This window comes from Solea senegalensis, linkage group LG2 (assembly GCF_019176455.1).
Source record: "Solea senegalensis isolate Sse05_10M linkage group LG2, IFAPA_SoseM_1, whole genome shotgun sequence".
Classification (NCBI taxonomy): domain Eukaryota; kingdom Metazoa; phylum Chordata; class Actinopteri; order Pleuronectiformes; family Soleidae; genus Solea; species Solea senegalensis.
This window is the reverse complement of record NC_058022.1, coordinates 22267818-22556175: the sequence shown is the minus strand read 5'-3', so window position 1 is coordinate 22556175 and position 288358 is coordinate 22267818. Positions and strand designations below refer to the sequence as shown.

At 40.1% G+C, this 288358-nt stretch overlaps 7 protein-coding genes and 1 long non-coding RNA gene across 16 annotated transcripts; 5 read left to right on the top strand and 3 right to left on the bottom strand.

Moving 5' to 3' along the window:
- Window positions 1–13276: 13276 nt before the first annotated feature.
- On the bottom strand, window positions 13277–30888 carry LOC122762711 (centrosomal protein of 70 kDa-like). Its single transcript, XM_044017913.1, has 8 exons — window positions 30600–30888; window positions 30411–30510; window positions 28357–28480; window positions 18864–19044; window positions 17374–17471; window positions 15967–16054; window positions 15701–15853; window positions 13277–13506 (listed from the first exon to the last, which is right to left on the bottom strand). The coding sequence occupies exons 1-8, from the start codon at window positions 30657–30659 to the stop codon at window positions 13339–13341; spliced, it is 972 nt and encodes a 323-aa protein (XP_043873848.1). The 5' UTR covers window positions 30660–30888; the 3' UTR covers window positions 13277–13338.
- A 62-nt stretch (window positions 30889–30950) lies between these two features.
- Window positions 30951–39084, top strand: LOC122762725. The gene is made up of 3 exons (XR_006358761.1): window positions 30951–31012; window positions 32130–32244; window positions 38561–39084. It is a non-coding gene; the product is annotated as an uncharacterized LOC122762725 (long non-coding RNA).
- LOC122762699 (radixin-like) lies at window positions 34780–58365 on the bottom strand. 2 transcript variants are annotated; one of them, XM_044017894.1, is made up of 15 exons: window positions 58180–58365; window positions 52763–52856; window positions 47778–47861; window positions 47339–47434; window positions 46874–46996; window positions 46411–46562; window positions 42822–42905; window positions 42459–42605; window positions 41912–42008; window positions 41560–41723; window positions 39173–39303; window positions 38474–38634; window positions 37635–37727; window positions 36521–36757; window positions 34780–35306 (listed from the first exon to the last, which is right to left on the bottom strand). In XM_044017894.1, exons 2-15 carry the CDS (start codon window positions 52772–52774, stop codon window positions 35142–35144), a joined length of 1746 nt encoding a protein of 581 aa, XP_043873829.1. In that variant the 5' UTR covers window positions 52775–52856; window positions 58180–58365; the 3' UTR covers window positions 34780–35141. The 2 variants fall into 2 exon arrangements, with proteins under 2 accessions (XP_043873829.1, XP_043873836.1); XM_044017901.1 differs by lacking the exons at window positions 46411–46562; window positions 46874–46996; window positions 47339–47434; window positions 52763–52856; window positions 58180–58365 and having other exon boundaries at window positions 47778–47836.
- A 21443-nt stretch (window positions 58366–79808) lies between these two features.
- mcf2la (mcf.2 cell line derived transforming sequence-like a) lies at window positions 79809–139881 on the top strand. 4 transcript variants are annotated; one of them, XM_044019239.1, is made up of 32 exons: window positions 79809–79928; window positions 107592–107675; window positions 111255–111369; window positions 113173–113263; window positions 122612–122725; window positions 122997–123113; window positions 123221–123370; window positions 124576–124700; window positions 125531–125645; window positions 125727–125846; window positions 126075–126266; window positions 126373–126564; window positions 126652–126805; window positions 126898–126950; window positions 127047–127126; window positions 127211–127277; window positions 127404–127519; window positions 128516–128585; window positions 128697–128789; window positions 128878–128970; window positions 129041–129166; window positions 130202–130423; window positions 130514–130606; window positions 130741–130819; window positions 131238–131304; window positions 131399–131505; window positions 131710–131802; window positions 133050–133124; window positions 135219–135328; window positions 136049–136161; window positions 136309–136412; window positions 136505–139881. In XM_044019239.1, exons 1-32 carry the CDS (start codon window positions 79817–79819, stop codon window positions 136582–136584), a joined length of 3522 nt encoding a protein of 1173 aa, XP_043875174.1. In that variant the 5' UTR covers window positions 79809–79816; the 3' UTR covers window positions 136585–139881. The 4 variants fall into 4 exon arrangements, with proteins under 4 accessions (XP_043875174.1, XP_043875176.1, XP_043875175.1 ...); XM_044019240.1 differs by lacking the exon at window positions 79809–79928 and adding an exon at window positions 85322–85519; XM_044019241.1 differs by lacking the exons at window positions 131710–131802; window positions 133050–133124.
- Window positions 139882–140336: 455 nt separating this feature from the next.
- Window positions 140337–158131, top strand: cab39l (calcium binding protein 39-like). Its single transcript, XM_044019245.1, has 9 exons — window positions 140337–140715; window positions 148469–148595; window positions 149169–149333; window positions 151023–151141; window positions 151228–151396; window positions 153082–153141; window positions 154507–154572; window positions 155905–156048; window positions 156969–158131. The coding sequence occupies exons 2-9, from the start codon at window positions 148494–148496 to the stop codon at window positions 157146–157148; spliced, it is 1005 nt and encodes a 334-aa protein (XP_043875180.1). The 5' UTR covers window positions 140337–140715; window positions 148469–148493; the 3' UTR covers window positions 157149–158131.
- A 1261-nt stretch (window positions 158132–159392) lies between these two features.
- cdadc1 (cytidine and dCMP deaminase domain containing 1) lies at window positions 159393–173858 on the bottom strand. Its single transcript, XM_044019244.1, has 12 exons — window positions 173729–173858; window positions 172189–172318; window positions 171152–171252; window positions 170759–170936; window positions 169460–169763; window positions 167457–167663; window positions 165970–166094; window positions 165600–165649; window positions 163071–163240; window positions 162793–162982; window positions 160732–160777; window positions 159393–160635 (listed from the first exon to the last, which is right to left on the bottom strand). The coding sequence occupies exons 1-12, from the start codon at window positions 173846–173848 to the stop codon at window positions 160535–160537; spliced, it is 1722 nt and encodes a 573-aa protein (XP_043875179.1). The 5' UTR covers window positions 173849–173858; the 3' UTR covers window positions 159393–160534.
- A 2091-nt stretch (window positions 173859–175949) lies between these two features.
- LOC122765049 lies at window positions 175950–203813 on the top strand. Of its 3 annotated transcripts, none has more exons than XM_044019108.1 (2): window positions 175950–177205; window positions 200570–203813. In XM_044019108.1, the coding sequence occupies exons 1-2, from the start codon at window positions 176545–176547 to the stop codon at window positions 200857–200859; spliced, it is 951 nt and encodes a 316-aa protein (XP_043875043.1). In that variant the 5' UTR covers window positions 175950–176544; the 3' UTR covers window positions 200860–203813. The 3 variants fall into 3 exon arrangements, with proteins under 3 accessions (XP_043875043.1, XP_043875046.1, XP_043875044.1); XM_044019111.1 differs by lacking the exon at window positions 200570–203813 and adding an exon at window positions 178533–179044; XM_044019109.1 differs by lacking the exon at window positions 200570–203813 and adding an exon at window positions 178530–179044.
- Window positions 203814–226729: 22916 nt separating this feature from the next.
- On the top strand, window positions 226730–260439 carry LOC122765050 (fibroblast growth factor 14-like). Of its 3 annotated transcripts, XR_006359927.1 has the most exons (6): window positions 226731–227473; window positions 239841–239951; window positions 241758–241861; window positions 259507–259705; window positions 259795–260027; window positions 260363–260439. XR_006359927.1 is itself a non-coding variant. In XM_044019112.1 (5 exons), the coding sequence occupies exons 1-5, from the start codon at window positions 227281–227283 to the stop codon at window positions 259941–259943; spliced, it is 756 nt and encodes a 251-aa protein (XP_043875047.1). In that variant the 5' UTR covers window positions 226731–227280; the 3' UTR covers window positions 259944–260439. The 3 variants fall into 3 exon arrangements, 2 of the variants coding, with proteins under 2 accessions (XP_043875048.1, XP_043875047.1); XM_044019112.1 differs by having other exon boundaries at window positions 259795–260439; XM_044019113.1 differs by lacking the exons at window positions 259507–259705; window positions 259795–260027; window positions 260363–260439 and adding an exon at window positions 246241–247432 and having other exon boundaries at window positions 226730–227473.
- Window positions 260440–288358: the final 27919 nt, after the last annotated feature.

Genomic DNA, 288358 nt, shown 5'->3' with positions numbered 1-288358 from the left:
AAGATCCCATCATCGATCGTCACGAGTTTGGTTAAGATCTGACCTTCCATCGCAAAGTTATAAGAGTTTGTTGTTGTAGCGAAATACCAGACGTCATATTGTCTGCCGTCAACAGGGGGCACTGTTTTTGAAAGTGAATATTTTCATACAGGCATCTTCAGGGATTGACTATCATCAATCCTAGCAAGTTTGGTTCAGATTGGAATAGCATTCGCAAAGTGGTAGCAGTTTGTTTTTTGTCGCAAATATCTGACTTTGCAGTGTTGTCATTGCAACACTGTTGAACAATTTGTTATCATATTAGGCACCATCATCTACCATGTGTTTTGAATGTTTTCCCAAATTTTGAGTTTGATACAAGGAAATTTGTTAAAGGTATAAGGGAAATTGTGAACTTGTACTTTCTGTTACCACCAGGTGGCGCTGTTTCCAAAATTTACAGTTTTTGCTTAGGCATCTTTAGCAAAAGCCCATCATCTATCATCACAAGTTTGGTTAAGATCTGACTTTCAATCGCAAAGTTATAAGAGTTTGTTGTGTGTTGCGAAATACCAGACTTCATAGCGTTTGCCACCACCAGGAGGCGATGTTTTCAAATTTTACAGTTTTTGCATAGACATCTTTAGCAAGGGCCCATCATCGATTGTCACTTGTTTGGTTAATATCTGACCTTCCATGGCAAAGTTATGAGAGATTGTTGTGTGTTGCGAGGAATCGTGATTTTCGCAAACTTTGCCGCCCTTCTTCTTGTTCGCCGTGATACTTGATGAAAAGATTTTGATACCTTTGGATCCTCAACTTGTCCACAGTGACCTCAGCAAGTTTGAAGGTGATCCCATGAAAGCTCTATGACAAGTGCGTTCACATACCATTGGTGTGAAATGGCCAAAATCTGCAAAAAATGTACTTTCAATCCAAGATGGCGGCTTTCCTGTTAGTTTTAGAGCTTCGGCTACGCTGACTTTTTTGACCGTCTGGACCTAAGGAACGCGTGAGTACCAAGTTCCGTGCATGTACATTCAACGTGCTCCTCAGGAGGACAAGTTTTACGGGTTGTAAGAGTTTCACCTTTTGTTGTGAAAAATATGAATGAACACCAACTTTGGCGCCCCCTATCTCGTACACCGAGCGATATTTTAAAAAGCTTTCAGGAACTTATGCGCGGCAACTTGTTCACAGTGACCTCACCAACTTTCAAGGTGATAGCATAAAAACTCTAGGATTAGTTCATTCAAATATCAGGTGTCATAGTGTCTGCTGTCACCAGGGGGAGCTGTTTTTGAAAGAGAATATTTTCATATAGGCGTCTTCAGGGCCAGATTATCATCAATCAGAGCAAGTTTGGTTCAGATCGGACTCGGATTCGTAAAGTTGTAGCAGTTTGTTTTTGTCACAAATATCTGACTTTGCAGTGTTGCTGTGGCAACACCGTTGAACGATTTGTTATCATATAAAGCACGCATAATCGACCATGTGTTTTGAATGTTTTCCCAATTTTTGAGTTTGATACGATTAACTCTGTAAAAGTTATTACCGAAATGTTTATTTTTTGGATTTTCTGTTACCACAAGGAGGCGCTGTGCTAAAAATGTACAGTTTTTCCACAGACTTATTCAGCAAAGGTCCATCATCAACCCTAGGTAATTTGGTTGGGATGTGACCTTCTATCGCAAAGTTATAAGAGTTTTGTTGCCTGTGGCGAAACATTAAAATTTTCACCAACTTTGCCGGCCCCTTACTCTTACGCCATAATACCTATTGAAAAGATTTTGATACCTTTGGATCCTCAACTTGTCCAAAGTGACCTCACCAAGTTTGAAGGTGATCCCATGAAAGTTGTAGGACAAATCTGTTCAAATATCATTGGTGCAAAATGGCCAAAATCAGCAAAGCATTTACTTTCAATCCAAGATGGCGGCTTTCCTGTTCGTTTTAGAGCATAGGCTACGCTGACTTTTTTGACCGGCGTGACCTAAGGAACGCGTGTACCAAGTTTTGTGCATGTACATTAAACGTGCTCCTCAGGACCACAGGTTTTAGGGGGTGGAGCAGTTTTTTGGCCCGTCCACTTTCACCAGGGGGCGCTGATTTTGACTTGAAATATTTTCACATAGGTTTGTTCAGGGCCAGACTATCAACAATCCTAGCAAGTTTGGTTCAGATTGGACCAGGATTGGCAAAGTTGTAACAGTTTTTTTTTTGTAGTATTTTCTACCACCACCAGGAGGCGCTGTTTTCAAAATGTATTGTTTTCGGCAATATAGTCGCCTTCAGCAACTACCCATTATCAATCATAGGAAGGTTGGTTGGGATTGGATCTTCCATCGCAAAGTTATAAGAGTTTTGCTTTTTGTTGTGAAAAATAGGAATTTACACCCACTTTGGCGCCCCCTATCTCGTACACCATGAGACATTTAAAAAAACTTTTGATAACTTAAGCTCCTCAACTGGTTCACAGTGACCTCACCGAGTTTAAAGGTGATCGCACAAGAACTCTAGGATTAATTCCTTCAAATACCAGAGGTCATATTGTCTCCGTCACCAGGGGGTGCTGTTTTGGAAAGTGAATATTTTCATATAGACGTCTTCAGGGCTGGACTATCATCAATCCTAGCAAGTTTGGTTCAGATTGGACTAGGATTCGCAAAGTTGTAGCAGTTTGTTTTTTTTTCGCAAAAATCCGACTTTGCATCATTACCATGGCAACATCATGTAACTCTACGCCATCATATTGAGCATGCATCATCTACCTTGTGTTTTGGGTGATTTTTACCAATTTTGAGTTTGATCCGATAATCTCTGTAAAAGTTATTCCCGAAATTGTAAAAGTAACTTTTTTTTTTAATTTTCTGCCACCACCAGGAGGCGATGTTTACAAACTTGACAGTTTTTGCATAGGCCTCTTCAGCAAGGGCCCATCATCAATCGCCACAAGTTTGGTTAAGATCGGACCTTCTATCGCAAAGTTATAAGAGTTTTGTTGCGTGTGGCGAAAATCTTAAATTTTCACCAACTTTGACGGCGTCCTTCCTGTAGGATTCACAGGGAAGTTGTCATCGACTTTTTTGACCGTCCCCACCTCATGAACATGTGTGCCAAGTTTCGTTCATGTACGTTAAACCAGAGAGCAGATGACCTAATAGAAGTTTTTTGCGTCAGTTTTTAGCCCCGCCCTCTTCCATTTTTTGACGCACATTCCTTGAAACATTGATATACGTAATTTTACACCAGGTCTGATGGGGTTGCAAAATTTGGTGAGTTTTGGGGCATGGGAAAGGCCTCAAAAACGCGATTCATTTGGAGGAATAATAATAACAAGCGGTAATCAACGGGTTCGAGCTTGACGGCTCGCGGGTCTCCCTGCGCCCACCTCGCCGTGCGAGATGTCTAGCTCATCTTCCGTTCATTCACCGCTTGCGGCAGTAGTAATTTTCAGCTTAGACTATTTTCAGCGTCCATGTGCTAAGTTAGATGGCACTTCCTGTTTAAAATGGCCGACTTCCTGTTTGGTGAAAGGTGTGTCCGTAAACGTGTTCAGGGACGTTCCTTTGACTCACATATCAAGTTTTGTGAAGATTGGAAAATGTTAGACTTGACTTCCTGTTTCGGGAGTTCTACTTCCTGTAGGGAGGTTATCCTTTACAGCACATATGTCAGAATCAAGGCCCGTGAATGAGTTATGTCTGCCCGCGGGATGATTTTTAATTACTATTAAAACCGGCTTGCACTATTATGTGCCCTCAGCACCATAATACTACAAATCCCAAGATGCACTGCGAGTGCGATCCCGTGTCATCATTCATGAACAGCATCACAGTCACAGTGGAGGACTAAACATTGCTGTCATTTTTCATCTCCCTCTCCCCCAAATAGACAAATAGAAAAGTAGACGGTGAAAAAAGGGTTTTCAAGACAGGTGGGAGGCAGAATAATGTTCACCGAAGTAAAAGGAAAGCCTGTGTGTCTTGTGTGTGGAGACAGTGTGTCGTTATGAAAGAATATAACTTGAGAAGGCACTATGAAACTTGCAACTGTTTTGCACTTTTCAAGTTTGCATTAACTTCTAATTTTATTATAAAAGACAAACATTGGTGAGGATCAGAGCAGCACACTGATTTGTTTTGTAACATGCTGTTTCATTTTTGCATTTATCTTGCCATTGAGCTTTGAAGGAAAATAACATTTTGCTGTTTACCTGTTAAAAAGAAGAAGGAAAAATGTTTTCAATTTGTTACTGAAAGAGCCTTAAGAAAATATTGCAACTGATTTTATTTATATTTTGCTTAATTTAATTTAATTTAATTTAAATTAATTTAATGATTGAGAGCAATATAGGCTTTTGTATTGGTATTGGTTCAATATGTGCAGTAATTGCAAGTTTTAATAAATATTTAACCCTCCACCTGTACCATTTTTTTTATTTTGGCCCCCGTGTATTTGACTTTGGCATTACTGCTTTACAGACATGTTCCGGACGGGTCTGAGGTCTCATGTATCAAGTTTCAAGTGGATACAACAATCCCAATTAGAGCAGCATGAGAAACTGTAAATGTTAGATTTGATAGATTTGTAGGCAAATGCCTCCATCATGTGGCGAACAATGGTTACTGCATGAACAAAACACTCAGTTGAGGGAATCCTTTGCATTTTTGCCAGGCAAAACCGTTGAACTATTTGTTATCATATTCAGCAAGCATCATCTACCATGTGTTTTACATGTTTTCATTCATTTGGAGTATGATACAATGACATTTGTTAAAGTTATAAGGGAAATTGTGAAATTGTATTTTCTGTTACCACCAGAAGGCGCTGTTTTCAAAATGTACAGTTTTTGCATAAGCATCTTCAGCAAGATCCCATCATCGATCGTCACGAGTTTGGTTAAGATCTGACCTTCCATCGCAAAGTTATAAGAGTTTGTTGTTGTAGCGAAATACCAGACGTCATATTGTCTGCCGTCAACAGGGGGCACTGTTTTTGAAAGTGAATATTTTCACATAGGCATCTTCAGGGATTGAATATCATCAATCCTAGCAAGTTTGGTTCAGATTGGAATAGTATTCGCAAAGTGGTAGCAGTTTGTTTTTTGTCGCAAATATCTGACTTTGCAGTGTTGTCATGGCAACACTGTTGATTAATTTGTTATCATATTAGGCACGCATCATCTACCATGTGTTTTGAATGTTTTCCCAAATTTTGAGTTTGATACAAGGAAATTTGTTAAAGTTATAAGGGAAATTGTGAACTTGTACTTTCTGTTACCACCAGGTGGCGCTGTTTCCAAAATTTACAGTTTTTGCATAGGCATCTTCAGCAAAAGCCCATCATCGATCATCACAAGTTTGGTTAAGATCTGACCTTCAATCGCAAAGTTATAAGAGTTTGTTGTGTGTTGCGAAATACCAGACTTCCTAGTGTTTGCCACCACCAGGAGGCGATGTTTTCAAAATTTACAGTTTTTGCATAGACATCTTTAGCAAGGGCCCATCATCGATTGTCACTTGTTTGGTTAATATCTGACCTTCCATGGCAAAGTTATAAGAGATTGTTGTGTGTTGCGAGGAATCGTGATTTTCGCCAACTTTCCTGACCTTCTTCTTGTTCGCCGTGATACTTAATGAAAAGATTTTGATACCTTTGGATTCTCAACTTGTTCACAGTAACCTCACAAAGTTTCAAGGTGATCCCATGAAAGCTCTATGACAAGTGCGTTCACATACCATTGGTGCGAAATGGCCAAAATCTGCAAAAATGTACTTTCAATCCAAGATGGCGGCTTTCCCGTTCGTTTTAGAGCATAGGCTGCTTTGAATTTTTTGACCGTCCTGACCTAAGGAACGCGTGAGTACCAAGTTTAGTGCATGTACATTAAACGTGCTCCTCAGGAGGACAAGTTTTACGGGTTGTAAGAGTTTCGCCTTTTGTTGAGAAAAATATGAATGAACACCAACTTTGGTGCCCCCTATCTCGAAAACCATGCGACATTTTGAAAAACTTTTAATAACTTTAGATCCTCAACTTGTCCACAGTGACCTCACCTAGTTTGAAGGTGATCCCATAAAAGCTCTATGACAAGTGTGTTCACATACCATTGGTGCGAAATGGCCAAAATCTGCCAAAAATGTACTTTCAATCCAAGATGGCGGCTTTCCTGTTCGTTTTAGAGCTTCGGCTACGCTGACTTTTTTGACCGTCTGGACCTAAGGAACGCGTGAGTACCAAGTTTCGTGCATGTACATTCAACGTGCTCCTCAGGAGGACAAGTTTTACGGGTTGTAAGAGTTTCACCTTTTGTTGTGAAAAATATGAATGAACACCAACTTTGGCGCCCCCTATCTCGTACACCGAGCGATATTTTAAAAAGCTTTCAGGAACTTATGCTCGGCAACTTGTTCACAGTGACCTCACCAACTTTCAAGATGATCGCATAAAAACTCTAGGATTAGTTCATTCAAATATCAGGTGTCATAGTGTCTGCTGTCACCAGGGTGCGCTGTTTTTGAAAGTGAATATTTTCATATAGGCGTCTTCAGGGCCAGACTATCATCAATCCAAGCAAGTTTGGTTCAGATCGGACTCGGATTCGTAAAGTTGTAGCAGTTTGTTTTTTGTCACAAATATCTGACTTTGCAGTGTTGCTGTGGCAACACCGTTGAACGATTTGTTATCATATTAAGCACGCATCATCGAACATGTGTTTTAAATGTTTTCCCAATTTTTGAGTTTGATACGATTAACTCTGTAAAAGTTATAACCGAAATTGTTTTTTTTTGTATATTTTGTTACCACAAGGAGGCACTGTGCTCAAAATTTACGTTTTTTTCACAGACTTCTTCAGCAATGGTCCATCATCAACCCTAGGTAATTTGGTTGGGATGTGACCTTCTATCGCAAAGTTATAAGAGTTTTGTTGCCTGTGGCGAAACATTAAAATTTTCACCAACTTTGCCGGCCCCTTACTCTTACGCCATAATACCTATTGAAAAGATTTTGATACCTTTGGATCCTCAACTTGTCCAAAGTGACCTCACCAAGTTTGAAGGTGATCCCATGAAAGATCTAGGACAAATCTGTTCAAATATCATTGGTGTGAAATGGCCAAAATCAGCAAAGCATTTACTTTCAATCCAAGATGGTGGCTTTCCTGTTAGTTTTAGAGCATAGGCTACGCTGACTTTTTTGACCGGCCCGACCTAAGGAACATGTGTACCAAGTTTCGTGCATGTACATTAAACGTGCTCCTCAGAACCACAAGTTTTAGGGGGTGGAGCAGGTTTTTGGCCCGTCCACTTTCACCAGGGGGCGCTGATTTTGACTTGAAATATTTTCACATAGGTTTGTTCAGGGCCAGACTATCAACAATCCTAGCAAGTTTGGCTCAGATTGGACCAGGATTGGCAAAGTTGTGACAGTTTTTTTTTTTTTGTATTTTCTACCACCACCAGGAGGCGCTGTTTTCAAAATTTATTGTTTTCGGCAATATAGTCGCCTTCAGCAACTACCCATTATCAATCATAGGAAGTTTGGTTGGGATTGGATCTTCCATCGCAAAGTTATAAGAGTTTTGCTTTTTGTTGTGAAAAATAGGAATTTACACCCACTTTGGCGCCCCCTATCTCGTACACCATGAGACATTTTAAAAAACTTTTGATAACTTAAGCTCCTCAACTGGTTCACAGTGACCTCACCGAGTTTAAAGGTGATCGCACAAGAACTCTAGGATTAATTCCTTCAAATACCAGAGGTCATATTGTCTCCGTCACCAGGGGGTGCTGTTTTTGAAAGTGAATATTTTCATATAGACGTCTTCAGGGCTGGACTATCATCAATCCTAGCAAGTTTGGTTCAGATTGGACTAGGATTCGCAAAGTTGTAGCAGTTTGTTTTTTTGTCGCAAAAATCCGACTTTGCATCATTACCATGGCAACATCATGTAACTCTACGCCATCATATTGAGCATGCATCATCTACCTTGTGTTTTGGGTGATTTTTACCAATTTTGAGTTTGATACGATAATCTCTGTAAAAGTTATTCCCGAAATTGTAAAAGTAACTTTTTTTTTTAATTTTCTGCCACCACCAGGAGGCGATGTTTACAAACTTGACAGTTTTTGCATAGGCCTCTTCAGCAAGGGCCCATCATCAATCGCCACAAGTTTGGTTAAGATCGGACCTTCTATCGCAAAGTTATAAGAGTTTTGTTGCGTGTGGCGAAAATCTTAAATTTTCACCAACTTTGACGCCCCCTTTCTCGTACGCCATGATACTTATTAAAAAGTTTTCAGGAACTTTAGATCCTCAACTTGTCCACAGTGACCTCACCAAGTTTGAACGTGATTCCATGTAAGCTCTGGGACAAGTTCGTTCAAATACCGATGGTGCGAAATGGCCAAAATCGCCTCTGTTTTGGCGTGCAATCCAAGATGGCGTCCTTCCTGTAGGATTCACAGGGAAGTTGTCATCGACTTTTTTGACCGTCCCCACCTCATGAACATGTGTGCCAAGTTTCGTTCATGTACGTTAAACCAGAGAGCAGATGACCTAATAGAAGTTTTTTGCGTCAGTTTTTAGCCCCGCCCTCTTCCATTTTTTGACGCACATTCCTTGAAACATTGATATACGTAATTTTACACCAGGTCTGATGGGGTTGCAAAATTTGGTGAGTTTTGGGGCATGGGAAAGGCCTCAAAAACGCGATTCATTTGGAGGAATAATAATAATAAGAATAAGAATAATCTTAGCGATTATAATAGGGTTCTTGCGCAACCAAGTTGCTCGAACCCTAATAATCTTCGCAGTTTCAATAGGGTTCTTGCAACCAAGTTGCTCGAACCCTAATAATAAGAATAATCTTCACAGTTTCAATAGGGTTCTTGCAACCTTGTTGCTCGAACCCTAATAACTCTTACGATTACAATAGGGTTCTTGCAACCTTGTTGCTCGAACCCTAATAAGAATAATCCTAGCGATTACAATAGGGTTCTTGCAACCAAGTTGCTCGAACCCTAATAATCCTTCCAGTTTCAATAGGGTTCTTGCAACCTTGTTGCTCGAACCCTAATAATAATCCTTCCAGTTTCAAGAGGGTTCTTGCAACCTTGTTGCTCGAACCCTAATTAGCCAGGGGTGGAATCGAACTTGCGACCATGATGTCTTTGGTACACAAGGTAGGGTCTTAACCACTGAGCCACTCCACCCCTGGGTGATGGTTAGGTCTGTGGTGGGAGAACCCTTTCCTGGGAGAAAAAGAAACTCAGTCTTGTCGAGATTGAGTTTCAGGTGATGGTCAGACATCCACTGAGAGATGTCGGTCAGACAAGCTGAATTTGTGGTTGATAGAGTGGTGAGATCAGGAGGTGGGGTTGAGAAAGAAGAGCGAATGTCATCTACTTTTTTTAGATTACAGCGTAATCAGAGGCGTCAGTAGTGATAGCTATGGGCCGTGGGTGAAGGGTGTGTTAACACCTCCAGCCATCCCAACAATTCTTGGATAATCCTATCCAAATAATATGTAGGCTTTAATAAATAAAATTGTTTCAAACAGGTGTGTGATTGACCTGGATATGAAGTGTCCACAGCGCAAAATATTATACCGTTAGTTTCTAAAGAGACAAGACTGAGCCCACTCTCCACCTCGCTTCGTTAAAAAAGAAAAAGCGGCCCGCCACCACTCCAACACTAATTCTGTAGCACAGAATCCATAAGGCGTTGAAATGTTTGAGCAGCCTTCTTAAGGCTGAACGGCATACACAGAAACTCAAATAGTCCAAATGGCGTGATCTCTGCCATTTTAGGAATGTCTCGTAGATGAAAAGTTATGGGAATCAACAACAGTGGCAATAATTTGATTGATGAAAATATAAATAAAATAAAATAATAAAAAATATATTTTTTATAACTTTTTTATTACATATTTGGAAAAATTAAGAGCACCGACTCTCTCGACCCCCTTTTGTCACAGTATTCATGTAAAAAAGACAAAGAAACCACACAAGCTATCAACGTGTGTGTGTTTGTGTAACAGCAGGTAAATATAAAATAGGGGAGTGGCACGGTGGTGACCAAGCTAAGCCACCTTAGCTTGGTCACCTAAGCCTCTTCTGGAACCAAAGTGGCGGAGGCATGTGCAGTAGCAGTGGCACGCCTCCACCTAAGATGGCGCCAAAAACACATTAACATGAAGTCGCAGATCTTGGGCCAAACACACAACAGCATGTCTGTAGACGCACATGTTCGACTCTCATTCATGAATGAAAGAGAGACAGTGAGTGAGTGAGTGAGAGTGATTGAATAGCGGGTAGACACAGAGTGTGTCACAGTGTTCTATAAATGAAACAAAAGGGATTGTGTGCGTGAGGGTTGATGGCAGTTTAAACACAGAGACTTCTACCCAGTTTGCCCCGCCCCCTCCTCTGCCGGCCCTGATTACACACACCTGCTGACAATTAAGCCATGTGAACCATAAAAACTCTCTGCTTCCTTGTTTCAGTGCCAGTGTGTTTTCGGTGTTTTTGGTCAAAATACCATAAGGATGAAGCATAATAGTAGTTCAATAACCCTGCTAAACCCGCCCCTTTCAGAACGCTCGGTTTTCGTGCATGGTCCCTTTTATATGCAAATGAGACACAGGCAAACACACATCCACTTCTTCCAGGGGGTTTCTGATTTGTCCTCTTCACAGCGCTTTACAGCTTTATTCGTCTCCCCCTCCCTCCACTAGTTCTCTGACAATATCAACATGGCAGCGTGCGCAGAAAACAGCGAGAGTGCCGTGACAGGAAGAGACGTCCTACATAAGGATCGAGCCGAACAGTGCCGACCTGTAAATCAGTTAAAAACACTTAGGGACAGCACCTCTGATCGCCACCGCTGATCGCAAGCGGCGAGCTGCATAAACTGCCGCTGTATATTACTGTATCAGACCTGTGATTGTGCTCCGGAGATCGCCACCGCTGACCAGCTCCGGTGCTCCGGCGAGCTGGCAATCAGCGGTGCTGTCCCTATGCCCCTAACTGATTTTCACAGAGAGTGCAGCACCGCTGATCGCCACCGCTGACCAGCTCCGGTGCTCCGGGCAGTTTAGGCAGCTCACCGCTCGCCGCTGGCGATCAGCGGTGACACAGAGAGTGCAGCACCGCTGATCGCCACCGCTGATCGTCAGCGGCGAGCTGCATAAACAGCTGCTTTATGTGATTGTATCAGACTGAGTCTGTGCTCCGGTCATGGAGGACGTACTGAACAAATATTTTTAATTAGGACGTGTCAGAATGGTCAGTTATGAGCTCTGTGTGATCTTTTCTTAACAATTTGTGTGTTTGTACGTCGGTGAAATACGTCCCCTCACTAAATACGGCGACGCTGGCCGCAGTCTGATGTGAAGTGGTGCGAACACACGAACACACGTTTGCTGACTTTATCCGGCACATTAGCTTCATATATAAAATCCTCTGTAAGACACTGTACTCCACTGTGCAGCCACCAACAGCACACTTGTCCCTCCGCGTTGACATAATACCGCTCTTCCTCCCTCGCCTGCATTCTCGCAGGGACAAGGTGGAGCTAAGGTGGAGCTCTAGCGTTTTATCGCCTATACTTACACTAAGGGGAAACATGAAAACATGACTGAGTATTCTTTTTCCACACTTTGGCGACTGGTAGGGCCTCCAGAGTCCCAAATATAAGTATTGAAATGGTTAAAAAGTTGATTTTGCATAATATGTCCCCTTTAAGATTTATAGCCCCTTTTGTTTTCCTCCTTGGGAGAGATTTTCTGTTTGTTCATTTTTACAGCCTTTTAGGAACTCCAATCACTAGGATTGTGACTTACCTTTTATTAGTCAGATTGATTAGATCCAATCATTTAGATTGTGCTTTATTTTTGACCTTGTTCTTTGTTAGTTAAAGATCGCCAATCAGTAGGATTGTGCTTTAGAGTTAGTCTTCGTTTTGAAGTGTTTAGAGCTTTGTTTTCCTCCGTTTGGAGAGTTTTCTGTTTAAGTTTTACATGATAACCACAGTCTGAGTTTGTTTCCTCTTCAGAGTGATTTTTTTGTTCCGCGTTTATAGTTCCGCAACGTTTCTTTTGAAGAGCGTTGCGCTCTCCATTTGTTATAGATTTTCATAGCCACGCTTTGTTTTCCCACTACCTTGTGTTTTGTTATGAGTGCCAATAAAGACAATTAAAAGGCCTCTGCGTCTGAGTCCTCTCTGATCCGTCTTGTCAAATCAGGCTTGTGCTCACCCAGGAGATCTAGCATACGGTCCATGAGGGTTTGCTGTCACCCAGTCCTTGGAGGGAGAAAAGCCGGCACACTCTCTGCATCAGAAAGTTCTCACGTTTTTAACAGGTGTGCCTTGTTTGTATCATATTTCTACGTCATATTTCTAGGGGATTCTTAAGGAGGCTCACCACTGTGTGAGGGTGACAGCATTCACAAACATAGCTGAGTCTCTGGATACGTCCAGTAGACGTACGTCAGGATCACCAGTGTAGAAATTGTAGTGAATGACAGTGGACAATTTCCATTATCGACTACGCAGCTGCGTCAGTCATTTATTTTTTATCAATGAAAACAGCTGAGTGCCCAAAATAAATATGGCGTTAACCATGACCACGTGACCCACGTCCCTGGCAATTTAAAGGGAAGGTCACTAGGCAACCATCTTTACAACACCTTTGAACACAACCCTCATTATAGTGTATTAACCTACACATACAGGTAATCGTGAATTATGCTTATACACTCACTACAAGGTTACAGTGGAGTTAAACCTGGAAAAAAAATAACACATTCGATGTTGTCTATGTGCAGTGCCTTTAGATAATGTATGTTATGATTTGGCACTATACAAACAAAATTGAATTTAATTGAATATCACACCATTCCATTTAAATGTTTATATGCACAGCTTAGTTTAGGTTGCAGCTGTATCTCTCTATAAGCTAGTGCTATTGAATCAGTTTCCTGTTGACCTTTTACAGCGTAGACAAACAGTGATATGGACGTGAGATGAATCGTGCTGTGGTTCTGTATGTTTCATACCGGCTGTACATGTTAATCGTGAGTGGGTCTTTTCCACAGCTTTCGCTCTAGCCGATGCCATTATGTTGTTTGTTCTTTTCCGGAATAGTACTGCAGTTTATTAATAATCTCCTTCTTCTACTGGGTCAAAGAATGGTCCATGCACAGAACCAAACGTCAGACACCAATCTGTTTAAGCATATACATGCAAGAGTAATTGGACTTTGAATCTAATTCTGTATGTTAGTCCAACTAAGAATAGTTCAATTTCACTCGTACTAAGATTTACATGACACTCAGAAAACCGAACTAAAGTCTAGTGCATTTTTTTTACCTTATCTTTAAGAGAGGTGCTTTTCAGCAGGGTATCCACCAGCAATATCATGTTCTCCACCGTCACAGCTTCTGCAGAATCATGGCCACCATCGGGGAGCAGCTGGGGTAGCAGTCTGGTGATCAGTTTAGTTAAACCTTGGTGCAGCTCCTAAACACATGAATACACATATCACATTGAACTGGTAGTCCAATCTGTGAAACAAGCTGCTCACTCACTCACACCTCACTTCAGCCACAATGGACAGAAAAGGTGAATCTGGCTTTTATAAAGAGTCTGGGTAACAAAAAACTAAGAAAGCCAATGCAATTGCAAATTTTGATTGCAGTAGTAGGCAGTCGATACAATGCTTTTTATCTCCTGTATAATTTCAGTTCTAAACTGTGAAGATTTGCACCTGGATCAACAAGTAACATTACTAGATATATACCCATATACACTGATTTACACCTGAAAACCTGAGAAGTATTTCACATCAGCTTGTCATTGGTACATTTTTATTTATTATATATGTGCTCAGCCATGGAAACACCAGGAACAAGCCTTCCAAGGGTCATTTTGAGTGAAAGTGGGATTTATAAGCTTTCCAACAATGTCTAACATGTAAATCTGAAAATATTTGAAAAACATGTTGATGCCATTTAAAAGTAGGCACTCAAACTGGTTTAGGAAAATTTTAGCCTCAAAGATTTACACCTTTTGGGAGCCAAGTGAGATTATCATTACATTATGTAGCCCCAACCCCCAGGTCCAGCTGTCAGTGTCATATGATATCTTTTAGCCCACAGGACAGAAACTATTGTAGTAGTTTGATGGTTATCAATCGCAGGTCTAGGGACCCTGAGGGTTCTATGAAGAGGTCCCAGGACGTTCCCAGAGAAAAATAAAATGAAATATGAATATACATTTCATAAAATTGAAAAACAAGAAAGGTAATATACTTAAGAGTTAGAAGGATAGATACATATTTCTAATATCAAATCAAATCAAATACATTTAAGTCTCTCTGTGGTGTAGAGTAGATCAGTCTGTTGCTGAATGAGCTCCTGGCTGATGATATGCTAAGCCACAGATAGTTGCTAAATCAAAGTCAATACTTCATATACAAAGCTGTTTCATTCACACATTATTCAAGCATATCAGGTTGGTTTGTTTTTCAAGCTCTCGTTACAGCTTATAATACGAATATGAATTCATATAATCTGATCGAACAGATCAGGACGCTGATCAAACAGAATTTTCGTAGATTTGTTCTTTGTGCTCCCTCACTTGTTCTTCGTGCCATGGTTTTTTGTTTTTGGGCGGGCCTTAGGAAGCTATCTAAGTATATGTAAGTATCTAATGTTTGCTCATTGTGTGAACTGTTGGGGTTCCTGCTCTCCTCGATGTTGTCTATGTACAGTGCCTTGAGATAATGTATGTTATGATTTGGCGCTATACAAATAAAATTGAATTGAATTAATGTTCAGATGTTGATGGGGAAAACTTGGGGAACGAGTTCCAGAAGGACAACAACTCCAAACCTGTGATGACTTCCAGTCTATTGAGCTGTCACTCCAAAACTCAGTAGCCAATCAGCAGGTAGGCCTGCCCGAAAACAAAAAACCACGGCGCAAAGAACAAGAGAACAAGTGAGGGAGCACGAAGTGCAAGTGTATTTTCAAAGTGTTGTTTGAAAATATTGACACAAATCTATTTCCATATGTATGTGACTTTGAATGAACACTAACATAACGTAGTTTCAAGCGTTAGTGAAAACTCACCCCATAAGAAGATAGGAGGTTAATAAGAGGTTTTGGGTGCTTTCTTTTCACCCAGGGCGTCATGTCGCCTAAAAGTGTCCAATTATTCTCATATCCTCTTTCAGTCGCTAAAGAATCCATCCGTTTGTTGTGTATAAGCTCTGGAGAAAGTTTACAGAACACGTAGCCGCCTCTTCTTCCGTAGCATTGCAAAAGTGAGATCGACGTCAGCATGACCAGAAGCCACTGTCTTTGTACATACAATAAGTACAGCCAAAGATTTGTACAGTAACAGCCACAATTTGGTTCTTCTGCAATGTGTTTTTCCTTGTCTATCTTCAGCGGCTGCATATTAAGTAGCCATGTGTTTCCTCTGTGGCACAGCTGATTAGCCGAAAAAACAACAAAAGCAATGGAATGTGTTATCACCACACCCTAACTAGGAATCAATTCACAGCGATCAAACAACCCTAATTCCCCCAATACTGTGATTTAAAACATTTAGTGGCTTCTTTGAAATTTCAACTTGCATTTTCTGTAAAAAACGAACTTCTTTGTTTGACTTGTTGCTGGTTTTCTCGTGGCTGGTCACATATATTTACCTTCATGAGGTGGAGCTGCTGGGCCCAGAATTCAAGTGTTGGGAGCAGATTATGAAACTCAGCCAGCTCCAAATCAACAGAGGCGGGTTTCTGTCTGTGAAGTTGTAATGGGGCGCTGAGATTGGTCACAACAGCGCTGATCTCAGTCAACAGCTGGAATACAGACAACAAGTACTGAATCCTCATTAACTTTATACACACATAAACAAAGACTAAGTGTCCATACAGAAAAATCATATCAATAATGAGGAAAATAATATGTTTACTTGGCAATAGTGGGCACATAAACTGGATTCTCTGGCTTTCCAAGTGGACTCTCTAATACCAGTGGTGTTCTTGTCTTCTTTAACCAATCTGCAAAGTTGGGTGATACTGTTGGTGCTGTACTAGTGGAGTCTCTTATGAAGAGTGAGGAGAAGAAACAGACACAGAAAATGTATCTCACAAAAGACATTCAAACAAATCCAGCTGTTAACTTGGAAGCAAAGCAATTTAATTGTAATATTTCCTTTTCTATTCTTTTAATCACCTTTTAATCATATTACCTCTAGAAAACATCCCAGTAATGTTGGTTCCTCTTTGTGCAGGGGCCAGCAGGGGGCATGCATATGAAGTCTATTTTCTATCAATATTTCAAGAGCGTGGTATTTCAGCTTGAGAGCAGAATTTATTAATTCCATGTTCAGATTTTGTGACGCGTTCCCTCAAACCCTCTGCTCATGTTCAAATTTGCTTGAACTCAAATATGTTGCTGCTCGCACAGAATTTGTACACTCCAGCTGCAGCACTCCTCTTCCTACTCAGACTGCTTCTGTGTGTGTGCTTCAAGTCTGCAAGAATGAAATGACCAATGACCAATGATAATGTAACTTTGGGGGAAAGCATCACAAAATCTGAAAGGGTAGGATAGGAAAGAAAATAACTCCATACATCACAGGCAGACACTACTTTTCTTACAAAACCACACCACTGGCTATTCCACTACACCTACTGATACAGGTTCTTTACTATGTGGACATTTTACTACTCGAGCACCAGCAACAACTTCTTAAGCTCCTAAGACACCTTTTAAAAAGAGTCAAAATGAATAGATAATAAAAGCAATAAAACATGTGACAGATGAAGGGAGTGCATCTGTGCCTATTTATGTGCTAAGAGGAACTCAAGAAAGAAAGCTATGATTCCAAAATATTACTATCTCTAGTAAGCTATTTTTATTCAGGGAGGGCTCTGCAGCCAAACCCAGCTGACATAGGGCGAAAGGCGGGATCACACCCTGGACAGATCGCCAGTCCATCACAAGGCCAACACACAGACACAAACAACCACTCTCACGTCTCACCTACGGTCAATTTAGAGTATCTAATTAACCTCTGTATAAACGGAATGACGGATTTGGCAGGTCACTGGGTTCCTGCTAAGCACTGAACGATTTGGTGAACAATTTTCTTGAACAAATCATTTTAATTAACGGATTCTAGGGATTCAGTACAGTCAAAAGAACTGCCATTCCCATCAATAATTTGTGTACATTTGCTATGTATACAAACACATATCCTGCATTACAGGGTGAACAAAAGCTGTTTCAAATTTTATCATCATGTTCCTACTGCTGGTCTGCAGCAGAGTTGTGTTTGCTGATGTACAGGAAAGTCTCACACTTTTGAACTAACCGATGCTCTTCTTTCAAGATGAGATGAAGTTTCCTCTGAAGCTGTGGCATTTTCTCTCTCTGCCTTGACAGCTCCTGCTCCAAATCCTCAGACCGTTTCTAGAAATAAAAAAAGTGCTACTATAATGACAATTCAACATATATATGTATGTATATATATACATACATATATATGATGGAGACAACCACAAGAACAAGAACATATTAGATTACACATTGTTTATACAAGGCTAAATTCAATTTGTGTAGTCCCCAATTAAACAATCAACTAAAGGTACTTTCTGTATTGAGTTACATAGTGAGACCTTGGTGTCAGTCAAGAAGGAAAGGAAAGGTACACAGGTACAGGTTGGTGTGACTCCAGATGCTAGGACAGCTGTTCAGCCAGTTGTTTCATTTAGAGAACACGCTGTGCTCTCTCTCTGAATGAATGAGATCTCCCTCACAGGCGCCATCTTGCATGCACGCCTACAGCCTTGCTGCTGCATGTTTTGGCCTGAGATCTGGGGCCTTGCGTTAATTTTGGTTCCACACACAAACACACAGACAAACAGACACACACACACACACATATACTGGTGTTTGTTGTGTATAGCTTGTGTCAATTTAAGCTGGAGTTAGTGAAATTACTTATTATTACTTCAAATTACTAAATTTTCATTATGCTTTTGGTGTTCATTGACTTAGATCACTCAATTAACTTTGTGATATTTACATTCAGTGATTTACATTGCTTAGTGGATTTTTTTTTCAAACATATTTAATAAATAAATAATTATAACTATTTTTATAAAAAAAAAATTTTAAATCAAATTGCCAGATTGTCATCGCTTTACCCACATTCCCACACCTGTCAGACCTTGGCAAAGTGTTTGGATGGTTGGCTGACACAAATTCTCAAAATGCCATTTTTGCAAGCCCTAGATTTGCTATTTGGGCTATATTGTCACACAAAAAATAAAAAACAAACTAAATAAATAAATAAAACTGCATCTTTAAAATTAACTGCACCTATCTGTCCAATGAAAAGTATTACAGCTCTGTGTGTACGGTGAATAAAAATAGCCGGTTCACGGGCAAAAATATAAATTGGCACCTATGACCACAGCCTACCACCTGCAGTCTAACCAAACTGAGAGGGTGAATCGGACAATCAAGACCGTAATCATGTTTTGTCAACACTCCATCCGACTGGGGACGGTTGAGGACTCGCCCTCACTTGGATGTGTCGGCTGGGTTCACTGCCAAGTTGGCCTACTTGTACAAGGGTCCCTACAGAGTGGATCAAGTGATGTCAGACTTGAACGTCAAGTTGTGTGCTGTCTCTGCACATCAACGACTGGAGACATTTACCTAAATATCATTTAAAACCTCTTTGTTGTACAAAATTCTAGCAGGTTTTTTCTGAGAATGTTTTTTTCAAATTTACAAGCTTTCAAGGATATCAAGGACCCATTTGAACCCTGAGTAATGTGAAGACACCTCACATACTTGTGCTTCTTGTTTTTCCTGCAGAAGTTGCTGTGTGTGGCTGTGATGCTGGATAGTTATGCTGAGGTAGCGGTCCTCCATGTCCTGGACTCTGACCTTTACCTCATCCATCAACCCCTCCAGGTCTGTGACCCGCTGAGACTGGTAAACCGCTCGTCTCATGTGCTCCTGAACCTCCTCTCTGACAACACACAGAAAACTCTTCAAATTTACATTTATTTTATAACATACATTCATCACATTGTGTCCTGAACACGGTGGGCTTAGCCTGGATATGTAAAGTCCAGTTGTTATAGCAGCAAGTTAACAGCAATTAGGAAAATATCCTTAACTATCCCTTGTGAAATTGTCAGTTGGACAGTTGGAGAGAGGAAAGTTTGATTGTTTGTGATTGTTATTTGTGGCTGCTTGCAGCTTCTCTTTCCTCTACCTCACTCCTTCCCCTCTGTTCTACCTCTCCACTCATCTTTGCTTCATTTCAGTGAATGTATCCCTGCACTATGAATGGTCATCGTGGGGAGAGAAGTTTAAAAGGAGGAGGTGGTGTTGTCAGCTGTTATGAATATGAGTTTGCAGTTATAAATATGAATCCACAGTTATGAATATGAATCTGCAGCAGTCACATAACTCTCAAAAATACGTCACAGGGGCCCCAGGCATTGTGTATTGAGCAGAAGATTCATCGATTTCACACACTGCGCATGCGTTCACAGCTGAATGAATCTTCTCTTTTTGAATCTTCTCACAGTTCGTATTCATGTTGAATAAATCACAACCGAGTATGTGCGCATCTTTTTGACAGTTGTCTTACCCCATAGATTTGCAGATCGGTTAAAGATCAAACACGATGATTGTTGTTCAGAGTTGAGCGCGCGAGAGAATTACTGTTGTACTGTAAATACGTTTGTGTACATGCTCTACAAAGACATGATCGGCTCAGTCATTACCTGCTTTGCCTGCTGTAGAGTAGCCGTGTGCAACACTAGCGCTGCCAGATTTACAGCTGTGCACAAGAGCATGCCCCGGTAGTTACTGGAGTAAGATCTTTACATGTTACCAGAATACTTCATGTGCATGTATTGTAAACATAATCAGTATGCTCGCTCACGTCGGGATTGGACACCAGGGGAGTGATTCTGAATGACAGCCTTGACAGTGCCATTTGATTGGCCAGGGACGCTGAGGGAGGATCTTTTTGTAAATTGTGGCTGTGTGTAGTTTGACACATACTGCACTGTGCGTGCCATTGACAAGAGACATGGAGGCTTGCTCAAGCTGTAACACAAGGGGATACCTATTAAAGGAGACATATTATACCCTATTTCCCCAAGTTAAAATAGTTCCCTGGTGTCCTAATGAACATGTCAGTGACATGCTTTGGTCAAAATACCATAAGGATGAAGCACCATAGCAGTTCAATAACCCTGCTAAACCCACCCCTTTCAGAACACTCTGTTTTGTGCATGGTCCCTTTATATGCAAATGAGACACAGGCAAACACACACCCACTTCTTCCAGGGGGTTTCTGATTTGTCCTCTTTACAGCGCTCACTCGCTCAGCTCCTGTTCCCTCAGCTCCATTCCTCTCCCCCTCCCTCCACTAGTTCTCCGACAATATCAACATGGCGGCGTGCGCGGAAAACAGTGAGAGTGGTGTCACAGGAAGAGACGTCCGACACAAGGATCAAGCTGAACACTGCTGAACTGTAAATCAGTTATCAGGACGTACTGAACAAATATTTTTAATTAGGACGTGTCAGAATGGTCAGTTATGAGCTCTATGTGACCTTTTCTTAACAATGTGTGTGTTTGTACGTTAGTGAAATATGTTCGCTGACTAAATACGGCGACCGCTGGCCGCAGTCTCATGTGAAGTGGTGTGAACACACGAACACGCGTTTGCTGACTTTACCCGGCACATTAGCTTCATATATAAAATCCTCTGAGGCTGTAAAACACTGTGCAGCCACTATATAATATAACTATTATGACTTATAAAGTTTATAAAGTAGCAGATTTTGATAGTAAAGCCACTAAAGACAAAATATAAAGTGTATTGTGAAAAATGTATCCATATTGGAAGTATTATGTTTGGTATGAAACCATAAACAATGTGACTTTTTATTTACATGTAATGCCCCTACTGGCTGAATCTATGTTGCTCTTTATGTTGTGAAAACTGGTGGTACAAAACAGGAGGCTGTAAACATTTCAAATGTTTATCTTCTCCATAAAGATAAAGCCCACAACCACTTTATTCAGACAATTTTGATTTTACAAAAGCAGCCAAACACTTCTCATTTTCTCATTTTCTCATTTAATTTATAATAACTAGATTTTTGCCTTCTTTTTTTCTCTCTTTATTTTCTCTTCGTTTTCTCTTCGCTCTTTATTTCCACCGGCTCTACTCGCCTAGCCTCGCCACACCACGCCACGGTTTAAGTAGCGTTTCCACAAGCATAGTACTATTTTTAGTACCTGCTCAGGCGAGGTTCCAAAAGCGTGCTGAGAAGGTACTATGCGATGACTGGTCAGACTGCCGGCCACTGACTGGCCAGAGTGCCGTCACAGGAAGAGACGCCCCACACAGATCAACAGCGTTGAACTGTAGATCACTTAAAACTACTAAACAATCCTAAAAATGTGTTCTGTTTCTGTGTAGACATGCGAAAAAAGACAACACTGAAAAGGACGACATTTCAGTCACATGTGGCAGCCCGTGCGTTGCTAGCACCCTGCGCTCCTCCAGCAGGCTGGCGATCTCAGCTGAGTTTTTTCTCTGGAGGAGCTACAGCAGAAGACCACGGCCGACACATCGCCTCAGTCGAGACCAGCGCTGACACATTGGGGCAGAGGATACACATGCTGGAGAAGACGTGTGTGGCGCTGGCTGATAGTAACACCAAGCTAGCAGCTAAGGCGGCTGATTTGGAGGGCCGGAGCCAGAGGAACAACATAAGAATCATCTACACTACAGTCTCCTCCCGAGCTGGACAGAGCGCATCATTCAGCCTTCATTCGCTTTCACCGCTACCAAACAAGGGAGCGGTCACGACTGGTATACCACCTGTTCTCACCTACAGTAGATGCCCAACACTCAGTTAGTCAGTCACCCGATCTTTACAGGGAGAGATTAAAACTTCAAACTGAACTCGACCTTCTGTCAACTAGAGAGGTAGAACAATTACTACTACATTCCCGGGGGCGTGTTTCGAGGCCGGCTCTACGCAGGGGCAAGATAATAAATTAAATAAATGTCTTGCCCCCTCAAATCGAATTTTGGAATTTCAGAAAGCACATTTTAATATACTCACAAAATTAATATACATTACAAGTAGACTGCAGTAGCGGAAAAATCCGCCGAAAAAGGGACACAAATGATACATCCCTCTCATCTCTCTGTCCCTCCACTGTGCTTGTATTCACAGGCTGCGCAGCACAGACACACACACGCACACACCCCTCAGCCCTCAGTAAACAGCCAATCACTGTTGCAGTATGCAAATGAGCCAAGACATAACCTGACAGTTTGTGTCAGGTTTCAGCACGGCCACGGAGTGGGTTAGACTTTGAAGGAGCAGCGCTATGTCCACTGCATGTGACAAACTGAAGACTAGTGACCTGTGTCTGACGTACCCCTACGTAAAGCCCCGCCCCAGGCTGTTCTGTACTGTTTTTTTTTTATAATCACAGCGGAGAGAAATTAGTTTTTTGAGCCGTTTAGTTGCCAAAAAAAAAATAGTTCTGCTGTATATCTGTTGTGTTTTATAAATTAGTTTGAGAAGATGTTTAATTATTATTCATAAGACTACCTTTCAGTTTTGTAAATATTGACTATAGTGTGTGAAGTCCTATTTTAGATTTGAGAATTAGGCCATCCAGTTAAGAAAAATGTTATGTTGTTGGTTGATAAAATCTGGATGAAGGATGTTTTATTTTATTTTATTTTATGTTATTCATTTATTTTATTTTTATTTTTCAGTCCTGAGGGATTGCCACCTTATTGTGGTCAGGGGGTTTGCGTGCCTCAGTGACCATAAGAGCTATACTAGCAGGAGCTTAGTCTTCAGGTGGGACACCCAAGTTGGACAGGTCTGAAGGTTGGGGTTGGACACATAGACCCCTTTCAGTGAAGAAAGCATCGTTACTATAAGCACAGAAAAAAAAGTGCTGGAGCATGATGTGTACACATGATGCCCAATCTTGAACTCCTTCGGGACATTCTCTGGATATAAGTTAAACATTCAAAAAAGTGAATGCCACTCCATTAATCAGGCAGCCTTAACAATGTCAGCGTCGTCTATTCCATTTCAGTTCTCTAAATCGGGGTTTGAATACTTAGGTGTTTTAGTTACACGGTCCATTCGTACTTTAAAGGAATGCAATTTTACAGCCCTGACAGAGAAAATTAAGACAGATCTGCAAAAGTGGGGTCATTTGCCTCTCTCTTTGGCAGGGAGGGTACAAAGAATTAAGATGAACATATTACCAAGGTATTTATGTTTTCCAGTAATTAAAACTGTTGACACCATCATCTCTACATTCATATGGGCAGGCAAGACCTGTAGAACCCTACTACAGCGGAGTAAATCTTTGGTGGACTGGGCTTGCCGAATTTCCGATGTTATTATTGGGCTGCAAACACGCACAGGCTGCTTCTGTGGTTCACTTCCCCACAGTGCAACTGGTGCTAACACGAGACTGCCTCTTGTTTCTGCTGCGTGCCACATTTGGGCTAAATCAGTCAGATTTTTTCAGGTATTTTCAGTTATGGGATTTTGCGAGATCACACTCTCCAACATTTCCTCAAATCCTGCCTTCCTGTGGCCTAGACCATATACTAACTGCTGACACTCTATCTAAGGGACATGTCTCTTATTTATATGCACTTATTCTGCCAACTAGTGAAACCATGGTTGAGAAAATTAAAGCAAACTGGGAAAGCGAACTACAGATGAACCTCTCTGACCACTTCTGGGGGAAGGCTTTAGAAGCTGTGAACTCATCCTCCTCTTGCGCCCGGCTTAGTCTTATTCAGGTTAAAGTGCTGCACAGGGCTCATTATTGCAAAGCCAAACTTGCCAAAATTTACCCAGACACAGTAGAGGATAAATGTAATAGATCTTCACTCTCCCCGTGTGATTTAGCACATATGTTTTGGCTGTGCCCCAAACTGGCTGGGTTTTGGGAAACAGTCATTAAAGGGGACATAATATGCAAAATCAACTTTTTAATAATTTCAATACTTATATTTGGGACTCTGGAGGCCCTACCAGTCGCCAAAGTGTGGAAAAAGAATACTCAGTCATGTTTTCGTGGTCCCCCTTATAGGCGATAAAACACGTGATGTTGAATTCCCTGCAATTGTGACGACAGCTTGCACATTTCACCGCAAATGTTACCACCCCACCAGTAAGTTTACTTTGAGAGCTCCACCTTCAATTCAATTCAATTCAATTCAATTTTATTTGTATAGCGCCAAATCATAACATATATTATCTCAAGGCACTGTACATAGACAACATCAAGGAGAGCAGAGAACCCCAACAGTTCACACAATGAGCAAGCACTAGGCATCAGTGGAGAGAAAAAACTCCCTCTTAACAGGAAGAAATCTCTGACAGAAACAGGCACCTTAGCTCCACCTTGTCCCTATAAAATGCGAGAGTGCAGGTGACGGAGGAAGAGCGGTATTATGTCAACGCGGAAGGACAAGTGTACTGTTGGTGGCTGCACAGTGGAGTACAGTGTTTTACAAACTTCCAGCCTACCTGTGTGCCGTCTGCCTTCATCCTATGCACATGTATGGTGATGGATGTCACAAAAGGTGGCGTATTAGCAGCCCTGGCCTCTAAAGTAACTATATATACATTTGTCCATTCATCTTCTTTTAAATGTATTATTTATTTATTTATATTTATTTATTTTTTGAGACTATTCTACCTGCTATGCTGTACGCTTACTTTATGTTTATTTTTTATGTTTTTCTTTTTTTCTTTCTTTCTGTATTGTATTTTTATTTGTTTTGCTGTCTATACCAACAATTAGTCTGTCTTTTGTTGTAGGGGTTCGGGGGAGGGTTGGCAGAGGGTCCACAAGGTCCCAAGCCAGGATAGAAAAATAGAAAAAATTGAGAATGCCTTATGTTTCTTAACCTTGTGTTACACACTGTCCTGTTGCATTTTCTCGAATAAAATATGGCAAAAAAATAAATAAAAAAATGTGTCTTTTAATAAAGTTTATAGTTAGTGTTGGTTCAAGTGAACTCTGTATCGTCGATATTGAAGCTACCATAGGCCTAGACTGCTGGAGGAACAGCCATTATGCAGGGGGCACTCTCTCACTTCCTCTCAGTTTATCTGTCTGTCTCTCTCTACCTCATCTCAGCACTCCTTTTATCATGATACTAACTTTGTTTTCACTCCCTCCCCCTAGTTTGTTCTCTTCCTCTCACTCTTTGTTCTTATTTCGCAGGTATACTTGATTCCAGAGCTTTAATACCACAGCTATACTATATAATAACTATATTAACATAGCTACTCCTTACTGCTAACTTTAATATTATCCTTTTCCATCCTTCATCAATGGCTTACCCTGTTCTGAGGGTCACATGAGGAGCTGTAACCAACCCCAGATGGTGTTGGGGCAAGTCACACCCTGAACAAGATGATGAAGATAACTGTGATGATAATAATTGTCATTAATGTTATTGTTGGGGATCAGCTCATTCAAGATGAAGTCACATGCATCTTGGATGGAGAACACATGGCCCCTTGCTCATAGACAAAGAGTGTCATAAAACTCAGTCAATAAAGATCCCTTATCTTCCACACATCAGTGGGAAACCCACCTCAGTGGTCACTTTGTGACATGTGACCCCATGTAACAGGCAATACAAAAGCCAGGTTTCCCCTCCTTTTTTCTCTTCTCTTCTCCATCTCACTGGAGGACACAGGCTCCTCTGCTCTCCCCTGCCCTTCTGGGTGCAGGAAGGACACAGACGTCAGCTCTTTGACTGAAGACCCTTCAGCACAGAGCTTAACAAGCTTCCAGCAGCAAGAGAATCCACTCTGCTGATCTTCGAGCAGGTCCACTCACAGCAGCCTGCTATTCTCCCAACAGAGGCAGCGACACCAGAGCCTGCCTAAGGATCAACCAAGGATCCAGAGCCAGGTTAGCTCCAACTAGCTAACTTTTGTAAGGAGGAACCTGAGCCACACACACCAGAAACAAAGTCAACCATCTACCATTCCTGGACCAACAGACCAACAGCACCTCAAAAGGACACTTTTGCATCTTTTAAGGACTTGGTAACGTAACTGGGCCTAGCATAGCATCCCACTACTTGGCTAAGCATAGATGAAATGTTGTATTGAGTTACTTGCTCACATAAAGTGTCATTGCAATGTCTAGATTTAGGTGAATATGATGTTAGTGATGTCCATGCTTCTTAGCTTTCAGTTCTAGATGTGCATGCTTCTAACCTCTCATGTAACCTGGCATCTCAGTTTACAAATGTAGTTAACCAAGAAACACAGCAGCCATGCGGTCAAGAAGCCATCTTTGATTCCGCCATCTTTTTGTAGTTTCTTTGTCAACCGCCATCTTGACTTGTAGTCTACCTCTATCTGACTTGACCATTTGACCTGCACACACACAGACTCTCTCTCTTTTTCACACACACACACACACACTGTATATAGTTACATTTAATAGATATTGTTGTTTCATTCTTTGATGTCTTCTTAATAAATGTTTTCTAAAATATACATTCTGGTCTGATTAATATTGCACAAGTGTGTATATTTGCCAACCTCTTCCCTGTAGAACCCCAATCCTTCAATTCACCTAACTATTGATGTAGTATTGTGATTTATCAAGTTTATCAAGTTAATTATTAATCATAATCCAAATTGGTAGTCAGCTTAATTTATGAGACTGTTTTGGAGGTTATGAATTAATTGTTCATTCAGAAGTGATTGTTCTCTGTTTGAGAGGAGTGGTGCCCCAATTCGAGTTTGACTCAACTTTTTATAAGAAATTAATTATTCCATAATTAATTAATTATTAATATTCTAAATTCATAACCAATCACGCTCCTAATCCCAACATTATTAATTTACCTTCTACCTTCTTCTCATTCCTCCCTTTGTAAATGTTATCTTTTATTTGTAATCTGGTGAATCAAGTGTTTTTGTGGAGTTTTTCCTCACTCAATGTGAGGATCTAAGGACAGATGGTACCACTTGCTGTACAGACTGTAAAGCCTTCCGAAGCAAATTGTGTTTGTGATGTTGGGCTAGGCCAGTGGTTAACTATTATTTTCTGTCATGCCCCCCCAGAGGACAGAAATGTTTTCACGCCCCCAAATTGAAATACTATTGAGAAACTGGTCGTTTTTATTTATTTATATGAGTTGTTCTGCGGTCACACGGTGTTGTAGTGGTTAGCACTCTCGCCTTGCAGCGAGAAGACCCGGGTTCGAGCCCCGGTTGGAACAAGGGCCTTTCTGCATGGAGTTTGCATGTTCTCCCCGTGTGTGTGTGGGTTCTCTCCGGGTTCTCCGGCTTCCTCCCACAGTCCAAAAACATGCAATGTGGGGATTAGGTAAATTGGACACTCTAAATTGACCATAGGAGTGAGTGTGAGAGTGAATGGTTGTTTGTCTCTAGCTGTGTGTGGCCCTGCGATGGACTGGCGACCTGTCCAGGGTGTACCCCATATTTTGCCCTATGTCAGATGAAATTTGCACCAGTGCCCCCTGCGACCCCCATGTGGAGGATAAAGCGTAGAATCTGGATGGATGGATATTGGGCTATATAAATAAAATGTTATTTAATTGAACAAGTCCAACACTGGTGTGTAATGATCAGGCTCATGTTTCCAGTTCAATGAGTACACTGAGCCATAAGATGGATGTCTCGAACAAACAAAGATTGAATGACAAGACGACAGATGGTCATCACAACACTGCTTGTACATTATTGAACAGATATGCAGATACAAAGCCCCCACATACTTGATGTATCTCCCTTGTATTAGAGCTGAACAATTCATCGACATTTTATCAAAATAGCAATACAGCCTACTGCAATTTTTAAATTGCAAGGAGGCACAATATTTCTTAAACCCAAAATATATGTCAAATTACAATTTTAGGTTAAATATTGTCCTCACACATCATATTCTACAGACTACAGAAAACATCTTTTTTTCCCTCACAGATCTGCACAAATATCACACAATAATCATTTTAAATATGTTATTCAAATGAAAATTGTGTGTGTGTGTGTGCGTGCGTGTGCGTGTGTGTATTATGAGTACGGGCTGCAACGATTATTCGATTATTAAGCGATTACTAAATTAATCGTCATTTGATTTTATAATCAATTGTTTGAAAAACATGCTTGAAATATTTTCAGGTTTCTTTGCTCCATATAACAACAAAATCCACATTTAAAAGACATAACTTTATTATTAATTATTGCCTCACTTGAGTTGGTTGTTGGACTTGACAAGCTCCTGGATGAGAGCCTTCCTTCTCTCAGAGTCCATGAGCATTGTCCTTAGAGTGGCCCTGATCTCACCAGCTGACTTCTTGTCCAGCAGAACCAAATCTATAGACACATGAGGATGTTTTTGACAAAAGCAAAAAAGCAAGGGACCTGTCAACGCAATGCCAGGTGTACAATTGTTTAATTTCTTTCAAAGTAGAATTTCACTCTGATAGTTAAGGGTTTTCTGAAGTGTGGTTGTTTGTGGTATTAACACATGTCATTGCATTGAGAAGCAGCCTGAGACTCACACTCACTGAATACATAGCAGGAAACCAAGATAAACTGTTTTTATTCATATAACAAAATATATACCACTTAAAGTTGACAGTATCTTATGAATATGTTCTCTGTTTTTTCTTCCCACAGACAGTCTTTTCTGACTAGAAACTGAAGTTGGCCCAAGTCCATAGAGAAAATCAAGGATTTTACGTCACAGCACACAGAAGTAGTTGATCAAATGTGTCATTTTGTAACCTCTGTGTTTGAAATCCTTATTGATAAAGTCACAAACATAAACCAAAGGCAGCAGTCGACCAACAGCTTGTGTCAACAGACTGCAAGCTAGTGTAAAAATGCTAATTGTCTGGACAATGGTGTGGGAGACTAAGCACTTTGCACACTTCAATTTTCAGAGAGAAAGGTGGTCTAACAGCAAGAGAAAGCAACAAACATATTCTTGAGATTTTGTGGACTTTAGCAGGCATTGTGGGGGACCATCTTACACAGTACTGACTGTGTGTTGTTTGGGAGAACAGTGAAGAAAGCCTGGAGTTTGTGATGAGTTCAGTTGAAGGAAATTCATTTGAATATATTTGGCTAAGGTGAAGAGAGGCAACATCAAGACAGGCATGTGCATATGGCAAGCCATTTTAACATTTAATCGAACCACACTCCTATCTGTAATTACATTTTAGATATCCATAATATCATTTCTCCTAGTCAAAATGTCATTTTAGTTTTAACATTTAATAGCTAGACTGGATGAACCGAGAATGCTAATTACAGAGTGTCCACAGAGGTGAGCTGATCACCTCCAACAACGTCGCTGCCAAACTATAAATAAATCATATCTTAAGACACAAACAACATTTTTGAATTCTAAATGACTCATTTCTTGCCTTGAATGATTTTAAAACTGTGTTCCGGGACCCAGAAAAATAATTATTTCAGGTTTATATTTGTTTTCTCTGCTGCTTTGTTCCAGCAAATTTCATTCTGGGATTCATGGCTTTCCCATATGCTCAAGTCACCACCATGCTTCGCCTGCCTGGACATTAGCTGTAATTAGCATTCTCAGTTCATTTGTTTGGAGACAGTAAATGTTCGATTCTCTCAAGATTTCTACCACAGTTGTCAATAGAACGATGTTCTCTCTCTCTCCACAAATCTCCACAAAGTGAGGTCATTTGTCCTAGGAAGAATGTCATTGTGGATATCTGAAATGTTCTTTTTGATGAGGAATAACTGAATTTTTGATATCTGTAATACATATCCAGTCTAGCTATTAAATGTTAAAACGGCTTGCCATATGTGCACCTGTGTCTGATGCTACCTCCCATGCAGTCCTGATGACACGTATAACAATCTGTCTAATGATGTCTAACATACGTCATTAGAATCAGGAAGACACATTCTGTTCCTGGAATTATCTGCTTTCGGCTTCATGCTCATCTACATCTATCTATATCTCATGTATATTTGCTGTCTTACTGACAAGGAATGAACACAATAGCTTTCTCTTGGCAACCTTAAAATATCCTTGAAATTAGTCTGTACAATATGTTCTCTCCTAACTGGACTTAAAACTAGCAATAGCTCTGTTATAATAAATAATATTTAAAAACGCCAAAGGCTGACAAAGGGTTATGAATCTCACTCACTCATGTGTCAGTACCTCATACTACCACAACTTCAAAAAACCTAAACTATCAATTAAAAATGTTGATAAATAAAATGCAAATGTTGCATCTTAGCAACCAGTGGTCTTTACCTGATAGTTGTTTATTCTCTACAGGATCAGCAAAGTGCACAGGCTTAAAACCATGATGCTGGAGGAGTTTATTCACGTCATCCCATTCCACCTGCTCCTGCTGCACACACACACACACACACACACACATAATCGAGGAAATGTCTCAATAAGCCCCACACAACAGATCAATATGAACTCTCACACTACCTCAAACTGCCTGCAGGTCCACAGATACACGTAGGTCTTATTTATCGATCCCACATCCATTATTTTAAGTTGTCCCTTCTCTCCTGGCAGTTACTACGTCTGATCACTGCGGTCAAGTCAGCCGTGGTTCGCGTTTGCTTGGTCAAATCAGCCGCACGTTTTTTCTAGTGCGCGAATCTATTAACATTTACGGTAATCGTAATGAAACCGCACTGACGAGCTGCTGGTAGTGACTGTGAGTAGTCCAAGGTTCACACACTACTGAACTTAGTACTTCCTTGACTACTTGCATGCATAATATTAATTACTTTCACTGTGTACTTCTTAAGTAACCCTGTGTCAAAATCCTGACCAGATCACAAAATTAAGGATATATTACCCAACTTTGATGTGGAATAAAAAACGTGTTTTCCGTAAGTAGTCGATGATTCACATACTGCTGAAGTAGTAGTTTATCCACCTATCACAGCTATCACACTGTATCTGTAAAATGAAACAAGTGATTACAAAATGTAATTGATCTTTTTATCACAGTAGATGTACAGCAGAGGATTATTTCCCGTTATGGTGCGAGGCAATCATTCTTTATGGTAATTTTGTCTTTAGATTTCTATATGGTGTATTACAGGGGTCGGGAACCTTTTTGACTCAGAGAGCCATGAAAGCAAAATATTTGCAAATTTATTTCAGTGAGAGCCATATAATATATTTTAAGACTGAATTTAACTAAATGTGAGTATAATAAGCCTCTGAATTTATTCTTTTAAATAATGTTGTTATAATACTCACCATTAATGCGACTTCTGGTTCTTGTGGACCCTTTTATTGGCAGAACAGCAAGACTTTCTTCGCGCAGTGTGTCACCAGCAGCATATCTTGCAATCACACTGAACTGCGACAAATGACTTACGTCTGTTGACTCATCCAAAGCCAGGGAATAGAACGGTGCTGCATTTATGTCATTCACTTGCGTTTCCTCCACTTCCAAAATCGATGGATGGATTAAAACAAGTGATAATATTTTATGTTTTATCTGAAAAGCCGAAATCTGCGAGCCAGATGCAATCATCAAAAGAGCCACACCTGGCTCGCGAGCCATAGGTTCCCTACCCCTGGTGTATTAGGTCCACTTTATTACATGTAGCAAATAGTATTTAGCATACTGCCTCAAAGACTGGTGACGTATATGCCCCGTTTCACATTCATCCATCAATTCAAATTCACTTAAGGAGTTCTGCAGGAGAACCACATGTTTCATCTTTCTGTGAGGATCCTTCATTTTAGAACTATCAATATTTGCAATTTTGCAATGTTGCCCTTTATAATTTAATTTAATTATTGCAACACATTATATAAGGTCTAATTAAAAAACGGTTCTTAGTATTATTAAGTTAATGGGTGAAAATGTCCCTTTTATGACTGTCATTGGAAGTCTAAGTCAATATAATGTTGGTGGTACTTGGTGGTACTATTAATTGATAAATTATGCAGTGCATGTGACCTGCTTATCCTTGCTTCCCATGTTTGAAGAGTGAGCCACAGGATGTTGGTGTGACACAGAGGAGGACAACAACTGAAAACACACACAAGCATCTTTTTCAGTGACTCCTTCTCCATTATGAGAGGTGCTTCAGTGCAGAAAAAAGTAAGTAAAACCTATTTCAGCTGAGAATAGCAGAATGTCAGATAGCAGACTGGTTTATATGTTGACACTGTAGTGTAAACTAAAGCCACATATCCTGACTGTTTTGATTGTAAATACACGTGCCAGTGTCTCTTCCCAAGAACTAGAGGAGCAATGTAGTGCCATGAATTCTGTCTTTTAAATAATAATGTAATTTAGATAATAATGTAGATTTTTCATTGAAACTGTCAGTGTTATTAATTAAAGTACATGATAATTGAGGTTGTTACATTGACAAGTGATTAAAATATTTTGTCCCCCCCATTTGAATACATGAGAGGGACAGAATATTAAGAACCTTCAATATAATTCACTCCAGTACAACATCACCACCCACTGTGAGCTCAATATTAAACATTAAAGCCCACATAGACCGGAAGCTCCAATTAACGCTGCGTTTGTGTGTGTATCTGCGTCATTACCTCGTTTATGAAACCGTAAAGTTTCAGAACAAACAGTTCAGTCACTGCTGAGAAAATAGTGTTGTATTGTTTTCCTGGGCTCTGCGAAGCGGATCGGCACTTCCTTAATTTGATGTCGTCATCAGAAATCCTCACCACTCCTCTCACCACCGTAGCGCCTCCTGGTGCGGGCACTAGTCCGGGCACATCCAGTTGCGTACATTCAACCGCAGAAGAAGAAGAACTACTCTCGTTGTAGCTGCTGAGATGCAGAGCATCCACCGTGCCAGAGGGGGAGCTGTGTATCTGAGAGCTGGCCTATCTATTACGTCACTTCCAGATACCTGGCCAATCACAGCACTCGTGAAAGCTCTCGTTGGCTGGCCAATCACAACACAGTCCACGTTCTGGGGGTGTGGTTTTGGTCTGAAACAGCGCGGCTGACGAGAGCGTCAGTGAGGAGATATTTTGATCGTCTCGTTTGCAGCGATTAGGAGGTTTTTAACCATGAAAACAAGTTAATATATGTAAGTAGACCTACATAAACTAGTCAAAATTTACCCCAAAAATAAAGTCTGTCAACTATTGATTTCACATTGACAAACTGTAGTCGTAAACTGTAGTCGTAAAGGCTACTAGATAATACAATAATTATTATACGGTGATTATACAACACTGGTATTATTTGTGTGGATGGTAACTTATTATTTTTTTAAATACTACAAACTGTAACTTGAAAGTATGCAAACAAGCTCAGAATTTAAAATCTTTATTTGGAGGATAAATGGGGGAGATGGAGAATAGTTTGTTACAGCTTTATTTACAGCTTAATTTGTGTAAGCTTTGGGAGAATGAAGCTATCCAGCAGAGTGACGCAAGCCGCGTTGATCGCGACACAAAAAATATTAGCTGGAAGTGCAGGATCATGTCACACAACACTGACAGACACTGCATCAGAATCTTGTTTCATATGAGAAGAAAATTTTTAAAATCATTTTAAACGTATTGTTGATGAAAAAAATCCAGGAGGACTTAATTCAGTAATTTCATGCACTCAGTAACATTTCCCAGCTAAAGGTCAGTTATCTGAACATAAATAATATTGTTTGATGGAAATGTGTAATATTTAAGGTAAAGAAATTGGCCAATTCTCCATTTTATTTTGGAGACATTTGCACAAACTACACTAGCGAGCATGAATTCATGTTAAGAAAAACTAATAATTCTTCTCTTAATGAACACACAAATATCTCCACAAATTCATTATCATTCTGTCAAATTAAAGTGACATTTAATCCTTCCTTTTATAAACTTCTTGAAAAAACCACATGTCCCAGTCCTCTCCTTCCTGATTTTTTCAATGTTATTAAATTCACATCTCTCACTGATAAGGATTTTTTTTCTCCAGACCAAAATAAGAAGTGAAGTAAAAGTGAAGCTAAGAGCAGTAACAGTAGCAGAGGTAGATATCTGTCGCAGGTTGAGGACTAATGTTTTCATAAGCTCCCCAGCCACCTGTACACATTCTTCTACTGTGTCTCTCTCACTCACTCACACACACACACACACACACACACACACATACAGACACACAAACTGCCAGGTGGACAGACAAGACAAGACAAGACAAGCAGCCAAGTCATATCACCTGTCCTCTTCCTTTTAATACCCTGGGTTCTGCTGTGAGCTGGTCGGCTATGGTGATTGGAAATGAAACACTGATGCTAATGCAAACATAAAACTCACATAACCCGCAACCTTAGCTTATCTTTGTAACACATTTAAGGTCGGGTGTGACAGCACAGCGGCAAATGCTGTTCTTCAACCTCGAGAAAGTAAAAAACACTTCCCTTTAATACCTTTGCTACATTCGTTTGATCAAAACCTGCCATATGATAGGTCAGATGGCTCATTTCCCCGTTTGCATTTCTTAAAAAAAAAGTATTTTTTATCAAAATTAGAAAACATTGTTCTTGATATTAACTGTCCAGGATGTACCCCGCCTACCGCCCTATGTCAGCTGAGATTGGCACAGCTCCCCCCCACATGACCCTCATGTGGAGGATAAAGTGGTAGAAGATGGATGAATGTTCTTAAAACTGAATAATAATTATTATAATAATTTTGGTTTGTGGACAAAAGACACTGTCGAACATCAATATTTCGAAGTTTGGGAAAGACCAATCAACATTTTGTGGACCAAATGAGTACTCGATTAATCATGGAAAGAATCAACAGATTAATTGAAAATAATCGTTAGTTGCAGCCCTAACCGACAGTTTAGTCTTCTCCCTGTGTTTACTGATGACAGATGAAATCTGCAGTTTGAAGCAGCTCTATATACTCATACTTCAGAGTGGAGAACAAGAACAAGATCATTTCTTTCGGGATAACAAGAATGGCAGCTTCTGTCCATGAAAACCAAGTAGCTGCTGAGGGGCAGAGAGGACCATATTCTCACATGGACTCAAATTCATCAATGCGTTGCTTTGTGTTGCCCTGACGGATCTGGCGCAACGTTTTGTATTTGTCTCGGCCTGCTTTCACATTTTCGGCATGGAGCACATCATTTTGTGACTTCTTGGTTTCATCTCTGGCCTGGGCCAACTCTGAACTTAATGTCTGAAAAAGAAGAATTAAGGGGGAAAAAAGGCAACATAACAGTAGGGTCAGAGAATCGGGAGTTAGAAACAAGAACATCTATATCACTGCATAAGTAAAGACATTGTCTTAGATTGTGATAAGGTATCTGTGTTGACCTTTCCTGGTTTTAAAGGCTATTGCATTCATATTCATGCATTGCATCATATTTATTGAATACATTTGTGAAAATCAAACGTGCCAACCTTGACATTTTTTTTTGGAGTAGCAACTTACTGGGAATTTATTGTCAATGTTACTGTTCTATATGTATATGGTGCAGTGCGGGAACACACCCCAAAAAATGACTCAATTTTCGATCTTTCACATGCTTCCTAATCACTTGCCCACTCACTTACATGTCAGATATTCAACATATAAATAGACAATGAAGAACACAAGAACTCTTTTAAGGCAATTCTTATTTAACATTTGTTTTAAACCCATACAGTTTATATTACTCTGATTCACTTCAAATGTAGGTCTTAATATGTTTGACATAAGCTAACTGAAAATCATCAAGGTTATGTTATGTCCCTACAACAGGATTTAACATGACAGAAATAACTGAAAAATGTCTCTTAAACAGACACAAATTCTCTTCTTTTTATGTTTGCTGCCCTCTCTCTCCCTGTCAGTATTCTCATCAGGCGTCATGTTTATTGACTGCAGCACACTCACATGCATGGATGGAAATGAGCGCAATGACTGGTCGAAGGCTAAAGTTAGACCCACAGACTGTAGCCTGTGTGTTGCTGTGTGATATCAACAGTCGATACTGCGCTGATATCAACGGTCTATAGTATAGTATTTAGTATATTTTTGGAAATCATGCACTACGATATTGAGCAGATGCACGTGATGCAAAACACTTTCAGAGCCGTCAGCCTAACTCTAACCCTTCAGGCTACCTGTGTGCCAAAACATTTGCATCAGGTTAACTTATTCCTGAAACAGGTGTCAGCCTGCATACAGTATAAGGTTTTCAGGATATTTCAGCAATAGCCTATAGTCAGAGTGAGGAGACAGGCCAGTATATGAGATGTTTTTGATACTATTTAGTATTGATTTTGTGTAAATGTTGTGTCTTGCACAGTTTAACTCTACAGTACATCCTTTATTATACATATTAAACAAGGTATTGTTATAAACAAATAAAAGCATTTGTTATCAGTCTATATTTTACTAGCTCTCACCTGCAGCTGTTGTTTGACCCTCTCGTTCTTCTGGGCTTCAGTGATGCGTGCCTCTTCACTGCGGAGGTCGAGCTGGCTGACACCCTCGTTGCACAGCTCAGCACTGGCCTCGGCATGAATCTCATCCTGCTCATCATGCTCACTCTCTACGTGGCCACCTGGAGGCGGTGCCACCACTGTGACTACAGCTTTTAACTCCTCCTTGGTCTTCACCAAACCCTCCTGGGCTAAAAGAGCCTGTAGGCAGGAACATGCAGAGAGAGACAGTGACAGTACTTAGTACTTAGAAACTCATTAAGACCTGTATTGACTTAGATCATAGAAAGACAGCTCTAAATTCAGATCTGATAAATCATTCCATTTACATGGAGAAGTCAGAGTGATGTCACCTGTAAGTGTTTGTATGGTGGCAGCCATCTTTGAATCTCATGTTGTGGTAGAATGTACGGTATGTATAAAATAGAACATGGCTCAAATCCATCCTAAGATGTAATGCTAACTCACTAAATATACTGTACATTTGTTTAATGTCTAGACTCTAGTGTTTGTTCTAGCGAAGAGAAATAGCATCCATGTGAACAGGAGACACATTATTTTAATGTCAGGTATGAAGAGTCATTCTTTAGCCTGTCTGCATCTGCGTGGATACCTCGAATCTGAATGGGGACAATCAGTGTTGAAATACACAGCACAATCCTGCACAACAATCACATTGCAGGAGTGAACCAAAGTCCACTTATAGTGATTCAATTACATTTTGGATATACAAAATACTTCAGAGATTTGGGAAAGGTTCTGCATTTGTGAGGGAAGTACGACCCTCAGTGTTTTCATGTTCCCACTTAAAACATAAATACCATTGAGTCAGTCTACAAAGTGTATTAAATAGTCATGTATTTAGTTTACTCAGATATTTCATTCCTCTTTGAAAACAACAAATTTTAGTTTTTTGTATTATTGTTTTCTTATTACTAAAAAGACGCCAAACATTGTGTGAGCTAAGATTTGAACAAGATTTTGTAGTGTTTCAGAAGATTTCAAAGTGTTGAAACATACTTATAACACTATGAGGTCAGTGTTTGCCAATATAGAAAGAGGGAGTGGAGTAGTGCACCTTTTGCTGCCATTCTGTGGTCTCATCTTCCTTCTTCCTCTTGGCATCTTCCAGCAGAGTGATCTTGGCAGTGAATTCAGCCAGTTCAGCAGCCTGAGATCGAATGAAATTTCCACCATTACACTCACATCAATCACAAAAAATAGGATGTACTTTATATTACTCCACACAAGTCCACTTAAGTAATCGTTTACACCTTACCATTTTAAAGCATAGAAACCGGAATTTAGGGAGTGTACACAAAAAAATCAAGTCTAGGTGATCCTGCTAAAGTGTTTTTTCACCACATGGAAACAGTGTTTTGGGAGCACTGAAATGCTATTATTTGAAAACGGGTTCCAGAGGGTGAACATTTTAAAATGCCACCCTTGTGTTTTTGTGTATATACCCAAAACGCTACTTTGGGGGAACAATGTCATAATCCCACCTCTCTGTTGCACTTGGATTCACTGTCTTTGTCGTCTTCATGTTCTTGCATTTAAGTTTGTTTGGTCTGTTCCCTTTATGATAACTTGTTTCTTTCCTTAGTCGCCCTGGCTTTCTTCATTTTGTCTCTGTTTCTGTGATTGTATACATTGTTTTCTAGATAAAAATATATCTTTATCTAGAAAAGGTTTGTACACAGCTTACACGCTGTATATGCATGCTCAACGTCTTCTTCTCTGGTTTTGGTATATTTCTGTAGCAGCACCTGGCATATATAATAAAGCACTTAAAGGTGTTTTGGGAGGTTTGTATGGATAAAGGTGTTTCCTGAAACTATGCCCCTTTCAAAACAACAAAGAAAAAATCCATGTGGATAGGGCCTTAGTCACACCATCAGCCAAGGAAACACACACCAGTTGCTCCTGGTTCTTCTGCTGCTCTGCAGCCTGTTTTGCCAGCTCTGCCTTCGCCTCCTCAGCCATTTTCCTCTCTCTTTCCAGCCTCTCGGCCTCCTCCCTCGATCTCCGTCTCTCCTGCTCCAGCTCCAGTGATCTGCGAGTCTGTTCCTCCAGCTCTGTGGAAAGTCAGACACACAGACACATTAGACATCATTCCTACACATTTCAAGTGATTTAGCTGGCCTAGCATGACCTGGATTTAACAGACAGGAGGAAAGAGGAGGCAGAGGAGATGTAGGAGCCATACATGTAAGTTTTGCATTTTTTATTAATTGCTTATTGAATTAGCATATGGGTTATAGGTGTGTCACTACCAGGTGTATTTGGCAATAAATGACTGCTCTCAACAGTTCACTGGTTGCTGCTTGTCGGTCCTGATATAGTGTGTGCAATATCTTTTGTTGAGCGCATCAATGCGTATTTCTATTTTTATTTCCATCTGTTATTTCCCTCTTTGTTAGCAAGGGCATGAGCCTTCTAATGTGTAGCGTGTATAATAAAAAAGTGGTAGAGCCACTAAGAATCACATGTGTTTGAGAGTGTCATCAGTAAGCCATTTAGCCAACAGCAGCTTGGTTTTGAAATGATTTAATATTGATTGGCTGCTATCGAGGATGAATGAGCAGAAAGATATACTACAAGAAAAAATAATACCTTTCTGAGCTCTCATTGTCTGCTCTTCAATCTGTCTTAATCTCTCCATGAGCTCCTCTTTCTCATGCTCTATCCTTTCCTTTTCTTTCTCTGCATGCTCTCGTTTTTTCTTCTCATTCTCCAGCTGGGCCCTGAAAAACATTTGCAATTCGTATTCAGCTTTTAGAAATGAGAATAGAAATGAGAACAGAATATTTCTTTTCTCCGATTGTCAATGGTCAAAAAAACTAAGGAAATGTGCTCAATCTGCATTCCCTCCCACGTCAAAAGTCTGAGGTTTTTATCAGCTTCAGCTCCGATCAGCCTTGGTGGCAACACATGACATGGATGTTCATACCAATTTCTTCTTCATTTTTTGCAGCATTGCTGCTTATTTTATTACACACATTCATTTTCCGGCCATTACCGTGTAAATAGCTATACAGCTATCTGTAATAAACTTTGCTTTTTACAACTTAGGACAGTGCTAAATGTTTATTTCAAATAATCATATGCTAAAAGTATTTGTCCTTGTAACCGGAGGGTCGCTGGTTCAAATCCCCACCCGGCAAAAAAGGGCTGGGGTACCCCTGAGCAAGGTACCCAACCCCCAATGCTCCCCGGGGGCTACTCAGTGTGGCAGCCCACTGCTCCTAATTCTAGGATGGGTCAAATGTTTCTTACGAGACATTCAGCTCCACACACAATCCAATCCAAATTAATTTAGAAACAGTTGACCAAAGTGCTATACAGTTAGACATAAAACAACATAAGAACTTAAGAACTTGAGAACTGTTCGAGACAGTAGGAATTTTCCGACCTCCGACTAGAAAAAGTAGTCGGAACTGGAACTCCACTCAAAGTCGGAGTCCTTACTTTTGAACTCGGCACAAATCCATCTACCCTGACTACACAGAGAATCAGTTATCTGATGCCACACAACAATGGGAATGGCATGCATCTGGGAATTTCAACTGGGAAATTCCAACCTCTGATTTTATCTTTGAACGCAGCATAATGTCCAAGTAAACAAACAGTGCATGTGGAACATCTATTAAAAGAACTGGATAGAGCACCGCCTCCTCTGCCTTGAAGACAATTTTGTCATGGTGGCCACTCGTGGTACTGCAACAAAAAATACTCATGCAGCCCAAAAAGCAATTTTCCCATTGAACACAATAGTAAAAGATAAATCATAAACAATAAAACTGTTTACAGGACACCGCTAGACATGGACATAGGCATGTAGAAATCTTTATTTAAAGTTAAACTTAAAACTTTCCTTTTTGATAAAGCTTATAGTTAGAGCTGGTTCAGGGAAACCTGGACCATCTCTTAGTTATGCTGCTATAGACCTAGACTGCTGGGGGATTTTCCAAGATCCAGTTTTCGAGGCTATCCAGATGACGGTGTGGACTGGAGCTGTGACCGCGTGATGCACTGAGACCTGCGGTCACTTCACCACTGATTCCCGGGGAGGTTCATAAAGTTACTGATAAATGTGATGAACACATGAATTAGAGTGAAAGAATCGGTTATAAAACTACGTTTAACACATTGTTGTGTTTCTCATAACATGATCACAAGTCTGCAGTTTTTCTGGCCTGCCATTATTTTAATATTTTATGATTATTATATATTTACCATAAATAGTAATTATAATAATTGGTTAGCTGTAAAATGTGTAAACCACCTGCACAAACAGTTAGAAATTTGAAATTCAACATTTAAACCAAAATAGAAAGCATAGCAAAGAACATCATATTCATGGATAATATTCAATATAATTTTTTTAATCATCATAAAAGTACTTATTATTTCTCATCATTATTATTATTTTCTTGGACAAATATTATATAAAATCCCTGAGTAACTTTCTATTTTACAAGATTTTTGATGATTGGCATACAGTATATCAGTGAATGGAAGAAAACAACATAATTCCTGTCACCACGTGTATAAACTAATAGTCACTGTCAATTAAATGATCAAAGATCCATAGGAATGAATGGAGCCAAAGGGCCGGTGCTCTATCCAGTTCTTATAATACATCTATGTTTTTCTAACCTTAGTAGTTGTTGCAACAGCATGTGAAAAAAACTACAAAGTTTGCTAGGCCATAAATAACGTTAATCTTGCGATAAAAAAAGTGACACTGTTAAAATGGGTTTGCGTTACCGCCGTTAATAACGTGTTTAACTGACAGCACTTATTGTTTTAGTGTTTGTAGTGTTTTGTAAACTCAAAAAATTTATTAAAATATGCATTTTATAAAAAAATAAATATAACATGAACCTGCCATTAATTGTTTAGAAAGGAAGCAGTCTGCTAATTAAAATCAAGTCTCGTCATATTTTGATCTTGCAAGATCTCTAGGCACAAGTTCTCATCACACCCCTGTGAATTACCTCTCCATTTGTTTGTGGTGCTTCTCCTCCCGGGCTTGAGCTTTCATCTGTTGCACCTCAATGGTGTCGGGCTTTCTCCTCCTCATGTACAACTCGTGGTTACCCATACACAAGGCCAAGATATGCTTGTTAATAAGCAGTCGTGGGGCATAAAACACAAAGTCCTGTAAAGGTAAATAAAAAAATGCATTCATCACAGTGAAGCATGATATACACATATACATATATATATATATATATACATACACATATATATGTATATATATATATATATACATATACATATATGTATATGTATACAATTTTTCTTTAAAGCAAAAAGACGTGTATTCTCACTGAATGTGACACTCACAGGTGCTTTTTTGTCAATAGGTTTGATGGCAAACTTCTTGTCATTGAAAGAGATGTTTCGAATCTCACTCCAGGGGAAGCCAATCTTCGGTGTCAATCTAAAAGAAGGGAAAAAAAATTGCACTCACACAAGGTGAAATAAAATACAGCCAATACAATACAGCCAGCAGATGGAGCCAAATTTGAACAGACTGCATTTGCGCGAAAAGATGAGACTGAATTTTACTGTGTCTATTTAATACCTTTGGTGAATTGAGTATGGATGAATGCAGGAAAAAATAGGTGGATGAAATTCAAAATATCACTTGCTGAAAAGATAACTTGCATTTTCTGATGGAGAAAAAGAAACCCTTTATAGTTATCCTGACAAGGGAAAAGGAATGGTAAGCCAGAAAATCATTGAGACAGGGAGAGGAAATGCTACAAGAATTGTGCATTCTATTCTCTGACCAGGAAAGACTCTTTTATAATAGACAGTCTTCCTTTCTAAGTGATCCATCAAAATGATGCATCACTATGTACTGTAAGTTTGTGTGTGTGGGCCTTACTTGTCTTCATGTTCGTAGATGTTGAGGCCTAGGGCATCCACACCCAGCCAAAGCTGTGTACCCTTCTTGTTTTTTATCTTAAAGTAGTTGACACCATACATCTCCAAGTCCTGGGCAATTTTAAGATACTCCATCATCGAGTCCTCTCTGAAAAGGATGAAACAAATTTTAGATTTTTTTTTGAACAAATATCCACAGTATCTAACAATAAAATAACACATTCAAAGTAAAATGTAAGTACACAGGCAGTGACAGGCTTCGTTACCCTAACATGACATAACAAGCCCAAAACACCCACAGATGACACATTCTTCATCTCAAGGCTTCAAGTAAAGAATGTGATGAGGAAACTTTGACACACACCTGAGCATTCCTCTGTGTTCTTGATGCCATGTCTGTATCCTGTCCTCCCACTGCTCCTTGGTCAGTTTGTGTTGCTCCAGGACTCTGAAAGCAAACTAGAGCATGGATATCCTACTTGACCCGGGCCAGGTTTGGACAATTATCTATAAATTATTGTCAGGCTCTGGTTGGGTTTGGTCACATCATGCGATTTTTATGTTCTTTTAGTGAAACACAGAGTAACACATAGAATGCTTAATTGAGAAGGAAGGGTAGAAATGTAATGAACAGTCTAAAAATAGGTGGTAATAAGTAGAAAGTTATGAGTGATTTACCTAGTCCTTCTGGTTAGAACCGGGGGTTTACTATTTACAACAGCACATTGAACACAACACACAGGCTATTGAAGGCATCCTTTTCCTCAACAACATCCATGGTGGATGTCATGGTGAAGATATTTTTCTCCAGCATGACCTCAAAATATTTGGATTATTTAAATAGTTATTAGCGGTTACAGTTCAACAAGAGTTAATATAGAAGATGGTCCTTAATAGTGAGACCGAAATTATATTATATTCTTATTGCTATTGATAACTCAAAACAGGTGTGTGACTTGTGTGTATCTGTGTGTTTTCATGTGATAGTATTTCTTAAATTGTGGATATACTTTGTGGCTTACTCTGCTGAGATTGGTCTGGTTCAAACTACAGACATGCATGAGTTCTCAATTATTTGATTATTCACTTGATCAGTGACAATGACTATTTGTTATATATTAAACGTATACAAAACAAATGTTTTATCAAGGATTACATTTAGAAAAACTTGTCTTTTTTACTCAGTGTTTACCAATGACTACATAATTTGGGGTGCATCTATTATCACAAGGTGCAGCAGCAATTATTTAGTTAGTGGACTTAATGGTCACTTATTGAAACGTATGTACACCAAGAAAGTGGGTGTACACTAATTTCCAGGCAAAGATAGTGCATGAACAAATCTCCTGCCAGGTCAGACTAGGTATACACAAGTTTTGCGGTGCTCACAGTGCAGTGTGTGACTGTGTGAATAATTGTTTTTCGATCATACTAATGCAATGCCTGTTCACAGAGAGGTTCCCAGACAGCTAAATTATATACTGCACGGGACTCCATGCTCAAACAAGTTTGCATAGCCAGACGAGCCTCTGCCTGCTGTATCATGTTCTCTGGCGCCCCTGGCCCCTTTCTGACAGTTGGTTAAAAAAAACTTGTCCCGATTATGGTGATGGGATTTACATGCATGCAGCTTCATCTCTTCTTCAGAATCTGGACTCTGTATATCATGATGCAATGTGCTCTGTAACAAATGCTGGTTCACACACTCACCACTGTATTTTGTATGGATCTGTAGGTTGGTTGTCTCTTTACCAGAGGAGGAAAATGCATATGTTGCCGTTTACTATAAAGGCCTTGTTAGGGTAAACCTATCAAATCACATCAGCAACTACAGCACCAGTTCTACTGCTCGACTTTTCCTAAATGTTCCCAGAATTAATTCAGAATTCAGTAAAACTGCTTTCTCTTTCTATCCACCATGGACTTGGAATGAGCTGCAAAACACAATTCCAGACACTGCTTTCTTTAAACCAAAAAATTCAAAGGCATTTTATAGACTGTCATGTTTCTGAGCACACATCATTCATAACAAGAAAGAAACGTCTATGATGCTATGTAGGGATGATTCCTCGGAACCATTAGTATGCCTACTTAATGATTCCGCTTATCGGTTCCTCTTTGCAAATACATCATGAAGTCACACGCACTGCATTGTTTTGATTCAGAACGCAGCAAACATGGCGTGGGGCAGAAGCGCTCTAAAGTATGGTTATATTTCAGCCGAAAAGATGACAAGACAGTCACTTGAAAAGTTTGCATTCCGCCAAAAATGCAGAAACATTTGGCCACACAGCATGCAATTCATTTGCATGACTGTCGCGTGTTTGATACACTGCCACTTAGCGACAAGTCAAGCAGCAGCGGAGCTAATGGGACGCCATCGGTTATTAATGCCGACATCAAGTCAGGGAGGGCAAACATCAAGTCAGGGAGCACAAACAACAAATTAGGAGCGCAAAGAACAAGTTAGGAAGAGCAAAGAATAAATGTATTTTCAAACAATAAAATAGTATATTTTTGAATGCTTGCTTCGTGAAGTGTTGATTGAATCGTGAAAAGTGTTGTTTGAAAATATTGACACAAATCTAATTCCATACGTTTCTAGCTCATCTGTGTGTGTTCCCATTGGCTGTGCGTCTGCTGCGTTTCACTGCATATCTCTGATCTCCCCACACCACCAATATGATAATGACTATTTCTGACAGAAAATGTCAAATTTTCTCTCAGTTCAAGTTTTCAGGCTGCAGAACCATTTGCCTGATTTCAGCAGCTTGAACAGACTGTTGCTGGGGTTGGAAGTGTCCTTGACAATCTTTGTGGCTCTGCCCCGGCAACGTCTGGTGAGAGGGCAGATCTAAGCCAATACAGCGCTCGGCTGCTTTCACTACTCTCTGAATGGCCTTACGATCCCGGGCTGTGCAGTTGCCAAACCAGGAACAGATGTTTGATGTCAGAATGCTTTCGACAGCTGCTCTATAGAAAGTTTTCAGGATCTTGGTGGAGACCCTGAACCTCCTCAGCTGTCTCAGGTGGTATATTCGTTGTCTCGCCTTTTTGACCTGGGTGTGAGTGTGGATGGACCAGGTAAGCTCATCAGAGAGATGAACTCCAAGGTACCAGATCCACTGGAGCTCCATCAATGGGGAGAGGAGAGTGGGATTGCTGCTGCTTCCTGTAATCCACTACCATCTCCTTGGTTTCGCTGATGTTCAGCTGGAGGCAGTTATCCTGGCACCATCTCTCCAGAATCTCCACCTCCTTCCTGTAGGCCGTCTCGTCACTGTTGGAGTTGAGACCCAGAACTACTGTGTCATCAGCAAACTTGACAGTGGAGCTTTGAGCAGCCACGCAGTCATGGGTGTACAGGGTGTACAGGGGGCTCAAGACACAGCCTTGTGGTAGACCAGTGCTGAGGGTGATGGTGTCCGAGATGCAACTGTCCACACTGACGACTTGTAGTCTGTCTGTTAGAAAGTCCAGCACCCATCTGCACAGCTGGGTGTTCAGACCTAGATCCCTCATTTTGTCGATCAGTCTGAGCGGAAACATAGTTTTGAAAGCTGAACTATAGTCAATGAACAACAGTCTTGCATAATTCCCACTCATACTGTCAACATGAGTGAGGGTGGTGTGCGATGACGGTAGGCAAACTGCAGAGGGTTGATGGAGCTGGGGATGGAGGAGCAGATGGACTCTTTTACAAGCCTCTCAAACACCTTCATCACTACATGATGTTAGTGCCACAGGTCGATAGTCATTCAGGCTGGAGGACAATGGTGGATTTTTTGAGGCATGCAGGTACCATGGAATGAGCCAGATACTCATTAAAGATGTTGGCGAAGACATCAGTCAGCTGATTGGCACAGCTTTGCAAGTTTCGAGACATTTGGTGTATGTAAATAAAGGGTACAGTCAATGTTCATATCAGTTTATGGCATATTTTTTGTAACTACCTCTGAGGGAGCAGTCTGTTATGGGTAAGATAGCCAGGCTTGTGGACATCTTTATTGTAGTCTCCATATTTGGCCTGGACAGTGTATGATGCCAGTAACACTGCTGTTTCTGGGGGACAGTAGTTCTCATCATTCAGGATGGCCTCCTTCATCTGGCAGAATGGGAGGGTGTTATTGAATTTACCACAATTATGTAATACCTCTCAGTACAAGGTGTGGATAAAAAAACTTGTGTGAAAACACAGGAAACAGTAACAAGAAAAAAATGTGAAATTCAGGTGGAAAAGATTTAGCATCATTAAATGTGTCATGGCTGCTTCCCCTTCAGTGCTTTAATGTCACCTGACTGGAGAATTAGTTATTATCTAAAAGGATAAAAAAAACTTTGTTTTTTTTCTCAAACTTTTCCAATAATTCTTTTTACACATTCGGATGAAACCTAGATTTGTGAGTGACTTATTACCTGGAGAAAGAAAAGCCTCTGTGTGATCTCCTGAATCAGCTCCTCTGAGACGTCTTCAGGGAAGAATTTGGCTCTGAATTTAAACTGCAGTGGGTTCTCTTTCTTCACATCTTGCTGGGTCACCTGAAAAACAAAGGCGTTGGTGAAATTATTCACCCCATTTTTATTCAGCACATCATCATATTTGAGTCAAGCTACATCTCAGATGATCATTTATAAATAAATGGGACTGTAATACAAAAGCATATTATTCACATATCATTCACATAATGAGGTTAGCAGACCATAAGTATTGTCTCTATTCTGCCATGTATACTCAGAAACAGACAGACACACTTCCAGTTAAATCCAGACAAAAAACACTGGATAAGGGATAAACAAAGTGAATGAAAACTTAAGTAAAAGTACAGCTAGGTACTGTATGTTTTGGAATTTTTAATTTGATTAAAGTAAGGTGACACTCACCTTCTTATTGAGTTTGAGCCAGGTAATAAAGCCTTTGCTGTCCACATACTGCAGGCCAAAGAACCAGACCTCTCGCAGACCCACGGTCCTCACCACCTGAGAATAATTTACAAAACTCCTTCAAGCATCACCTTTATGACAGGTTTGACTTCATTTAACAGCTGACAGTGTGGACAGTCAGAAAACAGATTAAAGTTCATATTATCTGAAACATCATAGATTATCATGGTTATGCAAAAAAGATAACATTGTTTCCTGCAAAGTGATAAAAAATATTTCTTCTGACTTTGTCACCCCACAGACAACTTACCACTTAGATACAATTTAAATAAAAATTTGGTTTCATGTGAAATTCAGCAACATTTTTCACTTACACACACACATTTACAGGGACGTTAATAAAACGATTAGAAGATTAACGATCAACATTTGTGCTCACCTGGTCAAAAAGCTGTTTTCCTGTCGTATTAGGCTGGATAGCAAACTCCAGCTCTGCATCCATGGCAATAACACGGACGTTGATCTGGAAAACAAACATCAGAACATTTAATTAGTGAGTCATATTTAAACAAAGATTTTACAGTGAGACAGAAACTGAGTAGTTTTACTTCACCCCACGGAGTGGAAATGAAGGATTATTTTTGGTGGCTGTGTGTGTGTTTCCGCACTTGCTTGCAATATGAGCAATAGAGGCCCAAGAATTTTGACCCTGATGTGAATATGAACACACAATCTTCTGATCTGGAGTTAGATTCTCTACCGTTGCACCACAGTGCATCACAGAGTTTGTTACACATATAGGCCGACCGAGGCTTCTTGCAATGAATGGGGTGAAGTCTGCCATTCCAAATGGTGCTCATAAAAGTACACAGCTATAAAAATAGTATAAATTTATATATATATTTTTTTTTTTTAGGTTTTAGACAAAGATCTGTTCTTTCCATACATATCAACAGTGATTTTTTCATTTTTAACCCTTAAATTGCCAGGTTTAGTCATGCTGCACCTGCATTTTATGATTTAGGAAACACAAAATAATGAATTATTTTCAATATACTTCATGAACACTGGATTTTTTTTTTGTGGGGGGGGTTGACCAGCTGATGCACGGTGGTGGCATCGAGGTCCTTCCACTCGGGCACCATCCTTCTCCCATGCAGTTTGGTTTATTCCGTGATAAGTTTTGTGATCTCCGAGGTGAAAAAAAATCAAAAGTGTCAATCAGCTCACTGTAAATGCACACTGTCACACTGTAAATGCAATGTGCACGCTGAAAACACGTACACGTGCACATACATGCCCACACACGTACTCACACACCCACGCAAAATTACCGCCTCAAAGCTTGTGTGTGTGTGTGTTTGGGGAGTTTAGTTGGAGTGCCCTCGATCAGAAAAAGCATTTTTTTTCTCCATGTGCCATTACGGCAAAAATGACGTCATCGTGATGGAAATCAGTCAGAGTACACATGTAAAGCCTCATGCATCAAGCGATGTGAATAAATTAGAAGATTCATGTTTTTTACTTTATATTTGAGCAGGATCAAAAATAGTGATCAGTGCGTAGGTGTAATAGTGCTAGGATTTTAGTTCACTTTTTTTACAATGGACTAAAACAAAACAAAAAAAAAATAGACAGCCTGGCAAATTTTTAACAATATGCATGAAAGAATGAAAACATCATGCAACAAAGAAAAAGTCAAAAACACCAAATAGTGTCTCGGTGTGTTAGAGGGTTAACAGAGTGTTTTGATGTATTTAGCAACAGTCGGACACACTGAACTGAATCACAACCCGTTCAGCTGTGTTTCAATTCAGTGACCGAGTCCCTGGGGAAATGATATGTGTACTGGTACATAAAGTGATTTGTTTTTTGAATGTACTGTGCATGAATCAGTGAACTAGTACACTTACCGTGCACCCTGAGTGATTCAGCACTGTCCGTATAACCCTTAGAAAATACAAGAATAACACATCAGTTTGGCAGCCTGCGGCCAAGTGGAAAGGGCACTTGACTTGTAACCGGAGGGGCGCCGGTTCAAATCCCCACCTGGCCAAAAAGGGCTGGGGTACTCCCGAGCAAGGTACCAAACCCCCAATGCTCCCCGAATGCTGCACAGTGTGGCAGCCCACTGCTCCTAATTCTAGGATGGGTCAAATGCAGAGGAATACTTTCCTCTGCATTTAATAAAAATTTAAATTCTTTACATGAAAATTTGCACCAGCATTTGTGGCTGAAACTGATCGTAATTTGAATACCACGCCCCATAGTTACGAGATCTCACTCCTTCCGTTTACAACACTGAGATGCGGAGTACAACCAAGCTTTGGAAGCTACAAATAAGCAAAAATAATGGGGATGCACCGAAATGAAAATTGTTGGCCAAAACCGAAAACCAAAAGTCAGGAAACAATTGGTCAAAACCGAAATAAATTATTATGCCAATTCTGTACCATTGATAAACATATAATATATATTAAAAATGAGATGTTACAAGCAGGATACAGATTCACTGTAAGTGGAAATCTGGCATTTTCATATTTACAAAGGTAGCAGAACGGATCTCCACTTGTCTGACTGACATCTCTCAGTGGATGTCTGACCATCACCTGAAACTCAATCTCGACAAGACTGAGTTTCTTTTTCTCCCAGGAAAGGGTTCTCCCACCACAGATCTGACCATCACCCTCGACAACTCTGCGGTAACTCCTTCTCATACCGCAAGGAACCTGGGTGTGACACTTGATGACCATCTCTCCCTCACTGCCAACATTGCTGCAACAGCTCGATCTTGCAAATACATGTTGCACAACATCTGAAGGATACGGCCTCTTCTAACCCAGAAGGCGGCACAGGTTCTGGTCCAGGCTCTTGTCATCTCACGCTTGGATTACTGCAACTCCCTCCTGGCTGGTCTCCCTGCGTGTGCCATACGACCTCTGCAACTCATCCAGAATGCAGCAGCTCGACTGGTCTTCAACTTACCAAAATTCTCCCACACTACACCACTCTTCCGCTCCCTTCACTGGCTTCCTGTAGCTGCTTGCATCCGCTTCAAGACTCTAGTGCTTGCGTTCCATGCTACAAACGGATCCGGTCCAGCCTACATCCAGGACATGATCAAAACCTACACCCCAGCCCGCCCACTCCTCTCGCTGCCCCCTCACTGAGAGGATCGCAGAGGCACTCGCAGAACTCGAGACTGTTCACTGTCCTAGCTCCCAAATGGTGGAACGATCTCCCCATCGACATCCGGACAGCTGAAAGCCTCCACATCTTCCGCCGCCGACTAAAAACACATTTCTTCCGACTCTACCTCGACTAAGACGACAAAAAAAAAAAAAAAAAAACTTGTACATCGCACTTATGACTAGCACTTCATAGTTTGATCTACTTGAAGCTCTTACTTACTTCTCGCTCTTATTTGTACCCAAATGTTTAAATGCACTTTTGTAAGTCGCTTTGGATAAAAGCGTCTGCTAAATGACATGTAATGTAATGTAATTTTCCTTTTTTAAAGTAAATAATAACAAAAATGAAACTAAAACATATACACAAGAGCAAAAACTAAAACTAGAGAGAGGTGTTTGATCAGATTTAAGAATCGATCAAAGTAAAAGAGATGACATAGGAGAGATAGGGGCCCCAAGTCAGTCAGACCCTCTGACTGTGTTTAATTTTGTGAAGAAAACACATTAAATCTTTTAACCAAGAAATTGTGCCAGCGGGATTAGGACTCTTCCAATGTAGTACGGTGTTTGGCTATGAGGGCAGCAAACACATTGAGATATGCTTGATATTTGTTAAATATGTCAGACACGCCAAAGAGAGCAGTTAAAGGGCATGGGGTCAGGGGGATGTCCAGAACATCTGAAAGGGAATTGAGTTTTGGGTAGGAGAAAAATGTATGCGTGTGGTCTGATGGGGAGAGAGAACATCTGATACAAGAATCGTCAGCGTCAGGAGACAATTTCTTCACCCTGGCTTTAGTATAGTGGATCCTGTGAACCACTTTAAACTGAATAAGGCTCATGCGAGCACAAGAGCTAGTGGAACTGATCCTAGGCAGAGACCCCACCAATCCTCGTCAAGCCCCAGCCCAAGCTCTTTTTCCTGTGTGTTTTTTATCCATAAAAGAGAAGATGCTTGCGAGAGAGAAGAAGAGTGTAAACTGATCCATTGTTTTCTCCATGTCAGAAGATAATAACAGAATTGCTGTTTGCAAAAGCTGTTCAGCGAGGATTCCAAGAGGAGGAAAGAAGATTTAACACAACAAATCTTATAGCTCACCTGAAAAGTCGTCATCGTGGTGAAGTGGTACTGAAAGAATACGAAGCAGCCGCGGTATTAGCGGTGCTAAAGCTAAAACAACAACACGGAGTGTCAATGTCCCCATCTTGATTTAAAGATGATGAAGGGAGTCAATATTGCCACAAACTTCCACAACTTGCCACACAAGGCGAGATGCTTCTTTTTATTAAGAAAAATCTCCCACTGATACCCTCAGCTAACAAATAGAAAAGACAATGTAGACATTAGACAGAGTGACAAGTGATAAGATAGTTTGGGGGGAGGTTAAGAAATGTAGAGCAGAAAGTCGAAATCAGTTTTCTTATTTTGAACTATAAGATTTTAGAAAAATCTCAAAGCATTAATAATTCCGTAAACCTTTGGTTGATGATTAACTTTATTTTTATTTTTGAGGATGCACATTGTTTTATTTTACAATAAAAAAAAAATTGTTTACATTTTTTGTAATTGAGGTTGACATGTCAATGCGTATCAATGTATATTTAAAAAATATTTGACTTAAATTTACAAATACCTTACTGTTATTGCTATTTACAGCAAATGACCACATATTTTTGTGTGATGACATGAAAAAAATGGTGTTATAGATAACACTGTTTAACAAAAGTTTGACTGTTTTTTGGCATCAAAATCTGCCACAAACACATACAACACCATTCATAAGCTAAAATGCGTGTATGTGCGCACACACACACACACTGACAAAAGAAAATAAAACTTACCATAAAGCTAACAGACCAAGCTTCTAATGCAAGAAGAGGAAGTCGATGACAATGAAGATAGCAACAGCAAATACAAGCACGAGAGAGGTGGGACTAGAACAGCATCGTATTCCCAGAGAAGCATATTGGTTGTTTACATGGAAATGCAAGGGTGGCATTTTCATTCACTCTGGGACCTGTTTTACATAAATTGTGCTTGTTCCATGTGGCTAAAAAGCTGATACCATTAAAAGATTTTCCTGAACTCATTTTCAGCCCCTACGCCAGTGAAGTGCTGAACTTGAGCATTATCTTCCTGACTTCTTCCCCTTAGCAGTGCATTTCTCTGCAATACGTGGTATAACCAGCTGACATTTGTACACAAACTTTTAACTTGCTTTCAGCTTCTTACCGGTTTTGGCATCTCTGTTTCCTCTCCCTTTGACACCTGTCGACTGAGAGGATGAATCCAACACTGGAAAACAACAACACTTGTATCACAGGGCCTGCAAGATAAACAGATTTAAAAAAAAAAAAAAAGTCATCTGACAAGAATTTCAAACATTTTATTTATTCTCTTTTCAAAAGAGACACTCAGACAGTACAGTATCTAGGAAAGAAACTATATAAAGGAAACTATATGAATGATTTGATCAATTTACCCAGTTAAAAGGTGTTACAGATAAGGCTGTAAATTAGTCACAACATTATTCACAAATTTGCTGTTGTCATGATGATTAATATTGTGATTTGGGTCCTGACAGTTTGCCATCTTTAAAAGGTGAACCACCATATAGAAAGTTTTAGAAAAACTGTCCTAAATAAACAAAAACTATATCACAACTGAAGTGAAGTGAACAAATAAATCACTGGTTACATGGCCTTGAAGTAATTTTTTTGTCTTTTTTTGTACAATTTTGCACAATAAATGTTCTTAAAATTATATATTATGTTTTTATGTGTGTTGGCAGTTTAGAATTCAGCTTCCCGATGCGTTGCATTTGCTGTGGGACTTTGTTACTAATTCAGAAACAGTTACTATTGAAATGAATATATTGAAAAAATATATCGCAATATATACCTTTAACGTAAGATGTTTCAAATTATACTACAATAAAAATGTTTAGCCCACACTGCCCATTTACAAAAGATAACAATAAAACACTTAGAAGAGAAGCTTGAATTTTAATGACAGTTTATATAATTTAGACATCTTTTACAAATAACGGCCACATACTTACATTTTTATATTACCCATGGCATTTCAAAGTTCTTGGCCATATCGAGGTATTAAGGTGACATACTGTACAGTTTTGGTTATGCAGTGCTGTAAAGCTGCACAAATTAAGAATTAGAATTTTATTAAATTGAATCATTTTAGTTGTTTCTTTTAAAAACAAAACAATAATTGTTATTTTCTGGTTTCTTAAAATCATGAAAAATCATAAAAAAATATATTATTAAAAAAGAAGCCTTGCGATACATGAGGGATATTAGTCTTAACGTTGCACAAGTGGTATGACATCTCCAGGTCAAAAGATAAGAAAGCATAATGCGTGAAAATCAAACAACTAAACATTCATTAGATTCATTCATGTTGCCAGAAAGTGAGGCAATTGAGTTTCTACAGGTAGGTGAGAAAAGCAAAGGGGTAAAAAAGCAACCATAGAAGGAGATCTGATTTTATGATGATGACAGATGTTGATGTAAGGCTGCCTAATCCCTCTCACTGTAGGTAGCCTTGGTAGCCTACTGCATTACATGGATAGTTGCCTGGCTGTATGCATGGTGTGCTGCCTTCTAATTTGTTTGACATACCTCGCACATTATTGACTTGCTAAGGGGTTTAAAGGACAGGTGTTGAGATGACTTTCATGCTGTCAGTTTTTTGATGATGTTGCTTTACCCCCCTTGTGGTAATAATAAAAAAGAAAAGGTTGAATCTTTTCACATTTTGTTGCGTCTTTTTTTATTACACTAAATTAAATATTATAGTATTAAATTATGATGTCAAGATGGCAGAGGACAGTAGTGTACCAACCACATCCATTATATTTATTATTTGTTGTCTTATGTTTAAAAAAGCCCAATGTAACTCAATTTTTTTGTGCTATAGTCATACAGGTAAATAGTTTCACCTTTTACTGTGTATGTCTGCAAATTAAACATTTAATACATACACATTTACATTTTTTTCATATTCTAATCTCAAAAAGCACCTGTTTCACTACTTGAGTTTGCATGTCTGTCAATGATTACTTGCTAAATTGACCTTCACGGACATTAATTAATCTCTCTCAATTTATCAAAGCAATTTGTCACAAAAGTGTTGTGTGTCCTCCATCCGACTGCAAGAGTGTGCTGTCCGACCACACCTATGTCTGCTCTTCAAAAGCATTGGTGCCTGCATCTTTTCTGAAAAAGGTATTAAGTATTTGTGTGTTGGGGGTGTGGGAATCACTGCTTTTGTGTCCTGCATAAAAATGCATAGTGAAAATTATCTCTTGATAGTCATATTGACATGATCATACCAGCATACACCTGCTTCACACGATCACACAAATATCCTGATGTATATGTTTTGAACTTATTAATCATATCTAATTGATGAATCAGTTCCTAGTCTGTCTGTGAGCTAGTTACCCGTTCCACTCGTCCAGATACAAGTCTGTCAGTGATTACATGCTAACTTTCATGGGCATTAATTGATTGTTCTCTCAATTTATCACAGCAATTCCTGACCACAAGTGTCCTGTCCGACCACACCTGTGTCCTCCATCCACACCTGTGTCTGTCGTTCAACTGCATGTGTGCCTGCTCGGAATATTTATCATGCCAGTCCTGGAGGTGGTCTGCCTCAAACAGTGAATGTCTTTAGGTGAGGAGATGTGGAGTTGTAAGGAGTGTAATGTATCTCTATCTGGTAGAGTTGAGCTATAGGCAACGCTACCCATGCCCACACACAAAGTGCCCATGTACTTTTAAGACATGGAATGCCCTTCACATTCATTTAAGTAGAGTCCATCCAAAACAAAACTCTTAGAGCTGCTGGAATTGTCAACATTCAGTTATAATTTGTGCACTAGTACTATAGCACTACATAAAAGATTATTTTGTACACATTGTACAAAATAATTGGCTGTTGTTAAAACATGTAATATTCTATTCCACGACAGTCTCTTTACACAGACTGTCGTGGAATGGCTTCCCCGGTGAAACTAAGAATCATACTAGGAGAAAATAATTCCCAGAGATTAATTCTTCCAGATGGGATTCTAGAATCTGTCGATGAACTTGCACAGTAAATAAAGAGACAGTGTGGAATAGAGGGGGTTTTCAGGCTTTAATTAATGGATGTGGAATTTGGGAATTAATTCACCAATTTGCTGTCAATATCGGATGTTCAGGACAAAGGTACCATTAAGATCATCTTTATTTCAGATGCACTTGCCCAGCCTGGTGGCTCAGCTTCAGCCTCATCCCTTTCATCTGGGTGCTCATTTGATACAGACATACTTTCTTGTCCAGAGCCCACCTCCTCTAGGTTGTCTGGATGGCCTGTGGTCTTCCAGGTTCCCAGGTTCTCCTATGATACTGAGCTACAGCTGGACAGGTCCGACGCTGCTTTCAAAGCAACCGGAACATTTCTGAATCCTGATGCAAAACTAAAATCCGCCATTTTTAATGGCTTAGCTGAACACCTTTGCACTCAGAAGAAAAGAGGTAGTTCAAGAGGCACCAATGATAGCAGATTTCAAAACAAGGTGGCCTGCCCTCTTCAATGTGCGTGAAGAAAGTGAATGAATGTGTGATGGAACAAACTGATATCAATTTAATACACTGTGTTACATTACAGATAAATACAAAACAAAGTAAGATGTCTGTCTTTCTACTGCATCAGTCTCTCTGTCTCTCTCTGAAACTTTTTTCAACTAAGGTTTACAGACTGGACTGTATGTGCCATAGAGAACAATAAATGCACATATCATGCATGTGCATGTCTTGAATGGCCTGAACTAACATATCAAATGTGACATTGACATGAAAATAGGCAGAGTTGAGCTTTGTTTACCATTGTTTTTTTATTGTAATTGCAGATGAGTTCCAAATTCAAGAGAATCACAACAATTCATCTGTAGTCAAAGTTCTTCTCTGAGCTGGATGCACACTCTGCTCAAGGCAAATCTGCTCAAGGCGTATGCAAAGAAAGGTAGCGTTCAGGGGAGAACAATCAAGAGCATCATGGTGCCCATAATCCAGGTATGATAACAATGGAAAAGAGAAACTGTTCAACCTGTACTGCTGTCATATTTTTCAACTTCACTGAAAACCTGACCATTGTGGAAATGGCTAATGTTTGCGGAAATAAAGGACACTCAAATCAATTCCTGTACACTCTTATAGATTTAACTGAAGGGGGTAAATTTACATAAGAAACGGTATGAGCTTGCTTCAGTTTGAAATTGTACACATCATATATGAAAAAGCCAGACTATTCCAAAAGGGTTCACAATCTGTAGAGAACCACTGTATTCACTATTACTCTAGTCTCTGAATGCCTTTTAATGTTGTGACTGTGATTCTAGTTAAAAGTTGTCTACGCTGGGTGAAACCTGCTCTGCTGATAGGTTGAGATGGTGCTCCTAATGTTTTTTTTTTGGCATATTCTCTCCGATCTGCATACTTAGATGGACAGCATTGACGTTAGACGAGAATGCGTCCTCAAAGGTATCGTGTCTTGTGTCTACTTGAATGAAGATCCGGAGAAGCTGGTGAAGGAATACATGTTATGTTAATTTACCTTTTATGTTTACTAAGGTTTTGATCAGCTGGAATGAATGGGGTTTCCTCTGGGTTCCAATCAGCTGTAAAATTTGGAAAGATAAGGTCTTAAAAACTTCTTTGAAATCTACCTACTTGCCGACTGCATTGCATTTGTAAAGAAACCAGGCATGTACTTACAAACTTATGTCTGCACAGAACAACAATTTATTAGGCGAACTGGTATACACAAGTTCTACCTATCAATTAAGCCTCTTTTCAGTTTGTCTGAAAACTTGTACATGCTCTCAGTGTCTTAAAATATAATACACAATTCGTTGGGGCATCATAAGTTGCCTTCCAGGAACCTGGATTGGATCCCTGGGTTTTTTTTCCCAGCAGCAGTGCTGTTACGCCTGTGCAGATGCCAGGACCCGTATAGCTTAAAACTACCATGTAATTGTTCTTCACGTCTGTTGTCTCGTGTAGATGTTAAAAAGAACCCCGGCTATGAAGACCTGTAGTTCTTAAAAGATAAATGTTAGTATCAGTTATAATAAAGTGATAGTTGGGTGAGGGTTACCCTAAGTGCTAGGCTTGTTTACCCACCAAGAGTTGGCTTCCGCTACGTTAAAATTTACCTCAGATTTAATGACAGTATGGAATAAAATGTGTGACGACCTTCGATTCTAGCGTCAAACATGAGTTTCACTCGTTGTCACCGTTGGCCGGAAGACGACTCTCTCCAAAACAGTCCATATAAAGTACTAAAACAGTGTCGTCGTTGACAGTTTTGAAGACACTAAAGACATAACGGGTCAACCTAGCGTGGCTCGCACCTATACGTAAAGTTTTAAAGCACGTTATAAAACTAATTTTTCGTTAATTCATAACATTTTCCACAAAAATACGAACACCCCCACTCCATGGCATCTCCGGTAGTACAGTACACACAACCACAATTTACTACAAGTTAGCATTCATGTCATGTTTAAAATAGGAAGCGTTAGAACACGAGGTTATCCGCTATTGCCTCAGAAGCTCATCTTTTTATGAAGAGTAACTCACCGGCAGTTGATGAGAAAGCCTCGTATCTTCAGATGTGAGTTTGTGATCCAGAAAGAAAGTATCGGTTGTTGATCCCCCTCCTAACCTGTTAAGTGTTTTGACTAACAAATTCCCATAGACAGAGAAACCCGACTAAACAAGGCGATTTAGGGTCCCGCTGGGGAGCTATAGCCGAGATAAACTACGACTGCTTCCGGTCTAGTTTTTAGAAAATAAAAGCCTTTAAGAGTGGCAAAAGCATGAATTCATGTCTTTCCGTCTACCAGTACTACAAGGATAAATAGTATTAGGCTAGCAGCAAGTCCTCAAAAAAGGCTTTAGTTTTTGAGTGAGACCAGAGTTACTGTAGATCAAAATACAACCATGTTTTTCATGTCCCACATGTGTCTCATTAATGAAATGGATGGTTGTGGAACTTTTATTTTTGTGGGCTCTTTAGACCTACCCTAATACTATCTAAAAAAGAAAAAAAAGAAGAACATTTACTGTGGTAAACCAAATGGTTGTGTGGCTATATATTTTGTTTTCTATTGCAAACAATGTGACTTAAGACCTACTACTTCTCTGGAACCAAACAAATTATTTGATTGCAAAATGCTCATATTTGGAGAGTGAGAGGCCAGGTGTTGTAGGCTACACCAAACAGTCAGAATGTGAGAAAAATAATCATTTTAAATCAGAACCAAGAACATCCATCCATCCATTATCTACTGCTTTATCCTCCACCAGAGGGTCGCAGGGTGTGCTGTGCCAATCTCAGCTAACATAGGGTGAGGTGGGGTCACACCCTGGACAGATCGCCAGTTCATCGCAGCAGACATTATCAGCATTTGGTGATGTTTCTTGTTTCTTTTTTATTTCTGCCACAAAACATTGACAATCCTCTGAGTGTGGCAATTTAAAATGGCAGTTGGAATTTAACAAACGGGAAAAAACAAGGAGGCCCACCAAAGAACAACAGTTTTAGAGTGTTAATAGAATGTGGTTTTGTCTTTTGTTCGTTTCCCTATTAACTACAGAGGAGGATTTGGACTGCATATCCCAAAGTAACACTAAACAATGAATATACTGTATCTCTTTCAGGAAGGGCTAGCTTATGGTAAATGAAAAGGATATTAATTTCCAAGATCTTTTGGTTTTGTTCAAATAAAAAGGTTTTGTGTTATTTCACCATGAAAAAAAAATACTTTCCACCTATTCATTACTCTGTTTAAATGTCAACAGTACATAATCAAAACAAATGATCAACATAAATTCAGGTAATCCACATGCACAAGGTATCTGACTACTCTCACACAAAACTATAAGTTGATCAGATCTTCCTTTGGAAAACTAGACTGCGCAATGTAATCCTGTCACCCCCAGAAAGTTCTTCATCGGCTCTGTGGGGTGCATCACTTCTTCAATTGATGTCATAAATTTCCCACAAAAATAAAGTAAAAAAAAATAAGACCCTGAAGATTAAAAAAAAACACAAAACATTGTTGTGTTTTGTTCTAAATTGGGTAGGGGTACAGTACCTCAAAATATGAGGGCCCCTCCTGCTAGACTATATATAAGAGGAAGAGAAAGGATAAACTGCCAAATAGTAAAAGTGTAAAAACATGTTCTCAATAATGTTATCAACAGCAGACTACTTTTGTAACCATATTATGATGTACTATGACTCCAAAAAATGGATATGTGGAAGTTAATAAATAAGTTAACGTTGTTAATAACTGTTATGTCTAGTGCTTTTGAAGTAAAATGCCTCATTTCCGGTCCTCTCATCAGTTTCTGTTGTCAACTTTACACGGCTTGATATGGCTGTCGTGAATGAGATGCAACATAGGTAAGTGGTATGCAAGGGTTGATTTGTACCAGTGGAAGAGGACAAGTTGATAATCAATACATAATAACATGACATAATAAATGTCACTGACTGCTTAGATCCTTTATCCTCGATGAGGGTTACTGGGGAGCTGTGCCAATCTCAGCTGACATAGGGCGATAGGTGGGGTCACACTCTGGACAGATTGCCAGTCCATCGCAGCAGGGAGACAAATATAGAGACAAACAATCATTCACTCTCATTTATGGTCAATTTAGAGTGTCCAATTCACCTAATCCCCATATTGCATGTTTTTCAACTGTGGGAGGAAGCCGGAGAACCCGCAGAAAACCCCGCGCACACACGGGGGAGTATATGGAAACTCCATGCAGAAAGGCCCTCGTTCCAACCAGGGCTTGAACCCGGGTCTTTACCACTACGATCTTATCTATCTATCCGTCCGTCCGTCCATCCATCCATCTATCCATCCATCCATCCATCCACCCATCATCATTAAAATGTTATTTATTTGTCAGTTAACTGAATCCACCTTTTTATACCGAGATTTGAAATCTAATTTTTCTGTTCAGAAATGCAAGTAAATAACTATAATTTCACATCTTAATCAAGAAACAATAATGTGCTTTATTATTTTTGTGTTTCCACATTTGAAAATTCATGGCTCACAATAATATTAATATTTTAGCATTAAAAACATCATTTCAGTTAAAGAGCTTCTACATGCTGGTGTATTGACCATTACAGAAACAATTTTTTTTTTTTTTTATAATATCAATGCTGTTCTTTTAAGGCAGCTGTGGCTTAAATCAAGGTCTATTATCTCATAATCATCAAGTTTTATTGTTTCCTCATCATTTTTACAATCACTTTAAATGCTAATTGTAATCCCCTTGAAGTATAAACACACATTGTAGCAAAGTATTATGAATGAAATTCAGGACGTTTCGTTTGGTTGAGGTGGGATTAATAATAAATAATGCAAATAATCAGAGGCTGGCCCATCAGGTAAAGGCATGAGTGCTAACCACTACAAAAACCATGTGGCACAATCTTTGTCAAATGTCATATTTTTGCTGTTCCTGTTATGTCTCATGAAGAGATTGCACATATATTAATAAAACACAAGTGATGCATAGCTGATCACAGTGTATTTGTATCTCTAAATGATTATTATTTTCAATAAACAGACCTCTGATGTGCTGCAGTGTCCTTTAGTGTACTTATTCGTTCTACCACTAGATGTCATCATGTCCCTTCAGTTGGAGTCCTGAATGAACCAGAACCTCTCACTTGTGGTAGATGCAGATCATTTTAGCCCATTTTCCACCTCCTCGCCTCAGCGCAACACAGTTAGGGTTGGTTTTCCACTACAAAATAGTACCTACTCAATGTGGGCGGAGTCATCACTGCATGACTGCATGAAACTGCTGTGACTTTGTTTTAAATGCGACACACAAATGAGGGACGAGCAACTTATAAAGCAATTGTTTTCAGTGTAACTGAATCATTAGAATCAGTTAATTAAAAATTTTGTCACAATCTAAATACACCAGACTCTTCTGTTAAATATTGAGATTTTAGAAATTTCCCTGGTAATTGTTGGAGATTAACCCACGTTTTTAGGATCTTTTTAAATGATTTACAGCTGGCATCAGTGGCCAGCGACATCACACAGTATTGCCCCAGCTCGCTTGGAACCTCACCAGAGCAGGTACTAAAAGTGGAAACGCAAAATAACCGTGGCGTGCCAAGGCGAGTCAAGCCGGTGGAAATACGCCATTTATTTGTCATAAGTGTAAGGGGAAAAGGGGTTTTATTAATCTTGGCTATTTTGTTTTTATTGTTTTATCATATTTGTATTACTTTAATTCATTTAAAAATGTGCCTCATTGTTCCAAACCCTGTAAAGCACTTTTGTAACCTTAAATAAATAAACCTTACAAAATAAAGTTGCTCCCAGTCCTGTTACTGCTGCATACATCTATTATTACAACAATAGTGTGATCAAACCCACAATATGTGGTGTGGGAAACCGGACCAGACAGGGGCAGAGAGGTGGACAACAATACAATTGAAATTATATAAAACAGACAGAACACAATAGACAAAACAAAACATAAACAATGTTAGACTGACATTAGTAGGTTAGTAACAGGTTAGTAACATTAAACGGTTTAAATTATACAAAACAGACAGAACATACTCGATAAAACAAAACATAAACAACATTAGACGGAGAAATCGTTAACAACCACATCAAGAGAGGGTATCCGGGTTTACAGCCGCTCAGTTTAGATTTATCTTGTAATGTAGCAGCTCATTAATACACCGATAGTAAGTTTGAAAACAAATGCTAATGAGCAACGAATAAATAACTAAAACTTGCTCTGTAATATTTTAAGAATATATTTTATATATATTTATAAACGAAAATTCTTATTTTAAACCCTTTATTTATTCACATTTCAAAGTGTTCACATCGTATAGTTCAATGGTATTAGCACTGTTCGAGACGTCACATGACTGCACTTTGGTGTGCCTGTGCACAGCTGTGACGTCACTCCGGGAAATACTTTTTTTCTAGGCTTTTTATGGCCTTTAGAAAGGTTTTACAATTATGAAACTCCATGAATTCAATAGTATAGTATAGAATATATAAAGAACTATAGAAGCCTATGTCCATGATGTATCCTGTGGACCAGAACTTGATGCCTGCTTGTGTCACTACCACTGACTGTGTGTGTGTGGCACAGAGTGGAGGCACAGTTCATCTCTGCCTCACCTCACAGTTGTCCCATGCATTTGAACATGAAATGTGTAATTCAGTGATTTTGACCATAGAAATGTTTAAATCATACAACAAACTAATTTACACAACAGTCAAGTGAACAAATTGATTTTCTTTTAATCATTGTTAGTATTTTACGTTTGAGCGTCCCCTGACCGCATGTTACTGCTGTAACCCCTCAAAAACAGAAAAAATGGTACATGAAAAATTAGTTTAGTACATAGTGGTATACAGTCTGAAATATATGAAGGAACATTCAGAGGAAGAAGCTGAAAGAAAAAGTTTATGAGCACCGTCAGACTCAGTTTGACTCTGAGAATGATCTTAATCCAGAGATAAATGAAATTATTATTATTATTATTTGAATCCCTATTCACTCTTGCATCCTCCCACAGTCCAAGAAAAAAATGCAGGTTAATTGGATAATTTAAATCATGTGTTTCAAAATAAAACGACCCAGATGGCCAGTGAGCATCTAGTCTGGTCAGGAAGGGACCGGTCAAAAAAACAATTCAGTTAGGGTGTGCGCCGTGAGCATAAAATGATGTCACGATATTCCTTTATATATATAATGACATTTCTGACAATATTTCACAGTTTCTTTTGATGTAAAATTATGTAAATTTCAGTATCAATAACAGACACTAAATCAGTATAACTTGAAATGAAGTGGCGGGCCAGTCATGGGGCTGTGAGATTGAGACTTCAATTGGTTCAACTGGTGAACTGTCCAGTATGTGCCCTGCATTTCACCCTCTGTCAGCTGGGATTGGCTCCTCTTCCCCTGTGACCCTCATGTGGAGCATAAAGCAGTAGACAATGAGTAATAGTCTGGGGAAGTTGGAGACCTGCTAATCTTTTGCCATTTTTTAGACTAAAACTGACTGACTAGTTTCCTACAATGTTGTTTGTGGTTTGTGACATACAGGAATATGCAGTACGTAGTTTGTATAATTAGTTGTTTGGGGGTTATGTCATGGCCCTCCACCCTCTCTTCCTGTGATAAACATTAAGTGAGATAAACAATCACACATTCACAAGGGGGAGAGTCAGGCGGCATGAGGACATCCGTGAACAAGTTTTCGGATACACAACAAAACATACAGTGATGAGGTGATGTCTCTGTTGGAGTTAATTCGCGACAGCCGAGACACGTTGAGTCGACAGCTTCACAATCTGTCTTCGTCTGTCAATGTGCTGATGACCTGGCACACACACCACAGCAGGAGCAACAGAGGGATCTGGAGAAGAGGTTTGTGTGTGTGTGTGTGTGTGTGTGCACTGATGTTAACTGGGCATGTCTGATGTGTGTGCTGCTTCTCTTGTGACTGCCTCTTAAATCACTGTGACAGGATGACAGGACATGGTTTGTTATCACAGCAGGATACTGCCTCTATTATAATATAGTATACATAATAGAAAAACATTACTCTCCACAGTTTTCTGTGCTACACTCGGCAGTCGGCTAGACTCGGCAGTTATTCACATGACTTTGACTTTGCCAGATAGTCACTGTGATATCTGAGAATGAAGTTGTCAGTTATCTAGTATAAACTTAAGTTTAAAAGAGTTAAGGCTATAACTGGGATGATATCCCTAAGTTATATCATCTACCAAAGGACCAATTCCTTTACCAGGATTCATCAAAAATCAATGTAAATCACTCATTGTGCTATGATTTTTTTTAAAAAAGGTCCAGACTTATGTCACATCTACATGACATTACATTAGCCGATGCTTTTATCCAAAGCAACTTACAGTAAGTGCATTTCAACATTTGGGTACAAAGAAGAGCTAGAAGTAAATAAGTGCTTCAAGTATGCCAAACTATAAAGTGCTACTCATAAGTACGATGTACAAGGAAGTGCATTTTTTTATTTTTTGACGTCATCATTGTCGTCTTAGTCGAGGTAGAGTTGAAAAGCATCTGAGTGAGTCTGCAGAACAAAATTAGTTCTCCACAGATGCTGCATTCCATTTACATTGGAACTTTGCTAGTCCAAGCTGGAACTGATGTCAGTTCCAAGTTGATCATGTTACCGGCGCCAGAGCTAGGGGTCTCTGGTCCGGCAGCATGTGCCCCTCAGGCAGAGTGCACTGAGTGGCTGAGCTAAGGTATAAATACCTGTGGATCCAAACACACAACACGAGGGCTGTTAGCTTCTGTTACTGCTGCTCGGTATGTTTATTCCCTGCACATGCGCCGAGCACATCACACTTCATATATACAACATTGCAAATATCATACCAATTACTTTGAGTATAGTATTAACAGACAATAATTTATGGTCGGAACGGCTCACACACACACATCTCACACACACACACACACACACACACACTCATTCTTGTGTAACCGACCTTTTGCGGACGGAAGTGAACACGGCAATAAAGCACATATTTAAACATAATACAATGCTTAGCTCTACTTAGCTACTTACTATAGCTTCGCTTATATGTTGTTACATAGTTGAACTGAACAGAACTGTACAAATAGTACATTTTACATACCTGTGAATCCAAACACAGGGGCTGTTAGCTTCTGCTACTGCTGCTCCGTATGTTTATTCTCTGCACATGCGCTGAGCAAAGCAGAGCAGAAGCCGTTTGCGTGGACCCACTGGTGTTATAGCACCCTGTCCTGGTGTAGTAGTGCTTTCTGCAAAACTGTTTTTATAAAGGTTCAAATATTACAATGAAAAAGAGGGGGGTGTCTGTTAACATAATAAACTATATGTGGCTATTTCAGACCCACTACACTCTCCCCTGCATCAAGAGATGTCTCCGACATCTAGAACCAAACTAACAAAAATCTTAAAAGAAAATGTCTCAAAACAGTCCAATTGTCAACGTAAGTGTGTGTCAATGTAGGTGTAGGTGTGTGTGTGTGTGTGTGTGTACAGTAAAGTCTGGTCTCGTCTGTTCTTCAAGTCTTTGTGTGTCTCTAGCATGTCCACACTGCTTGTGCAGGGTAGAAACAATGTTCGGGGACAGCTGGGTAAAAGGAGGATATGGGACATGGATTGAGGGGTAATGGAAGATGAGACGTGGGGTAAGGGGCATAGGCGAACATCAGGCTTGCACCTGGTCCCCAAGACTGGTATGATGGTTGTCCAAGATGGTCATATGTGAGCCTTTCTCGAGGTCTCGGTGTTCGAGCTGACCTCTTCACAGGTTGCACTTCCTCCTCGGGCAGTTCCATTGCATGCTCATCATTTTCCTCCTGCTCTCTTGAATCAGCCTCCTCCACAGTGTCATCAGTTCTGAGTTCTCCTTGCACTTCCTGATCTGGTGGTGGGACAGATGCCAGCTGGTCTGGTATCTGCACTGGATCTGGGACGGTGACAGTATCATGTTGCTGTTGTTTTTGAGACATATCTGTTACCTGTCTCCGTGGTTGAAACTCTGGGGCTATCAGTCAGAGCTTATCTGGTGGGTTAGACTGAGGACTTGCGGGTCTGACTCTCCTCCTGCTATATACAGGAATTGTTCAAAGGCAATAGGTGTATTCCTCCTCTTCCTCCGAGTGTTCAGGCTCCTGCTCCACCGTCTCTCTGTTGCTTCTGTAATAGTCTGTCTGTCTTTGTCTCTTTCTCGGTGCGGACTGACTCGGTGGGACTTCTAAAGGCAAATCATTAACAGGTAGCAGAAGGTTGCGATGCAGCACACGGAGAGTGCGTTCTCCTGTTTCTGGTTGAACTCTGTAAACAGGTCCGTCTCCCATCTTTTCAACCACTCGATGAACCTTTTTTTCCCAATAAGCTTTAAGTTTCCCCGGACCACCCCTCTCTGACAGATTCCTGACCAGCACACGGTCTCCAGGCTGCAGTGTAATACCTTTAACATGCTGATCGTAATACTTCTTTCCCTTAGCTGAACGCTTCCCATTGTTTTCTGAAGCAATCTTGTACGCTTCCTGCATGCGTGAAGCCCATTGCTGAGCATATTCTTGTCTGGACCATGGCTCCTCTTCAGGTTTCAAGTCAAAGAGAAGGTCTACAGGCAAACGTGGAGCTCTACCATAAAGAAGAAAATAAGGTGAATAACCTGTTCCCTCGTGTCTCGTACAGTTTTATGCGTGGACAACGTGAGGTAGATGGTCCTTCCACTCTGTTTTTTTCTCCTCCTGCAGAGTGCAGAACATTTGTAGAAGTGTCCTGTTCAGGCGCTCGATAGGATTCCCCTGTGGATGGTAGGGAGTGGTTCTGGAGTGGGAAATTCCTGCGAGCTGCTGGAGTCTCTGAAAGAGACTGTTTTCGAACTCCCGGCCCTGGTCATGATGCAGCTTTTCAGGGTACCCAAAGCGAGGGATAAAGTCATAAAAGATTTTCTCAGCCGCTGTTCTGCCATTTTTGTTTTTTTGTGGCATAAGCTTGACCAAACCGAGTAAAGTGGTCTACCAGGACCAAAATGTACTCATAACCGCCTTTACTCTGTTCAAGATGTAAATAATCAATTGAGATGAGCTCAAATGGGGCACTGGTTGTTATAGAACCCATAGGTGCTCTCTCTGGTCGGGTAGGATGTTTTTGTTTAACACACTGACACTGGCGAATGACATAATCTTCTATGTCCTGTTGCATAAAAGGCCAATAAAACCTTTCTCGTACTAAATGTATGACTTTGTCGGCACCCACATGCCCCATGTCATCATGTAAATGTTTTAACACGGTGGCCCTCAGTTTACTGGGGAGAAGCAACTGCTTCCTCTGTCCTGTCTTTCTGTACAAAATCCCTTTGTCCAGTCTGAGTCTGTTCCATTCGTGTACCAGTCTGCGTGTTTCTCGTCCCATTTGTCTCTTGTCTTTATCCTGAGGACTCCATCCACTTTTCTTTAGGTTTATCACCTCACATTAGGGCCATCTTCTTTCCGTGCAGCTCTGACACTCTCTGGGGTGATAACTGGGGTGCCTCCAAAGTTTGCATCACCAACATCTGACTGCAGCTGTAATGCAGCGACCTATGGCACATCACCGTCTTTTACAGCTTTGTCTCTCTGCCAGATAGCGGAGACTACATCAGGGGACACTGTCTCTGTGAACTCTGTCAGGTGACCATCAAGATGCACTGGGTGTCTTGACAGGGTGTCAGCATCGGTGTTCGACTTGCCTGGCCGATATTTGATGGTGAAATGAAAGTCTGCTAATTCACCCACCCAACGATGCCCGACTGCGTTTAACCTGGCTGAGCTCAAAACATATGTAAGGGGGTTATTGTTGGTGTATACTGTGAAAGTGGGGGCATAATAGAGGTAATCTCTAAATTTATCACAGATTGTCCACTTTAACGCCAGGAACTCAAGCTTGCTAGAATGGAGATGGTAGTTTTTCTCAGCAGGCGTGAGTGTCCTGGAGCCATAAGCAATAACCCGGAGCTTGCTTCCCTGCTGTTGATAGAGTACAGCACCCAGACCTTCGTTCGAGGCATCTGTGTGGAGTACAAAAGGTAAGTCATACTCTGGATAAGCCAAAATGGGTGGACTGGTTAACATATCCACCAGGCGTGATACTACAGCACTGTGATCTGGTGTCCAATAAACAGGTGTTTTGGATAAGAGCTGACCACTTTTAGTATTTTTTGACTTGACCTTGGTAGCTCTCTGGCTAGGCTCACTAGGACTCTCTATTAGCTGAAAGAGGGGTCTTGCTATCCTAGAAATGTCCTGTGTGAATGTTCTGTAATAGCCTAAAAAACCTAAGAGGGCTCTGACCTCTCCCACATTCTTTGGCTCTTTCTCTTTCAAATGCTGAACTGCCTCAATTTCTTTAGGGTCTATCTGAACACCTTCACGTGTCACTAAACGTCCTAAATACCTGACCTGGCTTTTAAACAGTTCACATTTGTTTGGACACAGTTTGATACCATGCTCTGGCAGGCGACAGAGCACCCGTCTCAGATCTTCAACATGGTCATGAAAAGTCTTAGAAAAACAGAGAACGTCATCCAAATATGGAGAACAACACTCGTCCCTTAACCCGTCAAGAACTCCCTCCATACATCTTTGAAAAGCCGCTGGGGCGTTTGTTAGACCAAATGGGAGGCGGGTCCACTCATAAAGGCCCCAGGGTGTGCTGAAGGCAGTCAGATGTCTGGAGCTCTCATCGACAAAGCCTTGATGGTATGCACTGCCCTGGTCGAGTATGGAAAACCATGAGTACCCCCCCAGACTGTCTAATAGATCTTGGATGCGTGAAAGAGGGTGGCGATCGGGGATGGTTTTCCGATTCAAGCCTCTGAAATCAATACACAGACGCAACCTCTTGTCCTTCTTCCTGACACAGACCACTGGAGATGAGTAGGAAGAAGTGGACTTTCTGATCCAGCCCTGGTCAAGCAGATTTTGGACATAGTCTTTCACCTCTTTGTACAAGGGCTTAGGGACAGAGTTGTAGGACGTCTGCACTGGCGTGTCATCCTTCAGATGGATCTTCAGTTGCAGGTTTGGGATGCACCCAATGTCACAATCATCTTTGGCGAAGACATCCGACTGTCTCTGACTATGTTTTGTTCGTGTCTCTCCAGATGCGACACATCAACAGGGGGGCGCCATCTCTGGCCTGTTGTGTCCTCTGTCTTGTTTTTCTCACTTATTTCTCTTTGTCTGTCTGTGCTAACCTGAGCTGAGGATGTATTAACAGTGTTAGGGGACATGGGTTCTAACCCACCTGGAAAACAGTTTACTGGTTTAATTTCAGTAACTTCTTCTAATGTTCCTAAAACTGTTCTCTTAGGGAGGTAGGGTTTTGAACCGGTATCTTCACAATTTTTGTGGACCCACTTGGAACATCAACTAAGGTCTGAAACAAATCCAACCCCTCAGGACAGTTACCCACTACATCAGGTTGGAAGAGCATAACCCCACCTCTCGGCCATTCCCTGACTCTGCACCTCACCTCACAAATCTGCCCTGCAGCATAGGTGGAACCCGTCTTCCCTGTTCTCACACTGCACTCACAGCTGTCTCACCTGGGGTCAGTGTCTGGCAAGCAGAAACTAGGGCTTCGACAGCACTGTCATTTATACTAAAGGTTTCTTTTAATAAAGCAGAAATATCAACATCACTTCTCTGTTCTTTGATTATCTCAACTAACACATTGCTGCCTAAGAGAGGACAGTGGAGACAGTTCTGGCTGAATAGCATTGGCACTTGAATGGTGGCATATCCACAGTGTTTGTTACCGATTTAGCAGCATTCGCTGTGGGGTGACAGTGGCCATTTTGGCGTTACTCTGGTGACTCCCGCTCTCTGGATGACGCTCTGGACTGCAGCAGCCTTCCCTGAAACGTTGGGCACCGTTTCTCGTCGTCACGACACTCACTTCACTAGGCAGAAATGCTAATGATCCCGGACAAGCCCCCAAATGTTACCGGCACCAGAGCTAGGGGTCTCTGGTCCGGCAGCATGAGCCTGTCAGGCAGCGTGCACTGAGTGGCTGAGCTACGGTATAAATACCTGTGGATCCAAAACACACAACACGAGGGCTGTTAGCTTCTGCTACTGCTGCTCGGTATGTTTATTCCCTGCACATGCGCCGAGCACATCACATTTCATATATACAACATTGCAAATATCATACCAATTACTTTCAGAATAGTATTAACAGACAATAACTAGTAGCCAGCAACGTTTATGGTCGGAACGGCTCACACACACACACTCATTCTTGTTTAACTGACCTTTTGCGGACGGAAGTGAACACGGCAATAAAGTACATATTTAAACATAATACAATGCTTAGCTCTACTTCATAGCTTCGCTTATATGTTGTTACATAGTTGAACTGAACAGAACTGTACAAATAGTACATTTTACATACCTGTGGATCCAAACACGCAACACAAGGGTTGTTAGCTTCTGCTACTGCTGCTCCGTATGTCCGCGTGCCTCCTTCAAAATAAAATTGATTCTCTTGTCTCAGGCCTGGAAATACTCGAGAAAGAAATTTCTTAATGTGTTGTGTTATTTGTTGTGATATTTGCAGTGCCCTGACCTCTCAGGGCCACCGTAGAAATTATATTTTTACTGCTAAAATATAAATATTATTGTGATCCATGAATTTTTGAAACAGAAAAATAGTAAAGCACACTATTGTTTCTTGATTAAACTTTAGGTATTTAAAGTTAACATTAGTTATACATTTCTGAACAGAAAAACAAGTTTTACTGGTTGAATGTTAGGTTATGTACTGTCTGACTTTTCAGAGAGCTCGCTCAAATCTGGGTATAAAAAGTTGGATACAGTTATCTGACAAATAAATAATAATAACACATTTTGCACTGTATATTTAATACTGTAACACCTATTAATACTATTTAAATAACCAGTTTTTTTAACCCATATCTAACATGAAATGTTTAGACGTTCATGTTTCTGGACACTGTCAACAATATCACCTAACAAACCTGGAACCAGACGATATAAAACAGTCTTCATGCATATGACTACAAAGCATTAATTCACTATTTGAACAAAAGAGCCTCTACTTGCCGCCACTTCATCTCACTCAGAAGTGGTCAAAAATATATAGTTTGCATTTTCTCCCCATGTGTGCATGGGTTTTTTTCCAGCTTCCTCCCACAGTCCACAAACATGCAATGGGGATTAGATAAATTGGACACTCCGCTAGTCTACATGCTGATGTGTCCTTGAGCAAGACACTTAACCCCACGTTGCTCCTGACGGCTGTGCCGGCAGAATGTAAATGTGTATGAATGAGTGAAAAAATGCACTGCACATAGTTGCGCTTTATGAAAGTGTCAAGACTAGAAAACGCTATATAAATACAAACCTTCAACCATTTACCATGAGGATTGGAAGCTTGTGGCTGTAGGCTGTGGTTGATCACAAAACAAGTTTCCGACTCCAACGGTGAGGGTGAGAGTAAGACGTGCCTGCGGTGCTCCTGCAAAACTCTTTTGAAAGAATACAGCCCCCCCGGCTGTATCCCCGCCGCGGAATGTAACTGCTAAGACGACCCCTTCAGAGGAAACTGCTGCCGTCCCATGCATGACTTCTATGGACTTTAAGGCTGACCTACTCACTGCTCTTCGAGGTGAGATGGCAGACATTTTTAGGATGGAATTAGAGTCGGCAATGACAAATAACTTTTCTCAGATAAAGTCCGAACTGCAGAGTGTGAAAACTGAGCTACAAGCTAACATGTCGGCTATCTGGTCGGAGGTGGATGTGCTAAAGGTAACTATGAATATCATGGAGCGCTCGCTGTCAACATGTACTGACGATGTGGTTTCACTCACTAGTACTGTGGACAAACTTTCGGCCCAACTTCTTACTCTTGACTGTAGATGTGAGGATCTGGAGGCAAGGTCTCGGTGTAACAACATCAGGATAATTGGGCTACCTGAGGAGCATGGCACGATCGACGGGACCATAGTTTCCACCTTGCTGAAAGACTCTCTTTGCTTAGGGAAAGAGCTAGTTGTGGACCGTGCACATCGATCCCTATAGCCTAAGCCGATACCCGACGAACGCACTCGTCCCATAATAGCATGTTTTACACTATTTTGCAGACTGTGTTGATATCCTATGACATGCCAGAACCCACCAGCTGATCGAGATGAAGGATTCAACAATCTCCATTTTCTCACGGATTTCACTGCACGGACAGCCAAAGCCCACACATCCTTCAATGACATCCGACGGCAGCTCGGGGACATTCCTGATATAAGGTTTGGGCTGCTACACTCAGAGTGTCTTCGGCTTTCGTCACGAGTGAATTTACATCACCTGGCACTCAACTCAAGTAAACTTGGGTTAGTTACAAAGTTATTGAAACACAGGTTTGAGTGCGGGAGCCACTGCAGTTGTCCACTTATTTCTTTTAAGAGGTGCTGAAATGGTTTTTATCGGTGCTGTCTATGTAATAGTTTTGAATATTAGACTATTACTGCAGATATGTTCTGTTATTGTTGTGATAAATGGCACCTACTTTTCTAATAAGCATTTAAATACACTTATGTGTGCAGGTTTCTTAGATGGAGTTTTGTGTTAATATTTCAGCCCTGTCTTTAGCTATACATGTTTGCAGGAGCTTCAGTCATGTCATCCAGTCAGGAGCGAGGTGAGTATTACTGTTTGGTCCAAACAGTAAGTTCATGACTTCTTGTGGCGTTAGCACTGGTATCCTATCGATTGGGGATGGATAGTGGAAGGTGCTACGCGGGGTGGGTGTGGGATTTTTTGTTTTTCTTCTCCCTTGTTCCTGGTGTGTGGAGTTGGGAAACTGGTTGCCTCCGATTTTAACACACATAATGTTTCAAGCTAAAAGGAAAGATTTATCAGTTGGAATACTAAAGGTTTAAGCGGTGCTGTTAAATGGTGACATTGTGTTTTTGCAGGAGACCCTCATGAGGAACAAAGATCAAGTCAGACTGAAATGTCCCTGGGTTGCTGAGGTATTCCATTCTAGCGTCAACTCAAAGGCCAGGGGGGTTGCGATCTTGATCTGTAAATCCGTCCCATTTACCCTGACTACTACCATTACCAGACGGCAGATTTCTGATAGTTTTAGGTATTCTATTCTGTGTGCCTATCCTGTTAGTTAATGTGTATGCACCACATTTTGATAATTCTGGTTTTATGAACAAGCTGTTTGAAAATCTGCCCTCTCTGAGTGACTGTTTTTTGATTTCTGGAGGGGACATGAACTGTGCCATTGATCCTCAACTAGATTGGTATAAACCTGGCTCAACTCAATCACTAATGGCTAGGGCCCTCTGCAATTTCATGTCTAGTAATGGCTATGTTGACCCCTGGAGATTTTGTAATCCAAGCAGTAGACAATACTTCTTTACTCGCATGTGCACCAGACATTTTCGCGTATTGATTATTTCTTTGTAGACACTAAACTTATGCCAAAATTGACATATGTTTTGTATCACCCAACTATCGTTTCAGATCACTCACCGGTGTCCATAGATGTTCAGATTTCCTCCGGACCTCTTTATACCACCCATTGACGATTCAACACCTCACTTTTATCAGATGACAAATTTTATAAATTCATTGCAGGTGCAATAGAGGATTTTATTGCTCTTAATCAATCTGTTCTTCAATCAATCTTAATCAAACCTATCTCTAAGGCGCAACTGCACTATCCTTAAAAGCATATCTGCGAGGTCAGATAATTTCATACTCTGCAAGCTCTTTACCAGGATCTTGCTCACTCGTGCTCTCCCATCAGAAGCAGCCACTGTCCCCAGCAGACTGGATTCATGCCTAACCACTCCACAACAGACCACATCTCTGCCGTTCGCTTGCTGATAGAGAAGACGTATGAATTCCGCAAAGATCGCCATCTGTACATTGTGTCCATAGATCTGAAGTCTGCCTTTGACACCGTCTGCCATACTTCACTCTGGAGAATCCTACAGGCCCTTGGAGCCCCACCTAAGATCATTGCCCTGTTCAAGCTGCTTTACAGCAATGCACAGAGCTGTGTCCATATCAACGGCAGAGACTCTGACTGGTTTCACATCTCCTGTGGCATTCGCCAGGGTTGCGCTCCAGACCTCTTCAACTGCATCATTGACCACCTGATGTTTAGGGTTTGTGAGCGGGTCCCTGGAGTGTCCTTCGGCAGCTACCACCTGACTGACCTAGAGATGACACCATCCTCCTCAGCACATCCTACAGCCAGCTGAGTGACGCTCTGGATATATACAACAAAGTGGCAGAGAAACTTGGACAAAAACAAAGCTCATGTATGTTGGTGATAGACCTGATCCACCCCCCCTACGGCTTGGTAACAACATTGTAGAACCTGTCGAGAGCTTTGTGTACCTGGGGTCCATAGTGACAGACTATGGGGACCTAAAACCAGAAATTATCCGCCGAAGAGCCCTGGCAGCATCAGCTCTGCAGTCCCTCTGGAAACCACTCTGGCGGCACCAGACCATCTCAGGCAAGACGAAGCTACGGATCTACAACTCAGCGATACTCTCCATCCTGCTGTACGGCTCGGAAACATGGCCCTTACACAAGTCTCTGGCCTCAAGACTAGATGGTTTTGATAGCAGGGCTCTCAGAACCATAGAGAACATCAGATGGCCCCAGCGGGTTTCCAATGAAGCGCTTAGGGCCCACACACGCCAGCCCAGAGCATCTTGTCTGGGTGCCGCACCCGCTGGCTTGGTCATGTACTCCGTCTTCCCCTTGACCATCCGACGAGAGCCATTTTCCGATTCGACCCGTGGGCTGCAGGCTGGAGACGACCACAAGGCAAGCCCCGCACCCGATGGCTCGACGTTATTGCGGGCGACCTCCAACAACATGGAGTTACTGTGGAGGACGCAGACCTGCTGGCTCAAGAGATCTAAAGAAGAAGAAGACATATAAGGTAATTAAGGATGTCGAATATTCAGAGGCTTTCATCTGATTTAGCATCAGTCGACCAACAGCTTGCGACCACCCCATCTGACGATCTTTCTAAGCGTCGCAAGGCCATACAAACTGAGCTGGATCTTATCACAACTGTTCATTCCCGTTCTAGATACTATGAACATGGCGACAGGTCTGGTAGGTTACTAGCTCATCAGTTGCCTCATCAAGCAGCCTCACGTCTAAATACCTCGCATTAAGGATGAATCGGAAGAATTGCAGGAGGACCCACTCTGTTTTTTCATCTTTTTATGAGTCCCAGTACATGTCTGAATTCTCATCGGATCCAGCTATGCACATGTTTCTAGATGAACTTCAGTTTCCTTCCTCAAATCCAGAATTGGTTAATCAATTAGTCTCTGCTCTGACCATTCAAGAATTAAACTGTGCTCTACAAAACATGCAAAATTTTAAAGCCCCAGGTCCCAATGAGTTTCCGGTCAAATTTTTTAAAGCTTTTTTACAAAGGCCTTGGCTCGCCGACTTGAAAAGGTTCTTCCAACAAGGAGCAGGAGCAGACTGGTTTTATAAAGGGGTGTCAGCTCTATTGTAATGTTCGTACTTTGTTAAATGCAATCCACTCGAAAGAAACAACAGCCTGAAGTAGTGATATCGGTTGATGCCGAAAAGGCGTTTGATCGAGTAGAATGGAATTATCTATTTGCAGTCTTAGCTAGATTCGGATTTGGTGAGCGTTTTATATCATGGTTACACCTTCTTTATACACTCCCCTGTGCCAGTATTACTACTAATAACATTCAATCCGGATATTTCTTTTTAAATAGAAGTTGTAGACAGGGCTGCCCCCTGTCTCCCCTTTAGTTTGCACTTGCAATAGAGCCCTTGTCTATGTACTTGAGGACCTCTCATACAGAGTTGAAACTGTCGTTATATGCCGATGACCTGCTGCTTTTGTCTGCCTATATTTCTATCAAAACGTTTTTTTAAAGCAGTAGACTCGATTATTTGTAATTTTTTGTGGAATGGCAAAACGCCTAGTGTTAGACAAAATACTTCAGAATTGTAAGTTCTATGATGGTCTCTCTGCCAAATTTTAGATTCTACTACTGGGCCGCCAACATACCTGCAACCCTGTGGTCACCGCTATGCTTAAGATATGGTTTCAATTTAGGAAACAGTTTAAATTTACCGCTCCCACAGTTTTAACCCCTCTGTTAATCGAGTCCACTTTCTCCTTATGGCAAGATAAGGGACTGAAATGTTTTGAAGGGGTCTTTTGCTCTTTTGCAGATCAGGTTACTGAATTCAATCTTCCACCTTCTTATCTATTTAGATATTTCCAGGTGAGGAACTGTGCAAACTCCTTATTCTCCAACTTCCCTCGCCTTCCACCTAAGCAGCCATGGGGTGAGCTCTTAAAATGTAATCCTTTACAAAGGTCTTTAATATAGTTCTCATTAGTTCTATTCAGTCAGATGACCATTTGGCCACCAACACAAATAGAGACTTTGGAGCGCGAACTAGGATTGGTTTTTGTCTTCAATGCAGGTCATTCCCAAAACCTCTGTTGTGGTTTAGTCATGTGATTGTTTGTTCCTAAATATAAGCAAATCTAAATCTAAGGGTGTATACAAACGTTTAATGCTGACACCAATGTGTCCTGATGTATGTAAGTGCCTTTGTTATTCTTATATACATACCAAAAAAAAAATTAAACGGGGCATCTTCAGTGCACTGCTGGGTGACGAGAGCATAGGTTTAGAACCTGATTAATTAATTTGAACTTTGTCTCTGTCTGAGTCTACATTTGAGTAATACCTACTTGGTTCGGTGCATAGCTGTTTCTTGCTATATGCGGACTATGCAAATTCATAGGGCATTATGGTAAATGGTTAGTATTTATAACTTTTCTAGTCTTGAGTCTTGCTGTACTCTACAGTTTTGCCATTCACCCATTCACACCCATTCACTCACACAGTGCATCTACTGTATGTGCAGCACATTTTCATTACTCATCTTGCATACCCACTCACACACTGCCGGCACAGCCTTCAGGAGCAACTTGTGTACACAGTACTCATAACAACAGTCCAGGCCATGGAGAGAAACATCAGCAACTACCTGCGTAGATGGCTTGGTCTACCGTGCAGTCTGAGCAGCTCCGCCCTGTATGACACCAGTAATATCCTGCAGCTCCCTTTCAGCGGCCTTGCCGAAGAGTTCATGGTGTCTAGAACACAGGAAGTCCTGCAGTACAGGGAATCTAGGGATCCAAAGGTGGCATCGGCTGGCACCCAGGTGCAAACAGGCAGGAAATGGAGTGCAGACAAAGCTCTGGAGGTGGCTGAGTCACGGTTGAGACAGAAGGACTGGTGGGGTCCATAGCCACAGGGCGTGCAAGAATTGGTATCGGGTAGCTCAGTTGTTAAGACCGGTACCCTGTGGGCAAAAGACTTCATAGTCGCAAGTTCAACTCCACCCCTGGCAGGTTGTACTCAATTCCCTTGTAAGTCGCTTTGGATAAAAGTGTCTGCTAAATGACAAGTAATGTAATGTAAAAGAATTGGATACTACCCGGCAACCAGGGTGGACAAGGCCAGGGAAAAGAACGACAACATCTCGTTCAGGAGGAAGTGCAGGCAGGCGTGGAGGAAGAACGAGCTAGCAGGATGGTGGGAATGGGGCAACAAGGAGCATGGTGTAAATGGGAGAATGCTCTGCAACGAAAGGTCACCTGGTAAAGCAGAATTCTATCGCATCAGGTTTTTAGTCCAGGCTGTTTACGACGTCCTACCAAGTACATGAAGTACATTTATTTTTGTTAAGTGAAACTTAAGTGAAACAGCTGGTTGTTTGGGAGAAGGAGATGTAGATTATGTCTATAATTATTCTTTGAGTGTGTGAATGCATATTGCAGAGAACTTTTACCCTGCCTTAAAGGGGACATCAGATGCTCGTATCGCACACATATGTTAGTTATGGAGGTCTACATATATTAACTTGTTTTCATGGTTAAAAACCTCCTAGTCGCTGCAAACGAGACGATCAAAATATCTCCTCACTGACACTCTCGTCAGACTGAAATCACACCCCCAGAACGTGGACTGTGTTGTGATTGGCCAGCCAACAAGAGCTTTCCCAATGTCCTGTGATTGGTACCTGGAAGTGACTTAATTAGCATGTCAGCTCTCAGATATGCAGCTCCCCCTCTGGCACGATATGCTCAGCAGCTACAACGAGAGTAGTTCTTCTTCTTCTGCGGTTGAATGTACGCAACCGGATGTGCCCGCACCAGGAGGAGCTACGGTGGTGAGAGGAGTGGTGAAGTTTCCTGATGACACCATGAGCAAACGGAAGTGCCTTTTCGCTTTGCAGAGCCCAGGAAAACAATAAAACCCTATTTTCTCTGCAGTGGCTGAACTGTTTAGTTCTGAAACTTTAGGGTTTCATAAACGGGGTAATGACGCAGATACACACACAAAAGCAGCATTAATTGGAGCTTCCGGTCTATGTCGCCTTTAATAAAGAGCATCTAACGTCACCAGCAGAGGTCCCCATCACCCACAGTCAAGACCAACACGGCTTCAAAATTCCAATAATAGTATTAATAATCATTTGAAAATGAGAACCTATAATTAAGTTCAGTGTGATGTTTAGCCACAAGGTGGTGCAGTTGTTAGCTACATGAAGTAAACTGGCTCATAACAGGTCAGTTAGAATACAAAGCAAACTTACCTTACTCTCGTCATACCAGGACAAAACACAGTATGAAGGTCGCACTACAAGTTATCTGGTGTAATAAAGCCTTATTGAAATCCTACTTTGATATGCAGCTGTAGGTCAAAGGTTGTTTAGAAATAAAAAAACTAGAAGAAACAATCTGCTGACATGGATTGAAGTGACAGGTAAGGGATTGATTAAAGATCAAACATGATGATCGATGACTGGAGCTGTTAGGGAGAGATGGTGAAGAGAGAGAGAGAGAGAGAAAGGAGCCCTAGGAATAGCAGGAAGGGAGAGGAAGGCAGCTGTCCGTAGGTTGGTGGAGGCAGCAGAAAGAGTGTTTTGCTGGCTTTGGAATAGGAGGGAGGAGTTGAGCTGGGGGCCAGGAGGGGATGGGCAGTGACTGGCCACCACTGCCGTCCCGCCAACTGGTTCAGGGTCGATTTGCCCCTTGAAAGTTGGACGCGACCTGATGACATCTCCTGGCTGAAAGCTACAGTCACGCAGATGTGAATGAGGTAGACTGCATGATTTTAGATGTATTTAAAAGTATCATCTCCAAAGGCTTTTTTGTTATTATTGTGAAAGAATTTTTAAATCTGCACCTGAAATTAAATTGTCATGTGTTTTATCTGATGCATATTAAATGTTGGTGTTAAATTAAATATTTGGCATGTGTGGGAGGTTTTGTAAATATGTGTGACATATTTCCACACCATGAGGGAGGGACTGTTGAGAGGTGTGGTATAATCACCTGAAACTTTAAAAGAGGTGTGTGTGTGTTATTTTGTTTGTGTATGGTGCATGCACGCACCGGAGAGAGATAATCAAAGAACATTCTGAAACAAACAAGGAGAGTGAGATGAGGCAGGCAGAATGCTTCTCTCTGCCTGTGAAGATGAAGACATTGAGGGTGAAAGAGGAAAGGAACAGGATGGGGAAACACACCGGAGAACAGAGATGTTGGAGAGAGAAGTTTGTCTCCATCTCACTAGAGGAGATGAGGAGCTTCTACAGATACACCCTGTGCTGTCAGCAGCTACATAGTGAGTTTTGAGTGTGTGCCTTGTTGACGTGTGTGGAAGGGCTGATGTTGAGGTTAATTTTAAGGCTAAACTTAAATAATTGCTTCTCATTAAGTTAAAAGAACTACTTACAGCTGCATAGACCACATGGACAGGGAATTACTTCGACAAACATAAACAATTCATGTTTCTTTTAACCAAACTTCTTTGCTGTCATGTCTCATCTCAGGAAGAAGTAAACATTGACTACAACTGTACATGGCCAAATTGATGACTTGAATCACAAATAAATTTAATTAATCTAATCACAAATCATAATTGTTGCTTTTATTGACCTAGGAATTAATGTTCTCAGTGAGGTACAGTATGTATTATCTTATTATGCTTACATTTGATTGAAAAATATTGTCTTAAAAGGTTTTTTCTTGGAGTTTGTGATGAGTCTGAGTAACGTGCAGCGGTGAATTTCCTGCTGTAAAGGTGCAAAGAACAACACAGTGACATTATTTCTGCCTGATAAATGTTTGCTGTGGCCCTTTACAGGACAATATGATAAGGAAAGAGCAATACAGTATATTGCTACATCCTTATTTACTCAAGGCGGTTCAATAAAATGTGGAATAATTACTGAGGAACTGTGTGTGCATGTGTGTACACTTGTATTTGTCACGTCTTCTTACATAAACACTGACCATGTCAGGACCAGTAGTCCACATGGAGACCAAAACCCTGTTTAAATTTGAGTTGTGGTCAGGTTAAGGTTATGTTAGGGTAAGGCACCTGTGTGTGTTCCAGAGAAAGAAGGAGAGTTGTGTGTATATTTTTACACCACTGATCACTCTCACTCACACACACACAGATATAACTGCATGTGAGATGTGAGCAGCGTTTGATGAGTTTAAGATGAGGTGTCTCTTCCTGTGGGGTTTTGGACTGAATTTAGATACGATGTGTGTATTTATAGTACAATCTGTTCTAGTAATGCTTTGACACGTTTGACAGGTTGTTGTTGGTTTGATTTTTTTGCTATATCAACTCATATTAGTATCCCCCGTGGCTGGACTGGGACGAAAAAATGGTCCGCGTCCCCCCTGGGATTTTTGGCCATGGCAGCCCACCATGATTATTTAATAAATAACACACACACACATTACTGGAGAACTACAAGTCAAACTTTATTAGACACACTGATGTTTTAGGGCTTCATTAGGATGTTTTTTTTCATTGAGGACTAGCTGTCATTGTGGTCACCTTAATGTGTTAAACCATCTTGTAGGATAATAAAAATCTAAATTAAAATTATGTTACAAGCATTTTAATACAGTCATTTTGAAATGGCTTTAAAATATGTAAGTCGAGGGGTTTGGGGATGTAATATGAACATGAGAAGAAGAAGGAGTCAGTGCAGTTTATTACTTCATCTAACGGAGTGGGAGTGATGTATTGTTTTTAGTGACTCTATGTGTCTGTCTGAACTAGTGGCCACTAGTTGCGTGAATGGGGTGAGGTCTGCCATCTCTGATTGCCTTGTTTACACAAAAGTACGTTTTTTTCCACACACATTAATAATTAGAAAGTGGACAAAGCAACTGTTACAAATGTAGTTTTTATTAATGAAATGAAACTATAATGTGTCATTTTTTCTTTACTTACTTACATATTATTTCCATTATTTGTCCCCACCACATGTAAAAAGTTTCCTCTGGCTTCGCCCTGCCCAGGCATAGTTCACCATCTTCCACCGGCCCCCGGTGACGGAGGGGCCGGCGGAAGAAGGCGCATCAAGTACACATGTCTCCGGCCCCGGGAAGCGGCGAGCAAGTTGACACCGGAATAAAAAAAAAGTCAGGCACCGAAATGTTCGTTCTTATTCGGTCTTGTTACTACCGTGCCCTATTGGCACCGCGTTTCGATACCCAACCATACTGCTCATACATATCGGTGCAAGCACTCAGTCTAAAATGTGAGTGCTCAGAGCTGAACTGTAAAGCAGTGATTGGTGGGTAAAGCTTGGCACTGTTGCAGCCCTGAAGGATAACTCAGAGAGACAGGAAATGAACCATTATTTATAGACCTGCTGCTTTTTCCTGTCCCACAGCCAAAGTGCTCTATCTGTTAAATCGGACATAAGATAAACTGCTTCTCTGCTGAACTGCTTTTCATTGAGTTTTAGACGCACTGCCCTCTCAGCCATATTAACAGTTGACTAACCCAATCTGCGGGCGCTTCACCCAAATGTATATGTCTGGTTTTAGTTGAAAATTCAACGTCTTTTGAGCAGTCGTCTTACATGTTCACCACTGGAAACCTGCCCGAAGTTTACCTGGTGCAATCTGTGTCTAATCTACCTGGTGCTAGCTGCAGTCAGTGTGTTATTGATTCCCTGTTGTCGACGGATGTTGCGTATTGTTGCAGTTTTGGACTGCAACAATACGTGGATCGTCTCACACTCCAAAGGGCATATATCTTATCTGCTGCACTGGTGTAACCACTTTTAGTTGTACATCGTTTGATATTCCCATTTCTGATCATAAACTTGTTTCATTTGATGTTAATTTACCACTATACAAAACTAATATGGCCTATAGAAGAACATCAGCAATTAATTACCTCCCCATTACAATTTTAGACTAACCTCCTGGACTCACTGGCACCATTTAAAAGCTGAACTGTCACCTTCACTCACTCTGCCCCCTGGTACACACCTGAACTACATCAGCTCAAATCTGAAGCCTGCCATCTAGAGCGTCCCTCAAGGAAAACTGGACTCGCTATTCAGGAAGACATTTTCCATAATCACATACTGCAATATAAAACCGCCATTTCTAGTAATAAAAATACTTACTATGCCACTCTCATCCAGTCTGTGTAAGGAATACTTGCACTCACACTAAACAATATTTTATAGCTCCCTGACACCTTTCCTCCTCATATGTACTCTATTACCCTATGCAATAGATTTTTTTTCACCTTAATTTGACCTAAAATAATAATACAAATCCACCTGCAACTACCTCCTCCATGCAAAAGAGCAGATTATAAATATTGCCCGCTTTCTCCACCTTCTTCATCTTCATTAACCAGTTTCAATCTCCCATCCATCAGTGAAATATCCTCTATCATTAATAAACTATGCCTCTCTTGTCTCTCCCCTCTCATTACTGACATTAATCACTCCTCCCTCACGACAGTTTCTGTTCCACCATCCCTTTAAACTGCAATTATTACAACAGTACACAAAAAGTCTGGCTCAGACCCTAATAATCTAAATAACTTCAGGCCAATCTCTAACCTCCCATTACTGTCCAGAATTCGAGAAAAAATAGTTGCTCTCCAGGTCCACAATTATCTCACTGACAATAACCTCCATGAACAATTTCAGTCTGGCTTTGTCTACGTCACAGCACAGAAACAGCCCTGGTAAAAATCACAATAATCTTCTGATGGCAGCTGACTCTGGGTTACTGACCACACCCATCCTCCTTGACTTAACTGCAGATTTTGACGCAACCTCCCACCACATCCTCCTTACCCGTCGAGCCAGTGTGCAAACTATAGCACAGGTTTTGGGGGGGCGACAGGAGGGATGCTTGCACATGCCTCACAGTGAGAACTTAGTCAAAACACATCCATTATTACAGTAACAGTAACACACAACCCCTTATTAGTTATGGCTAGAATAACAAGCAGATCATTGCCTTGAACACAGCTGTAATCTTCTAACATACTCTTAACATTGGTGTGATGGTGAAAGTTTTATTTGGTCACTTTTGGAATGTTTTTGCCAGGGTAGCTCTTGGATTTGCAAAAGCCCTTACAGCAGAACCTGCAGCAGTGCTGGGTGGGCGGTGGAAGGAGAAGCAGGTAGGGTTGTGTGTTACTGGCACACTGCTGGTAGATGAGTCCTCCACGCCGATACTCTCGCCGTGCACCTTGTAATGCCCCCTTACTATGAAGAATGGGGCCTGAGGTTCACATCACAGACACTGAGTGAATTCTGGCTGGATGTAAAGAGGCAGTATCCACTCTTAGGGCAGAGGGCTATGTGCATTCTTCTTCCTTTTGCCACATCTTATCTTTGTAAAATTGGCTTCTCTGCTGTTGCTGCACTGAAGACAATTGTACAGGTCCAAGCTAAACATTGAGTAGGAGCTGAGAGTTGCAGTATCATGCTTCAAACCTCACTTTGAAAAGCTGTGCAGTGCAAAACGTGCTCATTCTAGCCATTAATGCTGACCTTCTCATTTTGATTTTTGAAACAAATTGTTTTATTCATTTTATATATTGTGCTCCTGAGTTAATGTTGCTGATCAGTTAAAATGCATTCATTTATTATATTTTATTGTATTTTTCAGAATCAAATGGTTCAACTTAGTTGGTCAAAAAATGTTTATTGTTTGAATGATTTATAGATTCATTTCATTTGAAGGATTTTTTATTATTATTTCAGCCAAAATGATGCACTTTAAATCTTTTCTGTGACAGACCAAAAACAATGTTCATAAAGTTATTCTTTGTTGTAAGTTGATCTATATTTTGTTTTCTTTAATGTTAATAAGCAATCAATGTTATGCAGAGGTGTACTTTTTATAGACAACAAAATTATACTATTTATAGCCGCGGGGGAGAGTATAGTTTTGAAGGCTAAAGTTAAACTTCCAAGTGCAACACACAAAGAAGACAATAACTTCCGGTTCACACAAATCGGACAAATTAAATATCAAAATCAAAATATTTCCGTGGCCCGTTATTTAATTTCGTATTTTTGATCCGAGCAATAAATCGAAAGTAGAAGAAATGACCCATTATTTGTTTTTAGGTATCAGAGTCATAAACAAATAAAGAAACAAACCGTTTTTTTATTTTCCGATTTTGGAATCTCAATTCAATATGAAAAGAACGAATGATACACGGATTGAGCAATTTGGATTTGTGTTTCATTTTTGGATTGTAACACCATTCCAATTGTAGCACAATTACGTTTTTTTGTTTTTTAATTGAAAAGGAATTACAAAGTATCCAATTTAGTTACTTAAATAATTTAAAAAAATTAAATTAAAAAAGAGTAAATTAAAAAGAGTAACCAATAACGAAAAATTATTGTTAGTTAGCCATATTATATTAGAATATTTAATATTTCTAAAAAATACAAAACATAGGAATGTATTGTGGAAAATAAGATTATATCATCAATTAGTTGATCTCTCTTAATGTGGTCATGAGAAGGTGGCAGTGGGAATTGTTTGGTTGTTTCAGTTCAAGGGAACTCCATGTTTCGTCTGTGAAAGCAGTGAAATGTGAAACTGGAGGAGGAACGTTGAAACTCCACCTCCTGAATGGGGTTGGTGGGGGCTGTTTGCTGTGCTGTGCTCTGAGCACAGTGACAGCTTGACTAAGTAGTTGAAGTCCCTCACTGTGACAGAATGGACTGGCTGAACTTGCATCGAGATGTGCTCTGACAGAATATGTGGCTGTTTGTGAGTGTGTTGTGTTGTAAATGTGTGTGTGTGTGTGTGTATACACTTGAACCCAAGACACAATGGCTGTAAATCGAGTGTCTCAACTTTGCCATGATATCACTAGGCTATGGTTGCAGCTGAAGATGATGACAGGTACAGTCTCTCTCTCTCTCTCTCTCTCTCTCTGTGCGTGTGTGTGTGTGTGTTAATCATTCACAGTCAAAACTATGTGAACCCTGCTGATGCTCTCCAGTGTGTGTTTTGTGCACATTATGTGATTCAGTCTAGTTAGATCATTTTATTTGTTGTCCACTTTGTTCTTCACATCCTGCAGCGCAAAGGTGTTATAACATGTAAACATAGTAGGTTAATAGGGTGGAGTTGTTGGAGTGTTGAGTCTAAAATGGGATTATGTCATCAACCTGTGCTTCCACCATCTAACCATCTTGATAAAGAGCTTTCTGCTGAGTTAAGACAGCCATGCAAAAACAGTGCACCTGACCACACCATAAGACCAACGCACCCATAGTTCCTTACATGACAAACGAAACTCAGAGTCACTAACTAATCACTTTAATTGAGTTAAAATCATTTCTAAAGACTGGTAAGCTACTAAATTAATGGTTCAAGTGAGTGAACATGACATGGCTTTGTGACCTACTTTAATTTTGGGTTAGACATTTGTCTCAATCAGTTATGTAATCCAATCTAAAGTGAACTGTTCCGGACGTCCTGCCTGTTTGTTCACGAAAGTCCAGTCCACTCTGACAGTGCACGGTGACCGCATGCTAATCACATTTGTAGAGTGTGTTTTCTCCTGTCAGCTGCAGGCAACATTAGGACAAAGCCCTTTTAGCATTTGAATGTCAACATCTCCTCCCCATTATCTTAACACTAAGTTCTGTTAATTGGTTTTAACTATTTTGTTGAGGGGGGTTGCACGACCGTCAAACCTGTGAACAACAGTGTGGATACAAATTTATAGAGATCTTCTGTTGTATTCTGTGTTTGCTTCTTTCAGGAGGGTGTGCAATACCAACCTTTGAGTGTGACTCATTTAAATCAGTTTAAATGGGTGGGATGAACCTAATCACTTTATCCTCCTGAGGCTGAAAGTGTCAATACAGCAACGATATACAAGTACCTACATTTTCATTCTTTTTTTGCTTGTGTTAACACAGACAGCTCACGGGTACATCTCACATTGCTGTATGGCTCAGAGGATATAAACTGAAATATGTTTATTGCTTTTATCACATAATTGTTTGCAGCCGAATGCATTCCAAAATGAATAATGCATTAAATGTCCTGAATCAAAGCTAAAATCCATTTAAAAAGTTGTATTTTTTTAGTAGGGGTATGTGCTTCAGTTTATTTCAGCATGTTGAAGAAGCTTTGAAAAGTGTGATGAGTCTCTGCTGAGGAGTGCTGACCTTTTAATTTTGACCTCCTCAACTTCAACCTTCAACTACAACAGTTAGCGACCAGTTAGGATCAGATATCTGTGACAGCCTCACAGCACTGGAATTGTAGCAGTTATGATCTACATCAGAATCAGAATCACCTATATTGTCATTATACAGTGTACAACGAGATTAAAGGAGAGCTCTAGTAGTGCAAGTGAAGAGATAAGAGTAGAAGAAGAAACAACAAAACAGTGCACCAACACCTTCGACAAAATTAAAGTATTCAAAGTATTTACAGTGAGAGCCAGTAAGGGAAATGTGCAGTATATGATACAGTACACTGTTCATTGTACAGCAGAGTGGATGTATGTGGGGTGTGTATATTGCACGGATAAGAAGTGTAAGAATATTGCACATATTGGAAGAGTTACTTAGTGTTAAGCACTCTTATTGCACTTGGATAAAAGGTGTTTGCAAACCTAGAGGTACGGGCCTGGATGGACCTGTACTTCCTTCCTGAGGGCAACAGTGAGAACAGGCTGTGCCCAGGGTGTGAGCTGTCACAGGTGATGCTGGTGGCTCTGCGCAGACAGAGAGGACAGCTGCACTCCTATGGTGCCCTGTGCTGACTTTCTGACTCTTTCCAGAGCCTTCTTGTCAGCCTGAGAGCTGCTCCTGAACCACACCAAGATGTTGTGCGTGAGGATGCTCTCCACAGAGCACCTGTAGAAGGACAGCAGCAGGTCCCGGGACACGTTTCTCAGTGACCTCAAAAAGTACAGGCGCTGCTGTGCCTTTTTCACAAGGGCATTGATGTTAGTCCTCCATGTGAGGTCCTGAGAAATGTACGTTCCCAGAAACCTGAAGTCACTGACCCTCTCCACCAGGTCTCCCCCTATGAGAAGAGGAGCAAGAACCTCCTTCCCTGTCCTGAAGTCAGCGTGCAGCAGCGTGGGGGCATCCTCCTCACTGACCTCGAACCTTGCGAAAAACTGATTCAGCTTCTCTGGAAGTTCAGTGCTGGTGCTAGTGGTGGGAGCACTGGAGCTGTTCATGTTTATGAGGTCCCGGATGCCCTGCCAAACATGTCGGGGGTTCCCCTCTGCGAAGTGCCCCTCGATTTTCCTGGCGTACGCTGCTTTCGCCCGCTTAATGCCCCTTCTCAGGTTGGCTCTACATGAACTGTACAGCTCCTTGTTACCAGACCTGAACGCAGAGTCCCTGTCCCTCAGCAGCTGTTTCACCTCACAGTTCATCCACTGTTTTTTATTTGGATAATGTCTGATGAGCTTCTCCTCTGTGACATTATCCGTGCATGTTTTAATGTAAAACGGAACCGTGGATGAGAAGTCTGTGAGGTTGTCCTGGGCAAAAATGTCCCGGTTGGTGGTGTTGAAGCAGTCCTGGAGCTGTGGGATGGTATTTCCGGACCAAAACCGTATGGATCTCACCTCAGACATTGTTCTTTGGATTAGAGGTCTGTATGATGGGGTGAGAAACAGGGACAGATGATCCGATTGTCCAAGATGTGGGTGGTGGGGAGACTTTGAATGCGGCCTTGATGTTGCTATAAACCTTATCCAGCACATTACGACCTCTCGTTGCACATGTAACATGCTGGTAAAACTTAAGGAGCACAGTTCTTAAATCCACATGGTTTAAGTCTCCAGCTATAATGAAGATACCATCCGGGTGGGCAGACTGTTGTCTGTTGAGCGCAGCTAGCTGCGTTAGCATTAGCACTCTGTGGTGTGTATATACGGCCATAATCATAACAACCGTGTGCTCTCGGGCCAGATAGAAGGGACGGCATCTGAGTGTTAAGTACTCCAAATCAGGGGAACAGTGTGTTTCTGTAACTGTAGCGTTGGTACACCACCTGTTGTTGGAGTAGATGATCAGTCCTCCTCCTCTGCTTTTCACCGAGTAACTCGTCCGGTCGGCTCGATGTGCCTTGCGTCCATTCACTTTTAAAAATGCACCTATAGGTGGGGGTTCCAATTTATTTTTACTTTCTTATCTACTGTCTTCTCCACACTCTCTTCCACTGTGTTCTCTTCACTCTCGGCTGTGTGTCTTTATGTTCTCGCTTTGTTAAGTGTAAACATCTTGCGCTGACTACATTAGCTCTTAGTGCTGGGGACACATGGAGATTCCCTCACTGAGTGAGTGAGTGAGTGAGTGAGTGGCTGACTGATTCGTTCAGTGTCTGCAGTGAGTGAATGAATCACTTCTGCTCTGCCTGCTGCCGCTGGATACTGTCTCACTCGAGTTGTAGCAGAGCTCAGCTAAACTGTGAGGCGAACGCATCGTTTCAGTAAGTGATTTAATTCAGTTCATTCACCCAAAAGATTAGTTCTTTTGAACAAACACTATCGTGCACATTTGTGCAACGGAAACTTATTTTCAGTCTTTACCCGACAACAAGACATACTATTTTCTGATTGGTTGTTAGGTTGCTAATTTAAAACAGCTGCATACGTGAGACTTAAGAGCTCTCCCCTCTGTCACGCATAAATGGACAAACTAAAAATATGTACAAAAAAATTATATATCAGCTCCTCTAAATTTTCTCAAATTTTTTACTTTTGCATAGCTGCTCCTCTTAATACCCACCATCTTGCACTTAATTGTGAGTGACCTGGTCATTACTCATGAGTGACCTGCGGCACCAGTCTGTGTCAGGAGTTTTCTAACTAGCGTCCTCTGTTATCAAATATATACTCAAAACCTCTTTGTCAAGCGTAAAAAAATCTGTGCTATATCAAGTGATCTGAAAAAGTGATCTATATCACTTTTTCAGTGATTGAGTTGTTTAAGAAGTGGCAGTTAATAAAGTCTGAAATGTTTGGCCCACAATTATATCTTCTCCTTTGACTTTTTTGTCTTCTTCTAATGGTGGAAAAGAGAGGAAGGAAAATTACAAGTACATGTTTTGGAGTGTGGAGAGTTGGTGAGTGCTGAAAATTGTCCAAAGCTTGTTGTGTGTCACTTGATTCACTTGATGAATCATTCATCAAGTGAATCGGTTACCTGTGATCATCCCTGTTGCTGGTCATCATGAGCTGTAACGTCTCTTTTTTCCATAAATCAGATTCTGCATGAGAATATTGCACAATCTGTAGGTGAGAAACAAGATTTGGAGCCTAGAAGCCTTCTGGTTTTCAACTCTGACCTATCATGATTTGGCTTTGGAGTCATTAGATTCCTAACTCAACTTTCTCTTAAAGATCCTGTAAAGCAAATTCAGCATTTCTTAAGAATTATGAATTATGAGATGAAAAGTCAAAATTATGAGACAAAAACTTATAACTATGAGATAAAAAATGTGCATGCGCCTCAACGGCAATGTTTGTAATGGCCCCCTCATCCATCACCTTGCTGGCCTAACCACACTCACAATGTGCAATCTTAAAGGAGGTGACTATAACAGGTGACTTTAGTTACATCGGATCGTTAAGTCTTTTAAACGACAGACTAAAATCTTTAACGATTATGTCTAACATCCGATGTAACCAAAGTAACCTCATAATTATGACTTTTTATCTCATAATTTCGACTTTTTATCTCATAATTTCGACTTTTTATCTCATAATTTCGACTTACTTTGAGGATATTTTATAATCTAGGATAAGTTTTACCTCTTTTTCCTTTTCTGGCGGAAATGGGCTTCCATACGTTTCACCTTTTTTTAGGCATGTCTAAAAACAGTGCTTTGTGACGCACAGGAGCCATAGTTACTGTACCTCAACTCCTGCTCACACACTTTAACTGCTGTCTTCCGCTCACTTGAGAGTCACTGCACGTGCAAAAAAAAATTATCAGTTTATGTATCTGATCTTGGCTAATAATAATATACAAGACAGTGGTGAGACCAGCGATGCTGTATGGTCTAGAGACAGTGGCACTAAGGAAAAGACAGGAAGCAGAGCTGGAGGTAGCAGAGATGAAGATGTTGAGGTTCTCTTTGGGAGTGACGAAGATGGATAGGATCAGGAATGAGTCAATCAGAGGAACAGCACATGTTAGATGTTTTGGAGGTAAGGTCAGAGAGGCCAGAATGAGATGGTTTGTTCATGTACAGAGGAGGGATAGTGAGTATATTGGTAGAAGGATGCTGGGGTTGGAACTGCCAGGCAGGAGGTCTAGAGGAAGACCAAAGAGAAGGTCTATGGATGTAGTGAAAGAGGACATGAACTTAGTTGGTGTGAGAGAGGGGGATACAGAGAACAGGGTGAGATGGTGGAGGTTGATTCGCTGTGGCGACCCCTGAAGGGAGCAGATGAAAGGAAAAGAAGATGTATCTGATCTTGCAGTTAAGCCTGACAAGTGATAATCTTTCCCCATGGTCCATACATAAACCTATGCTGTTGTTCCCTTTTTTAATAGATCTTTGATTAAATAAAAGAAAATCTTTCAAAGGTTACATAACATTTCCATTGCAGTCTTGTCAGTCAATTTGCCTCATCGAGTTTTTTAGGACTGAGCTGGTCTGTTTGTCAAATATTGTGTCACCGTCTATTTTTACTTCAAGATTGGTAACAGTATCTCACAGAAGGACCCAAGGAGTCAGTGGACGTGGTGTCAGGAGAGCCACTTGGACAGAGCAATACAACTTTTTTAACATTTAAACATCGAAGTTTAGCACAATCCATGCCTTAATATTAAAACATTTTACCAGTAAGTGGATAGCTTGTGAATTTAACATTGACCCCATGTTAGAGGACATACTGCTGTTGTTGAATTGGTCTGTTTCTGTGTGTCAAAGGTCATTGCACCTCTTGTCTCCAACCATGTTGTGTGTGTGTGTGTGTGTGTGTGTGTGTGTGTGTGTGTGTGTGTAACATCAGACAGTCCTCCAGCTGCCTTTGGCTTTGAACTTTGAGCAGCAGCCACCAGCGACGGCAGCTATTAACTAGCAGAGAACAGCTGGCTGCCAGCTTTGAACTACGTAATGAATTGCAATGAAAACACACAGAGGAGGAGAAGGAGGAGGTGTGTGTGTGTATGTCTTTTTGAGACTAACACATATAAAACACTCTCAAAATTGTCTGAAAACAGTGAGAAATGTTTCATATATATTCGTGCAGCAACAGAAGCCCCCAAATGCTTTTCCTCAAACAAAAATGAATCAAAACATTTTGTTTATTCTAAACAATAAGCATAACCAGGTTTGTAAAAAAAATTACGATTCATTTCTCGTCAAGCAACTGATCATCATTATGCCAAAATAGCAATTAAAAAGTCCCAGTGTTTCAAAAAAGCTTACACTCCCAGCAACGAGCATTGCCGTTTCGCTCGACATTGGTACTTTTATCTTTGAGTGTGAAGAAGGCAAACTGTTTTGACTTAAATACAATTATAAAGAGACAAGAGCAAGATTGTGCATAATGTAGCAACTCATTTACAATAATTTCTCTAACACCTAAAATCATTATAATAAATTAGAAAATACATTTCCAAGATAATTACCACTTAATTATGTACATGTCACTGCTTTATGTTTAAGTTACACTAGTTTTACACTAGTTATTGACGAAAAGTAGAAATCCTTGTAACCTGCATGATGACAGAGAAACACAGTTGAATAATTGAATTGAATTCATAATCAGAATGTTTGTTTGTATCATGCATCATCTGACCCCTTGACGAAAACACAGCCACAGTATCAACTAGCACCAGGCCAACACATTAAATATGTAGGCATGTGTAAAGAAACCCTGTAACTCACCCCCTTCCTCTCCTCATTCTCTCTAAATGTTCACCTCCTCTCTAAATCCAAACACACAAACAATATTTCAGATGCAGGAGTGTGACGTTATCTAATGTCCTCTCATACTGTGTACTGTATTTAAATCCTTGCATCAGATGCCATATTAATAATATAAGGATGTCTGATTTGAAAGTTAGTCAAAATAAATCCACACAAATGCTGTCTTCAGTAGTTGAACCGAACCAAATCTAAAAAAAAAAAAGAGCAGAATTTTTAGGTTAAATTGGATACTGAATGGGTTGTATGCATCATTTAGCCCCTCAGCTAAGACCTTGGAAAAAAGAATGAATGAACTGTGTAAGGGGGTAGAGCGAGGCAGCAGACATTCTTTCCAGGCCCCCCATAATCACTGTTTGTGTTTTGCTGCAATGCCCTACTTCCACACTCGTGAGAGTGTGTGTGTGTGTGAGAGCCTCAGTTTGATTTCATTCACTCCACAGAGGACAAAGCAGAGAGTTTTAAGAGTTTCAGTGAAGACGCCTGAATGTCTAATAAGTCTTCATTGTTGAATTTTCCCACGTGTGAATGGAACAAAACATATAAAATAAAAGAATTGATTGTTCAGAACGTTTTATGTCTTTGAGAAAGGTTGATTGCTTCTCTCAATTGAAAAAAAAATACTTTTTTTTTTTAAAATAAAAATCCAGTTTCTCCCTTTATGTGGAGAAACTGAGAAACTGATTTAAGATTTATGTGATTGACTTCAAAATAACATCAGGTGTTACGGATATGGCTGTGCATTAGTTACAAAACATTTATGCATGGTTGATATTGTGATTTGGGTCACAATAGTTTGCCATCTTTAAAAGGTGGGCAATAACTGCATTATGTTATATAAGTATACAACACCAATTTGTTCTTCATGTCTGAATTCATCGCGTTCCAAATGACAAGTTCAAAATGCAAAACCCTGGGCTAACCATTGTTAGCAATACCAGTCGATAACATTGCTTGACATGGTATTTTGCACAAACAACACAGCAACATGTCAATGCCATTTTAACAATATTTATTTTCAGTGCAACTCTGGAGGACTATATAGAATAATAAATAATGGATCAAATACTTTTTTTGTACTTTCATAACAATGATAATAATAAAAACAAAGACTTGGCTGCATATAAAAATCATCTACGTAAGATTTTTTTAATCTGTGCACAACTGAACAGGCTTTTGTCCCAAAATCTGTTAGTGATTTGTTGGTCCGTAAATGAACGTGTTAAAATCCTCTTTGACCTAGTTGGCTTTAAGATCACTTATGTTTTTGGAGCCTAACTGAATTTAGTGGGTAACTTTTATCAAATGGGGCCCACACAGTGGGATAGTGGTTAGCACTCTCGCCTTGCAGCGAGAAGACCCGGGTTTGAGCCCCGGTTGGAACAAGGGCCTTCCTGCATGGAGTTTGTATGTTCTCCCCGTGTGTGCGTGGGTTCTCTCCGGGTTCTCCGACTACCTCCCACAGTCCAAAAATGTATCAAATGTATTTTTATGCTTGGTTTCATAGTGGTGTTTCTCATTCCCACTTTTAACCACTGCCACTGTCTCAGAGCAAATGAGAGACAGCGGTTTTGTGACTCAATGACATGCTAGTTCCGACTCTGGGTCCACACAGGACAAATTCTAGGTCCGCACCGTGGTCCGCCTATTAGTGACCTATGCATTAGATGGTTCTCTATAACAGTATTTCCCAAGCTTTCAATATGGGAACCCAGTTTTTAAAGTATAACTATACTGTCCAACTGCATTTTTTCTTGTTAAAAATATATTCTAGAAAACTCAAATACACCATATATATTTAGTCACTATCCTCTATGTGTAACACTTTCATTTTTTTCAAAAATCGTTAGGCATTTCATTTGTATTGCTACTGAAAGTGTAAAAATATCATGTGGTGTGACCGTCCAGTCATGAATCCAGTTTTGGACATTTATTTAAAATGAATCTTAATCTATTCAAATGTATTTTCTGCCCTGTCTGGCATAAATTCTAAAGTGTTTTGTAACCTCATGTGAAATTACAGTGATCTTGTAATGATATTTCACTCTTATTTACACAAGTAAACTTTGTCCGAGTATGTCCGTTTTATGAAATATCATGTGGTGCGACCATGAAGAAACCACCATTTTGTAGCTTTCATTTTCAAAGCCACCCCAAGACAGGAAGTTACATCACAAACAACTTTGCAGAGGACCCACAGAATCAGTTAGCAGGTTTGTAACTCTCTCTCATTTTTTAAAATAACTGCTTTTGGCTGGTAGATAGTTTCCAAATATGGATGTCATGTGGTATGATCTCAAAAACACAAAAAATATTGATTTATTTTCACAAATTCATAATTTGATAGCAACTTTTGTTTAGGTGTATGCCTGTAAATTTTGATTGAATATGAAAATATCACGTGGTGCGACCAAATATCTTGTGGTGCGACCATTAGAGCTAGCTTTCAATGAGTTGTAGACTTATTTTAAAGGAAGTTTTTGTGTTTTAATATCATTTTGATGGTTTATATATTTAAAAGGTAGTAAATTGTTATTTTATTTAAAAGATAAAATTGTGCTTTTTCTTGATTTTTCATACAATTTAGAAGCAATGCTTTATGTTAAATCCTTATTGATAATATTGGGAAAAAAAAATAAAGAACAAATATTTGTAACATGTCATGTTGCCATTATGTCTTTCTAAAGTTTTTTTTAAAAATCCATTTCATCAGATGCCGCTCTCAAGCACTGAAGACCGTGCACCACAGGCCGTGTGAACTCTGACCCTGAGTACCTTGCAAAGAGAACAGAAAGGTTTATGTAAAAGCTAAAAAAAACTTTGTATTGAAAAGCAACTTGAATTACATGAAGTTATATTGTGTGGAGGAGATTTAAAATATAATACACATTTTAATTGAAATGTCAGTCTGCTGTATCTGAAAAAAAGCCAAACTGTATACACTGTAGCTTGACACAATACTAAATTTGTTTCAGCTACCAGAGAAGAAAGCAGCAGGGAAAGATTCCTTATGTAGGGAGGTATCGTGCTTTTGCAAACATGCCAAAATGAAAATATGCTCATGTTACCAGCCTGTAAAAGTTGACATGCAGAACACCACATCCAACATGGAGGAGGCCTCAACCTCACAGTCACAGAAGGGGGAAAGTGATCAGGGCTTATGTTTTGTGATTGTAACATACGATGAACTTCCATATGTAGGCCAAGTTCTTGAGGTTGTGGGAGAAGATATCAGGGTCAATGCTGTGCATACAGATCCTGTTGATCAGTAGTTTTACAAAGACACATACGAAGGTTAACATATAACAAAAAAACTTTGATGATGCACTTTGATGACAACATTGCTTTGATACCAACTATAACAATAAATAGATCAATAGAGTTACAGTTTTGCCTGGTGGAAGGTTTTACAGTCAGGGAGTAAGAACTTATTCAAGTGGCCACAAACTCCAGATTCCATATTCTACTATAAGAAAGATGTCATAGCAGTTATCTCTGAACCTGAGCCAACAACTTCTCGCTGTTCTAAATTGAGAAGCCAAAACTGGAACAAGTTTAAAAGTTCCTGGGGTTAAGGAAATACCTAAACCATATCTCCAACATTCATATAAGAATGAGGATGATGGTATGAATAGTTAGATGTCTTCAAGTTTGATGTGTCAGTGTTCATCTTGTTCCTCACTGATTTTGAAATTAAATGAAAAGTGTTGAAAAGAGATGTTTGTCTTCAATATTTAAATTAATAAAATCTGTTTTAAACAAATGATTGTCTCTTATTCTATTGATTTGTAAGAGATTTAAGCTGGTTTCATCATTTGGTGCGACCACCCATCATGTGGCGTGACCATTAATAGCAATAACTGTAGTAAAATAAAAAAGTGATACCTTCTTTCTGTGGCAGAAACTTATTCACTGATGGGGTAAGATGAAGTTAGTGGGATTTTGTTTACATTTTCATTATTTTTATGCATTTTACAGGAAAAATTAGCATGCAAACTACATGCAAAATGGTGACCGTGACTTTAGAGGAATGAGGATTATATCAGTATGTATGACAATTCAACAGAAATCCAAATAATTAGTTTCTAGACACATCATTTTACTAAGAACTTCTGAAAAAAGGGTAAATATGTTGATTAAATAAATACATTTTTAAGATGATTGATGGTCGCACCACATGACATTTTGGAGGGTAACAACCAATTAATTTATGTGAAAAACCACCAAAATATCGAAATTCAAGATTTTAACATGTATGCATGTACACATGACATTGTAAAGCTTTGACCAATTGCAATAGAAATTCATATTTATCATATTTTTAAATTCACCTGTTAAAAAACCTTATATGTCATTGACCCATATATGTCATGAAAGGAGCAAATGTACTTCACTGATTTGCATTTAGCTTTGTATTACAATAAGGGTAGTGTTTTTGAAAAATTGTGCTTTGTCACGGGTTGGGGCACGTGTGTACCGTCCGGTTTATGACACGCAACGTAGTGTAAGCCTTGAGCCAGTAACCCAGTGAAGTTTTTTTCCCTTCAGTATCGTTTCGTTCTCCTGTGTGGGAGCATTTCGGATTTACTGTAACTTGTGATGACAGCGGTAAAAATTTGGTGGACAATACTGGAACTGTATGCAAGCACTGTGTAGCGGGTCCTGGCTCGTTCCCCGCTGACAGATATATAGACAGTCCCTCTGAAATTTAAACACAAATCAGCGACGCAGAGTACATGTTGCTCGTTCTCCATTCAGCTGGATTATCTTTTATTTACATATTGACATTTTAACATTTGAATTACAATCCTGAATTATTTCTGTTATGTTTCTGCATTAAAACACTGGTCATAACCACATTGTTAATCACATACTCACATATGTCTGTTTCATGTACTTTCACACAATCAAGAAAACAAATATCGGTTTCAAAACAATCATTAATCTTTCTCCTGTCATACATTCAATTCTTTATTAAACATCTCTATTTCTATCTCTTTCATCAAGGGTATTTATATTGTATTTGTACATTTTATTTCAAGTCTGTACTTGATTAAACAGAATTCTTCTTTCTTGCAATTAAACATTAACATAACTGAAATAAAATCAAAATGGCTGACAATACTCGCCGCTATAATACCTGAACTTAAACTAGGAATGTGCATCCTTACCGAAGGCTAATCTGCACATTACCTTTATCTTTTACAGATCTGAACATATTACACACAACTACTTTTCATATATACAGAAATAATGCACAAATGCCCAGGAGCCGACAGAAACAAACACAAGTAAAGTGACTACGGCGGCGGACGCCATTTTCCCAATCGTGCCGGTCACGTACCACGACATTTACATATTTAAAACTTAAAACACTTGTCACACAAATTATACCTCACTGGGGATTCCTAAGAACTTGTCAAACATCTTAAGTCACATAAAAATGATAGACAACTGACCTGAAAGTTAAACACAAATCAGCGACGCAGAGTATATGTTGCTCGTTCTCCATTCAGCTGGATTATGAGCTCCATCTCCGCGACGCACTATGAGACTTCCAGTCACTCTACTGGTCAGTGCTGCCACCTACTGTCTGTTCGGTGCAACAGCATGTTATTATGTTTCTATTTAAAATATAGGCTGATACAAAAACAACACAATAAATTAAATAGTGACTTTTACATGAACTAAATAAATGATATCTCAACAAAATTATTATAGCTTATTTTGTGAGTATCACAACTGCACAACACGCATTACTTATGCTAGCGGCAACAAGCGAGCATCTTTCTGTAGCACTGACACAAGCAGTCACAGAATGGAATGGAAACTAGAATAAATATATAAACGTGTAAATGCAGCAATGTCTCTCCTCTTACTTTCAAAATCTCTGGATCGTTACAATGATGTGGTAACCCTGAATCAAGCTGCCTTATTATTTCAGTTTTTGCAAGATTGCATGATATGTCCTAAAGAATATCTGATAAAAAAATTTAATAATCTAATAATTAGGCTATAGATCTGATACATGGTATTTTTTGTGTAAAAAAAAAAAAAACGAAAAAAAACAACCAAACCCGAAAACCGTGGTACAGCAAGTGTGGCACGGAGCAGTTTAGGTTGGTTTTCCACTACAAAATAGTATCTACTCAATGTGGGCGGAGTGCCCGGCTGCATGAAAGTGATAGTGACTTGTAAAGCAGTTGTTTTCAGTGTAACTAAATCATTAGAATCAGTTCATTACAAATATTTCTTCAGTACTTCCTCCATGACTGGAGCACAGAATCCGTCTGACACAATCACTTATACAGCGGCAGGGTTTGTGATGCCGGTCCCAATCAGTAGTGATGTAGCTAAATAAACCAGACTCCTCTGTTAAATATTGAAATAAATATAATTTAAAACAAATAATAATATTTAGACATTTGCCTGGTAATTGTTGGAGATTAACTCACCTTTTAGGATTGTTAAGTCTTTTTAACTGATCTACAGTTCAGCATTGTTGGCTTGATTCTTGTGTCGGACGTTGCGCTCACACTCTTCCTGTGACGGCATTCTGGCGAATCAGTTGCCGGCAGCCTGGCGACATCACACATAGTATCAGCTCAGCTCTCTTGGAACCTCGCCAGAGCAGGGACTAAATAAAGTACCAGGTTTCAGGTACTATGCTAGTGAAAACACAAAATAAATGCACCGTACCGTTCCAAGGAGAGGCGAGTAGAGCTGGCGGAAACATGCCATAAATGACAACATGGTCATCTGGGTGGGCCAATCATAGGCCGGTTGCTGACCGGCGCCATAATGTATATAAAATAATGTTTGGATGTACATCTAGCATTCTCTCCTGTCCCGCTTCTTGTACTTCCTCTCTGGTTTGTGGTGGTGCAGGGTGTTTTAAAGCGGAATGCTTCCTGAGTCACCACTCTGACATCCTAATGTAATCCTATGATATCTGGAGCCATGCCCACTGACTTACTGGCATTATTAACATCAACATGTGTTTGTGCCAGTCTGTGTTGTAAAAACCTCCTCCCTGACCACAGGTGCCTCTGTGAGTACCTCCTCTTCCTAAAAACATCCTGTAAACAACTGCAGACCATCTTACTGTCTCAGTACCAAGTGTAGACTACTCATGAGACGAGTCCTGCATCATGTGGTATGAGTCACTGTCCAGCAAATTGTACAACTTCACCTGCTTTGATGAGACATAAAGTTTCTTGTAAATTGTATAGATTTTAAATTTATTGAATGTGGAGTGGTACATTTATATATATGTATATACATATACAGTACACCCTCTGGTGGAGCATAAAGTGGTAGATAATGGATGGATGGGTATTACAGTTTTTTCCACACTTTGGTATGCATCAAGGTTTTTGGGCCACTTTAACGGTATGTTTTCAATATATAAAACTACTCAGTCTAGCAAAGGCAATATTGCATTGTAAAAAATAACTTAAAGCACATATATTATCAACCCACAAACTTTAAACAATAGTGATCAATCAGATCAAATTAAACAGCAAAAATAAAACCACACAAATCAAATGTTAATATAAAGTTTAGTATTATCCAATAAAAATAAACAAAATTTTAACCCACTCACACAAACTGCTTAACATTATTCTGTCGTAAGATTGTTTGGGTGGAATGTATGGGCTGAAATATGTGCCACCAGAAACTGTATTTGAATCATTTATATTTGAATTTGAATTGCTAAATTAGAATTTGCATTGGAAAAATTTTCTATATTTTCACATTCAGTTCTCACAATTCAATTTCAGGTACAAGAGGGGCAGTAACGTATTGTGTCACTTGCTGGTGTTCTGCTGTGTGTCTCCTGTGCTCTCTGCTGTTTTATATCTACTGGAACTATCGTTTCACTGAACAAACACTCGTTTTATTACTAATACTAGTACTAAGACTAATACTTTCACCCGCTACTTTTGCTTAAACTCTATCGTTTACGTAGATCACGTAAGGTGTTTCTTTTCTTTGCTAGCGTAAAGTTCGCTTAGCAGCGATGGCTTCTCTCTCTCCCTCTCCTTCTCCTGCTCTCTCCTGTGTTGTGTGCCACATGTTTAGTTACTCCTCTGCCTCCTTTAACGATAAAAGTACTTGTAAAAAATGTAGCTTGATGGCTAGGGTGGAGGCGAGGCTTAGTGAAGTAGAAACTTGGCTCCGCACCATAGAAGCTAAATTAGTTAGCCAGTCCCCAGTAGTCGGTGCGGACCACATAGCATTAGCTCCCCCAGCAGCTCCCGTGCAGCAAACAGGGCAGCTGGGTGACTGTCCGCAGTAAGAGGCGTAGTGTTAAGCCTAAGAGTCCTGTCCACCACCAACCTGTTCACACCTCAAACAAGTTTTCCCCTCTCAGCACCACACAGACTGAGAAACCACCTCTGGTAATTGGTGACTCCATCCTGAGGAACGTAAAAATATCGACGCCAGCGACCACAGTCAGGTGTTTTCCCGGGGCCAGAGTGGGCGACATAGAGTTTTATCTGAAACTGCTGGCTACAGATAATCATAAATTCTTTATTATTATTATATTATTATTATTCACGTCGGCAGTAATGACACCCAATTACGCCAATCGGAGGTCACTAAAGTTAATGTAAGTCTGTGTGTAGGTATGCACAATCTATATCTGACAGCTTAATCTTCTCTGGTCCTTTGCCCAATGTAACCAGTGATGACATGTATAGCCGCATGTCGTCATTCAATCGCTGGCTGTCGGGGTGGTGTCCAGAAAACAACATTGTGTTTTTAGATAACTGGCAAAACTTCTGGGGGAAACCTGGTCTCATGAGGAGAGACGGCGTCCATCCCACTTTGGATGGAGAAGCTCTCTTATCTAGCAGCTTAGGGCATTTTATTAGAAACCCATGACAATCCAGAGTTGAGACCAGGACACAGAGTTGCAGTCTTTCATGCTTCTCTGTGCCTCTTTTCGAGCAGTCACCAATTAAAAACCCCATAGAGACTGTGTCTGCCACTCCACCTACTAAAGTAAAAACTAAAGTAAATAAAGTAAATAGTTCAATAACAAACAGAAGAGGAGTTAGACATTCTAACTTAATAAAGATTAAAACAAACAATAAAATAGAGTCAAATAATACCACTTTCAAATGTGGACTATTAAATATTAGGTCTCTCTCCTCAAAATCTGTTTTAATAAATGATCTTATTTCTGACAAATGTATTGATTTATTCTGTGTAAATTGGTTACATGAAGACGATTACGTCAGTCTAAATGAGTCAACTCCACCCACTCTTGCTAATACCCATATTCCTAGAAGCTCAGGCCGAGGAGGAGGAGTAGCAGCCATTTTTAATACTAAATTATTAATCAATCCCAAGCCCAAACCAGGATATTCATCATTTGAAAGCCTTATTCTTAATCTATCTCATCCTAGTTGGAAAGCACAGAAACCAATTATGATAGTCACAGTTTATCGTCCACCTGCACCTTATTCAGAGTTCCTATCAGAGTTCTCTGAGTTCTTATCTGAGTTAGTGCTTAAGACAGATAAAATCATAATTGTAGGGGATTTCAACATCCATGTAGATGTTGACCGTGATAGTCTTAGCTGCGCATTTAACTCGCTGTTGGAATCAATAGGTTTTATTCAACACCTTAATAAACCAACTCATTGCCTTAATCACACCCTCGACCTTGTTTTAACTTATGGTATTGATATTGATAACTTAAACATAGTTCCTCTAAACCAGGGGTGTCAAACTCATTTTTGTTCAGGGGCCACATACAGCACAATTTGATCTCAAGTGGGCCGTACCAGTAAAAATAGTAAAATAATAGCATAATAACCTATGAACAACAAGAACTCCTTTGTTTTTTCTCCTTTGTTTTACATTTAATGAAGGATATTTTTACAAAACATGAAATTCCTTGAGAAATATAAGTGCCAGCCGGTGCCAGCCGGTGCCTGTCTGATAATAATATTAATACATTCAAAGAGACAGTGCAACCTTTATTTAACTCGGTGCCATATGTCAGTACATCTGAAGGTACCTTTTGTGATTTTACTCCCGCCCTCATAGATAACCTTGTTGATAGTACAGCAGCCTCACTGCGTACTACATTAGATTGTGTTGCCCCTCTGAAAAAGAAAATGGTGAATCAGATGAGATGAGCACCATGGTTTAACTCCAATACTCGTGCTCTTAAACAGACGTTACATAGATTAGAAAGAAAATGGCGTTCCAGTAACCTAGAGGAACTTCATATAGCCTGGAAAGATGGTTTTGTAGCTTACAAAAAAGCCCTACACAAAGCTAAAGTTGCCTATTATTCTTCTCTAATTGAAGAAAATAAGAATAATCATAGATTTCTTTTCAGCACTGTAGCCAGGCTGACACAGAGCCACAGCTCCACTGAACCATCTATTCCTTTAACACTGAGCAGTGATGACTTTACAAACTTTTTTGTGAATAAAATAACATCAATTAGAGAAAAAATGTATCATCTCCTCCCTCATATTGGGACTGACTCATCTTCTAGCACAAGAAGATGAGTCTAAAATCTTAGAAAAGGCAGTTGCTAATCAATTATGTGAATATTTGCGCATTAATGGCCTGTTTGAACATTTTCAGTCAGGTTTTAGATTAAACCATAGCACAGAAACAGCACTAGTTAAAGTTAGTAACGATCTTCTCTTGGCGTCAGATAATGGTCTAGTTTCTTTACTGTTAGATCTTAGTGCTGCATTTGACACCATTGATCATGATATTCTACTGCAGAGATTGGAGCAGACTCTTGGTATCACAGGTGCTGCCCTCTGCTGGTTTAAAGCATACTTATCTGATAGATTCCAGTTTGTTCACGTTAATGATAAAGCCTCACTACAAACAAAAGTTAATTGTGGAGTTCCACAAGGCTCAGTGCTTGGGCCTATACTTTTTACCTTATATATGCTTCCTCTAGGGAACATTATTAGAAAGCATAACATACACTTTCATTGTTATGCAGATGACACACAGCTCTATTTATCAATGAGGCCGGATGAAATAAATCAGGTTGTTCAACTCCAGGAATGTCTCAGAGACATTAAGTCCTGGATGACCTGTAACTTTCTACTTCAACTCAGAAAAAAATGAGGTCATTATACTCGGCCCTAAACACCTCAGAGAAAAACTTTCCGATCACATTGTCACTTTAGATGACATCACCCTGGCTTCCAGTTCCACTGTGAGGAACCTTGGAGTTACTTTTGACCAGGAAATGTCTTTTGATTCACACATAAAACTAATTTCAGGATGCTGAAAAAATAGTTCATGCTTTTGTTACATCTAGATTAGATTACTGTAACTCCTTATTATCAGGATGTTCTAACAAGTCTGTTAGAACCCTTCAGTTAATTCAAAATGCTGCAGCACGAGTTCTGACAGGAACTCGAAAGAGAGACCATATAACTCCAGTGTTAGCTTCTCTACACTGGCTCCCCGTACAGTTTAGAATTAAATTTAAAATCCTCCTCCTCACGTACAAAGCACTTAATGGTCAGGCCCCTTCATACCTGAAAGACCTAGTCTTACCCTATCACCCTAATAGACCACTTAGGTCACAAAATACAGGTTTACTTGTGGTTACCAGAGTCTGTAAGAGTAGAATGGGAGGCAGAGCCTTTAGTTACCAGGCTCCTCTCCTGTGGAACCAGCTCCCAATGATAGTTCGGGAAGCGGACACTCTCTGTATTTAAAGTTAAACTTAAAACTTTCCTGTTTGATAAAGCTTATAGTTAGAGCTGGTTCAGGGAAACCTGGACCATCTCTGGGGGATTTTCCTGTGGTGCACGCAGATTCCCTCTTTCACACTCAGGATATGATTATGACTTTTTATATGTCATTAACTTTGTCTCTTTCTCTCCCTAGTTTGTGTCTTTCCTTTCTCCCCTCTCTCTCTCTGTATTCTCATCATGCAGGTTGCAGGATCAAGATCCAGTTTTCGAGGCTACGCTTATCATCACCATTATTATTATTTTGTAATTAAAAAGTCGATATCAGTAACTGTATAAACTTGTAACCTGATACAGTTGTTGTGTATCTGCTGCTGTTCTCCCTCTCTCTCTTCTGTCTCTACCTCATTTCCCTCTTGTCCTTTCTCTCCCCCCATTTTTCCTTTCACCCCAACCGGTCGAGGCAGATGACCGCACATCTCTGAGCCTGGTTCTGTCAGAGATTTCTTCCTGTTAAGAGGGAGTTTTTTTTCTCTCCACTGATGCCTAGTGTTTGCTCATTGTGTGAACTTTTGGGGTTCTCTGCTCTCTTTGATGTTGTCTATGTACAGTGCCTTGAGATAATGTATGTTATGATTTGGCGCTATACAAATTTAATTGAATTGAATTGAAGTATAGGAAGATCAATTACGCACATACACAGGTCTCCTCTTCGGCCAATCAGCAACAACGTTTTTGAGCACGTAACATAGTGGTCATTTGTTGCAAATGAGCACCACCCCTTTGGCTCCATTCATTCCTATAGAGTTGCTCACTCAGTACATATGCCAAAAAACTTTCTGTCGTCCGGATTTATTTTCAGGTTGTGAGGCCCAGAGTATTTGTATATAAATGGCAAAAACAATGATAGTGAATACAGTTTGCTGAAAAGTATAATGACGTAATTAAAGGTTAAAATTATCAATTTAATGGTTTATTTAATTGACCGTGGCTATTAGTTTATGTGTTGTCATGGGAATCGTGTTGTTTTCTTGGACTTGCCTGATTTCCCTAAATCAAATCAAATGTTGATTTTGATATATTGTATGCTAATAATCAAAGATGTTGTAAAATACTAAATCTTGCTGTCACAGAACTCTGGGATTTTATATATTATTGATTAAAGTAAGAAAAGAAAGATTAAGTATATTTATGATGACTAAAAAAAACTAATTTTTGGTCTCATTGCTATGCTTTGAATTTTGGTTTAAATTTCAAAGTTCAAATTTGTTTTTGTATAGGTGGTGTACAAAGAAAGCTAACTCATTGTTATAATAACTAAAAGTAAAAAAAAAAATCAAATAAAGTCAGGCCAGAAAACCTGCAGACTCATGATCATATTATTAGGAACAATAACACGCTCTTCCTGTGACGGCACTCTGGCCAGTCAGTGGCTGGCAGTCTGAGCAGTCATTGCAGGTACTATGCTATTGTAAACACTACTTAAACCATGGCATGGTATGGCGAGTGGAGCCGGTGGAAATGCGCCATATGTCAGTCTGCTCTCCTCAATGAATCCACACAGCAGCTTGTTAATACATCGATAATAGGTTTGAAAGTTAATGCTTATGAGTAACAAATAAATAACTTAACCCTGCTTTGTCGTAATAAAAAAAAAAGGAAACGGAAACCCCCTCATTGCCTTCATTTATTCACATTTCTCATAAAGTTTTCACATCATACGGTTCCATGACAGTAGCGCCGTTCACGAGACACCACATGGCCGCGCTTTGCTGTGCTCGTACACAGCTGTGACGTCACTCTGGGAAATAAGATTTTTCTGGGCTTTTTATGGTCTTTAGGAAGGTTTTACAAATATGAAACTCCATGAATTAAAAATAGAGAATATAAAGATCTATAAAAGCCTATGTCCATGTCTAGAGGTGTTTCTTTGTCTCTTTTACCATTGTGGTCAATGGCCCATGAGTATTTTGTTGTTGCATGATTGCCACCATGACAAAATTGTCTTCAAGGCAGAGGGGGTGGTGCTCTATCCAGTTCTTATAATACAACAAATGGCAACAAATGACCACTATGTTTTATGCTCAGAAACAGTAGGTGCTGAATGGCCGAAGAGGAGACCTATGTATCTGTGCTCGATTGCTTTTCCTTTACTCGCACCTGGATGTCCTTCACAATAAATTGAAATTGAATTTTGAGAACTGAATGTGAAAATATATATAATTTTTCCAATGCAATGATTAAAATTAAACAATATGAATTCTAATTATGTGATTCCAATTCAGTTTTTTTAATGCAACTATTCAAGTTTAGCCATTTAAATTTAAATATAAACGATTCAAATTCAGTTTCTGGTGGCACATAGTTCAGCCCATAGGAATGCCCCTTTCTGAATGTGACCAGTTTGTTTTGGTTTGCACTGAGATGGTAATTGAAGCCTTTCACTGCCAGACCTGCCATCCCACTTGGAAATCCTCCCCACTCTTGGCTCACACCAGCCTTTGTCTAAATGCACACATACACACATGCTCATTGTACTATGAAATTGGATGCAATCCTGCCGGTGCAACATTTGCCATACAAAAATGATAAAAACTATAATGATAAAAACTACCAACACATGTATAATTAAATAAAGCTGAAACAATGAGCATTATAAAAGAAAATGTTCTAAAAGGACAAATACACACACATAATGCAGCTACAGCTTCAGTTGTACGTTCCCTTAGCAGTGAGGACATAGTGGGCCAGATAAAACTGTTCTGCAGGCCGAATCTGGCCCCAGGGCCTTATGTTGCCCATGTGTATTGTTTGTTGTTGTTGTTCTTCTTCTTTTCCTTTCGGCTGCTCCCTTCAGGGGTCGCCACAGCGAATCAACCTCCTCCATCTCACCCTGTTCTCTGTATCCCCCTCTCTCACACCAAACATACTTCTCTGCCACTCCAGACTTCCTCATGCAATACCATAGTTCCGACACAATGCAGCTCCCTCTGACCTTCTCCATGTGTGTTGTTTGTTGATTGTAAAAATTGGTATTTTTTTCCAACATACTACAAAGTTATATGCATATGAAAAAGATCATATTTATGAACAGGTGAAAATGTGAGGCTGATCCAGATTACAATTAAGAGTTTAGTGTCAAGTTTTACAAAGGGAGTGACTGATACAAGAGCTAGTCATCAATTTTACAGTCTTTTTTTTTTGAATGAGATGAATCAGCTGGATCAGCCGAAGACATAAACTAAGTCTCTGAATCAGCAGCTATCGGCTGCTCTTTATATAAAACAAATTCCTCCTGTATGCATTGAGACTGACATTAACAAATCTGGCTTTAATCTGTTTCTCTCCAGATGGCATTGTGCAGAGGGAGGATGGCCCCCTTTTTGCAGCAGAAATTGGCTCTGAACTCCAGAAACAGTTTGCCGTTCTGCCAGGTTGGTTTTGTCTCTCTCTCCTTCACTCTGTGGCTGTGCACCAGTTGGCCAGGTCAACAAATTAACTGCAAATATACTGTTGACTTATTTGTCACTGTGTCACTTTATTTAAATGAAAATCTTTGTAATGGCCACTTAAACAAGTGCAATTAAATACTTACATATTATGCAAAATCAAATTTTTAACCATTTTAATACTTATATTTGGGACTCCCTACCAGTCGTCAAAGTGTGGAAAAAGAATACTCAGTCATGTTTTCGTGGTCCCCCTTAGTGTAAGTATAGGCGATAAAACACGCAATGTTGAATTCCCTGAGCTTATGACGGCAGCATGCGCATTTCACAGCAAATGTTACCGCCCCACCAGTAAGTTTACTTCGAGAGCGCCACCTTAGCTCCACCATGTCCCTGCGAGAGTGCAGGCGAGGGAGGAAGAGCGGTATTATGTCAACGCGGAGGGACAAGTGTGCTGTTGGTGGCTGCACAGTGGAGCACAGTGTTTTACAGAGGATTTTATATATGAAGCTAATGTGCCGGATAAAGTCAGCAAACGTGTGTTTGTCTGTTCGCACCACTTCACATCAGACTGCAGCCAGCGGTCGCCGTATTTAGTCAGGGGACGTATTTCAACAACGTACAAACACACACATTGTGAAGAAAAGGTCACATAGAGCTCATAACTGACCATTCTGATACGTCCTAATTAAAAATATGTGTTCAGAACGTCCTCCATGACCGGAGCACAGACTCAGTCTGATACAGTCACATATATAGCGGCAGTTTATGCAGCTTGCCGCTGGCGATCACCGGTGCTGTCCATGAGTGTTTTTAACTGATTTACAGTTCGGCACTGTTCGGCTTGCAAGAACAGTGGCACTCTTGCTGTTTTCCGCGCACGCTGCCATGTTGATATTGTCAGAGAACTAGTGGAGGGAGGGGGAGAGGAATGGAGCAGAGGGAACAGAAGCTGAGTGAGTGAGCGCAGTAACAAGGACAAATCAGAAACCGCCTGGAAAAAGTGGGTGTGTGTTTGCCTGTGTCTCATTTGCATATAAAGGGACAATGCACAAAACCGAGCGTTCTGAAAGGGGCGGGTTTAGCAGGGTTATTGAGCTGCTATGGTGCTTCATCCTTATGGTATTTTGACCAAAGCATGTCACTGACATGTTCATTAGGACACCAGGGAACTATTTTAACTGGGGAAATAGGGTATAATATGTCTCCTTTAAAGTGGTGAGGCTCGGGGGGAACCAGAACCACGCCGCGGCCGCGGAACGGCCGCGGCGTGGTTCTGCTTCGTCCTCTCCCAAACATCAATCCCCACCGGGCGCGTTACGGCAGCGGCGCGGAGCCTTGGGAGCCAGCGGTATTCACGGAAGATCGCGCGATAATCTCGAACAGACGCGAGATCCCGCGATAGACTGTGTGTATAAAGGAAACAACAACAACACAGCTTCTTTCATTGTCTATGTATTTCTCTTTTACATAAAGGATAAAATAAAAATAAATGGTTAAAAGTCAAAAAGTTATTCAGTCAAGTATTTCTATATATATAATATTTTAAAGTCATTAAAATGTCCAGTAACTTTGCACTGATCAGGACAAGGCAAGAAATATGTCATGTACTATATTAATTAATAATTAAACAGTTTGCAGGTACAGTACTTAAAGTACTTTCTGTAAAGTTTTTAGAATCACATTTTTATCATCTTAGCAGGACTTTATACTCACCATCCACTCCCAAAACTCCTGCAATTAAAAACCAGGCTTTGTCCTTTCTGACATTGTCCTTATAATAAGGATCTGTGGTGTCATAAAGGATTTTATATTTCTCCACTTCCATAATCAGTCTCTCGTCGTCCATTGTCTCCGAGACCCTCGGATCAAATGACTGTTGACCTGGGAGCACCGGTTATGACGTAACGTTGAGGTGAAGTTGTGACCTGCGTATTGTGTTTTATTTTGAAAGAGGGGCGGAAGTGTTTTGCTTTGATACTGTGTCGGACTTCCTGTCTTGTGCGATCTGCTTCGTTGAAATTTACGAGGTTCAGCAGCGGCAACGGAAAAAATAGAACTGATTCCTATTGATAGCGCTGCGGCGCGGCAAGCCGCTTCTGGGCCGCTGCTGATCCGCGCCGCTGCGCGGCCGGTGGGAATGCTCACATTGATTAGAATAGAAGCGATTTGCAACGGCTACCGGGCCGCTACCGTTCCGCGGCCGTTCCGCGTCCAGTGGAAATCCAGGGTTATGTAGATTACACTGGAGAATTATGATGTTGGTGCAAAAACACATTCAGAAGAACTTAAGTGGTTTATTTCAGGGGAAAATTGGTTATTTGCGCAATTCAATATAGAATGAAATACATCATCCATTTTATGACTTTAGTTTGACCTTTATCTCCAGGGTTCATACAGGTGCTTGTAATTCTTGAAAATGCTAGAATTTTTATGTTGTGTTTTCAAGATTTGACCTCTTTCCATTCAAAATTAATCTGCTGAAATCACGAGATCTCCATTCTTTGCATTTCCCTCTGATTTGTCAAACTACAACAACAGAAACTTAAAGTACATGCAAACATCAAATTGTCATCCAGTTTCTAGATTCTTGGCCTCTTGTATTTTCATCATATTTCATCAATTTGTTATTTGACTAAATGTCAATAGGACAAATTGCTCATTTGTCCTCAACAACTCTGAGTTATATGATATATTAATGTATGTGCTTCCTTTTTTGTTCCTTTATCCTGATCCCCGTCCTGAGTTACACAAAGAGGGTCTTTGCGTTCGCTCAGCAGAAACATAATGCTTTTTAAAGGTGAAATGATGATCTAGTTCATTAGTATGTGTAAATGCGAAGGAGTAGAGCAATAAAAAAGAGAACTCTGCCACTCACAGTCAGAGATTAGCCAAGTTTCTCTTTCCTCTGTTACTGATGACAGGTTGTCACGGATAGGACACACACACACACACCTACACACACATAAACCACATTTCCCATAGAAATGCACACAAAGCCTGGCAGCCTGTGACCAAGTGAAAAGGGAACTTGGCTTGTAACCGGAAGTTAGCCAGTTCAAGTCCCCACCAGGTCGAAAGGGCTGGGGTACCCCTGAGCAAGGTACCCAACCCCCATTGCTCCTGGGCGCTACTCAGTACCACTCTAGAATGAAGATGAGAATGCAGAGAATAATTTCCCCAAGGGGATTAATAAAGTATGTAAAATAATAAAAAAAAAAAGCTCAACGAAACAGAGAAGTGCACACACACACACAGTTTGGGACCCGAGTTGGGTTACCATGACCAAAATGGCCACCCAGTCACGGCATGTGAATAATTTATCAATGTTATAAGCTGTTTTGCAACTCGATCCATACTGTTAAAGAAAGTGGGCCAAGTGTGCGTGTGCGTATAAATGATTAAATAATATTACAGCTACAATATACTTTAATATAAGTCACATAGGTACATGACCAATGCATTTTTGTATTCTGCTGTTATATAAAATAAGGAAATCACAACATGTTGTCACAGCCTGGATCTCATATTGACCTTGTCACCCTTCCTAATTTACCTCTCCAGGTGGGCGTGGACTGAATGGCTGTCCCGTCATTGTCTTCCCAGAATTCCCAGGGTTCAGCGAGCTGGAGGAGGAGGAGCTCCACAATGTCCTTACCTACCTCACCAGCATCCCCAGGTTAGTGTTACATGTGGAACTTCTATGACATCAGAATGTAAACAATGTGAAAGTAAAAAGCAATACCACGTGGATCCAGCAGGTGTCAGCACAGTACCAATGTGAATCCACAGGGAAAGCCCCAGAAACGACAAAGAGAAAGATAAGGTGAAGGAAATTATGTACTGAGATTATTATTTATCCCTGTGATGGACTGGCAAACTGTGCAGGGTGTGACCCCACATATCTTCCTATGTCAGCTGACATTGGCACAGTTCCCCCTGCCACCCCTTTATGTGGAGGATAAAGTGGTAGAAAATGGATGGATTATTTTTTTTTTCCAGAGGCTCTATAATCAGGACAGAATATTCTTTTATTTTTAAAATTTATCAAAAAGAAATACAACGAAGACCATTGTCCTGAGAGATATCCCTCCCTCCTCCCCTCCCTCTCCTTTACCTTTAATGCTGCACTCCCGTGGTGCTCACATACTGTCACCAGACATGTTTGTTTTTTTTAAAAAGTAAGAGAAAGGATGGCGATGTATTCAACTGTACATATGCAACTGTTTATCAGTCCGTCTTTGTATGTATTTTACTGTGCCTCATCACCTTTCACATCATCCCTCTCTCCTATACCAACCCGACCTCCCTCCATCCCTCCCTCTGAATCCCCCCTCCTTTATGCCCCACAAGCAATTTTCACCCGGCTGCCAGGCAGCTGCACTCTGAGCTCTGATTGGCTGTGGAGGGAACAGCAAGGTGCAGAGCTTGGCCTTAATTGGCTGTGTGAGAAGCTGGTGGTGGAGAATCAGAGAGAGAGAAAGACAAGGGGGAGGGAGCTGCTCTTCAAGGATGGGAACACTCTACCCTCTCCATCTGCAAGCTGCAAACAGATGATTGTGGATACAGGACCGGAGGACTGACATCATGGGAATAAAGGAAGATTGGATTATTTTTGGATGATTACAATGGAATACTGAGATTTGTTTTTATCCCATTTTGTCCTGGAAAAGCACAGATTTCCAATTCAACCATTTTATGTGCTTGAATATTTTTTTCCTTTGGAACGAGGATTTGCCGCCACAGCATCCACTGGGTAGCGTAGTGTGTCCATTTGCTTCTATGTGAGTGTGATGATGAAAACTGTCTTATGTTGACAACCAGGTGGACCACATCTTGCTCATTTTTCAGGACCTTCTCTAGCATAAACACTGACCTTGTCAGGACCGTGGAGACCAAAACCTGGTCCTAATGAGGAAGAAACTCTTTGCTGAAGAACTGGTTACATTTAGGGCTAAGATGTGAATTGAGGTGGTTAGAGTTAGGCATGAACTGGTTATGGTAAAGGTTAGGAATAACGCTTTGGTTAGGCTGTCCAAATGAATCAATGTGAGTCTTAAAAAAGAGCTGTGTGTGTGTGTGTGTTGTGCGTCAGTCTTCATCCTTTTTACTCGTGTGTTTAGGTGACAGGGTGCATGCCATTTGATGGCATTGCTGCATTCTCTCTCTCCCTCTCTCTTTCTCTCTCTCTCTCTCACACACACACACACACATTAGCTTAATGAAGCTGCTGCTACATATGGCACTGCCTGTGGAATGAATGACAAGATTTTGACATGCTCACATACAACACACACAAACACAGAGCCAAGGTTGCCATGGTAATCTCAAGGGTCTCTCATTATCATCAGTGATGACAAATGATGACTACACCGCATTCACACACACTCACACACATATGTAGAGGGAGACATAAGAGAGAGAGAAAGAGAGAGAGAGACTGGTTTCCCTGGTGATAACAGTGTGTCTCTCTCCTCTGCAGTGTTGCAGCATCAAGAGTGGGTTTTATCCTGGTCATCGACAGACGACTGGACCGATGGGCCTCTGTCAGGGCTACCCTGCTCCGAATCGCAGTAAGAGAAGTACATCTGATACCTACAAATAGCTATTTTGCTGACTTTATGTCTGTTAATGCTTATTTAAATGTGGGTGTACATGCTGGTGTCAGTAGTGTACATGGTGTGTGCATGTGTGTGTGTGTGTGCCTGTGTGTGTGTGTGTGTGTGTCTGCTAGGGCTTGTATTATTTGAAAATAATATCTCTATCAATCGATAAAAACTGATTTTTTATTGGGGAAGTGGAAAGGTAGCTTCGCTTGTAACTGGAGAGTTGCCAGTTCGAGTCCCCACCAGGTCAAGGGCTGCAAGATACCCAATCCCCACAGCTCATTGTTTATTGGACACTCTTTATCAATGTTCCTGAGCTGACCATTTGCATCAGGTGCGTTGTAGCAGGGCAACATCTAACACATGCAGGACAGTGGCCCCTGGTGAACAGGATTGGGAAACACTGCTCTAAACTGACCCCAGCCACAGGGGGCACATCCACTGTACTGCTTGTGCCGGACCCAAGTCCAGAGGGTTGTGTTAGGAAGTGTATCTGGTGTAAAATCTCTGTCAAATTAAATATGCGCATCATCCACTGTGGCGACTCCTAGAGAGTGAGAAGCTATAAATACAGTATGGTTTAAAATGGTAAATCCCTGGGTTAGGCTTGCATTTCAACTGAGGACAGGACCTTTACCTGCAGACGGGGTGTGGACTACGTCGATATTCGGGGCACATGTGTACAAAATGTCCACACCAATGAAAAAGACGCATGTAGGGTAGTGATGGAACAGACAGACGGATGTATAAATGAGTATAAATGGGCCTTAAGCCTTGCATTAGTAAGTGCTGCTTACGTTAACAGCAACACTTTCACATACACAACACAAACGAATACTCATCTACAGAAACATCACCCCAGTGTGACTGTTGACAGCATAAGGAAGAGAGAGACAGGTTAGTCTCTTTTTTAATGAAAAGAAAACCTATTCTTTTAAGATTTGACACAACAGGCAATGAGTTGCAATCTCTCCCCTCTTGTTGTTAAAAAATACAATGAAATACAATGATGTGCCTAATAAAGCTGCCTCATTCTTTCAGTTTGCCCACGATTGCATAACATGTCCTGAAGAATATCTGATTTAAAAATCAGTAAAAGATGGATTATTAAGCTATAGATTTGATGCTGATATGTAAGTATATGTACATATATATAAACACACATATATGTGTTTTATGTATATATATACTTACATATTTGTATGTAAGTATATGTATTCAAAATAAAACTGAAACCGTGATATTTAGCAAACCGTAGATTTTGTAAACCCTTCCACCCCATAACATGCTGTAGTGTCACTTTGATGTGTCACATGCACATGAGTCGAGCCAACACAAGCATCGAATTATAGTATGAAAGGAGCATTCAAAGAACATCTATCTGTCTGTTATTTACAAAACTCTTCAACAAGTAGTTTAACAGGATTTGGTGACTTTAGTGTTGCTAAACGAGCTGCTTGTGCATGCCTAAAGACAGTTGTACCAATAAACAGAGGATATGCAAGGCAATGTGGCATGCACGTGATGCTGAGTTAGTTGAAGCCAAAGATGCAGGCATTGCATATAACTATGAAATTATATCCTTTGCTGTGTGTGTTAGACAGACACAATAAAAAAATGTGTAGATGTTCCTGACAGGAACATCTAATTTAGTATTTAAGCTGACGGTTAATTTCGTTGATCATTTATCTCTTAAAATATCCTACTTTACTCCACTTCCCCCTGAAAAGTCCTTGCATTGTCACCCTTTAGTCCATTTGTGAATCACCATCAACCACCTCTGTCAACATCTGGACAAAGCTTCATCATATCTGCTGTTGAGATGCTCATCCTATATTATGCTACATGCAGATTTATGCTAATATATGGTAATTGCTCACTGATCACAAAGAAGCTTAATGGTTTCCCTATGGTGTTTCGAAGAATGAGTGTCTACCGTGGCAGTAATTGAACTAGTGAAAACATCTGCCCAACCAGATTAATCTGTGTATCATTTGTTCTTTCCATATTCAATTGAAAATCTAAAATTTTAAAATAAAGATAAGGTTTGATTCCTTATTTGTTATATAAACCTTTTTTTGCTAAATGTAATAAATTTACTTTTACAAGAAAAAGAAAAACAACAAACAAGTAATGTGCGCGACACAACAGACAACAATGGCAGACATCCAGCAGCTCGGTTTGTCGACAAGCTTTCTGTGAGTATAGAGTGCAGGCTTTGAAGAAACACCGGCTGCAGGGAGTGACATTTTTCTGTTGCCCAATCAGCTGACTGTTGTGGGTGGAGCCAGTATTTTACTCTGGTACCCCAAGGGAAGGGTGCTGAAAAATGGAATAGTGGGGGCAGTTTATTTTGTTTAGTTAGTTCCAGTTGAAGAATCCTGAGTCGGCATCAGCGTATGTATCCAAAAGAGAGCATAGCGTCATGGCTGTCATGTCACATACTGTAGACAATTAGGTCAGTAAAGCCTCTGTGGTCTTCCCAAATTCCCAGATCTTCTTAAACGTAAAAAATATATATAATATAATAGAGAATTTGACAATGTGGCTAACCAGGCTTGTAAACTTAGTCTGCTAACAGATTTCAGGGAACTGGCTATGTTGTGTTGTGCTTGTAACAAGCAGTAGACTGTCATTTTCCTTTAGTTTACATTACAAGTAATGACTAATTTACAGCCATATCTATATCACTTAATACAATTATGAATTGGTAAATTATTAGATGGGTCACAAATCTCCTGTGACCCATCTGTGGGTACAAACCCAGTCTTTGAGAACCACTGTTTTTATTAACAACCATAAAAATAAGTTCTAATTCATTTGCCAAACAATTTACCAATTCCTTATTATAGGACTGAAAATAGGTCACAACATCATGCACTTTCTCGCCATTTCTATTGTGATTTGTGTCACAATATTTTGCCATGTTTAAAAAGTGGGTGGCCATTTTTGGAAGTTTGGGAAACACTGCATTAGAGTTATCTCATGTTACCTTTCACTTAGCAAAGTATACAGCAGGATACTCAAAAGGAGAGAGGTGTTCAGCAGGAGGGAGGAGTAGAGATCCTGCTGAGCAACTTCTGCTAACATGCTGCTAAACTCTACTCTGACTACCTCTGTGCAACATAGTACAGCACTTTGTTATCATTGCTTTTACACTTTTATCTTTATTTTCTTTCATTGTTGTCGATGTGGATCAAAGGAGCAATAGTAAGGAAAAGTCTGGTAATAGTGGGCAGGTTTGGACAAAGCCAGGCTAAGCTGAGCGAAGCTAGCTGGTTACTTGGGTTTCATATATTTAAGAGAGTGTTTGGTATCCATCCATCATCTTCTACCGCTTTATCCTGCACATGAGGGTCGAGGGGGGTGCTGTGCCAATCTCAGCTGACATTGGCCGATAGGCGGGGTACACCCTGGACAGTTTGTCAGTCATCACAGGGCCACATATAGAGACAAACAACTATTCACTTTCACTGTCACACCTAAGTGTCCAGCTTACCTAATCCCCATATTGCCTGTTTTTGGACTGTGGGAGGAAGCCGGAGAACCCCACACACACACACACACACACACACAAGGAGAACATGCAAACTCCCTGCAGAAAGGCCAGTGTTTGGTATGACTTTTTTTAAAAATGAAAAATGGTTGGTTGGTTCACAAAGAAAAAAGGAATATACTGTTATCAGTAAATCCTACTGTCCATCTATATCTATGTGAATGTGGACTAGAAAATGGCCGTTCAATCATTCGTATTTGTATTCATATTAAAATCTAATCAAATCTAAAACTTTGAGAAATTAAATATCCACATCACATTTGGACAATTTGATGTGAGCACAAAATCAAAAGAAGTTATATGCAGTAGAAGGTTTTAAAACACTAATGCATACACAGAAATCTCAACTAAAAGGTTGGGAAAATTCAGCAAATTTGGGACCCAAAATAAATCTCCCAGCCGTGACCCAACTGTGGGTCTCGACCCAGACTTTCATCTCTTTACAGTTGGTAGGGGGGAGCATGTGTATAAGAAGATCGGTGAAAAATTCAATCTGAACCAGCAGACTCTGGAAAAACAGCCCCCTTATTCCAAGGCAGAGAGTGTGAATTATAAGATAACCTAAAGGCATTTCAAGCTGGTGGTGAGTTCTGTCCCTTCTGGTGGACGTCCTTGTATCCTCCTTGCTTTGTCCATCAACCAAGGATGTGCGGTCTTACTGGTTGTTCTTCTTCCTGTGAGATGTGCTAGGCTGTTCAAGGTCAACTGCTGCCATTTGCTCATTACCCACCTAAAAGCAGAAGCGTGGACTGTATTGTCATGTAAATCTGTAAATCAGTGTATACAGCAGACACACTGATGCTCTCACACTGTCATGTTTGTTTTCGCATAGGCTGCATTGCACTGTAGTAGTAAATAAAAATGAGTTGGTGGTCGCCATGAAATAAGCAACAATGATTGTGATTCTTGTGAACTGGTGCAATGATTACACTAAACCCCTAAACATATCTACACTGGTTTATTAGCAGTCTTCATATTTCTCCTCCAAAATATCACTGTTGATCCATTAAAATACCAGAATTTAATTAGAGTAATACAATTTTTGTGATTTAGGGTAATAAACATGCAGCCATTCAAGCATTCTACAGCAACATGCCTACAGGGTGAAGACACATAAGGATACAAAAAAAGAACTATTTAAATCATGTTTTAACAGACCATCAGTTAAAAAAGCACTCAGTCAATATTCAAAACAAGTCTCTTTCTTATAATTGGGGTATGTTTCATGTCTAAAAGCAAAAGCAGTGTGATACAAAGAAAAGGGGGTTCGGCCATGTGGAGGGAGGTGGTTTAATGTAGTGTCTGCCCAACTCCCAAGAGCACAGTGTGCATGTCATTAGAGGACATGACTGAAGAATTTTCTCTCTCTGCTTCCTCATCAAAAGCAGTGTGTGTGTGTGTGTGAGTGTGTGTGTGTCAGGGGGATACACTCTGCAGCATGTGTGTATTGTCATGTTAATGCAGAGGTACAAATAACGTCAAGACCTCTCAGGGTTTATTGAATTAAATGGATTCAAATTACAAGAATATATTTTTTTCAGTTTCTCTTCATTAACGTCTTAATGGTGGAAGAATCTTCTCAACTATGTATATAATACTTTATGCATTATATTATTATTGTATGTTGTATTTAATGCTGTTGATCTTGCTGTTGCTAAATAAATTGCAATTATACATTATGCATATTTATTAATTAATTATCTGTTAATGCAATCCTCTATATATGTGCAATGTGTTGTGTCATGTTATTTAAAATATACAGTCAACTGAAATTGGGAAGGAACCACGACTCACATCTGAAGAGCACAATAGTTAATCAAAATTTCCAACAGTGAAAGAAAAGCACATGTACCTTTGTATCTCCCCCATGTGTGTGTGTGCGTGTGTGCGACACAAAGACTTCAGCTCCGTTTTGCTTTCATTAAGTATACATACTATAGGTAATTTACACACACACATGCACACATTAGTCCCTTACCCTGACCTTCACCATAACCAGTCAATGTATATCTCTAACCATAACCTAAACACACTTCAAATCTTAGCCCTTTATGTAACCACTTCTGCCTCATTAGGATCAGGGTTTTGGTCTCCATGAGGACTACTGGACTGCGTTTATGTCAGAAAGGGTTTTAAAGAGATAACAAATACAAGCACACACACGCAAGAGTTCTATCATGCAGTGTCTCTTTCACTGTTTCCATGACAACAACATGCAGGTGATCCATGACAGGAGAAAAGCTGGGTGTGTGTGTATTTGGTACATTTTCAGGACTGTTTGACCAAACCCTGCAGAAAGAAGGCAGAACCTCTGAGCAACTGATCAAGTTTAGAAATAACAGTTGAACTGGGTTAATGTTAGGGTTGGACATTAACTGGTTATGGATAGGGTTTGATGTAATATTGTTAAGGCTGTCCAAATTAATGGAAGTCAATGCAGTGTTCTAAAAAGAATACCTGCAAGAACCTGTGTGTGTGTTTGTACTTATATCTTTGTGAGGACCAGCCATACTCGGAGCTAAAGACCTTACAGAGTGAGAACATTTATGCTTTTTTTGAGGATTTAGACGTTTAAATTGTGATGTTAAAAGGATTGCATCATGTCAATAATTGTCCGCACTAACATAAAAGCACAACATTGTGTGTGTGGTGTAAGTCCCTTATATTTTTAATGAGATGTTCTGAAAGATTGTAATTAATATTGGCTTTGAGATGGTAGAGGGTGTTTGCAATAACACTGCAGAACATTTCATGACCTTTTCACACATCGAGAACGTTTGTCTGTGGCCCTGTGTGTATGTGCTTGTGTGTGTACAAGTCACCCTACATCGATTTATGATGCTTAATAGGTTGGCGCAATTTATCCACACTTTTAGAGGCAGCAATAACCAGTACAGGCTTTTAGCTGAGTGGCCTCCTGGGCTGTTGTCTGTCTGTGTAAAGGCAATTGTTATGCTTGTAGCCCGTTATTGTGGAGGTGGAGGAACAGAAACGATTTCAAAAGTCATGGGACTAATACAATTACCTTGCAGTCTGGGTGAAAGTGTGACAGGGGAACAACTGTGATGAACCGTGGGAGATTTAGTGGGCATTAAACCCTGGGAAAATCTCTTCATGGATGTTCAGGGCTGTAGCTTCACTGTCAGTAGCTTTAATATTAAACCAAGACTTTCTCTTAATTGAATAAAAAATAACTCCATCCATGTAACCCGATCTGTGAATCTATTATAGGATATTTCAATGATATCTTTAAGACAGTCCTTAAGATAAGATGGGACATTGACATTGTCACTGTAGTAAACAGTAGTAAATTAAAGATAAATCTTTAGTTCTAGATAGTGATATTGCACCCTACCCAGTCATTGCTATTTTTGGAGTCCCCCTGATCTATCCTGAGTTCACTTTCTCTCTTTTACCCTTTGTTGTTTATTTGTGTATTGAAATTATTTCCTAATAAAAAAAAGATAAAGATAATAAATAATAAACATACAAAAAAGTACATACAAAAAAACCAATGTACATTATAGACAGTTTCCATAATATATACAGTATGGGTTTGATAAAGTATTTACGTGTTGTCTAACAGCTTCAGGGAGGAATGACCTGCAATAACGCTCCTTCAGACATTTTGGATGTTTCGGTGTGTTACTGAAGGAGCTGCACAGTGCTGTTTGGGTGTCCTGTAGGGGGTGGGAGAGATTGTCCATCAGAGATGACAGCTTGGCAGTCATTCTCCTCTGTTCTACCACCTCCACTGGGTCAAGGACAAGGACCTGGCTTTTTTAATCAGTCTGTCCACAGCTGCAGCTTGCATGTGGCATAGCCTGTTATGGCCCTTCTCCACTATGGTCCCAGTACAAAAATAGTGCCTACTCAACGTGGGCGGAGTTATCACTGCACGGCTGCATGAAACTGCCGTGACTTCGTTTTACACGTGACTTGTAAAGCAGTTGTTTTCAGTTGTTTTCAGTGTAACTGAATCATTGGGATCAGTACTTCCTCCATGACCAGAGCACCGACTCCGTCTGACACAGTCACTGGATTGTGATAGGGTTTGTGATGTCGCTCACCGGTCGCGATCAGTGCTGTCGCTTAATACACCAGACTCCTCTGTTAAATATTGAGATTTTAGACATTTCCCTGGTAATTGTTGAAGATGAACCCACTTTTTAGGATTGTGAAGTCTTTTAACTGATCTACAGTTCAGCAATGTTTGGCTTGATTCATGTGTCGGCACTCTGAGCAATCAGTGGCCGGCAGTCTGGCAACGTCACTCTTAATATTGCTTTGGAACCTCACCAGAGCAGGTACTAAAAGAAGTATCTGATACCAGGTACTATGCTCATGGAAACACAACTTGACTGCGCTGTGCTGAGCCGAGACGAGGCAAGTTGGGGGGGTGGAAACATGCCAATAGGCAAGGCAAGGCAGTTTTATGTATCATCAGGCAACTCAATGTGCTTTACATGAAACAAACATTTAACAGTAAGAATTGGAGAAATAAAAATATTAACAATTGAATAAAAACAATTTAGAAATAAAAATAAAAACAATTTAGAAATAAAAATAAAAACAATTTAGAAATAAAAATAAAAACAATTTAGAAATAAAAATAAAAACAATTTAGAAATAAAAATAAAAACATTTCCTCATGGTGGTTCATAAATTGAGATAATACTTACATGTATGTTGCTGTGTAAAAACGACCTCCTGAGTGCTGAGACTGCTGACATCAGATGTATAAGTGGGACAGTCAGAGTTAAAGGTTCATATAAGATTCCATAGGATCTGCTTGAGGTCATTTTTGACCCCACTTGTGGAAGAGTGGGGTAGTGATACAAAAACTGCAATTTCTTAAAATTAATGAAAAAAATAAATAAAAATGCAAATGGTCTCATGTCACAAACAAGTTAAGGAATACCTGGAATATGGAATATGAAAATATTACAACTCTTCGTTTTAAAGATTTTGAAGAATAACAACCCAGTTTATTGCAAAAACGCATTGATTTTAATTGGGGTCATTTTTGACCCCACTCTTGGAAGAGTGTAGGTATTGATAGCTTGTGCATCCAAGGGTTAAAACTCAAGCTACAGCGTTCTGAATGTGCTGGAGCTGTTTAATGCTTTTTTGTGGGAGTCCAGTCAAAAGACCGTTCAAGTCGACCGTTCAAGTCGACTTGAGATGAAAGCATGAATCAACTTATGTTCTTAAGCTGAAGGTTAAATCTGAGTCTGTCACCATGCCAAGGTTTCAGACTTGGTCCCTAGTTTTTTAGAGAGTCTGACTCAAGATGTTTACAATAGTCTTATTTTTGTCATAATTTCCAAGCAAGATTTGAGTTTGGTAACTCAAAAATTGCAATCGGAATAAAAATTGCAATTTATATTCAGTTTTGTTGAGTATAGACCCTTGAAGGGTACAAAATGGGACTTTAGCATTAAGCAAGTTGATCTATTAATCATGACAGTGACTGCATTTTCATGAATAGCAATACAATCAACTCATGTAATTATCAAAATAGAATAAGGTCAATAGTCAGTTTATTGGTGTCAGTGAGAATGTAGTCACCAATAGATTATGAATTATTACTATAACACACATCTCAAGACACTAACTGTCTTTGTCTGACCTCTCTGTTAGTTTGTTGGCAAAAAATGTACAATATTGCGCTAATGTACATACAAAAGCAAATATATAAGTGTGAAATGGCAGACTATTTCCACAACTGATGACGACCTCTCGTGCTTTTCTCTCAGGGCTCATTTCCAGGGAACTTGCAATTGGTTCTGGTTTTGCGCCCCACCACTTTGTTCCAGCGGACTCTGTCAGACTTCTTGTTCAAGTTCAACAAGGATGAGTTCAAAATGAAGGTGTCTGTTGATCAGTTTGCATGTGTCCGTCCTTAATCTGGCCCTATATATAAAGCATGTATTTCTGTGACTCACTGAATGAATCATCAAAGTGACTGTTACTCCCTGTAGAACTCCTGAACAGCTCATGCTAAAAACAAAGTAGAATCATTTCAGTAAAATATATGATTTTTATTCTGTATGTAGTAAAAGGCTTTTTCTTTGTTCTCTGCGTGTTGCTCTGTTGCATATTCCTTATATACAATATGTCTCTGTGTGTTTTTTTAATCAGGTTGTGATGCTGAGTTCGGTGACTGAGCTCCATGCTTATATCAACCCAGGACAACTGACCACAGAGCTGGGAGGAACACGGGAATATTGCCATGACAGCTGGATCTCTCACCGCACTGTATATACACCAATCACACATTTACACTTTTTATCCTCTCTTTATCTATGTTTGTGTGTTTCTCTGGAGAGTGAACATCCTCTCTTCTACTGTATTTTCCTTTGCAGGCAATCGAGGCCTTTGCCCTCATGGTGAAGACCACGGCTCAGACTCTGCAGGCGTTTGGCACCGAGCTCGCTGAAACAGAATTACCCAATGATGCCGAGGCCACTACCAACCTGCTGCACACACATACACTGAAGAAGGACAAAATGAAGGTCAGATGGGCTTTTCTGTTGCTTCTTATCTGCAAATGTCATGAGCTTTAGTGTTTAAAGTAAAACAATGTTTTGACACGCCACAGAAAAATGTGTTACCAAATTTGAATGATTAAAGGGGACATATTATGCAAAATCAACTTTTTAACCATTTTAATACTTATATCTGGGACTCTGGAGGCCCTACCAGTCGTCAAAGTGTGGAAAAACAATTCTCAGTCATGTTTTCGTGGTCCCACTAGTGTAAGTATAGGCGGTAAAACACTCCATGTTGAATTCCCTGCGCTTATGACGGCAGCATGCGCATTTCACCACGAATGTTACCGCCCCACCAGTAAGTTTACTTCGAGAGCTCCACCTTGTCCCTGCGAGAGTGCATCTGAGGGAGGAAGAGCGGTGTTATGTTGGCGATCAGTGGTGCTGCACTCTCTGTGAAAATCATTTAAAAAGACATAGGGACAGCACTGCTGATCACCACAGCTGATCGCCAGCAGTGAGCAGCGAGCTGCCTAAACTGCCGCTGTATCTGACTGATCGCCAGCTCCGGAGCATACCGTCACCGGTCTGATACAGTCACATACAACGGCAGTTTATTCAGGTGGCGATCAGTGGTACAGAATATAAATGTATAAAAAACAATGTATAAAAAACAAAAATGTAGAGAAGCAATGTTAACCATGCTTTAGCCCTACTTACAGCAAGTATATGAGTCTGTGTATGCTGGAGTTCTGTCCTCTCCTCCTAAGGCAATTTCACACACACATTCTGGTTTACTCACTTAAGTGGGGACCAGAGTCTGCAAACATCACTGTTCATCAGTGTTTGTATAGAATATTTATTTTAATTGCAGTTTACCATCAGACTGTACACAAACACAGAGCTGGTTTAGCTATAGTCTTGCTCTCAGAGGTGTCCTAGCTTGCTTGCATAGCAAAGGCAGCAGTGTAGGAGCAGGTGCAGTTACTCACAAAAGAAAGGGTAAACTGTTGGTAAACTACTAAAGTTCCCGTGCATCATCAAGCCATACTTTAGACAAACTTAAAATCCTGAACAGAAGACTGGAGAGACTGTTTGTATACCTTTCTCCACAGATGCCATTCTTTTCAGCCACTATTTTATGTCTATTTTACATAATACTGTATGTGTGAAGAGGAGAAACTCTGCATTTTCAGGGTCATTACCACTATGATTTGTTTGAATTGCAGGAGGACCTACAGGTGGCACTGTCCCAAGGCAGACGACTGTTGGACTGCATCAATGAACCCCTCCAAACAGACACTGAATACAGTATGACCCAAGATGAGCTGGAGAATGTGGCTACAGTACAGAGGTAGATTAAGGGAATAAGGGATTTGCCAAAAATGTAATTTTGACTGAATAAATAGAGCTCTGGATGTCACGTGATTGATGTCACTCCTGAAAAATGAACGGCACCATTACCAGTTTCAAGCTTTAAGTGTTCACTGTGCACTTTAAATCTGCAGCGATCAAGCAATATATCACAGAAACGGACAGACTGATTATAACTGATCCGTACAATTTTTTTCACAAGTATGGAAACAGCCACAGCAAACATTATTTTAGACCTGCAGTATTACATCTTCAACTTCATCCTCAACTTCAGCAAAGAAGTGCAAAATGCAACCATCATTCTAAGTTATGCTTTCCCTAAGTTTACACTGAACTGCCAATTGAGAGGCTGTGAATCTGGATGCAAACATCACCGTTGTAATTAACAAGACTAGGCTACCTGATATGAAGCATCACTATACAAGAGGACTTCATTGTCTGTGGGTTCTCATCACTCCGTCTTCTACCATCATTTTGAATGTGTTTTATAGCAGTGATCCAACTCTGCCCTCCTCTGGATGTTTTAATGATTCAGTAAAATCCTCTTAGATTAGCCTGTCACTGACTGCTTCAGCATCCTGGCTCACCACATCGATCCACCATCTTTACTTTGTATAAAAACAACTGGTGACGAGACAGGTTGCCTGACATATTGCCTGGTACATATGCTGCCCATTATATATGCCTGTGGATGTGAACAGCGTTGTTACCTGCCAAAATAGCGTGACCTCGTTTGTGTGATGTCACCTACCGGAGGTCTATACATCCATCTACTCTATCACTCCATCGTTCCTCCTCTTTTCCTCTCAGACTCCTTGGTCAGCTGGACGAAACAGAGACAGCATTTGATGATTTCTGGGAGCGTCATAGAAGTAAGCTGGAACAGTGTTTGCAGCTGCGCCTTTTTGAACAGCACTTCCGTGAAGTGAGTACATGGGCAGTTTTGAGCAGTCACTCAGGCGCACCCACAGCTGAGCTACATGGTTAACAGCGTGTGTGTCTCCAGGTGCGCAACGAGCTTGATGCGACATCAGAGAGGCTGTCGGGTTTCTCAGAGGTCAGCGTAAACCCTGCCCATGCTGAACATGTCCTGCGAGAGCTCAGCAGCCATGAGGACAAGGCTTTTGTAAGGATACAATACTGATTCATCCTGTCGCTCACATGGTTCAGGAAACACACACTTTCATCTTTCACTGTTAAAGTTGACAATGTCTTGACCTGGTCTTCCACTCATTGTGGAAAGACGCAATGAACCACACTTCATACAGTAGAGGTGGAGTCAAATGAGGACGATTAAAAAGAAAAACGTTTCACATATGATTTAAGAAATGACATCTTTGATGTGTTTCATTAGGACATCCTGGACCATGCCCTGTCCCTGGCCTGTGATGGAGATAGGCTGATCGAGAACTCTCACTATGCTGAGGACTCCATCAGGCCAAAGTGCAGTGAGCTAAGGGGAGTGTGTGAAGAGATCAGCTCCACACTGAGGAGAAAGAAAAAACTGCTACTCAAAGCAATGGAGCTTCACCACGCTCTAGAGAAGGTAAGAGTGATAACAGAATATAATGCTGTGAGCTTTACTGTGACACAATTCCTCCATGTCATGAGAAATATTCATAGCTTGTGTCGGTATTCAATTTCTAACTAAGGCATCACAGTGGTGTGAGGAGGGCATCTTCCTGTTGGCCAGCCAGCCTGTAGATCGCTGCCAGTCTCAGGATGGAGCGGAAGCAGCTCTGCAGGAACTAGAAAGATACCTGGACACAGCAGCATTACACACCCTCACTGACCATGGCGCCATCTGTTGCCAGTACGAGGCAGTTCTCACCACACAGCTCAGGGTCAGTCGCAAGAGGCTTTAACAATCATGTTTCCTCCAGACAAAAGTTATCTTGGAATTAATCTGTGCTCTGTTTGGTCTCCATCAGGACCAGGTAGAAAGAGTTTTCCATAAGCAAACCTCTGTCCAGGAGATGTTCGAGAAGAGACGCATCAGTTTGAAGAAACTCGCCGCCAAACAGACTAGGCCAGTCCAGCCAGTCGCACCAAGACCTGAAGTGAAGTCCCCACATTCCTCTCCCAGTAATCCTCGATTCATGCATAATGCTACAATGTCATAATTCTTGCTTAGTGATGTAAAGGGATGAAAAACATTATTTTCTCTGGTCCATCAGATCTACAGAGAAAAGAGAGGAGAAACTCTGCAGATAATGCAATCTGCAAAAAGGTGAATGCATGATCAAAGAATTTGCTCACTGAATCGCTCACTCACACATTTGATTAGATTCATGTGTGGTGATAAATACTGTATGTGTGTTCCCAGGTGGAGTCTCCGATACATAACATTGGCACCAGACACACCTCTCTGTCAGGAGAAGAAGAAAACCTGGCAGTGCTTAGGCGGTAAGGGGCCAAAGGTCATCCTGAGAGTTCATTTTAATGGTATTAAACTCAGCTTAGTTTTATATTTCTGTGTGTGTACTCCAGTCATGTGATGAATGAACTGCTGGAGACAGAGAGGGCATATGTGGAGGAGCTACTGTGTGTGCTGGAGGTGAGTGCCAATCAACAGCTAATCAATAACAAAATGAAAGTGTCTCTTTTCCACATTAGCCTCTCTCTGAATGTGATACTAAAGGTGTTGATGTGTTGATACTATGTGCACAATATGACATTGCAGGGCTATGCAGCAGAGATGGATAACCCTGCCATGGCTCACCTCATCCCCAGTACCTTACTCAGCAAGAAAGATGTCCTCTTTGGCAACATGTCTGAAATCTATCAATTTCATAAAAGGTTTGTTATATGTAACAAATAAATATATATATAAAAAATATATATAATATATGTGTATATATACATATATAAATATATGTATGTACTGTATATATATATATACATATATATATATACATATATATGAATAGAATACAATAAGAGATTGTTATAAAAACGAGAAAGAAATTAGAGACAATTGTAAAAGACATGAGAAAGTGAAACATTTATTTATTTATTTATTTATTTATTTATTTATTTAACAAACCACTAAAACTGACACAGACAGGGTTAAATTACATTAAAAACTGCTCTTTACTGCAGCTGTGGATTAAAAGCTTAGTGGTCACTTGTGGAGTTAAGAATACCTGCACTTGGAATGAGGGAGTTTTTGTTATACAGTACATACTGTATTTAGTTGCCAGAGGAGCTCTATAGCACTATACTCTATAGCACCTCACAGAGCTCAAAGGCTCCAACTGACTGTTTAGGATGTGGGAGCTATCCCTCAGGATACTCCTTACTTTTTTTCCATGTTTTTTCAGTAGAAAGTATTTACAAAGATTTTGGGGGTTTACCAATTATTTTGTTTGCTGTTGACACCATTTTAGAAAGCTTGTTTTTTATTCTTGCAGCTGATGTGGTCTTACTGGACAGGAAAGACTTTGTACACCTGTTCTAAAATGTGTTTTCCTACACCAAGCCCCCTGAGTTTCTTAGAAGGTGTAGGCACAGAGAACATTTCTTAAGGTTAATTTCTGTGTTATCAGTGAATGTTCTACACTTTCTATCAGTTGGCCATCAACCACGCCCATTTTTTTTTAGCTCCTGCTTGGTACATAATATCAGCTCCTCAGTTTCATTTATTTGTAGCTACTGGTCTGGCACCATGATTCTATTATCATTATTCTATTATTCTTTAATTTGTGCAAAGTAGGCTGCATCATCTTGGTTATGTATAGTAATAGCTTACCTCAAATTTGAATTCATGTTCTAAGCATTTACCTTTGTCTCTAGGACTTTCCTAAAGGAACTGGAAGCGTACACTGACTGCCCTGAACTGGTGGGGCGCTGCTTTTTAGAACGTGTAAGTTCCTCTTCCATATATCTTTTTGTTTTCACAATTTTTAACAAACAGGCTTTGCCTTACAAACCCTGCAGAAATCGGAATAAAAAAGTGTGTTCTGTCTCTGTGTAGATGAAGGACCTGCAGATCTATGAGGCGTACTGCCAGAACAAACCTCGCTCTGAGAGCCTGTGGAGACAGTGCTCGGATTGTGCCTTCTTCCAGGTCAGCCTCTCACCTTTTGACACTTTACATGGCTCACAGGAACAATAAACCCTGTGTTATCTCAACTGATTTGTGTGTTGTGAATCAGGAGTGTCAGAAGAAGCTGGAACATAAACTTGGTTTGGACTCCTACCTCCTTAAACCTGTCCAGAGAATCACCAAGTACCAGCTACTACTGAAGGTGAGTCGTGTGAATCTGCGTGAGTGTGAAGACAGTGTTTACTTGTTCTACTTCCTCTCTGTCTTTGCAGGAGTTGTTGAAGTACAGTAAAGGCTGTGACAGCTGTAATGACCTTCAAGAAGCTCTCTCCTCGATTCTGGGGATCCTGAAAGCTGTAAATGACTCCATGCACCTCATCGCCATCACAGGATATGAGGTTGGACTGATGATGCTACTTAACTTATTCTGAGGAAGTAGAATAGGCAGTTTTCTATGATTTCATTTACCCTGCATGGTGCAAGTGACCCAATTCAGATTTTGTATGGCACAAAATTAAATTTGACCCATGAAAGTGTACGCAGATGTCGCCAGATCGGTTTCAGGCGTCATTCATATGTGGAAATAAATCACATATGAATCAGATCTGTGAATTTGAGTCTGCCATCTAAGTGGACAGATATTATTTTATTACCTGTCAATGTGACTTGCGAGTCCTGTTATTTTTAATGTGGGCTCAGGCCAGTGCACTCATGCTGAGGTTTCATGCCGTTTTAAGCCTTTCAGGTGAGGATTTCTAAACTTCATAAAACCACCACTTTCACTTTCACTGCCTGCTAACCATATTCAAGTCAGTAGCCATGTCCACTCTACATGGTTTCTCCCTGTTAAAGCAGAACTTTGCAGACCTGGTTGCTTTGTGCCTTTTTCTCTACAGAGAAAAAAAGCCATGTTTACTTGTGTCGTTTCCTTGTCCATGAATCTTCCAACAACAGTTTTCTTTGCTTCTTTTTCACTGGCTCTGCCATGAAGAACATCTAAAATAATGTTAATGCTGCCTTGATCTTATTGCCAGTACCTGTGGGTGTGGGTGTGTAGTACAGTGAAGCAATCTGTATTTCTCATGAGACCTGAGACTTTGTGAGACCTCTTGACCTCCAGCAGCAGCACCTGATCTTACAAGGCTGGTTTTCAAGGGGAGTGGAGACAATGCCCAATCTCCCAGGAACAAGCCATTTAACAATCACTATGACACAGAAGCTTTTCAGTTTGGGTATAAATCCTGCATAGTTCTGCTTTAACCAGTGTAAATATGGGTCACTTTTGAAAGACAATATTCTCTCTAAACAAAGAATTGTATTACATCAACTCATATTAATATCACATAAGTTTAATCAAAATGCACAGAATTATAAGTTAGAGGGTGATATGGGAAGCTATGGAGTAAATGGTGTCTTAAAATTCTTTTGTTCAGGGTAACCTGTCAGAGCTTGGTCGTCTGCTGATGCAAGGATCCTTCAGCGTGTGGACCGAGCACAAAAAGGGTCATGCCAAGGTCAAGGACCTGGCCCGGTTCAAGCCCATGCAGAGACACCTTTTTCTGCATGAAAAGGCGTTGCTCTTCTGTAAAAAGAGAGAGGAGAATGGCGAGGGCTACGAGAAAGCTCCGTCTTACAGCTTTAAACACTCCCTCAGTGTAAGCTCAAATGAGAGGGCTCAATAATTGTCCAAAATCCTCTGCAGTTAATGATACTTGACATCTCTCCTCCTGCTTTTCTACTCCCAGATGAGTGCAGTGGGTATAACGGAGAATGCTAAAGGTGACAACAAGAAGTTTGAAATCTGGTGTAACTCCAGAGAAGAGGTTTTCATAGTCCAGGTGAGATTTCCCAGTTGCACAAGTCTCCGCTATATGAATGGCAATTAAATCAGAACTTTGAGTTTCATTAAAGATTAATCCCTGCTCGGTTTTCTGTTTGTGGTTTATATTTTGTTGTTATTTGTGTAATCTAGGCTCCTAATCCAGAGATTAAAACAGCATGGGTGAACGAGATCCGTAAAGTTCTGACGCAGCAGCTCAAAGCCTGTAGAGGTACACACACACTCTTGTACAGCATTGTTAATCAGTGTTGGGGGTAAGTGATGGTAATATAGTTATATATCCTGTTACAAATAAAAGTTTTTGTCATTTTACTTTCCCAATGTAACACGTAAAAAGATGTGAATTTACAGTAACATGTTCTGCATGGAGTTTGCATGTTCTCCCCGTGTGCGCAAGGTTTTTTTAAAAAACATGCAGAGGTCAACTGAACACTCTAAATTGGCATGACCAAGGGTATGACCCCACTTTTCGCCCTGTGTCAGCTGGGCTTGTTCTCCCCAAGAGTTAGGGTATCATTTCATGAATGAATGAAAAGTGCTCTATACTGTAAAAAAAGTCAAATTGAGTCTGAAGGTCAATCTGTTTTCTTTTACCATTACAAACTGCAGTAAACTGTTGTGTGTTCTAGATGCCAGTCAACAGAAGAGCTTAGACTCCCCGAGTCCCTCCAGCAACATCACCTCCAACTCACTCAGGTTAGTTCAACACACTGAAGACAAACAAACACAAACAAACAAACAAACACACCCTTATTCATTGATTCATCTTCATGTTTCTTTTTATTTCTAGTCCTTTTCGTAGCAGTGGTCAGAAGAACCAGAAGAAACAAGACGAGAAGAAGGTGGAGCCAAGCCTAACCTTAGACGCAAACACCTCATCCTCACCAAAACACAAAGGTGAATGTTTTCATTAATGCTGAATTGTCTTGCAGGGAAAGACACAATCTAAGGCTGAAATGCTCACTGTAAACTAATCTGACTCCTTCTTTCACATCAACATCTACATGTGCTGTTTCTTTATCTCTTTCTTCTATCATTTCTCTCATTACAACGCTTTCCTTTCCCTTCTGCCTGCTTCCCTTTTTGAACCATCACTTTCAGAGGAACAAGTGACCAGTCCGACCACTGACAGATCCTCAGTGGCTAAAAAGCGTTTTACTTTGCAGGGCTTCAGCAATCTCAAGAGTCCAAAAGGTAAAACAGTAGCAACACATAAAGATTTTACAATAGCAACACAGTGCCTAACGAAAAGTTTTATTTGTCTTGTTAACTGATAAAACCAGATTACAATGAAGCATACTGCATTCGTCTGAAAGAAGGGAACAAATTAGTTTTTCTGAATGAATAATGTTAATTTCCCTCCAAAAAAAGATAATTTTTCTTTGCATTTCAGCTCAGTTTTTCCTAATTGACTAGATTAATCAAAACAATACATTGTTTTCTTGGGTTTAAGACTTTTGGACATATTACAACACTTTTTTTTAGGGTAAATATGTTTTTGTCAAATGTTGGTGCATTTCTGTAAGCATTTGTGGCTATTATATTCAGCAAGTTTCCTTACCTTAGTGTGGTTTTGGCAAATAGAAAGTCAATCAAAGCATTTAAAGATTCCCCAAAATTAACAGGGTTCCCATGGGTCCTTGAAATCCCTAAAGTTTGTGAAAAAAATTCAAGGCCCTTGAAAATTTTTAAGAAGAAGTTACATTGAGTTGTTATTACTAGCAGTGTTGTGGGCACTGTTGACGAGTGATTCCATGCAGAACAATGAGTGAATAATGCTAAACACGGAAGAGTAAAATACATGATGCCTGGAAATGCAAATTCCAAGACCTCTGGCTCACCAAAGAAAATGACAAAGACTGGCTTGCCCAAGATCCCAAGGACAATCACTTGGCCAGAGCTGCTGCAAATCAATAAAATTGGACACCATGTGCAAAGAGGCTCCCATCTTAAGCACATTTGGTCCTTGATTGTGAGGGAATTGATCCTGGAAAATTCCTGAAAAGTCCTTGAATTTGGTGTCAACCAAGGTGTGGGAACCCTGAATCAAGCAAAAACATATTTAACTACAAACCATAGAACAACCAGTAGATTGATGTGTGAAATTAATTTGTGACACTACACTGCATAAGAGGTGAGCTATGAACCATAAAAGCCAATACAAGTTCTCGAATTAAGTCTTTGAAATAGCTTGAAATGAGACAAATGTGTTGTTAACATTGATACATGCTCAAGTTTGAGATATCGGTAGCGGACACAAAAAAGGGGGTATCGTGCCATCCCTAATTTTAAAATTCTGGTTCTTTTAATGCTAAAAGGATGTCAACATCTCCTCAAGTTATTTAAGCACTAGCACTGCTCTGGTTTAGTTCTCTCAGCTTGCCCTCTTCCTCACCTTTCTCCTCCTCTTCCTCTTCACGTTTCTCTGCCCGTGTGGCCAGGCTCCGCCTTGTGCCCTGAACATGGCTCCAAACAGCACTTGGTCAAGAGTGATCCCACACCATTTGGGTTCAAAGGTATATTTCTGTCCCATTGTAGGAGATTTCTAGATGTCTTCTCACAGAGGACCGTTATTCATCATCCCAACCATCATCGCAGTATCATTGTGAGATTGTTCTCCATCATGTGTATTTTATTGTCTAATATACATCGGAGCTGTTCTTTAACCCATTGTCTTGAAGTCACCATCAGAGTGTAGAGAGAAAAATCTGCAAGTCAAATCAGTTTGAAGGATAATCACTCAGAGAGCACAGACCTCTGCCAAGGCTTAGACACTTTGTCACCTGCATTATACACAACACCACCAGAGGTTTTTATATTTTAATCCATTGTATCCAGAAGACTTTCTGGATCTGTAAGGAACATAACCTGCTTGTAGCTATTACCGTCTTACATAAGCTTGACAGCCTTCTGTTAAGAGCCTGATTTGTTAAGATCGCTGAGATATACACATCTGAACTTGTTAAATGGGACTCAACCATGATAGATCCTTTTTTTTCTCTCAGTACACAATAGAACACATTTTATATGTCTAGCTTCATCTACAGGTCATAACATTGAACGGAATGGTTGATGTACTTTGCTGATCCCATCTCTGTTGTGGAAGAAAAACCCTTCACCTCCTGATTACAATGCCCCAACTAACTAACAGGCTAACACTGCCATTTCACTGATGACCTGCTGGCTCTTTTGTCAGAGTCAAATGGATGAGTACGTCTGGTCTGTTACAGAGCAGGCGGCAAAGTACAGAGCCACTCTGATGGTCAGCCAGTTTGGCTGTTTACTGTGGTTGGTGGTCATGATTGATTTTTTTTAATAATATATGCATCAAACACATCCGCAATCCAGGTCATTTAAGACTTGTATTGAGGCTTATTGTCTTACATCAAAATAGAGGGTGATATTATATTTGAAATCATTGGAAAATATGATTTAAGCCTCAGATTAAGACCAGAATACCTTTTTTATGAGGTCAACTTGATATTTCTCTCTTCTAACCATGGGTGTTGTGGGGTTCAGTTGTGTAACATTGAGAAGAAAGAGCACCAATCAAATCTGTTTTTTCTACTTGTCTGTTGATCTTTCAGGTGGAATGGACAATCTGACTCTTATGAGTGTGTGTGTGTATGTGTTTTCCAGGTTTTACTCATGTTATGGGGACCTAAATCACATTATGGTTACAAACATCCCCAACATAAATTACTACAATTTAAGGTGAAGCCATGTTGTATGATTAGGATGGGTTTATGGTTAGTTTAAGGTCAGAGCTCCCCCCACAGTTTCGGACTACATATTTTTATGTAACCACCGTTCCATCCATTTTCGAACTCTTTATCCTCACTGTTCAGTTCTTGAACATCTAAAATAACACTAGTACTGTGTTGATCTTTTATTATAGTGGTACTTGGTTGGGGGTATGGGTGTGTGTAGCGTTGGGAAGCAATTCATGTTTCTTGTGAGAACCAAGACTTTGCAAGACCTCCTGATTCTGAGGACTGATCTTCCACTAACAGACAGTTAGCCTGCCCCCAATTTCCCCTTTAGCATTTAATCATAATGGTTACAGTTAGGGTAAGGGACTAGGGAATACATGGTCAAAAGGAAAGGAATTAGGCTTGTAACTGGAGGGTCGCTGGTTCAAATCCCAAGATGGGTCAAATGCTGGGATGCCCCTGAGCAAGGCTCAGGTTCTGCCCACTGATTCTGCATCTGGCGTGTGTGTGTTCACTACTGGTGTGTAAAAAGGGTGGATTAAATGCAGAGGTCAAATTCACTATCACTAAGTGATGTGTTTGCAAAAATGAACAAATTATAATTCATATGTCTATGAACGTCCTCAGTAAGAACGTGATACTATGTGAGTGAGTTTCCTTCCAAGTGGTATTCTGTTTTGTTATTTTTATAATAAATAAAATGTTATAAAATAATAACATTTTAGTTTCCATGAACATCCTGTGACAGCAGTCATTTTCTTTGTTCTACAACTTTTTCATTATCTAGTGTTGTGCAGATTTACCTTCATGCTTCCTCATGTCACGCATTCTGTTTGTTTGTTTTTTTCCCTCTGTGACGTGAATCCCACCACTCTTTAACTCCACCAACCATGACAGGATGGAGCAAGGTGTCTCTCTCTGTTGATGCCTCAGAGGAGAATGATGGCTACTCCAGCGGCGAGGATCCCATGAACTCTGACCCTGACGATGAAGTAGGAAAGAAGCTGGTGAGCATGAACAATCACTTTATTTTGACAGTCCATTGTTGACTCTCTACTACTAGGTGTTCAGTATCATGTCAACAGATAATCAGGTGACAGTTCTTTATTATCCTCTTTTCGCAACTGTTTTTCACTTTAGTTTGATGATCCTGACACACAATTACAGATGAAAGTGTAGTTTCCATTCTAGTCCATATCTGTCAACAGATAATCAACTAATCTGTGATTTGATGTTTACTTGACAATAAACATATTGTCAACAGATAATTAACTAAGAATTGATCATACTTGGTAACACTTCTGTAAAGGTTCTAAGTCATCCAGGTCACAGCCATCTTCTGTGGTTAACTGTAACAACTGGACTAACCACAGAAGACATGTGTTGACACGATCCTGTTAACTTTCAAGTGACACACAAATCAGAAGTAGATCTGACTCAATCTACAGAGAGCTAGTTACATGATGGTTAATAACACTGAAGAAATAGCATTCGTATGCAACAGACACCTTTGTATAGGGTTAGAATCTGTAGAGCACAACCTCTCTTGACAGTTAGTTTATTGTATGTCACTTGAATACTGATTATCTGTTGACATGATACTGAAAACCCGATGGTTACTAACAACTAACAATGAAAAACCAAAATAAAGTGTTATTTAAAAAGGTATAAACAAGACATGGTGTATGATTCACTAACTGACCTGGGTGACCTTTGATTCCTGTTAGGCGCTGGGAAAGTACACTGTGGTAGTAGACTGTGAGAAGGCGGGACCTCAGGAGCTGTGTGTCAAGAGTGGAGATGTGGTCCAGCTAATTAGAAAAGGAGAAGATGGGCAGTGGTAAACATCTACTTTTCTTTTTTATTCCAGAAAATAAGTATCATATTAACATATATCATGATAACAGCCAGTTTGATTCCTGCTTTCAAATTGGAGCTATGTATATAACGAATATTGAGAGCTAATGTCTTTTTGTTTGTGTGTTAGGTTTGTGAGGAATCTTCGCAGCAATAAGGAGGGTTGGGTTGCAGCGTCAAACCTCCTCAGCCTCATCTCAGGGTCCAAGTCAACACAGTCACTCAGCAGCTCAGGTAGTCAGGTTGTTTTTCATATGTTCTTCCTCTTGAGTCACTGCCAGCATCACTCCTGACTCTGACTGTCTGTATTGTTGTTTGTCCTCTAGATGGCAGCGTTTCTGGGAATCTCAGCACATCTTCCAGCTGCAGTGAGACCTACACCAGCTTTTCTGACATCAAACCCTGACCTGAGAGCAGGACTCGCTCTGTCCCTCAACTCAGAATCAATTGCAGGTGGAGTCACAGAACCTGAAGCTGACAGGAGGACACACATACACCACTGCTCACAACCAAAAAGCAGAACATCATTGTGTCTGCAGATGTTAAAAAGTGTTATGAAAAGCCATATTATACTCTCATTCACACTCAAAAACAAGAATAGAATTGATCATTCCAGGGACAGAAGATTCAAATAATAAGTTTCTGAATGTACAATCACCTCCTGTCAGGTTTTTAAACACCACACCCACCCATGTGATTATGTAGCATTGAAAGAAATTCAAATATCTGCACTAAACATGAGGTGTCAGGATTATCAACAAGGAATTTTGTACACTGTGAAAACTGGCAGCTGGCTGCAACACGCAAAAAGAAAAAAAACTATCATAGTATCATTGAACAGCGCAAAGGTTCAGTGCATGTAGTTTGAAGTATTTTTTTCTCCCTTTTTTATGTTTAATCACACCAATTGTTTAAGGTCCAGTGTGTAAGAATTACTGACATCCAACAAGAGGATGTCAGTAATTGTCATTCTTCTTTGCTTGCATAGTAAGCTCCAGCTTTAAAATGCGAAATGTACACACTGGCTGACTTTTGATTTTGGGCTTCAGTTGAAACAGGGTTGGACAAAATGTTGGCCTCCATAGAGCAAGGACAACATTTTATATAAAGCACACACAAGGCTTATTCTAAGGTTACAAATTTAAATATTTATAAACATGCGTCAAGTACCATTAAACTCACTTAAATGTTACACACTGGCCCTTTAAATTCCTGAGGTGTGTGGTGTCAAAGCAGTGGGCTTTTGTTAAAGGTACAGTGTGTAAAATATATCAAATCAATAACTATCATCTCACTCTTCTCTTCCAAGTGTGTTGTTGAACCTATGTAGCCTTCACTTAGCATCAAGAGTGAAAAGAAGTTTAGTTTGTCCATTCTGGCCTACTTTAAAAACACGGAGATACAAAATGGCAGCCTCCATTAAGCTGACCTGCCTTCTGATTAGGGGTGTCACAATCTCGCTAAAACCAATATTGATTGAAATGACGTCACAATCACGACCTTTACTCGAAAGCAAAGCTTGGAATCAAGGATTTAACCACGCCCCCAGTGTGTCTCGCCAGAGGGGAAAAACACAGTGTTGTGGTTGTAGCCATTGAAACACAACTTCACGTTATCTCATCCCGCTAACCCGAAGCAGCTGCCAACTGATAGCAACCACAGCAACTACTGATTTAGCAACGCATCAAGCTAACCCCCCGCTTCTCTGGAATCACTGTTGTGGAAATATTTTGTGTATCCCGTGAGCACATACGTCGACAGTGCAAACGTTGTCAACCAGTAAACGCATGTTATGCTCATGTAGCAAAGCACATCTCTGCATGCATCATAAGGACGTAGACGTAACGAATGAAAACAACTTGGATTTGGACAATTGTGACACCCTTACTGCTGTTATACATATATTTATGTAAAAGGCTCATTTTAGAAATTACATTTTTGACTAATGAAAATAATTTCACCCAAATTTTACACACTGGACACTTAAATGATGTATTTGTGCAATTTTTTTTAATGAGCGCTTCCCCTAACTCTTTTTTCGTGGTAATTTACTACAAAAAACAGGAACCAACAGCACCACCTAGTGGTAAACTGTTTTGCACTTCTCCTGCTACACTTGCAAATCAGCTCCAAAGTGAGCAGCAGCTTGAAACAACTTATTTCTTGATGTAACTTGTCTCTGAACTACTCTGGATTTATTTCTCAGGAAGCCCAAGACGTTGTGTGGGCAAGCAGGTGTGACTGCATACCTGCTGATGTCGACTAAACCTCTTTGTTTGTGTATGCATTCTTGCATTTTTATGTAGCTTGGTGCAAGGTGTATGTCACGAACCTCCCAGAAAGGCTGTTAAACCAAGACATATATTACATGTGGTCATTATTATTACTTGTGGTTACCAGTGGTTTAAAGCTCCAACCCAAGATTGACAAAACCTGGCCAGACCAGTCCAGTAGACACAAATAAATCTCACAGTTTTGTACATTTATATTCTGTTTTCGTGACATGGCTGTTCACCTCACCTACCTGGACTCTGCACTGCACCAACAAAAGCAGGCTTTGTCCTTATCCTCAGCTCCCAGCCCCGCTGAGGCATGTGACAGTAGCCACTCTCCTCCCTCTCTCTACAAGCAGGGCTGACCAAGATCGAGACCTGCTCAACATGTTTGTGCCACCATTCCAAGAGCAATGTGTGCTTACTCAACACTGTACTGTAGTTACTGAGTAATTGTCACGGTAGAGCCAAATTAAAACGTTAGACATAAGTCTAACTTTGGGTGTGAATTACACACCATTGTGGCCCTGATTGACCATGTTGGGCCTTATAGTGGAAATGAGAATATTGGTGATAGGTTGATAGCGCTCTGTTGCCAACCTGCACCTTTTATCACATAATTTGTGCTGTTCTGAAAACTTAAATACATCCTTGTTTTTAATCACTGAAGCACGATCATGTTGCGCTAAAAGCAGCTACACCCACCCACCACTAGGACTGCTGTATTTGTCAAAGCCATGCTAAACACAATTGTGGTTTTGTTTAATCCCACTCTAGCTACGATTGGTGCTCATAATTGTTTTTGTCATTTTGAAATGCATGTCCACTCTAGGAAATGATCATTCAGTGTCAAACTGTGAGGTAATACACTGTGGCTGGCTTTATGTGCTTATGTAAGTAGTGAATTTTACACTTGTACAGATGTGTCCTCCCTTTACTTCAAATTGTTTTCCTCAAGAGCATGTATACCATGGTGAGGATCATGTCTTTGTCTGTAAAGCATTGCTTTTCTTGGCATGTTATTCCTCAGTTCACGTCAGAGCTTTGAATCGGGCAGGTATTTTTTTTACTAGGCACTGTTGTATATTACAAGAGTATTTATTTTCTGCCTTCTTATGAAAGCTGACACGGGCACTAAACATGTCAGTGTTGTAATTTGTGATCACACAATAAAATTAATGCATTATTTGTATTTGTATTTGTGTGTGGACAGTGGAGAGATCAGAGGGGTTATATATATATTTTTTTTCATTTTTATGCAGCATATTGCAGCACAACCACTGCCCTTATTTCCTATTGTATATCTACTGATTATGGTGTTGATACTGACATTATAATGAGACATATCTGTGTATATTTGTAAATATGTAATTCTTAATTGTATGTAAAATGAAAAGCAACTTTAATAAAGTCTGACATGGTTTCCTCTATTAGATATTTCCTTTTTTTCTGTACAAAATATGTTTATATTTATTTAATATTTAATTTTATTTGTGAACCTTTTAATTTATTGGCATGGATACATTGGAAATGTTATAACGTATAATAATTTGGATCCGGAAGTTTAATTTCATCCATGTGATGTACGTCCACCAATGGGCTTCGACTGTCATGATTTAGCCTGGGCTTCGTTCCCATTCGCTTGTTTTCCAACCTTCAACCTTTCTTTGTTAGTTCTCCTCTGCAATAAACGTTATATTGCATCTTGACTGATATTTTTAATGTTAGTGTGGTGAATTATGTCACATTAATGCCTGTTTGGATGGAGAACTCAATGTGAGAAGATGTGAACAAGACCCGGCAGAGACTAGAGAGATACAATTACGTCAAGCTAGCAAGCTAGAGCCGGAATACTACCGGAAATGTCATGCATTGCTCTTTAAAGACAATGTGTGTCTGTTTGTCAGCGCAACAGTGCGCAAATGAATAGTGTGTATGCAGGTGCAAAGAAAAAATATTCTGACACTTAATCGCCCTTCACTTCATTTCCTAGTTTATTTAAACGGGTGAGAGTCATTGTAGCTTGTATTTTGAAAATTTTAACCGGAAGCCTAAAACACATAGCTTGTTCGTCGGCTGGAGAGCGACCGTATGAAATTCTGCACTGCCTTCTCAACAGCTTCCCTGCCTTTTAAATTGAACCGCACACACTCTACGGGACTTTCAGCTGTGAATACAGAGGCCTGTGTCGGAGTGCCGACTGTGCTGTGAAGCGGGACAGAAGCGGCGAAGACATTCGACATTCGAGCAAACGTGTTGCCTCTGTAAGTATCATTTCTCGCCAATACTGCCGAAGAGCAGTAGCGTCCAATTCACTTATTGTTGATGTCCCTGCCCTTGACAGAGAGTGTACCTCTAGTATGGACTGAGGCTTTTAAATGTTGTTCTGAAACATTGCAGCTCAGTTAAGTCTTATTGTTGTGTTTTACTGTAGCGATGCACACCAGTGATTATCTTTGGGAATCTGTCAATCGAAAAGGGAATTCAGCCTTAGGCGGGAGAGGTGTGGCCTTTAAAATCACATTCTGAACTGTTTTGTGCGGCCTTATATGTTATTTACTGCCTGTTTACTGTACGATCTATTATTCCTCTGCACACGGTCCTTCATTTTGTCTTTGGTGCTTCACCTGCAGCATAAACACACCGTCTCTCTCTCTCTCTCTCTCTCTCTCTGTGTATTTTGTTTTTTTCTCTTTCTCTCTCTGTTACGTTACTTTAGACAACCATCGCCAGACATCGTTACGTCAACCCCGCTTCCGGTTAAATTTCTAAATAAACCAGTTACAGTTATTTGCTTTGTAGTTATAATTGTTCCTTGATTGTTCGAAATGTGGTTTGCGACAACTTTAAGGCAAATCAATTATTCGTTTAAGACAATTAATTGGTAACAATTAGGGACGAGTTGATGCAATATTTAGTGTCAGTAACCGTACAATTTAAAACCTCTACATGTCACGTGAACGGTGACATGCTGTGATATCGAAATCGGACTTAAATACAATCAAGCTACCCGTCTACTATTAATGTTAACCTTTGTCAATAAAATAAGAAACTTTTTTCTTTCCGTCCGACTATGTGACCCAAACAATTTTTTATATGTTCCATGGAAAGTGCAATAGGCATCAAAATAAATTATTATTTCTAAATAATGATTTGCAGTTTATTAAATGTAAAAAGTCCTTGGCTGGTTATTATTTTATATTGCACACGTTTATTTTGTGTGTTTATGGTTGTTGCCCCTGCTATGGCAGCTCCAACTCCTCTTTTACCAGATCCCAACAAAGTAAATGAGGGACAAGTAGAATTTCTTTATGGGACAATGTGGGACGCCCCAGTGCTGAGAGGTAGTGCAGACTGTTGATAGAATTCTTTAACTTGAAAGATAAACACAGGATTTACTGTATGTATTGTGTATGACTGGTGCTTTATTAAAGGCAACATAGACCGAAAGCTCCAATTAATGCTGCGTTTGTGTGTGTATCTGCGTCATTACCTTGTTTATGAAACCCTTAAGTTTCAGAACAAACAGTTCAGCCACTGCTGAGAAAATAGGGTTTTATTGTTTTCCTGGGCTCTGCGAAGCGGATCAGCACTTGTTGGATCTCCACTGCAAAAAAGTACCTACTTAACATGGGCGGAGTCATCACTGCACGGCTGTAAAGCGTTTTTTTTTGTTACTGAATCAAATCACTAGAATCAGTTAATAAAAAATATTTGTTCAGTATTTCCTCCATGACCAGAGCACAGACTCCATCTGACAGAGTCACTGGACTGAAATACAGCTCGCGATCAGCAGTGCTATCCCTAAATACACCAGACTCCTCTGTTAAATATTGCGAGTGACATTTCCCTGGTAATTGTTAGAGATCAACCCACGTTTTTAGGAGTGTAGTAGTTTTTACTAATCTACAGTTCGGCTGGATTTCTGTGTCGGACGTTTCTTCCTGTGACGGCACTCTGACCAATCAGTGGCCGGCAGTCTGCAACGTCACACAGTACCTGCTCGGCACACTTGGAACCTCGCCAGAGCAGGTACTAAAAATAGTACCTGTTACCAGGTACTATGCTAGTGGAAACGCAACTTGACCGTGCCGGGGTCTCTATTTCTATGATTGATTGTATACATTGTAATGTATTGAGCCATGCTGGAACTGTGTAGTGGAGAAATGCCATAAGCGCCACGTACAGGCCTGAACTACTGAGTCATTAATAATTGCAGTTACACACACTCAATTGCGCCACTCCCTCTCTCTCACTCAACCACGGGCAGATACGCATGCACACACACTCTCAGTTGTGCCGCACCCTCTATTACTCGCTCAAAAAGAGCACACACACACTCATACACTCAACTGTGCCTCTCCCTTGCTGGAGCACTCCTTCATGTTCATGCATAAAAAAATGTAAATGTAAAAAATTACATCTAAAAAATTTTTTCAACAGTTTTAAAAAAAAAATACATTTTTAGTTATACCGCCCAACACTTTTTCAAAACAACAAAGAAAAAGATTGCGAAATGTTTCAGTGTGGATAATCCTTACCATCGAAGCAAGTCCATATCGTGCCAGTAAAATCATGCATTCCATGTGTTACCAAGGCTTTCAGAAGTTGTATGCTATATTTGACAGGTATATATGCAATATGCATTTATTTTAAGTTCACCAAAAGTAACAATTTCCCATACTGCAGTTGCGAAGCACTCCCTCAATTTAGCTTCCTAGTGCCTTGCTTTGTTCTATTTGGAAGCTCTAACAATCAAATATGCAGCTTAAGGTGATACCTGTGCTTGTTTCTAGTGTCTGTTAAAATGCCTGTGGATGTACAACAAGTGATGGCAAAGCCAAAAGCATTTAGGCCATCATTGACGTCATTATCAATCTCAGGGTTGGACTTGATTAGCTGATGATTGGCTTTTGAGGTAGAGATGGCACGATACCGCTTTTTCATGTCGGAACCAGAGTATCTACCGATATGATACCAGAACAATACAGTCATTGTAGAACTGTGTAACAAATATCCGATAAAGAAGAAGTTAACTGCCTACAACATGACAGTAAAAAGATGTTATTGTTTTGATTTAAATTTTTACAGTCTGTGCAATTATGCCATTTAAATGATTTTTGGATTGTATCTCATTTTTCACTTTAACGGTTTCCCTGGACTTGAAAAGTGCTTTGGTTGCATCGATACATTATACATTATTACGAATAGGGATTTACTTATACTCACAAAGCAAAAGAGTTAGTGTTTGAGGGTTAAATATCCTCCAGACTCCTCCTTAAAAATCTTAAATTCCAGTTTAATGTGCTGCACGGCATCATAATTGGCTGCCTCTGCATTTCAGCTAATCAGGAAGAGGTGTTGTCAAACCAGAGGCAGCTGCCATTTCTTTCTTTCCTTCTTTCAAAGGGAGGTAAATTCACCACATTAAAACTTATCTGCTGCACATGTCTTCATGAATGTCGTTATCAGCTCTGTGTTAGTGTACAGTTGTGAGTTTATGACGCCTGCTTTTACCATGAGGCAAGCCATGGAATGCTACGAGTGCTGGTTGAATGACATGTAGGTGTGACTCATCATTGTCTTGCTATGTTCACTCTCAGGCTCCTGATGTGGATTGCCATCAGGACAGGCAAGAGTGTTGATTTATTATCACATCCAGCCACCACCATGCAACTGTGTACGTTACTGTTATTTGATGCTGCATAAAGCTGTTGTGTTATTTGATAGGGGCTGTAATTTGTCATTTATGAGTTCTTTTCAAGTAAAGGTCTATATTTATATATCATATAGTGCTAGTCTTTGATGAACAGCCATTTTAAAATCATTATGCTCCAACATTGTAACAATTATTCTGCTTCCAAAATCAATGTGACACACTGACTATGCAAAGATACCTTATACACACCTACTTCAAAAAATCTTTAATGTATAGGATGTGGTAAATGAAAGGTGAGAAATAGTAATAGTACAAAATACTGGTGCAGTATAACAAAAAAGAAGATAAAAATACATGTTGTAATACAAGTCTTGCTCAGCACAGGTCCAGATGGTTTTATCCACACAGAAACCGTGTTTTGAGAGCACTGAAATGCAGCTTTTTTGAAAACGGGTCCCAGAGTGGGAAAATCCCTGAATTACCATTTAATAATTCCAAGAAACATTTACTTACAGCTGTAGCAACAGTAGTTGTGGAAATATTAGCTGCTTATTACCCAACATAGCAGTACGATTTAACCAGAAACAGGAAAGCTTGTACAGGTTTGAAACTACTTACTGTTGCCTTGTTTATCCTTTGATATATGTTGACCACCCTGTGAGGTTTTAGAGTCATGCTGGAAAGCTGCAAAGGCCCCCTTTACACCTGCCATAAAATGCATTCTCTGTGATCGTATTGCAATCGCATAGTGTCTGACCTTGTTGTTATGGCAGTGCATAGAGGGGTAGGTGACATAAGGGGTGGATGACCGTGATGGGATAGCTACATGGGATATCCTCTGAGAATATTGTTGATATGCTCATTCATTTGTGTCGGACGTTTCTATATTCTATATAATATTTGTTATATTTATATTTAATTGCATTTATATAGGTATCCATTTGTCTGATCCTCTATCAGAGACAAATCAACTATTTTGCATCATTGCACATTGTGATGAAAATTTCTTTCTTATTCCTTCGAAATGTATCTGTCCCACATAATCTGTCTTCCTGTTGAATTTATTATCCCTGAGAAAGTGTCTCATACCACAAAGAACTTAATAATTACTTCATTTATTTCAAAATTGTATCTTGCAATAATAGATAGATATTTATTTGAATGTGGGAATGAAGGTGCGCATATCCGAGAGTATATCAATCAAGCAGGTTTATTTGTTCAAAAGTATGTCTCGTGTAAAAAATAATCATGTCGTGAGCAGTAATATTTTACACACTGATATTTTAAACCGTTTATGGTTATTCATCCTTCTGCCATCGGAGTCTCAGTTTCTTCTCCCTCCCATAAATGTGCCTACGCATGGGTCAGAGCTTCCGTAAAAGACCAAATGTTTTCCATCAAGTTTGTTTTTTTATAAATCCCAAACTTTGTGTAGGAAGTGGTTTACACCTTCTTTTGTGCGTACGGAAGCTTTAACAATGATATGGCCCCTGATATACAGCATGGTAGTGGTCTGCATAAGTCCCACAGAGTCTCCAGCAGGTGTTGCCACTGCCTTGATGGCATTTCTGTGCAGGAGTTATTAAGAATCTCACTTTGCTCTTCCAGCAGAATTTTCTCCATGTATTTGAGCTTGTGGTCATGCATTGAAAGCGATTGATTCTTTCCCAGCTTTCAACTGAAATTGTTTAGTTTCCCTCTTTTTCCCCTCTCCTTTTTTTCATATGCTGTACCATCTTGTTTAGAGAGAAGAATACCATTAAAGTATTCTTTATCCAAAGCTGGAGTCCTCTGGATGGTTGCAAAACTCTGAAATACCCGAGTAGTTGGTGGTTTTTCCTTTTGAAATCCATTATTGGTACTCTTTTATCCACTTGATGTTTAAATAATAAATAAAGGATTTAAGCAATCTTCACATGTGGAAGAATTGGGAATGTGAGAATCCGTGTCCCATTTGATTTGTGTTGTTAAATGTAGATCAGCACTCTTGGAGTTCATTGTTGTCTTCTCCTTTAGTAATTCTTGATGCAGCACCACCTCAGGCGAGGAGGGAAATACGTCAAAAGGTTCGGTTCGTTTCACTAAAGTGCAGTGTGAAAGCAAACTCGGACCGGCTGAATGTTGCAACCCCCAAATGAACCCAGTCCTCAATCGTACCGAGTCTAGCGGACAACTAGATGTAAAAAAGACCTTATCCTCTGAGCTTGAATTAAAGCCTTTTGCTCCAAATGACACACCACTCAATCCATTTAGCTGGGGTATTTCCTGGGGCTCAAGGAAACGGTAATTTAAATGTAACTGCTTCATTTATTTACCCAGCTCTCTGCTCCCTCCTCTAACATCTCAGAGAACATTCCTTTTGTTGTTATTGTCTTGTTATAGTTCCAGAAGAACCATACTTCAGGACAATCCGTGAAGTCTAAAGTTGACACATTTTGGCAGCATTGTTGTAATTTAGTATCTAACATATTTAGTAACATCTCCTTTACCCTCAGTGTTAAAATTGTGATAAACACTTTTATGTGCAATACAGTTGCGATTGCAGCAAAAGTTTACTAAAATGCAACTTGTGGAACTAGTTATTTCTAACCTGACAAGATTTAGAGAGATTTTACACAAGAGGAAGTGCCAGGAGCTTTGGTAAAAGTGATTGGCAAGGAGGACATGGACATTGCAGAGGATCAATATCTACCTGTGTCTGAATCCTCATTTGAGAGCTTGTATGTGTCCTCTGATAGTGTGGAGGGTGAGACTGCGCCAGCCACCGATCGATTTCCAGAAATGATAAACTCATGCAGCCGATATACTCCTAGCAGTGATAAACTCCTGCAGCCACTGGAACGGTACAGTGACCCACCCGTTACACCACCGTTAGAATCAGCAGCCTGATTGACAACAATTTGGTCTGCATGATCTGAAGCGGATCATGCAGACCTCCAGATGAGATGCAACATCCCAGACCTGCGCGCATCCATTGGGCTGCTGCTGCTGGCTGGATTTAAATGGTCACGCAATGAGTGAATGTGAATGTACACGAACACAGCGGCCGGGCCAATGTTGAGTCACGACCCAATCAAGGCTAATCAACGTCTGTCTGTGTTTTGTTGACAGGCTGTATCGACTGCGGCTTCTGGACAAGTTGGCTGTCTAACCCTAAAAAAAGTTTTTGTGCTGTGTTCTTGAACCTGTACAAAAAATAAAAATGCAAAAATATCAATGTTGCTGCTAGTTATTGACATACCCCAGGCTAACAAAAATGTTTTAATTTGCATGTAGTATTTTGAAAATAATTCACATTGTTGTTGATTTCATCTAAAAACATGGTGGCATTGTTGAAATGCATAGCACAAATGTTTTCTTAACAGCTTGATGTCGGTATCGGTAGTTTCACTCTTTGGCTTATCCTTTTCTATAAGATTTTGGGCAACTTTTGAAAGTTTTTTGTAGCAGAAGGATAAAAAAATGTCAAGTCATGAGTCATGCTCACATTGATTTCAGTGTCACCTGTAGAAGGACACCCTCCTTTTTTACATTCAACATCAACTAATGTGTTTTTCTGCTTGTCTGAGTAACAGATTATGTGTCAGTGTCCAGTCCTCACTCACTCTCTGTTATTAAACTAAGCCTTGTGTTAATGCAAAGTTTAGATCTTCATTTATTTATAATTACCAGATTTAATTTAATACAAGATTAAAAAAAACAACTTATGTAGCAATAATACATGGACTAGTGACTTTGATTATCTGTGATTGTTTGCGTAGACAAGAGAGGACACTGGACTGTGTCTCTGAGGTGATCCTGAATCCTGAAACACATTTTTGTTATTTATCTCTCAGCTACCTTCTGTTGAGTTGTCATACCAACTGCATGATGGTATGCAGTGGTTTGGATTTTTTTCCAGTTCATGATTCGCGTCTTTCTTGTCCTTTAGGAAGGTTGAGTGTTGGTGTCTATTTTCTATTCTGATTATATTTGAACTGCAAAATGTCCTAGTCACCACATATCTTGATCATTTGTAGGGATCCTGATAATTTTTGTTCAAGGGAATGTTTTTGTCTCATAAATTATGTATGCATTAGAGTGAGTGCAGAGTTTTGTTTAATTACTTTTCATCTTTTCTACATACATACAAGGGATATGCACCATATTATCGGCACTTTGTCAGTATCGGCTGATATTGGCTGTAAAATGTTATATCGGATATTGGCAAACAAGTCAACCTCTCCAGCTTTGACTAATGACTAAAACAGCTCCTAAATGTTAGATGGCTCTGGAGAAAAGAAATGTCGATTTATCCCATTTGGAATAAACACAACATTTTATCCATCTTGTCATTTGTGTGTCTGTATAATTTCCAGGTCCCAAAACAAATTTGTTTCAATCATGCCGCTGTTTGGTAAATCTCACAAGAGTCCGGTGGACATCGTCAAAACTCTGAGGGAAAACCTGGCCATCCTGGTCAAACAGGAAAAGAAAACAGACAAGGTAGAAAGTGTGTGTGTCTGTGTGTGTGTGTGTGTGTGTGTGTGACTGTGACTGTGACTGTGTCTGTGTGTGACTGTGTGTGTGTCTGTGTGTGTCAGTGTGTGTGTGTCTGTGTGTGTGACTGTGTGTGTCTGTGTGTGTATGTGTGACAGCCCCCTGTGAAATTTGCACACAGAGCAGCCTGGTCCTGTCATCTCCTGACACTTAACTGTCATGACCGTTAACACACACACACCAGAGACACAGAGAAAAACTCTCTCTCTGACTCTTAATCTGAAATTTTGGTTTCTGGCTCATATTTGTATTCCTAATTCCCCCTTTATAGATCATTTTTTTATAGTAGAGATTTCTTGGTATTTATTTCCATAATCAATTAATTAATTTGTTAAATGAAGCAAAGAAACCTGAAAATATTCAAATTTAAGATGCTGAAAAAGCAGAAAACTGATCGAATGGTTGCCAATTAATTTAGTAACTATTTAATAACTGACTAATTGTTGTTGCTGCAGCCCTACAGGCACCTATATAACCCACTCTCGCCCCCATCTTCCCCTCCTGCTCTCTGTCATGCAGGCCTCTGAGGAGGTGTCAAAGTGCTTGTTGTCCATGAAGGAGATGCTGTACGGGAGCAACGATAAAGAGCCTCACACAGAGACGGTGGCCCAGCTGGCTCAGGAGCTATACACCAGTGGCCTGCTGATATCACTGGTAGAACACCTGCAGGTCATAGATTTCGAGGTGAGGACCACTCCCAAAGTCACTCCTCAACCATAACGTGGAAGTGCAACAGCAAGACATAGAAGACATATAAGACAATATAGTGATTAGTGATAGTGTGATTATATAACAGAAGCTCATGATTAATTTCCGATTACTTAGTTCACAATTTGATTCAAAATCATTTTTTATAAAAAATTGATTCAGATCATGGAGCTGCTAATTTGACGGTGTACTCTGCTGTTGTGTGCCAAGAAAAGTTCATCATGAAATCAGAAGTGTTTACAAGATTAGGTAAAAAACAAAGTAAAACAAACAAATCCAAGAAAAAAAAACAATGAACAGGCACGAACGATGCAGAAGAGGAACAGACACATGCAGCATTTGTTTACCAGAGAAGCGGATGTGAAGCTTTTTTTCTGCTTCTACTTCCGTAGAATTCGACAACATTGCTCATGAATGCTTGATGCATGTGCACTCGCACCACAATCAGATCATTTTATTTTCTCTGAGGGTTGACTCCCCAAGTGTTAACCAGTGTAAATACTGATTTCAGATATCTGTCACTTTTGTAGACGATGTAAGCAAGCAGGGCTGGGCAATATATCAATATTATATCTATATTGTGACATTAGATAAGCTATCGTCTTAGACTTGTATATCATCGTATCGTGATAAGGTATCTGTGATGATTTTAATGATGAAATTCACAGGCATCAGCCAATGAGGCAGAATTTTGTTTTCATTTTTTGCAGATTCTTCAATGTCTAGCCACAGGTTGTCCAGTGACATAACACAGCTTCTTTGCAAGGAAGTAATTGTGAAAGTTTGGAAGTTCCAAACCCCAGGTTTTTGCCCTTTGACTGGTTTGAACTAACGCGTGGTGGTTTGTTTTCCCAGGAAGAATTTTGTGGTGGCAGAGTCTAATGACTTAAACCAGATTGGTGATGGTTGGGTGGGCATCATTGAAAAGAGGTACAGTAATTGATTTTGATCTAGTGGCAACTCTTCCCATGTGTAAAGAGGTCATCCTTTTGATTTAAGTAGGGGAGTATAGTTTAACTGGGTTAGATCTGATTGCTTGGAAGACAATTAATACCCAGATATCTGATGTTACCTGACTTGATTGGACTGGATGATGATAATTTGAAGTCAGAATTGATTAGTTGATAATTGATTTTGCCCAGTTTTTTGAGTAATCTGAAATTGTTGAGACTTTATCAATAAGTGTAATTATTTCATAAAGAGAGCTTTGTGAGTTTTAAAGGAAAAGTAATCATCAGCATGGATACTTATTTTGTGATACCTTTTTAATATTTTTGTTTGCAAGTGGCTCAAGGAGTGGCCAACCTTGTCCGGTGCCCCTCTGGAGGGTGAAAATTGGAGAAGTTTGATCATTTGTCCTGATAGAGGAACTGGGTGAACTGCATAAAATGTCGATCGAGGAAATTCATTTTGGATTCTCTGAATGTTATCAAGAAAATTCTTTTAACTTGAACTGCTCACGGGGACAAAGGTGCTGCTGGTGTGCCTTATTTAGTAAATGTGTGTTACTGAGGCAAATCTGAACCAAGCATTTTAAATGCCAAAATGACACATTTGAACTTACTGATGGAGGCAGGGAGGATGAGGACGAGGATGCATGGATTAACTGTGAAGAGCAGTAAGGCTCAGCAGTGGTCTTATCACTGTGTGTATGTGTGTTTCCAGGGAAAAAAGGATGTGTGTCAGATTTTCAACAACATCCTGAGGAGGCAGATTGGAACGAGAAGCCCGACGGTCGAATACTTCTGTTCCCACAAAGAGGTTCTCTTCATACTGCTGAAAGGGTGAGATACTTCACACACGATGTAAGCAGTCATACCACTTTATAAGATATAAGACACATACTCACAAACATTGTTTCTGCTGGAAGGTATGATACACCACAGGTAGCGTTGAATTGTGGAATCATGCTGAGGGAGTGTATCCGCCATGAGCCGCTCGCCAAGACCGTCCTTTACTCGAAGGAGTTCCACTGTTTCTTCACCTATGTGGAGTTGTCCACCTTCGACATTGCCTCTGACGCCTTTGCCACATTCAAGGTAACTCTGGGTTCAAATGGACCAAGGTTTTGTGATGTTTGTGATCTCCAAATATTGATTCATGTTTTTATTCACTCTAAACTCCAAGTGGTATTGCTCCCAAGCAGAGATTTAAACACCTCCCAGAGTGGGAAAATCTCCAAACGCATGTTGAGAGCTAACACGCTACTTTAGGAAAACAATGATGTCATAGACCAGGGGTGTCCAGATTTAAAATGTGAAGATTTCCGGTGGTCAATTGTCCCGCTAAACTTTTTTTGTTTTTTGTTTTGAACACTGAAGGTTACTTACAAATCCATTGTTTTTTTTGTTTTTTCTGAAATTATCTTTTTATTTAGAAAGGCAGATTTCCATCACATACAATAAATACAACTGTAGTCATTCAAGGTCACAGGAAAGGATGGATGCAGAAAATCCTGATGATTTTACAAATCCACTGTTTTATAATAATTTAATTTTCATTGTCACAATGATCATTTTTAAATGGCAATGTATCCAAATTCAAGCCACACAGGAGTGAAACAATGAAATACAATTCTGCCTTTCTATCACATCTGGAGTCAGATATCATAATAAAGGATCAATGGATTTAACATAAACATGTTTCACTACCAGCAGCATATCAACAGGCACCAGTACACACTGCACGCTAATTACTACTGTAATAATGAAGCATAGCACACACACAAAGAGAGAGAACATAGGATATAATTAACCAGCATCAACAGTTTTACTCTGGCTATTGTATTAGGAAAGTAGTGAGTACAAACAGGAAAAAGAAACATGGACAGCACTCAAAGTGCACAAGGGTTGTCTAATGTCGCCATGCTGAAATGACCACAATTTTTTTTGCAACAACCTTATCACAGCAGTCCTGTTTTATATAACTTTTATATAAGTGATCGCCGTAGCATGAAACCTAAACCATGTCAAAACCATGTCCTTATTTTAAAATGTGAGCCTTATTTTATGTTGTTTTTAGATCCTGTACACATAATCATAAGTAAATGTCATGTAAAATGATAATAATGGCGTTTTAATTTTCACTGATGCTGCAGTGTGTTTGATTGTTTTTGTGTTTGAGACTGATCTTTTTACTATGAGACTTTCTCAAGTTTGGTAATCGTAGGTAATACCTCCTTTCAAATATTTGATCTCAATTTGATCATTGTGAATTTTAATTTAAAGAGGATTACACTGGATTAAAAACAGCTTTTTGGAAGATTTTTGAAGTTGCAAAGATATTCAGTGCATGCTTTAGTGACACTGATCGGCAGAGAGTGGAATCACTGGAGGAGTCATGAGCGCGATGTCTGGTACAGGAATCAAACAGAACAATGCCGAATTGTAGATCAGTTAAAAAGATGTAAAAATCCCATAAATATTGGAGGTAATCTCCATTATTTAGCAGGGAAATGTCTAAAATCTTATCAGGAGTCTGGTTTATTGCTCCTATACACCTGCTTTAGATTTTGAGTTATTTTTGTACCTCTTATCTCCTTGTAGTTTGTGTTCGTAAATGTTCTCTTTTTGTCCTTTACCTCCCTGGTAACCCAGGGTTTATTGGTCCTGACCGGGACCACAGTATCACATGTTATCACAGTATCACACATGTTCAAATAGTGTGTCATACATTCCGCTGTCCCCTCCTATTAAAACAAAAAGTTGTTTGACTTTATTTGCAGGATCTCCTGACAAAACACAAAGTCCTTGTGGCGGAATTCCTTGACCAGAACTACGATGCTGTGAGTATACACACACATACACAGGCATCAGCCAATGAAGCAGAAACATGATTGGGGCTCTGAGTAACTGTTTATTCCAGAAAACTTCATTCATTGATGTCTAGTGTTTAAGTATGTAACCAGGTCAGGTGTCAGTCACTAATCCACAAATCGATTTGTTTCCGATTTGAATTAGGAATATTTCAGTTACAATATTCAATTCAATTCAAAGTGTTTATTGTCATATGCACAGTAAAGAAACACGTTTCCCTGTACAATGAAATTCTTACTTTGCTGTCCACTCAAAAACACCAGCATAAAGTAAAAAGTAAAAAAGAGATGCTTTTGTAAAAAAAAGTATAAATATACATAAGAAAAATATAAATATTACAAAGAGACTAAAATAACATATATGCATAAAATAAGTGTAAAAATAAGAACTGTACATAAAGTGAACACAGATTTAAAGTGACATGTTTCAGGTTTTAAAGTGACGGTAACAGATTAAAGTGACAGTGTAACCAGGTGACAGGATTATTGTAGTCCCGTTCAGCTGTTGAGGATTCTGATGGCAGTGGGGTAAAAAGAGTTCTATTATAGCACTATTAGTTGGTTATGAAAACATTTTTACAGAATTAATACTGTTAATTATACAAAGGTTCCTCACAACTGGAGAATATTTGTGTTTACATTAAGAATAGAATCCAAAGCAGTTACATTCATGTACAAAAAAATAGTCGCCACCTAAAAAAAGTAGCCTTTAGCTTTATGAATCGATATCATATTAAGCAGTAGATGGATTTTAATCGATAAATTGATTTTTTTGGACCCAGCCTTTGTGTGTATATCTGCGTACACTCAGAGAAGGCCATTAAGAGTTTAGAGCGAGTTGACAAATCTCAGGGCACAGTTATAAACAGTGTTCGGTCCAAGCACCCATATACAGCACATCACTTTAAAGCCAGAATTTCAGTGTCTTGAGAGATTTTGATTTCACCAACTATTGTATTTACTAACTATCTAATTACTTTTTCTGAAAATGTAAGAGAAAGTTGTGATCGAAACTAATATTACTTTATTTTGTACTGGAATTTATGCTGCGGCTGGAGTGAATAATGCTGTTACACTATAAAAAAATGACATTGGCAATAATGTTTTAATATTTAATAATTTAACCATTTGTTCAGAGTCGTGCAGCAAAATATAAACAGAAGAACAACATAAAGTAAAATATGTTATTTTCATATTTTCCCATTATTTTCATATTTTTATACTATTTTGAATATCCACATCAAAGATTAATTAAAACTTATTTTTCCCAAATGCTGTTCAACAAGCCACATGCTAATATTTGCTAATGATGTGTGATAAATAATGTAATTGCAGGTGTTTACAGATTATGAGAAGCTTCTTCACTCTGAGAACTACGTCACCAAGAGGCAGTCTCTAAAGGTCTGTCATTATTATCTATTATCTGTCATTATAGTAGTTTTACTTACTAAATAAAATACATGTGTTTGTTGTCTTGCATCTTATTAATAATACTCTTTTTTTATTTTCTTTAATTATAGTTATTTATTTAAAATAACATACAAATATTTATTTTATCTTTTGTTTTAGTAGTTATTCCTACAAAATGCATGTTTAAATGCACTTTTGTAAGTCGCTTTGGATAAAAGCGTCTGCTAAATGACATGTAATGTAATGTAATGTAATACAAAATAAAACATATTTTAGTGTTATCTTTCCTTTTAGTAGTTATTACATGTATATAAAAATACATGTCTTCATGTTATTGTTCATTTTATTAGTTATTATTATAAAATAAAATATGTTATGTTATTGTTTTGTTTTATCAGACAAATCCACAGTTTTATGTTTGTTTTGATTTTGTAGCGTTAATGTTCACTGATACTTACAAGTACGGAGGCTCATTACATGAACCAGCTGACTGATACACACACACACCACTGTCAACCTGGCTTTTGAAATAAGAGCCACTGACTTGAGCTTTGTACTACTTCCTGTGTTAACCGTTTGTCATAAAGGTAGACTATAAAAACATAGCTCACAGTTCTTATTCTTATAAAATAAAATTTTATTTTTTGTTCTAATAGTCAAACCACTTGTCTTCATACATTGGCAGTAACAGGAAGTAGTCAGACTTCGCACAAGTGCAGAACTAGTTGGGTTTTCAGTAACAGATGGCGTGAGACACAGGAGAGTAAGGAAAAGGCAGACCAACAGTGTGTGTTCTACTCTCTGGCTTCTTCTCCATTCTGCCCTCATAAGCTCCTGTGGGTCTTTGGAGGAAGATTATGTCTCTGTCTTATTACACTTTTTAATGTTTTTTAAACTATAATAATGAAAATGGTGCTTTTCCAGTACATAGATGTAGCACGGCTTGGCACGGCTCAACTCTACATTGTTTGGGTCACTATAGTACCACCTCAACGTGGGCGGAGTCATCATACCATAGCTGTGACGTCATTTTATCCGCGACACAAACTAGTAATGAGCAAAGCAGTCCTTTTTTATGATCCTTTTATGATGTATGGTGTATGTGTATTTTGTTGTGTTTTTTTTTTTGTTTTTTTTCCATTATTTATTTTAGATAAAAAAAAAGCCCAGCTAGGGACTGGAGTTGCAAATTAGCAATTGCTATTAACTGTTTGTGCTGCACATCAGCTTCATGCCCTGTCTTGAAACTACTGTATGTAAAACTGTATTGTCTCTAATAAATAAATCAATACAGTGATTTGTTTTTTTCTCTTTTCTCTCCAGCTTCTCGGGGAGCTGTTGTTGGACAGACATAACTTCAAGGTGATGACACACTACATTAGCAAGCCTGACAATCTCAAGCTGATGATGAATCTGCTCAGAGACAAGAGTGCCAACATCCAGTTTGAGGCCTTTCATGTCTTTAAGGTAAACGCAGTGACAGTTTGTGGAACATGTTAATTATAGTTAAGTAATATTTATTATGTACTCCCATACAATGAACTCATAGTTGAGGGATGTTGATTATTTTCTCGATTAATGACGTAATATTTTGGTCCACAAAATGTCAGGAATTATTGAAAAATACAATATTTTACATACATTATCTCTTTGATATGAAGCAAAGAAACCAGAAGATGTTCACATGTAAGTAGCTGAAGGGAAATCTGAGAACTTAAAAAAAAAAGATAAAAAAAGAATTCAAACCAATTCATTGATTATAGTAACAGTGTCTTTATTGTCATTGCCACACGTACATGACAAATACATTCCTTATTAGTGCAAAATATATAGAAGATTAGAGGAGTAAATGTTGCTAAATATAAAATATAAAAATAGATGGTAAACGGTAGAAATAAACACAAAAAGACAGACACCTACATTCAGTAATATTGCAATATATACACATACATATATACTAATACGTTCTTTAGTCACAAGGAGTCAAGTATGCTTAAGTAATCCTTAACAGAGTTAAGTTATTATGTACTGCTATCATCCATAATTGAAGTGACACTTAAGGGAAACACTTTACTTAGAAACCTTTAATAAATGTTTACTTAAAGACATTTACTGTTACTTAAAACGTTTACTGCCATTTAACAGTCAGTTAACAATTATTACTGCCATTAACCGTAGCTTTATAGACTCTTGAATAATATATGACTTATAACTTTTATCTGAATAACATTAATAAATGGTTTGTTAGTTCATGTACCTTTATTGTAAATTGTTGCCCAATATATATTGACTGATGTACAAAGGCTCAATTTAAAGCCAATATAAGAAATGCTAACAGTTACAAATAATACATCTACATATGTTTATTTCCCCCTGCTGCTCCTCAGGTGTTTGTAGCCAATCCCAACAAGACGCAGCCCATCATCGACATTCTGCTCAAGAACCAGACCAAACTAATCGACTTCCTGAGCAACTTCCAGAAGGACCGAGCCGATGACGAGCAGTTCAACGACGAGAAGACATACCTAATCAAACAGATCAGAGATCTGAAGAAAACGGCCTCGTAGAGAAGACTCCCCCTCCCTCTCTCTACCCAAAACTTTTTATTACTAGGTAGACAGAATATTAACACATTAACAACAATGGCTATTCTATTTTTAAGAAGAAAAAAAACATCCACAAGACATTATTCGTATTTTTTTTCCTTTGTTGGTTCATTAAAACTTCACCTTTTTTTTTTATATATACATCTTTTATTCAAGATGGGGTTTCTTTCATCTGTTGCGTGCAGTGCCACAACTTCTGCTGTTATTCTTTGAACCAGCTTTTTGCCAAAATGGTCAAACAAACAGACAAAACTGTTTTTGTTAATGTCTTACTGTTAAAAATGCTGCAAAAAAATTGCTGTAAATTGGAAAGTGTATTTATTTTTTAAAGCTTAATTTGGGGGAACATCCTAATTGTGAAACACAATCTCTTTCCTTGTGAAGCAATGGCGATGTGCAGTCTCTTTCTTACTCCAATGACGCATCATTTGTTAGAAATACAATCCTAAATGCCGGTGGATTCCCACTGTCACGTCTTCCAAAAGGTTTAGCTAATCAGTGATGACGCTGTCTGATAGCAATATGATATTATTGGTCCTAATGACGTTTTATCAATGTGTTCTTGCAGTTGATCTGGACCCAGTCTAACACTGTTTCCCAAACACCGGTTCGGGACCCACAGATGGGTCACGTGAGATTTTTTTGCGGGGGTCCCCAAACCAATTTTCTGAATTTTCCCAAAGCTGTAAAAAATCAGTATATCATATATCACAGACAGGTCTGTAAATGAGTCACTTTATTATTCTCATGATTTAATCAAGTCACAGATGTTCTTTTACAAGTGGATCCCCAGTAAATTGATTGGGAAACACCGGTCTATCGTACGACAGCTACATGGAAAAATGCACTTAGTTCCAATCCTATTGATCACTAGGCCTCTTTACTAGCGGCTGGTAGCACTTTCTGTATGATAGAAAAAACTAATATAATTCTTTTTTTTTGGGGTGGGGTGATTTTAAGCTCATCAGTTTTTCACACTGCTCCGTGGCATTTTATTTCACACATATATATATTTTATTTCTTGTCTTTCTTGATATGTACAGTTGTGCTGTTAGCATTTTTGTTTACAGTTGAGATGTTTTGCACATGTAAAGTGAGTGCCATTGCAGGTGTGAATATGAACAGGAGGCACTTTGCTGTGTGGAGGAGCTTATCTTTGAGAGGTGGTTGTTGTGGTTGGTTCTGTTTTGTCTTGGTGTTTCAGATCTGATGTTGGTGATTAACAGTTGAGAAATTCTGAGGTGCCTTGCCCCTTCTTTTCTGTGTTTTTGTATTTTCACTTCATCTTTCCAGGGAGATCAGCATCATTAATGTTGTGATTAAGCCGTGAACCTCTGAAGTCACTATATTTGAGTTGTGCTGTTAAAAGAAACATTTGAAAACTTTGTTTTGCACCAGATGTGAATTAAAAGCTGTTCGCTTCAACCTTGTCACAAGAGTGAAGCTCAAGTTGATCTGTAAAACTCCAGGTTCATAACAATCAGCGAGGACAACATGCCACTTTCATTTGAGTTTTTCCAAAAGAAGTCGAAATATATTTTTTCGTAGTCTGGATTTGATATGTTTTAGGTTACTTGTGGCTTCCATGATGGACATGAGATTCCACTGTCAGCTGTTTCTGAGTACATCAGAGGTTTAAAGGCTAAAGTGGATTTGAGAGTGTCAAACAATGAAAAGCCTGTAAAGTGCTTTTGATTTTTGTTCTGCATAAATGTTTTATAAAAGCTTTGCTCGCTTTTCTGAGTGAAAAATTAAAACACTACCAGCCATTCTGGATATTGTTAGAGGATTTACACTATAATGGTTAAATGGTCTGTATTTATATAGGTCTTGATGATCACTCAAAGCTGCTTTACACTACAGTTTTGCCATTCACCTATTCACCCATTCTCTCACTTGCAGTGCATTTTCTATCACTCACCTTTCATAAACATTTACACGCCGCCGGGACCAACGTGGGTCCTTGCCCAAGGATACATGGGCACGTAGACAAGCAGAGCCGGGAATTGAACCCACAACCTGGAGTTGAAAGACGACTCCCTCTACTGTCGCCCCTGATATAACCAAAATATCATGAGAAGCAGATATTAATGGCCCATTTCTGTTGAGCCTTCTTTACAACTCGTACAGTATAAAAACATCTGCCAAACACTGATGTTACTGTAACCACATCCACAGTGAATAAAAAGAGGAATACACATATCGTGTGGGGTCACTTGTTTACACTTTATTCTTCATAATAAACCTCTTATACATTACATTTTTAATTTCACTTATTCTTTAAATAGTAGTGGTTCCAACGGTGTGCCTATGGATCATGCTGTATTCTCTACAGCTGACACTTGTTTCTCTCGCTCTGAATTTAGTTTTACTTTCTCTCCTTTTTTCAATGAAGTTATAGAACAGCGTGTTTATTAGTACCAGACTTTTTAAACAAGTCCTTTTTTTTTTTCCAAAAAAAAATAAATTACCAAGAGTGGACACTAAAAGAAAATAAATCTCTGTCTGTTGCCAGTGATAACGTTCATTTTGATACTTCCTAGTATCAATATCTAGAAACAGAGTTGATGTATTTGAAGCCTTTGTTCAATTCATATACTAAAAACAATTATAACACAGACTACAGTTTGTAAACATTTTCAAACTTCAGTTGAATCTAGTTAAAAGGATCCATCGCAACCTGTGCAAACACACATAATGTACTGATGTCTTTGCATCTAACACAGTAATAAGTTTCACCACCTTTTAAAAACAACTAAATGACAAATCTCCGCATCACAGTTTTCTATTCTAGTGGCTCATCTCCCACTGAGGTCACTTTGTTGTACACTTTTCTGTTTACTTTTACCTCTCACTGCCAAACACACAGTGAGTTTCATGCTATGGGGGACCCACTTTTTGAAGATGGCAAACTATCATGACCCAAATGCCCAGTACCCAGAGCTAGAATTCCAAACACTGCTACCACTAATGTGAGCCACTCCACCCCCAAAATCTTAACCAAAGTTGGGGGAAATTATTCAAATTTGTTTTTGGGCCCAGAAACATATCTCCCACGACCCATCTGTGGGTCCTGACCCAGTGTTTGGAAAAGGACTTGGTGCATAGTCCTCCAATCACACACCACTAACACTAAGCTCTATTTTAAGCAGCCTCTGGTCATTAAATCGTCATCATTAAATAAACGTAGAATTTCAGGTGAAAATTTTTGTTTCTGAACAACATTAATAATAATAGTCAAAGACTACAATCATATTATATCAATTTAACCAGAAATGATCTAGTCTATGGCACGTATTAAAATAAACTATGATCATGTGGGTTTCGATTCATCTGTTTGGTGATGCTCAGCTGACAGAAGGTGAGTCATGGACTCTATTGATGCACAGTCTCTTGTTGGTGTAGCTCGACTGCTCAGTCTGTCGACTGTGCTTCCCAACACCACCGTCTGGAAAAGCAAACAAAAACATGGTCTTTTACAATACTAGTTCAGCTAAGAGTTTGTGAATGCAGTCAACATGGCCGTTATATTGAAGGCTCTTACTGGCAATATGAGAGGGAGATGAGCTGATTGAAGGGCTCCTCTGCCACTGTGAAGACAGAGAAAAATTCATCTTGAGCACAGTGAAAGCTGAGGAAGAGCCTCATCTACTTTGTCCAGCAACAAATCTAAAACCTGCCTCGTCAAACACAAAAAATGACACTATATTGTGTATTCTTACACTGACTTTTTTTCTGCAGTACACTCAATATATTTTCAGAAATCAGCATTTAGTAAATACAGAGCCGGGGGGTAGAAAAAACAAACATACATAACTTAATAGTGCATGGGAACAGGATGCATAACCCATGGCTATGTGATACTAATATAAAAAATATATTAGGATAGATGAACAACGATCGCTGAATAAAATATAACAGTCTACAAGAAATTAGCCTCAAGTGCAAAATGTGCATGACATTGCTGAGGCTGAATGCAGTTAGTGTCAGATAGCAGTTAGTTTCACTTGCATAGCCTTATGTCCCACATTGTAAAGAAAAACAAATTGAAAACATTTCAGAATGAATGAAAACACAACCTTTCAAAATAAATACACTTCATATGCACCCAAAATATATATATATATATATATAAATAAATAAATAAATATATATGAAATACATTTACAAAGACGAAAACTATTCACATTTTCACAAAATTTTTGTTTTATTTTTATGTCAGTTTTTGTTATTTTGTTAGTTTTCGTTAACTATAATAACCTTGGCAGGAATGAGACACTTAACGCGTTGCAACGCCTAAATAGCGCATGGGAACGAGATACTTAACTCGTTGTAATGAGTTAAGTAGTATGAGTTACGATGTGTAACTTGTGGCCATGCGTTATAGAGCATGAGAATGAGATGCCATCCTTTAATAGCACTTGGGTACAAGATATGTGTTATTGTCTTTGTTTGTTAAATGTTGGATCTACGTTAGCTCAGTGTCAGTGGCTACACACACATACACACATTTTCACACTGTTCTGAAAATGGAGGCCTGCTTGTGGTTCCCAGAGTCTCTTTTGAGTAGAATGGAAGACACAGCTCCTCTCCTGTGGAACCAGCTCCCACTTTGGGTCCGGAAGGCAGAGACACTCCCTACTTTTGAAGTTAAACTTAAAACTTCCCTCTTTAAAAAAGCTTATAGTTAGGGCTGGTTCAAGTGAACTCTAACTCTAAACAAGCACTTAGGGTGCATCCACACCAGGATAGTCAGGGGGACTCGGTTCGTTTGGGCGGGGAATGCCAAAAAATGAAACACCTTCATTTGGTTTGGTTCTTTCACACTGCACTTCTGTAAGCGGACCAAACGTCACGCAGTTAAAACAGCAATACTGCTCCAAACGAGAACTGACCAGGAAGAAGAAAACCCAGCTCATCGACTGATCAGGACCCAAACGGAAATCCATCCCCTTCAGTCGGCTTGTTCACCACAAAAACAACTACTCATTTCTGCAAATGTTAATATTATCCTCATCCACCCTTCATCCACAGCTTGTCCTTCTCTGAGGATCATATGAGGAGCTGGAACCAATCCCAGATGGTGTTGGGGCAAGAGGCATGATGTCACACACTGGACAAGATGATAAAGGGCTCCTGGTTTCTATCCTCTTCACTTTCCTCTCTTCGTAAATGTAATATTTTGTTTGTAATCTGCTGAATTTATTTCTGTACATGTGACACCTACTGCGCGTACGCCCGTCCTCTGTGGCTTTTCCTAAGTCGAAGGACAGATGGTGCCACTTGCTGTACAGACTGTAAAGCCCTTCATTGCAAATTGTGTTTGTGATGTTGGGCTATATCAATAAACATTAATCATTAATCTCCTGTTGTTTATACTACAACACCTATTTGGAAAAAACTTTTTCATTCCCAAAACAATTTCCCAGAAAGTATGTTTGTTTGGATTTTTCCACACAGGTGATGATATTAACTCATATTCTGGATAAAAAAAGTATGTTAACACATTTTATTATATGTTATACAGAAGCAAAATATCTTGTTTTTCCCACAGATGTCACCTCCCAGGCTCTGTAAATTAACACAAAAAAGTTAATGCACTCACTGTCAACTTGCTGATGTCGTTCAGGCTGCTGAACCTCAGGTAGGAAATGTCTCCCTTGTTTTTGTTCCGGTCCTGGTCAGTGGTGTATATGTGCGTGATACCAGCTCCTCTCATCAGTGGTACACATTCATCACATGGACATTTAGTCACAAACAACATGGTGGGCTCTCCTGCTTTGATGTCTCTGGCCCTGAAAGTGTCACGAAGAAGTGTTTTAAATGTTTTGTCTCTGTTCATCACATCAACATTTTCCTCCGCATACATGGACATGGTCGAACCTGAAGGTGAGGGCGTTCTGCTCCGCGTGGACAATGAATCTGTATTTACGTCTGTGCCGGTCTTCTTGTTTGGTGTCCATCTGTGGATACTCGGCATACTGTGATCCTACTGGGTAAGCGTTGTACCCACAACCCACTAGGGACAGACTCCCCATTCCAGCACTGCCAGCCTGGGACAAAACAGTTCAGAGCACGTCAGTATTGGTCAGAGGAGAAACAGCAACATTAGATTGTTCAAACAAATATAAAAATCTCATGTACTGTAGCTGCTAAGTTCACTCAACAACGATGGGTTTAGCCCACAGGTCATGAACATGGCATCCAAGTCACAACATGACTTGAATTTAATTAAAACAATTAAAGATAGACTGATTAGCTTTAGGTGACCAATGGTTACTGTGAAAAGTCTTTATTTAAATAATGACCTTTTCAATTTTGCATTAACATATTCACACATATTCAAACGGAATTCACTTTCTCACAAAAAGAGAGGTGCATATTAACTCTGATGACTAACTGATGTGTTCATCACTGAACTACTGAAACAGATTTACAAAATGCAAAGTGAGGTAATGGGAGAAAAATGTACATCAAATCAATATTTGGTGTGACCATACAGTACCTTGCCTTTAAGGTACTCTTGCACAAAGTCAGGGATTTTGTAGGACACATCTGTATATGAGGTTTAAAACTGGGTGAGGAACAGTCAGTTTTCATGTGACAGGTTCTACACCATGATAAGACTGAGTACAGCAACAAGACACAAGGTCGCTCTACTACATCAGCAATAGACTGGGGTTTCATTCAAGATGTGCTTTTCCAGCTCTTTTGAAGAAGCAATAATAGTCAGCCAAGGAAACTATACTTGGCAGATAAAAGAAATATCATCTTTACTCTGTTGGAGTCATAATGTAGTTGGAGCATTCGCACAGGAAAGCATACAGTTAACCTACAGGTGATGAGCCACAGATCTTGGAATATGCATTTCCCAGGCATCACATAATTTACTCTCTATTGCTTAACATTACTTGCTCATTGTTCTGCATGGAATCTCATGTTAATGGCGGAGAGACAGGGTACAGAGCTCACAACACCGCTAGTAATTACGACGCAACATTTTTTCTGCATATGCCAAGTATGAGTACATCAAGCAATGCAGGGCGCATGAAACAGTAGGTGGTGTCAAGTAAACACACTTCGACGGTTCAACATTTGCCTTGAGAATGTTTTTTTTCAAAATCACAAACTTTCAAGAGCCTGTGGGAACCCTGATAAAAGCACCGAGGAAAAAATAAATGGGTCACCATAATTAAGGTAAAAATGTATTAGTTTATTGTTTTACCCAGAACATGTGTCCAAATCAAGTTCTGTTTTTAATGGAAAGACAATACACCTTCAAAACTCAGCAGTGCTGTCATGGAAAATAACACTTGCTCTCATACATTACCTTGTTTAACATACACACACACATTTGTACACTACTCTTACCTAGTATGTGCCCAATTATCTTCATACACTAAGCAATGCCTACATGATTCCCTCCTGTTCCTGGGAACCAAGGTCATCTTTCCCAGCTGCACAGATAACTCTTAGGGCACAAACACCAACTATAAACCGTACGGATTTGACAGAATCATCCTCGACTTGCCTGTGATCAGTTGTCCATCTTGACTCTGTCTTTGCAAAGAATAAACCATGCTTCAACAATCAACTTTGATTCAACTATATTTCTTCCTCAGACACCTAATGACAATTTTTACCACAACAAGTGCCAAAGAGGACCCAGGTACAGCCGTTTACTGACCGGGAAGTCCAGAAGTGGAAGATTTGCAGCCAAATAGTCAAACCTCAGATGTGGAAACAAGGCCAACCACTCAACTGTGCAAGAAGAACAGAAGGTGCTAACTGATGAGTCCAAATATTTGGCTGTAGCAGAAGGGACAGGCATGAAGAACATTACGATAATAACTGTCTGGGGGCAGCAGTGAAGCGTGGAGGAGGTTCCTTGTAAGTTCTGGGCTACATTTGTGCAATTTGTGAGTTGGGGATTTTGTCAGGATTGATGGTGTATTTAATGCTGAGCTGTACAAGCAGATACTTATCCATTATGCAAAACCATCAGGGGGACCATCTGATTGGCCCCAAATTTATTCTGCAATCCCAAACATACAGCCAATGTCATTAAGAAGTCTTTTTAGCATAAAGAAGAACAATCAGGGAATGTAGAAGTGTGTATACCAGCCAGCATCCGAAGATGTGGTTAGTTCTCCAAGACGTTTGGAACAACCTACCTGCTGAGTTCCTTCAAAACTGCTTGCAAGTGTTACCTTGAAGAACTTATGCTAGTTTGAAGGCAAAGGGGTTCACACCAAATATTGATACTGATTTAGATTTTTCTTCTGTTAGCTCACTTTGCATTAAGAATTATAATTACTATATTGGTAAAAACAGTCTTACTTTACAGCACACCTGCCTAAAACCTTTGCACATACAGTCAACTCCAAAAAAGGGGAAGAAAGGGGAGCTCACCGTGAGTCCTCTGGCCCAAATAACAGCACCCACACCTACTTTGGGATCCTCTGGAATGAAAATGACAGCTCAAGACTAGTGACTTTCAAACCTGTTATTCTGGATAATGCCCTGCTGGAACGCATGCATCTTTTTTCACAACCTTTTTAAAGACTTAAAAAAAGCTGCGTTGATTACAGACATCCAAACATCCTCAAGCTACAATGCTAAGGCTAGAATGTCAGGCATGTTACATAACTGGACTAAACAGACACGTCATGAAGGTGTCATCATTTTCCTTAATTGCTTTGAATCCGAACTGAAGCAGGATATACTGTCTGACAGCTAATGGGCCCTCAAGTACTGACAACTGTGCTACAGAACAACCCACCTGTTCTATAGGCCAGCAGTCGGGCTTGGATGATGCAATGACGAGCCACTTCTTGTGATACTCCTTCACAGTGAGGAGGCAGGAAGGACCTGGAGAGTGATGGCTCAGGTGTCGAACACTGTTCTCTGCATCAAAGAAATAACACAATGGATGGGTGAAAAATGCCAGAATAATTTAAAGTGTAATTAAACTCCCTCTTCTGCAGCTAACTCCTGTGACAGTTTGATTTTATTTGCTGGGGTTTTCTAATTGTAGTTGGGTGCCAAAATGTCAGTGAAGGCTCTCAGTCATCCAGGTCCTAATCTTCTTCAGTAGTTAGCTGTGGGCGACTGAACTTGCTTGAGTTGAGCTGAATACATTTCACCACTCATTCAAGAGGCTTCTTCAGTTCTGACTAACTAGTGGGAAGAAGCAGGTATTTAACGTCTGAGGCTGATACCAGTCTAGAGAGTTGTTACGTTGAACAAGGTTTTAAGTCAATCTCGCAAAAAGACACCTCAAACTGAAACTCAGTCCCCCCCAACAAAAAGAGTTTTCTTTTACCTTTTGCTTCCCCTTAGTCAGTCAGTCAGTCAGTCAGTCAGTTGGAAATACCGTCCAGTACAATAGCTGAGAACAGTTTATTTCAAGATGATCTAGGGGTTAAACAGAGATAACATGACGGTGGATGGTTGGCTTTCTGACGGATTAACTACCTCTTACCACTACCACTTCAACAATAACCGGATAACAACATATTGTCTCTCTTTCTCTACATCAGTGACTGAATGCAGGATTTAGGAAGTGGGTTGAATGCCGTGCCAATGTCAGGTCAAATCAGGTCACAGTAGGTGTGTTTATCGGAGGTTCAACTTCAGATTGTTACACACCACCCAATGCCTGAGTTTGAAAAATGCCAAGAAGTGGGCTGAGAGAGTGAGGGACAGAGTGGAGAAGTGAGGGGGCATATCACATATTGCATCATGGAGTGGATAACTATCACTGTGACCCTTGTGTATCTTCTCAAAATCTTTATTTTATATTTTGTATCATCTATTTTTCTGTCTGTCCATCATTTCAGCAGGGTTGTGTTTATGTTGTTTAGACTTAGATGTCATTTTGTGTGTGGGCTATGAGTTAGGTTTGAATAATCTGGATATAAATCTACATACATTTGGATGAAAAGGAAAAGCATTTGTATACAATGTTTGCAATGTACTGTTCTGAAAATAAGTAAGGAGTTAAAAATAGGTCACATACTTCACATCCTAGATCTAATTTATTGTTCTGGTCTCACCCCCTCCAACCGTGCAATTTCCTAATGCTGTCAAACTCACCCTCTCCTTACCTAAGCTTCCTCGGACAATGGGCAGTCGGACAAGGACTGTATTTCACAAAGTCACAAAGCCTCTGTACACACTGATTAACATCACTCTCAGGTTGCCAGACTCTCTCCCCCTACTTAAGTTTAGTTTCACTTTAAAACTTGATTAAAACAAGTTTCTAACCTGTAGAATCCATGGTGTTGCAGTGGCACTCCAGCAGTCACTGTAGCGAGAACCTCCACCAGCTCCCTCATGTTGTGTCTCAGGTTTGAGAAGTATGGCTCCACACAGTAATTATCAAGACCCATGTGCATCAAAATCTCCTGATGCTGCTGAGGCACCTCAACAAGGAACTGTTTGGAAAAATTCTTCACGTGCCTCAGTCGTTCTCTGGAAAACAGAAACAATTTCTTGTAGCTATGGTATGTATTTATATAGCACTTTTCAAGTCTTGGTGACCACTCAAAGCTGCTTTAAGCAGTTAAATAAAGAGATCAGCTCATCTGATGCATGTGGCAGACATTTTTCCATTAATTGTTTCTTCTACACAAAGAGATTGAGACAGACCATTGAGTGAAAGCAATGAAAAGTGCACTCTCAAGAGTCTGTCAACACGTTTTACTAAGATCTACTCAGATTCCCTGCACTTGATCGCAACTGTACTCCATCCTCGTCATGAAGATCATCACTTGGATGTGGGGATAACGCAGCACTTGGAGAAATGATCCAGGCTGCGTTGGATATGGAGAGCCCGCTTGGAGATGGAGAAGCACACAGTGCATGAGTGGCGCACAGAAACCGGATGAGGGACATGTACACTCGTTGTCTGATATGTTCGATGAGATCCTTATTTAACTATATTTTCATAGTTTCTTAATTGATTTATTATTTGAAGCATGAATATTAAGTACACACAGTCCCAGCCATAACAACGAAATTAGATTAAACAAAACAATTTAACATATTTGGCATAATAATTTCGTTCTGTGTTTCAGTTTCAGTTTTCGGCCAAGAGTTTCCTGATTCCTGATTCGATTTTTGGTTTCAGCCAACAATTTTCATTTCAGTGCATCCCTCGTGTTAGCTTAGACTAAAACTATGAGAGAAAATGTTTGATTTTCTGACAAAACAAGACGTTAACTCATTAAAAATAAAGTTGTTATATTATAAACTATGATAAAATATAATGACACTTTCAACAACGAATAAAAACTAGATGAAAATGTTAGAGTGGAAGGAATTGGGAAAAGATCCAATCAGAAGAGAATAATAGTAAGAAGAGATCCAATCTGAACTGATCTCTTTGTGAGGTATGGATAGATTGATCTACCCAGATATCAAAACATAGGAGGAAACTCCAAACTCCAAGGAAAAAACAAAATTAAACTTGAAGCAACATTTGAAGGTGAGTCATCCACATCCATATCTCATTTTTGTCTGTGACTCTGTGTTGTCACAGTGTTTCTCTCGCTCTCCCTGTGTCTACAGTGTCACCGACGCTCCACCCACAGTAAATTCAACTAGATGAAAGTCACTCGTGCTGCAGAACTGACCTTTTCCTTCTCTGACAGTGCAATTTACATAGCAACAATTTGCTTGATTTGTCGCTAGAGTGGGTCTTTTTTTTTTTTCTTTTTCTAAGAAAAGAAAGTCACCTGGGGTCTGTAAAGTCACTAAATGCAGCATCAAGTGGTCAACACTGTTGTCTATTTACATGCATGCCTTGTGGTGTCAAACAGATTTGCTGTGCTGTGATACTCGCCCTGTAATTATTATTATTTTTATTCTTCCTTCCATATTCTGACTGTGTGATGTGGGGTAACTCGACCAGGCAGGGGGGTGGGGAGTTGACAGAGGGAAGGGAAGACGCAGGAATGAGTGGGAAAATGAGAGAGAAAGACAGACAGAGAGCGAGAGACAGAGAGAGAGAAAGAGAGGCAAGAACAATACCAGAGACAGTACAGGTACAGGTTAACAACACAACAGTAATGACACTGACATTCATTTCAATAACAAGTACAATAGCTACAGTAATTGCCACATGAAGAAATGGTAACTGAGCCTACAACTGTACCAGTTTGAATGTTTGGTATGACGAAATCTAAGACCATAACATGTCTCATGACACAATATAGACATGATAACCATATATTTCACAGCCCTTGTATGAATGTAATATACAGTACCTGTTAAAGAGTTCCTTTGTGTTCAGGCCTGGCTCATCATCGGCTACTTTATCCATGAAATCACAGTCTCTGGATGTCTCTTCAATAAACTGAGCTAGTGCAGGTGCCAGTGGCTGCAGCAGCACACAGATGTGAGGACGACTGTTGGACTTCAACGTCTCGGTTGCAACGGCGTCTAGTACGGCCTCCTCTGTGATGCAAACAAGCTGACTGTGGGAGTGAGTGTGCAAATGGTCTCTGGACGTGGTTTTGAGCACGCTGACCTCAGGGTCTCCGGGCCAGAAGGAGATCTGACTGACTCCAGCTGAAGAAGAGCATGGATCATGGAAAGCAAATTCAGCATTTCTTATCGTCACACTCTTACAGTTTTTGCTTTTTTGGGTGCTCACCGCTCACTTCCCTCCTACAGGCAGAACCTGAACCATGTGTTACTACACAGTCTTGCAGTGCCACCTTTAGCGGTGATCAGTGGTGACTTCACACAGATTTCATATGGATAAATGAATCGGAACAGGCACCGTCCTCACCTACCTACTCAGGTAGAACACACCAGTGTGTGCACTGTTGACTTTCACTCTGTTTGTTTAAGAAATGCAAGAGATGTAAATCTTTTTATCCAAAATCTATCAAATGGCTCATTTGACAGGCTTCACATTTGACAGGGCACCAGTGTACGCATTGCAGACTTTGACATTGTATGGATAAGAAATGAAAGGGACCGGGTACGTGTGCAGTTTTACTAGTCTCTAGGATTTCTAAAATATTTCACATTGTGAAATGTTAATTTTTTGTCCTGAATGTATATGTGTCTTAAGCTTTTTAAAAGCTTCTGAACAAGTACATTCTGAACCATAATGACAGAACCTTCAAAATCAATTCACAAAGAGTAGGTGCAACCAAATGCTGCTTTCAAATCACTGAATACACAAAGTAGGAATGAGCTAATCCAACATCCAGTACCTGTTAATATTAGTCAAAATCAATGAATCAGTTTTCAGAAAAGGGGAAAATCACAAAGTACAGGCAAAAAAAAGCATGAGCTGAGTGAGGGCTGTACATATCTTGCTTTGCTGATGGAGCATTATGTATTTTAAAGCGCTGGTTATAGCTAGGTGTTAACACATCAGCTTATTAACAGCTTAGTTATTTAAAAGTGGAAAAGACAATTGGATCAGTATTAGTAGAATTTCAAAGTTGTAATATTGGTATTGTACTAGACACAAAGAAGTTGTTTTGGGACATCCCTAATATAAAGAAGTACTGACAAAATATCTTTCTTTCCTTCGACTCATCTCTCACCATTGATGATCATCTTAAGGCAGGTGGCACAGGGTCTCCTCGAGAAGTATAGCTGACAGTCAGCCAAGCATGAGCCATGTTGGATAATGGCTGCCTGTCCTGCATGGAGCTCCACTCCTGAAAAGTGGAATCCCACCACCTTACTGTCCTGCACCACCACCAGACCCATCCCACGGATCTGGAAAACAGCACATTCAAAACCATACTGGTAACCGATACTGGTTGTATGTCTTTGAAATAGCTTGAAATGGCTAGCACAAATGTGTTATTAACAGATTCAGAGCTTAAAAGGTCGAAAATGACTGTAACAGACTGATATCGGTGTCAGCTATCGCTATATCGGTTTCATATAGACTTGTAGAATTTTGCTTTTCTGTGCATTTTTTTACAAACCTGACTGGTTTCATCCTCTTCCTGTTGTTCCTGAGGGAACAACTCCATCCATAAACTCAGTAAGGTAAACAAATTAACCCGGGATAACCTGGGACCATGGCCTAGAGGAGAGACAATTGAAAAAAGAAAATAAGTGAACAAAGAGTCATATTCTCTATTGTTTGACACCAAAGTGGTAATTACACTCACTGGTATGAGAGAGTACACTGCTGAGTATGTGAGGGAGAAATCAGTGTCGGAACATTGCACCCGAGTTGAGGTTATTTATTCCAAACATTTCAGAAACAGAGGACACACTTTTTCTTCCAATCACATAGTTCTGAACTTGAGAAAGCATAGGGCAAACCTATGCCAACGCTGTTCTGTTTCCCACAAAGTTAAAGCACTTCCCTAGTGGGGAAAGTGGTCAGTTCTGGTTTGTTACAGACAGGGAAACCTTGAAATGTACAAACTATTGTTTAATGCATTGAATCGGAGGAATCTGGAAACCTTGGTATTAGAAATTGCATCCAAATATCCAAATATTAACATATATGAAAAATAAATACTACTAATAATACAAGCATTGTCTTCTCAGAAGAGAACACTATTGATTTAAGGAAGGGTCAGCAAGTAAATTTAGCCTTGTGCTAATATTTTTCCAAACAACTGAATACCAGGCCAGGTCATCATATCAGGAAAAACCTGTTTTTTTCCTACTAACCTTTTTTCCTCTAATCTAAACTATTCAATATTGTACAAAAATGGCAACGAGATGAAAAGTGTGTTGGCTTGAATTTGCAACAGAATGTTACTAGGTACTACTACTACCACCAGTTGGCATGTTTCTGTAGGTCACTGAATGGAAATGTATGTCAATATTGACATCTTACTGTTACAAATAGTAATAATAGCAGCTACAGAAAATAATTATACATACATTTGAACTGGAGACAGCTGTGAAGGTTATCATGCAATGTCAAAGTAGCTGCGACATTAGGTTTTACTTACAAAAGACTATATGTCACAGTATAAACTAGTTTGCCCGAATAGCTCACCTTGTACTCTGCTCTCAGTCTGGGTGCTGCTGTCTCTCGTCTCTCGACCTGGCTTGGCCGTTTCGGCTCGGTGACCTATCTCACCCCCCTCCATCCACGCTGCCCCTTCAAGTGGAATAATAACTCCGGGCTTTGAAAAATAACAACGACCGACAAGACAACAGAGTTCAGATAATACACGCATCCACTTGTATTTACATTTTCCTGGTTGGGTGTATACAGTGTGACGCTGTAACGGACAAATCCGACTTCCGTTCAGTGATTTCACAATAAAAGCATTACAGGCGTTGCGAAAGAGCAAAGGGAACATGCAATAAAGGTGCTTTGAGTTAAAGTGATATTAATAAAATTAAATTAAAACCAAAACACGGCTGTGTTTTAATTACATGTACGTGTTATTTCTCAATGACTTCAAAATATCATGATATAGTCAGCATTGTGCTGCTTAAAGCGAGCACTTTAAACTATTAAATAAACACCTAACGAAACTAAACTAAATAAAGTGTAGTTGATATGTGTGTTCACTTGTGGCGTTGTTTAAATGCATTGTACATGGTTCATATGCGAATTATGACCTCTCATTTCAAGGTTATATATTTATATCCGGCTAATGATCGGTAACTTCACCAAGTACTGGATTATTTGCGCCTCCTGACGTACACGCGAGGGCGGAGCAAAGTCTATTTACTAAGAAGTCTGCAGTAACCGAGAGACAGTCGTTACAGGCGGCCGTAGTTTTAGGCGGCTTTTCTTAACAGCTCCATCAGTCGAACACAGAATACAGCGCCTGAATTCATGTGCTTCCAGCAGTTGATACCAGATGATGTAGCACTGAATAAGAAATTACTTTTATTTTTGACGTTAAAACTATGTTGAATGCTTGCATTACACAGGATAGTGTATGCTCTATTCTAAGTGTGTTTAAACCATGTTGTAGTTAAGTAGGATGATGTTTTCCATCGTATTAATTAAAAAAAAAACACCTAACCCTGTAATTTAGGCATCATTAATTTAGTGAATTAATTATTTATTTTGACCAAACCAGAGCTGATGATTTGTGGAAACAGTGATTTGCCAGCAGGGATATTTTGGAGCCAATATAATTTGTGTTGGTCTGAAATTATATTGTTATTTGAGATGATTTAAAATGGAGGAGAAAAAAAGGTTCCTAATAACAAATTATGAAATGCTGTGGCAACATCTCTCCCAATGTTTAGAGAACTTTGTTACATTTATGTTCATTTGTTTCAGTTCTGTTCAGTTTTATTGCCATACCCAAGGTCTATTACATGTTTGTTTCTGTGTATGACTGTGAAAAAGACCAAACAAACAGAACATTTGGATTGATGAAGTCCTCTCTCTGCACATTCAGACTCTACAGCGTGGTGACGGGTTATCAGGCTACGGGCTTACACGTCTGAGTTAACAAGAAACTAAACAACAAATAAGTGCCAAAAAAGGTCTTTCCCATGCATTTTAAACCAGTAATAACATTTAGAAAAAATACTATCAACATGTGCTCATTTCAAACGGTAATTACCTTAAAAAGGGGAATAGTAACGGGGAAGGATGAGGAAAACACACATGCAGCTCTTCCCTTCACTCGTCTGTATTGAATGAGGAAGAGGAGCGTGATCCCCCTACTGGAGCCCCGAGGCATTACCAACAGATCGACGAATCATTAAACCACACAGACATTCACAACTACTATGAATGAAATTACATCTTCTGAAAATAGATACTATAATAACTGATAACATTATGTTCACCTCAAAATAAATTGTTATATACAACTTGTCACAAGATTTAGTAAAAATTACAAATTTCATAGCTTTTAATTCCATCTACATTTTACCTGATAATGAGCAAATTGTTCTAATTACAAAGATTTCCCCACATGCAACTCTTATATTTATTATTGGTATTTGGCTGGAATAAACCTTTAGAACTAAGTAGTTAGCTAAAGGTGTTAATTAGGTGCAATAACCCTTACTTGTTAATGCACTACTAGAAATGCAGTAAGAAACTGCAAACCCTTTTGATTTCATATATATTTATTTAATTTATTCTATTTATTCTATATTTATTCTTTTTTCAATGTTTTTAGTTTATCTAACTAAAGAAAATGTCTTACTTAAGTTTCTTAAATTGTACTGAACATAAGAAATATTAAATTAAAGGCGACATAGACCGGAGGCTCTAATTAACGCTGCGTTTGTGCGTACATTCAACCGCAGAAGAAGAACTACTCTCGTTGTAGCTGCTGAGATGCAGAGCATCCACCGTGCCAGAGGGGGAGCTGCGTATCTGAGAGCTGGCCTATCTATTACGTCACTTCCAGGTACCTGGCCAATCACAGGACAGTGGGAAAGCTCTCGTTGGCTGGCCAATCACAACACAGTCCACGTTCTGGGGGTGTGGTTTTGGTCTGAAACAGCGCGGCTGACGAGAGCGTGAGGAGATATTTTGATCGGCTCGTTTGCAGCGATTAGGAGGTTTTTAATCATGAAAACAAGTTAATATATGTAAGTAGACCTCCATAACTAACATATATGTGTGATACAAGCATTCTATGTCACTTTTAACAATTGTACTTCAATTTGAATGTCTCTCAAGTCCTTGTTATTCTTGAGAAACATTACTAATTGCACTGAATGTGACAGCTCTGAGTAACAGGCCTGCAAAAGCTGTGAGGCATTGGTAACAGTAAAAAGTTTCTTGCATGTTTCAGTGCCATCTTTATAGATGGCTACAAGCACTCTCTTTGCTTTTGTTAATGTCGGTTTTCATTTCTCGTTGGGTTTTCTCTTTTGTTAATGTCGTTCCTCTTTCGTGTGATTTGCATTTCAAGGCCACAGTTGCATTCACTAAAGCCAGCAGCCACAACGGCCATGTTTGTCGTTTGTGGCAAACGGGCAAACATTACAAAAATTCACAACAGTTTAAGTTCAGTGTACCTGCTTATGTCTTCTGGCTTCAGAGTAACCCTCTTACTTTCATTGAAAAGCACAAAAATGTAAATTTTGGTTGTGGTGTTGTCATTGTCCCAAGAGTAAAGCTTCCCTTCCCGTTCACAGGTGGTCTTCTTCTTCACTTTCAGAAATGAGATTAAACGGGAAAAGCTTGTTATCCATTTTTTTTTTACATTTTTCCATTTCAGCACAAAATCTGAAATTGGATAAACAAGTCATTATCCATTTTTTCTTTTTTTTTGTCAACGACTATTGAGAAAACAAGTCGTTTTTTTAATTTTTGCACGGATTGTGTTTTCTCTCCTGCAGGTGTTTTGGAATTTGTGTGTTTTTGGTTTTGAATCGTTTTGTTTTTGCAGTGTTTTTCTCACGTTGCAATTGTTCTTGTTTCAGTTTCTGCTTTTTGAATCTGCAGCGTTTGTGAATATGCAGCTCATTTCTCCTTCTGCATGTGTTTTGGGTCGTTGCAGGGCGTTTGCTCGTGTCGTCCACCGTGCACACCTACTAAGTACTGTTCTCAGTTGAAAAGCAAGCCTCACCAGGGGTTTAATATTCCAGGCCATACTGTACTCTACCAAACCGAACTGTACCATGATGGAAACACGGCTTTCAAGGTTGCTTTTGGGGCTGCATGTGGCCCTGGTCCACCCTTTCAATAGGTTGACTAGTCCCCTCATACTGTATAAACGTGAGTGTCGGGTCTTTTATTTTGAAGGTGCAAACCGGATTTTGTGTTTGTGTTCAGACTTTGCTGCTAGTTGGGGTATACACATCATCAGCACACATCCGCGCGCACCAGCGGTCGTTGGTCGTTTTGAGCGCAGCTGATGAAGACGCAGAAGCACCATAGAGGCGCGAGAGGACCACTACCGGTCTTCACTTACTCCTCCCGCTGCAGTTCTCCTCATCCCCGATCAGTTAGAGGAGTGGAGGCAAGGAAGTCAAAGTCCAACTGTTTCTTTTTTAAAGTCAAGTTGAGGAGAAGTAAAGAGGTGGGAGGAGAGGAGGCGGCAGACGGACAGACAGCAGTATTTATGGCGCACTGGAGTTTATGTATTATTAATTGGAGGCCGAAAACAGGGACTGAACATTCAGAAGGACTGTTTTACCACAGAGGAGCAGAGTGGAGCAGAGCATAGAATCCTTGCAGTGATTCACCTGACCAGTCACTGACAACAGACACCAGACTTGTTCTTCATCCTAAGTGTGTGTATAAGAGTATTTTTGGGGAGTACCCTCCCCTCTCCCCGCCACCTCCTACTCCTGCTGCAGTAACGCTACTTGTTTGCCGTGTGGGTACAGGGAATGCCACCTTCTTCCTCCTGACGGGCATCCGCACCCCCTCCTCCTCCCGGACGCACCGACCCCTGCGAGTCCTACTACTATGCAATGTTTTTTAATGCAAAAGCCTACAGTTGTTGCCGTGTGCCGCCGACTTCACTCAAGCACCGCTGCATGCCTGGCAGCCACTGCCGCTCCTCTCCCTGCGCCGCGCGGCAGACGACGCCATTTGAAGAGGAACACTCGCGGGGTGTTCACGCCGCGGCGGCCGGACGGCAGCGTCAACAGCAGCGACCGCTCTTCTGCAGCTGAGGTCCACCGGCTGGGGCAGCCGGAGGCTGAGACAGCGGAGAAAAGCACCGCAGCGGATCCTCTTCCCCTGCCGCACGGAGACGACGTCGAGGCGGAATACGTGCAGCTGCTGCTCTCTGGACTTTTGGAGGCTCCGGGTGAGAAACCGGGCGACGGACCGGGCTTCCCGCATTTGTTCTTGTCTATGGTGCAAATTGGGGCGGCGAAGAATCGCCGAACTCATACCAACAGCTGGCAACTGCTGGCATGCAAACAGGGGGGCGGATCATCCCCTATGCGGTGGGTGAAATTTAGGCTGCCGCATCCGGAGCTCCCCTCGTCCACTGCCACCTCTTCCTCCTCCGTCTCGGCCAAATCCATGCGGTTTATTTGGAGCAGAATTTTCGGCAAAGGATCGCATATGCTGCAGTGTCTTTGTGGCAGGAGCCTGAAGAAAAATAAGAACCTAACTGGTGAGTTTGCTCTTAGTGCGTGCGTGTGTATGTGTGTGTTTCCTCACGAGGCGGCACTGTTAACATTGCTTGCGGCGTTTTTCTGCAATCGCAGTTGTGCAGCAAATGAGTGCACTACAGAGGGAGGGGAGGGGAGTTATCGGGGAATAACTTATAAGAACATGTTGCCTTCTGACTACAGTGCGAGCCAATAATACCAATAATAATAATTAGTATAATAAAAAATAATAATAATAATGTTAAACGTGCTGTGCGTGGCAGAGATGCTGCAGAAATCAAGTGTCCTGCACCAGCACATGGCTTTATTTAGACTTACATTGTAGGAGAACAGTGCGGAAAGAGTTTTCGTTGTTATGGCTGCAGACATTTCAGCAGACACAAACTCTAAAGTGGCTACACTGACAGACAGCTCATCTAGGAAAGGTTGAATTTGATACTTCACATGAACATTAAACAACATTAAAGAGTGAAATTCATTGGAATTCACCAACAGGTGTTTTGCTGTATGGTCTTCCTGGAGTAATAGGTGTGTTAAGCTTCAATCAAAAGTAAAAAAAAGTTTTCTGCTGTCTACTGTGAACAGGAAGTGGACGGTATTGACATTATTTGTGTATTGACATAGCACCTGATGGTTGGCCTCTGCTTCCTCCACACAGTGTTTAAAGGACAACATAACACCAACATTTGTGCTCAGAGGCTGTTTTATTTTATTTTATTACACTTATGTCATTGAGTTTTTTTTTATCTCTGAACAAGTCCCATCTCATTGCAGCTTTTTCTAAATGTGGTTTTGTATTACTTATTCATTCAATCCACTGTCTTCTCAGTCTAAAAGTGTTGAGCACCAAGTGTTGAGCAAGTCTTTATAACTTCATTGAATTTATTTAAACAATTTATGTAAACATGAAACAAACAAGCAATTGACTTTGTCAGTTGAGACAAAGCCACTCTTCTAGTTGTATTTGCTCCTTGTTCTTGTGAAACCACCTCATTAATTAACCTCATTGTTCAAACATTATGTTTTGGGTGTTTGGCATTTACACTTCACGATATATATGTGTGTATACATATGTACACACACGCACATACATACTGTATATACATGTATATGTATGTATACCTATACATACAGTATATATATATATATATATATATATACAGTATATATATATATATATATATATATATATATATATATATATATATATAAATATTAGTGCTGTCAATGTTAAGGCATCAATTTTGGCGATTCATTTAAAATAATAAAAGAAAAAAATTAAAGCAATTAACATTGTTTGTTTACTTCCGGTGGCGACTGACCCAGTAGAGGATGAAGGGCTGAAAGAAGTCATTGCAGTTGCGTCAGGAGATACCTCTTATAATCTACCCTCGAGAGGAACCATCGTGTCAAGAATACACACTTATGTATGAGGATGAGAGAGCACGAACATGCTCAAGCAAACAAAGGACATCGCTGTCACAGGAGACCACTGGATTTCTGTCAACAAACCTGCAACTACTTGGGCGTCACAGCGCATTTCATTGATAAAGACTGGACTCTGCAGTCGTTTGCACTAACTGTGGGTAAAACATCGGAGCGACACTATGCCGAGGCATGTGCTAACCGTTTTCTGGATGTTGCAAACAAATGGAAAATCAAGGAAAAACAAACCACACTCATGGTAACATGGTTGCAGCCGCAAAGCTACTTCCACTTGAACACCTGCCTTGCATGGCCCACATAACCCTTCTCACCCTCAGGCCACGTCATTCAAAAGAATGAATGGCTGAATGAAGTGAAAAATGTTCAATGTTCTGAAGTTTTTTTATATTTGCACTGTGCACATGTGCACCTTTTTAAAATGAACTGGCACAAAGATGGAATAACTGTATTTTTGTTGTTGTCATTTATGTTACTTGTTTATATAAAAAAAGAATTGGCATTTCAGCTGATGTCTAATGTTATTGCCCTTGGTGGTTTTGATATTCAAAATTTGAGAATATAAGAAAGATGCCTTTTTTGTGCCAAAATTGTACTTCACAGAAGAGAAACTGTGTTTAAAGTTTAAAGAAGGCTATTAAAATGTCTTAATTCATTCCATGATTTTATATAAATACATATCTGTTATAATATAATATTGTGGAGGATTTTGAATTGGACTCTGATTGTAACAGGGACTCAGCGGGCAGCTGGAGGGATTTGTGAGGGAGACCAAAGAGGAGAGTATTGCAGTAATACGGAAGGTGACGAGGCTGTGAACAAGGATGGTAATAATATTTACCATTGACATAAATATATATATATATACATATATACACATATATATGAATGTTTGAAAACTTAAGCTTCTTACATGCTGATGGAGAATACACTCAATGACTCTTTGTGAAGTCTTCACTAGAAGGAAATTGCACAGGGAACACATTTAGTTTTGTTGTGGTTCAGTGGTCTGTATACTTTTTGTTTCTTGGACAAAAAGTTTTTAAGAAGACGAGAGGTTAAGGTTTTACAAAAAATGTTTTAAGTCATTGACACAGTTACAGCTGTTTGCCACACATTATCATCCATTTGTGGTGGCTCAGGGTGAATCTTGAAGTCACAAACGAGTAATGGAATGTTAGACATCAGATGCTATTAAGGCTGTTTCAACTCATTGTCTGTTGAATGCCAAGGCATAATTTTTTTTTCTTACTAGTCGCAACAGACTGGCCCTCGTTTTACAGCGATTTCAGGACCACGGACAGTGCACATCACTCACAGACACTGCTGCAGTTTTGATGGCTGTAATTTAGGGCTTCAGGCTTCAAGTCCCATCATACTGTAAACATTTAGAAATCATACAGACCAAACAAAGCACTCTTTCTGTCTTCCCCATGCCCTCACTAAATAGTGAAATTCAGGAGAGGAAAAATGGCATGAAATGCTGAGTCATGCAGAAAGGCCCTTGTTCCAACAGGGGCTCAAACCCAGGTCTTCTTGCTGCAAAGGCAAGAGTGCTAACCAAACACCTAAAAAAATGTTTAAAGGGGACATATTATGCAAAATCTACTTTTTAACCATTTCAGTACTTATATTTGGGACTCTGGAGGCCCTACCAGTCGCCAAAGTGTGGAAAAAGAATACTCAGTCCTTTTTTCGTGGTCCCCCTTGGTGTAAGTATAGGCGATAAAACACACAATGTTGAATCCCTGCGCTTATGACGGCAGCATGCACATTTCACCGCGAATGTTACCACCCCACCAGTAAGTTTACTTCGAGGGAGGAAGAGCGGTATTATGTCAACGCGGAAGGACAAGTGTGCTGTTGGTGGCTGCACAGTGGAGCACAGTGTTTTACACAAACTTCCAGCCTCAGAGGATATGAAGCTAATGTGCCGGATAAAGTCAGCAAACGTGTGTTTGTGTGTTCGCACTACTTCGCATCAGACTGCGGCCAGCGGTCGCCATATTTAGTCAGCGAACGTATTTCACCGACTTACAAACACACACATTTTGTGGTGATCAGCGGTGGCTTAGGGATAGCACTGCTGATCGCCACCGCTGATTGGCGATCAGTGGTGCTGTCCCTAAGTGTTTTTAACTGATTTATAGTTCGGCAGTGTTTCGACTTGATCCTTGTGTCAGACGTCTCTTCCTGTGACGGCACTCTCACTGTTTTCCACGCACGCCGCCATGTTGATATTGTCAGAGAACTAGTGGAGGGAGGGGGAGAGGAATGGAGCGGAGGGAACAGAAGCTGAGCGAGTGAGTGCTGTAAAGAGGACAAATCAGAAACCCCCTGGAAGAAGTGGGTGTGTGTTTGCCTGTGTGTAATTTGCATTTAAAGGGACCATGCACAACACAGAGCATTCTGAAAGGGGCGGGTTTAGCGGGGTTATTGAACTGCTATGGTGCTTCATCCTTGTGGTATTTTGACCAAAGCATGTCACTAACATATTCATTAGGACACCAGGGAACTATTTTAATTGGGAAAATAGGGTATAATATGTCCCCTTTAATGGTAAATGGTCTGTATCTGTAGCGCTTTTCTAGTCTTGATGACCACTCAAAGCTGCTTTACACGTTGCCATTCTCCCATTCACTCACATTCACACTGACTTACACTGGCAAGAACATACATTTAACAAGTAATTTTCATTATACACTGCCTGATCAAAAAAAGAGTCGCCTCCTAAAAAAAAGGGTCACATCGCCTTTAGCTTTGATTACGGCACTCATTCATTTATACGGCATTGTTTTCATAAGCTTCTGCAATTTCACAAGATTTATTTCCGTCCAGTGTTGCATTCATTTTTCACCAAGATCTTGTATTGATGATGGGAGACTCGGGCCACTGAGCAAAGCCTTCTCCAGCACATCCCAAAGATTCTTAATGGGGTGGACTCTGTGGTGGCCAATCCACGTGTGAAAATGACGCCTCATGCTCCCTGAACAACTCTTTCACAATTTGAGCCTGATGAATCCTCGCATTGTCATCTTGGAATATGCCCATGTCATCAGGGAAGAAAAAAATGCATTAATGGAATAATCTGGTCATTCATTATATTCTGGTAGTTAGCTGACCTCCTTCTTTGGGCACATAATGTTGCTGAACCTAGACCTGACCAACTGTAGCAACCCCTTACCTATTTGCTTAGTTAAATCCAGGTGGCGACTTTTTTTTTTGGCCAGGCAGTGTATCATCTTTCATTGATCAATAAATATAATTTTAATTAGGAGTTGACCAATATTGTTTTATTCAGGGCCGATGGCAATACAGATTATTATAAATTAGTAGATTAGTAGATAAATAAGTAGATTACTGAAATTTAGAATCGATATGTATTACACTAAAAAAAGAATATCTGTCAAAAGTTTGAATTTACAAACACCAACGCAAAACTTTGTTGAAATGCCTTTAATAATTACCAATTATTGAGCTTTTAACATGAATTAAGGGTTGGACAATATATTGATATTATATCTATATCATGACTTGAGAGATATCGCATTATCTGTGACAACTTTTCCTGATTTTAAAGGCTGTTGCATTGATAGTCATGTTTATTATACATACATTTGTGAAATACACTATTATAAATTATAAAATCAAATTTTGGTTTTAAATATACATAGAATCAACAAAATTATATTTAAAACAATTCATTTAGTTAATTTTAAGGATCTTGCCATCCAGCTGTCATAGAATAGACTTTCTTCTCACCTGATCTTTCTGATCAGCAGCTCAATTTCATCAGATATTGCTGACAGTTTCACTGAATATACAGTAACTAAAAGGGCTGTCACACCACCAACCAGAAACTGGAGATTTAATACATCATTACTAAATTATCCAAATTTCATCAAATCCTTTGAAAGGGAGTGGAATATATTTCTGGAAATTAATGACTCACCATGTGTTCACTGGGAGACAGCAAAAGCAGTAATGAGGGATAGAGTAATATCTTACTCCTCATTTAAAATGAAAAAAGAACTGTACGAAATGTACTAGAATTAAATAAAATAATCAAAATAAATGCACAGTTCCAACTGGAGAGACTATGCTTGGAAAAAGTTGAACAGAGCAACAAATCTAGCAGATAATTAGCTAACAAACCTAAAATAAATAAATAACATTTTTAGAGATTTCTATAAAAACTGATAAATAACAAAAATAAATTCTCTAGTCAAGCAGTAAACACATTCTTAAACTCCAAAGATCTGTGCTGAGGAGGCATATACAGCTCCTCAATTCTCCCACCAGCTAGGTTCTTGACTGATGCCTATTAATGTGGCAAATTGTCAAAGAACAGATGACACTTGGTGGGCATGACGTGTTTCTGTCACGACGGGAGTCAATTGCAGGAGAACAGAAGCAGGTTTCAGAAAGGTTTATTTGCTTGGATAAGCAAAAATGAAAAGTTGACCAGAGGTCAAAACAAAACTGAGGGAGGGAGCAAACAGGCTCAAAAAAATCCTCAAAAAATACAGAAAATAAATACAGCCAAGCTGCGAAAACTAGAAAATAAAACTTTAGACTTGATGTGAAAAACTGAAATCAAAACGACAGGCTTGCTGTGATACTACCATGAACGTGGAAACTACGAGATACAAACGCTTAAATCGATACCTTGGTCGTCTCTGAATACTCATCTGTGACACACTGACAAGTGGAGCGTGAAGCTTTTAAAGGTGCAGGGGTAATTATCACCAGGTGCAAGTGGTTACTAATCAACGGGGCGTGGTGAAGACCGAGACAGTGAACACAGACAGTGGAAACCCATCAACAAAATAAAACAGGAAGTGACATAACTAAACCGAACTACCACACACCAACTAAACTAAACTAACATAACCACCGCTTTGTGACAGTTTCATCTTACACCTTTAAACCTGTCGAAACACAGTATGAAATGCATGGTGAAGCTCCAGTGAGATTTAGGGGTGCATGGGCTATTTGTGTCCGGGCACAAGTTTGAGGTGTACAACACAAATGTTAAAATTCTGAAAAACATTAATTGCCTTGAGCCACATGGTTGGGGTAATGGTTAGCACTCTTGCCTTTGCAGCAAGAAGGTTGTGACAAGGGCCTTTCTGCAATGATTTGCATGTTCTCCCTGTGTGTGAGGGTTTTCTCTGGATTCTCCGGCTTCCTCCCACAGTCCAAAAACATGCAATATGGGGATTGGGTAAATTGTTTATTCTAAATTGACCATAAGTGTGAATGTGAGAGTGAATGGTTGTTTGTCTCTATGTGTGGTCCCACGATGGACTGGCGAACTGTCCAGGGTGTACCCCGTCTATCACCCTACACTCACAGAAATATTTACTTTTATTATTATTAACCAATGGGTTACATACATTTTAACCTTCAACATAAGAATATTGCATTTTTATGCCATGTTCATTTCATACAGTCTTTGGTTAATTTCATCAGGAGGAAAGTAAGTGCTAATGGGGGTGTTTTCAGAGCACCCACGTTTCACAGGTAACAGCGTGTCTTCAGAGAACACCCCCCTTATTTCACTATTTTGGATTAGCCCAACCCACACAGGATGAGTGACTCATCCCGCAGGTAAACACGGAGCCTGAGGAGGCCCCGCAGACGTACTTAGCTCCGTGTGTGGAGCTTCAGGTCACATTTAAAACACACAAAGCTCTTGGCATGGCTGGTTTTTGGGGTATAATTAACAAATGGAGGCTGTTGAAAGTCGACAGGTGGCGCTGGTTTATGAAATAATGTTGATTTAGCAGCTCGCATCAGGATGAGCTAGCATGGTGCTAATGGCTAACTCACGCTCGCTGTGCGGCTTTGTAGCCTCTGATTTCAGTGGTTAAAGAAAAATGTTTAACCTCTGAAATAGCAGTAGCACACACACTGTTGTTGTGATCACGTGGGCTCATCCAACACGCAGAGCCCACGTGATCACAACAGGCGCTGCTGGATAGAAGTGCTGGAGCAGAACGGACTTTTGTATCTGAGCGCTTATATCGGAGATTTTAGAGGCACTAATTCGATATGCGTTTTTTGGATGATATCGGACCGATATCAATATCATATCGGGACATCCCTACCATCAACAAAAAAAAAACCGGCAGGTGCTCAGTCAACTGTGTGTTCGATATGTGTGAATCTTCCAGTTCGTGAATGTTCAAGAACACATATAAAAACATCGGCATGTATGGCTGGTGTCCTCAATTTCCTCCTTCCATCCCTGTCAAATGAGCAATTTAAGTTTTAGTGCTTCGAATGTATACTTCAAGCTTTTAGGATAGCTTAGATTAAGTGCATAGATCAAGCCATAAAGCATCGCGCATGCATGGTTGACTTGGAACGCCTTCCAGGACCACACCAACATCTGCAGAGCGTCCACCAGGACCATCACCCTCAGCTCGAACAGTGTAGATTGCCATGTCCCTGTGACGTCTGCTTCGGCCTCACAGCATTCAATGTCCTAGAGATGGAGGGAACAGAACAATGTTGCCAGTGTTTTTGCCACTCCACGCCACGGTTTGATTGGTTTTCCACTACAAAAATAGTACCTACTCAACGTGGCCGGAGTTATCGCTGCATGGCTGCATGAAATTGCGGTGACTTTGTTTTACACACAACACACACGAGTGGCTAGTGACTAGTGACAGTATAAGAATCTTTAGAGTCAGTTAATTAAAACTATTTGTTCTGTACTTCCTCCATGACCAGAGCACAGACTCTGTCTGACACAGTCACTGGACTGAAATACAGCAGCAGGGTTTGTGATGCCAGTCACGATCAGCAGACTCCTGGTAATTGTTGGAGATTAACCCACATTTTTAGGATTGTTTAATCTTGTTTATTGTATTGGTATTGTTTGGCTTGATTCTTGTGTCGGACGTCTCTCCCTGTGAGGGCACTCTGACCAATCAGTGGCTGGCAGCCAGACAACATCACGCATATACCTACTCAGCTCGCTTAGAACCTTGCCAAAACAGGTACTAAAAAAAGTACAAGGTTGTACTAGGTACTATGCTAGTAGAAACGCAACTTAACAGGCAACGCAAGGCAACATGAGCCTGTGGAAACCCGCCGGTGACAGTGGATCTAGTGCATGCAATGTGGTTATGTCCAAAGGTACAGACATTCTGGACCAGGATTTATAAATATATAAAGGAGGTAATAGGGATGGATTACAAATTATACCCTGAACTATATGTACTAGGTTATCCTAAACCCATCAACCACATGACAAACTGGGTCCAGACATGTAATAGATGATAATGAGAAAGTGGAAAGATGCTCAAGCCCCTCATTTCAAGAATTTCATATAGCCTGATGAACGAGGTAGGAAAGTACAATGATAAATGGGGCCAGTTTCTGCAATTTTTCTCTTTACAAGAGACTTAATGGAGTGCATTTCTTTCAACAGATTACCCGTATCTATAATATGGTCTTGAACTTGTCACTCACATTTATGAATGGGTAGTGAATGTCGGACTGATGTGGTGATGGCGAGTGATCACATGGACATAACAGCGTGGACATTAACATGCTTGGGGATCACAATTCCACTCAGCAGAGACACAGTGGACGGTGGACAATTTAATTAATTTGTTAATTTTACTTTAACATCACCAATCTGTATGTGTCTTTATTGTTGTTATTTTATTATCATCATTATTATTGCTGCTATTCATTTCGTAATGGTTGTCTTGGCAAGAATTTGCTAAGGATGGAAATGTTATGGCCTCCCTTAGACAATATAAGCGTGACTCAATAGGCGACCAAACAAAAGAATGCCACAAGTTTACCCAATTAATAATTCGGTTTTATTTAGCAAACTCATCATTTCAAAAGCAAAGTGAACAATAGAAAAGTTTTGGAGATTCCGGCCAAAAGAAAAGGTCGGTAGCTTCTGGACCAGCCCAGCAATGGTTTGTTGGACCGAATGCATCCCCAAAAAGAAAAATAGATAAAATAAACTAAACCCGATAACAGTACTGCCAGTAACCTCCAACCAACTGTGAAATGATGAACACTGAGGAGAAAAATCAAAGGTAAAAAGTCCAGCTGGCTGCTCATTCTCCAGTCCGCTCTCTCTTTCCTCCTCCTTTTAAACTTCCCTCTCCACGATGATGCCTTCTCCCTCTCAATAGGGAAGGGAGTGGTAGAGAGAGATGAAAGAGAAGCTGTAGGCAGCCGCAAATAACAGTCCGTCCAGTCTTCTCATTTACTTTTTTATTTTATACATTTTTCATGTACCACAATGTGATCACGTCCGATACCATCGCTGCCAAACTATATATAATACATCATATCTTAATACACAAACCACATTTTTGAATTCTAAATGACTAATTTCTCGCCTCAAATGATCTTAAAACTGCGCTCGGGGACTCAGAAAAATATTTATTTCAGGTTTATATTTCTTTTCTCTGCTGCTATGCTGTGATACATGGCAGCCATGCCATTTCAGACCAAAGCAATGAATCAGACTCGATCAGCGTTAGCCCCGCCCTCTGACTTTGATGGGCAAGTTTGATAGATAAAATAAATTAATGATGCACTGCAACACGGACCATGAAATAATGAAATGTGTCATTAAATAATGACACATTTATTGAATGATTTAATTTTGTATTTATTTATTTACTTAAGTCCCTTTTGGTCCTCCATAGAACACAGGAACATGAAATAATTAATTAAATAGTGTAAGTAATTATATATGTTTTTTACGTAAAATTAATTGGAATTTAAATTAATGACACATTTAATAACACCTTTATATATTTAATTCCAATTATAATGAATTAATGACACATTTAAGTAATTATTTAATGGTTTATCTAGTCATTTAATTTTGGCACTTTCCGTCCTCCATAGTGGGCAGCCAGGATTTCAAATGTGCTTAAATTACTCCACACCTTCCTCATTGCATGTATGTAAACTCGATAAGCAACAGGATGGATGTGCTGCTTGTGACATCTGTGTGTTTCTACCTGAATTGCATGGAGAACAAATCATGCATGATTGACAGTGCTGCTGGGCATATGCAGAGAAACCATTTGTAAACCAGAAAATATACCATCCCCCCCTTTTCAATTTTGCAAAATGAGAGAGAAAAAGTTTTGGCACATCATCAGAGAAGTTGGCACAACAAGAGCGCCAATATTTTCCCACGGGTAGAAATTGATTGTAAGGCATTTAGAGAGGACAAAACAGACACGGACTGACACAAAACAAGTCAGGTAGGAGACGAACAGCAGACTTTGCTGCAGCATCTGCCCTGGCATTTCCCTGTAAGACAAAATATGTGGTGTGCATACACTAATAGCTTTTGGCAACACGTTGGCATCCAAGAGAGCAGCCACCTTGTCATAATGCAAGATAGGTTTACCATCAGACTTCATAGTCATGAACAATACCAAAGCAAAGACAATAATCTGTAAATTGTCACAAGCTTAGGTGCTTCTGCTGAGTATTGAGCAGGAAGAGGACCTGAAGACAAAACAACATGATCAGAGCAAAAGAGCATAGGAAACATGGCTATAGCCTGTGTTAGGATCACACGAAGCAGAACCATCAACAAACAAGTGGAAGTGCACACATGTTGGACTACTGCAACAACGTTATGTTCAGATGTATCAGATGTGGGAAGAAGAGTATCATGAAGAACAGTGCAACATTTTGACAGTAACGTTAGCCATGTCAAATAATACAGTTTTACAAACTAGCAAAGCCAACATGCTGTGGAAAGATGAGGTGTTTTTTTGTTGAAGCAAAATCATTAACACAGTATGAGGTACAAGAAGGGTCAAATCAGAATAATCCACAATGTCTCTAGAAGCCAATACAGGTTTCTCAGCTGCTCCCACAGACAACAGGGAAAGCTGGCAGCAACAGGACAAAGCTTTCCTTCTTCATTCTGTAAAAGAACAGATGTCATGCAACCGTTTTTCTCATCCACCAGTTCAGGCAGTCTTAAACTTGGAGTGGTCTGAAAACTAAGTTTTACATTAGTGAAAGTTTGTTCAGCATCAGTTGTCCATGTGACTTTATAATGAGGTTGTACATTTTTGACATGTATGAGTTCACTGAGTGGTGTTTCCAGTATTGCATAATTTGGAATAACGTTTCTGCAGTATGAGCACTTGCCCAAGAATGACATCAACTGTTTGGGATTACATTTGGCCAAGTGTTGCAGTAGTGCTATGGTGTCTTTTTCGTGTGTGAAGGGCTGCATATTATTCAATCATCAATGTACTGCAACAATGCAAAGGGGCTTTAAGCTGAGACAGAATGCCTCGTGGGATAGTGGGAGACTCAAAACATCCCTGACAGAGTCTGGTGAATGTGTATTGAATGTGTGCCATTGAAGTTAAATGCAAACCAAAACTGAGAATTTGGGTCTAGAGGGACAGAAAAGAATGCATTATCCAGGTTAACAACTGAGAAAACCAGCATTTGATTGAACTTGTGATAAGATGGTATATTGATTTGGCACATTTGGAGCACAACTGTATTTACAACTGATCATCACAGTGTTTTGTAAAAGAAAACACTGCATGCATGAGGCTCTGATCGCTGGGCGGTAACATATTGTGTCACTTCCTGTTTCCACTGGTGTTACGCTGTGCATGCGCAGTAGTGTTACTCCCATAATGCGTTTCATGAATACTGATTGCACGTTTGCTTCGGTCTTTTAACCATGGAATGTCAAAACCAACGATAGTGAATACAGTAAACTGAAAAGTATAATGACGTCATTACAGGTTAAAATTATCAATTTAATGGTTCATTTAATTGATCGTGAATATTAGTTTATATGTGTTGTTAAAAGAATTATGTTGTTTCTTGGACGCTATTTGCTTGATTTTCCATTCACTGATATACTATATGCTAATCATCAAAAATGTTGTAAAATACAAAATGTTGCTGTCACAGAACTCAGGGATTTTATAATAATAATAATAATAATAGATTTTATTTGTATTGCACTTTACATTTGAAAAACAAATCTCAAAGTGCTACATTTTTTAAACAAGATAATAAAATAAATAAAATAAATAAATTAGCTGTATGCGTTCCTAAAAAGGTAGGTTTTTAGTTCTTTTTTAAAAGCATCCTCCGTCTGTGGAGCTCTGAGGTGGTCAGGAAGGGCAATTCCACAGACGGGGAGCGGCAGCTTCGAAAGCTCTGTCCCCCATGGTCTTGAGCCGTGTCCTGGGTGCGAGCAGACGGTGCTGTTGGCCTGACCGGGTCAGTGAGATAAGTGGGGGCATCACCGTGCAGACAGTGGTGGGTGTGCAGGAGGACCTTGTACTCAATGCGGGTGGAGATAGGGAGCCAGTGAAGTGAGTGAAGGATGGGGGTGATTTTATATATTATTGTCTAAGAAAATAATGACAACATTAAGTACTTTTATGATGATTAAAAAAACAATTCCATTTAGGCCCCATTCACATGAGGACGCTTGCAGGTAAAAACGACAAAATATTTTTGTGCCTTTCATTTAGACGGTTACGGCGTTTTTGGGGCTTAAAAACGCAAAAATCTGAAACCACCCTCCAGAGTGGAAAACTTAAATATGTTCCGCTGCATCGTCTCTGTCTACACTGCCAAGATGCAAAACTCTGCTCAGATCTGCTCACGTCACGTATGCGTTTACGTCACATAAAGGGTTTACTCCAGTACGGGGAAATAAACAAACTTGTCGGATTATTTCTATGGGACGGACCTTTTGAAGTTTTGCTGTTCGCGGAGAGGAAGGAAGATTCCGCACATGCGCTCATTCACAGCGATGTTGTGTGACGTTGAGTGTATCACAGCGCCACCTAGCCGCCTGGCATGCATACCCAATCGAATTCCACACACTTTTGCGTCACCGTATGCACCGTATAGTAAGAGATGCATCCCGAAAACAGTTGTCTACGACCCGATGCCACTTTTGCGTCTTCTGTTCAGACCGTCATTGTTGCGGCCTGGAGAACAGAGGAGGACCCAAACGCAAGAGGCTGTAGATGGTTGACAGTTTATTTAACAAAAAGTTTATCCAGTACTCAATTGAACAAAAGGTGTCCGCTGCTGCAGGCGGCTGGTGGCAGGAGGCAAGTCCACAGAAAAAAACGAAGGGCAGCGAGGCACAGAGCTGGAGTACAAACATAGAAAAAAGGGCAAGGTTAGGATTAATGCTCGACTCGTTCGCAACAAAATTCACATGAGCAGTTCCACGGGAGAATTTCCACTGGCTCTACCGATTTGACGGAATTATCTGGCACAGGAGTGAAGTCAGAGCCGGTTTTATGGGGAGGTGAATCAGGTGAGAATTGAAACCAGGTGTGCCTCACTGCCCTTGTGAGAAATGGTTAGCTCCTCCTCCTCCACCACCCTCCAGCACTGCGGGTAAACACAAGAGACAGAAAAAAAGGAGAAGACAAGTACACCAAACATAACACAAGCCCACCCCAGACCATAACAGTACCCTCCCCCTAGCGGACGCCACCTGGCATCCCACCAGGCTTATTAGGGAACCTTTCATAAAAATCAGACAATAACTGAGGGTCTAAGAGCAGCGACTTGGAAACCCAAGGGCGCTCCTCGGGACCGTACCCCTCCCAGTCGACGAGGTACTGATACCCACGGCCCCGCCTGCGGACATCCAAAATGCATCTCACCGTGTATGCTGGGTGACCATCGATGAGGCGGGGGGATGGAGGGGGATCGGCTGGAGGGTACAGAGGACTCTCAACCCCTGGTTTCAGAAGTGATACATGAAAGACAGGGTGTACCTTAAGTGCTGCGGGGAGCTTTAGACGGATGGCACTGGGGTTGATAATGCGGTCATTGGTGTACGGACCGATGTATGTGGGAGCCATCTTCCGAGATTCTGTCTGGAGGGGAAGGCCCCGGGATGATAACCAGACCAGTTGACCCATCTTGTATTCAGGGGCCGGTGTTCGATGGCGATGGTCGATTTGTCGGTTCCTGGCAGCTGTTCTCTCCAGAGCAGCTCGGGCTTCCCGCCAGCCTCTGCGGGCTCGTCTGAACTGGGCTTGCACAGATGGAACAGCGACCTTTGTCTCCTGGCAGGGTAACAAGGGAGGTTGGAAACTGTGAGTGACCATGAACGGGGACAACCCTGTGGCAGAACTGCCTAGGGAATTGTGGGCATATTCCACCCAGGGCAGGTGTGAGGGCCGGGAGGCACGACGCCACACAACGCAGAGAGGACTCCAAACCTTGGTTTGCCCGCTCTGTCTGGTCGTTGGACTGTGGGTGGTATCCAGATGAGAGACTGACTGAGGCCCCCAATGCTTGGCAGAAGGCTGTCCATACTCGGGAGGTGAACTGGGGACCTTGGTCTGACACAATGTCCAGGGGAATGCCATGTAGACAGAAAACAAGCTGGACCAGCAGGTTGGCAGTTTCTAAGGCAGATGGGAGTTTGGGGAGAGGGACAAAATGCACTGCCTTTTTAGAAATTAGTCATTTAGAATTCAAACATGTGGTTTGTGTATGATGATATGACATATTTATAGTTTGGCAGCAACGTTTGTCGGAGGTGATCAGCTCCGCCTCTGTGAACGCTCGGCGCTCACTGTGCCCGGCACAGATTAAATATTTGTACATGTCATGTATATATATATATATATATATATATATATATATATATATATATATATATATATATATTGTTACGCCCCCATTTGTGGCATCCAGGGGAAAAGGCGAGCAACAATTAAATATTGTACCGGGCGTTTCAAGGAAGCAAAGAAACAAAGATATTTGTATACTTAGGCTATTTATTTATGCGTAAGTAAATCAGCGTTAACATAAATCTACTTCCTGATGGAAGCGAAGCGAAGGTAACACGATGGCCGGAGCCCCAAGGAAATAAGAATGAATCAAAGGCGGAGAGCAGCACACAGCTCTCCTTCACGATCATCAGCACTTCTCACGATCTGGCGGTTTGGCCCACTGGCCCCATCTGCTTCCATCCCTGCAGCTTTGAGACAGTCCACCTGATTGCCAAGGTGCTGCAGGTGTGCCTGACCAGTCAGGTGGGGAGGGTGGCACCTATAGCGCAGGACACAAAAGAGCAGCAAAAACATGCACACGTAACATATGTATGTATATATATATATATATATATATATATATATATATATATATATATATATATATATACACTACACTATTCAATGCTGTACTATATCTATTTTCCACATTGTATTATTTGTATTGTATATTTTAATAGAAATAAATTAATAAATGAAGTTAAATATTTAAAATGTAAAAATAATAACAACATATATATGCATTTATTAAAAGTATTTCATATGTTCATTTATCAACACCGTAGGTGGCGCTAATGAGGCTGCAGCACTTGGTGCCAGCCACCATTTAAACAGCAGAACAATACATACATACTTGCATACATGAGTATTGAGAAACAACCACATACTTGTGTACTCCCGTACTTGGCAAGTATATACTCCCAGCGTACTTCTCAAGTATATACTTCCCAAGTAAGCAAGTACATACTTGCTAACTTGAGTATTGAGAAACGGCCCAGGTGTGCCTCACTGCCCTTGTGAGAAGTGGTTAGCTCCTCCTCCTCCACCCTCCAACACTGCGGGTAAACACAAGAGACAGAAAAAAAGGAGAAGACAAGTACACCAAACATAACACAGCACACCCCAGACCATAACAGTCATCATGTAAACGTAGCCTTAATCAGTGAATCAGTGGTGAAGTGACCACACACACACCGTCACAGCTCCACAGTGCACACCGTCATCTGCCCCATGTTCACAATGTCAGTATGAATCCACACAGCAGCTCGTTAATACAGCGATAATAAGTTTGAAAATAAATCCTCATTAGCGACAAACATAACTAAAACCTGTTTTGTCGTAATATTTTAAAAAATGTAAAAGAAAACCCATCAGTGCCTTCATTTATTCACGTTTTCCATAAAGTTTTTGTACGGTTCCCTGACATTAGTGCCGTTCCTGAGATGCCACATGACCGCGCTTTTGCTGTGCTTGTACACACCTGTGACGTCACTTTGGGAAATAGAAATGTATGGCCTGTGAAACTCCATGAAGCAAAAATATAGAATATAAAGATCTATACATGCCTGTTTCCATGTCTTGAGGTGTCCTGTGAACAGTTTTACAGGCGCCTCTTTTACTAATGTGGTCAATGGGAAAATTGCTTTTTGGGCCGAATGAGTATTTTTTGTTGCAGTACCACGAGTGGCCACCATGACAAAATTGTCTGAGTTAACATCATTAGTATCATCATCCAAACCATCAACCTGTCACTACACTTTTGAAAGATGTGTTTCCTTTAATTAACAGCTCTATATTAAATCAAATTAATCTATCCTTATTAACTAGATATGTCCCCCAATCTTTTAAAGTAGCAGTTATTAAACCCCATTTCAAAAATGTGACCATTGACCCAGATGTTTTAGCTAATTACCGACCGATATCAAATCTTCTTCTAAAATCTTAGAAAAGGTAGTTGCCAATCAATTAAGTGAATTGACAGCCTGTTTGAAGATTTTCAGTTAGGTTTTAGATTACACCATAGCCACAGAATCAGAACTAGTTAAAGTTAGTAACGACCTAGTGTCTTTACTTGTCCTTTACTTGTCCTGCCTGGAGCAGACTCTGCAATAATAAAAGTTAGCTTATAACTTATATACTTATAAGTTATATAAGTACACCTCTGCATAACATGTTATGCTTATTAACATTAAAGAAAGCAAAATATAGATCAACAAAGAATAACTTTATTAACATTGTTTTTAGTCTGTAACAAAAAAGATTTAAAGTGCATCAATTTGCCTGAAATAATAATAAAAAATCCTTCAAATGAACTATAAACAAAAAATTTTTGACCAACTAAATTGGACCATTTGATTTTGAAAAATAAAATAAAATAAATAAATCCAATTTAACTGATCAGCAACATTAACTCAGGAGTACAATATATAAAATTAATAAAACAATTTGTGCTGATTGTTTCAAAAATCAGAATGAGAAGGTCAGCATTAATGGCTAGAATGAGCACGTTTTGCACAGTACAGCTTTTCAAAGCAAGATTTGATACTGCATGATACTGCAACTCTTAGCTCCTTCTCAAGAAGGACTGAACTAGAAGAGAGACCATATCACTCCAGATTCTCTACACTGGCTCCCTATACATTGTAGAATTCAATATAAAATCCTTCATACCTGAAAGACCTAGTTTTACCTTATCACCCTAACAGATCACTTCAGCCCCAAAATACAGGTTTACTTCCCAGAGTCTGTAAGAGCAGAAGGGGTAATCAGTCTCCTGTGGAACCAGGTCCCTGTGACAGATCAGGAGGCTGACACTCTCTGTATTTAATTAAATAATTACATTTTTTAAAGCTTATAGTTAGAGCTGGCTCAGGGAAAACTGAACCATCTCTTAGCTATGCTGCTATAGACCTAGACTGCTGGGGGAATTCCTGTGTTGCACGCACATTCACTCTCTCACACTCAGGGTATGAATATGACTTTATACATTATGTCAATAACCTTGTTATTTCTCTCCCTAGTTTGTGTCTTTCCTTCCTGTCCACTCTCTCTCTCTCTCTCTCTCTATGTGTGTCCTCATCTTGCAGGTTGCAGGATCCAGATCCAGTTTCAAGGCTATTATTACTATTATTATTATTATTATTACTATTACTAACATTCATATCATATCATCACCATTATTATTACGCTATAATTAAAGTTGATACTAGTATAATTCTTTATCAAGAATTTCTGCTGCTTACATTGTAGTTCTATAAACATGTCATCACAGTTATTCTTTCTTTTCTCTTTTGACCTGAAGAACATATGGAGTACACATACTGGCCACTCATTTTTAGAGGGTCAGTAAACTCTGCAGCTTTGATTACAGATTTAGTATCTCCACCGTCTACAACAAATGTAATCTTTTTTGTGACCAAATATTTTTATTTGACGTTGCGACATTCTTGTCTATGGTCGGTCTTGTAGCAGAATGGGCCTCTTCTTCTTTCGCCCAGTGCCCTTTTCCCCACTGGTCACAGTCGACAGCCATTCCTGTACTGAATAGAACTTGAATGCGTTCATAATGCAATTCAATGCAGCCTCGTAACTGAGTGGGTAGGAGTTAAACACCCACTTTTATTAGTGTACAGAAAAATATTAAGTACCACAGACCTTATAATTCGATACAGGTACAAATCAGTGATAAACACTAGAAAGACTGACACTAAAAATATTCACAGATCTAAAAGTATGAAAGCGTGTATTCAAATACATGGCTTGCTCACTCTTATCTATATTCTCAACATGCAAAAAATAGCCAAAAAATTCATTACAAAATTAAAAAGAAAATACTTACATACTTTTTATCATCAATGACAATTAATTTACTGATCACTTCGAAATTGATTCATTTATTTAACAAGTCACTGACATAACCTCTATGGCAGCTAAGCATGAGTTTTGAATATATCACCTAACCCTTTAATGTTAGGTCAATAGAAAAATACTTATGGAGAGCTAGTGCAATATTAAAATCATGTTTGTTATAAATTATTATTATTATTTCAATTCAACCGTGTTCACTTCTTATCATGTCCAAACCTTCACACTTATTATCAACAAACTAAAATCTCCTCACACTTCATATAGCACCTACCTGCAACTCTGCAGTGCTGGCACTCCCTTCATCACCCTCACTACTGTTTGTTTCCAGCTGGACTTCATCTGATCGCTAATAAGAAAGCAGTGGACATGAATAAGGTATAGAAAAATACTGATGGGAATGTCAAGAACAAGTGAAAAACACACAGACAGACTATCTCCTTTCTTTGGTGTCATCCCCTCGAGGCCTCGGATCGCCATGAACCTGGGACGGGATCTTAGTTGTCGGGGGGCCTACTGTTGTCCGTGTAGTGGGTGTCTGGGGTTGCTCAGCTGTTTGTCCCGCTCTCGGATGCCAGGCAGACAGATGCCTGCCAGTGTGTACAGGGCTGGCAAGAGGGCGGCCTGTAGGTTGCCTGTGTTGGTGCAGCAGGCTCTGTTCAGCTCCACATCAACCTTGGGGGCATGGGATGACCTCTTCCATACTGCAGCACAGTACTCAGCAGTGGAGTAGCATAAAGCCAATGCAGTCTGCTTGAGGGTGTTGGGATCCACTCCCCAGCTGGAGTTGGCAAGGTTGGAAAGAAGGTTGTTGCGAGTGGATACCTTCTTCCAAAGCTTGGTGACATGCTCTTTGAAGGACAGGGTCCTGTCAAGGGTGATGCCGAGATACACTGGGTGGGGGGTGTTTTCAAGTTCATTCCCTTTCCACGTGATTCTGAGTTTTGTAGTTGCAGTGTGGTTGTTCAGATGGGTTCTGGCGTTTAGGAACCAAGATCAGCTTAACTTCAACAAGTCTAACGTTAGACAGAAAATATAATGTAATGTAATGTAATGTAATGTAATGTAATGTAATATAATATAATGTAATGTAATATAATCACTTAAAGAAAGAAATCACTTAAAGTGAGCTGCTGCTGTCTTATCATCTTAACCTCTGCCCTGTCGCCAGCTGCAGCTGTCTGTCTCCAGACACCCGCTTCCCACACAGTCTGAGCTGTTAAGGGGGATGGTGACAAGATGCTGTGTTGCACCTTCAAAATAAAAGCAAGTGAGTTAAAGATTTCAAAAATCAAATATTTTTCTCCTCTGTGGTATAATGTTTGGGTGGGACAAATGTGCCTGCCTCCAATATTGGAGGGGACAAGTCCCCCCGTCCCCCCTGGTTCCTATGCCCTTGCTTGGTACTTACTGGAGCCCTGTCCACACAGTCCGCTGTAGATAGCCTCCAAATTAGTAACGTTCAGTTATCTACACTAGGAATCGTTGCTCTACAATGAACTGCTGACTTTCCCAGAGAGTAGCCCGCCTTTCACCCGATGACAGCTAATGTAGGCTCCAGCCCCTGCGCTGCGTCTAAGGTAAAGCGTTACAGACAATAAATGAATAAACAAATAGGCTTATCGTTTCAGCCGCCCTCTGTAGTTTTACTCTCACCATTCTTAGAGAAAAAATGTTACTGTAGATGTCCTGGGCCCCTGCTCTGCTGCTCCTAGTCCTGGCCTCTCTCTGAAGTCTTTTCTGGTGTCCAGATTTGTGTTTTTTGGGGGCTATTATCTTATTTGATCTCCCTCCCTCCATGCTAGAATTTGCTCGCGCTTATTCCCATGAGGAAGAACGAACCATGGACCAAACCATTTTTTAGGAAGTGGCCAAGTGGGTTTTTGAAATGATTAAAAATTAAAATATTGCATGACTTTGTGGCTTTGTTTTAGCTCGGATTCATTACTATGAATAGATATTAGTTAAGCCTATGCATGTAGTCATAGAGGCTACTGGGGGCTGTGTGTGGGCCTTTAATTTTTTAGGAACTTTTCCTGCCAACATGTTGCTGTGAGCCAGTTGATTCACATAACTCAATATCAGGAGATCTATTCAGCGACAGTAACAGATTTACAAGAGTGTTAAAGTAAAGTTGGTGGAGTTGGGGTAGAGTGGCGCAGTGGTTAAGACCGGTACCCTATGTGCGAAAAACATCGTGGTCGCAACGGTCGCAAGTTTGATTCCACCCCTCACTGATTGTACTCAATTCCATTGTAAGTCGCTTTGGATAAAAGTGTCTGCTAAATGACATGTAATGTAATGTAAAGTTAAGACTTCCCTGTACCTCAATACTCATCTTTCCTTTCATTCTGCCATCTCCTCTTGTCTTTCGGTGTAGTTAAGTTTTTTGGGGAAAGAGCTGGAGAACTTTTGTAACAGGAGCATTCATTATTACATGTCATTTAGCAGACGCTTTTATCCAAAGCAACTTACAATGGAATTGAGTACAATCAGCCAGGGGTGGAGTCAAACTTGCGACCATGATGTCTTTCGCACACAGGGTACCGGTCTTAACCACTGAGCCACTCCACCCCCAATTAAGTTAAAATTAAGTTAATCCACCACTAAAATGATGTGAATGTGAGTGTAACTGAAATCCCACATCCCTGTTACCTGTGTAACCTATTCAATGAAGACACTCACGAAAGCCAGTATCTGAGGTTGTCAAAATTCCAAAATGCAGACATTTATTATTGTGCCCAGTAATATCGACCACTATTAAATATAATAAATAGATAACAACAATCCAGTTTTAAATGAGATATTGACTAATATTAAATATAACAAATAGATAACAACAATCCAGTGAACCTACTCTAAATATTTGCTTAAATAAGTATTACAGCAGTATAACCATTCAATATTGGTGGCCTAATGCCCAATCACTCCCACTCACGCTTACTATAAACAATAGCAATACAACAATAGAATCACATTCTATTTTACAGTCTTGGTTTCTTTCCAGGATAGATGTTAGTCAGTTCAAAGGTCAAAGTTCCGAACATGTATGATGACGTTATTGTTCCGTAAAAGTTCGATGCCGTTCCGGCAAGCGGCTGTGTGTGTGTGCAGTATGAATGTGTAATGTACAGTCCGGAAAGGAGCTCCTTATTTATGTGTGCGTGTGTCAAGATGGCAATGCAATAAAACTGGAACCCAGTACCCTGATAGTCCGCAGGGGTGAGTCACCGTGGATGGCAGGGCGAAGAATGTCAGTCTGCAGGTAGAGTGAACCCAGGGCCAACTGCCAGCTAACCCTCTGTCTGTTGCCAGGGAAACTGCAATTTGGAGCTTCTCGCTAAGTAGATGTGGCTTTATCAAGAGATATTTACTTTGAATGAACGTCCACGACTAATCAAGGCTATCGTCATAACTTTGTTCATATTACTCTATAGCCACAGCTTCGGTCGGGTGGAGTTTGTGTCTTAACTCAGCGACAGTGACACACAGTTTAACTTAGTGCTAGACTTAGCAGCGCTAACCGTTGCTAACAACCACGGATGACTCAAACAGATGTATGTCTACGACCCAATATACCAACTTGCTAAAGCTTGATATCCCCAAGGGCAACATTATCTTTTATTTCAATCTGTGTCGTACTCTTTCGTCTCCTCTCCCACGGTTCAGTTCACTGACTCTCTCTCACTGACCCCTGTTACATTCTGTAACCGTGACCTCTGAAATCTTTTTTTTTTATGTTCACTTCTCCCTCTCTAGGGGTCGCCACAGCAGAACACACACAAACTGGGTGTAGGAGCAGTGGGTAGCACTTATCTGTGCCTGGGGAGCAATGGGGGTTGTGTACCTAGCTCATTGGCACTCCAGCCCTTGACCTGTCCCAGCATTTGAACAAGCCCAATTCCCTTCTGCATGGCCATGGGCTGCTATAATAGTAGAATGCTTAAGTCCTGACTGCATGGTGTCTACGAAAACTAAACCGTGTCCTTGTGTTATTCAATGATTTCACTTCTCAGTCTCTTTGATATAGCATACCAATATATAATAATGGAAGATTTACAATTGCTATTTTGAATAATAACATAATGATAACATAGGTAATTATCAAACTTGACTCTTTAGGCTAGAGAGGCCACAAGCTCTGTAACCATAGAACCACTGGCTTTCAGAAGGGGAATGACTAAGATTATGGACCAGGGCCTTGACGTGGAGGTGGTGGCCAAGGTGGAGATGTCACCTTGTCATCCTGGAGCACAATGCCAATATTGTAAAGAGGAAGCAAGTCACAACCAAGACCGGTGTTTTACCACGTGTTCTCAGAGAAGCATGATTACCAAAATTAGAATGTTCACAGCTTACTCAGTTAACATATTTTGCTGAAAGGTTTATATATTCCCGGAAAAAAATCTAGCATAGTCAAATCTTTGTTCTGATTTTATGTGTAATTGTATTCCCTGTCCTTTACAGGAGAAGCAGGGTTTAATCAAGTCTTGAAGATCTTCATGCCTCACAACACCCAGAAACTCTCTTCCGACTCCTCCAGCTGTGCCAGATCAGATTCTGCCACCACTGTTTCATTTTTTATTTTGTATATTGTGCAGGGCTTTTTCAGATTTATCACCTTGTTTTTTTTAATTTGTACCCTTGAATATGATGACAAAATATTTTCCTCTGTGAATAATAAAATAATTTTCTTCACCTTACCCTGCACTCCTGTGTACACCGTAGTTCAACAGTATAGTCGTGTAGGAGGCTGAATAGTTGTCACATTTCTTAGTATACTACACAAGTGAGTTTTAAAACATATGTCATGTCTGAGCAACACTAAGGGCTAGAAAATAAACCACAACCAACATGACTTTGAATTTTTTATTAAAAAAAAAGAACAACGTCAAACTTATTATAGCTCATTCTATTAGGATAGAATCGGTGAAGTATTCCTTTATGAGCCTCATTTTATTAAGTGTTTAATTATTTGCTTATTACTGTTGTGTGTCTTATTCAGGATATGCAGATTTATTTTATGGTTGAATTTCTTTCAACATCACCTCATATTTATCTCATGTTCATACACATGGTGCTCGAGAGCCCCAACAAGATGGCAGCATAGTGTGAAAGCTCCTCAAACTACATGAAACATACTATGGCGAGTGCGATATCTTCACAAAAGCTGGCCAGTCAAGCTCACAAAGTGTGACGATAACAACATGACTATTGTAGCCGAAGTGCCAACGGATGATAAAAGTGCTCCACTCCAGTTTGGGTCAAAGCTGGACGGAATAAATAACCAATTGCGCAAACTAACAAACTCTTGTTGCTAGAGAATAACTTGTGTGAAATCAAATGAGAAGTAGCGGCCAATAAAAAACGCATTGGGAGGCTGAAGCCCGTATAGCTGCTACGGAGGAAGCGCTGGGCAGGATGGAGATGACGCTGGCTGTAGCTGCAAAGCGGCTCACCCCCTAGAGGAAAAGAAAGGATTTGGACATTTCGTGAGGAGCAAGAATATTCAGCTGTTTGTTCTCAAGAAGGAAAGCTAAGGGTAACTGTCCTGTTTTGGACTTTGTAAACCTTCTGACAAAATGAACATGGGGACCTTCCAAGGATTTCAACTCCAACCATGAAGGCTGAGGGTGTTACACAGAGAGAAATGTTCATCCCCACCAGAAGCTCAGGAATTCTACCACAATATCACGGACAAATAACCCATACATGGTCAGGTCTGAACTGTTTTTCATACAGAGAGTGTGGGGTGAGTGAACCAGCCTCTGTGCACATACAGTCTTACCATTCCTAACTTCTCTGGGTTTAGCTACCACTTACACTAAGTTGCTCTCCAGCAGGGGGAAATGTGAACAATAATTGGTACATGTTGTGGCAAAAGTTGTCGTATGGTGTCTGATGAGGAGAAATAAAGTTAGAGAATCAAACTTGATTGTTGAGGTGTGGTTTATTCTTTGCAAAGAGTGCGTCAAGATGAACAACAGCTCTGTGGCACATGAGAAAGTATAAAGTATAGCTTTATAGTTGGTGCTTGTGTCCAAAGCTTATCTGTGCAGCTGGGAAAGATGACCTTGGTTACAGGGAAAAGGCAGGGACGGTAATCATGTGTGAGCATTGCTTAGACTACAAGTGTTTGAAGATAATTGGGCACATACTAGGTACAAGTAGTGTGCAAGTGTGTGTGTGTTAAACCAAGCAATATATGAGAGCAAGTGTTATTATCCAGGACAGTACATAATGGTTACCAATGCTTGTAACCATTTCAGTGTGACCTTTTTGTGCTGCTGTTTTTATTAAACAACACTTAACACACAACACTTTTTGTATTCGACTGTCACTTTGTTTTGGATTTGTATTTATTTATTCTTTAATGGTATTTTGTTGGAATGTGAACAGCTGATGCCTACAACTGTTTTATAGTGGACCGATTAAACCAGGAACAGCCCTACTTTGCTATCTCAAAATCTATTTTTCTTTCTTGTCCTGACTTTTTACTCAGCTAGACATCAATCATCCTCCCAATTAGACTTTTTTTTGGAGATATAATTCTTCACTTCTCACAGATATTGAAACCTGTAAAAATATCAGACAATGGCTGGAACAGTATAGACAGGACAATGCAGCCTCCCCTGTTACTCCAGCAATGATGTGGCATTGATAGGGTTGAGTGGTCATAATCTGTTTGCTGTTTTGGAGAAATTTAACCTGAGAAAAATTTATCAGATGGATCAGAGTATAGCGACCAAAAAGCTCATTATGTATAAATGGCACCCGTATTGAAAATGTTGTTCTGTCCAGAGGTTGTCATCAAGAATGACTACTATGTCTGTTTTTATGTAACCTGGCGATTGAACCACTTGCAGAAGCCATACAGGCTAATGAAGAGATTACCGGTATTGATACTGGGAAAATAAAAAACAATATTTCATTGTATGCTGTTGATATAATCATATAATTAACCAGCCCTGAGAGATCAATTCCAGTAGCGTTAGACCTCATCACCCAATTTGGAACAATATTGGCTTACAAAATTAATCTGACAACATCTATTGCCTTACAAATGAACTCACAGTCCCTATTAAACTCAAGACCATGTCACCCTTCATCTGGACTCAAAATACTTGACGAGGTGAATGCGTCTACAAGACCAGATCTGTATCACATAAATTATGTCCCATTACCCATCTCATTTATCAGACAGATTATGCCATTAAAATGAACACACTGCCATGTTTTAGTTTAGGGGTGTCCACATTTTTTCAGCTCAGGAGCTACTTTAAAAATGACAGAGTCAAAATGATCTACATATATGTGTATATTTACACACACACACACCTATATATGATATATAATCATTTCCAACATTTGTTTACATGCAAACACACCCAAATCCTTTGCAGAGATCAGAATTTGAAATTCCAAAACATGACTTTTACAAATATCTAATTCACCATCTAATTAATACCTTTGAAAGGGAAGACTGATGACTGACTATGGGGCTGACAAATCTAGAGGAGATTTTGGTGAAATCCACATAAAACTAAAAGGATGGATCTCTGTAATTTATAGTGTTCTGTTAGACCATTACAACTCCTCCCTGACCTCACTTAAGAATATATGGCAGAGGGATTTGGGTTGTGTTTTAATGAGGTGGGATACTATATGTATAAACCCCATTGCATTTAAGTAAGATGTTTTGTTATTTATCCTCTAGACTTCACCGTTTTTTTTTTCTTTTTACTTTCTGTTTCTTGTTTTTGATTTTGTCTGGTTGTTTTCTTTTTTATTCTACCCTTGATTACCCTCTGTATGTTTATAAAATGTTGTAAACTAATAAAGATAATTGAAAAAAAAGAAAGAAAAGAACACATTCTTACTTAAAAGTTTAATTCAGAGTAGACCATAACTTATACTAAATTGGACTTATTTTTTTACCAAACCCTGCTGGGTGTGCAAACTTGGTGTAGGAGCCATAAATGTAAGTTCTGCATAGTCATTAAGTGCTGATAAATTGCTGGAATTGGTGCGCACTTGAGATTGGCTGGATGGGTGATGGAATAAAATTGCCTTTCTTCTCTCCTCTGCTGAGATGGTATTTTATAGAGACAGAATCAAGATGAGATTGGAAAAATTAGGGACATGGAAAATGAAAGAGTGGAATAGGGTAGGAGAGGTATGATTAGATGTTATTGCTCATTATTCTACATATAGGTACATTATAATAATAATTACAGGCGGCAGCCATCTTCTGCTCTTCTGCTTTTCTTCCTATTCAAAATGAGGTTTTTCACATCAGTAACCTCATCATAACAATACTATCAGAAAATGTAAAGACTTAGTTATTAACTATATGTGTATGCACATCATATCCATTTGTATTCAATGGTAAAGGTGCCAGAACCTCACAAAACCATGTGTTGCACCGGAAGTTATTGATCTGGACACGGCTGTTTACCTTTAAATGCTCTCAGAAGAGAGCTACTATCTAATAATGAATGAAAGAAAGTAAGTTGAAGATCCCGAAAAGTAAATTCAGCATTTCTTGATTCACACACTTAATGTGTTAGAAAATAGTGGCTGAGAAAACGTGAAAAAATGTCACATACTGTATAGTAGACTTATATTTCAAGACCGCCTAGACCAAGACAATTGCAAGACCAGAGGGTATCGAGACCAAGAGCTGTCTCGAGACATACAACTCTACTGTATTAGCTTGCCAAAAGTGACTTGCATGTGATTTGTTGGAGCATATTTTCCTATCAAGTTATTTTTGTAAACATGAGAGCAGTTTATGAACAATTTAGAAATAATAAAAAAAGATTTTCCAGAACGTTACATCCTTACTGTCAAACTGAGATAATAACAAATACAGTAAGAACTAGTAGAAGTAGTCTCTGCTAAAAGAGATGGCTCATATCAGTCCTGTAATGTAATTTAAAAACTTTCATTTTTCATTTAACTGGGTTCTGTAATTTAAGCCTAAATGTTATCTTTGTTTTGTTTTTTCAAAAGGAAAATGATAAAATAAATAGTTTTTGTGGATGCTTTGTTGACTCAATTTACATAATAGGAATGTTGTCCAATGCCACCGTGCCTCGACCACTTTTGCCACCCCATACAACATTTTCTAGATCCACCACTGCTGCTAATAAAGAGGAAGAAGGACAGAGAGGGTGGAGGACTGCTGCTAAACTGTGCAATATTTTAGATTTGATTAGACTCATTATTGTCAAATGTACACATGGACATGGTGCAACAAACTTTTTGGAGAGCTTTCATTTAAGTTGCATACATTCATTCATGCACCTTGTTGCACCTTTTAAAAATCAACATCTGGACAAACTCATAAGGAGGTAAAAACAAGCCTACGGTTGTGTCCTTAGACTTGTTGAGTGTTCCTGTGATCCTGAGAGCTGTGTTGTCTGGAGCCTAGTGCTCCTGATAGGGTCTCCCAAGGCAAATTGATCTCAGCGGAGGGGCCTGATGAAGAATGGTTCACATAGACCCCATGAAACAACGACAGAGGAAGAGAGTGACCCTGCCCAGAGCAGAGGAAGACCGGGGCCCCCGTCTGGAGCCAGGCCCAGACGGAGGGCCCGTGAGCGAGCACCTGGTGGCCGGGTCTACCACGGGGCCTGGTCGGGCACAGCCCAAAAAGTCCCGTGGCCTCTTCGTCTTCCTCCTGTGGACCCACCACCTGCAGGGAGACCGACTGGGGTTGGGTGCACTGCCATATGGGTGGCAGTGAAGGTCGGGGGTCTCGACGTACCGGACCTGGGCGGCAGAAGCTGGCTCTGGGGGCGTGGAACGTCACCTTGCTGTGGGGGAAAGAGCCGGAGCTTGTGCGGGAGATGGAACGCTACCAGTTAGATCTGGTGGGGATTTCTGTGCAAGTCATGGACTATCCATAACAAACACCATGTTCGAACATAAGGACGCTCATAAGTGTAGTGTCCTTGAGTGTCCAGAGTGTCCTTGGCCAAATGATCGATTTTGTGATCGTTTCATCGGATCTGAGGACGCATGTTCTGGACACTTGGGTGAAGAGAGGGGCAGAGCTGTCAACTGATCACCACCTGGTGGTGAGTTGGGTCAGAGGATGGGGGAGGACTCTGGACAGATCTGGTAAACCCAATCGTGTAGTTCGGATGAATTAGGAACGTCTGGAGGATGTCCCTGTCTGAGAGGCCCAACTCTCACCTCCGACGGAGCTTTTCCTGTATCCCTGTGGAGGCTGGGGACATTGAACCTGAATGGGCAGTGTTCAAAGCCTCTATTGTGAAAGCTGTAGCGGAGAGCTGTTGCTTCAGGGCCTTAGGTGCCTCAAGGGACAGTAACCCTGGAACATCGTGGTGGACACCGGTGGTCAGGGAAGCTGTTCGACTGAAGAAGGAGTGTTTCCGGGATATGTTATCCCGGAGGACTCCTGAGGCAGCTGCAAGGCATCGACGGGCCAGAAGGGCAGCAGCCTCTGCAGTGGGTATGGGAGAAGTTCGGAGAGGACTTGGAGAAGGACTATCGGTCGACACCAAGGTGTTTCTGGAAAACCATTTGGGGCCTCAGGAGGGGAAAGCAGGGGACCATCCAAGCGGTGTACAGTAAGGATGGGACACTGTTGACCTTGACTGAGGAGGTAACTGAACGGTGGAAGGAACACTTTGAGGAACTCCTGAATCCGACATCTGCGCCCGCTGTGGTGGAGGCAGAGAGGGAAGCTGATGAGGGATCATGGTCAGTCTCCCTTAGGGAGGTCACTGAGGTGGTTAAACAACTCCGCAGTGGCAAGGCTCCAGGGCTTGAGATCTCGTCGCAGCTTTTTGCAGATGATGTGGTCCTCGTGGCTTCGTCGGCCTGTGACCTTCAGCGCTCACTGGATCGGTTCGTGGCCGATAGTGTGAAGCAGTCGGGATGAAGATCAGCACCTCTAAGTCTGAGGCCATGGATCTTAGCAGGAAACCGGTGGATTGCCTTCTCCGGGTAAGGAATGACTCCTTGCCCCAGGTGAAGGAGTTCAAATATCTCGTCTTGTTTACGAGTGAGGGAACAAGGGAGCGGGAGATGGGCCGGAGAATCGGAGCGGCTGGTGTGGTACTGCATTCGCTTGACAAAAAGAGAGCTGAGCCGGAAGGCAAAGCTCTCGAGCTACCGGTCAATCTATGTTCCTACCCTCACCTATGGTCATGAAGGTTGGGTCATGACCGAAAAGAACGAGATTGCGGGTACAAGTGGCAGAAATGGGATTCCTCAGGAGAGTGGCTGGCTTTTCCCTTAGAGATAGGGTGAGAAGCTCGGTCATCCGGTGGGAGCTTGGAGTAGAACCGCTGCTCCTTCACGTTGAAAGGAGCCAGTTGAGGTGGTTCGGGCATCTGGTGATCCCAAGGGAGGTGTACCTGGCACGTCCAGCTGGGAGGAGGCCTCGGGGTAGACCTAGGACAAGGTGGAGAGATTACATCTCCACTCTGGCCTGGGAATGCCTCGGGATCCCTCAGTCGGAGCTGGTCAATGTGGAAGTTTGGGGTCCACTTGCTGAAACTGCTACCCCCGCGACCCGGCCCCCAATAAGCGGAGCATGATGATGACATTCATTCATCCATACATCCATACACACATTTAAAAGAAGGAATAAAAATGAGACCAGGTGAAGTCAGCAGAGATGATGGTTTCAAGGAATTTTTTGGGAAAGCGTTTTCCTGCTCGGAAGTGTATACATTGGATTGATAGCATAATTATAACTTCTAAAATCTTGTGCTATCATTTTAGCCAATTGAGTCTTGTTTTGCTGGGGTCATAGCCTTTTGCAAAAACTGGCTCATAGAGCTCTGGGATGTAGGTCTACTAGGTGGCTGTGGTGGTGATGCTACAGACATACAGTAGGAGCAGCAACAGTTGCAGGAGTTGACACACTGGCACCTTCATTAGAGTCCCTTGCTGGTCTTTTCTCCAGTTCCATTAATTGCTCTGTTGGATGATTAGTTTGCATATGCTTGTGCAGATTGCTTGTGGAGCCTGCTCGATATGAAATTTTATTTTACAAAGTGTACACTCTGCCTTTCTGGAGTCTAACACTTTAAATGTGTCCAAATTGTACTCCTTTTCCTACTGTCACTCATCTTCGGTAAAATGGTATAATCCTCTTGCGCTCCTCTCGCTCTCGTCTCTCTCCCTCCTTTTCATGTGCACTGCTGTGTGTGTGCTGCATGCGAGTGTCTGGAACCCCTCCCCACTCCTGCATGCTCAGTGTAGTCACACAGATGCTGCCACAGCCACACATGTTGACGGGGTACTTATTATGTTTTGACACCTCCCAGAGTGGGAAAAATCTCAAAATGCATATAGACAGCGAATACACTACTTTAGAAAAACAATGATGTCATAGACCAAGGGTGTGTAAGGAAAGTAGTGATGACAAAGGGAAACATTACCAGAAACATGGACAGCACTCAAAGTGCAGAAGAGCTGTCTAATGTCATCATGATGATGAAATGACTACTGACTTTGACAAAAGTCATTTTTTTTGCAACAACCTTATCACAGCAGTCCTATTTTATCAAAGTAGCATGAAGCCAATAGAGCAAATCGAGAGTGAAGCTAGCACAAATAATTAAAAAGTACTTCTCTACATGCTACCAGAGTGTTGAGACGTTAATATTCTGTACAAACACTGACGAACCATGAGGTTCACGGACTCTGGTCCCCACTTGAGCGGGCAGACCAGAATAGCTTGTGTGACTTAGTGACTTTTTTAATCACTCAAGTTTGGTAAGGTGGTTACTAACTAATTTTCCTGTGGGTTGACAAAGTTAGAAGTGATATTTTTTTATCACTTTACAGTGACCTTAAAGAAGCTCTTCTTCTGCATGTATGGACAAAGTTCCAAACATTAAAGTAACTGTATAATACAATAAAGAAGGTTGGATTTGGGACATTTTAAGAATAAAAATGGGGGCTATTCATAACATAGACTTAGATTGTTGTTTTCATACACAAGAAGAAATGAGACTAAGAAAGGGAAAGAAAAGGACAGAGACAGAAAAGGGCTTCTGACAATAATTTTTAAACAGTTCAATTGCTAATTTGTATGCTTGTGTGTGATTGTCTTCTCAGAATTCAGAAGGTGTTCTCTCTCTCCTGTTGGAGACCCACCTGCGTTACTAATCATTGGTTACCTAGGTAACAATGGACTTCCCTGTGTCTGTGCCTCTGTGTGTGTAAGTGAGTGTGGGAAAGGGCTTGTCTGAGTGCAGAATTATGACTCATCCTGCTCAGTTGAGGGTGGCTATCCTCACACTCTTGTCTGGGAAACACCCACCCACATCTGTTACCTCTCAATCTCTCTCTCCTGTGTTTCTCGTCTCCCTCCATTTTCCCCGTCTTTCCCAGTCCTCTGACGTTTTTTTAAACAGAAGATATTTCCTGTTTCTACAAATGCATGAATTATGCACTCTCCAGACTGGCCTGGAGAGTGCTGCCTACACAGCTGCTGTTTGATTGACAGCAAATTGTCTCATTTACTGTGGTGACAATATAAAAACTGATCAACTATTTATATAACACATGGCCGACAGCATGACTTTTGAGACATTGTCATGTTCAAAAGATGATAATTCATTAATTGTCTCCCTTTCATTATCTTCCATGAGGGTCATGGGGCCACTGGAGCCAATCCCAGCTGACATAGGGCTAAAGGCAGGTACACCCCGGACAGGTCACCAATCCATCGCAGAGCCAACAAATAGAGATGAACAACCATTCACTGTCACATTCAGACCACATTCATTTAACCTCTGCATGCTTTTGTACTGTGGGAGGAAACCAGAGAACCTAGCGAAAACCTCCGCCCAGACTATTGACACTGGCCATGAAACTCAAACTAATACTGTCCCAAAATGTCAAAAAGTAGAGAGCACTTTTCAAAAAGTTTCTTCTTCTTTTAGATTCTCCCTTTAGGGGGCGCCACAGCAGATTATCCCTTCTCTCCTCTCCTGTTACACCAACTGTCCTCAAGTCCTTCTGAGCTTTCTCTTTACAGAAAGTAAACAACATTAGAACAACCACTCTATTGTACAGTAGAAATGTGTCTTTTTTAGCAGTTAGTAGATTGAGGTTTCATTTTGTGTTACATGTGGCTCTCTAACTCTCTCTCTCCTCTCTGCCTTTCCTCTCCACTCATCTGTTCTTCATTTCTGTGATTCCCTGTTCAGATACTACCCACCTTTTTGTTACTTTTTGCCGAGATCTCCAACCCTTTTCCTTTCTGAGTCTTTTCTGATTTGTCTCAGGGAGGCTGTAACACTGTGTACACTCACTCCTTTCTTTTACATAAAGCGACCAATGTAGGATCTCAACCTTCAAATAATATCTCCAGGTTGCTTTGATGGTTATTTATTTATATTTTTATTTATTTATTTGCACAAACATATAATTTAAAATAATGTAAAAAAAATTATTATGATTCTGATGTGCGAAGGAAAGGTATGAAACTCGTGAGGGCTTATATGAAAACCTCTCCCATGAAGACATAAATCAAGGCCACATTTGTTGCAATCAAAGACAAAAAATAAAAAAAAAACAATTAAATGATTACCAGAATAACTTGAAAAAAAGAAGCAATCAACTAAGTGATTATAAATAAGAAAATTCAAATTCAAAGACAATAAAGATACATACAATGAAAAAAAAACCAATAGATAGTAAGACAATAGATGCCTTAGCATCAATATAACATAGACAACTTATTACATTTGATGGACATAGTTTGACTGACAAGGAGCCTTTTTAAATGATGTTAAATAATTATATTTTTTCAGATAGTCAGGTAGTTGATTCCAGGGACGGGAACCTTGATAATGAGTTACAAAGAGCCCAAGAGTGGTTCTAAAGAAGGCAGTGTGAAGCTTGGAAGAATTTCTTGTAGAGTAGCTGTGGACTTGGTTGTTAGATACAAATATATGACAGAAACTTGAAGGGAAAAGATTCATTCTTTGCTGGAACACACATAAACAGATCTGATACACATTTATATCATAAACATTCAAAGTGGCAAGTTTTTGGAAAAGAGGACCTAAGCTCGCATGTGGTTCAGAGTATGTAATCATTCTGGTTCAACAGGGTGAATGTCACCTCTGTCAAAGCCTGAGAAGGTCTGAATAGGCTACATGCTCATCTCTGTGCATTACTTATCCAAACAACGTGGCACTGCACTCACTCGTGCCCATAGCAAGACACCTGTCAAGTCGTAAATCAATCAGACCATCGGTTTCATGAGATATGCAAATAGCACACACACATATTTATTTAATTTAAAATGTTACTATTTCACTTTTATGTTTTTATTGTTTTTATGTTTTATACCTTGTTCCTGCGTCTTCTTGCTCTAGAAATAAAGTTGACTTGACTTGGCTTTATGGAACTTGTAGTTTCTGGTCCTTTTTATAAACTTATGCACTGTCACTTTTGCCAGTATGTGGTCTATCTATCACAGGTTAAACACAATCATCCTCACCACCAAGTCAGTGACAACAAAATTAAACCATGCAGATGTTGACAACAAATTAATTAATCAAGAATCAAGAATTGTTATTGTCATTATGAGGATATAACAAAATTTTGCAGCGACTCCTGGCTTAAAGGCACACAGTAAAAACGAAATAATAATACGAAAGACTTAACAAACCACTTAAAAAATACACAACAAAATGTAAAATATTATTAGGCTACTATTATTACTACAGGTAATGTTAATGTATCTGTAACTTATTATTAATTGTCACATTGCAAACTGGTTTCTATTTCCATTTAAAACTAAGTGAAAATACATTTAACTTTTGCAGGAACTTACATATTTTAATAACATTTCATTTTCTATATATCTGTAAAATGTGTCATATTGTTTGGAATGACATAATAAAGTAGTTACTTAGTTACTGTGTGTGGAATTTGTGAAGAAGGGCTGGGAAAAGTTGATGAAAGGTTTAAGAAACAGGAGCAGAAATGTGCAGTTGTCTTGGTCTGCCTGTAGAGGACAGTGCTGCCTTTGTACAGACCCACAAGAAAACTGTAGGCACACAGATAAAGAGAAGCTTCACATGTAAAAGAGCAGAAAATGAATGTGTATCTGACTGGAGGGTTTCCCTTTTCCTTCATGCACCATTTTGCATTCTATATGTTCTCATATGAGTGTGCAGATCATCTATCTACAGTGGTGGACTGTCAGGGCCAGCAGGGCCTTCTCTGCTGGCCCTGACAATATCAAAGAAGTATTTTCTTTTTAATTATTATTATTATTTTTAATAATCAAATTAATTTGTGTCTGAACGTGTCTGAATTCAATTACTTTTTCAGTATGTTATGATTATATTTCCAGAAAGAATATGGTTATTTTTTGTGAAGCTGAGCTGGATTTTCCTGGATGTCATTAAATGCATCATAGCTCCGTGGACCTGCTCTAGTAGCATTGCTGGCCTTTCGTTGAAGCTGCCATTTCCTATTTGGTTATAACTTTGACTGACGTGTCGTCAGCCAATCAAAATGTGATATCATCGTGACAGAACGCCCCAGGCCCAGCGATGTGTCTGGCGCTAGCCCCTGCTGTTGTCATCAACGACGTTTGAACCTTTGGCGGGCTTTGAAGTAAGCTATGGCCACTGCATTAACACCACCGATCCATCATGTTTCTGATCTCCTTCATGTGCACTTTTTGTGTCATATAGTGGCTTGTGAAATTGCGTTTACTGAGTGACTTAACGGAAGATGTGGTGGTAATGATGCAGTAGCCTATAGATGCGCAGTGGTGTGCGTGTGCGCTATGGTGTGTTTTTTTACTGAAGGCCCTGACTGAAACCCCACGGTCCGCTACTGTCTATCTATCTATCAAGATTTTAGGAGGCACCCCTATTGCATTGCAGCAAATTACATGCACTCACACAAGAAACAGACTAGGTTTGTCGCCCAATCTAAACAGTTAACAAGAAGTAGAATAAATTAGAAATAAATAAATACAAAAATGTTAATAGAATATTAACAGCTAACACAAAAAATAAGATTTAACTATCCACAAAATAAAACTGTAATCAAGTGTCATAAAATAAATTATAAATACAATATAAAACAAATAAGGGACTGCTCAAAATAAGACATTAAAAAAACACTATTGACACAAGGAGGATTTAAATATAATTGCACACAATAACTACATAAAAAGGGATTTTATAGAGCGGTGTCTTGTGAATGGTGGGAGTAGTAACATACATTACTATTTTCCATAACAGCTTAGGCCCCTCCATTATGCTCACCTGCTGTAACACTGACTGACAATAAAACTAACTATTTATTGATTAGCAAGCCATGTTAGGTTAAAGGCTACTATCATTCAAAAGCAAGTTAAGTTAACGCTACTCTCTAACGCTGTGCTGGATAACTAATGCAATGCAACATGCAAATCATTTCATCACATTATCTTTACTGTACCACTGTGTCGTTTTGACATTATTTTTATCATTATTATTATCATGGCGGCGCTTGCAGGAGCAGCAGCGGTTTGGCTCTCTCAGTTTTTTATTGTTTGTGTACTTTTTAGCTTTTGTAAGCAAGACAGCGGCCGATATCAGCTATGATCATTCACAGCTGTTGTACATCCGTGAACATCCGTGAACATGCAGGCCTGCAGGCTAGGCTAAAGGCTAACCTGTATAAAGCACTACCAATAGCACTACCTTCCTGCCAGTCACATCACATCTCTCTCAGCCTGAGCCCAGCATACAGACCACGGATCTGCAGAGAAAAACCCACCATCAAAACAGTGGTAAACTCAGGTATGGACTGAGGTAGCCACCTCAATGTTTCAGGACTGTTTTGAAGACACAGATTGGGGTGTGTTTGCAGAGGGGGCGGATCTACAGCGTTACACTGATTCTGTCCTGGGCTACATCAATTTCTGCACAGGAAATGACACAACACAGAAGACAATAACAGTAATTCCTAACCAGAAACCATGGTTCAATACAGATATGAGAGTGCTGCAGGAGCGAGATGCAGCCTTCAGGTCAGGGGACAAGCAGGGCTACACTGTAGCATGGGGGAATCTCCACAGAGGCATCAGAGAGGCAAAGCGTGTGGAATGGCATCAAGGCACTGACTGACTACAAATCCACCAACCTGCTGATTGAGGATGACGTCACACTGCCTGATGCCCTAAATCAGTTCTTTGCTTGCTTTGACACCCAGAGGGAGGAAGCAGCTCCACTCTTCACCCTGGCGGATGAGGAACTAGTGCTGGCCCACGAACAACATCAGGTGAGGGCCGTCAATGTGAATAAGGCAGCTGGCCCGGATGGAGTGCCTGGGCGGGTTCTGAAAGCACATGCCGACCAGCTCACAAGTGTGCTAACAAATACACTTCAACAAGCTGCTGTCCCAACATGCCTCAAAAGCACCACGATCGTCCTGGTGCCCAAAAAAATCCCCTGTGATGTGCCTAAATGACTACTGCCCTGTAAGTGCTTTGAGAAGCTGGTGCTCTCCCACCTGAAGGCTGCTCTCCCACCTGACCTGGACAAGCACCAATTTGCATACAGAACCAACCGCTCCACAGGGGACTCCATAGTAACAGCCCTCCATCCCGCCTTGACACACGTTATGTTATTTGTGGACTTTAGTTCTGGCATAACAAACAACACCATGCAGAGACTTTTTTTTCTGAGGAAACTGAAGTGGGCTAAACTACCACCTAGAGAAGCACCATCAAGTCCATCCTGATCAATAGCACAACAATGTAGTACACTGGCCCTCCTGTGTGGTACCGGTGCCAAAAACACCACACCCCAAAGATCTCAACAGTTACAGGCCAGTGGCATTAAAATCCCACCTGATGAAGATCCTGGTGCGACTGGTGCAGTCTCATCTTCGCCCTGTAGTGAGACCAGCAATGGACCCACTGCAATTCGCCTACCAGCCTAGCATTGGGGTGGACGCCACTGTCATCTACCTGCAGGACAGAGCTCTTTCTCACCCGGAGAAGTCTGGGAGCACTGTGAGGATCATGTTCTCTGATGCAGAAGTTCTCTGATGACTCTGCAATTGTCGGCCTCATCACAGATGATGACGACAAGGAGTACAGAGAACTTGTCCAGAACTTTGTGGACTGGTCTCTGCGGAACCACCTCCAGATCAACGTGGGGAAAACTAAGGAACTGGTGCTGGATTTCTGCAGGAAACGACACTCTCCTCCAACACTGGTGAACATCCAGGACATGGACACTGAGATGGTAACATCTTACAAATACCTGGGTGTTCACATAAACAATACACTGGAGTGGTCTGATCATGCTGCTGCACTCTACAGGAAGGGTCAGAGCAGACTCTACCTGTTGAGGAGAGTAAGGTCTTTTGGAGTGCAGGGAGAACTCCTTAAGACCTTCTACGACTCGGTGGTGGCATCAGCCATTTTTTATGGAGTGGTCTGCTGGGGTGGTCTGTTGTTGCCACAACCGTGCGGTAAAGCGAATGCAGTACCGCACCAGCCACTCCCAGTACCCCTAGGCCCCCTCCAGGATCCCTGCAAGAGTAAAGAGCTGGTCTGTTGTTCCACGACCAGGACGGAATCCGCATTGTTCCTCTTGAATCCGAGGTTCGACTACCGGTCGAACCCTCCTTTCCAGTACCTTGGAGTAAACCTTACCAGGGAGGCTGAGAAGTGTGACGCCCCGGTAATTGGCACACACTCTCAGGTCCCCCTTTTTGAAAAGGGGGACCACCACCCCAGTTTGCCACTCCTTCGGCACTGACCCCGACCTCCACACAATGTTGAAGAGACGTGTCATCCAAAACAGCCCCCCCACACCCAGAGCCTTCAGCATTTTTGGGCGGATCTCATCAACCCCTGGGGCCTTGCCACTGCGGAGTTGTTTAACCACCTCAGTGACCTCCCTCAGGGAGATTGACGATGATCCCCCATCAGCTTCCCTCTCTGCCTCCACCACAGAGGGCGCAGATGTCAGATTCAGGAGTTCCTTCAGATTCAAGTGTTCCTTCCACCATCCGGTTACCTCCTCAGTCGAGGTCAACAGTGTCCCATCCTTACTGTATACAGCTTGGATGGTCCCCCGCTTTCCCCTCCTGAGGCCCCGAATGGTTTTCCAGATACACCTTGGTGCCGACCAATAGTCCTTCTCCATGTCCTCTCCGAACTTCTCCCATAACCGCTGCTTTGCGTCTGCCACAGCAGAGGCTGCCGCCCTTCGGGCCCGTCGATACCTTGCGGCTGCCTCAGGAATCCTCCGGGATAACATATCCCGGAAACACTCCTTCTTCAGTCCGTAAGAGGCACCTAAAGCCCTGGAGCCACAGCCCTCCACTACAGCTTTCACAATAGAGTCTTTGAACACTGCCCATTCAGGTTCAATGTCCCAGCCTCCACCGGGATACATGAAAAGCTCCACCGGAGGTGAGAGTTGGAGGCCTCCCGGGCAGGGGCATCCTCCAGACGTTCTCCCCCATCCTCTGACCCAACTCACCACCAGATGGTGATCAGTTGACAACTCTGCCCCTCTCTTCACCCGAGTGTCCAGAACATGCGGCCTCAGATCCGATGAAACGATCACAAAATCGATCATGGACCTTCGGCCAAGGACACTCTGGTACCAAGTACACTTATGAGCGTCCTTATGCTCGAACATGGTGTTTGTTATGGATAGTCCATGACTTGCACAGAAATCCAACAAAAAACGACCACTCTGATTTAGATCAGGTAGGCCATTCTTCTCAATCACGCCTCTCCAGGTTTCACCATCGCTGCCCACGTGCACGTTGAAATCTCCCAGAAGAACTATGGAGTCGGGGTAACACAGTAACACATTTGCGAGTTACTAAATGTTGAAGAATGACAGAAATTGGCACGCAAATCAGAACTGGTGAAAATATTTTATAAAATAAGGGATTTATGCAAAATGGCTGGTAGGACAAAACTGAAACTTGGTGGAAACATGTTACAGTCCAAGATGAACAAAAAGGTCTATTGGTCAAACAGGAAATCAGCCATTTTCACGTTTCATAAATTAATTAACTCATCTGCACGATAAATGTACCAACATAATTTTTTTTACTAAACACATCGAAGATGAAAATGTATCCAAAGGTCAGATTCAAAAGGGCGTGGCCATGGCAACCATCGGGATTTTGTTGAATTTGGACCACGAAACAGTTACAGTGCCTGTAACTTAGCCGTAAATTAACCGATCTGCTGATTCTTGTTTTAGTGTCATTGTACTTGACTTAAAAAGCCTTCAATTGAGTGGAGTTTGAGATTTAATGAGCAAAAAATTATCTTGTAGCTTCCATGTTGAACAGTTTCAGTTTCACTGGAAAATGACTTAACAGTAGGGATGCACCGAAATGAAAATTAGTGGGTGAAACTGACAAATCAGGAAACACGAAAACCGAAACACCAAAAGAAATTATTATGCCGAGTCTGTACCATTTTTTTTCTTCAATCTAATTTTATTGTTATGGCTGGGACTGTGTGTACTTAATTCACTAAAGTCAGGGCACCGCAATTATAGTATATTATATCATAGATATACAGATTAATATTCATTCTTCAAAGAATAAATCAATTAAGAAACTATGAAAATATTTAGGAGGATCACATCAAACATATCAGACAACGAGGATGCATGCCCTTCATCTAGTGCAGACAGACAAGCCTTTTTTTTCAGCGCACTGCTCCTGTGCTGCGCACTTGTCCCTCTCCTAGTGGGCTCTCCATATCAAACGCAGCCTGGATCAAGCGCTGCTTTATCCCCACATCCAAGTGATGATCTTTATGACGAGGATCGAGTACAGTAGCTATGAAGTGCAGGGGATCTGAGTAGATCTTTGTAAAATATGTTGACAGACTCTTAAGAGTGCCCTTTTCATTGTTTTCACTCTGTGTTGTGTTTCAATCTTGTGTAGAGAGAATGTTCTCTGGTGTGAAGTGAATGTCGCGGGGAGTTCATGTACTGTGTATGCAGCCAAGTTTCGCTTTTGCGCAAAGAGACTTTCCAGCATTTAATAGGTGCTGTTCCACTGTGTACTCACATCTTGTTGGAACAGTATTATTGGTGTTCCAAACTGATCTTGGACAGACTCTAAGCGTGAATAGACAGGCACGTGCTGGCCCCAGTGTTTTTATGCTTCATCACAACATCCTGTTTCGGTCGTTTTGTTTCAGTGATAAAAGTCTTTCAGCCAAAAACCTCTGCTCGCTTATAACCTCTGCCCGCCCCACATCCTGCCCCCTTGACCCTATCCCTTTTCACTTTGTTCAGTCAATTAGCTCTGATCTTCCTAACTTCACCGGAAACAACCTTCTTGATCCTCTTCAGTCTGGTTTTAAGGCAGGTCACTCGACCGAAACTGCACTTCTTGCTGTCACTGAGCAACTCCACACTGCCAGGGCTGCCTCTCTCTCCTCTGTGCTCATCCTCTTGGAATTTCTGCAGCGTTTGACACAGTTAACCACCAGATCCTTACTTCCTACCTTCAGAACTAGGTGTCTCAGGCTCTGCACTTACCCTACTCTGTCCTATCTTCAAAACCACGAGGTGCACGAGTGGAGTGGCTCAGTGGTTAAAACCGGTACCCTGTGTGCGAAAGACATCATGGTCGCAAGTTCGACTCCATCCCTGGCTGATTGTACTCAATTCCGTTGTAAGTCGCTTTGGATAAAAGCGTCTGCTAAATGACATGTAATGTAATGTCCTCGATTGAGCTGCAAGTAGTAACTGATTCATCTGTTGATTGCTTTCTGTGGGGGTGGAGTGGCTCAGTGGTTAAGACCGGTACCCTATGTGCGAAAAACATCACGGTCGCAATGTTCGCAAGTTCGATTCCACCCCTCGCTGACTGTACTTAATTCCATTGTAAGTCGCTTTGGATAAAAGCGTCTGCTAAATGACATGTAATGTAATGTAATGTAAACCGAACATACAGAGTAACCTGGAGAGGATCTGTGTCGGAACCCTGTCCTCTAGCTACTGGGGTCCCTCAGGGTTCTGTCTTGGGTCTCTCCTCTTCTCTCTATACACCAACTCTCTTGGTTCTGTCTTGGGCCCTCTCCTCTTCTCTCTGTACACCAACTCTCTTGGTTCTGTCATTCACTCTCATGGTTTTTCCTATCACAGCGACACCCAACTCATTCTCTCTTTTCCCCGCTCTGTAACACATGTAGCAGAATGGATTGTCTGACTGACATCTCTCAGTGGATGTCTGACCATCACCTGAAACTCAATCTTGACAGGACCGATTTTCTTTTTCTTCCATCTGACTATCACCCTCGACAACTCTGTGGTAGCTCCTTCTCATGCCGCATGACATGTAATGTAATGTAAAAAAACGAAAATGCCCACATTCAGTGCAGTGGAGAACACAACATTAACAGGCTAATGAGAATATTCTGCGTCTTAAACATTTTGTTCACATTTCTGTGTTTTTAACAGGGTTGGGGAGAGATTACAAAAGCGCTCAGTTCTGCGGTGATGAAATATCACCAAGTGTCACGTTTGAGTTTTTACTTTGAATTTCCCTGATGTCATTGTGTAAACCCACCACTCTGCTTGTGTGAGGAATACTAATGTGATGATTGTTCACAAACTGAGTCTGAATCACACTGACTCAGAGTTTCTTACACAAGAAGCTTTTTGTTTTATTTTATTTTTTAGATCAGATCAATAACTGGAGTTAGTGAATTTCACCATTTGCCACAAAACATGAAGTGACCTGTAACTTCACTGTACATTGACCGATCTGCTCAAACTTTTCACATGAGACAAGAGACTGACCCTGAACGCATCCACAAACATGAACATGACAGGAAGTCAGCCATTATGAATTTAGCCACCGTTTAGCCACAAAACAGGAAGTGCCCCTATAACTTTGCTGTAAAATACTGATCTGCTCGAAAATTCACATGTGAGACAAGAGACCTGGCCAGAAAACATCAGCACATAAAACCTGAGTCAAGGGCCACCTGGCAAGGCAGTCATTTTTGAGGGTGTAAACATGCATAAAAAGTCTGGCATGTCTGAGCACATATAGCTAACATACTCGATATATCGTGGCTTGTTGTCTGTGCGATGTAGAAAATGACTATATCGTGAAACTTGAGTATACGTTGTCACGCATTTGCTTTTAGCCGCGGACATTTAACTACAGGCTTCTCACACTCTTTTTCGTCTCTCCCTCTCACAGAGAGACAAAACAAACGCACCTAGTTACATACGTCAGTCTGTCGTGCAATGTCACACGCCCTCGCCCAGCAGAAAGGTAGCGGTAGCAGGTGCTAATGGTAAAACATGGAGGAGGACAAATTAATTTAAAATTAATTCCAAAGAAAAACAGCAGAGGATCCATCGTCTGGCGGTGGTTTGGTTTCTAGAAGGAAGATGTTGAACAAATAGCGGTGATATGCAAAATATGTCGCAAAAGCGTCGCTTCAAAATGTAGCAGTACATCAAATTTATATCATCATTTTAGAAACCACCAGCTAGAAAATGAAGAGGGCTGCCACTCACTGTTTAATAAATACAGTTTTGTTAACTTTGACTTAGTTGTGATTTCGCCCTTTTTGCATGAAAGTTTAAAATTAGTATATATTAATGCAGTATGAACAAGAATGTTTTAATGTAGACATATAGAATCATCCTACTGGTGTGATTGTATGCGTAAGTGTTAATTCAAGGCTAAGGCAAAATATCGAGATATATATTGTGTATTGTGACATGGCCAAAAAATATTGCGGTAAAAGGCCATATCGCCCAGCCCTAGACCAACATAAAAAAACACCTTCAACTTCTCCATCTCCATCTGCAACTAAAACAGTTCTCTCCACTGCTCAAACGCAGACTTCCATCATTACAGCCAGACACGCTCATCACCAGGAATCCGCTTGTTACCACTTTAAAAATGCCTAAATCGACCAAATTAGCCTTAACATTACAACACTGGAGAGATGAACGACTTCAGACCTGTGGCCCTGACGTCGCACGTGATGAAGACCATGGAACGACTGGTGCTTCATCACCTCAGGCCACAGACCTGCCATGCCCTTGACCCCCTACAGTTTGCTTACCGGGAAAAGGTGGAAGTGGAAGATGCCATCATCTTCCTGCAACATCGATCTCTCTCTCACCTGGACAGAGGCAGCAGTGCTGTGAGAATTACATTCTTGGATTTCTCCAGCGCCTTCAACACCATCCAGCCTCTGCTCCTGAGGGACAAGCTGTCCGGGATGGGAGTGGGTTCACACCTAGTTGCCTGGATAAGTGACTACCTGACCGGCTGACCTCTGTATGTGAGACTGGGGGAATGCAGGTCTGACATGGTGGTCAGCAACACGGGGGCGCCGCAGGGGACTGTGCTCTCTCCTGTCTTGTTTACCCTGTACACGTCTGACTTTCAGCACAACTCAGAGCTCTGCCATGTGCAGAAATTTGCGGACGACACAGCCATTGTTGGCTGTATCAGGAGCGGAAACGAGGATGAGTACAGGGAGCTCATCCAGGACTTCGTCAAATGGTGTGACAACAATCATCTGCTCCTAAACACCACCAAGACCTGGGAGATGGTTGTGGATTTCCGGAGATCCAGGGTGCACCCAGAACCAGTTCTTATCAAGGGGGACTGTGTGGAGGTGGTGCACACCTACAAATACCTGGGAGTACAGCTGGATGGCAGGCTGGACTGGACCACCAACACAGATGCTCTGTGCAGGAAAGGACAGAGTCGTCTGTACTTCCTTAGAAGGCTGGCATCCTTCAACGTCTGCAGGAAGCTGCTACAGACCTTCTACCAGTCTGTGGTAGCGAGTGCCCTCCTGTACACAGTGGTGTGCTGGGGGGGCAGCCTAAAGAAGAAGGACGCTTCACGCCTGGACAAACTAATAAGGAAGGCAGGCTCTGTTGTAGGCACAGAACTGGACAGTCTGACATCGATAGCTGAGCGATGCACACTCAACAGGCTCCTGTCCATCATAGACAATCCACACCATCCACTACACAGCACCATACACAGACAGAGGAGCAGCTTCAGTGACAGACTGCTGTCAATGTCCTGCTCCACAGAAAGACTGAGGAGATCATTCCTCCCCCATGCCATCAGACTCTTCAACCTGCATCATACATGACACATACACGCAAGCGCACATGTACATCTCATTCTACAACGCCTTTATATTTTTTATATATTTTTTCTTTTTTATACATATGTTTCAGTTTATATTTAGACTGTACATAGACCTGCATGCCTCTTACGTTTCTATCGTGTAACTATTTCACTTTTCTATTGTTTCTATCGAGTATCTATCTATCTATCTATCTATCTATCCATCATTATATTTAATGTTTTCCTTTATTTGCTTATCACCGACTTCCAACTGAAAATGCAACAGTTGCTCATGTGAGCAGCAATCCAACAGCTCCTCTGACGGTACTTTCAGAAACTTTTCTACATTCGCCACTGCTCAGCCTCTCAACACAACACCGACACAAAATCCACTACTTTCATACACAAGAACAGCACTACGACCTCAATCATCTCCCCTGTAGCCCTGTCCCTCTAACTCACCTAACCAAACACTAACTAAGCTCCCATCTTCAGGTGGTAGTTGTGGTGGGTATTTATGCATGTAACTACCGCTGACTCTGCAATGCAACCAGTATCTGGCACCTTCGCCAGACCACACCACAACCAAAGGAGTCTGCACATAAGCCTAACAGGGACGAAAACAGCAGAGACTTACAGCTCTGCACCGGACTGCTGAACTCTCTGCCACATGCACCTTAAACCTGGCAGAGCCACTACAAGAAAGCTCCAAGCAGCTGCTTAGTTGGCTCTCAGTCTTTGTGAATCACTGCATGCAGAGGCTCTTCACTGTCCATGGTGATGAAATATATCTGAGTATTTTGCCCTGCTACTGGCATCTCAAAGCCTTAAAATGACAACATATGTATATAAAATTACAATTTTGACATTTGAGTAGAGAATGGTTTAATCATTTAGGGGCATAAATGCAACACTCTGATTCCACATACATTTACTATGTTATATATATTTTGAGAATATTTAAACCTGGTGTTAGTCAGTACCATGTGCCATGCTGCACCTGATACTGCCTCCTGCATGGTGTTACATCATGGAGGAAATGTGAGTGTACTATATTCAGTTCTGTAGTGTAGGTTTACATGCAGAAAGAAACATGTGAGACATGTGGGACAAGCGGACCTCCAGTTCATTAGCTCGACCATCTGCCCACCTCTTAAATTTTTTAAAACCATCAATTCAGAATTGTCATGAGCTGAATAAAGACAGCAATGTGTGGAGTGGAGAGGAATCATTATCTGTAATTATTTTCCTGTGTCACATTGAAAATGATGATTACATTAACTGAATATGCTCTGTTCTTATGAAAAACATGTTTTCCCATTTTTCTTAGTTGAGGACAAACATTTATTTAATGCCCCCCTGAATTGAAATACTATGGACAACATAATATTTATTTATTTATCTGTATAAACCAGTGTATGAGTTTTCCCACCCTGCCTCTCATGCCCCACACCTCACTGCCCCCCCACCCCACTATTTGAGAATATATTTATTTCTATATATATATACACATATATGTATATATATATATATACACACACATATAAATACATATATGTATATATATAGTAAGTCCATGCACCTAATCCTTCTTGAAGAATACTGTATCTCTGTCACTCTGTTGTAAAATCTGCCCTCTAAGTAGAACAAGAGCATGCAGCGACGTGCACCTGTTACCCATTGTGCCTATGGGGCTCAGCACTGCCCAACCTGTCCTCCAACTGTATTGTAACTATGGGTTGTTTTTTCCAAAACCTGAAACGTAACTATGGGTTGTTTTGGGCGCTGGTTTGCACATGTGTTACTGAGGTTAGGGTTAGGGCAAAGACAGCGTTAGGCAGTAAAAATTTTAAAATTGGTACAGGGAGTCGAACCCTTGTCGACCACACTCTGGTGCAGTGCTCTCGTCACTGAGCCGACTGCTGGTGGTGACTTTGGTGAAGCTATAGATAGCAGTTCCAAGGTACTACCAGGTTGCTGTCATACAACCGCTAGGGGCGCTGGTTTTCAAAACGTAGACATAGGTCGTAATTCCTACTATATATATATATATATATACACAATATATTCAAAGTTTCATTCCATATATTCAAGGTTTCATTTCCTGAGCGGCATGCCATAATATATGTACAGTGGGGCAAAAAAGTATTTAGTCGGCCACCAATTGTGCAAGTTCTCCCACTTAAAATAATGTCAGAGGTCTGTAATTTTCATCATAGGTACACGTCAACTGTGAGAGACAGAATGTGAAAATAAAATCCTGGAAATCACATTGTAGGATTTTATTAAGAATTTATTTGTAAATTATGGTGGAAAATAAGTATTTGGTCAATAACAAAAGTTCAACTCAATACTTTGTAATATAACCTTTGTTGGCAATGACAGAGGTCAAACGTTTAATGTAGGTCTTCAACAGATTTGTACACACTGTAGCAGGGCAACACAGACTTTCAACTTCCTCCACAGATTTTCTATGGGGTTGAGGTCTGGAGACTGGCTAGGCCACTCCAGGACTTTGAAATGCTTCTTACGGAGCCACTCCTTCGTTGCCCGGGCGGTGTGTTTGGGGTCATTGTCATGCTGGAAGACCCAGCCACGTTTCATCTTCAATGCTCTCACTGATGGAAGGAGGTTTTGGCTCAAAATCTCACAATACATGGCCCCATTAATTCTTTACTTAGCATGGACCAGTTGTCCTGTCCCCTTTGCAGAAAAACAGTCCCAGAGCATGATGTTTCCACCCCCATGCTTCACAGTAGGTATGGTGTTCTTGGGATGCAACTCAGCATTCTTCTTCCTCCAAACACGACAAGTTGAGTTTGTACCAAAAAGTTCTATTTTGGTTTTATCTGACCACATTCTCCCAATCCTCTTCTGGATCATCCATATGCTCTCTGGCAAACTTCAGACGGGCCTGGACATGTACTGGCTTAAGCAGAGGGACACGTCTGGCACTGCAGGATTTGAGTCCCTGTCAGCATAGTGTGTTACTGATGGTAACCTTTGTTACTTTGGTCCCAGGTCTCTGCAGGTCCTTCACCAGGTTCACGTGTAGTTCTGGGATTTTTGCTCACCGTTCTCATGATCATTTTGACCCCACGGGATGAGATCTTGAGTGGAGCCCCAGATCGACGGAGATTATCAATGGTCTTGGATGTCTTCCATTTTTTAATAATTGCTCCCACAGTTGATTTATTCACACCAAGCTGCTTGCCTATTGTAGATTCACTCTTCCCAGCCTGGTGCAGGTCTACAATTTTGTTCCTGGTGTCCTTCGACAGCTCTTTGGTCTTGGCCATGGTGGAATTTGGAGTCTGACTGTTTGAGGCTGTGGACAAGTGTCTTTTATACAGATAACGACTTCAATTAGGTGCCATTAATACAGGTAACGAGTGAGAGTACAGAAGAGCTTCTTAAAGCCCACATAGACCGGAAGCTCCAATTAACGCTGCGTTTGTGTGTGTATCTGCGTCATTACCTCGTTTATGAAACCCTAAAGTTTCAGAACAAACAGTTCAGCCACTGCTGAGAAAATAGTGTTGTATTGTTTTCCTGGGCTCTGCGAAGCGGATCGGCACTTCCTTAATTTAATGTCATCATCAGAAATCCGCACCACTCCTCACCACTGTAGCGCCTCCTGGTGCGGGCACTAGTCCAGGCACATCTGGTTGCGTACATTCAACCGCAGAAGAAGAAGAACTACTCTCATTGTAGCTGCTGAGATGCAGAGCATCCACTGTGCCAAAGGGGGAGCTGTGTATCTGAGAGCTGGCTTATCTATTACGTCACTTCCAGGTACCTGGCCAATCACAGGACAGTGGGAAAGCTCTCGTTGGCTGGCCAATCACAAACACAGTCCACATTCTGGGGGTGTGGTTTTGGTCTGAAACAGCGCAGCTGACAAGCGTCAGTGAGGAGATATTTTGATCGGCTGGTTTGCAGCGATTAGGAGGTTTTTAACCATGAAAACAAGTTAATATATGTAAGTAGACCTCCATAACTAACATATATGTGCGATACAAGCATGTCACCTTTAAAGAAGAAGTTACAGGTCTGTGAGAGCCAGAGATCTTGCTTGTTTGTAGGTGACCAAATACTTATTTTCCACCATAATTTACAAATAAATTCTTTATAAATTCTACAATGTGATTTCCAGGATTTTTTCACATTCTGTCTCTCACAGATGAAGTGTACCTATGATGAAAATTGCAGACCTCTGTCATCATTTTAAGTGGGAGAACTTGCACAATTGGTGGCTGACTAAATACTTTTTTGCCCCACTGTATGTGTATCTATATATAATTACACACACACACACACACACATGTATATGTGTATATATATATATATATATATATATATATATATATATATATATATATATATATATATATATATATATATATATACATATATACTATGTACTACATATATCGTCTCCAATGTTCTTTGTCTAATGGCCTCCAAATGGAAATGAGCTCACATAGGATAATTCAACTAAACAGACCCTGAATTTTAATTAACTATGTAGTTTTGACTTGAAATCCGCGTTACGCACGCACTTCTGCAGATAAACTGTCACCATATTGGCTTTCGATAGATTTCACTAGAGCGGCGGCACACGCGCCTCTCCGTTCCTGTCAGTGGAATACAGAGGAGAGAGAGAGGTGGGGGAAGTGGGCAGACCTGTCGTTTCTCCCCGTGTCCAGATTCATCCTGTAGTCTGTCTCGCGCCTGTTGACCATGGGGACAGAGACACGAGCTCTTGGAGGAGTCGCTCAGTGACAGCTGCTGCTCTCTGCACTCACAGGCGTGACGGACAGGTAGAATCCGTGAACGGTAGCACAGACATGCAGTGAGGTGAAGTGTCGCGTTTATTGTGGACTTAGTGGCTGAGGATGGGGCTGCTGTAGCCGCTGGAGCGGAGACCGGACCCGAAGGTTTGTGTCTGGCTTTTGTCTGCGCTCCGTCCTTCCGGTGGACCCATCTGACAGGACCGGAGAAAAGGACGGAGACAGCACTATTGTTTCGACGGAGACATGGCAGCGGCCATCGCCAGCGGTTTGATCCGGCAGAAACGACAGGCGAGGGAGCAACACGCCCACCGACCGACTGCTCACCGGCGGCGGAAGAGCCCCGGTAAAAAGCAGGGGCTGTGCAACGGCAACCTGGTCGACATCTTCTCTAAAGTCCGGATATTTGGACTAAAGAAGAGGAGACTTCGGAGGCAAGGTGTGCGGAGAGGCTACACGCACATACACACACACACACACACACACACGCGCACACACACGTTCTCGCGCAGCATTAGGGCACTCATAGACGTAATTAATTCCCGAGCCCCCTACACTAACTTAAACCATCACAACTTAATGGCGAAATATAACCCTTAACCTAATATAACACTTAATCCCCCGAAAAAGCCATTCAAAGTTGTGAGGACCAGACAAAATGTCCTCAATATTCCAAAATGTCCTCACTCCCTATGGTTCATATGTTCATAGATGCACATACAAGAACACACAGGTTTGTGCAGCTATTCTTCTTAGGAATCTGCTTCGATGTCCATTCAACAATAACAGTTAATACCTAACCTTAACCTAACCACAATTCAAATCACACAGAGACAGGTGTTTGCACAGCTATTCGTCTTAGGACGCTGCATTGGCTTCCATTCATTTGGACGTCCTAAATAATAAAGTGTTATCCCAAACCTTGACCATAACCAGATAATGACTAACACAAACCTAAATTTAACCACATTATAAAAACGTAACCCTAAAACTGACAAGGTCAGTGTTTATGCCAGAAAACGTCCTAAAAAAGTAACAAATACAAATATGCACACACACAAACACACACAGTCATGTCTTTACGGTTCAGTTATTTTCAGGTATTTTCATTATTGAAGCCATAGACTTACTCTCTGTGTGCATCTCAACCATGCTCATCAATGAGGTCATTTTCATGTCCTAATTCAAAGTTACAAGTCATAAACATCTGACTTTGCCTCAAGAAACATAATAACAGTCGGGAAAATCACATTGACATTGCATGAAACATTTTTTCTTTACTTGGAGGTCAGATGAGTGTAAATATCAAAGACCATATCAAATCTAGTTCAACTCAAATGTGTGATATCATGGGATGGATATTTATGATGTATTGTGAGCATCAAAGCTGAAAGTAAATGCAAACTGATGAATTGTTGTGATTGTGGGCTTTGGTGTAAGTGATGGAAAGCAGAGGCTTTGAGTACTGTTGTAATCAATTGATTGTGTGAGGAAAGCAGCAAGTGACGGCAAACAGAGCGAGGGAGGAGAGATGGATTCAGGAAATGAGTTAGCAATTGGAGGGGAGGCTGAGTACAGACGACGAGATAGAGGGGAGGCAGACATGAGGAGTCACGTTGATGGGAATAGGATTTCACCAGTTCGGTCTGGTGAGGGAAGGATATTAAGGAGTCAGAATTCCACATCGTTGTGGGAGATCCTTTCCTTCCTCCACCTCCTCCCGTTTTCATTTAGTTTCCTTGTTGCTTCGCTTTCTCCAGTTTTCTCTCTCCTCTCTTCCAATGCTTTTGGCCTGATACCCTCTTTACAGTCCTTTTTCCCTTCATGTCCTTCCAGCTATCAGTAACCGCCTTCTCCCCTCCCTGTTTTCCTTGTCTCATCCTATTTGTCACCTCTCTTCAACTTCCTTCACATTACTACAGAATTCAATTAAATGAAATTAAATTTTATTTATATAGTGCCAAATCATAACATACATTATCTCAAGGCACTGTACATCATGGAGAGCAGAGAAAACCAACAATTCACACAATGAGCAAACACTAGGCATCAGTGGAGAGAAAAAAACTCCATTTTAATAGGAAGAAATCTGTGACAGAACAAAGATATGCAGTCATCTGCCTCAGTTGGGGTAATAATAGTTGCCTCAAAACTGGATCTGGATCCTGCAACCTGCAAGATGAGGACAGAGAGAGAGAGAGAGAGAGAGAGAGAGAGAGGAAGGAAAGACACAAACTAGGGAGAGAAAGAGACAAGGTTAATGACATGTAAAAAGTCATAATCATATCCTGGGTGTGAGAGAGTGAATGTGCGTGCACCACAGAGAAATCCCCCAGCAGTTTAGTTCTATAGCAGCATAAATAAGAGATGGTCCAGGTTTCCCTGAACCAGCTCTAACTATAAGCTTTATCAAAAAGGAAAGTTTTAAGTCTAACTTTAAATACAGAGAGAGGCTCCGCCTCCCGAACTATCATTGGAAGCTGGTTCCACAGGTGAGGAGCCTGGTAACTAAAGGCTCTGCCTCCCATTCTACTCTTACAGACTCTGGGAACCACAAGTAAACCTGTATTTTGTGACCTAAGTGGTCTATTAGGGTGATAGGGTAAGACGAGGTCTTTCAGGTATGAAGGGGCCTGACCATTAAGTGCTTTGTACGTGAGGAGGAAGATTTTAAATTTAATTCTAAACTGTACGGGGAGCCAGTGTAGAGAAGCTAACACTGGAGTTATATGGTCTCTCTTTCTAGTTCCTGTCAGAACTCGTGCTGCAGCATTTTGAATTAACTGAAGGATTCTAACAGACTTGTTAGAACATCCTGCTAATAAGGAGTTACAGTAATCTAATCTAGATGTAACAAAAGCATGAACTAGTTTTTCAGCATCCTGTAAAGATAGAATGTTCCGCAGGTGGAAGAAGGCTGTTCTGGAAATTAGTTTTATGTGTGAATCAAATGACATTTCCTGGTCAAAAGTAACTCCAAGGTTCCTCACAGTGGAACTGGAAGCCAGGGTGATGTCATCTAAAGTGACAATGTGATCAGAAAGTTTTTCTCTGAGGTGTTTAGGGCCGAGTATAATGACCTTCACAATTAACTTTTGTTTGTAGTGAGGCTTTATCATTAACATGAACAAACTAGAATCTATCAGATAAGTATGATTTAAACCAGCAGAGGGCAGCACCTGTGATCCCAAGAGTCTGCTCCAATCTCTGCAATAGAATATTATGATCATTGGTGTCAAATGCAGCACTAAGATCTAACAGGACAAGTAAAGAGAATAGACCATTATCTGAAGCCAAGAGAAGGTCGATACTTACTTTAACTCAGTGGTTCTCAATTATTTTCTGTCATGCACCCCCTAAAGGACAGACATTTTTGAATTACTATTGAGAACCTGATGATATTTATTTATTTATCTGTATAAACCACTGTGTGAGTTGTCTTGTCCTGCCTCTCATGCCCCACACCTCATCGCCCCCCCACCCCACTATTTGAGAATATATTTATTTCTATATATATATTTTATATTCTTATTTTCTTCAAATAAAGAAGAAGAATAAGCAGCTCCAGCTTTATGTAGGGCTTTTTTGTAAGCTACAAAACCATCTTTCCAGTCTACTTAAAATTCCTCTAGATTACTGGAACACCATTTTCTTTCTAATCCACGTACCGCCTGGAACTACTCGGTGCCTGACCCACCCGGCCTGTTCGACGGTCATGACGGCCCATGTACATAAAGCACAAAAACATGTACCAGAAGCATATTGCTGCCACCCCAGCAAAATAAAAACAGATCATTATCATGAGTTTATTGTTAAAACCAATAGACATTTCACGTTTTAACATTGTTTTTAGAATATATGTATATTATTCTTACAGTATAAAATTGTTTATTCTTCTTAAAATATAAATATAGTGTTCTTACAATATATGTATATTGGCAGAACTATTTAACAGGATATTGTTTTCACAATAACGTTACAACATGATACTGGTCTGTTTTTATTTCATTTCATCTCACGTTTAGGCATTTCTTTTAGTTTTTAGTTTCACCTTTGTTTTCCATCTCCTGCTTCTGTGTTTCCAGCTGTGGGAGCTCCAGCTAAAAGTTTGGCAACATCCACTATCTCTGCTTTGTGTGTGTGTGTGTGTCTCTCTGTGTGTGTGTGTGTGTGTGTGAGAAACGAGTTATGCCAATATCTGTCTTCCAGAGGTTTTATGTGGGACACAGACCTGACTCAAACTGATCTGTGGTGAGAAAGTATGACCAGCATGTCTGCAGCTTGTCTCATTTGTGAAGTTGAAACATCGGTGGCATTCTTTTGGGAGCAATTGTACTCAATAAATTACTAAATAACTGTTAACCCACCAGGCTGACTTAGAGCGGAAGATTTGATGGATGGGATTTATTTATGAGAAAAATAAATAAAATCATTTCAAGCAGCTCCCTCAGATTGTGCGTCATGAATGCGAACAGAGAAATTGAAATATGACTGATTTCAGTCCATTGCAGATGGCGGTTTCTGACAGAGCAGTGTTAATTTAATTTAATTGTATTTTCTATATAGCACCAGATCACAACAGAAGTCATTTAAGGTTACCTTTCATATAGAACAGGTCTATATTTTGTCCTTTTATTTTATCTATGTTATTTACACAGCATGTAATTTCTGTCTCTACATTTCCTCCCAGTTCTCCTCAGCTCTCAGTATCGCACACATACACATGTTGCACACATAGGTGAGCACACTCCCACCAGCAGACAGAGAGCACGAATCACGGAGTAGTTCTCCTGCTCCAGGTACAAGTACAGAAAAGATCCAAGGACCTCTCTCTCGGTCGACCACTCGCGCAAGTGCACACACACAAATACACTCATTTAACTGCACCTCTCCCTCACTGGAGGACTCATTTATGCTCATTTAAAAAATAACTACAAAAAAAATCCTGTTGTATAACGTGTAACCGTAGATAATTTGAAAAATATGTGATACAATTTTTTGGTCATACTGCCTAGCACTAACTAATCAACTAACTAACATACATGCATGTATGCATAAATAAATAGATAAATAAATAAAAGAAACACATGAATACAATGACTCCTTTAACTGTTTGGGTAAAAGGGGAAACACTGGAAAACTGTTTGAACACTGATGACACGAAATACCACAGCTGTCAGCTGGAACAATTTTTACTGAAATATAGCCTTTGTTTATTCATAGGTACAAGGAGCTTACAGGATTGTGCTTGTGTGGGGGATGCTGACCGTTTTCATCATTGGTTAATATGCTCATTTATTAGCATGATTGTTTATCCAGTATTATTGAACATGTTCATTAAGCAGCTATTTTACTGATTTCATTGTGGGTAGGATCTAAAGACTTGATGCTATTATTAGCAAGTCACACTTTTTCATGCACAACAATTCTGATTAAATAAAACCAAAAATTGGGGGGGAAAAAAAGACACAGGAATATGTTATTTAAAACATATACACATGAATCTTTAATAAAAGGTTGCGAAAATTCTTCAAATTTCTTTGGCAACCACAAATAAATCTCCCGTGACCCATCTGTGACATTTGGAACCATTTCATTTCAGTTGAGTTTAGTTTAATATTCTTCAAAAATCACATTAAAATGCTCCATTTTGTTTTAAATCTGTAACACAGTAAATACTGAACACAAACCAAACACATCGCAATTACCTATTTTAATGATTTAATTGTCTGACCCTGTAGCAGCAAAAGTGAAAGGGAAGGTCTTCAAGATGATTGTGAGACCAACTGTGATGTATGGCTTGGAGACAGTGGCACTGTCTGAAAGACAGGAGGTGAAGCTGGAAGTAGCAGAGCTGAAGATGCTGAGATTTGGTGTCCCCACCAGTCCTTGTAACCAAACCTACACCCTTGATGTTGAAGGGAAGACCACAGAGAAGGTTCATGGATGTTGTGAAGGAGGACATAAGGACAGGAGGTGTAGCTGAAGAGGACACCCCTATCACACAAGTGATAGGGCAAGATGGAAGACGTACTGTGCATGTAAATGAGGGTGACTTCAGTTGCATGATGATATTTTATTTGTCAGACTGGGGCGGATTAATAGACAATATGACATGAATATGACATGTCAAATCAGCACAGCCGCCTGACAAGGTGACTGATTGAATCAGATCACATTGTTGTGGTGTGTGTGCGGATTGGGGGATACCCTTGCACTGGAACAGTCTGGAAGGGCTGTTGCTGTGGCAACACAAGAATGGGAATTTCCCTAGTAACAGACAAGGGAGGATGTGGCGATACTAGTGAAAGTGGGAATATCACCCTCGCAACATGTTGGAATGTTGCTGTGGCAGTGGCTCTCCAGAGCAGGCCGGATTATCAGTGGTGAAATGGAGAGACACATAAATAGAAGACAAGTTAAAGCAGCAGGACAGTTCCCTGTGGACAAGTATTGATTTGTCATATCCATTAGAGAAGGGAGTTATGTAAATATCAATTCAGACTGTAAGATTATTCATAATAGGGCTAAAGGACATGATTACAAATCTATATCATGATAAATGGTATTAACAGTACTAGTTTTAATTATTTAAATATATATTTTGAATAAGTTGAATAAATTACGAATCATTAACCTAATTAATTGTCAGTTTATTTTTATCATTAAAGCCCACATAGACCGGAAGCTTCAATTAACACTTGCGTGTCTGTGTGTATCTGCGTCATTACCTCGTTTATGAAACCCTAAAGTTTCAGAACAAACAGTTCAGCCACTGCTGAGAAAATGGTGTTGTATTGTTTTCCTGGGCTCTGCAAAGCGGATCGGCACTTCCTTAATTTGATGTCGTCATCAGAAATCCTCACCACGCCTCTCACCACCGTAGCGCCTCCTGGTGCGGGCACTAGTCCGGGCACATCCGGTTGCGTACATTCAACTGCAGAAGAAGAAGAACTACTCTCGTTGTAGCTGCTGAGATGCAGAGCATCCACCGTGCCAGAGGGGGAGCTGTGTATCTGAGAGCTGGCCTATCTATTACATCACTTCCAGGTACCTGGCCAATCACAGGACAGTGGGAAAGCTCTCGTTGGCTGGCCAATCACAACACAGTCCACGTTCTGGGGGTGTGGTTTTGGTCTGAAACGGTGCGGCTGACGACAGCGTCAGTGAGGAGATATTTTGATCGTCTCGTTTGCAGCGACTAGGAGGTTTTTAACCATGAAAACAAGTTAATATATGTAAGCAGACCTCCATAACTAACATATATGTGTGATACAAGCATTCTATGTCACCTTTAATACAAATTCTCAGATCTATTTTTGATTGTTTTGGTAAATGGAGGCAGATGAAACGTAGATGAGGTGTCAAATATTCTAGAGGAAGACGAGAGACAAGAAACATCTCCAGCCACTTCTCAAACGGTGCATCACACAAACAAAGGCAAAGACAAAGTCTAAGTCTTAATGGTTACATGTAAATGTGTGTGTTATATTATTATGATGTCATAATACTAAATAATTATGTGTGTACACTGACAAAGATCCTTGACATATGATATCAATCCATCACCTGAAGTCAGCCTTTGTACCTCAGTACCGTTGTACTGAGATAGGATGCACCAATACAATATTGATCACACAAGTCAAATTTATTGTCAATTTTCTCCACATATACTAGACATACAGAGGAATTGAAAGTACGTTTCACACTATCCCACTACAAATAAGACATGTCTATCACTAAAAAAATAAAGTGCCTACAAAATAAGAACATGTTATAGACTAAATAAAATAAGATAAAATAGCAGCAACTTCAGAGACCAGAGTTTTTGGGGGATGCAGAGAGGGGTGGATGGGAGAGAGGGGTGAGAGTTCAGTTTCCTGACAGCCCGGAGAATGAAGCTGTTTGCAAATCTGGTGAAGCGGGCACGGATGCTTCTGTATCAACTCCCAGAGGGCAGGAGGCAGAAGAGATTGTGTGCAGGGTGGCTGACGTCGTGCACAATCATGGTTGCTTTTCGGGTGAGGAGGGTGTTGTCCGTGTCTTGCAGGGATTGGAGTGGGGCAGCTGTGATTACTGTTGTGGTCAGTGCAGCTCCCGCCCCACACAGTGATGCAGCTGGTGAGGATGTTCATCGGACCCGATGTTGACTAAATAGCTGAATCAGATATTGGATAATGAGGCTGATCTATGATGCTGATTTAGTCCCTTCAATTCTACGTTTGCGACGCTTGCTACATCACGCTGCATAAGGGTTTAGGGTTGCAACACCTGTGTTTGTCCGGGTCAAAAGAGGAAACGACTGAAACGTTTAACAATATATATTACTAACAAAAGCATTTAAAGGCAAATAAATCAAATATCTCCCAAAGACTGTTGAGCAGTGGTGATCGCTTCCAGGATGCTTCTCCAGATCACCAGGACCCACACGGGTACACACACACAGCCACCTGCTGAGTGTCTGCTCTGGAACAGAGAGAGTAAGGCACTTTTTCTCCACCCTTTCGCAGTGATTCGGGTGGGAGCACAGCTGAGGAAGGCAGGTACCTGCTCAGAGGGAGAAGAAAAGGGGGCAACAGAAAAACTGGCACATAACACCAAGAGAAAAAATCGGGTGTTTGGAAGTATTTTACACTTGCTACGTCAACAACTTCGACAGGCACTTGCAATATCTGCAAGATAAATATTAGGAGGGGTTCGGGAAAAAAATCATCATCACGACTATTTGGGACAAAATTGAATTTATGATTATTTCAACTGATTATTTCAAACGCTTACTCCTCAGCAAGGAAAAGTATCTAATGGCTGTCCTAAAAAGTTAGAAGTTAGAAGTCGCAAAATGGTGTCATCACCTAATTTGCATAGTTGACCATATGTATGTAATTGTAATGGATGCTGTCATGGAATCAACAAAAAGTGAGTGTTGTTAAAGACATAGTTGATAGATTCACTTCTAACCAATCAGAAGTGTTGTTGATGATGTGCAGTCAAATCCTTTCACACAGCAGTGGATCGCTTGTTTGTGTTTGTTTCTCAAAACCCTGTTTTTTTTTTTTTTAAACAAACAAGAAAAAACTATAAAACAATGACAATACTTGTAGAGGGGGGTTGTTATGAAGCGTCACTGGGATGGTGTGTTTAAATCATGCAGTCTTCCCAGCAGCAGCAGCTGTGTGTGTAAACCCTGCTCTGATCACAGATGCAATCTTTTTCCCCCACCTCATAATTTATTAGTTCCTTCGCATCATGCTTGATGTGCATGGGAGGGTGAGAACAGTAACACCACTAGTTGCTTTTTTTGAATACTCTCTGAGTCTCTAAGTTGGCAACACTGTTTGCTGGATGACGAGCAGGACAGAAAGAGACAATTACAATATTAAAAGTGTTTTGGTTTTTAATAATTTATTTATTTTGACCGTTTTTTTATCATTTGGGGCCGTAATTGTAATTGAAACACAAGTTTCAATTAATTAGCACAGAGGTGGTTGTAACTCCACAAATACAACACACAAACTTAATCAAGCTTTGCAAATAAAGCATGTGTTGGCAGACCTGTGTCCCCTCAGGTTGCTCGTCGAGTGATATTTCATTTTGATGTTGCTTATTCTGCAGATTACGATATCTTTATTTGTAATTTTTCAGTTTGTTGATGGAAAACCAAAAACTTTCCACACAGTTTTAGATGGTCAGGAGAGGTGACGTCCGTGGGTGTATTATCGTAAGATTGTTGTGATTCAGAAAATTTGATTGTCCTGTGAGGGTCATACGTGACCAAAGCATTTTGTTTTTCACACGTGGATAGGCAGAGGAAAGAGGGCAGGGCTTGAGTTTTTAATACATAACTGGTCATTTAAAGAGGCCATAGCATGGTCCTATCTCACTTATATGTGAGATATGGAGGTGTACTTACAAACATGAAGTCGTTTTTATGGTCAAACGTCCTAGTCGCTGCAAACGAGCCGATGTAAATGTCTCATCACTGACGCTCTCGTCAGAACACGACTGTCTTGTGATTAACCAGTTACCTGGAAGTGACGTAATTGGTTTGTGTATTAAGTTTGTTATAAATACAGAAGAGAAATTCATAATCACAGATTCTTGTGTATGAAAATATTAGAAATGATATGGTACACGGCCTTTAAATCAGCTTAATCAAGTAAAGGACGTCTCATTTTAAGTAAACTTTTCTTAAATGACAGAATTTCTTTGCTTGTGATTTGGGCCAGTTTTTGGCCTCATTTTAAGGCACATTACAGTCCTAAAGTGGCTGTAGATGTACAATCTAGTTTCAAGTATTCTTGCTAAGCAAAACAGTATTTCAGTAAACATCTGTAATACATAAATATCTGCATTTCAGTTAGTACGGATTTATCAATTATTTTTGATACATTATCATTTTATATGAGACCTAAAAATGGAAGATTAACTACTGGGATCCATACATTGATATATGGACTCATATTTACAAAACAACACATTGGTTGATAAATAAAAATATATGTATATTATTGTGGCTACAGACCCACCACATTGCTGTTATTTACAATCAAATGTTCAGAAATAATTAATCAGCTTTATTCAAGTGGAACAATGAGCAAGAAGGAAAGCTTACTCCAAGAATCCTGTAATGGATTGGATGTGCTTGACTAGTCTCTCCGTCCCTCAGGATGCAGCAGGTTACATGTGCCCGCATTGCACTGTCATCGTGGATGTGTGCAGAAATGGAATTTAGGCCGAAATCTGTACATAAATTGTTCATGATTAATTCTAATCGAAGCTGACAACTCTAATTTAAAATTTTGGCTCACTATATGATGTGTGTGAACCATGAAGCTCCCTCTGGACATGGCATGCAGGCAGCCTTTTGCCGGCACTTTGACATCATTGCTGTCCTGACACTGGTTTGTCACTGTGTTCACCCACATTGCAATATGTAGTGTTTAACTTATCTAGTTCATCTAGCACACTGTCATCAACCACCATTGGCCATACATTAATCACGCTGTGGTTTTAGTGTGCTGGGAAAGGCCTACTGACATTGAAACTTCATTGAAACAGAAACTTCATCTAGCATCAAGAAATGCAATAGTCACACAGCTGTTTAAGAAACATTTTCACTTATTGATTAAAACTGCATTAACAATTCTGTAGTCCATGTACTCACCACCATTCAAGCTGTGCCCTCTTCCTGGTTTTGCAAACCGATGGACTACTCAACCGGTTGGAGTAGCCCATTATGACGGGGGTGTTATGTTAATGTTATTGCCTTTGGGGCATTAATATGGGCACCAAAACATCTTTTTTTATGAGACAATTATTGTATATCAGAGCTTCCAAGTCTCACACATGTCAATGAGTCCATACACCACACATGACATATCTATCTATGAATTGATGATGTGTAGTTCATTCATACAGCTGTCTCAAATGAGTAACCTATCAGCCAATCAGAAAATAGTATTTTTTGTTGCACAGGTAAATACACTCGTTGCAGAATGGACGCGCTGTCATTCGCACCAATTTACACTGCTTGCGTCTCACGTCTGCCTGCTAACACACGGCTGGACAGCTGGAGTCGTGAGACTAAGTTTTTCTGTGGTACTTGTAAATGTTGTAAACACAGCAGTATTACTGACTGAATAAACAGGAGCACGCTGAGCTTGCAAGGATTATTAGTTAAATGAAAATATGATGTGTTTTCAACATGGGTTTATTAAAGGCGACATAGAATGCTTGTATCGCACATATATGTTAGTTATGGAGGTCGACTTACATATATTAACTTGTTTTCATGGTTAAAAACCTCCTAGTCGCTGCAAACGAGCCGATCAAAGTATCTCCTCACTGACGCTCTCGTCAGCCGCGCTGTTTCAGACCAAAACCACACCCCCAGAACGTGGACTGTATTGTGATTGGCCAGCCAACAAGAGCTTTCCCACTGTCCTGTGATTGGCCAGGTACCTGGAAGTGACATAATTGGTAGGCCAGCTCTCAGAAACACAGTGGCACGGTGGATGCTCTGCATCTCAGCAGCTACATCGAGAGTAGTTCTTCTTCTGCGGTTGAATGTACGCAACCGGATGTGCCCGGACTAGTGCCCGCACCAGGAGGCGCTACGGTGGTGAGAGGAGTGTTGAGGATTTCTGATGACGACATCAACATATGGAAGTGCTGATCCACTTCGCAGAGCCCAGGAAAACAATAAAACCCTATTTTCTCAGCAGTGGCTGAACTGTTTGTTCTGAAACTTTAGGGTTTCATAAACGAGGTAATGACGCAGATACACACACAAACGCAGCGCTAATTGGAGCTTCCGGTCTATGTCGCCTTTAACATTTATTTAACATGTTTTATTCTGTAAACCAGATGTTTTATTTTGCTACTTTTTATAGCCGTTACGTAGACGCTTGTAACCAGTCAACTTTTTCCACAGGCAGTTGTTCCAAAAACCAAGTCTACCAATTTAGTGACAAAATGTTTCTTTGTTCCATTTTCCCTTTTGTTCTGAAAGGCAAAAATAAAACAATTTATTTGGTTTAGTGGAATTTGTCCATAAGGTTGTCAAGTTTGGAACGTGTTGTATATGTTTGTGTATTATGTGTTTTCTTGGTGGAGGAGCTGTGATGATATTAAGTTGATTGATTATTCTTGATAGTAAGGCTAACCAGTGGGTTGGGCTATAGCTAGCTATGGTCTGTATTAGGCCCCACAGCCTCAGTATAAGGGTGTTGGTGGTTGAAGTAAATTGTCTGTCTGGCGAATCTTAGCTGCCAACCTCTCATCTGTCATTGTCTGTGTCTCGGCAGAACCACAGCTGAAGGGCATAGTGACCAGGTTGTTCTGCAGACAGGGCTTCTATCTCCAGATGGGCCAGGACGGAAGTCTGGACGGGACCAAAGATGACAGCACCAACTCCTGCAAGTAGACACACCACACAAACACACTGATATACACTGCCTGGCAAAAAAAAAAAAAAAAATTTGCCACCTGGATTTAACTAAGCAAATAGGTCAGGTCTAGGTTCAGCAACATTATGAGCCCAACAAATGAGGTCAGCTGCCTACCTGAATATACTGAATGACTGGGTTATTCCATCAAGGATTATTTTCTTCCCTGATGGCATGGGCATATTCCAAGATGACAATTCCAGGATTCATAAGGCTCAAATTGTGAAAGAGTGGTTCAGATGGATTGGCCACCACAGAGTCAAGACCTTAACCCCATTGAGAATCTTTGGGATGTGCTGGAGAAGGCTTTGCACAGTGGCCCGACTCTCCCTTTGTAGGCCGCTGGGTCCGACTGGTGTAGCAGACCAAGGCTTTGTAGTGTGGTCCGCGTCTCTAAATGTACATAGTCAGAAAGACTGAATTTGCGTAAACTAAGCATGACCTTGTGAGCTATTCCGCTGAGCAGATAGTAGTATAGATGGCGAATTAAGCGATGTATTGGCTATATTACCGGGAGCCGAAGCAGCCGCTGCCGTACAGGGCGCCGCCATCTTGTAAACTTCTTGTCTGTTGGTGTGACTTTTGCACCTCTCTTGAATGTCCACCTCTGTCCCATTAAAGTGGACTGGCTCCTGTCTGGATTTGAAATATGGTAAATGTTTGGCAAATTTTATTCATTGTAGCAATATATTTGCTATAATTATTCTTTTATTTTTAGCCAAATTATTATTTTTTGACAAATATTCTTTGTGGCCCACAAAACATCACATTTTCCTTTTTGGCCGACCCGCTTCTGAAGTTGAATAGCCCTGCTCTATAAGGAATCTGTCCGGACCGAAATATGTGAGGCAATAAAGGGAAAAACCTTATCGCAATATACCTTTTTATATCATTCAACATGGATGTATATATGATGTTATGAATCAAATCAGTATTAGTGTAAGGCTGGGCGATATGGCTTATGATTAATACGTGGATATTTTTTGGCTATATCCCAATAAATTAGATATATCGGGATATCAAACTGCACTCAGCTTGTTTCCTCATGAAAAGTTTTGTTTTGAGAAGTTTGTTCAAAAATACTGCAAAAACACTATACAATAAAATATCTACTGTTTATGATCCGTATTACATGCTTAAAACACAGTTATTACCCTTCATTCCAGATAATACCTGGTTTATTTCTTTGACCTTTTAATGTAAAAAGTAAGGATATTAGTTAGTTAGAACTAATAAATTGCCTATAAATATGGTACAATTCCGCTTAAATAACTTGGCTTTCAATGAAAGAAGTGCCATAAAGTGACTACAGATTCCATGTATTTTCTAATCAATATACAATATTTAATTTATATAATATAATGTGTTTCACTAATGTATTCGATATAATAAATATGATATTATCAATGAAACATCCTTTAAAACCAGGAAGTCATCACAGATGACCATATCTTGTCTCATGTCATGATATAGATATAAAATCTTTATGTTGCTCAACCCTATGTGGGTCATTAAAAAAATAAAATCAGGAATTCATGGTGGTACTATTTGTAATGAGAATGCAACAAGGCAGGCAATAAGAATGTGCTTTGACGTTTCTGTGGTAAGACAATCAGAAAATGCCGCTTAATGTCATTGAAGGGAAAAGTCACAGCCTTAAGATAGATGACTGGAACAAAAGCCACAGTTTAATTTTTCTATTTTTGAATGTTCTATCGTTTTTTTTCGTAGAAACTGAAAAGAAATATAACTGTATGTCTGTTTTTGGTCCTTTAGCTCTGTTTAATTTAATTCCTGTGGGTCTGAGAGTTGTCGCCATCCAGTCCGTCAAGACTGGCCTCTACATTGCCATGAACGGAGAGGGTCACCTCTACTCCTCGGTAAGCATGTTTGTGCTCATGCAAACAAACACACACACACACACACAACTGATTTCTGGCAGTTTGTGACAATTTCAGGGACATTTTAAAGTTCTCTGTTTCTGTCAATGATAAAAAAAATGAGAGGAGAAAAAAACCTCTCAGAGGCATTAAACTGATGCTGCTCTCAGGTGGACTTGTGCGACTGCAAGTCTTGTGTAGCTATGTTTTTTAATCTCTGTGCTACATGAACAGCTATCCACTCGTAATCTATGTTTATTCTTGGTTTCTGTAACAAAACTGTGCCACTGCACCTCAACCTACCCCTAACTCGTAGCCAGTAACTGACCATCAATGATATTGCATCATTAGGCTAATATAGGGCCGATATTATTGGTAGGCTGGTAATATCAGTGATAACGTGTTAACTTACGTGTTGTAATCGATTTACAAAACAAGTGCTTGTTCAGTGAATTGATTGTTACAGTAGATAAAAAATAGCAGAGATTGTCAGACAGTAGCAAGCAGGAGAAACACACAACAACACACTAGTGGAAACAGGAAGAGACACTATACGTATGTCAGAATGCAAGTATCTTATATTATGAAGTATAGTAACCCTGGAAAGTCAAATTACCAACGTAGGCACCTGTTTAGACTAAAAACAACAAAAGACAAGGAATACTACAGAACAGAAAAGGTATTGAATTTTTTTTTTTTTTGGTTATTTTGCATGCCCCAGCAGTGTCCCTACCAATCTTTTATCTCACGTACACTCCGTCCAGGCTCTGCCCACAACACTTGTATATGTATGTAATGGGTGGATTATTTGTATGACTACAATATAAAAGTCAATCAGTTTTATTGAAGATTGAAAACTTTGAAATTACATAAGAACAAACTGATAATACAAAGGCTGTTTGTAAATCACCCTCTTATTTTCAAATGCCATTGGTCGTGAGTATTGATATGGTGTACAGTAAAGCCTTCTTTATACTTGAATGCTGTATTAGAGAACAGAAGGTCTATTGGGCTAAGTCAGTACTTCTCAAATAGTGGGACGGGCCCCTAGGGGGGCTCGGTGAGGGGTCAGGGGTTGGCAATATGATTTGACCTCAAAAAAACATTCTGTCAAAAGAATTTGCTTGAATCCGAGCTGTTGTGTTACACTTGTTGTGTGATTCTGGAGCTGATTTTATGTTTGTTCTCGTTGGTATTTTTATGTGCAACCTTCAGTAGTGAGAGGAAATCAATAGTACAGATCTAAAACGAAAAAAAACAACATTTATTGTAGGTTATAGTGATGCTATAGTGAAGCTTGATACCTGCTTTTTGAAATATGATACTAATATCACAGTCTTAAGCATTTTAAGTATTTTAATCCGATTAACTCTTGATTTAACATCTGTGGTGATGCATGAACTACCTAGCCATAACCTGCCATATTTCATAATGCTCCATCTGTGTGGCAGACATTGGTCGTTGTTACATGATGATGGTGGTGGTGAGCATTTGCCTTTTTTTGTTATTATTTATATTTATATCTTATTTATATTTCCGATTTCCGATATAGTTATTTTGGCCAGTATGGGAACAGATAATCAGTATCAAATCGGTTTATATATCCAGAGGATTTTACGACTTTGTTTATCTACAAACAAAGACTTCTATTTTGTAGTGATCCCGTAGAAAATAGGTTAATTACGATGCAAGAGGCAAAAGTCTCCTGTTGATACAACTTTAATCAAAGAAAAGGGGAAATGGAGCAATTTAAAACATGATTTTAATCTCTAGTTAGTAGTTCTAAAAAGTGGTCTCAAAGCCACACCTGATATATAACAGATCTAATATTTAATGGGTAATTCTCTTCAAATTAATATATGATTTAACATTTCACTCTCTTGAAAAGCTGAAGAAGAACGCAGAGTTAGAGCAATTGGTACATGAAGAAGGAGGAAGAGGAGGAGGAGAGAGAAGTGAGGTGAGGTGAGGAGAGGAGGAGATCCGCTGAAGCAGATTTTGAATTATTTCCATGCTGACTCTTTAGAGAGAGTACACTCTCTCCTCGCTGACATGTCCCTCCTCTTCCTTACCTCCTCTTCATTCCTCTGAGGTGACAGGAGACAGAGAGGAAGAGCAGGTGATGGGAAGAGAGGACAGAAGAGGCAATTTTGTTTGCGAGGAGTCTCACCACACAAATGCACAAAAACACAACACATGAGTCATGAGTCATTCCCAGGCCAGCCGAGAGACATGGGCCATTTCTCAATATCCTTATATTGAGAAATAATACTTGCCGTACTTGCGTACTCCTGTACTTGTGAAACGTCATCAGCCTCAGTCCAAGTTCTGCTCCAATTCTCAAGTACGTGAGCAGCGAGTATGGTTCTCATAACCGGGAGTGTTCTCGCTCCACCAGTTTTACCAAGTATGCACTGGGTGGTGAGCGTACTTGGGCCATGTATCCCAGAATGCATTACGCTGGAACATACACTCCTGATCAAAATTTTAACACCAGTTGAAAAATTGCAAGAATTTACATTTTGCACTGTTGGATCTTAACAAGGTTTGAAGTAATACTTCAAAATGCAAAAAGAAGAAATGGGCACGACAGTCTGGCTGCAGACCTGCACTGCAGGACCCTTCGTTGCAGACCTGCACTGTGAGGTCTCCTGCACTGTCAGGACCGGACGTTGATTCAAAGCCTTTCAAAATAAAAGCGAGCATACCGGAAGCACATATTCAAAATAAAAGCGAACATACCGGAAGCACATGTTTTTCATTCCCCATGAGAAGTGTGGAGACGACGAGGTGAGTAAAAGTCAAGTGACAACAACTTTGCGTCATACGAAGAAACAGTAACAGTCTTTATTCACTAGAACGTTATGTTGCACACTATATATTGCCCTGTAAAGTTATATTAATTTGAAAGAATTGGGTTTTGGACTTTTGGGTAGTTTATAGCGTTGTTATCGTATCGACAGCGCTCACTTAAATGTGCCATTTTCCTACTCAAAGACCAAGAAAACTGAGTTATATCATATACTTTTTATATAATTTTGTTTTACTTATTACCAGTGTTGGGAACGTTACTTTAAAGGGGACATATTTTGCAAAATCAACTTTAACCATTTCAATACTTATATTTGGGACTCTGGAGGCCCTACCAGTCACCAAAGTGTGGAAAAAGAATACTCAGTCATGTTTTCGTGGTCCCCCTTAGTGTAAGTATAGGCGATAAAACGCTCGATGTTGAATTCCCTGTGCTTATGGCGGCAGCATGCGCATTTCACCACGAATGTTACCGGTCGCCAGCTCGCCGGAGCACCGGAGCTGGTCAGCGGTGGCGAGGTCTCCAGAGCACAGTCTGATACAGTAACATACAGCGGCAGTTTATGCAGCTTGCCGCTGGCGATCAGCGGTGGCGAGGTCTCCGGAGCACAGTGGCGATCAGCGGTGGTGAGGTCTCCAGGGCACAGTCTCCGGTCTGAGAGACTGCAACATGCAGTTTATTCAGCTCGCCGCACGCCGCTGGCGATCAGCAGTGCTGTTCCTAAGTGTTTTTAACTGATTTACAGTTCGGCACTGTTTGACTCGATCCTTATGTAGGACGTCTCCTCCTGTGACGGCATTTTCGCTGTTTTCTGCGCACACTGCCATGTTGATATTGTCAGAGAACTAGTGGAGGGATGGGGAGACGAATAGAGCTGTAAAGTGCTGTAAAGAGGACAAATCAGAAACCCCCTGGAAGAAGTGGGTGTGTGTTTGCCTGTGTCTCATTTGCATATAAAGGGACCATGCACGAAAACCGAGCGTTCTGAAAGGGGCGGGTTTAGCAGGGTTATTGAACTACTATTATGCTTCATCCTTATGGTATTTTGACCAAGGCATGTCACTGACATGTTCATTAGGACACCAGGGAACTATTTTAATGGGGGAAATAGGGTATAATATGTCCCCTTTAAAAAAGTAATTAGTTATAGTTACTCACTACTTGTTCCAAAAGGTAACTGAGTTAGTAACTGAATTACGCTATAATAAAAGTAACTCGTTACCAGGAAAAGTAACTATTTGCGTTACTGTTAAAAAAAAGTTGCTATATGTCTTGAATTTGGATTTTTTTGTGTAGTCAGTTGAAATGAGTAGAACAGACAGATATTTGTACATAACTTTCTATATTTATTGCACGTTGACAGACGGCAAGATGTTTATCCTGCACTTCAAGTATTATCTTTGTAAGAAAAGTAAACAGTTACACCATATAAAGTGCATTTAACTCTAGCAAATTAAATCAAACTCTCTCAACCTGAGACAACAAGAGTAAACTTTTAAACAACAAAAAGGTGTGTTCAGCTCTGTAATCTTATTCTTGATTAAATAAATCAAACATTTTCTGTCAGGTATCCACAAGCTTTCTCTCTTTGAACGTGGTCGCATTGTTGAGCTGTATCAGCAAGGCCTCTCGCAGTGTGCCATTGCTGCTGAGGTTGGACGCAGTCACTGTGGACGTTGCACCGATCTGTCTGCCGACTTCCTGCTCCATTCATCAGGGCAGGATCTCACTCCCAACCCAGAGAGGGCACTTCACCTTCACTTGTATGGCTTAGGACCATGGCTTCGGATTTGGAGGTGCTGATTCTCATCCTGGCTGTGAACCACTCCAGTGAGTGTTGAAGATCACGGCCCGATGAAGCAAACAGGACCACATCATCTGCAAAAAGCAGAGACCCAATCCTGAGTCCAACAAACCGGACTCCCTCAACACCCTGGCTGCGTCTAGAAATTCTGTGACAAAGTGCAGCCCTGGCAGAGTCCAACACTAGAAATGGATCCGACACTGTGGATCAATGTGGATCAAGCTCTGACACCGGTTGTACAGGGATCGAATGGTCCTTATCGAGGGGTCCAATACCCCATATTCCTGGAGCACTCCCCACAGGACTTTCGAGACATGGGCCATGTCTTATCGAGACATGGCCCATTCGGACTCAATGTCTGCCCCAGTTTTGCATTGGACAGACTAGGTGCCTACTATAGAACAGTGCATTTTTGCAGTATTCGCTAATCAAGTTGAAATATGGCAATGACCCAAAAACCCTTCAGCCTTGAGATTCTAAGACTAATGTTTGTGTGTGGCCAGCCTGACTCTGTTGGTTCATGGTGGAGGAAAAGCATATCTACTTGAAATTTATTTTTTCAAACAAAAAGTTTTAAATAAAGCCAGAGAGAAAGTTGGTCTACCTGGTAGAGGCAAATGCAAACAAGAACAGCAGAATCTTCTATCTGACAGGTTAAAAGTCCAATTCTCATTGAGTGGGACTGCAGCATAAGAAAATGGAGTGGAGGAAGGACTAAAGAAGGGAAGAAAATAAGTAAGGAAGGGGGAATACATTGTGTGAAGGAAATGGAAAAAAGATAGGGTGTACGAAAGAAGATGGTTGGAGAGAGTGATAAGATGAAGACAAAGGAGTAAACAGGGAGAGGAAGAAAGGAGATGTGTGCTGCTGTCGCAGTCTGTCGCTGACAGACTGTAGGGGGCTGACTGTAAATAAATGAACTGGAGGAGTTCCCCCTACACACACACACTCACACACACACTAGAAATCCCCTGTAAAGCTGCAGAGACACAAAATGAAAATGTTTGATCGTGTTCCAGTTCAGTGACTGACAATAACAAATACATAAATTGCATATAGCAGCTCTAATTCACTGCCTGCTGTTTAATTGGCTGCTGCTGCAAAGGACTTTGTCAAGTGTAGTGTGTTGTACTGTGCGACTGTGGTGAGGGAGGATGGTGCCACTAACTTCACACTTTGTTTTATCTGACATTCACTGCTGTGTGTTTATGTAATTCATCAGTTCAGGTTCACACACACTGAGCAACAGCAGCTTCTTCATTTATGTCATCCTCCCTGGTTATTATTGTGGAGGTGACAGGAAGTCGATATTAATCAGATTCCACAAAACATGGTGCCATTGTCACCAGTTTTTGCTATGGCATATAGTTTGTGTGATTATTCAGTTCAAGAGAAGGATTTTTATTTTTTAATAAGCTAAGTAACATGTAAACACTCATTTCACAGTCCCCCTTGCCAACTCTGCTTTTTTAACAGAAACTAGGGATGCAGGATATTCCAATTTTGCTGGCATTCGATATAGTGGGAGTGCCTGGGCCGATAACTGATACTGATACATGTGTTTTTCCCTGTGCCAAACTGCAGAGGTCAATTTGTAAATGGTCTGTATTTATGAAATGAATATGAGTTTTCTTCACTGAGCAAACTACACATTTAAACAAATGGTGTTTAAATAGCATAAAAGTCAAGGAGATAGCAGCCTATTCAGCCTACTGTTTTAGTCATTAGTAATATTGGGGAATCTTTTTGCCAAAGCAAATATCAACTGATACCAATATTGTGCTGATACTGAAATTTGAAAAGGAAAAAAAATTGGTTCTGAAATTTGAATAAAAAATAAATAGTTCTGGAACTGCCCTCTGTAGGGCTAACTGCAAGAAATAATGTCACATTTATTATCTTTGCTTTTGTCATTCATTTAGACATTTGGTAACAGATTCTAATTAGAGATGAATCGGTACAGTACTCAGTTTCAGTATCACTTCTGGTCAAAATCACTGGCTTGGATATTGGACAGATAAAAATGTAAACTACTGTTGAACTGTTGAAGTGATGATTAAAAAAGAAACACAAAGCTTGACCCGTGTGTATTTATTATTTAGTTAGTGCACTGTCATAATGAGGGCTGCAATGATTATTTTCATAACCAGTTAATCTGTTGATTATTTTCTCAATTTATTGACTTATCATTTAGTCCATGAAATGTCAGAAAATAAAAAAAATAAAGTGGTTTACCTGACTTGTGTTCAGACTCACAGATGGACACATTTTTCTCTACCTTTTATGTTAAGGTTTATTTGTATTTTTTTTTCTTTTAAAAAAACACACATATAACAAAGATTAAATGTCTCTTGTAAATAATTTAAAACTATTTAAAATCATATCAGCTATTGCAGACATGGTTGTAAATTAGTTGTTTTTTATAGTGACAGTTTTTATAGTGATTTGGGTCACGATAAAAATATTGATTTATTATTTAATATATATTATTTCTGAAGGAAAACGGCAATGGTTTATTTTTGTAGTCCAAAGATATTCTGTTAACGCTCCAGATGTGATATTCATTTTATCTGAATCCAGTGTTGTATGTTACTATCTATGTGCAGCTCCCAAATACATCTGCTCTGCAGCCAATGAGATTCTCTCCTTGCATCCTCTAATTACAAATTGTTAATGATATGCTGCATATGCTTAGTTATACATGTTTGGACTGTCTTATTAATCCCACATCCCAAGCATTTTGTAGTTGTGTGTGCATGTGTGGTTTTAGAACGTGTGTGTGTTTGGATGCGCGCGTGTGTGCGACTAACAGATGGCACCGTGTGCAATGAGCTGCAATGTGATAATTATGGAGCATGCAGGGGAAAGTGGGAAGAGGAGAAAAAATATGGTGATGAGTTTGAGATGAGGAGCAACGTTGATTGTGTTTCTGTGTGTGGAAGGTTGTGGGTCGGGGTATTACGGTTGGTCTGCAGAAGTAGGCATGTGACAGTGTCACCTCAGAGGTGAAATAAGAATGTGCTGCATATTTCCTGTGACAGAACACAATCATTGCACTTCCTGCCACTGCTCTAAGGTGAGACAAAATAAAAATAATATGGTTCGGATAAAGATATACTTGTGGCACAAAAAATCCCAGAGGAACAAGCTAAAACTAGTCTGGCAATTAAAATGTCTTTCTCTTAATGATGGTATTTATCATTTTTTTTCTATTTTAATTATCTGACTATTTTTACAGAAGCATAGAACTGCCACAGAGGAGAAAAAAAATTCCCATCATAATGTGAACAGTTTCTCATTATAACAAAAGAGTTTTCTCACGATATCAAGTTTTACCTTAAAGTCGAGCAACAAGAAAATTATCTCATTATAATGAGAAACTTTTGCCTTATCACACAAAACCATCTCTTTATAATTTTCTTGTTTTAACGGCATTGGTTAGTACTCCTTCCTTTTTAGTCTGAGTTTTTCATTCATAGTATTTTAATCTCTTCGGATGTTTAAAGCTACTTTAGCAGCTGCTTTTTTCTTTATTCCTATTTTACCCTTACTCTAATTTACAATTATTTGTTTTTAATTTGAGTTACTGTTATCTGACCTCAGTGTTTTCACGTTGATGATGGTGTAACTTTTAAATGTCTTTTTTGTTGGCCCGCATTTTGTCACCCTAGCATTATGTTGCTTTTTTCTTGGTGTGTTTCTGTTAGTGTGTAAAGCACTTTGTGCTAGATTTTATATCTGTATGAAAAATACTATATCATAAAGGTCTGACTGATTGATTCAGCCTTTATGAAGATATAATGAGTGAAAGTTCTCCTGGCATGTCATGAGATGTATCTAGATCATGATTTAGCAGTGGCTTCCTTTCAAAATATTAATCGTGCTGAATGCCCACCAGCCAAGATAAGAAATGGAAATGTATTCCTGCATGCCAACTCCTCTGAGTCAGACTATTAGAGCCCCAGTCTACTGAAGAGACCCAGGGAGCCCAAACACCATTAATGCAAGTCCACCCTCTGTCCATGTCATCCCCATGTTACTCCCTGTTTATTATCTCCTTCCCTTTAAATCCAGGTGTCTTCAGGACACAGGAACATCTTAAAGATATAGTCTGCAGTAAAAACTCCTCACTAAAACTACATTTGCTCACAGACATTTTTGTCTAACAAATATTGCAGTCCAGACACTGGTGGTGATGATGGTTGTTGGTGACCTCATCAAACACGGCTTGTTACCGTAAATGGTCTCTGTTTATATTTTCTAGTCTTGATGACCACTCTTTACCAGCTGCTTTGCCCCACAGCTTGGCCATTTACCCATTCATTCCCATTCATTCCCATTCATTCTAGTCTTGACCAAGAAAAAACTAGCAGAGCAGGGAATCAGACGACTCACTCTCCATTTTGTGGATGAAGATATTTCTTGAAACGTTGCCCTGTTCACATAAAACCTTTTTAAAATGACAAAGTACAGTAATATACTACATCTATATATGCATCATATAAGTAAGTTTTGTTTCTGTGTGAAGACCTAAGGCAGAAAGAGACAACAAATAAAAAAGACGCCCTGAAGTAGATGACTGGCTAATGAGGCAGCTGTACGGACGTATTGGGATGGATAACATCTGTCGATTGACAGCCTGGGAATCAGAGCAAGGAATGGAGTGTGCATGTTTGAGAGGAAGGCAATAAAAACAGTAAGTATGAAATTGACACCATGATTGAATGTATTATCTTGAGGAAGATATGAGAATTGGTCAGGGGCAAGGCACCCAATCCCCCACTGCTGCCCGGGCGCAGATAAGTGCTATCCACTGCTCCTGTGCCAGACTTGTGCGTGTTCACTACTGGTGTGTAATAAGGATGGGTAAAATGAAGAAAACACATTCACTATCACTAATTGGTGTGTGTGTAAAAATTACTCATTCTATTTCTGTGCTAGGGCTTATTTTCTTATCCAGTCGTTGAAGTGTTGTTGCTCCTGCTGTAACACCTCTGATCCAATACAGCCACACAGTTTCATCACAGTGTAATTAAATAAAGAGCAGTGGTCTGAAGTGTTTGAGGAACATTGAGGATATCTTTCCTCATCATGTCTCTCACTACTCTTTTGTTGTTGAGCTTGAGCACTTTTTTCCCCTTCCACCCCTCTTTCTCATTCTCTGTGGGTTTGTTTCCTTTAGAATGATTTGTTTACCCACAATTCCCATGGGTAATTAGTGCTGTGATAATAACTGGTGTTGGAAATAAACACACCCACTCACAAAGCAGTGCACACAAACACATATGCTTGTGAATACACACGCGCACACACACTCATGTGTACATGAAAAACAACATCCTTGAGCTTAGTTGCATTAAGTAATGTTTAGGAAAAGCAGCTTTTGTTTAAATGAGGGGGAATCAATTACAAGGAAAACTACTTTTTTTAATTATTCAATTTGATGTAGTTTTCAAGCAATTTGTGAAGTCAAAATGAAAAAGGTGAAATATCAATTTCTGTATTCACATGGCTGTACTGTTTTAGGCCAGTGATTCCCAAACTGGGGTACTTGTACCCCCAGGGGTTCATGAAGTGATGTAGGTGGTACACAAAGACAAACAGAGACCCACAAGTTTTTTTTCAAGTGTGCAGGAATAAGGGGTACATGGTTAGAGGTGAAATGTCTGAAGGGGTACGGGACTGTGAAAAGTATGGGAATCACTACTTTAGGCTGCACAGTTGGTGTAGTGGTTGGCATTCTTGCCTTTGCAGCAAGAACACCTGGGTTCAAGCCACAGCTGGAACAAGGTTCTGTCTGTCCTCCAAAAACATTGGGGGACTATATGGGGATTAGGAAAATTGGTCACTCTAAAATGACTGTGTGAGAGTGAATGGTTGTTTGTCTCTATGTGTGGCCCTGCGATGGACTGGCAAACTGTCCAGGGTGCCCTGCCTATTGCCCTCTGTCAGCTGAAATTGGCACAGCACCCCCTGTGACCCTGGATGGATGTATTATTTTAAACCATACCACCAAACCTTATAATACATTTGAGATCCAATCAGAAACTGATTGCTGAATTCCTTCTTTGTCACACGGCTACATTTACGTTTAGAGTTTGAAATGTGATGAACAAAAATGTAGACCTGGTAATAAACAAGAAAACTGCCATTTGTGGTTTGGAAAATGAAACAGCAAATGATATATTTTCTCATTAATGGTGTGTATTTATTTAGATTATAACCATATCTCATTACACTGGGAGAATCCTTTGCAGTCCAGCATTATTGTCTTTTAATCATAAACTTTAAAAAAAGACTTTTAACAGTCTGTCATTTATTTAAATGTGTGGGATGAATGCTACTAATTCATGTACTGTGGCTGGAAAAGTGGAAGTGGCTTTGTTAGATTTGTAACTAGGTAATGACAGTTTCACTCCTCATTATCAATAATCTCCAAGGACAAGGGAAACCTGAAGGGAAAGCCCAGGCAGTACAGGATGACCTTGTAGTTTCCATAGGCCTCTTGCAGCATGTTTCTCCAGCCACTCAGTCAGAGTACAGAAGAGGATTAGCGTCACATGTGAAAAACAACTTACATGATTTAATTCTCTCTGGACTTTTTGAGATTAAATTCAGAATTCTGACTAACATCTTAATATTCTGACTACTACTTTTTTTGTTTTCAAAATAATATTCAGCATATTTTGTTCACAGCACAAGAAAGCACACAAATGGATGCATATCACTGGATCAGAGATGCACCGCATCGATCTGCAACCAGTGTGTTACGGAAACAAGTTTGATTTTTCTCTATAGCGAAGATCACAGTTATTTGTGCCTTTAAACTTTCTTATGGACAGAAAATGATAAACACTTGGCAAAGAGGAAGGCATTGCATAAATGTGTGGTAAAACATTCAACCTGTCCTCCAACTGAAACGTACATATAGGTCGTTTTCTGAAAACCTGACTGTGGGTCGTTTTTTTCAAACCCCCTGAAACTAGTATTTTCCAACTCAAATATGCACAGATGTTACTGAGGGTAGGGTTAGGGCAAAAAAGACAGGGTTATGTAGTAAAAATTAAAAAAATATTAAAAAGGTGGTACAGTTAGGAATCGTACCATTGTCGACCGCGCTGTGGCGCAGAGCTCTCGCCACTGAGCCGACTGCCAGTGCTGACAGCAGCGAAGCTACTAGATAACGCGTCTAAGGCGGAAGTGGTTGCTTTTATGTATACAACCGCTGTTTGAAAACGTAAACATAGGTCATAATTCCTGCATACGACCTATATGTACGTTTCACATTCACTGCAATAATGTGTTTGTTCATTCACTGCACACTCAAGTATGTTTGAATAAACATTATATTAGTATAAACTGAATTATTGAATATTGATATTGATATTGATATTGAAGAAAATTAGATACACATAATATATATAATATAATATATATATACACTATAATGTTATTGAATGATTGCACAGCTCATTTTAGATGTTAGTACTTGGTGGTATGACCAAAAATCTTTTACGGTTTCACGGTATGCAACAGTATTTCTTTTTTACGCATGAGCATGAAGTGAGTGCTCCGGAGAGATAGAGGTGCAGTTGAATGGATGTGCTCGTATTTAGTGAGTGGTCAAGCAAAGAGAAGGAGCAGTGTGAGTGTGCGTGAGTGTGCGTGAGTGTGTGTGTTTGTGTGTGTGTGAGTGAACTGCATATATGTTATGTAAGTACTAACATGTGTTTTCTGCTAAGATGGTGGAGTAAATTTCTCATTGCTGCAATTATTTATTACTTATTACTTCCTCTTGTTACTTCTTCAGGTAAGGCCTTAGCATATGTGGTGTAGCAATAAGCGGGGTCACTTTTTTGCTACGCCGCAATCTGTTTTTCATATACTGGTCTTGCAGTATACAAATAATTCATATCATTCAAAAAATAAACACCAGTTTTCAGTATGAACTAGGACTACTTTGATGTCATTATTAAGAATTTTTGTATGGTGGGTCCTTTATCTGAAAATGGGCTCTGTCAAGCAATACTATCATCAGCTTGTGTGTGTGTACAGCAGCAGCAAGTACAAGAAGAATCCAAATGTTGAAAAAAGTTGTGCAGTAGTATTCACTTCTGAAGCTCCTTTGTGATACAGTCATACTACAATTGCGTCCGTCTTGACAAATTGCTTCCTGTCACTAGGCAACACGAGGTCAAACCACTGCTCTACTGACAAACACAGACTCTTGTGGAGCTCATAGGCTTAATCAGATTTTGGCAGCGGTTTGAGTGTAACCGACATGTCACGCACTACAGTTTCAGGTCTTAAAATATCTCCATAGCTGCAGTTCACCTTGTTCATGGGACAATGCTGGGTCAGTGGCAGAATGAGTTGACTTCCAGCCGGAAGACTGTAGGTTTGATTCCTGATTCCTGTAGTTGATGTGTCCTTGGGCAAGACACCCATGATGGGTGATGCACATACAGTACATGCGCTTAATGAATGTGTGAGTGATTGGGTGAATGGCAAAAACTGTAGTGTAAAGCAGACTTGAGTGGTCAAGACTGAAAAGCGCTATAAATACAGACTTTCATTCACTTCTCTTTCATAAGCTCAGGAGTTGTGACATGTTCACTGATCTCAGAAATGTTTACCTCAAAATGCATTTTAGGAAAAGTATGATATTCACTAACCACATCCTTTTTCCCCCTCTCAGTTAAGCCTTTTCATTTCCTGCGTCACGTCACCCTTGATTAGTGCCTGTGGCTCTAACATTAAAATCTGCATCCTTGACTTGTTATAGTTGAGCAGCGGCATTCTCGATGTAACCACTTACACAATGTAACCACTTACATGTCAAGCACACCATCACGAAAAACACACTTTCACAGGTTTTGTGTCTACTTGTTGGGGTGATGAAGAAAGAATTACACACACTTGGAGAAGAAAATGGCTAGTAGTGGTCAACTGCAAGGCTGCTGCTAGTTGCATCTTCACAGTTTTATAGTTTGTCAAAGACGATTAGATTAATAATTAAGATTTATTTTGGATCCAGAAGCAGTGTGATCTCGGATGTCGAAAGAGAGCTAACACTTTTCATCGCATATTGATTCTGATAAACTCAGGCCATATGACATTGCAGTTAACTGCAACATAGAGAGTATTATCGGTGACATAATGTGGATGGAGGCATGATATAATATTATATTATACATTATATTATGACTTTTTTCTCAAAAGCTTCTTTTCTACATTGTGGCCCACATGTGAAGGTGTGCTTGCCTGGGTTTGGGCAACTCCTGCTGTTTTTTCCAATCAGAAGGCGTCATCCTCCTCGCTGGTTGATTTATTCTCTCCTCTCTCCTTCATGTCGACTAACATGGATGCTGAGGTGGGGGGATTGGGCTCCTTCCTGCGGGCAGGTTGTGAACATGGCCATTTAGAAATGATGACAGAAACACATTCAAGCAGCTGCTGTTGTTAAAAAGACTCACCTGTGAAAGGTATCTGTAATTCTCTCTGTTTTGTCTTTCTACTTGAATTCAGTCGGAAAGTTTTTGATGCTTCACAAAAAGCAACATAATTAAGTGTCTCGCACAGATGAAAATCATCGTCCTTTGCAGATCATGACTATGTATATATGTTATAGTTTAATCCAGGTTGTGGAATGGGAATGTTGTTAATATGAATCAATAGCGCATTCATTCATTATCACCTGTCTTGGTTTGTTGCCAGCCAATCGTATAATCACATTTCAAAACCCAGCAAGCAATCCAGCACCTCCATTCATCCCCTTGAGCCACAAGTGTGTGCTTGTATTTGTTACAACAGGACCTTTTCCTGTTAAGGTTTCCTTTGCTTTATTATTTATTTGGGTGTAATATTTAAATTATGGATAGGTTAAAGCTAGGGTATTGACTGGTTAAGGTTCGGGAAATGCTTTGTTTAGGCTGTTTATGTGAATGGAAGCCAGAGCGAGAGTGTGTGTGTGTGTGTGTGCACGCACCCACACAATGACCCCTACTTCGCAGTGCTGGTTGGTTGCCACGGCTACAGTGTCGCCTCTCTTCCTCATGTTGCTATGAGACTCAGACCGACAGACCTGGGCTGAATGACAATGTGTCTGTAGCAAGAGGCCCACAACAACCGATAAAAGACGGTCTAGACAAACACAGTTTGGCATGAGTCTCTTCAGCCATAAGAGGAGGAGTTTTCACAGCAGAAACCTGTTCTGTTTGTTATGAGTTGTGTGAAACCTGATGAAGCTCAGTCTTGTTTTTTTTGTTTTTTTCCTAAAACTACAGTAAATATTGGATTTGTCCATCCCTGTTGTTTCATATCAACTTCTGTAAAGTGACATAGTTCTGAAACTATGGCAAAAAAACTCAGAGGAAGAGAAGTTGGTGGTGGCAAGTAGAGCATGGATACCCAACCTTGTTTTTTATTTTTTTTTATTTTGTCATTTTAATTGTGGTGTACACATTTAATAAGTAGATTTATAACAAGTAAAAATACGTGAAATTAAAAGTAGAAACTGATAAATTATTGACCTATGTTGTGTTTCCATCATGGTTCGGTATGGTTCGGTTTGGTACAGTCGACAGTTCAAGGTGAAGTGGATCAATAAATGTGACTATTTGTAATTTTATTTGAAAAGATACAACATTGAGAAGAACTGAGCTGAGAGCTGATTGAGGTAGAGGAGGAGGTAGGGTTCAGTTACACTTGTTATCATCCATATTACCAGTGAGATCCAGCATCTGAATCGAGTTCCGGTTTACAGAAACTCTGGCATTCGTTCAGTAAAGAGTAGACAATACTTCATACAACCACACTTATGAAAACCTGAACAATCCCTTTGAATTAAGACATATAAAAGCCTATTAATGATTTCTAGACAAATAGAAGTGACTAAGAAAAATATATCTCCGTCTTGTGACTAAAAAGTAAGATCTATTAATTAATTGTTAACAGTCAATCAAATATTAAAATACGTAGTGTTTGACAAATTGTTAGTTGAGTATTCCATCCAGGGACAGACTGAATCTCAGTAAGAATAACATCTTATTTTGATGCTGCAACATGTTTTTCTGGAGGTGCCAGCACTAATGCAGGAGATCTTTGACATATAACAGCAGAGCATGTGGGAGGGTGAGATCCTTTAGGCTGCCTTCATTTGCTTATTATTATAATATATATTGCTTTATTTATTGGTTGTTATATTCGAGAAACCTCGGCATTCTGTGTGATATGATTTCTGTCAATGGGTTTAATGGTTGAACTTGAATTTCTACTACAGAGGTCCACTGTTTCTGTGCTAACTAAAACACTATACACTAAATCCTAACTTATATGAGTCACATAGGAATAAACTGACTGATTTAACTAAAGGGATGGGCAAGAATTTTGCACTTCAATCTGAGATGCACTTCAATCTGAGATTAAAGTCAGAATTTAGAGTTTTTTAGAGTGTAATTACCACTTAGACACCACAACACACCTCCTCCACTACTCCTCAGATCAACACAACTTTGCATAAAACAACATCATTCTACAAGCTAGAGTAATTGTACATGTTTTTTTCAAGAATTTAAATGATCTCACACAGTTGGAGTAGCACTCCTGAAGTCCTTTTCCACTCTGCAGCCTCACAGAAACAGTGGACCTCTGTACTTCTGGATGTAGCTGGAGGTTTTTTTCTCCTTCACCTCTGTGACACAATGACTGTCAGACCTCTTGTTGAAGTAACTTTGGTATCTGGAACAGAAATATGTATTTTTTATTAGAGTAATATTCACTGACATTTGAACAACTTTTTTGTGAAGAAATACAGTATTTGTTTAGTGCAGTCAATACTAATACAGCCAAGGTTTATCTGATGATGATGATAACATTAGCATCCCCTTGCTAACTAAAATCAGCACCTAATGTATAGTAACATAGTCATGAAATTAATAATACTAATAAAACAGTTAGCATGTAGAAGGAAGAAGACGAACTTGGTGACGGTCTCCATCAACTGAAAACCAATTCTTAATTAAATGTCAGAATTCTTTGTTTCCAAAAGTTATTCACATGTGGCCCTAATCCTCTTCCTCACTAACCACTTTGAATGTTTTACCTCAGAAATGTAAAATATCTCTGAGTTTAACCAGTATTTCTGTCCATAAGAAGTTTGAGACTACTGGTTTCTTCAACTTTCTCTGAACAGCGAAATTAGTTTTTATTCAACATATTTATCATGACAATTATTACTTTGAAAATGTTTATTGTAATAATATTCTAACCTTTTTTGCCACATCGTACAGCCCCAATTTAAAGAATTTATGTTAAAGGTATGTTGGAGTAAATCTGTGTATATGTAATTCATTTAAATCATCTTAAATGCATACATACAAAATAAGAGTGATTTATTTTCATGAAATTCATAATCAATTAACCTGTTGATTTCTTTTTGATAACTTATTTGTTCCGGAATATGTTGGTTGATCATTGTTTCCCAAGCCTTCCTGGCTGATGATGTTCTGAAATCAAACAAAAATTTAGATTCAGATTTAATGATGTCTTTGTTATGTCTGTGAAGGTTCTCAGTCATTTTACTCCTAGATAGTCCTTTAAGTTCTAAAAACAAAGACACAGAACGACAGAGGTCCAACACTTGCAACTTTCACAGGATGAAACCATGGTTTCTTTCGATGTCTTTTAATATATTGTCACCTGCATACCTAAATGAAGCAGTAGAGAGGGAAAGGAAACAGTTAAAACAAGACAGCTCCTTATACACCAGGACCAATTTCACATCAAACCAGATTTGCACCCTGCTAGACCTCTGAAAAATATGATAACTGAAAAAAACACAAAATACAGATTAATCAATCATTAAAATAGATGCTGATTCATTTACTAATGATTTTGAGTTTGAATTTGTCAGTTGTATGTTTTCATACTTTATCAACAACATAACCAATAAATGTGTAGCTGGTGGTTTCAAAAACACAAATGAACACATTCACTTGTGTTTTTATATCTGTGTGTGTCTCTCCACAGGAACTGTTCACAGCAGAGTGTAAGTTTAAGGAGTCAGTGTTCGAGAACTACTATGTGATCTACAGCTCTATGCTCTACAGACAGAAGGAGTCGGGCCGAGCTTGGTTTCTAGGCCTCAATAAAGAGGGACAGGCCATGAAGGGCAACAGGGTCAAAAAGACCAAACCAGCTGCACACTTCCTGCCTAAACCTATAGAGGGTAACGATCTGCACCACTGAAGCATGCATAAAGGTTTGATTTATATATTCAAGTTAATATTTTTGTTTTTTACTCTTTTCTTCCTCTAGTTGCAATGTACCGAGAGCCTTCGTTGCATGATGTAGGGGAGGCGGTGCCTAAACTCGCTGGGGGGGCGCCTTCCAAAAGCACAACCAGCGAACCAGTGGTCATGAATGGCGGCAAACCAGTTAGCAAAGCTGACAAGGAGGAGACATAACCCCACCCCACCTTCCTTCTCCTTCTTTTCACCGTCCTCTGGCCAATCAGAGGCCAGCACACCGCCAGAAACTTGGACAAAAAGGTAACAAAAAAAAAACCACCGCTCAATTTCTGGGCAGCAGTAGGGCCCCATGTCCCCACCACATATCTGTCCTCATTGGATAGAGCACACCTTGTGGGGGCGGGGCCAGATGGCGAGAGTGCTGCAGCTGGTGCAAAGAGGAAGAAGAAGAAGACGGGCAAGTGGCAGCCATATATTCTTGGACTGGGACAGTGGCATGTCCTCATATGAGAGACAGAATTACTACTTCAAAAACAAGCTGAAAAAAAATGTGTCTTCACCAGTATTTTTCTGTGACAATCTGTGAGAATGAGGCCCTTTTCCCTTTCATTGACAGCACTGTTTTCTGTTTCCAGGTTTGCCTGCTAAGTAGACACACACCATGTACTGGATTCACTATTTGAGTAAATAAAAAAGCAGATTAAAAACATCAGCTGATCAGCCCCTTATGGAGAGAACACACAAAAACAGATGATTCGGATGATGCTTCATCATCAAGCAATTAAGATTTGGCACAGGACCTTTGGTGCAAAGGTTGAAATATTCTTAAAAGTGGTCCTGTGCGCATTACATAGAAGGTAAACAAATGCTTAAAGCATGTTTATCTTTTATCTCTCTTTTTTTGATGATTTATTACTCAGCACTAGTGACTACAATTTTGTACAGACAGAAGACATCTTAGTTTCTACCTCTATTTTTATTTATTTCTTTCATGAATTCCACATCTCTGACAAAAGTGTAGCTAAGGGGATCAGTCGCTGTGCCAATGGAGTTTTAGCATTGTTAGAGTGTTCAGAGTCCCTGTAGCAACAATGTATAGAAGGCATGCTGGTGTCTGAGCAGCATGGTAGCAGTCAGTGTTTACATGGAGTAGCAGATATTATCGGCAAAGATTTATCATAGCAAAGAAGGAAGTCAAACCTCAAAGAGGGTCAGAGTGCTCTGGTACTTTCTGTTCCCTTTCCAAGTACTTGAAATGGGAGGTCGGGATGGTAGGAATGAGGGTTATTATGGTGAAAGCCACTATGTGTAGAATTCACTACACAGTGAAACATTCAAAAAAGGCTCTGTGGTAGGAGTATAAATCTGGTGATGGACCTTTGATTGTCCACGTAACCTACTTCCAAAACAATAGGTTTTCATTTTAGAAATAGTTTATAACAGACACCAAGAACATGATTGAGCGGGATGAGGTTGCATAGTATGGCCGCATTATAGACCTTATTTTCAGCAGAAGCATCATTCATGTGCGAGACTTCCTGTTTGGCATTTCCGGTTAGTAGTTGTGTAGCAATAAGGACAATAACTGACCAGCCCCTTCTTATTCCAAGAGTGTCATATACTGCAGCTCTGTCACGTCCCTGTGCGTCCCAGGGTATCCTTCCATGTCTGAAAGAGATGCACCAAGTGGTGCATTTAGACTCCCAGAGCAGCTGCCCTGATTATCCATCCACACTTTAATGATGTGGATGAGCGATGGTACCCACCGTGGCAGATGGCTCTCTGTCTCTCTCCTGATCGGCATGATTTTTTTTGTACTTTTGTATTGTGTTTTGTTATTTGTTGTGACAATAGCAGAGGCTCTAATTACAACAGACAGACACTACTGCACATCTGCAGGTTGAACTTCTGACTGAAAAGTCAGAACATGTTTTAATTCCACCTTTTATCATCTGGACTGAACACAGAGGAGGCATACCTCACTTCACCCCGGCAGAGAAGAGCAGCAAGGCAAGACAGCGCCGACGGGGCAAGTGGTGGCAGGTGGCTTGCATGAAGACTGAAATCCAGGGCTTCTTGACCACCTCTGGTCTCTGACTGGAAAATAAGTTGGATAAACTAAGAGCTGCACTTCAAACCCAAAGAGAAACTAGGGGCTGTTGTGCTATACTGTTCATGGAACTTTGTTGACATCTGTCATTCCCAACTCCGTGCTCCAGCTGCAGACACACTCCATCTACAGACCGCACAGCTGACTTAGGTAAGACGGTTTTTGAAGTGCCGGCCTTTTTATTAACCACTTGAGTTCAGCTCTGTTTTCCCGGTGTGTGTTTGCATCCCCTGTGTGCCAACTCAGCTGCAGTCCTGACTTTCAGACCCCATCTCCTTAAGGATCCAGCCTACAGCTAGCGTCTTAAACGTGAAGCCCCTGTTAATATATGGTCCTCTGATACTGATCTCCTACTGCAAGATTGTTTTGCTAGCACTGACTGGGAAATGTTTAATTCTGCATCTACATATGATGGTTCTGGGACAAACATATGCTGGATCCAATGTGTTTAAATCAGTTTATGAGGACTACAAAACTGCAAAATATAGAATCATGAAGACCATAAGACAGGACAAGAGACAGTACAGGCAGAAACTGGAAGGTTTCTACTCTGCAGCAGACTCCAGGCAAGACACACCACTGATTTCAGCAGCCCAAAAATGACAATCCCAAACAGTAAATCCTCTCTACTGGATGACCTCAACGCATTATACGCACACTGTGATCAACCAAATAGCACACAGACCCCTCCCACCTACATGCATGGATCACATGACCCACCATTCATCATGTCAAAATCAACCCACGTAAGGTCATTGTTCATGGAAATGCTGATGATAAAATTAAAGTGTGTCTGAATGTGAGCCAACATTGAATATCCACCAAGCCTAACCTGGATATTTATCCAAACCTCAGTCCTATCCCAGTTCCTAACCCAAACGTCCTGTACGCTGCCAGTGGGTTTACACTGTGGTCCATTGAAACCACGGTGTTTCTCTTTCAGACATGGAGGGATATGTATGTCAGGCAACGCTGTGGGACGTGACAGAGGGGCACTACATGACTCTCGGGATGAGAACCGGTTGCTTTGACAGATAATATTGCTTTGTGAAAAAACTGGTACCGTGTGTGCAGTTAGGGGTGAATTTAGTGGTTGAAGCAAAAGGCTTTAAACAGTCACACTTATCAACATTTGATATGGCTGTGTCTTAAAACTGCTATTTCATTTCAATAATTCATCCACACTTAGCAACAGCACAAAATCATTTAAAAGATCTTTATAAGTTGGAAGTTTTACCGGCATTTTCATCGTCACTTGTCCTAGCACTGTTTCGATAGTTATGAGTGACGACATTGTGAAGAAAGAAAACTCCCTCCATTCACACATAAGTGAAGGCAGCAAATACCGGAAGTGCCTCAGAATAGTCATACCTCTGTATTCAAAAATAAGGTCTATAGTAGTTGTATTCAGATCCTTTGCTTAAATAATAGTATAAAGAAACCAGAACATAGGGTGGTAAGATGACAATGTGGCATATTATGGATCTTGCTCACTTGGTGCAAGTTATAATAGTTTGTCATAAATCATCATAAAGTTGCAAAAACAAGCAGTTGTTGTGTTTTTCCCTCATCTTCTTCTGAAATTGTAAATGTCAAGATAAATACAGTGACATAAAAATAACAACAATTCCCTCTGAAATATAAAAGACAGTGTAAAATAGCAGAAAAATATACAGTGTACAGTATATATATATAAAAAAAGGAAAGAAAAAGTGCCTCAAAATGTCAACATGGAAATGTAAGTGGTTATTCTCCACCTCCAGTCTTGCGTCATAATGTCATAATGTGTTATAATGTCTTTAGACTTGTGTGGATCCAAGCAAACATGTTCTCAGCTGTGATCATTGTTTTGCTATTGTGAAGTATTTTTAGAGTTTTCAAGGGTAGCGTGTTTGGGCCGTCATGCTGTGTTTTCGCTGTCTCCTGCTCTGGTTGGGTATAATTATGAAGGTCTTAATGGACCAGATCTGACTGTACCTTGCAGATTTGTTCTTGTATTTGATTTTCTTTTTTTTTTTGTTGGGCTCAGACAATTTTCTGCTGGACAATGATTTGAATGATGCTGTGATTACATAAAAGGTTCACATAGTAGCTTTAAATTAGTCTGTGCAACTATTCAGTTTACATAAAAAGAAAAAAAAAAAATTTCTCGAGTAGGGCTGGGCGATATGGAAAGAAATCTTATCAAAATATACTTTTTTTACATCATTCAATATTGATATGTATCATGCTATAAATCAAGGGTTATAAATAATTTATTTACCAATATACAACATATACTGGGATATAAAGCTGCACACAGGTTGTTCCCCTGGGCACGATGTGTGTGCTTCTCAAAGGAGAGTGACAATACACCGTTTACACTCTACTGTTTATGATCTGTATTACATGACATAATATATGTAATACAGAAATATGCTCATTACCTTTCATTTCAGATAATACCTGGTTTAATTCTTTGACTTTTAAATGTTGAAATTAGGGATGTCCCGATGGGATATTGATATCAGTCCGATATCAGCCAAAAGACGAGTACTGGATTATATCAGACTGCCTCTAAAATTTCTGATATAAGCGCTCCGATACAAGCAGTCCATTGCGCTCCAGCACTTCTATTCAGCAGCGCCCGTTGTGATCATGTGGGCTCTGCGTGTTGGATGCATGTAGAGCCCACATGATCACAACCACAGCGTGTGTGTGCTACTGCTATTTCAGAGGTTAAACATTTTTCTTTAACTGCTGAAGTAAAGATAAAGATCAGACATGATGCTTTATTCAGAGCTGTGAAAGAGAGAGAGAGAGAGACAGAGAAATACAACACACACAGAAAACACTGGTGGAAAGAGAGTGCAAAAACGCACACAAGTCAGGAAGGGCAAGAGAGAAAACACATTTCTGTCCAACAAGCCGTCGGATAACTTTTTAAAATGAAATCTTTAGCCTTCCCGTCCTTATCCGTAGACTGTCCTGAAACCACGATGGCTCGGTTTGTCTACACACGTGACCACATCGCTAAACAAACAGCGTTAACTGTGTTATTTTTTATAACGTGTTACATTATTTAAATTAGTCTCCAAAATTAAAGTGTTAACGCTGACAGCACTAATATATACATATCGTGTTCGACACCCACACTTTCCTGCATCTAGATGGCAATTGACTCTTGGTTAAATCTCTGAGGAGATATTAAATCCCACTGATCCCACACTTCATATTAGTATTAGTGATAATGAGGTAGTCGGATGCTAATGAGTATGTTCACTGTAAAACACAGCTCTGTTGCTTTAGATAGTCAGTGATGTTACACAGAAAAGACAACAAACAGCCACTACTGTTCAAACATGAAACAAGCCCCAGTTCAGATAAGCAGCATCCTGTTGTATGTGTGTTGTTGTTGCAACGTGTTGTTCAGTGTTGTTGAGCTGCAGAAACACTCCGTAACTGAAGAGACTGTGAAAATACTCCACAGCTCACAATGTTTTCTATTTGGTTTTCATAACTAGGGTTGCAAAATTTCAATGGAAATTAACAGGAATAAACTGGACATTTGCAAAATTGAAGGTTTGGAACTTTCATGATTTTGTTGTTGAAGGAATTGATTGTTCAATGAAATAATTAATCATGGATACAGTTCTGCTCAAAAATGAATCTGCATCATTCATCCATTCTTAAAAATTTCCTAAGTTTCCAATTAGGAATACTTCCCAAACTTAAACTCTCTTGGAAAGTTTTCCTCTCTCATTAGCTGGTACTGGCCTTTTCAAATAATGTGTAGCTTACATGGACATGGGCATGACCAGGGTGTTGAGCTCCTCTTTTAGCATTTAAAGGTTCAAAAAAAGAAATGTTGCCAAATATAGGTGGGAGAGATCATCTATTTTCATTGTGATTCTCTCTTAAATTATGATTATGGCTAGTTCATAATTGATTATGAAATAGCCATAACCATCATAATCAGAAGAATATTAAAAAAATAGCATTATTATGTTGTTCCCTTGCATCTTTACAATCAATTCAAGACAAAGATAGCTAAAGCGTAAAATCTGACCTGCACAATCTGGATTAAAAGATGACATGTGGAACAATTTCAGCTTCTATGAAATACAGGGACAAAACGAGCTCGACAAAAGCCACACAATACGTACACTGTGTGCATAGACTTCGATGTTGAGGCTTGTCATGGCACAGTCCAGGTAAAGTAACTGAGGTATATTTAAATACACTTTAAAAAAAAAACATTCTACGTGGAGATCTACTTTTTAAAGATGGGAAACTTGTGACCCAAATCAAGTGTCAACAATGCATTAATGTAGAGACTAATTTACAGCCATAGAGTATTAGGGCCTCATGTGAAAATGTTTCTCGAAAGTTCTGAAAGATTTCTTAGATTTCTGTGATTATAGTCAGAATCCTAAAATTAAAGGGAAAATTCTGACTTTTAGCTCAGATTCTGAATGCTGAGAAAACTCTGAGAAAAAAACATCACAAATATGAGTATGATCTTGACACTTGAATTTAGACTGAGAATTCTGGCTTTTTTAAAAACAATAAATATATTTTTACACATTGTGTGAAAGCTGCTATTGAGTATGTGGTACATGCTTGATAATGAATTATGGCTGAGGGTAGAGGGAAAATGGCCTGGTTTCCTGGCTACTAACCAAAGGCACATGCCACAATAGTGTTTGCAGGCTCGTAATCACATTTCCGGATGCAAACAACAAAGGTGCAATTACTGCAGCGTGTCTCCTGAGAGATTTCTCTCCACTGCTGGTTCACCAGGTGTCAAGACTACAATTATGAGATGTCTAACAGCAGGGCATGTATGAGTAGAGAGCAGCTGATTTAATTAGAAATGAGCAATCACGACAACATGGATCCCTTTGGATCCCTTTTAATTTCCATGTACAAGTACCACTCATGTTTCCATGGCAGGTACACGTGTAGCCATCTTAGTTTGTGGCACTGAAAGCTGAAAAGGCACAAAATGCACACAAAAAATGGACAGAAAAGGATGAGATTGGACCACGACTGTGCATGTGCACTTTAGAGACACAAGATTTACTTTATCCCTCCCACAAAAGGATGCTTTGTTACATCAGAATCTAAAGGGAGACAGTAAATATGCTCTCCTTTCTTGCTGTTCCTTTCATTGAACACTCAAACACAGTGGTGGGCAGTCAGGGCCAGCAGAGAAGGCCCTGCTGGCCCTGACAATATCAAAAAAGTATTTTTATTATATATGCCTATGCTTAGGTGGAAGCTTGTTTTTGTGTCATATAGTGGCTTGTGAAATTGCGTTTGCTGACTGACATAATGGAAGATGTGGTGCTAATGATGCAGTAGCCTATAGATGCGCAGTGGTGTGCGTGTGCACTATGGCATGTTTTTTTGTTTTCTTTACTGAAGGCCCTGACTGAAACCCCACGGTACGCTACTGCTCAAACACACTTTTCAATTCAAGGAGTTATGGTCCATTTACATCGGAAGTCACAGGTTGGAAGTGGGAGCAATGCCAACGTCAACGAGTATCAACACCATGGATGCAAGCGTATCTCGGAAAACAATATAATTTTGAGTTGAAAAATTTTGAATTAAAAGGTCTATATTTATTGGCATTTTCCAGCCTTGGTGACTACTTAAAGCCGCTTTACACTACAGTTGTTGCCACTCACTGATTTCTACAGTGCATCTATGTGCAGCACACACATCTTTTATATCCGTTCACACACTACCTTGGCTCAGTTATCAAGAGCCTAGTTTGTAGACGAGTGGAGCCGTGAATCAAACCCACAACCTTCAAAAGTACTATTAACAGTTAAATAATACATCTTGCCATCTTGGAATCCTAACTCAGGTTGGAAATTCCAGGTTTCTATTACAAATAGAACGCACCATTATTCCCACCTTCTCTATTCTCTTCTACAAACTTCTCCTCCTCTCTGTTTGAAGTGTTTCACACAGGAAAGATAACTGGGGCTTGGGGTTAATGAAATGCATGTGGTGATGTAGGAAAAATGTCTTATCAGAACAAAAACATTTACAACGTAGCATCAGCGAAACTTTGCCTCTGGCTCATTCCTGTCACTGGTTTGCACTGCTTAAGATTAAGGTCTGGAGTCATTACAAAGACGTATTATTTTTCAAAACATAATTGGGTTACAGTGAAGAAAGCATCAGTACTTAACTCAAGTGGCAGAGGGTGGGGAAAAAAGTAGAAAATGAAAACAATGAATTGCTTCATATTCTTTGCTTCTTCTATTAACAATGATGGATTAGAGATTATAGATGTTTTTATGGCTGCAGTACATGGATAAATACCAGCTTTATATACTATATGTATATGGCGCTCCTATAATTAGGACCTGATGGGTGGCCATATTCTTTGTGATTTTGTTTAAGTTTGACATAAAGTGTCAGAATGTTTTAAACTTTAGGAAAAGGAAAACATTAAAATAAAATCATCTTTGATATTGCAAGGTTTGTTTCAAATTTCAAATGAGTGAAATATTGGTGACACACATATTCACCATTAAATAGCTACTTATAAGCATGTATATTAATGGAATTATGACCCTTGATTAGTCATTCCAAAGCAGTTATTAAACTTGTTGTGCACCATATTCTGCCAGTAATTAAGACTTACATAACACTGATGATAGTGAGTAAGGACATTAATGAACACTCACTATGATCTTAATATGCTTTGCTTAGTAGTGCCACAAAATTATTATTCTTCTTAATTAATATTCGATTAATACAACATATACATGTTGAACAAAACACTGCATGTGTTACTACTGACCAAATAACCATATATTGACCTTATAATTCAGAATATGTTCCCCATTCTAAAGTTATGGCAGTGATTCCTAAAGACAGGGTCAGGACCCACAGATGGGTTGTGGTGAGATTTTGTTATCCTTAAACAAATTTGCTGAATTTTTCCAAACTTTCAGTTAAGATTTCTGTCCAGAGATTTTTTTTCTGACTCTTTTCCTCACGAGGGGTTGCCACAGTGGATCACCTACTCATTGAGCCACATATTTGATTTGGCAGAGATTTTACACTCTGCCAAATCGACTTCCATCCACATGAATACACTTCCCGTAGCTGGTGTCAATTTATCATTTGGAAGCAATAGGGATGTGTCTCATTAGGTGTTAAGTGTTAAGTCTCTTGTTGTGTCTTATTTAAATGCCTTTCATCATGTCTATTTAAATGTCAAGTCCTTCGTTATTTTCGTTATTTTTGCTATTTTATTGTGTACCTCAAGCCGGGAGTCTCTGCAAAAATTTCATTATGTCCTCATAATGACAATAAAAACTTCTTGATTCTTGATTCTAGGGATTGTTCAGAAGTACCCCAGCCCTTGATCTGTTCGGATTTAAGCCGGCAACCCTTTAGTTATGAGCCAAGCCAACTCTTCCTGTTTAAAATGGCCGACTTCCTGTTGGGTGAAAGGTGTGTACGTAAACGTGTTCAAGGACGGTCCCTTGACTCACATATCAAGTTTCGTGAAGGACTCACATATCAAGTTTCAAGTGGGTACAACAATCCCTGTTAGAGCAGCATGAAAAACTGTAAATGTTAGATTTGATAGATTTGTAGGCAGCTGTCTCCATCATGTGGTTACTGCACGAACAAATCATTCAGTTGAGTGAATCGTTTGCAGTGTTGCCATGGCAACACCGTTGAACGGTTTCTTATTTTCTTATTCAGCACGCGTCATCTACCATGTGTTTTGAATTGTTTTCATTAATTTTGAGTATGATACGATGAAGTCTGTAAAGGTTATAAGGGAATTGTGAATTTGTTGTATTTTTTTTTGTTACCACCAGGAGGTGCTGTTTTCAAAATTTACAGTTTTTGCAAAGGCATCTTCAGCAAGGGCCCATCATCGATCGTCACAAGTTTGGTTAAGATCTGACCTTCAATCGCAAAGTTATAAGAGTTTGTTGTGTGTTGCCGCCCTTTTTCTTGTACGCCACTTATTGAAAAGATTTTGATACCTTTGGATCCTCAACTTGTCCACAGTGACCTCACCAAGTTTGAAGGTGATCCCATGAAAGTTGTAGGACAAGTTTGTTCAAAAAACCATTGGTGCGAAATGGCCAAAATCGGCAAAAAATGTACTTTCAATCCAAGATGGCGGCTTTCCTGTTCGTTTTAGAGCATAGGCTGTGCTGACTTTTTTGACCGTTCCGACCTAAGGAACGCGTGTACCAAGTTTCGTGCATGTACATTAAACATGCTCCTCAGGAGGACAAGTTTTAGGGGGTTTAAGAGTTTTGCCTTTTGTTGTGTAAAATATGAATGAACACCGACTTTGGCGCCCCCATCTCGTACACCGTAAGTTTTCGATAACTTTAGATCTTCAACTTGTCCACAGTGACCTCACCAATTTAAAGGTGATCCCATGAAAGCTCTAGGACGAGTTAGTTCAAATACCAGACGTCATAGTGTCTGCCGTCACCAGGGGGAGCTGTTTTTGAAAGTGAATATTTTCATATTGGCGTCTTCAGGGCAGGACTATGATCAATCCTAGCAAGTTTGGTTCAGATTGGACCAGGATTTGCAAAGTTGTAGCAGTTTGTTTTTTGTCACAAATATCTGACTTTGTAGTGTTGCCATGCCAACACCGTTAAACGATTTATTATCATATTCAGCACGCATCATCTACCATGTGTTTTGAATGTTTTCACTAATTTTGAGTTTGATATGATGAACTCTGTAAAAGTTATTACTAAAATTGTGTATTTTTTTGTATTTTCTGGACCAGGAGGCGCTGTTTTCAAAATGTACAGTTTTTGCACAGACTTCTTCAGCCATGGTCCATCATCAACCCTAGCAAATTTGGTTGGGATGGGATCTTCTATCGCAAAATTATAAGAGTACTGTTGCCTGTGGCGAAAAATTTAAATTTTCACCAACTTTGCCGGCCCCATCTTGAAAACCATGATACTTATTTGAAACCTTTTAATAACTTAAGCTCCTCAACTTGTCCACAGTGACCTCACCAAGTTTGAAGGTGAGGTCACTTGGAAATCACAAAAATCAAATCAGCCCTTCATCGGCAAAACAAAACTCCCTTGGAGAGGCACGAAAAAGGCAACCTCGCAGCAAGCTGACCTACAGCCATATGAAAGCACTGGTTATAACTTTGACTGATGTGTGTCATCAGCCAATCAAAATGTGATGCATAGTGACAGAACACCCATTCTTCCATTGACTCCTCCACAAGTGTACGAATCGACTCTCCTTCAGGTTCAGCAGTTTGTGTTCAGCCTTGTTGTCCTCACGTAACAGGCGCTGACTCCCAGGAAGGATGCTGTAAGCCCCTTTTTAGTCCAAATATGGAACCTTGTAGTAATTCTGCTGTGGCCAGCTTTTGTGTGATCTTTTCTTTCTCTTCTTTGTACATTTTTTAACCAAGTTTAAAATGTTATGCCTTTTTGGCACTTGGAACTTTTTCATCACCATGTTTGCCATCATGGTGATGAATTCCTCATCATCAACTATTTGTGCTGGGAGTCCTGTGTGGCCTATCCACTGAGCTACCTCCTCCTCTTTGGTATGTTGTTGTGTATGTATGTTGCGGTTGTACCTCCTTGTGGCAAAGAAAACCTGAGCACTGGTTGGCTTGTCCATATTCTTGGGCAGGACTTGCTTCACTGATTCTCTGTCTTGAATCTAGCACAGGAAATAATTAATGTCAGGACAGATGCAGCCTCTGGAACTGTTGTAAATATTCAGTAGCCTTAATCCTTCCCATGATTTATACCTTAGTAAATCAACCTCTGAGTGAGTGATTTGACTGTCCGTAAAAGAAAAAAAAGTCTACATAATCAACAGAAGTAGTCAAAAACGAAGCAGGGGGGCATGTTAATGCAAATACCATTTGTTTAAATGGTATCATGGTATCAATAAGGAATCATGTTGTCGATGCCAATTCAGTTCAGTGTGATTGCTATGTGAATGACACAAAGTATTGACTAAATTAGCTGCCAGATAAAGCTAATAAATATATGTGTGTTGTTGTGGATACACAAACAATTATAACAATTCCCACACACTATATTTAGCAGATATTTTGTAGAAACCTCTCTCTCATGCACACACACAAATACACATTAAACAAATACACATTAATCACACACACGCACACACACACAGCCTCTAAACATTAGATTGTTATTTCATCTCATCTCTTTTTGGTCAACAAAAATGAAGAGACATTTTGGCAGAGTTTGTATTTTGTAAACCACATTTTATCTGTTTTTTATTCGTCAAACAATATTGTATTATATTGTATATTTTATTATAGTTATCGTCACCATTTACGCTTCTTCTCGTCTTCGGCACACGAAAAAGGTTCGTTGAGGACGATAGTTCTTCATTATTTTTGTTGATGAAAGCAACACTACTGGTAACATCAGTCAACACAGTAATATGTATTAACCGTTTATGGGAGTATGAATAAGCATTATTTAACTAATATTAACCATTTTAAACCTTTATTAATACCCTAATCCTCTTGACACTTATTGTAAAGTGGTCATGTATCGCTTAACAAAGACTTCACAAAAACAGAAGCATTTTAAATAAGTCTTGTATTAGTACAATTTACAATGTATTAACCACTGTTAACCTGCATTACAACAGGGGTGTCAAACTCATTGTAAGTCATGGGCAGGACAAGTAAAACTAATAGCATAATAACCTATAAACAACAAGAACCCTGAGGTTTCATTCAATGTGTAAGAAAGGGATTTCTTACCCATTTAATGAATGGTTTGACAAAACATTATGAAAAACCTGAAAATGTTATGCTTAAGTTTATCATTCACACATGTGCACTGCAACTTACAGATAACAGTGGATCTACAAAGGTACAAAGTCACAGGTACCTGGAACTTCTTCTTCTAAAAGAAAAAGAAAGAACGTATGTCATCTTTTTGTGTGTATGCACAGTTTATACATGAGGCCTTTCTTCGATCTGGAAGAGGCTGAATCTGAGTGTGCAAAGATGTCATGTGGGGTCCCTCAAGGCTCTGTTCTTGGGCCACATTTATTCAACATCTATATGCTCCCACTGGCCCAGATCATGGAGTATTATAACATCTCTTAACACTCGTACACTGATGACACACAACTCTATATTACAGTGTCACCACATGACTACAGTCCATTACAGTCGCTGAGTGAGTATATCCAACAAGTCAATCAGTGGATGGGTCAGAATTTTCTCCAGCTCAATGCAGAAAAGACAAAAGTCATTGTTTTTGGTCCCAAAAACGCGAGGCTTGAGGTCAGTGACCAACTTGACTCAATGACGCTAAAAACCACAGACCAAGTCAGAAATATTGGTGTAGTTATGGACTCAGACCTGAATTTTAACAGCCACATAAAGACCATCACTAAATCAGCCTATTATCATCTCAAAAACATTGCACGACTTAAATTTTTGTCTAAAAAAGACATGGAAAAACTTGTTCATGCATTTATTCTTAGTAGGTTAGATTATTGTAATGGTGTCATTACAGGTCTCAGTAAAACAATCAATCAAGCAGCTGCAGCTCATCCAGACCAACAGCAAGAAAATGGACCTGTCCTTAAATCACTGCACTGGCTCCCTGTGTGTCAAAGGATCGAGTTTAAAATCCTGTTACTGGTCTACAAGTCACTGAATGGTCTTGGGCCGAAATACATTTCAGAGCTGCTCGTTGGGTGTGAAGCATCCAGACCCCTCAGATCATCAGGGACAGGTTTACTCCGCATCCCCACGGTCAGAACCCAGCAGGGCGAAGCCGCATTTAGCTTCTGTGGTCCTCACCTGTGGAACAAGCTCCCTGAACAAACTGTCAGCTTGTTTAAATCAGGGTTGAAAACATTATTGTTTACTGCAGCTTTCCGATATTGCCATTAATTCATTTTAAGTTGACAAATGCTTTATCTGTTCGGTGTTTCTCTGAGTTAAAGGGGGACTGATTAGATGAAATGGGAAGAACAGGTAAAAGAGCACTTGTCGGGTCTTCAAATGTAACTAAAATTGTAATCATGGAAATTTCCAAAAGCAACTGTAATTGCTTTTTACACATTTTCTCCCAGTAATGTAACGGATTACAATTACGTAACGTCGTTACATGTAATTCGTTACTCCCCAACACTGATGACGAGACAGAGGACAGTGTGTGCCCGTGCAGCCATGTCATACTTACATGTCATACATACTGTCAGTTAACATTTATTACTGACATTAGCAGTAGCTTTAGAGTCCCTGAATAATATATATATGAACCCTATTAACATTAATAAATGTTTATACATTGTTAGTAAATGCTTATAACAACATTAAGTATTGTTAATTAATGTACTCATATTGTAAAGTGTTACCAAAATTTTAACCAAAGTACCATCATTATTGAAAAAACATTACCAGCATGGCAGCCTGTGGCCAAGTGGAAAGGGGACTTGGCTTGTAACAGGACGGTCGCTGGTTCAAGTCCCCAACAGGTTGAAAGGGCTGGTTTACCCCTGAGCAAGGTACCCAACCCCCATTGCTCCCCAGGTGCTCCTAATTCTAGGATGGGTCAAAATGCAGAGAACAATTTTCCTAAGGGGATTAATAAATTATCTAAAGAAAAAATTCTATATAATTATTTCATATCATCATAGTCTAATACCACATCCATGTTATACTGCTATGTCATGTATTAAAGGACAATTGTGAAATGGTGCCATGAATTTTGTTTTTTTATCGAAGGCTGTTATTGCTGTGAACGACCGCAACTAATTTGATCATTGGTTGACTTGATTCATCAAAGTGAATAGTTTAGGCATGGGGGACGTAGGCAGTTGTGGTGGCGATTACTCGTGATTCACATAATCAGGTGTGCACCGGGTGGAGTAACGAAATGATGCCATACTGATACTGCCTCACTTTTTACATGAAGGTTTCATCTTCAGTATAAAAATGCTCTTTCCTGACAAAAACATGTCACAATACACTTCATTACATCAAATTTACAATGAATCAAATAACCATGAAAGTAATGGCCTCACAATAAACCAAGGGTCTTTGAATTCACCAGTGCGAGGCAGACACGTATGGAAAGATCAGCAAACACGTGCAGAGAAGGTTGACAAGCAGAAAAACATTTCATCACACACACACACACACCTCCTTCATGTGGCAGATGAACCAGCAAATACTGTAATTAGGTGAATGCAATTCAAATTTGCATATGCAAATGTAATGTACTTTAAAGGGAAAAGTGGTGTTTAATTACCAGGACAGGTTTTAGAGAGTGTAACTGTAATTGTATTTACTGACTGACATGATGCACCTCTCACCTGTCAGTCACAGTAAGTCTTTAACAAGTTTGCTTTTGTTGTTCTCATATCAGTCCTGTTCTAACATTTGTTTCAAGCAAACTGATGCCTCAATTATGCGGCATTTAGATAAAGGCAAACTGATTTTAATTCTAGGAAGGTTCCTCATAAAGGATGGGTTATGTGCAGAGAGAGGGAAAAACTGTGTGTGTTAAAATGTATTTATATTTATGCAATTATGGAGAATGAAACACAACAATACATGCAGAAGTTACAGTCACCATATAAACAATTCAAAAAACAAACCTACAAAATCAAAATCTACAGAAAATATAATAAATTAATGTTTGAAGTTTATTTATTTATTTAAAACGGACATGGTATATAAATGTAATTGTTCCCTGGGCGCAAATAAGTGCTGCTTACTACTAACTATCACTAATTGGTGTGTGTTTGTGTGTGTACAAATAAAACAAAATCTAATTCCAATTAATTTGAAGTTAAAATGTAATTTAATCATTCTGGGTTGTTTGAATGTGTTTCAGGTGGGTGGACTTTTTAAAATTATTACAAGAATCCCATCATCCATGTTTGGCTCTGTGAAATGTTGCTTGATCCCAGCTAAACTAAAACTCTATAACGCAGTATAACAGTAACAGTAACATTACGTTTTGTTGTCACATAGAACGAGAAGTGACAAAGAGAAATAATTTTGGTAATCCTAACGGATCTAAAACAGGAAAAGTGATTGTCTGATTTCATGTCAGACAGTGAGAAAAAAAAGCATATGTGTCTTTTTATATAGTGTATGTAAACGTCTGGTTTCAACTATATTCCATTCATTCCTATGGAGTTGCTCAGCGCATATGCCAAAAGCGTTTCTGACTTCCGTGTTTATTTCCGGGTAGTGTGGCCCATAGAGCATGCATAGTAGTGTTACTCCCATAATGCCTTTCGGCTATGTGAACGAGCCATCCGCGTTCTCGACTTGCTCGGTGCGTCCATAAACAGCGAAAGGCATGATGGGAGTACGCTACTGACGTGAATTTCATGAATACCGATTGCATGTTTGCTTCATTTTCCATTCACTGATATACTGTATGCCAATCATCAAAAATGTTGTAAAATCAGGGATTTTATATATTATTGTCCAAGAAAATAATGACAACATTAAGTACTTTTATGATGCTTACAAAAAAAAACAATTCCATTGGATATTAACCGTGAATATGATTTTGGTCTCATTGCTATGCTTTTTCCCGAGACGCCACATGACCGCCCTTTGCTGTGCTCGTACACAGCTGTGACGTCACTCTGGGAAATAAGATTTTTCTGGGCTTTTTCCGGTCTTTAGGAAGGTTTTAAAAATGTGAAACTCCATGAATTAAAAATATAGAATATAAAGATCTATACAAGCCTATGTCCATGTGTGGAGGTGTCCTGTGGACAGTTTTATAGGCACCTCTTTTACTATTGCGGTTAATGGGAAAATTGCTTTTTGGGCCGCATGAGCATTTTTTGTTGCAGTACCACGAGTGACCACCATGACAAAATTGTCTTCAAGGCAGAGGGCGTGGTGCTCTATCCAGTCCTTAAAATACATCCGTGAGAGAGACACACAAGACACACCCTCGCAGTGCAAAAGATAAGAAAACTCTGGGGTGCTGAATCTCACGCCCGAAGTCCCACGGCCATGCGGACATGACATGACGCCGGTGGAAATAGATATGGCTCCACTCGCTTAAGTTGCGCTATCATTACCAGCACTTAATTGCCGGTTTCGTCATGAAAAAATAAACTCCAAACTCTTTTCTCTCGCTGCAAAATAAGCCGTTTGAGAACTCGGACCCGTCCAGCTGAACGTTGCCATAAAGCAGCAAACAAAAGACAGAGGGAGCAATTATACTCATTCTTTCTCCAGGAGCTGGTATGAGAAGAAGGAATTGCTAACAGGTTGTGCAGTAACTGCATTTCACTATTGGGTTATATTAGCACATTATGATTATATACCACAATGAAGGCAGGAGCTGGTATTGATCAAGAGGACATGAGAGTGGTCTGTGGAGATCTTTTTGGCCAGTCTCTATTAAAAAGAGATTTGTCTCGCTGCTTTTGGAGATATTGCTCTCAACTGTCATGCAAATGAGGCTCAGTGGCCTGAGAAATGCAGAGAGAGAGAGAGACAAGCAGAACAAAATCTAAGTGAAGCGTAAAATGTAAACTGAAACTTTGGTCTGACATTACCATTGATCTGACATTACCATACAACATACTAGAAATTAGACATTAGACATTTTCTGCAGCAGACTGTTCTGGTTGTGGGAACCCATCCATCCATCCATCCATCCTGCCACCTTATTGTGGTGGAGGGGTTTGTATGTTGTGAGGGTATGAGAGTAATATGTGTAATTCTGGACAGCATTTCCTGCCTGGCCCCACCAAAATTTCCAGATCAAAATCACCACTGTTCAGGAATCCATCAAATCTCAATACGATTGCCTGGATCGCAGATAACATTTGGTAGCCGTCCATGTTAGTCTCTAATGCTACTTCCCTGCCATTAGCTGTGTTGTTAGCCAGCTATGTGGAGCTCAGTGCTTGATCTGTTTGATCTGAAGTCTCATTAAATACTCTTAAAGCATACACCTAAAAGTGTAAATATTGAAATCTGCAACTTTGGGTCAGATTTCACTACCAGGCCATGGCTCAGTGCAAGACGTTGTGGGTTTGATTCCTGGCTCCTTGAGCAAGACACTTAGTCACATGTTGTTCCTGATGTTTTAGTATGTGGATGGGTTTGAAAGATGTGTGAAAAATTAAGTGCTGTATGAATGTGTGAGTGAATGAGTGAATGGCAAAACTGAAGTCTGAAACAGCTTTGACTGATCACCAAGACTAAAAAGCTCTGTGGAGTAGGAGGCTGTACTCCTTAGGCATGGACAGAAATCAATTGTGGAATTGTAGATCAGTTAAAACTACTCAACAATCCTAAAAACGTGGGTTAATCTCCAACAACTAGAGGAGTCTTTTGTAAAGTCACTAGTCACTTGTGTGTGTCGCGTATAAAACAAAGTCACCGCAGTTTCTCTCAGCCGTGCAGTGATGACTCCGCCCATGTTAAGTAGGTACTTTTTGCAGTGGAGATGCAACCTAATTGTGCCATGCCGTGCCGAGGTGAGGCGAGTACAGCTGGTGGAAATATGCCAAAACAAACCCAAACCTGTTCCCTCACCATGTCCCCCAGCTGTCTTCTTCTATCTGCCAATAGAAGAGAGGGTGGCATTTCCGGCCTGCAGAGAGCTGATCCCATCAGGTCTCATTAACTGACAGTTGAACTCTTAGTATACAGGTGCACTAATAAACCATTCTTTGCCCATCCTTAAATGTGTCAGTCAATCCCTCTGACCATACAAGCTTCACATTAAGTCTGCCTCTAGCGCACCATGGGCTTGTGATTGGCTTTAGGACATTCTGAAGTTGGCCAACACGTCATCCTTGGCAGATGTGAAATCAAATTTATTTTACTTTCTTGAATTCTTTTTGTATTTTTTGTGTAGGAATTCTAGCCAAGCAAAATTTGCTTACCCAATTGGCAGGACATGGTCTGTTTTTGCAGTATAATGTAAAACATGAGAATGGTGCTGTTTTTTTGTTTCATTTTGTTAAGGTTTCACTGCTGCTCCCATGTGACGAAAGTGGCAGACAAAGAAGATGTGAGTAACAGTGGAGGGTACCGTTGTGAGGCTTGATTAAATTCAAAATAGGGAACTCTGTCAAGACAGAGATGCGTGTTGTCAGGTAATGCAGAGGAAAGGAGCGGAGAATGAAGTGAGAGAAGGCTGCTGCAATAACAAGAAATAAGACTGAGCTGAAGCCGGCTCAGCTGCTCAAGGATTTGAAGGTTGAAAGCATCTGAGACACCAAGATTTAGACATGAAAGTGAAGGACTTGTTTAACATCTGACCCTCACATTGCAACGCGCTGCTTAAAGCAACTCCAATCAGTGTCATGTTCTCCGAAATAGCAGCGCAGCATCAAAGGACTGCTAGGACAGTATTGGAACTTTCATTTAGTTCAGTTAAGTTCCTCGACAGGCAAACTAGGCACGTGCCTAGGGCTCGATTGGCAGGGGGCCCAGACAGAGGGACAATCAAAACCTAAAAATGACTTGGTCCGCCTTTCAAGACGATTTACGCTCCTCGTCCTGATTACGCTATCATGGCGTTCTGAGGACAGTCTGCTCCAATCGACAGTCACACCGGAGGCAGGCGGGCGGGAGAAGCCGCAGCGAGTGCACATGTCCTTGGCGAGGTCCGGACAGGGGTTCACTGTAAACCACCTTCGCCCCGAGCCCTTCCAAGCCGATCTAGAGTTGGTCGCGACGCACCACCGGCGGAGGAAATTTCATGTCACTATAGAAATGACTGAAATGTGACTAAAACTAATAAGCATTTTAGTCCAAAAGACTAAAACTAAGACTAAATCTAGAATGGCTTCCAAAAACAACACTGCACAGTACACCATCCAGAGAAACATCCAGACCAGTGGAGAAAACTGCTGAACAGTCCAGACCAGGAGCTGAGCTGATGAGTGTTGAATACCAGAAAATGGAAGAGAGGTGATGTCCATGAAAATAAACCTCTTTACCACGACAGCACAGTTTCTCTTACTGCAAATCTTATTGGTCTTTGTATATTTGACTACTTATTAAACTATTCAATTTAATCAACATATTTAATTAAGATTTTCTGCAAAATGCAATAGCTTACAACATTTATCTTATTTGCTCTGTTTACATAGCAATGCTGACACCTTTTGGTGATTTACTGGTACTACTGCCTTAACAATGACACTCGCAATGGATAAGATAAGGATCATTTATTTTTAATTTAATAGAGCCTTGTAGTATCGTATAAATACGGTAATAAAAATCAAGAAATAGTCTGATGGACTGTTTAATATACGACACATGACTTATTTTGGCATACAAAGAACCAACTCGTAACCAAAGACTGCGCTATGTAAAATGTGAATTAACTTTTATTAGTAACTTTGGTGAGTTTCAGATTTCAATTCATAAATAACATCGATGGAGGGGGGCCCAAAAAATACAGTCTGCCTAGTATAGTCTATTTATTTAATCTGGCTCTGTCGACAGGTAAAGGATGCCACAGTCATCGTGATGTGGGAGAGAACACGCTCGCTGGGGAAAGCTAGACAATGGCTTTTACGCAAAGACAATTGGATGTCGGATACAATCGGAATTTAAATTCTTGAGATGTTTGCTCATGCCATAGAGCGAGAGATTATCTCTGAAACCCAACACTGCTCTTTCTGTGTACTCATAGCAGATGGAACAACAGATGGAAATGAATGTGAACAGTTTTCATGATGTTTGCATGTAGCCCTGTATGTTTCTTTTCATTTTGTTTATGTTTCAAAAATTAGGAAAATGTTCATGAAGAAAGGTTAAAAATGTTTGAATGCGCAATGCAACATGTCATTTATATTAATAATGGCCTGTATTATTTTTTCTGTTTTATTTAACTGTTTTAAAAAAAACGCGATTATCTTTGTCTAGGCTATAAGACAGGATTTGAACTGATTAAAGTTGTCGGACGGATAACTACAACATCGGTGCTGTGTTGTTTGGACGTAAAGAGACTCTTCAATTCAATTCAATTCAATTCATCAATTTCATTTGTATAGCGCCAAATCATAACATACATTATCTCAAGGCACTGTACATAGACAGTATCAAGGAGAGCAGAGAACCCCAACAGTTCACACAATGAGCAAACACTAGGCATCAGTGGAGAGAAAAAACTCCCTCTTAACAGGAAGAAATCTCTGACAGAACCAGGCTCAGAGATGTGCGGTCATCTGCCTCGACCGGTTGGGGTGAAAGGAAAAATGTATCAGGTTACAAGTTTATACAGTTAATAATATAGACTTTTTAATTATGGCACAATAATAATGGTGATGAGAAGATGAGAATACAAGATGAGAATACATAGAGAGAGAGGGAAGGAAGGAAAGACACAAACTAGGGAGAGAAAGAGACAAGGTTAATGACATATAAAAAGTCATAATCATATACTGAGTGTGAGAGAGTGAATGTGCGTACACCACAGGAAAATCCCCCAGCAGTCTAGGTCTATAGCAGCATAACTAAGAGATGGTCCAGGTTTACCTGAACCAGCTCTAACTATAAGCTTTATCAAAAAGGAAAGTTTTAAGTCTAACTTTAAATACAGAGAGAGGCTCCGCCTCCCGAACTGTCATTGGAAGCTGGTTCCACAGGAGAGGAGCCTGGTAACTAAAGGCTCTGCCTCCCATTCTACTCTTTCAGACTCTGGGAACCACAAGTAAACCTGTATTTTGTGACCTAAGTGGTCTGTTAGGGTGATAGGGTAAGACTAGGTCTTTCAGGTATGAAGGGGCCTGACCATTAAGTGCTTTGTACGTGAGGAGGAGGATTTTAAATTTAATTCTAAACTGTACGGGGAGCCAGTGTAGAGAAGCTAACACTGGAGTTATATGGTCTCTCTTTCTAGTTCCTGTCAGAACTCGTGCTGCAGCATTTTGAATGAACTGAAGGGTTCTAACAGACTTGTTGGAACATCCTGATAATAAGGAGTTACAATAATCTAATCTAGATGTAACAAAAGCGTGAACTAGTTTTTCAGCATCCTGTAAAGACAGAATGTTTCTAATTTTCATAATGTTCCGCAGGTGGAAGAAGGCTGTTCTTGAAATTAGTTTTATGTGTGAATCAAAAGACATTTCCTGGTCAAAAGTAACTCCAAGGTTCCTCACAGTGGAACTGGAAGCCAGGGTGATGTCATCTAAGGTGACAATGTGATCAGAAAGTTTTTCTCTGAGGTGTTTAGGGCCGAGTATAATGACCTCAGTTTTTTCTGAGTTTAAAAGTAGAAAGTTACAGGTCATCCAGGACTTAATGTCTCTGAGACATTCCTGGAGTTGAACAACCTGATTTATTTCATCCGGCCTCATTGATAAATAAAGCTGTGTGTCATCTGCATAACAATGAAAGTGTATGTTATGCTTTTTAATAATGTTCCCTAAAGGAACATATATAATGTAAAAACTATAGGCCAAAGCACTGAGCCTTGTGGAACTCCTTATGTTTGCAATGAGGCCTTATAATGAATGTGAACAAACTGGAATCTATCAGATAAGTATGATTTAAACCAGCAGAGGGCAGCACCTGTGATACCAAGAGTCTGCTCCAATCTCTGCAGTAGAATATTATGATCAATGGTGTCAAATGCAGCACTAAGATCTAACAGGACAAGAAAAGAAACTGGACCATTATCTGACGCCAAGAGAAGATCATTACTAACTTTAACTAGTGCTGTTTCTGTGCTATGGTTTAATCTAAAACCTGACTGAAAATCTTCAAACAGGCCATTAATGCACAGATATTCACATAATTGATTGGCAACAGCCTTTTCTAAGATTTTAGAGACAAAGGGAAGATTAGATATAGGTCGGTAATTAGCTAAAATATCTGGGTCAAGGGTCGCTTTTTTTTGAAGGGGTTTAATAACTGCTACTTTAAACGTTTGGGGCACATATCCAGTTAATAAGGATAGATTAATTTGAGTTAATATAGAATTGTTAATTAAAGGAAACACATCTTTAAACAGTTTGGTGGGGATAGGATCTAACTGACAGGTTGATGGCTTAGATGATGAAACTAATGATGTTAACTCAGGGAGAGCTATAGGGGAGAAACTGTCTAACTGTGCACCTGGTGCTTCTAAAGCTCTTGTGCTAATATGAGGGAGGAAATGATCAATTTTTTTCTCTAATTGATGTTATTTTATTCACAAAAAAGTTCATAAAGTCATCACTGCTCAGTGTTAAAGGAATAGATGGTTCAGTGGAGCTGTGGCTCTGTGTCAGCCTGGCTACAGTGCTGAAAAGAAATCTATGATTATTCTTATTTTCTTTAATTAGAGAAGAATAATAGGCAACTCTAGCTTTGTGTAAGCTACAAAACCATCTTTCCAGGCTATATGAAGTTCCTCTAGGTTACTGGAACGCCATTTTCTTTCTAATCTACGTAACGTCTGTTTAAGAGCACGAGTATTGGAGTTAAACCATGGTGCTCGTCTCATCTGATTCACCACTTTCTTTTTCAGAGGGGCAACACAATCTAATGTAGTACGCAGTGAGGCTGCTGAACTATCAACAAGGTTATCTATGAGGGCGGGAGTAAAATCACAAAAGGTACCTTCAGATGTACTGACATATGGCACCGAGTTAAATAAAGGTTGCACTGTCTCTTTGAATGTATTAATATTATTATCAGACAGGCACCGGCTGTAGCTGTATTTCTTATTTATGTTATTGTAGCTCATTATTGTACAATTAAATGTGAGTAAATAATGATCAGTAAGGAGAGGGTTTAGAGGAACTATGTTTAAGTTATCAATATCAATAATAAGTTAAAACAAGGTCGAGGGTGTGATTAAGCCAATGAGTTGGTTTATTAAGGTGTTGAATAAAACCTATTGATTCCAACAGCGAGTTAAATGCGCAGCTAAGACTATCACGGTCAACATCTACATGGATGTTGAAATCCCCTACAATTATGATTTTATCTGTCTTAAGCACTAACTCAGATAAGAACTCAGAGAACTCTGATAGGAACTCTGAATAAGGTGCAGGTGGACGATAAACTGTGACTGTTCATAATTAGTTTCTGCGATTTACAACTAGGATGAGATAGATTAAGAATAAGGCTTTCAAACGATGAATATCCTGGTTTGGGCTTGGGATTGATTAATAATCTAGTATTAAAAATGGCTGCTACTCCTCCTCCTCGGCCTGAGCTTCTAGGAATATGGGTATTAGCATGAGTGGGAGGAGTTGACTCATTTAGACTGACGTAATCGTCTTCATGTAACCAAGTTTCAGTTACACAGAATATATCAATACAATTGTCAGAAATTAGATCATTTATTAAAACAGATTTTGATGAGAGAGACCGAATATTTAATAGTCCACATTTAAAAGTGGTATTATTTGACTCTATTTTATTGTTGGTATTAATCTTTATTAAGTTAGAATGTCTAACTCCTCTTCTGTTTGTTATTGATTTATTTACTTTATTTACTTTAGTTTTTACTTTAGTAGGTCAAGGGGCAGACACAGTCTCTATGGGTTTTTTTAATTGGTGACTGCTTGGAAAGAAGCACAGAGAAGCATGAAAGACTGCAACTCTGTGTCCTGGTCTCAACTCTGGATTGTCATGGGTTTCTAATAAAATGCCCTAAACTGCTAGATAAGAGAGCTGCTCCATCCAAAGTGGGATGGACGCTGTCTCTCCTCATGAGACCAGGTTTCCCCCAGAAGTTTTGCCAGTTATCTAAAAACCCAATGTCGTTTTCTGGACACCACCTCCTTCACCAACGTGAGTAGCCTTCCTGCTACATTAGCACAGAGTTCACGGGCGAGGTAGCATTTCATTGTTCTTCAGTTTCTAGATTAGAAGAAGTTTGCCTGGTTTGGATAAAGCAGATTGACAGAGAGGATTAACATCTGTAGCAATCGTGTGTCAAGGTGTGTGACTCCACGTAGGCATTCGCAGACGGAGCTCAGTTCGCTCTCATCTCTTCCTTCCGGCCTTCCAGCTCTGCAGGTAAACAGTGCGCCATTTTATGCACTTATGCACTAAATGCAGGTACTAAAAAAAGGACCTGGTACCAGGTACTATGCTAGTGGAAACACAGAACCGTGCCGTGCCGAGGTGAATCAAACACGCCATAATCGAGTAATCTGACTTGAAGTTGCAAGGCGCTGCTCATGCTTCAAATGGTGAAGAGATAAAGGCGACAGAGCAACAGCTCCTGTGTTCAAAAGAGAGAGAGGGAGTCTGGGACAATGAGCCTTGCACTGATTGGCCAAGAGAGTGATGTAAGAGTGAACCAGTTATGCTCAAAAAACAGAGTAGACTGTATACACATTTCAGATATAATCACAGAAACTGAGACAGAGGTGAACCAAGCCAGGGGAAAGAAAGGGAAATAAAGCATAAAGCAAACAGACCAAACAACAGTGTTGAAAACTTGTTCGCTATATTTAGGGACTTTACAGACTTCACAGAGTATGATGATGACCTTCAAACATCAGTGAAGATAGGGATAGTGAATGTCAGTGCAAGACTTTGACTGTTTCCATGTGGATGAAATGTCAATAAGATAAAAAAAAAATGCATATTCACCTAATTCTCGTTTCCGTGTGGACAGACCCTTATATTAGAATTATATAAGATATTTATTTCCAGCCAAAACAGGTTCCCAGAAACTAGGCTTATTTTACTTTCTTGAAAATCTAAATTTGTAGTGCACTTTGTGACTCATCTCTTTTTAACTTTAACTATTGCATCTTTGTTTCACTGTTTTCTCTTGAGTCGACCTTTCTTGTTTGGCTTTTCAATCTCCCTGCATTATCTAATAATTCAAATCATTTCACCTATATAGTGATCTGGAATTACTCAGATGCTGGTTCTGTTCCTGTGCTGTCTGCCAGCATTTACACAGAAGAGGTCAGTACTCTGTTACTGTCAGAAAATCATGTTTCTCATTTATATCTCAGAATTCTGACTTTTTCATGATATTCTAGATTGAAACCAGAAATCTGACTTCTAGCTTTAATCTCAGTATTTTAGAGAAAAAAGTCAGAAACCATGTAGTATTCCAACCTCCAAATAATATGTACACTACACAGGTCGCTGTGTAGTCGCTCCATGTAGAGCGCAACACAATTCTACTCAATGGCATTTATTGGTAACAGTTGTATTAAACAGAAAATGCCATATTTCTCTTTAAAAGCAATATATGGATACAAATCTCTGTTACTGTCTAATAGCTGTTTTACAAAAAGAATATTGTTATTGAACCACTGCTCAAAGAACAAGGCCTTCCTTCTATATGTGATATTGTTCCATATAAAACATCTATGAGTGAATAGTTGTTGTGTTTGTACAAAAGGGACCAACATAACAGGGCTTTCTTAGGAGAACTGGAGAGTTTCACATGGAGTTTACCAAGGACATAGCAGTAGAAAATGAACAGAATAAAGACATGACTTCTTTTTTAATTTTGTGCGTTTTTCCAAATAAAGTTATAGAGAATCCTATCTAAACTGGCTTTGTTTGGTGAGGTTTTGGACAGGCCTTCTCCTTTGCTTAGTAATCCTCTGCCACATAGAAAGAGATCTCTAGCTTTATCCAGATTTAAGTTATTACTGGGTTCAAATTGACATTAATTAATGTTTTCTCATCTTTTGTAATTATTATTCCCAAGTATTTTACTGTTTATAACCGTACTTTAGAGAATTTATCAATGACCAACAAGGCATGGGAAACTTCAACTTTACTGTTTCAAAACAAAGTGGTATCATCATCAGCCAGTGGCGAGATTTGAATATCTGTGCCATAAAAATGAATACCCTTAAAAGGATAATCACTGTAATTGACTATGATATCAAAGATATCCAAATTGAACAGTAATGAAGGTATGAATCTGAGCACCAACTCGCTCAACCCCCGTTTGTCACAGTATTCATGTACAAAAGACACAGAGCGTTCCTTCAGTGTGGTAAAGATAAGAATGGCGCCAAAAACACATGAACATGAGGTCGCAGATCTTGGGCCAAACACGTGACAGCATGGCTGTAGACACATGTGTTCGACGCCTATGAGGGAGCTCTCATTCACGAATGAAAGAGAGAGTGAGTGAGAGAGAGAGAGAGAGAAAGTACAGGATTGAGTAGCGGGCAGACACAGCATGTTCTGTGAATGAAACAAAAGGATCAGGCAGAGCCAGGTTAGTCTGGCTCTGCCTGGTCAGTCTGGCCAGGGCGAAGGGACGGAAGCTGCAGAGTTTCCATCTCAGGTCCGGAGAGGTGTGAGACGCAAAACAAGTTTCACACTCGGACAGCAAGTGTGAAACTGGAGCGGCTTCTTCAAAAAGGGCATCGTTCGTGCAGCATGGGATGAGAGCCGCACAGCCGGAGCTCTGGGGCCCCGGGTCACTCGCTCTTCTGTCTCCTCCCCTCTCAGTACTTTATGTGTATCTAAGTCTGTTAAAATAATGGAGACAGGGGTGTGTGTTTGTTTTTATGCAGCTTGACTTAGCCGTACGCATGAAAGCATATCCCCGCAAGGAGGAAACAGTTAGAATTCACATTACGTGAATCCCGTCCTCAGGTACAGTCCTCTGTGCAGGCGAGTGAGTGACAGTCCCTGCCCACACCCTAACCCTGGAGAATTCAGAATTCTAACTTAAATCTCAGCATGCAGGAGAGAAAAAAAAAAGATTTCTGAGACTGAAGCCAGAAATAAACTGAAATCTGAAATCTGACTTTAATCAGAACATTTTTTTCCTGAAAATCCGTCTTAAAATTCACTTGTGGTTCTAATCTGGTCTCCACATACAGCTTGGTTTGCTAGGTTTGCTCTGGTCTAATTCAGAAACAAAATACAAAAAACTAGACAATCAGTGTAATAAGATTAACGACAACAACTGCTCCCAGTGTCTCAGTTCAATTTATTTCACAGTTAATTAGACAGTCACAGGGAAACCATGTGTAGGTTTTCTCACTCTACTCACGGCTGAGAATAGTTTTCACACGTTGCGCCGTATCAGGGCAAAACTATTAGACCTAGACATGAACCCAATCTGGTGGCCTCATTAACCTCATTAAAATCTAGAAATGCAAATGTAAAATTAATCATGACATTTATTCTCATGTTTTTTTCATAGCACAGCCTTCAGGAGGCACATGCACCAGTTATTTTATGTTGTGTGAGGTGGTTCTCAGCTGGTCTTCTCTACATCATGTGGAAAACTGTGGGTGTAGCTGGAACAAAAACAGAGAGACAAGAAGGATGGAAAGAAGTAACCAAAATGTATCCATTTGACGAGACCCCCTCAAAACACAACTGCTGCCAGGAAATGTCGGTAAATGTCAGCTGTCTGTTCCTGGCAGGGTTTTTTCTGTTTCACCTTAACACATCATTGGAAGGTGGAACAAAAGGAGTCGAGGGCTTGAGTCACAGAAAGTGCAGTTTTTTTCTTTAATGACATTTACAGAGAATATAATAGAAGGATGCCACATTATTCCTCAGCTCACATTCATGAGGTGCAAC

Coding starts and splice junctions, on each gene's coding strand:
- LOC122762711 (XM_044017913.1), bottom strand. CDS start 30,659: ATGGATGTGGGATCGATAAATAAGACCTACGTGTATCTGTGGACCTGC. Junction 19,045..28,356: donor AAGTCCAACAACCAACTCAA/GTGAGGCAATAA, acceptor GTGTGTTGTCAG/AGAGGAGGTTCAGGAGCACA. Junction 17,472..18,863: donor AGGAAAAACAAGAAGCACAA/GTATGTGAGGTG, acceptor TTTTATTTCTAG/AAACGGTCTGAGGATTTGGA.
- LOC122762699 (XM_044017894.1), bottom strand. Junction 47,435..47,777: donor GAAAACAGCTTTTTGACCAG/GTGAGCACAAAT, acceptor AATTATTCTCAG/GTGGTGAGGACCGTGGGTCT. Junction 37,728..38,473: donor AGAAGAACCAGGAGCAACTG/GTGTGTGTTTCC, acceptor ATTCGATCTCAG/GCTGCTGAACTGGCTGAATT.
- mcf2la (XM_044019239.1), top strand. CDS start 79,817: ATGGGGAAACACACCGGAGAACAGAGATGTTGGAGAGAGAAGTTTGTC. Junction 126,806..126,897: donor GTCCCCACATTCCTCTCCCA/GTAATCCTCGAT, acceptor CTGGTCCATCAG/ATCTACAGAGAAAAGAGAGG. Junction 127,520..128,515: donor ATCTATCAATTTCATAAAAG/GTTTGTTATATG, acceptor CTTTGTCTCTAG/GACTTTCCTAAAGGAACTGG.
- cab39l (XM_044019245.1), top strand. CDS start 148,494: ATGCCGCTGTTTGGTAAATCTCACAAGAGTCCGGTGGACATCGTCAAA. Junction 151,397..153,081: donor ACGCCTTTGCCACATTCAAG/GTAACTCTGGGT, acceptor CTTTATTTGCAG/GATCTCCTGACAAAACACAA. Junction 154,573..155,904: donor CCAAGAGGCAGTCTCTAAAG/GTCTGTCATTAT, acceptor TTTTCTCTCCAG/CTTCTCGGGGAGCTGTTGTT.
- cdadc1 (XM_044019244.1), bottom strand. CDS start 173,848: ATGCCTCGGGGCTCCAGTAGGGGGATCACGCTCCTCTTCCTCATTCAA. Junction 165,650..165,969: donor ACTGCTGGCCTATAGAACAG/GTGGGTTGTTCT, acceptor TTTTCATTCCAG/AGGATCCCAAAGTAGGTGTG. Junction 162,983..163,070: donor CAGAACGCCCTCACCTTCAG/GTTCGACCATGT, acceptor TGACACTTTCAG/GGCCAGAGACATCAAAGCAG.
- LOC122765049 (XM_044019108.1), top strand. CDS start 176,545: ATGCAATGTTTTTTAATGCAAAAGCCTACAGTTGTTGCCGTGTGCCGC. Junction 177,206..200,569: donor GAAAAATAAGAACCTAACTG/GTGAGTTTGCTC, acceptor TGTCCTTTACAG/GAGAAGCAGGGTTTAATCAA.
- LOC122765050 (XM_044019112.1), top strand. CDS start 227,281: ATGGCAGCGGCCATCGCCAGCGGTTTGATCCGGCAGAAACGACAGGCG. Junction 227,474..239,840: donor GAGGAGACTTCGGAGGCAAG/GTGTGCGGAGAG, acceptor GTGTCTCGGCAG/AACCACAGCTGAAGGGCATA. Junction 239,952..241,757: donor AGATGACAGCACCAACTCCT/GCAAGTAGACAC, acceptor TTGGTCCTTTAG/CTCTGTTTAATTTAATTCCT.